At 38.4% G+C, this 264,708-nt stretch overlaps 1 long non-coding RNA gene across 6 annotated transcripts; it reads left to right on the top strand.

Moving 5' to 3' along the window:
- Nucleotides 1–46,065: 46,065 nt before the first annotated feature.
- LOC106018110 (uncharacterized) lies at nucleotides 46,066–238,416 on the top strand. Of its 6 annotated transcripts, XR_011811386.1 has the most exons (16): nucleotides 46,066–46,348; nucleotides 130,251–130,412; nucleotides 131,735–131,820; nucleotides 153,314–153,441; nucleotides 161,091–161,355; nucleotides 165,611–165,765; nucleotides 167,209–167,418; nucleotides 168,765–168,963; nucleotides 174,084–174,181; nucleotides 183,233–183,343; nucleotides 187,168–187,285; nucleotides 199,431–199,528; nucleotides 201,438–201,583; nucleotides 203,811–206,109; nucleotides 224,098–224,178; nucleotides 237,731–238,416. It is a non-coding gene; the product is annotated as an uncharacterized lncRNA (long non-coding RNA). The 6 variants fall into 6 exon arrangements; XR_001191992.5 differs by lacking the exons at nucleotides 224,098–224,178; nucleotides 237,731–238,416 and having other exon boundaries at nucleotides 203,811–203,928; nucleotides 205,896–224,084; XR_005268052.2 differs by lacking the exons at nucleotides 224,098–224,178; nucleotides 237,731–238,416 and having other exon boundaries at nucleotides 203,811–224,084.
- Nucleotides 238,417–264,708: the final 26,292 nt, after the last annotated feature.

Here is a 264,708-nt window from a genome sequence, read left to right as displayed (position 1 = left end):
CTTCTGTTACCATAGCAGCATCACTGGTCATGGGATTTAATTGGGGGGGGGAATTATATTTGTTGACGTGGTTCAATGCCAAACGGAGTAGGAATTATGTATGCAGAATGTTGGATTCTTCCTTTAGTGTCCATTTCAGCTGGCATCTAATGTCATCCAGATAATTGCAAGCCACTCTGTCATCATTCAGCCAGCTGCACAGAACAAAACAAAGAGAAATTTGGGATCAAAAGGAAGGCATAGCAATTTAAAAGGCTTTTAAATGTTGTTTTCTCTCTTTCTTAATCAGTAATACTTAAAAGCCTTTAATTTACTCCACGCCTTGTCCCATTTCAGAGACATACACATACACTCACATTTGTATGACTTTGAGTGCTGCTGGCTTGAATGATGTGTGAGCACTGTGCTGCCCGAGAAAATGTCACAAGCAAAAAACAAGGTCAGATAATTGCATCCAAAATCAGAGCAGAGGGAATCATTTAGCATCCTCTGGTAGTTTGATTGCAGCAGAGAGTGTGAATCAGTTCCACTTTCATACCTCCTTTATGTTGAAAGTTCCCTCGTACAGTACGTGTGCTTTATATTTGGAGTAGACATCTGAATTGCAAATGCAGCATAAAGCCCTATGTGTAGTAAGGGTTGTCAGAGACTTATTTACCTGGAAGGATGGTGATTTCAGGGGACTTCATAAGTCTCCCCTGCATGAGCCTGGGCTCTGTGGAACTTGGAGCACTAGCATAAGCTGTTAATATGTGTTCAAGTGGGAGCTGTGTGGGAAGTGAGCGCACCCCATTGTGAAGCAAGGAGGGGATGAAAGTTCTGCTAGGACCAACCAGAAAAGTGAGTGTACATAGCTGGATCGGGCAGAACTGGCTGGGGAGAGGGTGTGTGCTTGTCAGAGGCATGCATGGATGACATTGCTTAGCAGACCAGGGTTACAGAAAATAAAGGCTGGGAAAAGTGTCCTATTTGGTGTGTTCAGGACTCTGCTCAGTAGAGACTGAGACTGGTGAGGGGCTGCAGAACCAACTTATGAACAGGCTGTGATGTGGAAGCCTTAGCACAACGTGCTTGCTGGTGTGGCAAAGCAGCCAAGGGCAGACTGAGGAGCAGTTCAAGTCATTCCACCCTCCTCCTCCCCAATTCCCCACATTTTAGTTTCGGAGAAAAAAAATCTCAAGCTTTGGCAGGAAATTGTGTAAGTGCCTTTTGGATGCAGGTCTATCAACAGAGAGTCTGTAGTCCAAACTAATAAATCTGTGCATGGAACAAGATTGTTTAATTGTTTTCTTCTTGGCGAGATCTAACTGTTTACTTCCTGTCTTTCACTATGCTCATCAGTTTTTTCTTTCTGAATGACCAATTTTTTCTTGTTTCTATAGACTTCCTTCCTTCCTTCTTTCTCTTTTGAAAGTAAAATATATTTCTTGTTTGCTTTCAGTTATCAATACCTTTTCTTCTTTTGTTTGCTATGGTGACAGGCCATCTCTTTCTGAAAGTACTCTTTTCATCAAAGCTCAACTCTGCTTACCTTGCTGATGTCTTCTAGTCTATTTTATTTTCATTTGGGTGATTAGGGTTGTAAACGCCTTTCACTTTTTTCTTCACGCAGAAGAAAACATGTTTTGTTGGATGGCTTAGGCCTCACCATTATCACTCTCAGTCACTCTGTTCCTTGTATGGGTAATATTTAATTTATGTTGTACTCTACCAGAAGCTTCTTGTTATTTGTTGGTAGAGCATTTATACCATAGATGTGGGCAGTCGGATTGTGTGAGATTTTAGCTGATCACTTCTGATCAAGATAGCCCTATTAATTCCCTAGAAGAGAGCTTGGCTAAATGTTTCTGAATCATCCAAGCTCACAGAGAACCAAATTAATGTCCCTGAGTACCACATGCTTTATCAAAGTCAAGCTCTAAGCTAGGTGTTGATTATTCAAGGAACCTCACACTGACTGTGGCCTGGGAGAAATTATCCATCTTGCCTCTATAAGCGGATGTATGTGTCAAGAGTTCTCAGTAGTTGTCAAGGCAAGGTCAATCACAATAAATGTCATCTGTTCATTTATCTGGTCAAATAAAATGACACAGCAGAGTTCCTGTGTAAGCAGTACAGTTAGGTGTTTCCGTTGATATCCTGCTACATTCTTGCTGTATGTAGACAGATGTTTGAAGAACAAAGAAACCAAAGGTGATAGCCTCTCTGACCAGAAGAGGCTATGCACAATGGAGAAATAGAAGTTGGTAATGCATTATGTGATGGAGTGGTTGCGGGTAAGCAGGAATGGTGAGATGGGAGTTGTTAGTGCGAACAAAGCAGAAAAACATAAAAGAGGCAATGTGAATTTGGGTGTCAAAGGTTCCTAACCTGGAAAATATCCCTGACAATTGTAGTTTTACAGCCAGGTTTTATTGTTATAAAAAAAAAAAAAAAATTGTGTTTTTTGTTTTCCTGTTCCTGTATTAATAGCCCCCACAAGCATGGGGCACTTACTGGCCACCGCGTTCACTAAGCTGGACACTGAACAGGTTGAGTCAGAACACTTGCAGCACTGGGGCTGCTAATTCATCCAAGCTCTCAATGCAAATAGTTCAATTTGACAAAGTTATTTCTGCAAATATGTGAAGTTTTAACTTGCTTCCCTGCTGCTTTACCCAAGCAGCTCACTGGAAGCACACCAGCTATGAAGTGAGATGCAGACGATGTGGAGGTTGTTCGTCTGTTCGGCCAGGTGGGCTACCCTGTGCCTGGGGTTTCCATGCTCCCAGGCTGCTGCCTGTAAGCCAGGGAGGTGGACCACAAAAGGTGTGAGACAGCCCACAATGCAGCCTGGGCTGGAGCTGCAGTCTCCTCTGCTTTTGGAGATAATTTCTTAAATGATGAGCAGAATAAATTCAAGGCAGAAGTGGCAAAGTTCTCATTAAATGCTTTCTCCTTCCCTGCTTTAAGAGACGGTGAGACCAGGGCAGAAAAAAAAAAACAAACTTAAGGGTGGAAAAGAAAGCATTATATCTTTCCAATAATGTACATTTCCTGTGCATATTGCTAAAGTTAAAGCTGGGAAAATGTTTCTGAACAGAACTGTCATGCTCCCTGTCCTTGCAAACAATTTTAATCCCAGAAGCCAGAAGAAGGTAAGGCAAAGCTAAAGGCTTTATGGACATGAGGAAATTGCATGGGTTTAGCTGAATGTATACTTTTAAACTAGGTTAGTTAATCTTGAGGTGGAATTATTATGAACCTACTTTCATAGGTTTAAGACCTAATTTTACTAACTGAAAGCAACGGGACCAGGATAGCAAGCCATATAGGTTTTCCAAACATGGAAATATTTTCCTGGGATGCCTCCCACTGGCTCGGTGGTTAGCCAGCATGCAGTGGCTATGGCCATCTCGATCTGCAAGCAGCTGTCATGCCCTTTGGCTGAACTGGTGCCGTTTCTGGCTGTACAGCACAGTACCAGGTTGCTGTTTTATTTGCTGTTTGCATTTGCTAGGTTTTGTGAATTGAATTATTCATGCGATAGCAATTGTCAAATGATCTAGGCCAGAGAAATTTGTTTTCTTGCAGGACCCAACCTGCTGTGGCAGCGTACTGTTATGTACCGCACCAGCATTAGCAGCTGTTGCTTTGTGGAGAGGCAATGCTTCACTGGTGCACCGCTAGAAAGGCTGCTGCCAAGAGATGGGTCTGAACATTTCAGAGGCAGCTGCTTGCCTGGAGAAGGTGGTGACAACGGTTTGCAGATATGAACAGAGTTGATAACAAAAACACATTGTCCCAAATGAATGAGAAAATGCGGACTGCCTTAATTCTGAATTTTGTAGCAGATTCTCCCTGTACTGGTGCCTCTCTATGTTCCTCTTTTCTGCTAGCATACTAGGCCTGCAGGCTGCTGCTCTTGGACAGAGATTACAACTGTATGTGGGTGGATTCCTCTAGGGAACCATAGCTGAGCCACAGGGGAGATTGGGCACAGCAGCAGTTTCCTCACAACAGCAAAGCACACCGTAGTTTGGAGCCTGTCCTTCGCTTTGGGTTAGTGGCTGCCTTGCCAGTAATCAGAGAAAGCATGAATGTGAGAGTGCAGGTCAGGTAGGGGAACTTCTGCTTGCTGTGCACAGTAAAATACATGTGTTTACCAACACTCCCTGCTCCTTGTTGGAAACATTAAAACAATTCAAAACATCATATCCCTCTACCTTCCCCAGACCGGCTGCTTGTTTTCTTCTCCTCCACTCCTTACCTCCACTTACTTTCTCAGAACAAACATTTCTAAAATTAAGGACACATGAAAAGTAAATTTTGCTCTGAAACCAGTAGAATACTCTTTATCCATCTAGAGGATGTGTTCAGACTTCGGGGCTTGGTTATATTAAAAAAATGAAGCCAAACTCCTATTCACTGCAGGAAGAGCCAGCCTTGTGGTGGTTGGGCCCTCGCAGGCTGCAGAAATGCTATAAGGCCCATAGGCTTTTGTGGGCTCATCCACCCAGGTGGGAGCGTATGGGGGAATTTCAGAGCAGGGCTGGAATTTGCATTTGGGATCAAACATAAAAGGAATTGTTCATCTAAACTGTGATGCCTATAACCTATCATTATTCCCATAGGAGAATGTGCTCTGATACTAGATGGGCTCTTTAATCTAGTAGAAAAAGGCATAATGAAACCGTGTTGTGGAAACTGAAGGCAGACAAAATTGGTTTATATAGTGAGAGTAATTAATCACTGGAACTGAAGGAGGTTAAGATTCTCTATTGCTAGCAATCAGGGAGGAATGTCTTTGTAAACCTCAACCACAACTAAGGGGCTTGAGCGAGAAATCATGTTCAATCTTTAGCCGATGCTATTCTGGAAGCCCTGAACTACATGGTTCCTATGGAACTAGAAATCTGTGAATAATTGCTAGTAATTTTTGCCTGTTTTCTGCACTAGTGGTTACTTTAACAGCAAAAGAGGAGGGAAATTCTACAGTTTGGATTGAAATTTGAAATCATAGACTAAATTTTAGATTTATTTTTTTTTTTAAAGTTACTTTCAGTGTAGTCAAAACCATGATTTTTTTTTTTCTTCAAGAAAATATATTTGTTCCAGATTTCTGGACAAGTGTTACACACAATGGAATAAGCAGAAGCAATGCAGATCACAAAACAACCCTTCACATTTTGTCCTCATTCTTGACCCACTATTTGTTAGCAGCTAAACCAGATGTAATGGTTTAGATGCTGTTGCATTTCTTATGATCAGAAGCAACTATAATCAGCAGTTCTGCTTTTTCCCCATTTTAATAATTTATAGTAAAAACTAGCAATTCAATTTAAAAGAGCTCTAAGTGGCACTACAGATTAGACCAGTGAAGCATTGTTTGCCTTTGAGATTATGAATTTGTGAAGAGTTTCTTGATTATCCCTTTTCTTGGTAATATCATATAATTAACTTAGCAACATTCTGAGTTTTAATAAAGATTTGTGTATTACAGAATTATACAAACATGTTTCGTTTTTCCAGGCCCACATGTAGAAGTGTTAACAAAGAATAAATATTCTAATCACTTTTGTCAAAACAAATTGCTAACAATGTCTTTGCTATTCTGCATGTGAGAGCTACTTGTAGCATTCATTAATCTAACAGTTTATGATTTTGATTTCCAGATGGAATGATTAGCATTTCTGATCTTTTTATATTCAAACTGCAAAAATAAGCCTTTTTCAGGGGTCACTGTGGGCAGATAGTTTAAGTCTGAGACTTTGCCCAGTTAAACATGGTGGTTCGTAAATAAAACTCATTTAGCATATTCTTTCTGATACCATTTTCTTGACTATTATTTAAAAATTTTATCTGCTCTATGAAAAAATGTAATTAATTTCTGTAATCACAATACCTACAAAGGTCCTTTCCATAGTTTTAATCTTTCCTTTTGTCTTCAAATCTCCCTTCCTGATTAGGAATACCTCATCTCACAATTCTGCAAAACTATGAAAGAAACTCCTAGAAGGAATATATTGCATTTATTCATAGAGGTAAAACAACAGTTCTTTGACAAGTAACACTGACATTTCTTCGAATAGCACTAGAGGATTACAATAGTGGTTGGATTTTCTCAAAAAACTTTTTAAGTGATATCACTGGGAAGAATTTTACTAGGTTTGTGTGTGGCTGGAGCACTGATTGTTGTGTCTGATGACAAAGAGACATCATGTCATTTTTATCAATTAGACGAGCAGACACAAATGGGTGAAGATAACAGTACTCTTTTCCACTTAAGTATAAGGTATTAAATAGGTCTAGGTACCTCCCAGGGTACCTTGTTACAAATTAGGCTTAGCTTCCTTCTTTTAAGCCTAAATGTTGTGTGTATTTCCCTTTGGATCACCTGCCAAAGTGAAGGGTGACACCTCTGCAACATACCTTGTTCCATAAAACTCCAGTTGAGGAAAAGTTGAGGCCTTTTAGCCTTCTATTTGTGACAACATTTCATTTTTGTTATTTTTCAGATTTCAATTTTTGTTCTTATTCTGCTTCATTAAAAAATTGGACAGTGATGCAGGTGGACACATTCCTATTGGCATGCCAGTTGTCTGGCTAAAGAAATTCCTTCCTTAGCCCAAACAATCCATTTGAAAGGGAAGTTGTACATTAAAGCCCTTTGAGATAGCAGCCAGTTGCTGTTCCACCATGACAGATTTGTTTCTCTGGGATTTGCAGCATGTTGCTGTAGCTTAAACTGAATTTAAATGCATCAAACTGAGTGACATTATTACGTCAAATCTGAGTCTGACCTGCACTTGTGTTGCACTCCAGCCACACCTGCAAACATTGTTGAACAAGCCTGTTAAAATTCAGACACTTTGGCATCTTGGCAACCTGAAGAGCACTTTGTAATCTTGGTTGTGCCTGAGGACTGGTGACAAACCAGCCTATGCAAAATGCTGAGTGATCCTGCTATGGGAATGCTGCAAGCCTTCTTCCTTTCAGAAGGCAACCACAGAGCTGTAGCAAAGTTGCTAAAAGAGCTGGATTGGTACAGCAGTACATGGTTGAAAGGAATATAGTGTTGTTGTTGTTATTATTATTATTGTTATTGTTATTTTAATTGAACAAAAGAGCTGTCTGATGCGGTAAAAAGCTGTGAAATTTCTGCAGCCTTTTGGATGCCCTGTAGTTTCCAAAGGAAGGATGCTGACTTGATGGCTTGGGGCAGGACTGATAGGAGGGATGATCTGCTGCTGCTACAGGTTTTCTATAAAAATTTGAGAATCTAAGAATCTATGCCATTCTTTGCCTTTTTTTTTTTTTTTTCATAGAATCATAGAATCATAGAATATCCTGAGTTGGAAGGGACCCTTAAGGATCATCAAGTCCAACTCTTGACACCGCACAGGTCTACCCAAAAGTTCAGACCATGTGACTAAGTGCACAGTCCAATCTCTTCTTAAATTCAGACAGGCTCGGTGCAGTGACCACTTCCCTGGGGAGCCTGTTCCAGTGTGCAACCACCCTCTCTGTGAAGAACCCCCTCCTTATGTCAAGCCTAAATTTCCCCTGCCTCAGCTTAACCCCGTTCCCACGGGTCCTGTCGCTGGTGTTAATGGAGAAAAGGTCTCCTGCCTCTCGACACCCCCTTACGAGGAAGTTGTAGACTGCGATGAGGTCTCCCCTCAGCCTCCTCTTCTCCAGCCTGAACAGGCCCAGTGCCCTCAGCCGTTCCTCGTACGTCTTCCCCTCCAGGCCTTTCACCATCTTCGTAGCCCTCCTCTGGACACTCTCCAACAGTTTCATGTCCTTTTTATACTGTGGTGCCCAGAACTGCACACAGTACTCGAGGTGAGGCCGCACCAGCGCAGAGTAGAGCGGGACAATCACCTCCCTTGACCTACTAGCAATGCCGTGCTTGATGCACCCCAGGACACGGTTGGCCCTCCTGGCTGCCAGGGCACACTGCTGGCTCATATTCAACTTGCTGTCTACCACGACCCCCAGATCCCTCTCTTCTAGGCCGCTCTCCAGCGTCTCATCGCCCAGTCTGTATGTGCAGCCAGGGTTTCCCCATCCCAGGTGCAGGACCCGGCACTTGCTCTTATTGAACTTCATGCGGTTGGTGATCGCCCAGCTCTCCAAACTATGCAGATCCCTCTGCAAGGCCTTTCCACCCTCAACAGAGTCCACAACTCCTCCAAGTTTGGTGTCATCAGCAAACTTGCTCAAAATACCTTCTATTCCTACATCCAGATCATTTATAAAAATATTGAAAAGTACCGGCCCTAAAATGGAGCCTTGAGGGACCCCACTGGTGACCGCCCGCCAGCCTGACGCAGCCCCATTTACCATAACCCTTTGGGCCCTGCCCGTTAGCCAATTGCTCACCCATCGTATGATGTTTTTATTTAGCTGTATGGTGGACATTTTGTCCAGTAGGATCCTATGGGAAACCGTGTCAAAAGCCTTGCTGAAATCCAAAAAAATCACATCAGCTGGTTTCCCTTGGTCCACCATACGGGTGATCTTATCATAAAAGGAAATCAGGTTAGTTAGGCAGGACCTACCCTTCACAAACCCATGCTGGCTGGGACCAATGACTGCTTTGTCCCCCAGGTGCGCCTCACTAAGTTTGAGAACCATCTTCTCCATGATTTTACCAGGCACTGACGTGAGACTGACAGGCCTGTAATTGCTAGGGTCTTCTTTCTGACCCTTCTTGAAAATCGGCACAACATTTGCCAGCTTCCAGTCTACCGGGACCTCTCCAGATTCCCAGGATCGTTGAAAAATAATTGAGAGAGGTTCCGCGATGACGTCCGCCAGCTCTTTCAGCACCCGGGGATGAATCCCATCCGGACCCATGGACTTGTAGGGATCCAGGTGGAGTAGCAAATCCCGCACACGTTCAGGGTCGGTTGGGAGTTTGTCATCCCCACCGTCCCGGTCCTCCAGCTCAGGGCACCCTGGGTCCCGAAGCCCATCATCGGCATTGAAGACAGAGGCAAAGAAGGCGTTAAGCGTCTCTGCTTTGCCTATGTCATTTTTTTTTTTATTTTTTTTTTTAATACATCAAGTGGCATACAGAAGGCTTCTAAGAGTTTAGTGAGCTCTTGTCAAAATGCTTTTCATCTTTACTAGGTGGTTGATAAACAACTGATATTACCTGAAAGCTTTTGAATGTGGACTGAATACGGCTCCTTAATACGTGATGTAAAGCAGAAATATTACAAGAAAATAATGTGCTGATAGAGTTAAGAACCTGTTTCCCCATTATTATCTATAAATATTCACTATAAGCGGACTTTAAGTAAGTTTTATTGGCATCAGATTTTTGTAGCACAGAAGAGAATCAGATCCCAAATCTTCACCATGTCTAAATGCTGAGTAAATGAAATAGCTAAGTAATCAGTCAAAATAGTGAAGAGACCTGTGAGGGATTCTTTTTCTTTTTTTTTTTTTTTTTTTCTTTGTCAGAAAGGCATGGTAGTAATCACTGCTTTGTTTGAATGCACAAAATTCTGTTTTAGCACCATACATCAGTTTTAACACCATAAATCCAGCATAACTTCACTTATGTAAATGGGGTCCGTACGTGGTAAACCTAGAATGCTGTAGGCTTATGTTTGCAAAACTATCCCACAGGCACTAATAACTGAACAGTTTGCTTTGTGCAAATTTTATTTTATTTTATTTTATTTTTCTGTGCTTTCCTGCTTGTCGAACTTTGAATGCTTAAACAAGTAATCCTGTTTACTTATCACATTATCCCAGCTCCACTTTGGGGCTGAAGTGTATCTTTCCTTAAATTCTGTTGGAAGTATTGCTATTCAGCAGTTTAATACTAAGAACTGTTCTTTAAAAGGGAAGCAGCAGTCTGTGTTTGAAGAACTACACCCAAGATTTTACAGATATGAAAACAGTCTCCTTTGAATGGGGAAACTGCAAACGGCCTAAAAGCCGACATTTTCTTCTAAGAAATGTAAAACCCAACATCTTTTAAGATTTTGAAGCATAAAGGTTTTGATACCTGTGGGTCACTTGCATCAGAGGTTGCATGAGAAAGTAAGAAAGGTGTGCACTAGAACATCTGATGCAACTACTGGTGTGTTTCCAGTTAATGCATAAAATTTTGTAAATGAATTTAAGTTTTAGGTATCAGGGGGTTGTTTGTTTGCTCTGTATTTTTATTTTATTTTATTTTTGCTAATTGATATTGAAATGATGGTGACTTTTTAGAAAGCCTGGTGAAGCATTTAGCAGCTCTGATATTTTCAATTTAATGTGGGAAATTTTACCAACCTCTTTTTTAAATGTTTGTAAGTTTAAGGTTATTTTCCTTTCTCTTGGGACCCTAAAAAAAAAAAAAAAAAAAAACACAACAACACAGTGTAAAGACAAGTAAAATTAATAGAAAAACTGTTAATGTTATTAACTTTTCAGAGAGAGCTCTAATGGGAATAGCAGCTGTGAAGAACTCTCTCTAAATTCACACGTTCTGTAAAATTAGCATTCTAAATTAAAAATGATGAAGAACACACCCTTCTGGCACAACAGATGAGCTTTAAAGACAAAACATTTGTTTGAGTTTATCTGTGTGTATGTTCACAATTATTTGTAAAAGCTTTAAGAAAGGATTTTTTTTTTTTTTTTCCTGAGGGAAAATGGTGATAACTGAATTTTAAAATAAAAGTGAAATTTATTCATTGTTCAGACCAAAGGGAAACAATTTTTATCAATGCTTAGAGATATGTGTTCCCATATGTGATTTGGTTGTCTGGTTCTAGTACTAACAAACTCATGAAATTAGGAGACAGGAAAGTTAAAATACATCTTTAATAAATTGCAGTTAATTTGCAGAATAAAGTTGTGAAGATTATTTTGCTGATGTATGAGGAGTAGTTTAATGATTATAAAAGCAGTTACTTTAAGTTCTTGGCCATTATTTTTGTAAGAAAAATAAATGTGCCTTTTAATGCTTTATTTTTTATTATTTTTTTTAATATGTTAGTTGTGTAGTTCAGCTGCTGAGTTCTAGAAAATATTTTTAACTTTGCATTCATTAATTTTTTCTTCTCACAGAATCACAGAATCACAGAATTTCTAGGTTGGAAGAGACCTCAAGATCATCGAGTCCAACCTCTAACCTAACACTAACAGTCCCCACTAAACCATATCCCTAAGCTCTACATCTAAACGGCTTTTGAAGACTTCCAGGGATGGTGACTCCACCACCTCCCTGGGCAGCCTGTTCCAATGCCTCACAACCCATTCAGTAAAGAAATTCTTCCTAACATCTAACCTAAAACTCCCCTGGCGTAACTTTAGCCCATTCCCCCTCGTCCTGTCACCAGGCACATGGGAGAACAGGCCAACCCCCACCTCGCTACAGCCTCCCTTAATGTACTTATACAGAGCAATAAGGTCACCCCTGAGCCTCCTCTTCTCTAGGCTGAACAAGCCCAGCTCCTTCAGCCGCTCCTCATAGGACTTGCTCTCCAGGTCCCTCACCAGCTTCGTCGCCCTTCTTTGGACCCGCTCAAGCACCTCGATGTCCTTCTTGTAGCGAGGGGCCCAAAACTGAACACAGTACTCGAGGTGCGGCCTCACCAGAGCCGAGTACAGGGGGACGATCACCTCCCTAGCCCTGCTGGTCACAGTGTTTCTGATACAAGCCAGGATGCCGTTGGCCTTCTTGGCCACCTGAGCACACTGCTGGCTCATATTCAGCCGACTGTCCACCATCACTCCCAGGTCCTTCTCTGCCTGGCAGCTCTCCAACCATTCCTCTCCCAGCCTGTAGTTCTGCTTGGGGTTATTGCACCCCAGGTGCAGGACCCGGCACTTGGCCTTGTTGAACTTCATACAGTTGACCTCAGCCCATCGGTGCAGCCTATCCAGACCCTCCTGCAGAGCCTTCCTACCCTCGAGCAGATCGACACACGCACCTAGCTTGGTGTCATCTGCAAACTTACTGAGGGTGCACTCAATGCCGTCATCCAGATCATTGATGAAGATGTTAAAGAGGACCGGCCCCAGCACCGAGCCCTGGGGGACGCCACTAGTGACTGGCCTCCAACTGGACTTGGCTCCATTTACCACAACTCTTTGGGCCCGGCTATCCAGCCAGTTTCTAACCCAACGAAGCGTGCGCCAGTCCAAGCCAAGAGCAGCCAGTTTCTTGAGGAGAATGCTGTGGGAGACGGTGTCAAAAGCCTTGCTGAAGTCAAGGTAGACCACATCCACAGCCTTTCCCTCATCCACCCAGCGCGTCACTTTGTCGTAGAAGGAGATCAGGTTCGTCAAGCAGGACCTGCCTTCCATAAACCCATGCTGGCTGGGCCTGATCGCCTCCTTGCCCTTCAAGTGCCGCATGATGACTCCCAAATGACTCTCTGTTCTGTTGTGGCTCTCAAAGCGTAGCTCCCTACTTCTAAAATTCTTGTCCTTCCACTAATACCTGCCCTACAATTAAATGCCTTAAGGGACTACAGAGATCACTTGGTAGTCATTAGGAGCAGTCCTAGTTAAGTGACATAGTGCAGTTAAGAGGTGATGGACATGAATGTGAATGCTGTCAGTGACTTAACCGTTTCTTTAAGTGAGTGGCTCCATTTTATTCTTGTGAATAAAAGAATAGGAAGACCAGTAGGAATTGCTTATAGTGGTAAAATCAAACATATATGGCAGAGTTTGCAAATTAAGAGCTGTACAGATGCAAGCTTCTGCTGGGAATGGGAGACCTGCCTTTCTGAATGGAATGTCTTTGGCCAGAAATTTCAATATACCTCGGTATTCATATGGTTTTACCTGAGAACTGGTTCATTTCCACCATCACTTTCTGGGATGCATATTTTCTTTTTGGGGGGTGTTACTTCTGGCAAATATCATAATAAACTATGATTTTTCATCTTTGAAACTATTACCACATTTGACCATGTTTCTGCTCATTTATTCTTGTTAGTGAATGGATCACCAGGTAAATGGTTCCTTGAGCTTGAATCTAGATGGTATGTTTTAATTTCTGTTGTGAAGTATTTGTGTGGAAAGTATACAAAAACAAATTACAAAAAAAATCAAACATCCAATTTGCCTTCTTCCAAATCCAATAAATAGCAAGTCCTGTTGAAACCTCTAATCATTTGGAAATTGTCATGGTTGCACATGAAGAACGAAAGAGGAATAAAATAGCAGTTTGTTTAATGCTGGCCTGCATTGTTTACGGGGCTTTTGTGAGCTCTGCTGTCAGCTTGTGTTAACCAGAAATCATTGTTTCCATTGGAAACACTGACAACTAGAAGTGTTTGGTTGCACTGGGCCTCATTACTTATGTTTTGTTACCTTGTGATAATACTGTAATATGGCATTACCGTTCTTGTAGAGAAAACGATTTAGTTCGGTGACGCATAGTGGCTGTTTGGTTGAAAATGTTTGTACCTTGAAGCTGCAATGTCTCGTCACATCATTAAAGTACAGTTCTAGGAAGAGGAAAGGCATATCACTGGAAACGATTGGGATGGAATGACATCCGTGCGTTTGCAAGTCCCCATTTAATATGGTGATGGCCATATGACAAATGCGTGGTTGTGGACACAAGCGGTGGTGCTGAGAGGGACTCTGTCCCATGTGGATCCCCCCTCCCTTGGGGAGGGGGACATTTTTCATTTCTGTTGCTGCAGAATTTGTAGAAAACATGGAAAGAGGCAGAGATAAAAACAGTGACCTGAGTTTTGTTTGTTTCCATCTCAGCATTTAACAGTGCTTAAACACACGTTTAATCTCTCTTTAGTTTTAGAACAATAGTTTAAAGAAATCTTTCATAAAAGTGTCTGAAGGACACTACAGGCCATAAAAGCTCCTTGGAAAAGAGATTTTTAATGTAAACACTGCTGCAAGATTTATTATAGTGCTTCTGAAATTGCAGTGTTATAAGGGTTAAGGCTCAATTGTTCACTCTCCAGCAGCAATAACTTTCTCATTGGAATCTAAAAATAAACCCCTCTGAATAAAATGACACCAAAGACTTAAGTTGTTTTCTTGAGACAGCTTGCCTTTTTGTACAGAAGCTATTCAGAGGTCTTGTACTGTAGTTCTGCTGAAAAATTACACTGGCTTGCCAAATATCTTAATGACTTTTCTCTCAGCAGTTGGTAATGGTGAAATGTTATTCTAGTAACCATAATGTCTCTCATAAAACAATTGCATACAATATGTACTGTACTTCTATTTTAGTGAGCACTTCCATTGGGCTTGTACTGTCAGTAGCCATTTAACATTTCATAGCAAACTGCTTACCAGTCCTTCAAGTGTAATGTTGCAGAAGTGGTGAAGAAATGCGTGATTAAAAGCATTGACTGAGAGTGGACCATTTAGTACTACCCTATCTGGCAAGATAAATCAGCCTTCACATATGTAGGTGCTCATCATATAAATGACAGTTCTATGTGGTCATTTAATTTTACGATCTCAATTCTCGCATATATTGCTAACATAAATATAGTGTTCTCCTGCAGGGAAGTCTGCTGGGTGTTATAAAATCAGTAAGACCTCAATGGGTTCAAATGGACATCTTTTATAATTATTGCTATAAAATTTCTTGACAATGCGTTTTGTTGTCCAATGGGTAAAGAAAATGATTTTCTGAAAGAATGGGTTTCAACAAAGAAAGCGACAGAGCTTAGGCATTTACTTCTGTGTTCAAAGCATATTTAAATTACCTCCGTTAGTCTTACCTTTTGGATAGAAGCCAATATTCTGGAATAACTTTTTACAAGAGACTCCACTTGCATGGCTGTGTTTTCGGTTGTTTTTGGTGTGGTGTCACAATGTAGAATATCTAGGGGGAAAAGATTAATTTGCTATTTAATGCAATTAAATTCTATTTGCCAAGCAATTCTTTTTACATGCCCTTGAAGAGATTGGGGAATGCGAAAGAGGATGAGGGCAATAAACGTATTCCCAGAAGTGGTTTGGAGGGAAGGAACAGACTCATCCATGCTGGATTTCAGGACAGTTTTATGGACTGCACATCTTCAGGAAGAACTTGCTTACATCTTTCTTAAATTTCTCTTTGGCCTGTTTCTGGAAAGGAATCTGTATCCCATTTATTCACATTTCCATAACAAAAAAAGGCCATTACGTTTATTTTAGAAGACCAAACAGCAAAGTTTCTCTTCCTGCCCTTGAACTGCCTCTTGGAAGATCAGAAGGCAGCTGCACTGTGGCTGCTGCATTGCAGGGCTGTCGAGGCGGGGGATGTGCAGCCCTGCGTGATGCTGGGGAGAGGGCCACATGCTGTATGCTGGGCTGCTGCTGCCTTGGTAGGGTGGAGGTGCTCAGAGGTAACACCTCTGCTTTGTGCCTCAGCTTACTTACTATTGGTTTGGCTTCATGTAAAGCATCTGGACCTGTATGGTTAGATTACATCAGTATCTCATGCCGTATCAAGTTGTGGTTTTTGTCTCTTTTCTCTCTCTCCTCTCTCTCTCTCTCTCTTTTTTTTTATTCTTCCTTTTTTTTCTTTTTTCTTTTTTTTTCTCTTTCTACTTTCCTTTTGTTATGTCTTTTTTTTTTTTCTTTTCCCTTTTTCTTTCAATGATCATCGTATGACATGGCAAGAAAGGCAGTTTTTTTCTGGGTTGGTGATATTTCATGTACTTCATGAATTTAACTGAAATTGCAGTGATTGATGCTAGTTTATGATCTGGTTCCTCTTGACTTATCCATATTGGAATGGACAGGAGGTGTCTACAGCACAGTGGAATTCCTTGTCTTGCTGCCTTCCATGGTGTTTCACGATAAATCTCTCCTACCTAGCGACAACTTCTTAAAGCTACCCTTGCATTTTCAAGTTATCTGATTGCCCAGGATCAGTAACAGTGGGATTCATGTCTAAAGGGCCTTATAACTGCTCCAATAACACACACATGGTAAGGCAAAGAATTGAAAGCTGAATGCGTATTGGAACAGGAAGTGCAAGAGCAATATGCATTTACCCCAGGAGTTAATTGGATGGTTACTACATAATTATAGTAATGAAGTTGTAGGTTTGCATTTGATAAATAACTGTACAGTAGCCTCTGATAAGATTTAGGTAGTAAAAAAGTTACCATGTTGCCACTACTATGTTCATTAGAAAAAGGTCTAGGCAAAAGCAAAACAGTATATTCATTACTTTATCTGTTTTTCAGGTGTTGGCGGCTCATACTTCTGCCATTTTTCCTATGCAGCTTTATAACAATTTTATTATTTTTTTTCTTGCCTGAAATCACAGCCAAGTGCCTTTAAATACATTTATCTTTGAAGTAATTAAAATGAAGTGTCTACTGACCATAACAAATAAGCAAACATGCTCCGCATGAAAATAAGCAATGATAAGGAAGAAATTGTTATGCAAGAAAACAGTAAGGGAAGGTAAAATAAATAAATAAATTTTGCAGATTGCAGCTGCAGTTCCTTAACTGGAACCTTAGCAAACCTAATCAATTATTCTGAGCCATCTTTCATATAAATATGTGTTAGCTGCTATAGCTTGGAGATATTTGTTAAGAAGATTGTCAGACTTTTATATAAAGGGTCAAAGCTATCTTTCATCCACATGACAGGAAAAAGTAATTTACAGGAATTCCAAGCTTTTTGGAAAGTTGCTCGTTATATAAAAGATTTGCATGTTGTCCACAAGGATTCCCAGTTTTCTCATATTCTGGCTTGGGTGGGTAAAAAAAGGGATGGGCAAATGTGTAACTCTTAAATAAATACAAAATGGAAAAAAAAATAGAGAACTCACCTAAAGCTAGCTGAGAAAATGGAGATAATTTGACTCAAATCTAAACTGTTTTATTTCAAATGAGAATTTTTTTTTTTTTTCTCTTCAAAAGTGTACGCTTCTCGTGTGCAGATAAAAACTTTCTCAATACTTAATGCTGAGATTAGAACATCTTGGTCCAGTCTTCAACCTACATAAATTGGTTTCGTCATAAGGCAGCAGCTCAGCTTGTGCTTCTGGGGTTAGGGCAACTGCCATTGCTGTATGCAGTACCCAGGATTTGGTAGTGAGCATACTTGTAGGACACATTCAGCTCTCCCTGGCTGCATTCACAGACCTTTGCTGATGCACCCTAGAGAGGTGTAGATGTATGTTTTGCTGGTACCTGTCCCACAGCAGGAGGTTGCCAGCTAGAGGCTGAGGAAGAAGTGTTTGACCACCCTAAATATAGTGTGGTAATCACTTGTGTCAGGGTGTAATATTTGCACAGGTATTCACAATGAATGCTGCTTCTAGAAATCCTCGTGAACAAAATTGTGTGCGCTGAGAGTTTATAGAAGTCAGTAATATAGGTAAGCAATTTATATTTTGTAATATTCAAGTACTGAGTTTCTCCAGCATTTGTTCACACCAAAAACACTTGCAAGAGTAAAATGAAGTTAACTAGCAGCCAAAACAGTAGGGCTGCTTTCAGACCTAGTCACTTCAAGCTACAGACCTAGCTTTTCAAGCTACTTCTACTTAACGTTTTCAGTTTTAAAAAATTGATGTTTATAGTAATTGTACGTACAAGCTTAATTCAAATTATGCAAGAACATGTGACTGATATTTCCTCTGCAGAATAAATATGCAACAGACATGACAACAGTTTCCATAACAAGCCACTTAAGCTTTTCTGGCGGTGCTTGGTAGGAAAGCAAGTTTTGCAGCTTTCTTTGAAACAAAATAGAGAGGTTTTAGAATTTCTTTTTTTTATTATTATTATTTATTTATATTATATTTATTTTATTTTATTTTATTTTATTTTATTTTATTTTATTTTATTTTATTTTATTTTATTTTATTTTATTTTATTTTATTTTATTTTATTTTATTTTATTTTATTTCAGTGTAGATAATTCTGCAGTGGTGACTTCTGTTGATCTCAGCTGTGGCAATATGATTTCAGGGGCTGGGTCCCAGATCTGGGGGCCTGGTTGCACAGGCCATTAGTATTTTGGAAGTGCTTTGATATCCGGTGAAAATTCCCAGTGTTACTGATCTGCATTCCTAGTGTCAAGCTCCATTTAATATACACTAAATAATTCTGTTTATTGGCCTTTAATCCTGGTGTTGGTGTTATTTGGTAGTAAAGAATCTCCTTTTAGAGGAGGGGCTGCTCTTAGATCTTAAACTTGTCAGCATCCAACACTTCTCCATCTGTGCCATTTATTCCAGTTGCCACAGTGCATATGTCTGGCTCCTCTCACCACTGTGGAAAGAAAATAGATTGGGCAGTCCATAGGGTGGTACAGCATCAGCCTCTAGTTGTGTGTTGTTCTGAGAGTTTTTGAGTCTGTTAAAGTGCTGGTGGTAACAGAGAGGTGTTAGAATGCCTAATGATTCTTTAGGTTGAGAAAATGCACATTGAGGACCAGTGCTGAAAGTCTCTGAAGTCAGTGGACAGACTTTGGTTGATTTTGATGGGCTCAGATTGGTCCTACAGAGCATTATGATGATATTCTGCATGCACACTGCTTTTCAAATGACTTGCCTTTTGCATCTCTGTGGACATAAAATATTCCTCAAATATTGAAACATCCCAGCAGAGGTAAATACACCATTTTTGTTTACCACTCAGTTGACCTTATTTGGATTTTTAATGTAATTTCTTAAGAATTATGGCAATAATGATGACATAGGCATTCTTCTAAAAGTTCATAGAAAGTAAAAAAAATAAAAATTATTCTATGATGCAATGACAGCAATTCAGCAATTTTAATGCAAACTTTGATATGCAGGGAAAGAGATCTGGCTTTTCATTGAGTCCATCTTCAAGCATAAATTAGACCCCCAGAAGCAAAAGCTAAAAGAAGAGAGGTTCATACAGGTTCCAAAGGAATCCTGTGCATGTTTTTGCTCAGTTGAATGTCTTATTTGTGTGAAGCATCTTAAGCATGCCTAAGTTTATAGGAAGGACAAAGGACAGATTCTCAGACGCAGGCAGTTCAGCATGGGGTAATTGTACTGAAGTCAATGGCCCATACCCTGCCACCAGTTCTTAAATAGAACTTCCAGTGGATTTCAATAAAGACTTTTGCTTAAAAGTCAGCAACACAGCATGATTCAGAGAAATTACAAGGCTGCAAGCAAAAACGTTAGTGCGTGGTGTTGTGTGTGTGTTTTTTTTTTTTTTTTTTTTTTTTTTTTTCTTTTTAACTGGTTCTAAAAAATAAGATTCTTACAAGAAATTCAAATCAGTATGGCATCAGATTTGGATCTTAAAGGTTCTAGTAATGTCCTTAAGCTTCTCTGACAATGAAAAAACATTTAGTTAATACCGATTGAGAGCAAGTGAGGGATATATCCTTGTGTTTCTTTCAAAAATCTTCCATGCTTTTTGGCAGCATGGAGATGAATCATATTGCTGCCAGGACAACCTTTATATTCATTATAAATCACAACCCTCTTTTTTCCCACCTCAACAGAAGGATAAGGTACTTTACTATGTACAGCCTGCCAAATGATAACTGAACTCTGTTCAGCAGTGCTGATACATGGGTGCACAAGGAGAAAGCGGGAATGGTTTTTGAGGAAGAGGTCAGTGTTTAGAAGGAGATGGTCAGTACCTGGGCTGTGAGATAGCACTGGGGGCAGACTGTCTGATGTGCTGGGAAGGTGAGGTAGTTACAAAGCTGCAGGTGAAACTATTAACAGGTATTGACAGAACTGAAGAAAACTTAAGGAAAAAAAATCTTTCTTCTTTGCTTAATTTTAATGGTACATATGAAATGTGCCAGAAACTCCTTATGAACACTGAGGTGAGTTTATGATGGGAGATGGAGGCAGAACAGGCTGATGGGATCCAGTGATGTGCTACACATTGCTGTGCAAGCATGTGAGTGTGACTGTTCTCCTGATGGTGTGTATTAGTGCAGCCACGCAGAAAATGATGGGGTTGCTTCAGCATAAAGCTAGTGTAAGTGGCATCATGAGCAAAGACAGGACTGTGAGCATTTCTCTCTTTTTCCTTGGTATCTCTCAGCTGCTTGTCCTTCTTGTGGCTGGTAGCAGCTAGGGCAGAATAGCAGCTCTTTATAGCTCAGTTTTCTCCAAGTAACATCATGTGATATGGACTGAGGAGTGCTTGCTTTAGTATGCGTGAGATAAAATAGGGGAGAGCAGACCTCCTTATCATGCTAGACCTAATCCCATTTTGCTAATGTAATATACCATAATCTCAGGGGACACTGTAGGTATTTTCCTGTGCTCAGACTATGAAGTAGACCTATAGTAGCAGTGCTCTCTGCTGGCTGTTATCAAGTCAGATGTAGGTCTGCATTTTTGGTACCCTCTTACAGCTCTGCAGAGACAACATCATGATGATGCAAAAAGAAAGAAGGTACTTGTCTACCACACCACACAGATCCTCTGTCAAAATGAGTACAACCAAGGAAGTTATATTCTAGGGTCAATAAACATGGGTGTGTGAGGATAAATTATACAGTAATCTCAAAGCGTCCCACCTGCTGCAGCTGCCAGTGATATACTCTTCTGCTGTGGTAAAGATGAGGCAGCCTGAAGTTGGAGATGCCTCAGATTATAACGTGTTAAGAGGGTGCCCCAGCTTATTCCCATGATATACTTAAGAACGCCGTATGGCACCAGCTCCAAACCATGCTAGGAATCCCACAGAACTGAAGACTTTGCTTGCAGCCCTTTGCCACTTTCTGCAGCAAATAGAGAGTGGGGGATAGAGACAGCTCCCTGCATCTATCTCTGCGCCAGTGTACTGCTGGGAGTCAGAGGAAGCCACAGTGTGACAAATGTTCCCAGTCTCATGTTTTGGTGTCTGTGTCTTGCTCATCAGGGCAGTTATTTGAAAGCACAACTATCCTGAATCCACTTGATGGAACCACCTAAAGATAAGCTACTTCAAATGCTGGGCATAGAAAGAGCACATTTTGTAATGAGGAATATCTGTATAAGCAGATCATCACTTAGTGTAAAGCTATTGGTGGTGGTGGAATAAGGCAAGGTACTACAATTTCTGTTTCAGTTGAGTGTATTTTAGATTGTTGTGAAATATGATTTCTGAGAATTTTCTTTAGAACTTAACAATCATTTCATAAATAAATCTGTAGCATTCATTCCCAAGAATAAGTCTGATGCCCAAGTTTAAGGTAAGCATATATAAGCATATAAACAGAACAAGGTAAATTTAATTGTTTAATTAACAAGGTTAATTTACAGTGTAAATTGCATTACACTGAAAATAAGGCAAAGATACATAATGGTCCAGGATAAATGTGTGTGAAAGGATTCTGTGAGTCCAGTAGGTTTTAAAGCCACTCAACTGTATATGCTTTCAGATGACACAAAGATATTTTCCATAGGTGTAGTATAAGAGATGAATTAAAATTTCGCAAACAAAAAACTGTAAAGAAAATCAGTGGAAATGTGTTTTATTATTATTGCACTTTTTTTTTTTCCTTCCCTCCACCCCCGAAATGTGAAATGCCAGTTTCAATTCCCCTTTGCAAAGAAGCCTCACTGCCCATGTGTATAGCATATCAGGATCTATCTGTTTAGATCCAGTCCAGAAGCTGAACACTTCTGTTAGCCCTGAAGGGCAGGGATTGCTAATTTAGACACTGCCTCTGAGGTGTGTAGCTGAGGAACTGAAGCCACTAGTTTAGAGTGCAGATGGAGTAAGTGCATGCCTTTATTTTAATGTGATTTTAACAATTTGACGTGATTTCAAAACCCCCCACCAAACCCTTCATCTACTTTCCAGTCTGTAGAAAGCGGACGATGTGTAGTTCCAGAGTGTCACATAGGCTGCCCTAAGTCAGCTAAGTCAGCTCTTCCCGTGTGGAGGCAGTTTTACTCCTCCAAACCGTAATCTCACTTTTGACCTGAATATTATTTATGTTCTCTCTGCTCAGGTCTGAGTCAGTAATGCGAATAGAGAGAGGGAGCCATCTTGTGGATGACTGCTTTAATTATCTTCAAGTTTTAGTAGCCAGACGCTTCAGAAACTTAATTCCGTAGACCTTATTTTTGCAATGAGAGACCTCAATTACAAGCCAGCATCTTACAACATTTATACAGATGTGTCAGCTTCTGCACAAAGGCACATTAAGTGAGCAGGGAATGTGAGCAGCATGTTCTGTAGCCCAGTCTTGAGTTACATAGTCAGCAATTTTGTCTCTTCTTTCTGTATTGCTGCTGTGCACAATTTAGATATTAAATATGTCTTGATATCCTTTGTAACAGACTGCAAATGAAGCTTCAGTGCCTCATCTTGGAAATGTGCAGTGAAAGTACCATTGAAAATAATATTTTTTCCTTTGTTGTTACTGCTTTCAGTTGAATAAATGCACAATTCTTTCAGACTACAGCAAACATTAAAAAGCTGTTCTCATCTACGGTTTCTAGCCAGAGATGTGCAAAATGCTTGTAATGAAGCTGTGAGCCATGTGACAACAATGACAAGATCTTATATGTAGCAGAGAGGGGCTCCCACTTCAAGTAGAAGAAAAATAGCAGAGGGCATCCTCCTGGTAAGAACACCTGATGCCTGTCTAGGAAGGTCAGAACTCTTGAAAAAGAGAAATGAAAATAGCACCTAATGTTCTAACTTCTGCTCCTGAGTTAAGCAAATAAGATGAACTTTTCAGCCTCTGTGTGGGGTGAGGAAGAGTGGTTCCAGGTCACTGAAATGCCCTTTGAAGGCAGAGGGAATAGGCTGAACCAATTTAAGTTGGCTTATTGCGTGTTCTTTGGGTATCACATACATGTATCTAAACATGTATGTGTTGATTAACACAAGGCTATCCAGAACGTTGAATACTGTAGTCAACAGGTGCTCTGAGGGTATTGAAATTCCTGTTAATCAAAGATGTAGATCCCTTTTAACATGCTTAGTCTCATTACCAATGGGAAACTCAGCCTTGGTTTAGATGCATTCTTTAAAAATTTAATTATTTTTTTTTTTCTTCCTTATATTACAAAGAATTTGTGAGCTAAGGAATGGTTTTGATGTGAAGTGGGGAGAGATCAAATTCAATGTAATGTATTCTTTTGGCAGATCAATAGTAAATATACAGTGAGATAAATTTTTGCAACCAGAATCACAGCATACTTTAAATTTTGATGTAGAAATGAACATAAGGTTTTGATTTGATTTGTTTTTACCATCAGTGCTCTATTTGTTGTAATTTAATATTTGCAATATCTATGACTTGTCACGTTCAGGATTTGGGAAGGTAGACTGAATTGTGAGAAATGCTTCTAAGTATCATAAGAGTAATATCTATTTAAAGAAAGTTTTCAAGACTTAGCATTAGTGAGGCGTGGGATCTGAAATAATCAACTGAATAATTGTTGTATAGAGCTGGCAAATCTGTAATGATGTGATAATGTTGATTTAAAAATGAAATATGCCATAACATTGTCAGACCCTTTTATCATTACTCTTTTATCTCAAAACAGGGATTAGCCATTCAGTTAAAAGAGATGTTCTCTACCAAATGATACATTTTCAGAGGGGAAAAAAGAAATTTAAAAAGTAAACATATCAAATGCAAAGAAGGGTAAAAAATTTAGCAGTATTTAATAACTGATAGGCCACAGACCTGCTCCATGCTATAGGAAATAACATTCCCTTCCACTTCATGGGATGCTGCTGTGCAAGAGTTACTCAGCAGTGCTAAGGGACACCCTGTCTTGGGTAAGCCATAGATCTTCTCCCAGACAATGACCTCTATAACTGGAAACCCCCCAATTCCACTTGCTGTTTTCCTATGTAGAATGAGTTTTTCAGAATAGTCTAAAACAAAGAATAATGCTACACTACACTCTGTTTTTTTTTTGTTGTTGTTTTTTTTTGTTTGTTTTTTTTTTTTTCTGATCATTCATTAGAAGCCCAAAGTGTGTTAAGCTGTAAATGTCTTTACTTATTTCTCATGAATATTTCAAATTCAGAAATTTACAGGCTATTGTTCTCATAAGCAAAACATGTTGGTTTTGGATACCTCAGTGATGAGTGATACAGAAAGCCTCGGTAAAATGAAATGAATCTCTTCTGAGTGTGAAGTACTGTGTAGTGCACTTTTACTTCATTTTATTTTTTTAAACTTTTGAATGGTCAGAGATGAAAAATGATGTAGTGCTTGATTTAAATTTGGTTATTTGCCTTTGCAACATACAGATGCCATAATGTTTCCTTATCTTTTGTCTGTGTAGTGGGTTTACGTGGCAATGTTTTGGTTGCAGGGAGCCATAGGGGTGGTTTCTGTGAGAAGGATCTAGAAGCTGCCCCATGTTTGGTAAGGGCCGCACTGCTGACCAGAGCCAAGCCAATAAGCGATGTTGTTTTGCACCTCTGTGAGAGCATATTTAAGACAGGGAAAAAAACGCTGCACCACACAGCAGCTGGTAGAATGAGAGGAGTGAAGAACAGCCTTGCAGGTGCCAAGGTCAGTGCAGAAGGAGGGGGAGAGGTGCTCCAGGTGCCAGAGCAGAAGTTCCCTGCGGCCCATGGTGAAGCAGGATGCCCCCCTGCAGCCCATGGAGTACCACGGTGGAGCAGGGTTCCACGCTGCAGCCCGTGGAGGAGACCATGGTGGAGCAGGTGGCCCTGCACCGACGGAGGCTGCCACCTGTGGAAGACCCCTGCCGGAGCAGATTCCGGGCCGGACCTGTAGCCCGTGGAGAGGAGCCCACGCAGGAGCAGGTGACCTGGCAGGAGCTGCTGCCTGCGGGGGAGCCAGGTTGGAGCAGTTTTCTCCTGAGGGATGGACCCTGTGGTATGGACCCGTATCTGGAGCAGTTCTGGAAGAGCTGCTGCCTGTGGGAAGCCCACGCCGGATCAGTTCATCAAGGACTGTATCCCGTGGGTGGGACCCCACAGCACAGGGGACGAGAGTGACCGAGAAGGAGCGGCAGAGAAGAAGTGCTGTAGACTGACCATAACCCCCATTCCCCCGTTCCCCTGCGCCGTTCAGGGGGAGGAGGTGGAAGAGGGTAGATGGGGGGGAAGGTGCTTTTGGTTTCTTTCCTTTGTTTCTCACTTCTCTAGCTTGTTAGTAATAAGCAATAAATCTTACTATCTCCCTATGCCGAGTCTGTTTTGCCCGTTACAATAATTATTGCGTGATTTTCTCATCCTTATCTCAACCATTGAGTCCTTTTCATCATATTTTCTCCCCATTCCTCTTTGAGGAGGGGGAGTGAGAGAGCGGCTGTGGTGGAGCTCGGCTGCCCACTTGAGGGGAACCGCGACAGTCTGATGTCGATGCACCTGAACTGATGGTAAAGAAGATAACTGCTTTACTGGGGCATGTATTTTCAGTAGACACACCAGCAGGTGATCCAAATAGAACTATAGCAAAGATATGGGGAAAAGGGGTCTCTGCTTCACTTGCACACACCATAGTGCAGCAATCCAGAGCAAATAAGGTCCATTGCCCTTTGTTTCCCTAAGTTAAAAGGCATTGGAAATCCATGGTGCTGTGGTGAGTCCGTGGCTATGGCTAAAGGGGCCCAAGAAGGGTGAAAGGAGCATTCAGCGGGAGGGAACTGGAATGATACTGCTCTGCCCTGGCTCTGAATACAAGTCCAACAAATTGGCTGTGTAAGTTTGTCACCCAGAGAAGGCACTCAGGTACTGTTCAGTGGTATCATGCGGTTCACAAATCTAAAACTGCTTTCAGTGAGCACCAAGAAAGTAAGAATGAGTCGTGATGAGCTCTCTGCATTATTCTGATACGTATTACCGGTTTCTTCAAACTTGCACATTGCTGCCTGAGTGAATGGAGCTTTATGTCAAGGAAGGCTGTAAAATGGTCTTTAAAGTTAGAAGGAAAAGAAAAGTGCTGGCTCAGGTAAGCTTCAGATGCACAGCTTTAATTTGGCATAGAAACAATGCAGAGTAGGATGGTTTACTATTTCCAGAGCTTATCTGATGGCCGGGGAGAATTCCCATTCTTCTGTCCTGAGGAAAGAGAGGGGGATTTAGAGAGGGTGTAGTAGAGAAGGCAAAAGAGAAACGTGGCAGCTCAGAGCCAGGGAAGAATCACAGCACCGAGAAGCTGCAGGCTGAGGACTTGCCGTTTATCCAAAGCTGGGCAGGTAGACTGGGTTGGCTTGAGCACTGAAGGAAGAGTCTGCGTTAGGTAGGAGAATATAGGTATGGGACTCTCCTTTGGCTTTCTGTTGTGGCACTGATGCTTTCCATCACTGAGTGAAAGAATAATGAATGCTTTCTTCTGTTTGTGAATTGCTTTAATCAGTTGCTGTCATGGTGGAAAATAGGAGAAATCCTATGAGGAATCTGTGCTTTATTGTCTGGTGAGTAACTAACCATGGCTGTTATGCAGGGATGTGCAGGGCAGGTCATATTTAAGAGCTGGTGAGTTGTCAGATTTCATTTTGGGAGAGGTAAAACCTCTCCCATGCCACACCGCAGACATCAGATCCTGAGAAAGGGCTGCAGAGCAGAGCCATGTGGTCCAGTAATGGTGACAGGAGCTGTACCAAGAGAAAAGGGAAGGCAAGTGCTCACTTTTCAATAATGCAGAATACACTGTTGGAGGGAGTGTCTTTCAGTAATGTAAAATAAATTATAATCCAATGTTTTGTTTTCTGTAACATTTTAGTTGTATATTAAAAACAGTAAATTACCCTGATAGAGTGAGTGTAATTACAAAGGTTTAAGCAGTCTTTTTGAATCTCCATTTCTAACTGATACTTGGGAATGATATATATCCTGCACAGTAGGTATTGTTATATTGTGAGATTATCTAAGTATGAGTAGTTTATCACCTGGAAGAAAAAAATTAAAACAACTGAGGGCTCAGTTTCCTTTTACTTCCATCACAGTGTCTCTGTGCTTTGATTTTTATAACGGGTATGTCCGTTGGTGATTAGTATTCTTCAGCTTTCTGTAACATTTTTAATAACAGTGGCACCTTCACCCACCGATGACATTAGTAAATGAGTTGATTTAATTTTTTATGCACCTGTCAAATTTACACATTGTAACTAGAGAATTTGATAACCATATAACAAACAATTATTTTTATAAGGCTTTTGTTCCATAAAGGGTGCTGTAATTTTCTCAGGATAATTAGGGAAACAGATCACGAGCTCAGGGATGTTTGCATCATGCTACTAAGTTTCTCATATGCCATTGGTTCACCAGCACTGACTGGTATCTTGATGGCAGCAGAAGCTAATAGAAAAATCATGGTGTTTTTAAGGCCAAGATTTCTAGTCAGAAGTCTAGCACAAAAATAATTTCAAAAAAAAAAAAAAAAAAATCCAAGAGTTTTTTTGCATTTGTTAGACATACAAAATCACGTATGGCATCCAGAATGCTTTGGTCTTTGGTCTGGTGCTTGGAGTTAAAAAATGCTACCTCCAAGTTTCCTATGCTCATGTGCAACTACACTTTCCAAGGTCACTTTCAGTTCCTCTTAGACACTTGTCCGAGAGGGACTGCTCAGCAGGGGCAGAGGTGATACTGCTCCTGTGGATATCCTTTGGGGCTTTTCTAGCACTCTCAGGAACCGTCTGCCATCACCTGAAAGGAAGCTGGAAATATTTTTTTCACCCTATCTATAGATGTCTCTCTCTCAGATGCTCTCAGGTTAGTCCTGAAGAGCAGCTGTATAATAGAAAGAAATTTCCCCAAATGGTGGGTGTTTTCCACACATTTTTTGGTGAGTCATGTTAGAAGAAGAAATGCTCCCATGCCCATCTCTCCTTCGTTGTGTGCCTGCAGAAAGTCTCCTGCTCACTGTCACATTGCCAATGTAATGAACAGGGCTGCTGGAGACAGAAGAGACCCTCTTGGTAAGTGGACTTCAACCCAGTAATTTGCTGAACCATGCTACCCTTCACTTGCATATCATTAATGAAGGAATTTGACTTGATTCCCTTGTTCCTCACTGCCTCTCTGCAGAAATTCAATGACACTGGCTAACCACATGCTAAGAGCAAATAATACGTAGGAATGATCTGTGCAAACTCTGCTGTGCATTTTTGCAGGCAACTGCATCTTGTGAGGAAGAGATGTTGCCTAGAGTAGGCAATTATGGCATCTCAGGTGTTACAGGAAAGTGATTCTTTGGGCCAAAATGAGTGTGCACTGCAGTTTTCTGACAGCCTTACAGTATCCTTCACCCCAGCAGAAATGTTCTCTATAAAGAGCTTTGTATGCAAGCCAAGGTGAGATCAGCACTATCTTGCACTAATGATGGAGGTTTTAGGGAAGTTCTGTCAGCATGTGAGCTGTGGAAAATCCCCAAAGGAGTTACCGGTATTTAAAATACATACTATAGGTGCTTGGACATGCTCCTGTGTGTTCATGTGTGCCTGTCAACTAGTCATATGATTCTCCACATTCTCTAGCCTTGTTAACAACAACAAAAAAAGGCAAGTTAGACAACCTTCAGTCCTTCAGTATACACTAATTATGGTATGAATTATGTGAATTTCATTTGTACTCACGTATTTATATATATCATTAATTTGTTACAAAGAGGGAAAAAAATCATTACAGTAGAGTCAAATTGCCTGTAAATGACTTAAGGAATATGCTAATGATCCTGCTCCAAATGAATAATTATAAAGCAGGTGCACTTGAGATGTGATCATTTAACTGACAGCAAGCAGCTTCTAATGTCTTGAATATCCATGATAATGGTGATGTCATTGCAGCCAGTTAAAATCATTGCTCACATCCTCCATTTAATACACAGAACTGTGGGTATAATTCCCATATAGAGATTCCCTGCTTATTTAAGGAATGGTTAATTTATAAACAAATCAGGAAGTCACTCTGCATTGGTTTTAATACAGTATATTTCCAGTAAAATATCATGCTGATGTCTCAAATAGAAAACAAACATTGATGCCAGAAAGCATTACAGCATCAAACAGACAATACTGTTTAAATGAACTTGGCTCCAAGTGTCCCAGTTACATAGAGATGTGATTCTGTTTCACCTGCTTTGCTGGTAGCATGCAGCTAAACTTTTCTTGTGCTGTGTTTTAAAGGTGCATGTTGTTTAGTTCCCTCAGAAGCTGATGCCTCCAGGAGTTAGGGGTGTATGCTCTGCAGTGTGCAAAATATCTCCTACCCACAGATGAATTGTCTCATTATAAAAAGATTTGAACTCTTTGAAGGCCAGTCTTATTTTGCGCATATGTCCCGCTCCATTTTACATAGTTGTGCAACATATTAAGCCTTTTTTTTTTTTTTTTTTGGGGGGGGGGGTCAAGATCAGGTTTTAAGCATCTACCATTCCAAAATATAAGTACTCTGCCCTCTGTCTTGAATGTGCATGAGTTCACAGAAGGCAGCAAGCAGTGTGCTGCCTAGGGATTATCTCCATGATAATAGCAATGAAACTACAGCAGTAGCTAAATATAGAACAGTTTTTCTGCATCTATTTCATGTGTTGTCATGTAATTACAAATAGATGAAGAATTAAATCTCTAAACTGCAATGATGTTTACAAGGTAAGCCTACATAATTTCTAATGTAAAAAGGGGTTGCTTCCAGTTATGCTTAGCACTGTCTACCTTGAATGTTACCACAGTATTTAGAATAATAGTGCTTTATTGATGCAGGTTATTTTAGCAGCAAGACTCTGTACTAGGAGAGGAGAACTCTAGAAGATATCAGTTCCAAAGCATAATAAAACAGGTGCACCTTAATAGGTCTACTAGGAATGTTTTAGCTGTTAGCATCTTTTAAATGCTTCTGCTGAGAAACCCTGTTTTCATAACAAGGTTGGTGAGTATTAAACCTGCGATAGTTCTTTCTGGGATTATAATAATTTACAAAAACAATAAAAAACTGATAAAAACCACTTACGTATTTAGAAATGTTGTAATCCAGGGGTCCCACTGATATTTGTGGTGAAAGATATGCCTAAGGGCACATAACCCTGCTTGTACATTGCCAGGACTGCAATCTGGTTTATGACAAAACAGATTCATTTATCTCCAAATAAATAAATTACTTTTGTGAACATTTAGAAACATTTGCATAATTAGGCTGTAAGATCTTAGCAGTCTTTTTCATAATAATTAAACTAATCTAATCTTGGACAGGGTAAACAGACTTACTAGGCTGAGAGCAGCCTTCAGGCAAGGAACTTACTACATTCTACAGGAACTGTAAGGCTGATGATGTTTGTTAATTATGCAGAGCTTTTACTCCCCAGTAATAGCAGTGTTTGTATTGCCTGAAGCTTAGATAGCTACTCCCTGGCACATAAAATCAGGCTCTGTTTTTGTTATTCTTTAAAAACAAAGAAAAAAAAAAAACACAAAACAAAACAAAGAAGATACTACAAAATGATTATATGCTTTCAACAAGGAGGTATTAACCTTACAGTGTTGGATCCTAGATCTGCATACAAGTGGCTCACACTTCAGTCATGTGGTCTTGATTATCTTTAGATCTGGAGTCTTTCATTCCATATAAAGATACAGAGTCATAAGGCTTGGTAAAAGAACAGCAAAAGGGACCGGTTCATTTTCTGGAGACTTCAGGAAAAAAAGATTGAGAATGTCAAGTGGGTCTTACCCAGGACACTCCTCAGTCAAGCAGTCAATCGAAATTTATTGCCATAAATCAAAAAATGAAGACCAGAAACAGTGCCTGGCAAATTCTGAAAATACTTGCTTTCTTTAGAGAATATATAATCTTTGTCTAGTTCTATATGAGTCACCTGTACATGAAGACTTCCACTGACAAGTCAACTCAAGAAGAAGGATTTTTCTGCTTACAAACAGGGTATGGCATTAACAGGAGTGATATTAGATCTCTACAAAATTCTTTAAAAATCATCTCTTAATAAAACTTCATCTTACAAAATAATTTTGTTTATGAATATTGTTTTCCTATGAGCATGCAAAGAAATTCTTCTGATGTTGTTTGTGTTGTGTTATGTTTCCTTTATTTTTATAAAATCAAAGTAATCCAATTAGTCCTTTAAAAATCCAATTTATAATTCTTATTTTTATTTTTTCCTCAGAACTTGGATAAAACTTCACAATGCATTTCCTCTTTTCAGTAATGATTTTATTACATCTGGATGGGAATACTCCCATCTGTGTCTACTCCTGCAAAATAGACAGTTAAACCATATGAAAGTGTTATAACATGAAGTATTACCACTAGTAATCATGGGTTGGATTTTATTCACCCTAAAAAGTAGGTTGATTTATGAATTTCTCCTGTTAATATCAAGGAGATTGTTCATTGAGTAAATACAGCTAGACAAACTTCTCAGAATCCAGCTCTTCACATAAATTACATCAGAATTTGCTGGTGAAGTAGTGGCTTGTGAATCTAAACCATCAATCTTTTAAGGCCTCAAGGGCCGGATCATCTATAGTAGGTGATTTATCTATGGATGTTTTTTCCAGGATAAATGGGTGGGTAGAGATGTTGCCAGGGATTAGTTTTCAGCCTGTGCCCTTTCTGGCCTGTGCAGCTGAACCATCAAACCATGGTGTAATGCACATAGCATAAGCAAGCTTCCCGTTACCAGCTACCTTCTGTGCAAGAGAGGAAATTAACAGCTCTCCAATCACAGTTTAAACTACCTTAGGCCTTATTCTCTTAGGCCTAAATGGCCTCTAGCCTTATTCTTTTTGACTGTAGTCTTAATTTCTGGACACATTAGGTCACCAAATATAGTAAGTCTAGTGCGTCTGCCAGTCATTTCTATAAACTACAGGGTAGTTACTGTTTCAATTAACAATTTGTAGTATTGATAGTGGCATGAATGCAAGTCCTATGTGTTGCTCTTTATCAACTTTTATGGGGTAATACAAGTTGCTTGTATCAATACAATTTATCAGAAATAAAACACTTACTAATTTGCAGTAGCCCAATTTCAGACAAGCTATGCTTTTATTTCAGTAGTGTTAGAGACGAGGGAGCACTAATAAATTGGTAGTGCAGAGGAGGGGTTTTCAAAGGTGTCTAAATAACAACAGCACAAGTCCATGGCATACATGCTCTTAAATTAGATTATTTTGAAAAGATGAGATAACTTAATTCTCTTCTTATTTCTTCACTAAAATCTTTGTACCGTACAAGGATTAATTTTTGGTTACTCTTGGATGGACTTTTTTTCTGCATTATATTATGCACTGAAAATTCTCACGTTTGGTGTAAAAAATTGTACTTACCTCAAGTTTAGGAGCCTGGGATCACTTGAAAGTGAAGGGAATCCAAACCTTGGTAACTCCATCAAAAGCAGTTGAATAAGACAAACAAACAAACAAACATCTACAACAACAAAACAAAACACAAAAACAACAACAACAAAAACATTTTAATGGATGCAGATCTAAGAGACTGACACTCTCTAGTCTTGTAGTATGCTACATTTATTCCTCTTTGTGCTCTTGTTTGTATTGCAATGCCGACAGATGCCACTTGCACTTAGAAACCTTGGGAATACCAAAGATCACAATATTGACCAGAATGACTTCAAGGAAAAAGAATGAATGAGTTGGAGGCAGGGATACACTAGAGAAGTGAGACTGGAATCATTAGACTAGCATCTCAAGAAAAATAATATGCATAGCTATCACCTGCGTATTATTTTTGCTGGAGGTCATGACCAGTCACTGTTTGTATTCTTCACTTCTTAATAAATTCCATTATCAATCAATTTAAAATAGTTTGAAGAAAATCTGTTTTTCAGAAGATGTGGAAGCGTGTAGATGTACCCAGAGGGTACCCAGCCACTCCTGCATGAAGAGAAAAAACTGTTTATCAACAGTTTGGTAACTGTCTGAAATTTAAACAAACAAAGAAACACAATAAATGAGAGTACTACAAACCTGATTTTTGTGATCCTTGATGTCTTTATCAGGACTTACATATGTGGGCATGTCTGCTCTACACACAGTTAGGTTAGATTTTTGGGAGGCTGGTCTAAGAAAAAATGTAGTAAGAGACCTAGCAGTTCCTTAAGGAAATGCTACTAAGGGCACTGCAAATTATCCCATTGTGGAGGAAAGATAGGAAATACAGTAAGAGCCTGAGTTGGCTAAATGAAGAGCTCTTCACGTACTTCAAACATGAAAAGGAGGATCACATGAAGTAGAAACTAGGTTAGCTCACTAAGGCCAGCTGCAAGCATATAAATCAGAGAAAATATTTGAGAGGGAGGAAAGGCTATTGGAAGGTGAGAGTGGCAGGATTTGAGTGTTTTATGTCTTTTGTGTGGATTTCAATATAAAGGTCTGCTGCAATAACGTGGCTTACACCAGCACCAAAAGGAAAGAACAAGATAGAAACAGTTGGTGTTTCTATCTTGTATCTAATATAGGTAAAATTTAGATGTTTTCAAATCAGCTGCACAGGTGAAGTTTTTACTTGGTAGTTAATGGGCTGGTTGATGAAATCTTGGAGTCTTGAACAGTCACCCATAAGAACTTCTGAAAGACAGAAAATTACCTAGATGAGAGAAAATGTGAAGTTAGTGATTATGTTTAAGGAGTGGGAAAAGTGAAGAATTTATAGAACACAACTTTATTTCAATTGCTGGAAAGACATTGAAATATGTAAAGATATGTAAAGAGCAAGGAATTATCAGTGGTTCACTACCAGTATGTGTGTTGGGTGAACATCAAGAAGGTTCTGTTCTGGATCTGATATTATTCTTATTTTTCATTAATGACCTGAATAATGGGCCAGCAAGTAGCTTATTAAATTTTTAGGTGCTGCCAAACTGAGAGGAATTCCCAATGGGGAGTGAGACAACAGGTTTACGCATATACGTAAATGACCTGGAGAGCACTGGGGAGATGAGAATTTTGTAGGAAATAATGTGGTGGTCATGGTGGACCGCAGTTTGGAAGCAAGTAAATAAACAAGTAATATCTCTTTCTTTTATAGTTTCCATATACAAGGACCCCACTGCCATTGTGGACATGTATCCCAAGTATGAGATCTGAATCACTTGACTGTATTTAGGGTCTAGGGGGCATAAGGACAGAGCCACACACTATGCAGCTTTGCTTGCCTCCCACCCAGAAATGTCTGAGTTTTCCTTTTAGGTCTCTAGTGGTTCTTGTGAGTTGCTGTCAGAACAGTCAATGCAAAAGGTTTCATTGTATGGCATTTTCTTGCTTATACAATACAGTGACCAAGACTAGCAAATGGAAAATGAATTATGAGTTTACTGCTCCAATAGCAAGGCAGAAACCTATTCTCCGGTAGGGTGTGCCTTTGATGTACATAGGACATTTGTTTCCTTACGTGAGAATTGTAGCCTGTAAAGCATTCAGTTTATAAATCATTCACGAAATACACTCCTAACTTGAATATGGTTCTAAGTAGTGTAACAGAAAAACTTTTTGAGATAAACTTTACTTTTGAGTAGGGAGGGGGAAAAAAAGTGAAGACCTTCACTACCTATTAGTCAGGTCAGAGTTGGTCAAAGAGATTTTGAATCAAACAAAGGGGCAGAGAAAAAGGCAAAGATAAGAATCTATCCTAGATAATACTAATGCTCCTAGAGCACAATCGGGAAGATGTTAATTAGTGAATAACTGTGGCTTGTATCCATCCGACCTAAAAAAATCTTTACCTGGACTAGATTATTTTTTTTTTCAATCCTAAACTTTAGATCAAAGGAAATAGGGCTTTGTGAGCAGGTTGGATCAGATGCAGGCAGAGAGAGCTGAGTCTTCCAGGAGAGGCAGGAATGAGCTGGATCCCTCTTCATTTGGATAAGTGGTTGCACTGAGGTAATGAAATATTTAGATAATGCTCTTCAGTGCTTTGGACCCATTTTCCTAAACTGTGTGTTCTTTGGCACCGAGCTTGAACTTTTCTTTTGAAAGAGCTGTTTCTTTTCTCTACAGATTTACTGACAGGCTTTGAGGGGGGTGAGCCATGTGGAGTGCTGAGCCCTCTTGGATCTCCTGACCAAAGCTAGGATTGTTCCAGAGAACACTCTGGGAATGGGTTATGAGAGGATAATCCATATGGTCCTGCTGAAGGGAAGGAGCTGGACAGTGCTATGTTTGTGTAAATGGAAAGGCTTTTGAGATGGGCAGCTGACCATAGACTGACAAGTAAATTTGAATTTGCTTGGATGGCAGAGTCGGTGAAAGGGGCATTTGATTCAGAACTTCTTCCAAGGGAGAAATCTCCTGTTTCTTTCACACGACCACAGTCTACTATGAGCGTGTCATCTGTTACAATGGTTATTCCAGGCTCTCTGGGAATAAAGAGGTCTCTTACAACTTCTGAAGTCTCTTAAGAGTGAACTGTAGGCAATCTTGCGTTAGTCATGTGCCCCTGCTGTCCACAGAAGAAAGAAGTGCTGCTCAAAGTCTAAGGCTCTGCACTGATCTCTGCCTTTGCAACACTCTAAAAGTCTGTGAGTTGTCTTTATCTGTACTTGGCTAAAGCAGGTATTTTTTACCTGATACCACATGCTGTTCCTGCCTCAGCACCTCTCTACACTTGTCAAAGTGTTCTTGAACCCTTCTTCTTTCCGTGCTGTCTCCATCTTCTCTTTCTGTGCTAAGCGGACAGGGTGAATCCTATGTGGCAGTGGCCTCTACTCCTGTTTCACAGAATTTTGGCTACCTTTTGCAGTGGACCACTCACCATAACTGCTGGGTAGCAGGGAGCTTACAGCCAAATGATGGCATTCCACCAGTCCCATCCCAAGCTTGATATTGCCAGTGAGCAGCTGTGAACAGTCCTCTTGGGTTCATCCTGCAGTTCACATGTTGTAACGGTTTAAGTAATTCAAAATTAAACAGATGGCCATTTTTAGGAGATAAAGCTCTGCTGTGCATAATGGAAGAAAAGTAGTAGCAGTCTGTAGCTCACTTGTAAGTTCAAGAGGAACAGAATCATTTCAGAGCCTAGATATGTTGTCTTTGTTATTGTTCTCACCTCACCTACTGCTTGCTATTTTCTTGCAACAGCCTGGCAAAAAGATTTCCTTATCTTCTCCAAAGAATGAATGTGAACATTCCTCAAGTATGTTTATTCTGCAGTAGAATGTCCTTTTCAGGAGGAATTAATCGTTTGCTTCCTGGTAATTTGCTAGAATTATACATCCTTTCTCAAGATCTTCTATTTTCTCATCTGTATTTTTAATGAACTGTACATTTTAGGATCACATAATCCCACTTAGCTGTAAACAGGCAATGCTGTTTGGACATCTTATCTGCCATCTCTGCAGCACTGCGTACTCTGACGTTGTTGACAGTTCAGTTTCTCTACCATGCTTAATGTAAGATTAGTATCCCAAATGCTTAGTCCACCCTTTGAATAGTCATGCCTTTCATACCACACAGCATGTAGACAGAAAAACAGCCATCAAAGTGGAAATCATGGTACCCTTGTGCTGGGAAACTGTTAGGTCCTTCAGCTTTGATACAGAGCCTCCAATCACTTATCTGTGGTGGATTATTTCAAAGCACGTTAGTTCATCCCCTTGTTTCTGTGAAACCCTAGCTGAAGTTACCCAGTTTCTTCTATATTGTCCTTCATGTTTTACATTATCTATGAGGTTTTAATCTTGGACCATTTCTGGTAGGGATTCAGTGTATGGTCTTTCATTGTATCTCTCAGACTGTTGATGGAAACAATATTTGGAGTATTGATCATCCCTTTCACTGTCCCTTGAATGGTTCTCTGAACCTAAGCACATGCTTAGGGTACTAGGGTACCCTGAAGTGAACTAGCTTCAGATGCAATGACCACATCTGGTTTAGAAAATTATCTTGTGTGAGAAGTCAAAAATCAAGCAGAATGGGAGGGCTCTCTTTGTAAAACAGCCACAGTTTAAAAGGTAACTGCTCTAATATTTTGCAGGATGTCTAATTACATAAGTTATATGAGTAAATCTGATTTCTCCCTGTAGTCCCACAGCATTGTTCTTTTGGAATCTGTCTTGTACAGAGATAAAAAATAAAATAAAATAATAATACAGTGCCAACAAACAGCGATATCACATTACAAATTCACAAATTCACTTTATGGGTGGTGTACTGATGGGTTGGGTTGTTTTTTGTTTGTTTGTTTGTTTTTTTGTTTGTTTGTTTCTTTTTTTTTGTTGTTGTTGTTGTTTTAAAGCCTTTTTCCCACGTGGGTGAGACAGATAAATGTTCACTTTTACTTGTATTATGGGATCTTGGAAGAGTTCAACCCTGGTCTCTTATTTAGTTCTTATGGGAAAAACAAAACTATATTCCCATGCATGGAGCATGGGAAATAAACAGGATGAGCTTGAGATCTGTGTTCGGTCGTGGGGCCATGATCTCATTGTGATCACTGAGATGTGGTGGGATAGCTTGCATGACTGGAACGCTGTCATGGAGGGCTATGTCCTCTTTAGAAAAGACAGGCTGTGGAAGCGAGGGGGTGGGGTTGCCCTTTATGTGAGGGAGCAATTAAGAGTGTACCCAGCTCCAGCTGGGGGAGGGTGAAGGACAAGTGGAGAGCTTGTGGGTAAGAATTAAGGGCTGGGTTGGTATGGGAGACATGGTGGTAGGGGTCTACTACAGGTCTCCAGATCAGGAGGAGTAAGTCGATGAGGCCTTCTACGAGCAGCTGGTAGACTCATGATCATGAGTCTACTTGCCTAGGCGATTGGCTCCAGGGCAGACGCATTCTGCAGCAGAGCTGGGGATCAGGCCAGGCAGGGCTAAATTTTCCGGCATCGAGCTTACTTGAGGGAGCCGCCAGGCCCTGGCAGCCCTCATGAGGGAGGCTGACGAGGCGTAGGTGGAGCCAGCAGCGCCCCCTCCCCAGCCGTTCAAAATCTGCCCCTAGGGAGCACAGCAAACAGGGCGGGCAAACAGGGTGTGGTGCGTCAGAAGGGAGTGGTGCGGCAGGGCGAGCAGGAAGGGCAGAGTGCTCTCCCCTGCCCATACGAACACCTCCTTAACGACAGCCCTTAGCTAGACTGCAATGGTCTCCACCAGGCACGGTGCGCTCTCCAGAAAGTCAGTACACACCCAGACTGACTACCCGTTCAAAAATGCAGCAGTTCAGGTCACTGGATGTGGGGAGTGTCTGAGCCTGTTGCTGCCATCGGTGGGAGGCAAAGAAATTACGTGCGAGAGGTGTGAGCAGGTGGATGACCTGGTCCACATGGTGGCGGAGCTCAAGGAGGAGGTGGAGAGGCTGAGGGATATCAGGGAGTGCGAGCGGGAGATAGACTGGTGAAGCAACTCCCTGCAGGGCCTCAAGGAGAGGTACCGGGGTGAGACACCCCAAATGGGGGTGGACCCCCTGCCCTGTCGCCGTCAGGCAGAGAGAGGGGACCTGGGAGTTGAGGAGGAATGGAGACAGGTCCCTGCTCGACATCGCAGGTGATGCCCTCCCCCACCGGTCCCACCTTCCCAGGTGCCCTTATGCAACAGGTTTGAGGCCCTGGAGACTGAGAGACTGGTAGCTGAGGAAAAGGTAGAAAGTGTACCCAGGAGGATGCCTAGAGCAAGGAAGTCGACTCCATGCCTCAGGACTGCCTCCACCAAGAAGGAAAGAAGGGTAATTGTTGTGGAAGACTCTCTTCTCAGTGGAACAGAGGGCCCTATTTGTTGGCCTGACCCTACCTGTAGGGAAGTCTGCTGCCTCCATGGGGCCAGGGTCAGGGATGTTGCCAGGAAGCTTCCCAACCTGGTTCGCCCCTCTGACTATTATCCCCTTTTGATAGTCCAGGCAGGCAGTGATGACATTGAAGAGAGAAGCCTCAAGGCTATCAAATGGGACTTTAAGGGGCTGGAGCGATTAGTGGATGGAGTGGGAGTGCAAGTGGTGTTTTCGTCTATCCCTATGGTGGCAGGGAGAAGTACTGACAGGACACGAAAAGCCCACCTGATAAACACATGGCTGAGGGGCTGGTGCCAGCACAGAAATCTTGTTTTTTTTTGACCATGGGGCACCTTACTCGGCACCCGGCCTGATGGCTGCAGACGGGTCCCTATCTCTAAAGGGAAAACGGGTCCTGGGCCAGGAGCTGACAGGGCTCATTGAGAGGGCTTTAAACTGGGCAAGATGGGGGATGGGGCTGAAACAAGGCTTGTTGGAGCTGTGCCAGGGGGAACAATGGCAAGGCCGGGGGATAAGGCAATGGCCCAGCGGAAGTGTATCTACACTAATGCACACAGCATGGGTAACAAACAGGAGGAGCTGGATGCCATCGTGCAGCAGGCAGGCTATGACTTGGTTGCCATCACAGAGACGTGTTGGGACCACTCTCATGACTGGAGTGCTGCAGTGACTGGCTATAAGCTCTTCAGATGGGACAGGCAGCACAGAAGGGGTGGTGGTGTGGCTCTCTATATTAGAGAATCTTTCAATGTTGTGGAACTCGAGTCTGGGAATGACAAAGTTGAGTCCCTTTGGGTTAGGATTGGTGGGAAGGCCAACAAGGGAAGCATCCTGGTCGGGGTCTGTTATAGACCGCTGGATGAGGAGACGGATGAGGAGTTCTGACAGAAGACGGATGAGAAGCTGACAGAAGTTGTGAAATTATCGGCGCTTGTTCTCTTGCGGGACTTCAACTTCCCAGACATATCCTGGAAGCACAACACAGTCCAGAGAAAGCAGTCTAGGAGGTTTCTGGAGAGCATGGAAGATAGCTTCCTGACGCAGCTAGTTACTGAGCCTATCAGGGGTAGTGCCCCGCTAGACCTTCGGTTCACAAACAGAGAAGGACTGGTGAGAGATGTGGTTGGAAACTGTCTTGGGCAGAGTGACCACGAAACTGTGGAGTTCTCTGTTCTTGGCGAGGCCAGGAAGGGGACCAGTAAAACCGCTGTATTGGACTTCTGTAGGGCTGACTTTGAGCTGCTCAGGACACTGGCTGGGAGGCGGTTCTGAAGAGCAGAGGAGTCCAGGAAGGCTGGGTGCTCTTCAAGAAGGAAATCTTAATGGCACAGGAGTGTTCTGTCCCCACGTGCCCAAAGACGAGCTGACATGGAAGAAGACCAGCCTGGCTCAATAGAGAGTTGCAGCTTGAGCTTAGGAGAAAAAAGAGGGTTTATAATCTTTGGAAAAAAGGTCGGGCCACTGAGGAGGACTATAAGGATGTTGCGAGGCTGTGCAGGGACAAATTAGAAAGCCCAAAGCTCATCTGGAGCTCAATCTGGCTACTGCCACTAAAGACAACAAAAAATCTTTTTACAAATACATCAATGCAAAACAGAGGACGGGGGAGGTCCCAGTTGACTGTCGGCTAGCAAACGTGACGCCCATCTACAAGAAGGGCCGGAGGGCAGACCGGGGGAACTATAGGCCTGTCAGTTTGACCTCAGTGCCAGGGAAGCTCATGGAGCAGATTATCTTGAGAGTCATCACGCGGCACTTGCAGGGCAAGCAGGCGATCAGGCCCAGTCAGCATGGGTTTATGAAAGGCAGGTCCTGCTTGATGAACCTGATCTCCTATGATAAAGTGACGTGCTTTGTGGATGAGGGAAAGGCTGTGGATGTGGTCTACCTTGACTTCAGCAAGGCTTTTGACACCGTCTCCCACAGCATTCTCCTCAAGAAACTGGCTGCTCTTGGCTTGGACTGGCGTACACTTCATTGGGTTAGTAACTGGCTGGATAGCCGGGCCTAGAGAGTTGTGGTGAATGGAGTCAAATCCAGCTGGAGGCCGGTCACTAGTGGCGTTCCCCAGGGCTCGGTGCTGGGGCCGGTCCTCTTTAATATCTTCATCGATGATCTGGATGAGGGCATTGAGTGCACCCTCAGTAAGTTTGCAGATGACACCAAGTTAGGTGCATGTGTCGATCTGCTTGAGGGTAGGAAGGCTCTGCAGGAGGATCTGGATAGGCTGCACCAATGGGCTGAGGTCAACTGTATGAAGTTCAACAAGGCCAAGTGCCGGGTCCTGCACCTGGGGCGCAATAACCCCAAGCAGAGCTACAGACTGGGAGAGGAATGGTTGGAAAGCTGCCTGGTGGAGAAGGACCTGGGAGTGATGGTGGACAGTCGGCTGAATATGAGCCAGCAGAGTGCTTGGGTGGCCAAGAAGGCCAACGGCATCCTGGCTTGCATAAGAAGCAGTGTGGCCGGCAGGGCTAGGGAAGTGATTGTCCCCCTGTACTCGGCTCTGGTGAGGCCGCACCTTGAGTACTGTGTTCAGTTTTGGGCCCCTCGCTACAAGAAGGACATCGAGGTGCTTGAGCGAGTCCAGAGAAGGGCGATGAAGCTGGTGAGGGGTCTGGAGAACAAGTCCTACGAGGAGCGGCTGAGGGAGCTGGGCTTGTTCAGCCTGGAGAAAAGGAGGCTCAGGGGTGACCTTATTGCTCTCTATTAAGTACATTAAAGGAGGCTGTAGCGAGGTGGGGGTTAGTCTGTTCTCCCACGTGCCTGGTGACAGGATGTGGGGGAATGGGCTAAAGTTGCACCAGGGGAGTTTTAGGTTGGATGTTAGCAAGAACTTCTTCACCGAAAGGGTTGTTAGACATTGGAACGGGCTGCCCAGGGAAGTGGTGGAGTCACCATCCCTGGAGGTCTTTAAAAGATGTTTAGATGTAGAGCTTAGGGATATGGTTTAGTGGAGGACTGTTTGTATTAGGTCAGAGGTTGGACTCGATGATCTTGAGGTCTCTTCCAACCTAGAAATTCTGTGATTCTGTGATCCTCATGGGGGACTTCAATTACCCTGACATCTGCTGGGTAAGCAACTCGACCAGGCACGAGTAGTCCAAACAGTTCCTACAATGTGTTGAGGACAATTTTCTGACACAGGTGGTGGAGAAGCCGACAAGGCGTGGCGTGCTCCTGGACCTCGTTCTTACCAACAGGGATGGCCTTGTTAGTGATGTGAAGGTTGGGGGCAGCTTGGGATGCAGCGACCGTGAGATGGTGGCGTTCCAGATGGAACTAGGCAAAGGAAGCAAGGCTAAAAGCAGGATTGCTACCCTGGACTTCCGAAGAGCCAACTTCGACCTCTTCCGGGACCTGCTTGGGAGTATGTCATGGGATAGGTTGCTAGAAGGCAAGGGTACTTGTGAGAGCTGGGCTACATTTAAGCAGCACTTCTTCCATGCTCAGGATCGGTGCATCCCGAGGAATAGGAAATCGGGGAAGGGGGGCAGGAAACCCATGTGGATGAGCAAGGAGCTCATCAATAAGATCAAAAGGAAGAGGATGGTCTATGAAATGTGGAAAAAGGGCTTGTCCTCTTGGGAGGAGTATAGATTTGTTGTCAGGGTCTGCAGGGATGTGACGAGGAAAGCTAAAGCCCACCTAGAGATGAGGCTTGCTAAAGAGATAAAGGATAATAAGAAAGGTTTTTTCAAGTATGTAAACAGCAAGAGGAAGACTAGGGATAATGTGGGTCCCTTGCTGAATGAGGGGGGTGTCCTGGTCACGGGAGACGCTGAGAAGGCAGAGATACTGAATGTTTTCTTTGCTTCCGTCTTTGTTTCAAGGACACTTCCCCGGGACTCCTCGCCCCTGGCAATAGGACAAAGGGTCTGGGAAATGGAGTGCTCCCCCCTGGTAGACATGGGAGTGTCTGAGTGGGCTCAACACACATAAATCCATGGGTCCTGATGGGATGCATCCGCATGAGCTGGCAGATGTGATCACCAAATCGCTCTCTATCATCTTTGAAAGGTCTTGGAGAATGGGTGAGGTGAATGAAGACTGGAGGATAGCCAATGCCACTCTGGTCTTCAAGAAGGGCAGGAAGGAGGATCCGGGAAACTACAGGCCAGTCACTCTCACCTCTGTCCCTGGAAAGATATTGGAACAGCTTGTTCTGGATGCCATCTCCAAGCAATTGGAAGAGAAGAAGGTCATGAGGAGTAGTCAGCATGGATTCACCAAGGAGAAGTCGTGCTCGACCAACCTCATTGCCTTCTATGATGGCATCACCAGCTGGGTAGATGAGGGGAGAGCAGTGGATGGCATCTACCTGGACTTTATCAAGGCTTTTGATACTGTCTCCCATGACATCCTGATAGCAAAGCTGAGAAAGTGTGGGATAGAGGAGTGGACAGCAAGGTGGGTTGAGAACTGGCTGACTGTCCGAACTCAGAGGGTGGTGATCGGTGGCGCAGAGTCCAGCTGGAGACCTGTGACTAGCGGTGTTCCCCAGGGGTCAGTCCTGGGTCCAGTCTTGTTCAGCATCTTCATCGATGACCTTGATGAAGGAATAGTGTCTGCCCTCAGCAAGTACGCTGATGACACAAAGCTGGGAGGAGTGGCTGACACACCAGAAGGCTGTGCTGCCATTCAGCTAGACCTGGACAGGCTGGAGAGATGGGCAGGAAGAAACCAAATGAGATTTAATAAGAGCAAGTGTTGAGTCCTGCACCTGGGAAGGAACAACCACACGTATCAGTAGAGGCTGGGGGACAACCTGCTGGAGAGGAGCTCTGAGGAGAAGGACCTGGGGGTCCTGGTGGATGACAGGTTGACCATGAGCCAGCAGTGTGCCCTCGTGGCCAAGAGGGCCAATGGGATCCTGGCGTGCATTAAAAGGAGTGTGGCCAGCAGGTCAAGGGAGGTGATCCACCCCCTCTACTCTACCCTGGTCAGGCCTCACCTGGAGTACTGTGTCCAGTTCTGGGCTCCCCGGTACAAGAAAGACAGGGATCTCCTGGAAAGAGTCCAGCGGAGGGCCACAAAGATGGTATAGGGCCTGGAGCATCTTTCCTATGAGGAAAGGCTGAGAGACCTGGGTCTGTTCAGCCTGGAGAAAAGAAGACTGACAGGGGATCTCATCAGTGTGTACAAATACCTGAGGTGTGAGGGACAGAGGGATTTGGCCAACCTCTTTTCAGTGGTTTGCAGGGACAGGACAAGGAGTAATGGTCACAAGAAGGAAATTGGCACAGGAAGTTCCGCACCAACATGCGAACAAACTTCTTCATGGTGAGGGTAACGGAGTGCTGCAACAGGCTGCCCAGGGAGGCTGTGGAGTCTCCTTCTCTGGAGATATTCAAGGCCCGTCTGGACACTGTCCTGGTTTCAGTTAGAACAGAATTAATTTTCTTCCTAGTAGCTGGTGGAATGCTGTGTTTTGGCTTAGGATGAGAAGAGTGCTGATAACACCCCGATGCTTTAATTGTTGCAGAGCAGTGCTTACACCAAGCCAAGGACGTCTCAGCCTTTTGCTCTGTCCTGCCAACAGGCAGGCTGGGGGTGCAGTAAGAGCTGGGAGGGGACAGACCCAGGACAGGTGACCCAAACTAGCCAAAGGGGTATTCCATACCATCTGACGTCATGCTAAACAATATATAGGGGTGGCTAGCCGGGGGGAGGGGGCCGGACTGCTCGGGGTTAAGCTGGGCATCGGTCAGCGAGTGGTGAGCAATTGCATTGTGCATCACTTGTTTGTACATATTATTATTTTTTCCCTATTATCACCATTGTATTATTATTGTTGTTATTATTTTGTTATTATTATTTTCCTGTCTTATTAAACTGTCTTTATCTCAACTTACGGGCTTCACTTTCCATTTCTCTCCCCTGTCCCAGAGAGGGAGGGGGGAGGGTGAGTGAACGGCTGCGTGGTGTTTAGCTGCCGGCCGGGTAAAACCACGACAACACCTACCTGGGTAGGCTACTGTAAGGAACCTGCTTTGGCAGGGGGGTTGGACATGGTGATCTTTCAAGGTCCCTTCCAGCCCCTTCAGTTCTGTGATTCTGTGAGTCCGTGATATTCCTGGCTTGCCAACAGTGCGGATTCCCAATGTTACCATGGTGATCACCTATGTAATGTTACTACCACTTTTCACAACAGCTCAATTTAAGATTCAAGTTGAATATTTCCATGATTATGGGAGGGTAATTATTTCATTACTCAAGGGAAGAAGATTTAGGAGGTAAATAGCTCTTCATTAGTTCTTAAATGATTTCCCTAGTCTTTTTAGGCCACAGAAATGCCAAATATTAAAGTGACAAAAACAAGCAGTCAAATTCTCATCCCCTTGTTCATTCTAACTACCTCTAAGGCCCTATTTGAGCAGCCAAGGTAGTCAGAATATCTCTAGCCATTAAATGCACTTGAAACTTGGAGCCCTTTGGTGTAGGGCTCAGTCTTCAAAGATGCTCAGTTTTTCAAAGGTGCAATAGTTGGAGTCAGGAAAAGTTGCAGTTCGGATCACTGACAGCCTGAGGTAACTGACTGAAAAATCACACCAATAAGGGCATGGGAGTAAAGCTCCCAAAGTTCAGGCCCATGACTTTAGATTTTCTTCCTTGCTTTGACTACAGATGTCTTTCATGGCTAGTGCAAATCAGAGACCATTTTCTGCTTTTCTTTTTCTCATTTATTTTTCTTCACAAGCTGAAGAACCAGTAACTTTGAGTACAGAGTGACTCTGTGGGGACTCTCAATGCTATGTGCTGTTGGTGGCAATCTGTTACATACTTTGAGGACTTAATCGCACATTTTGATTGAACGAAACCATATATTTTTAATTAGAAATGTATATAAATAAGCAAAGAAATGATAAATTCAATTGAGAATTTAAACACAAAATTAAACTTTGTTTATTGCAAAGGGACTGTCTTCTACTAATTAAACCAGAGGTAGAATATCAAATAGGCCTTTCAGATAACTTAATGTCTTATAAACAAATAATTGCCACAGTAAAATAAGCACACACAACAGAAAGAAAATAATTATATTGTAACACTGTTATTAATTTGTCCCTTCATGTTATAGAATATGCTATTCTTAGGAGTCTTTCATTAGAGAAAAAAGCTTGCAGATACCTTCCTTTGAATCATACCCTTAGTTAGGAACTAAGGGGCAATGATTCATGATTTCTTTTGCCTGCGTTTTTTTATTTTCCAGTGAAAATAAATGTGATTTACATAATCACAATGAAACATTTCAAGAATAGTGGTGTAATTTATTTTAGATTATGTTACCAGGCTGCCAGAGTTTCAGGACACTACTAATATGTCTAGACAAGCAGCTGTTTGTGATGTTTTGGCTGACTGTCATTGTGTTCCCTCAGTTTTTATGGGCCAGGGTTCAGCAATGATGCAACTCAGTAATCAAGTGATTGGGGATATAAAAGACACAGAAAAATACTGCAGTGTTATGCTAAATCAGACTGAGGTAGAACGTGGCAAATCAACATTTTTCTGTTTTGTATGCTATTTCTTGGAGATGTCTGCCAGAAAGAAAGACTAGGTCACCAGTGGAAAGAACTGGAAAATGCTTCATTTATTTTTCCACAAAAATCATGTTTATGGAAAGACTTTTTTTTTTTTTTTTTTTTCAAGGATGTGTCATTTCTGTTGATGCTTCCCCAGCTGACAGGCATAACTGCATATCATGAGACACCTACTTCAGGACAGTCTCCTGGTTACCTCTGCTGTACCTTGTTCAAACTAGGGACTTTCAGGTGAGTGGCTTGGATGTTACAGAGAGTTCTCAATAATTCCTGTTGAGTTTTCCATTTTATGTAGTTATGACATATCTGCTGGCACAGAGAGACAGGACATATCCAGCATCTGCCTCTTGTGCCATTTGAACATGAGCATACTACAGCTATGTTGTGTGCTCTCCTGAGGAGTTGTGTTGGCCTTACGGGGTTGTACGAGGAATAAGCTTAAAGGGTTCCTTAAGGCAAGCCATCAGTATGCCTGGCCCTGATCAGTTCTCCATGGAGCAATGAATCCCCGAAGGGTGCTGTTGTCACATCCTGATTAAGCATCACCTGTGAGGTTCCCAGTTCCTTCAGCTCCTGAAGATGCCAGGGATTATATGGGGCCCTTGATCCCATGGTGTGTGTTCTAAGTTAAAAAGAGCAGTGCTAACTGAAAATTTATAGGCAAATGCTGTCACAGAAGACTGATCTGATAGTGTAATAAGGTATTGATATCTTTGGCTCTATTTTTCCAAGGAAAATCTCTGAAATGCTTTTTTCACTAGCTGTTAGGAAATAAAATCACATTTTACAAACTTATTTTGCTTTGGTAAAAAGCATCTCAACATAGTTATACTCCAGGGCAGATATCTTGTTGAAAGGCATCACTTTGATTCCTCTTAGAAAGCTCACATACACGTTTACTGATGATCATTCATTTTAAGATGATGTTACTATACTAAAATACTGTTTGAGATCACTGCTAAATTAGGAAAGCTTATGTAAGATACATGTGTATACATATACATGTGCACAGATTAGTGAAATACAACGACATGTGTGTATATAACAGCATACAACAATGATTTTTCTGTTGAATAAGGACAAGTAATGGAGACATCTTTAGAGCTACCTGCCATCACTACCAGCTGTGAATTATTGCTGGCCAGTGTGTTAATTTCATTATAGGTTTTTCTAGCAACTAAAAGGTTCTACCAGAGAACCATACAATAAGATAGGAAAGTACAGCTGGAACAGAGAGGTAATGCCTGGTAGGAGGGGAAATATTTCATTTGGAGTGCCTGCTAAACTAAATACTTTTTTGTTTTCAGTTCTGTGCAAAGTAGAATTTATGCTGTTTATGCTATTTTTGTACTGAAAAATGATGATTTAATAGACTGCCAGGGGGTTAAACTGGACAAGGTGTGATGTCTGAAATTAAGGAAAGAAAATGAAAAAATAGGTAATCTTGAGTTCAAGCTGCCAAATCTGTTTAATCTGATCTGATTTAGTCAGCAACCAATTTGGACACAATTCAACAAATGATTACTCACTCACATTGTTAGTACTACGTGTTAATACAACCCCTGAAGTAAAGCATGTAGCAGAGAAATTAGACTTCATTTGGCACACCATTTCTTTTTCAAATCATTCTTACTTTGATTTTCTATGTTAAAAAATTATGTATTGAGGTAGTGAAATCTTATCTTAACACAAGAACAAATCTTGCATTAGTTTCTTAAGGCCTGGATTCCTATGAAGTCTTCATACTTCTCTGCAGTATGAGTTTCTTCATGAGTTATCATGCAGACATCCTAATATCTCCACTATATTTTATAATATGTGCTGTCCTTTCACATTTTATGTATTGTTCTTTACAAGATACTATAAGTTGATTGTACCATTTCATTTTCAAGGTCTAATTACATCTTACTGCTTTTACTACTTCATACAGAAAATAAATTGTGATATCCACTTAGCTTCATTTTGTAATCCATAAAAATCACCATATTTAGTTATTTAGCAAGTTCATCCATTATATTCAATAACATTTTCCGTTACAAGTATATAGAAATATTTAGTTTTCACTTGCAAATATAGTAAGTTACTCTGTCCCTTTCAGAAAGTTTCTGGACTTGTAAAATTCATTCGGTTAGTTCTATAATAAATATTCTTTCTATGGGTTGTATCATTGCAAGGTTATCAAAATTGTACTGAGACATTTACTCTGAGATTTACACATTTTGCCCATCAAATTTACTGAGATTTACACATTTTGCCCATCAAATTTTGCTTCTTTCTATTTGATTAGCCTCTGTGTATAGGTGAGGGGATATGTAATGGGTCGGTATGGTGCAATAGATTCAACATGGTAAAATAAAACTTTCCTTATTATTACCGTCTGTGGTATATTTTCTATTAATCCATCCACATTTCAGTGAGTTAGTCAGATGTATTCTATGTAGTTGAAAAAGCTCTTATGAAGAAAGTGAAGAGGATTTGAACAATTGCTTCCCATGTTTTTGGAGGGCAAAAATGCTGGTGTGGGTGAAGGCACAAATTATACACTCCTGCTTCTGCCTCCTTGGTAGATGTGTCTTTAGCAGTATTTCATTGTCTCCTGCATGGCGAAAGTCAGGATGACAGTATGTGGAGCCTGACAAACACTGCTAAAGCAGAGCTTTGCTGCCAGTTTACTTTTGTGGTGGATCTTCATCATTTTCAAAACTAATAGGAATAAAGCACCATTTACCACACTGTTACTTAAGTATTTTTAAAAAGTTTTTGTATAATTTTCCAGTAACATAAAAACATAGGCTTTACTTGTGCACACAATATAGTAGAACTGGAAAAGATTTCTATTGCCTTGGAGGTGTTCAAAATTGGAATATACTATGTGTAGAAAAATATATGACTTATTATATGTAGAATAGAAATTCTGTATATTTCCATGGACGCTAAATTTAGTAGAAGGGTAATTGCTCTGAATATTACCTTTACAACATGGCATCCCCTGGCACCACAAAGCTAGATAAACTTTTTTGTTAGGCGGAGAAGAGGAGAGCTCAGAACCAACAAGTAAAGCCTAAACAGTAGATCGCCTCACCACTTTGTACTTTCATGTTTATTTCTTCTTCAGCTGTATGTAGATTTTTTTGGGAAGCTATTCGTCAGATCTGGGTTCTGTTTGTTCAGGCAACCCAGAGAAAACATCTTTATGTTCGGTTATGTTACCATTGCCACCTGGTCTACTTTGAGACAGGAGGTACATCTCAGCAGCAATAGTCAGATAGTGGGAAATGTGGTTAAGGCACCGAGAAAGCAAACCCCTCTTTCTTCAACAGCATGTGTTTTGTTGTTGCCCATGGCTGGTTTGCCTATAGGAAGCTCACCTTTGTGAATATTTGAGGCAGAGGATAAAATAAAATTATTTTTCAGGGGAAAAAAATAAAGGCTTTTTTATTCAATTTGTAATTTTCTTTGGTAAACAATTAATCAAGAGCATTTAGTCTGGGCTTAAGCAAGCCCAGTGTCCCATCAAAACATTTTTGAAAGAAATTTGTGACTGGCCCTCAGATATTGCCGCCTTGTTAATGACCATGTGTATTTTGCCTTAACAAGACAATTGATAATTGTTGTTACTGAAACTCCTTTTTTTTTTCCCTTCAAAAAGGAAAACTTGAATGTGAGTGGAAGGGCTTTTACAGGGTTACTCTCTTTTCAGCTGATGGTGAAACAGGTCAGCACTTCCACCAATTCCTTAACTGATGTTCCCATATTCTTTTCTGAGACTTTACGTAGAAAAATGTGTGCCTGTGCACCTTGCAGCTACCCACAGTGTGGGATGTGTTACATAGCCCCAAACTCTATTCATCTACAGAGTAGCATGCCCTGTATAAGCCCCAGAATTTTTACTTTACATTTTAATTTTACTTTATTTTTGAAGAAGCATTCTTAAACTCAAAGCTTTGTCATAAATATTTGTGAATAGGGCTATATAACATTTGTTGTATGGGAGAGAATGAGTTCCCCAAAAGTATCATTTTTGAAGGTTTGGAAGCATTTGAAAATTAAGATTAATTGCAGTGGATAATTTTGACAGAAAGACATGGAAGGAAAAGATGAGAACAAGGATATTTCAGAAAAGTCAAAATGCTTCATTGGAACATTTTTTCAGTGAGACTAACTTTTCAGAGAATCATTTTCTGTTAAAAGATCAACCTATATTTTTGGAAAAGTGCAAAGTAATTGATATGTTGATTTATGTAATGTTTTGTTTCTTGAAATAATTATATACCCTTTTTTGGCCCAAGTTTTACAAGTCACTCATCAGGGAAAAATAAAAGCTATTATTTGTTTGATTCACTTTGCAAATTTCATTTAATAATTTGTGAATTAGATGCTTTTTTGATTGCAAGTAGATCTGAGTAGAAGGTATTTTTAAATGCTCTGCTAACTTTTTAAAGAGAGAGTTTACAAAACATCATTTAAACAAACAAAAGAACATTTTTTCTATGTTAGTGTAGTGAAGTTAGCATAGGAACTCCTGGCTCTCATTTTGTGACTCCTTTCCAGATGTCCATTGGTAAGGTGTAATTAATAGATTATGAGTACAGATGAAGCTTGAAGAATTTTGGCTCCTTTCTATAGCCTATAGATCAATAAAGCTGCAATCGATTAATTGATTTACAGGGAATCTTACTACTGTTGAGATTAATATGTCTGCTCTTCTGTAGTTAGAAAATAAACAATTAAGATGTGGGTTGAAAAGACTGGGGAATTAGTTCAGTAAGCGATTAATTAGCTTGTTTGCTCCAGTTTATTTCTGATCAAACAGAAGATGCTGAAAGGGTGTAAAATAAAGCCCTTAATATACTCTAAGGGCCTGTTTCTGTCCCCGTCGACATTAAAGGCAAGTTCCCACTGCTGTGACTGATGCCATAATTGCCTGGCTTGACATTGATGGGTTCTTGTTTCTGAAATCCAGTACCTTTGCTCTAGAAAGGATGTTGGGAGGATGTTAGTTTTCTATGTAGTGATCACATGAAAAGTAAATAGAAAATTAAAAAGCTGGAAGAAGAAAATACTGCAGCAAAGAGATGAGGGCTATGAAACCACCCTATTACAAGTGAGAATGTACAGGCACACTGGTTGCTATGTGCCCGCTTTCGCTTTTGGGAACGCGTTTACATTTCACAGGTTTGCTGCTTTAACTTTCCTTGCTGGGACTCCTAGAATTTCACCTGACTGTTTTAAAAGAACAAAACTGCCTGGAAATGACTCAATTTGTTTTCAGTCTAGTGCACACCTGTAACAGCTTTTTAACCTGGTCATTTAATACATCGTTTCATTTACCACCTCTTTTTGTGACTCGTTTTATTAGACTCCAGTGCAGCATCGCTGCATTGTGATTCTGCTTCTTTTTTCCACATGGCTGCTTGGTTTGCAGAGGATGCCTCCTTACAGATGTGCTCGTTCCCCTGACAAACAATTACCCCTGTTTCCCTCTGCAGGAGGCCATTTGGACATCATCACGGGTTCTGCTAAGTCATCTCACAATCACAGTTCTGTGCAATCGCCTCTCATCTGAGTCTATCGAGGCATATGCCATGCAGGGAAACTAGCAGTCACAAAACGCGGCACCTCCAGGCATATTATTTGTTATTTTGGTCCAGGAGTGTGACAGATAATGTCTACTGTCTGAAGGTCTCATTGGCTGCAATGACTGGCATCACCAGAATGGGTGATCACGTCCCCACTTAATAACAGCAAAAGGAACAATTTTGTATTTTCGCTGCAGTTAAAAACACTAAAAAGGGAGAATGAAAAGGTAATGTTTGGGGAATTATTCTACTGAATAGACCCACAAAACTAAATTTATATCGCATCTGTTCTTTATTACTTATTGCTTATGAGCTGTGTGTACAAAGAGCAAATGTGTCAATAATTTGCTTCATATTCAGCCTAGTTATCATAACAGAGCTAAGCATTAACATGATTTTACTAGCAAAAAAAAAAAAAAACCAACAACACAAAAACAAACAAACGAACAAAAGCATATTGCTAGGCATTTGTAAGCTTGGAATGTGCAAAATATTAGGAGATACTCCCTTAAATGTAGAGGTACCAGGTAGGTTCTCCCATGCTAAACTGGGGCAGAGCACTCCACTACTGATAAAGTATTTGAGAAAGTGTTCGCACTTTTCCCCCTAGCTGTTCACACATTTCTAACTCTAGTTTAAAAAAAAAATCCTTAATTAAACGGTATGATTTCAAGGATTGTGTTAGACAGCAAAATAAATACAACCAAAACTAAGTATTTTCTTGATAGAATGAAGCCAGCTGTTTTGTGGAAGACTTTCAGTCTGTGTAAATGTTACAAACTGCAGAATTACTAAAAGGCCCCTTGATATATGATCTCGTGTTGCTTAATAGGTCTCCGATTACTTTGGGGAAAAATGGGTTTTATTGTGTTAATCATATGAAAACGAAGTTACTAATCCCTATCTAATTATGAGGGGTTTTAAACTTGTAATAATATCCTAATTATTTCTTCTTATTGAAACAAGTCCCATTCTAAAAGTAATCCTCAAGAAAGCATGTGAAATACTATCCAATGAAATATATTGGCTTTCATTTTAATTTATACAGTTTTTGAATGATTTTTTGTTGTTATTTCACATCTTATCAATGGACATTGGCATAGCACCTCTAACAAATTCCCCTCCTTTGATCGCTGGCTCAGCAGAACCTTAATTTGGGTTCCATACAACATACTCAGTTTATAGTGGTATTAAATCAAGTGAAGGTAGACTCACCACAGTCAATCCTGAAATAAAATACGGAACAGTGCAATTTAAGATTATTTGACTGCTGACAGGTGGATGATTAGATACCATAATCACTTGCTTTGCTTTATCCACCTCTTTGAATGTTTGGGGTATTTTGTACTGTGAGGTGCAAGAGACTGGAAAGCAGGGGGAGGGGTAGAAAATATAAAGATACTACTGGAAATAGGAAAGGAATAAGAAATTATAAGAAATAAGTAAGTCATTCTATAGACAGCACAGAGCAACATCTTAACCTCATGGCCAAGTTAAAATGCCTTTGCAGCAAATGGAACTGAGAACTGCAAAGTGAACCTTGTAGTCAATGGAAGGGGAAAAAAACACATGGTTTTCCTGCAACTAACTCATCAGGGAGAGCTCCTCCCCAGTTTAGGCTCTAGCTTGCAAAAAATAAGTCCTTTTTTTTTTTTTTTTTTTTTTTTCCCCTCTGACACTATTAGATCAAAACAGTACCCAGGCATTAGACAGTATTTATTAGCTTGTAAGACCAGAGATAATGATCCCATTCAATCAGAACTCATGAATAATTCAGCAGTTCCAACTCCACATAATTTCTGGCTTTACTTTTATAACCAGCACCATTTGCATTGCCTTTTTGAGGGAAAGAAGGAATGACAGTAAGCAGAAAAATAAAACAGATTTTTTTTGTGCTTTTGGTTCTGCTTCACAAACATACTCAGCTCTACTTAAATGTTATCTCCCTTCCCTTTTGTCCCCTCCCATCTCCCAGAACAAAAACGACATCAGAATAAATATTAATCGTGATACTATTGAGGAGATGCTGTACACTAATTATTGTCAAGAATAGTGCTACCCATATTTATAGAGGATTTTGTAATCACTGCAATTTGTTCAGTGTTGTTACTTACACTAACCACTATGAAGTAATTACAACTTTTTTACTTAAAGAAAAAAACAAAAAACACCCACGCTGCTTCTCTGCTTTCAAGCAAACTTGCAAATAATCTTTTGCCAATGTTCAGTTACTTTATCAGATCTTTTCTGTGAAATTTATTTTTTTTTACATAATATTTTTCTGTGAAATTTCCCACTGTTGAGCTGAACAAGCCCAGCCAATGTGGTACTAGCGAAACCTATGGAAAAGTGCAATGTTATGTATTCTACTGAATGGAAATCACGAGATGCATCTAAGATATTTTGTATCTTGGAACTTTGCTCTACCTTACCTGCCCAGCTTAGTTGCTATATTACTTATTATAATGGTATTTTTGTTTATACTTCATTGCAAATCCCCAAATACTTTAGATATTCTTACTTTACTGGTTGCCCCTTTACTTCTCCTGGTTATGCGGAATAGCAAAGTAGTATCTCTTCTGTTGGATCTTGCTGCTGCTTTGTATAGACACTTTTGTATTTAATATCTTCTAAATTTCAATAGCAGTGACAAGACTGTTATGTGGCTTTGTCCCTTTCTGTCCATGGAGCAGTTCTGGGGTGAACTTGGCTGGAGAGAGAAGGTTTTCATTTGCAAGTGTGCTTGTGAATGTGACTTTTATAAATACATGTAAGTAGTATGCTCCAAGTACTAACCACAGAAAACTTCGGTAACCTATTCAACTATTTGTTACCCTGCTTACTGATACGAGCTTCCAGAAACAAAGAGGGATTGAAGTTCTATTGTATGTTGTTATAACCAGAAACAGCCTTGCTGAACCGTGGGAAGGAGGAAGTGGTATTAAAAAGAGCAAAGGCATTCTGGTGCTTTCAATAGCACTTTAAAAGAGTACATTTCTCTGTTGTCTTTGTTAATGCAACTAATGTAGATGTCAAGGAAGTCATCATGTGCATGTGCAGCAGAATGGCCATACATGCACTGAATTAACATCAGTGATGCAGTGTGAAATATGTAAATTATCTTTCCATTTTTCTATGAGGCATTGGCCTGTCTTTCCATATGTGTATTGTTATACCCTTGAAAAAGGGAAGAATTTAGTGTATTGGAGGGTTTTCCTATGAAAACTCTTCACAGAACTGTAGGTTGAGATCTGAACATATTGGACAATGTGTCCCTAATGTATTTGGCATGTTTCTTTACCAAGTGGAACAGAAAAAAATGTGAGCTAAAATGTAGCCATTTTCCTTCATGAAGTTATATCACCATTTGAAGGGGAAGAAGGCCACCTGGCCACATTGAACAAAGATATTTTGAGGGTAGATAAGCAACAGCTCTGCAAGCAATAGTTTAAGAAAGGACTGTCAATAAATCCTGAGGGACTGCAGACATATTTGCTAATTTCCAGTGTTAGTCTAAGTGAGAGCGTTTGTATATTCATGTCAGCCATTAATTAAAGACCATTTGGGAGACTTTAGGATCTTCGTCTTGGATTAGTGAAACTGAACAAAAGGACAAATTGGGCTTTACAAATTGCAAATTGCCACAGAGATTAGGAGGAGTGAGTAAAAAAAAAAAAAAAAAAAAGGATTTTCTAATATCATTGATTTCCGCATAGGTATCCTAGTATAAGAACTTCTATTATAGAGGACTTAAAGGAAATCATCAACCAAATATTTACAGTGCTAGTTGAGAGGCTGCAGAAACTAGAAGATATGTTTAGGGTGAAGCTAAGTTCAATTTAGTGGTGGGTAATGAAGCACTCTAATGTCAACTTTTCCATCAGTGTTTAGTTATGACCTTGCAACAGAGTTTGTAATTGGGAGCATGGAAGAAATAATACGTGTGTAGCTGAATGTTTGGGCTTGTCCCTGTATGGAAGAGGACTCTCTGATCGGTTATTGTATTTAGAGGAAATATCAAAATGTTTATGAAAGTCATTGTATAAAAGAATATATATGGAATAAGTGTAATAGGCAACCAAATTTGAGTGCCCAAATGTTCTGGTAGTTTCTAAAAAAAGAGCCTGATGTGTAGAGTAATACAGTTGGAGATGAGGACCCAATGTGCATCACAGAAGTCGTGGGATTTTGATGTATCCAGTTTTCTTCTGGTCCCATGGACTGAATACTCATTAGCGGCAGATGTACAGTAGATATGCTGGAAGCACATCTTCTAGTGTAGCTTTAGCCAAGAGGAATTCAGTTTGTGCAGTCTGAGAATGCAGGCAAAATGTGGTGAATGGGGATGACTAGGAAGCAAAATGCGTTTCTGATTTGAAATAAAATGCTGATGTAGACATACCCTCAGACACATTCTGTAATGCTGGTAGATATTTCCAACTGGTATAATGTTTAAGTAGTTGCCACTGAAGTCAACAGAATTTTACTTGTACTGATATTTCAGAGAAAAGGGATCAGATGTTAGGTTTTGTTAAAAAAGCAGATCATGGCTTAAGCCTGTGTAAATTTACATGTCAACATGGGTGGCTCTGATTGCCAAACTAAAAACCTATTATGTTTTTAGTCTAAATGTGAAGCAACCAGACATAATTTGAACCATATGAAATATATCTTTAAAGTAGTCACACATATTTCACCCAGAAATGAATTTAAGCAGTTGCATCACTTGGTGTGGGAAGTGCTTCAGTTTTAAAATAATCACAATAATAATCTATGAACAGAATCCAAGTGCTCTACTTTGCCTGTTGTGAGCTGCATAATTCAGCACACAATTACAACAGTATTGCTTGATACTATGGACTCTGCTTACTAAAGGATACTGAGATAGACATAGCCTGGCCCAGGGAGCTTACAGTTGAAGTGTGATAATCCTACACGTAATTACACATTTACCTAACTTCACATATGAAGTCAGTTCAACTGGAGTCTGGGGCACAGAGGTGCATACAGTTGATCAAGCATTATAAGTAATGATTTCCCAGAATGGGACTTAAATCTTCATGCTGCAAAGGTCAATTAAGATATGCCCTGAATGTCTGTATATGTGTTTTTTCCTCTTTATTCGGTGGGTGCTTAATGCCGCTTTTATTGTAGTGGCTTGCTTATGGCAGTTTCTGCAGAACAAGCAAAAGTTTAAGACTGGATTTTAAGTCTTGTTCCTGATCCACGTAATGCCAAAAATATCTACCCTACCACCCCATTTCTTTCTGCATTCTGAGATTGCTCAGGTTGTCTTGCTGTGCTTATGAGAAATTCTGCCCAGCACCAGGCTGTGCTCCAGGAGTTACCTGCAGCAATTCCATTTCTAGCACTCACTGCAGCAGTGCCATCACTGACTCACACTACAGAACGCAGAAGAAATAAAATCATCTTCAGCGTTATCCCAGTGTTTAGTTTCTCACTGCCACCATTCATCATTTGAATGTGCTGATGCCTTACAGGATGTCTGAGGTAAGCAGAATCATGTTGTAAAGTCCAATTAAACTCTACTAATGATGTATTTAATCCGTTGGAAGTTAAAAGCCCGATCCTACTTCCTCTAACAGCAATGGGAGCCCTGAAATTGAGGTTGGTGGGAACAGGATCAAGCCCTAAGTCACTAAATACTATTTTCCATGGTAATAATTAATAACAGCAGTTTTGAAGCTAAAGAAATTCATAATTTTATTTGTAATGCAAGTTTCCAAAACTGCTGGTGGATTTAGGAAGAGAATCAAACAATTATCTGAAATATGTTTAGGGATGACAAGCTCTAAAATCAGGACACATCCAGAGCTGCAGGCTGAGTGAGATACTGCAGGATGGATTAAGAACTATCAAATGCTGCAACAGAAAGGTAAGTATTATTGATTGGGGGTGGGCTAGGAAAATAATATGCAAATAAGGAGCATTGCAAAGATCTTAAAACCTGGCAAATGCATTTTTCTAGTGGAATGTTTGTTGTGTGAGGGGTTGAAGAAGATATGTCTCAAAGGAGACCCGAGGGGAACTTTATTCAATCTTGGATGCTTTCTAAAAATGTTGTCTTGCCTTGTGGTTAAATAATGAATGCAAATCTCCTTTCATGGATTTAAAGCTCTGATTGCTGACATGGGAAAACCAGAAAGTTTTTTTTTTAATTCTTCTTCTTTTGTAAAATAACACCAAATGACATGTATATCTCTTTGTTCTTGCATATGAATTTATCTTTGTTTTAGGATAAAAGGAACACCAGATGTGACTGGGACTGCATTAGCAGGAAAGAGCTGTGCAAAATGCTGTGGTTTTCATTTGTTAGGGTTCCTGCAAACATTTCCCTGAGTGTCATTCACTGGACAACAGTTTAGCTTTGAGATTGGGGTTCAAGAAAATTGAAAATATAATCAAGCCTCTCGGATTTAGAAATTGAGCAATGCTGTAATGACACGTGTACACAGGTGCACCCTGACTATTATTTAAGGTTCATTAACTCTAGTAGTCCTTCCATGTGCAAGTTTAACATCACATGAAGTCAATCATATATTAAATGGTTTCATCATGTTCTGTTGCAAACATTTCATACAGTTCTGAAGTAGAACTCACCTTAATCGTATGTGATGCTGCACTAACTACGTGGTATTTTCTCCCATTATTAACACAATGTTTTTGGCTTTTCTGAGGATCCATAAAGTGCATGCACCCCTATGAGATTCTGCCCAGTCTTTTCCCTGTATTGTTCCCAGTTTGAATTGAACACAGTGGAGAGACCCACGGTATGACCTCATAAAGAAAAAATGAGGGATCAGTGCTTCTGTGGCTACTGCCCATTTGGATAGAGTATATCTGAGACAACTTACCCCTCTTTTTTTTTTTTTTTCGGGAAGTAAATTATATCAAATTATATTACATTTTCTGTTGGGTTAGATGCAGTGACTGTAGGCGCTGAAACTGCAAGTTACCACCCATCAGCTGGCCATTAGTAATTGCTCTGTGTATTCCCAAGCCTGTAGTAAATGTGAGGTAATTTAGATGACAGCCTCAGTTGATGAAGATGACCATGTAACCTTGCTTTCTGCCAGAGGGGACACTTTCTCCCCAAGGAACTTGAAAATGTAATACCATAATACTTTACCTGATTAAACTAAGTAACTTATATTACATGAGTTAGAGTCTCTCTATTAGCTGCTCTGTTATATTTCAGCCCTCATTAGCAAGATAATTCATTGTACTAGAAAACGTGAATTGTGCTTTATGAATTAGTGTAATGGTATTCTGTACCCGATAGGTATTAATTTTAGTTCATTTTGATTTATCATAACATTAAACTATTCAATGTTTGAAGAGACAAATAGAAGTTCATTTTCATGTTGTTCTGAGATACAGTATATAGAATGTTCCACAATAATAATTAGATGTTGGATGCTACTATATTTTCTGAGGCAGAGCTAGAGATTGTTTGAAAATGATATTTAAATGACTGCTCTCTGCTTAGAAGCTATATAGCCTAAATTGTGCCATCCATTGCTGCTGGATGGAACTTTGCATGAACATTTCTTTCAATTAGAAATTACACTATTTTTTGTGCTGACAGTTTCTGTGTAATAATAGTGTTAGGTTTTGCCAATGAGACACAATTGTTGCTAATATGACAGTTTGTTGAATTGTTGAATTTTGAATGGAGAGTAATTGAAAATTGTACATTACTGTGGAGTTTGCTGGGTAAGGCAGAGGAGGGTGGAATTAGAGTTAGCTTCTGGCTTTACTCTTGTTTAAAATGCACATGATACAATTTTGACTGTGTGAATAATTTTTTAAGCCAGTCTTAGAATGCAGCCATTTACCAGCAGTTAGCAGGAAGATTGTACTGGAGAGACGCTACAAAAATATTTATATTGACTTAAATTGAGATAGATTACTTTAGCTTAATCCACATGCTATTTCTAATAATATTGAATGTTGGTAATGTTTTCCCTCTGTGAAACTCAGAATTCTTTATAAGCATTTAATGAATTTGCTTTTGTAAAACAAAACATGATATATCACTGTTAAAAATGCAGGAAAAAAACAGTAGAGGCAGTGTTACAGATGGAAGAGTCTAGGTGAGCTGATTCCTCTTTTTATCTTCTCTGTTGGGACACTTTTTCCTACAGGTCATGACAGAGTCAAGGTAAGGTATGATCTGTAAATATTGCAACATCTGTTAAAACAACAACACTTACAGAAGATATGGCAAAATTAAGTATGAATGTATCAGGTGGTAGTCGGGAATTTTGCTAATTTGAGTGAAAAGGAGCTCAAGAGACATGAGGGATTCCTGCTGTCAGGGACTGGAGTCCAATTCTTTATTCAGTTACACCAGATTTTATATAGGTCTACAACCATTGGTTTCAGTGGTCTTGGTCATGATGAGTACTCAGAGACTTGAGAAAGGAAAGAAATGCTGTGGTTTCTTGTGTAACACGGAAGATAGAATTGTCTCATCTTTTCTGCTGAGCACAGAGGTCCTTAACATACTACTAGCACTTTTCCTCCCAGAACAGGTAGTGTCCATATTTTTCTGCTCACACCATTTCTAAAAAAAAAAAAAAGGAGCTTCTCTAAAAAAAGCTTCTCTAAAGCTCCTTTTTGTGGCTAGGCGTGTGTTTTGCTCAGCTTTGTGCCCAGGACTATAAGGGAGTAGCACATTGGGATCTTGTTTGCCATGTATCAGTGGATTTCTTTTCTTCTGTGTTTTGGAATATTGTGTCAATTTTGTGTGATGTGGATTGAAAAATATTTTTCAGGAATTATTTTGATTGCATTGCTAAGGCTTACCACCTACGTATGTAGAGGTTTCTCATATTAAGTTTATTCATGAGTCGTACCATATAATCTTTCATTCACGTAAGAACTTTGTTTCTAAACATAAATACAGATCTTTTTGTTCTCAGTTGAATTTGGAATAGTGTCTTTTGTTTATGAATATTGCATTGTTTAATCACTTGTACATGCTGGAAATATATAGTTTTGTTTGTATTTTGGATGCTTCTGAGATTAGAGTGAATATCAGAATCTACATAAACGGCCTGAACTAGAGCTGTGAGAAGAATTGATTTTCAATTTTCTGCACAAAATGAACCACCCCAAATTATTCTAGGTTAAGTGAAACATTTTTCGAACTTGAAATGGATTTTTAGCACATTTTCAGTTATTAATTTTTGTCAGTTTAAAATATTTTGTATGAAAACCCTTATGCTTTCAAAAACATCAAATCAAAATGTTTCAGAATTACATGTGTTCTGTATTTAATTAATTAATTAATTTATTTATTTATTTATTTATTTTGGTCCAGTGCTGTCTGTTGAGTTGGTCCAAATTCACAGATAGTTACATCAGACTTCTGACTGCATTTCTGGGTGAATACATCATTTGTCTGAGAAGTTTTAGCCTGCTATGCTCCTGGCAGAAATTTATCTTGGTGGTTGCTTTATTTTCTTTCTTCCAGTTAGGATTCAGGAGTGAAAGGTAATTTTTTCTGTATTTTCTGACTGCACAGAGACCAGCTCTTCAGCTGGTGTAAATCAACATAGCTCTGGTGGATTTCTACATGCTGAGGAGCTGTCCCTTTTTGTTCATTTCTAATTCCTTAAACTCCTTCTAGGTTGATTTTCAGTTAGTTCACCTTGACTTATTGTCCTTCATTATTTTAATATTCATTTATGTTTTTGATCACCTGCTGACTCAATCATTTCTGAGCCCTTGTATTTCATTGCAATAACTAATTTCTAACACTAACAGTCTTGACTTTTCTAAGCATTGTTTACTTTCTCTTTTTTTTCCTCGTTTTCCTTTGGTGTCCTCATTAATCTTATCTCACCAAATTTTTTTCTGACATTTCAACTTTTTCATGATAGTGATTATTAATTTACATTTTACTTATTTAAACTCATTCAATTTCTTCCCTTACACAGTGAAAATTGCTGTAGAGTCCATTAAAATCCCTCAGCTAATTCCTGGTGGGTTCAGGCAGTCTGTGCAAGTTCTTGTTAGAGTAACATTTCTTGAGGATAAAAAATCCTGATCACCTTTCTTTGTTTTAAAGCTAGCAGCATCCACCTACCAGTGGAAACCAGTTAAAATTTATGAACTGGATTTTAAAATGGAGAAATTGTTCTGTTTACCCTGCTTGTTTTAGTAGTTTAATATTGTTTTCTTCCTTCAGGGATATACTTGGCTGGTAACCTCTGATTTCCTCCTGTCTGGAGTCTGTTAGTGAGATATTGTTGGTCAAATCCTTCATCCAAGCTAGTTTCACAAGTAGGATGCATCTTCACTTTACGCAGCGAGTGATTTGCCGAGTGTGGGTGCTCTGAAGAAGAGGAAAAGCTATGACTTTAAGTTAACAATTGATTGTGAATAATTGAATAACGCTGATATTCTTCAAGTTTTGTGAATATTTTATGATAAGCTTTGTGAAGAATCTGTAACTTCAAGTGTAGATCAGAGTGAAAAATGGCTTCCACTTAGGTTTCTCTTTGTGTATATATTGACTATTTTGTAGCTGCACTCTTACTCATCTTACTCACGTGATGCAGTGAGTAACAAATTCAGAACCAGCGTAGTCATTGCAGTACAGATTTCAGCTGGAACATGTCTTCTGAAGGAGGACTTCAGCAGCTTGACAAATATCTTGATAATTTTTAGTCAAATGATTCAATTGCCAGTTATTTCAGTTTATCTGAGGTAAATGAAAGTGGTATGAGGGAGAAAATTTGAAGTGAAATTTTTTGTAGTACTTCACTTGAGAATTTTGTTGCATTTTAACTGCGGCACTTACCTTAAATAGCTCCACAACAAAGATCAATCTGTTTTCATTCTTAAATTATTGTTCTCATTTTCCTTTTGCAAAACCTGATCTGCAGCTTATAAATGCTTGAGAAAGGAAAACCCAGCATGCTGAAAATCTGACCTTGGTGCTTTTATTGGCTAATATTTTACTGAGTCTGATTTCTCACTCTGGAGCCCTCTACTGTAAGACTGAATCAAAATCCCATATTGTGCATTGCTTTGGGACTGAAGTGGTACCCTGACAGAGGCTCACAACATTGTGTGCAGAGGTAGTAGTCTCTAGTACAAGTTTGAGCTACTGCTGGTATTCAGCTGGAGCAGTGAAACACAGTCCTACTTACAAACAGGTACTCTATTATGTAGGAAAACCAGCCCACCCCCTCCAAGTGCTTGCAGAATGTTTCCTTTTTTTGTTCATAACATTTCTGTTGTGAAATGTTTTGAGATGATGAATTGCTTCTTGGAGTGGGAGGGGAAAAATAACGTATGGTTTTGATCTCAGCAGCAGCCAGAAGTCAGGAGCAGCTGCTTCTGGCAGAAACACCATCCCACTTTCTGTGAGAAATGGGGGCTGTGGGGGTATCCTTGTCTTGTGTATAGACACTGCTTGGGTTGCAGCAGCCCCCTTGAAGATCACTGAGTGGTGGCCAGATGCCACTGTGGGAAACAAGGTCTGTTGGTCTGTTGTCTGCGGATCTCCTGGCTCCAGTTAGATCTGAGCTCACATGGGGATGATGTTGTCCAACATACCTGAACCTTGCAGCCACCTCTCTCAGCTGACTGGGATCAACTCTTTCCAGCCAACCTGGCTGCACTCTGGGTGATAATGGCTCACGGCCTGCCCAAGTTTTGCATGGGCTGCAGTGAGCAAGATTCCCTCCTCCAAAATTCCCAGCAGCTGAGAGATTCACGTTGAGTTTGTCAGAGGCAGCACCTCTGCTGCTTTTAGAAACCTGCAGAGAAGATTGTCTCTCCCCAGGTAGCTGCAGGCGCTGCTGGTACAGCTCTCTCCCAAGAACTGGCAACTTGCCTATCTTCCAGCTAAGCAAGAGAGAGTGGCACACCAAGTGCAGTATACCATGTCTTTCTGAGGATAACAAGGACCTCAAGAAACAATGATAGAACATATCTTTCTAATAAGATGACTACCATTACTGGTTTTTAGTTTCAAGGTCTGTGGCACTATGTAGCAGCCTAAGTTTGAGGATATTTCAATAATGGCAAAAAAATAATCTAAAGAGTTGTGTGTGTGTGCCTGTGTACATGTGATGGACTGAAACAAAACCTCAAGCAATAGCAAGTGTGCCATGAGAATGTAGGTCTTTCCGTTTCATATTATTGAAAAATGACTTAAATGACTTCAGGGTAGGTTTTTTTTGTTGTTTGTTTTGTTTTGTTTTGTGTGGTAAAATCTTAGTCCTCATAAGCCAGTGCAAAATCAATTTTGTTACGACATGCTGTTTTTAAGTTGAAATTGCTACCAACAATTTTCAAATATCCTTGTGCATCTTTTAAGGGCTTACTAAAAAGCTTCACCTTGGTCAACCAGGAGGTTGAATGTGATCTTTTTATTGTGATTAAATGCAAATAAATCTATAAATCCAGATTCACTAGATTTCAGAGTAGGCTTCTTGTACTGCCTGCCCAAAGAGAGTGATTGTAACTTTAAGTAATGCTTGTAAGGACCAAAATGGGAGCACAGAAGTAATTTTGCTTTGCTGATCCAGTAACAGGAGAGGCTATTTTAGGGAAGACAAAACACCACCAATATCAGAACATCATGAAGGCCAGATACAGTATCTCTATTTGAGTACCATTTACTCACCTGCAGGAATCCCAATTAACTGGAATTACCACCCCAATTAAGCAGCAGTCCTTGCCATTAAGTATCATTAGGCTTAATTTGGTTCCTTGGGAAATGTCCCGATTAAGCGGATTTCATGATTAAGCACCTGTAATAAATGTTTTAGCTTACATCTAAAATTCTTTATTATTTCATATCTGATCTGATCACTAAAACTCAAATAACAACTAATATGCCAGCTACTACTTCTGTCATTTTGTTTTATTGTCTTGTGCATGCTAACTTCTTATCTTCGCTTTGCAAAGTTTTGACAAGGAAATTTTTGCGTGGTGATTTTTTTTTATGCAAATATATTCCTGTCTCTCACTGCTGTTGCTGTCTGTTTGACAGCCTGGTGAATATTTTTGTCAGTATTTCTTAAGAGAGCAGCAAACCCCAGATCAACACTGGTCACATTTCAAGGGAATCATCCCATTTGCTGTATTCCAAAGGAATCTTACTTGGGCAGCTTTAACTTTCTCTTTAGAGGCCCAATTACATTTCATGACTAGAAACCTTGTAGAGGAAATACTTCCAGTTCCAAACCGTTCAAATGGCCATGGTCTTGTCTCTGAAAACTCCTCTCTGAAAACAGGTGGTGACAGGCTCTGTTATAAGAAAGGCCCCTTGCACAGGCAAGAGGTTTAAATTAGGAATCACATTTTAGATGCCAGGAGAATGCAGAGGTACCCAGGACAGCTGTAAACAAGGGACCAAACCAACCCAGCCACAGCAAGCTTAATGCTTTCTCTACAGTTAATTCACTCTATATCTCACGAAGAAAAGTATACAATATAATAAGAAATGCAGTGGGGAATTGTGGGGTCTCGTACTGCTAATACATAAAGTTCAATACCAACTGGAGATAGCATCTCTGTTGGGTGCATGTTGTTCAGATGTGCAGTGTACAGGGAAGTTCTTTGCAGTATAAGCTGACAACCCCACATTATCATGGTGTCACATCTGTGGGATTTGTCTTTAACAGCAGCAAGGGCAGCATGTTTTCCAAAGAAACATGGTATCATTGGAAAGCATGCATTTGTGGAGTCCAGACCTTTTTTTAAATTATTTTTATTTTTTGAAAACATCTCTGATTCGCTAATCCAAGTTTCTCAGCAGGGATTTTTGGCTGTATGAGCAAGAGCAAATGTACAATGACTTCATAGTGAAAGTTGTTAAATGCTCACAAAACCATCTTGCTTCTCTAAAGGAAGAGCTTAAGTTTACTTTTTTTTTTTTTTTTTTTTTTTTTTTTAATTTAAATTTACACAGATAAAAGAGAATATGTATGGGGAAAATATATTAAAGATAGTCTAGGGAAAGGAAGTGGAGTTATTTCTCCAAGAGATTAAACTGGAAAGGAATAGAATAGAAGTGAATAAGGGACTCCTTTAATCAGCTTTTTCTCTAATGGGAATATATGGAAGGAATCCTTTTTTGCATTTGTGAAAGATCAAGGGGTTTTAATCACAAAATAATGATGGGAACATACATTAATTTGTAGGATCAGAAGGCACTGAAAAAAAATGAAAGGGAGTACAAGTACTTCATGGCATTACGTACAGAGGGTTTAAACATCTTGAACTTGTGCCATATACAGATGGTTCCTTAAGTGGACAAAAAGCAATAAGAAAGTCTTTCAGGAAGGGCAATACTTCTACAAATAGTTCTAAATATAATCAATTACGGTTTTGGTGCCCAAAATGATAAGGAAAGCACATGAAAAAGAGTAGAAACCGGTTCTAAACAGTTTTCAGATCAGAGTGGGAAAGGCATTTCTCTCTCCCCCTTTGTCCTTCCTCTCTGTTTCTCTCATCCACTCTCACTCTATCTTCTTATTCCCTTTCTCCTTCTCCATCTTTTTTCCCTTATAGGTATTCAGCAGCAAAAATAACATGAGACAATTTTGCACTCTGTTACAGATAATCCTGCATTTGCACTGGTCAGAAAGAAAAAATATTCAGATTTTTAAATTGCTTAAAGTAGGGATTCCTTTTGATGTATGCATAACTCCCATAAATGTTAATGCTAGGTCTGGGCTTCAAAAGGGTAATATGCCCCTTGCTGTACTGTGTAGTTGAGACATAAGAAAATTTAGGAAATGAAAAAACACGTCTGTCTCAGCAGTCCTTCTATTTATTTGGTTTTAGAGCTGTGAAGAAAAAACAGAAGTAGCTCTCCCCTTCTATATTATTTTGACTGTCAAATTGTGTCTCCGTTGTTCTTTTTTTTATTGGTTCAATTAACTTCTGTATCAACTTTCTTTTCTTCTCTAAACACTTATATGTAAGATGAAATAGGTCAATACTTCTCCAGTTGAGTTTTTTACATTGGTTGTTTAATGGACTTGTGAGATGGATCACTAAAATCACCTGGCCCTTCATCTTCCTGTACACTGTGTGCTTGGAGCATGCTAATGGAAACATAAGAAAAAAATATAGTAAAGCTTTGTAATGGTTTTAGGTTCTATGAGTATGTGCATCAATAACTACAGTCTAACTATGAACTTGGAAATGATCAGATCCCACAGCTCTGGTGAGTTTTGAGAAAACAAATGTGAATGATGTCTTATTAAACCAAAACCTTTAAGCTAAATAGCATGTCCTTCCTCCTAGAGCCTGAAGTACTTAAGAATGAAGAGCTATATGAAGTATTGTTAGGAGCTGTGTTTGGCAGCTGTATAGCAGTCAACCGCACACACATAGATGCTTAGTCTCAATGGGATGGCCTTTCATGAGGACCTGAAGATGCTCTCAAGGTAAGGGGAGCAGCAGTCTGCTACCTAAACTAAAGCTGAGACTGTGGAAAGGACTTCATCTTGCTATACAGATATATACATATTGACTGGGATGGTGTAGGTGTGTTGACGAAGTACAGGGGAAAAGATTTTTAAGTGGATGTGTGTTTTCTTCTGTTAGTCCACCTTTATGAAAAATAGAGCTAAAAAAGACAAGTAAACATCTGCAGACTGCACATTAAGGTGCATCATAAGATTGTTTGAGATGAGGAAGGAAGGCATGAGGGGTGTTTCACACAGTGCTATTAGTTGTTCTTCCAGTATGAGAGGTGAGATGGGAGTTGCTGAACTGGTTTTGAGAAGCAGGATGCAAATCTCAACAATGGCAAGCAGTTGTAAGAATACAAGTTGTCTAGACATGACACAGTCTTGCTGAAAACAATAAGAAGCAAAACTACGTTCTCATAGTTAAAAATGACAGAGCAGTTTTCCATTTGTTTGTCTCTCACAAGGGTACCTGTTTGCTAGACCAGAGACAAATATGTAATTAGCTCCTTCCAAAGAAGAATTTGTTGACTCTTTTTGTTGTTGTTGTTGTTGTTTTTAACAAATTTGGTCTTTCACAGTGTTTATCAAAAGCAACTTGAAGGTATTTAAGTGTACTTGTAACACTTTCAAAGAAGACATTTTGGTTTTAATTGCTGATACGTTTAAATATTTCCTACTAACTCAGTTCCTTAAGACACAGTAAATTCTCATGACAACAAAGGTGAAGCTTTTGAAATAACTTCCTTAGGTGAAGACTGTATCTTCTGTATATGAGAGCTGCTCCATCTGCATGTGGAAATGCAGAGGCATGACCTTTACCTTGGACATTATAGTCTTTTAAAGACAGTGCTGTAAAGTTGTCTAGGCTCACTAAAAATGAGTAAAATATTTTGCCTGGAGTAAACTGGCATTTTGGCCTGTGTGCTAAGCAGTGTTTTAATATTTCTAGTGAAATCACTGACTGGGGGGACTCCATATATCCTAAAGATATTTTAGACAGAAAATTCAGCAGAAATCTGCCTTCAGTTGTAAAGTCAGGCTGATTTCTAAGACCTCTGCTTGCACTTCCGATGAGATTTTGCACATTTGCTATTAATCAATAGAGGGTTAAAAAAATAATTTAACATGTAAACAGAAATGTTAGTGATCAAAAGGAACATATCCAGGTTTCAAATATTTTTGCTAAATGTTATGTTTTAATGTGTTCATTTCCTATTTTATCCTTAGTTTGCTATAATAGTTTAACAATGGCCTGAGCAGCTTATGTGTCTTCTTACCCACTGATGAACTGATCTCAGTCATTTGAAGAACAAAAGATATTCCTTTCTTATTATTTTTGTTCTTTCACATGATCAGAAATCTTTCTGAGGAGACAGCTTGTATCTGTGGAAAACATCTGACTTCTAAACAGACTGAGGGTTAAAGAAGTCGCTTGGACAATACAAATAAGTAGTCATTTATTATATGCAAATATAACAGGTTGACATAAAACCCATGACTTCAGTCAACTAGAAAACAATACTGTAACAGAGATATGTTTTTGAAGTTGCTGTTTAGCTTCATATAAGGGGAGAAAATCTCCTGTAGCTCAGATGGGCTTATTTGAAACCAAACCTTTTGATGTTATAATGTGCAGTCTAAATTCATTAATCCCTCTGTTCAAAAAAATGCCTCTTAAATGAGTAATAAACATAATAATGAAAATAACTGCCAGGAAGAACATGAGTTACATCACACTTAGTGTTCCAGCTAAAGATGAAAATGAACTTTGGAAACACAGGTTTCACGCTAAATGAATTTAATTTGTGTTTTGATACAGAATGTTTAAACATGTTGTTATTTCTGGCACCCAGGCTGATAGCTATTAAATGAGAACATCTAAGAACATCAAAGGAACTGGACCTTTTATAGTCTTCAGCACCCCCTTGGAGATGTTTATCTGGGCTGTTATCTGGATCCCATACAAGCATTGAACAATGTGCCAGTCTCACCAAGTTACTCTCTTTTCCCAAAAGTTCTGACGCATGCATTTCCTGCACAAATGTTCCATATTTTAGAGTTCACTACAAGTGCACAAATAAAAGTAGTTTGTACTAACAGAGTTGACTGTAGATACTTGGAGTTTTTCTTCTATAAAGCATTTGAAATAGAAAAGAAAACTTCCTTCTGTTTGACTGAAACTAAGTTTCCAGATGTCAAGGTCAAAGGTTGGAGATAAAAGTATCAGGTTTTGGCCTACTCTAACTAGGCTCCAAGCCCAAATGTGTGAGATCTTCCCTAGAGGGAGTTCCTTTTGTACTGGTTTAGTTTTCTCCTTTTAGCCTCTCCCAGTAAGAGGTCCCATTCCATGCTGCTGAATTATGATACTTCATCTCAATCGTTAAGACACTTAAAACTTGTATTTACTGTTTAACACTTGGCTGTGAGTCAAGCCTTTTAAATATCTTTTAAAAACCTTTCAATTTTTGAAGGCTGTTAATTCTTTTCTTCCTGGGGTTGTGGTGACGGTGTGTGGATCCTCTCGGCTGACATTACAAGATTCCAGCTCCAACTTTTCCAACAGTGTGCAATAAAACAAGAGGCCTTACAATTTACACAGAGCTTCAGAAAATGTATAAATGCTACAAGATATTAGCTCTCCTCTCCCCTTGGCATTTTATTTTTTTTTTAGCAGCTGAAAAAATCTTTGACTTTTACCTGAGAGGAGCCTGGACAATGGTTGAGTCTGCTATTTATTGATATAGATATTAAGGTTTAAAACAGTAAAATGAAGGCTGTGAGGACTAATTGTAAAGTTCAAGTCTAACTCATCCCTGGTCAAAGGGTCCTTTTTTTTTGGCTAAACTTTGAACATCTACATGTATGAAGAAAGCATCCCTCAGGTCACAGTGGGAATGTGAAGCCACATGACCATGGAGGCATTCTTCCTGTGCTTCTTTGAGGAAAAAGGGGCTGCTTGGTTATGAATCGTGACTTCTCCACTTGTTCTCCTCCCCTGTGCTTCCCTAGGCATCTGCACTCCCATGTGGTACACATATGTGCATGCTCCCCATGCCTTCCCTAGCCATGCTCTCCTGTCTCAATGAATGGAAGCATGCCAATTCATCTGCATTTGGCAAAGGCAGAACAGAATTTGAGAAGTGACCAGCACCATTGCAGTCCATGTATAGTTTGAGAGACCAGATTCTTAAAGGAGTTAAGACTTCAGATTGCTGCAGAGCTATGTTTTTGCTTCCATGAGCTGTGCTAAATTCCTCCAGTATACTAAGCAGGAAACAAAGGTAGATCCTCTCCAGGTACTACAGGAATAATTGATGAAATCACTAAGGAAAGTTAAACTGACACTTGCAGGTGGATAACTAAGGTAAGGCAGTAAAGGAATGCAATGAAACCTAGAGCCATTGTTTACATTGGAAGAAATGTGCCAATTTCTACCTTAGTGCAGGAAAGCACTTCAAGATATCACAAAAAGTGGGGACAGAAAACACCTTTTAAGTTGCCAAATTTTGTCCCTTGTCAATATTGGGTTTTCCCTGTGTGGTTTTGCGATGCTTAGTACTGTTTAGTTTTAAACAATTCATACAATAGGAACTTGACTACTTCCCTTGGATGGTAATGCTACAAGCAGTTTGAAAGGTGCTTACTTTTTCTGTGACAGGATAATTAGGGACGTCAGATGCCTGTATGTTTGGAAGTCCCTAGAGGAAAGAGGCAGCAGGAGAGTCTGCAAGTTGTGCTTGCTGTGGAAAAAAAAAGGCTTCTTTTTGTAAGCTGTCAAGAAGGACCTTGCATGAGGGCAGTGACACAGAAAGGCAAATGAACAATGAAATTAATGATGGAAACAGTTGCTGACAGAACAGGAACATTTAGGGACACTTCACAAATGGCAGAACCAGTGTGGGCTCAAGGCAGTTATTGCTAACAAGTTGGTATAGTTGTAGACTTAAGACTTCCTGTGGATAGGGGACTGTCGCATTGAGACTGTGATAAAGATGAGCTCAAAGAGACACGAAAAGGCCAGACATATAGGAATGGGAAAAATTTCCATAGTAAAATCCTGGGGTCAGGATGTGCTGGAGTCTTGCTGGTAGTAAAGCAGCAGTAGTTGTGGGCTGGGGCAGAGAAGAAAGTCTGAGCTGGCTGAGACACAGACAAGAAAGAGGTTAGATAGTTTCACAATGAGGCTGGGTAATATTTGTGTACTGTACTGACATTAAGGTTGATAAACAGGATAATTATTTTGATGTTGCTAAAGCAGAGAGACGAGAGTTCTTGCCTGTATTGCTATACTGCAAATGCACAAGTCATTCTTGTGTATTTTATATATATCTATTAACATTATGGTAAACTGTTAAATTTGATGGAGCCCACGTTTTAATGATTTTTGCAGCTGCTATTTCATACTTTGCTTCTTTTCTTTTTGTTCAGGTACTTTTGTTTCAGATGATTTTCTGTGGGTTCATTTTGTTTCAAAGTGAGACCACTGCACTATATGGTCTCACGAGCACCTGTGATGCTTTAACTCAATTTCCTTTCTCTTAATTGAATTCTGATATTCTGACTTATTTTGTCCCCTTCCCCTTCTAAAATTAAACAACTTCCTACCAGGTATTTATGCCTGCCGACTATTTATTAACCAACTCTTTTGGATAAAATGCTGCCTTTGCAAGCCCTTGAACTCAGATCCAGTGGAAGATCTGTGAACTCAAAGAATTATGTAAGGTGCCGTACAAAGCCATGTGGTTCCTTGTTTTCGTCCAACAGCAAATTCAAGAAGGAATTAATGAAGAAACCAGAGAACTCAGGAGAAGTTCAAGAATTAATGCACAGTTTTCCTGGATCTTCGCTAAAAGAGCTGTTCATTGCAATACTGCTTACTGCTAGCACTGCTTTATCCACAAGTTAAACCATGCTTCATACCTTCTAGTTAATGAGGTCAAACCTTTGTATGCTTCCAATAGTATTTAAAAATTAACCTGGAGTTTTGAGAGCATTAGTTCTTGATTCTTTCTGAGGCCCCTAAGACTTAAATAATTTTAAAATGCATTATCTAGTTGACTATTAGGTTTCATAAACTCTGTCCCTTTCTATATCTTTCTATTCTAAGGTCTGCTTTTAGGCTGTTACTAAACACACGTGCCAAGGGTATGTATTGTCAATAGGACAGAAGTTTCAAACCAAGCAGCTTCTGACAACTGTCTGATAGTGCAGGGTTAGTAGAAGATATAGGGAAAGTCAAAGTTAAAAAACAAAACAACAACAACAGCAGATGTCTGGGATTCAACAGTAAAAAAGGCAAGCTATGTGTCAAGTCAAAGTGAAGCATAGTTATATGTATGGAAGTGCTTTGCTGGGCAGTTTGACAGGAGTATGCCTTGCAAGTAGCTGGGGCAGGGGCAGCAAGAGACCACGATGAAAAGCCAAAGCATTATGGAGAGAATCACTGCTAATGTTGCTCTGGGAGAGAGCAAGATAACAAGAGTGATTTGAGCTGAGTGCTGGTTAGGAAGAACTTGGGACTGTGAACAAAGAACCTACTTGCTTTTAGAATCCTGCTCTGCTTGCTGTCTGTGTCAGGGACTGGAGGAGTTGTGATTTACCTAAGTCTTGGTTTTGTGTTTGGTGTTTTGCACAGTTACGTTTTGAAAAATTGGCTGGTTTTCTTTCTAGTTAAGTTTGTGTATTGCAGAGAAAACTTGTAATTGTATCCCCATCTGTTTTTCCCTTCTTGCCTTCATTGCTGCTAATGGAAGTTGGATCTGTAAAACTTTAAAGGAACTAGGCTAGGGTCACACCCTGAGAAAAAGGCAGACAAAACTCAGTAATTGATGTCACTAAATTACTAGGGGAAAGTAATGATTCAGTTCAGGAGATATATATATGTATATGTTTGTGCTAATAACAACTGTTGTTTCCTTTAAAGTTTTATTTCCTTTATTTTCTCTGTTCCACGTTTTCTATGTAGCTTTAAAGTACATCAAATATAATTGAATATACTGGCTATAAGAGAGACATTGAATAAAAGAAAACCTACTGTTTGGTCATCTCAAATAGATCAAAGGAGAAATACATTCAGGAAAATCTTTCTGCAGACGCGTTTTTGTTTTTAAAGCCACATTTTTTCCTAGTTTGCTTTTAAGGGAAAAGCACCGACCATTCCAGATTTGGAAATAAATCATCAAGTCACCTGAAACAACAACAAAACAAAACAAGACAAACAAACAAAAACAAAACAAACAAACAACAAAAAAGATCTCTTGGCTCTTGCCGAGAGAAGTTGAAAAACTGAAAAATTTTGGGAGAGAAATTTTCACAACTTTTAACAAACTGGACAAAATTAATTATATTTGAGAGACCATGACCATTTTGATGTTTTAATAGTGTTGTGACTGACTGTATTTGTCTGATTATATTTGAAGAGGCTTTATAGAGTCCATCCAGACATCTGAAGTTAGAATTTACAGTAATTTTTCATTTATATCTGGATATTGGCTGTAGTTTTGTGTATTCTAACTTTGGAATAACTTAACTTAGGTCAATGAGCTAATTCAGATTTTACATGCTTAATGACTTTTATCATACCGTGCCTTAGCAGCTCACAGTAATTGTGTAAGGTCTGTGGCAATGGCCAGAATGTTGTCAACAGCAAATGCAGTTTACGATTGTCTCACTGTACACGAAAGGGGCATTTGCCCCTTTCCTCATTGGACTAATTTTGTAGAAACCTTGAAGGGTATTTTAAAGTCCTTTTCTGCCAGCTTCCATTCCTCCACACTTGCCAGTGTTCAATACCTACACAGTATAATGTTAGTATCAGGACTGCTCAGGACATGGGACAAATAGCAGAAAGCAGAACTGCCTGTAAAATTCCCAAGATTTAAAATTTGGCCATGCTGTGTCTGTGGAGAACAAGAGATACCTACAAAAAATTCATGGTCAGAATTGGATTCTATATCCAAAAGAAATGGTTGATAAAATTTGCTCAGACTTTCTGCATAACCATGCCCTAGAATCTGCCCTGCTTTCTCCATTAGTTTTTGGTTGATCTGTGTAGACACCCAAACTTGACTGACATGCTTAAACTGGCAAGGAAGTCTTACACTTGTAATGTAAAGAAAGCTTTCCTAGCTTCAGCTATTTAATAGCTTGTATCAAATAACTTGTGCTACTGCTGTCCACAGACTTTTCATCCTAAACTTCCATAAACTGTGGGTGGAATCCTAACTCCACTGAAAATCTTTCGAGACATGCATGGGTTTGAGATGTCACCTTGTGATCCTGACATACATTAAGCATCTCTTCATTTGCTTTAGTCTTTTACTGGTAGCAGATTTTCTGTTAGGGCTCCTGTTTTAAACTATTTGCCAACCTTCTTTAGAGTATGGTCACAAAATCTTTGTTAGTTGTTAAATGTTTTGCTCAAAAAATTTGCTGGTGTTTGCACAGCAAACTTCATGAATACAAGATGTTTGTGTCTGCACATGCCTTCTAGGTGTATATATGGAGTTGGGTGGATGTAACTCTGTGATGTGTGATGGACAGGAGCTCAACAAATGCAGCAGCAATTCAGCCTCTTCCCTGATGCACAGCTATCACCCCTGCACCATCCCTATGTGTCAGTAAATCTGCCAAATAAGCACGTGTACAAGAGGATATACTTCAGAAAATCACATTAATTTAAAAGCAGTTATCGTAAAAGTCAGATGGAGCTAATGCAAGAAGTACAGTAAAAATGCATTTGTATCTTTATTTGTATCTTAACTATATTTGAAAGTAAATAGAACTAAGTCATTTCCCTTAATAATTTTCTGCTAAATAATCTAGTGTGAGTATCAATGCATATAAACTCAATGGGTGACTTTAGGGTTGTGTAAATGGGTAGTTCCAGTCATAGCTCTATAATAAATATTTTCATAATTTATATATTTTCCCTTGACATTTAGTAATTTTAAACATAGCCTTTAACTGAATTTTTAAATTACTATGGGTTATACTTTAATTTCATTAAAGATCCTGATAGTTTCTGAGTGATCCCATTACATTAATCCTTCTTTAACACTGAGTTATTTACTCTTTATTTCTGTAATTTTCTCTGGATATTATTATTCCTTACTCATTTGCAGCATCTATCCAATTCTGCTGATACGTTAGGGAAGCAAAAAGAAAATTAAATTGCTGCCCATTTCAGGCAAACGTAATGCTGTTACAAATAGGTCTGTATGAAAGAAGATGCAGAACAAGAAGTTGTGAAAACAAACAAAATCCTTTTTAGGATGAGTAAAGTCTACAAGCTACACTTGAAAACAAAATGCTGTAGTTAGTTTTACAGCTCACAAATGTTGAAGTAAATTAATAACCCATTGGCTTAAATCTTAAATGGCTTATTAAACCCTTTATAAAAGGATCTCTGCAGGTTTTAGCAGTTTACAATTTACCACCAGCTACTTAAGTGTATAAAACAATAGAATACTTAAAGGATACGTTGTACATTGAGCTTTTATATCTAAATTTGGGCCAGCTTCGAAGAGTCTGGAAATGCAGTTGTAGTTTAAAACCTTTGTGATTCATAATGTGTATTCCTCTCCAAAATAATTTATGTAAAACATTTCTAAATGCTAAATGTCTTTATACTATAGAAAAAATAAACACACTGCAGACAGTACAAGATTGGACAGCCAAATAAGAATGAAAATTAATAATTATTTACAGTATTTTTCCTAACTGGAAGAATGATTTCCTCATTATGTGATGTTGCTTACAGTAATGTATGTATTACTGTATAACATATCCCCCTAGGTTGTTGGCCAAGAATAGCAACTTCCTCTGTGACTGTGCTGTGAAAGGGGCAGGGGTGTTGGGGTTAGATTATCTTTAAGGTCCCTTCCAATCTGAGCCATTCTGTGATTCCATTCTATGAATGTTTACATGAGGAAGATTAATAAACACTGGGACAAAGAAAAATCGATCCTATGGATGTTCTGATGCTTGTCATATGTTGTAAATAGAGTTTGGCTGCCCAGTTTTGCCAACTCAGCCATCAGGTATCCTCCAAGGATTTGCTTCCCACAGAAGTGTTTTCTCCCTCCACTTAAGCAGTGGCCTTATTTGCATTACTGCCCCATTTTCAACCTATATATTTGCCCTTCTAGTGTCACCTGCATCTGTGTGCTTTCTACACAGAAAATTCATCTGTTCTGTTCTGGAGAGCAGGCACAGCAGTCCAGTGTTGCTGGAATACCAGCTTCGGGGTGACAACAGTTCAGTGACTCAAATTAGTTAGTCTGTCTTATTCTTCACAGTCCAATTACCACAGTCCTACTCAGAGTATTGGACCACATTCTTCAAAGCTAACCTATATTTGTATCCAATACCGTCTTACACGATCTTCTAAACGTAATATACAAGTAGCTCTAAAAATCTAGCTACAAAGCAGCATCCTTGAGTGCTAGCTTTTTGGCTCCTCCACTTGCACTGAATTTTGCATTTTTTAATGATAAAAGTGAAAATGACTCCATCTGTTAAGAGAAATGTTTACTCTTCTGTACTAGGAAGCTTGCATCTCTCTGCTGCTTGTTGTCAGTTTTACATCAAGCAGCAGGAAAAAGGAAGCATAAAAATCAAAATGAGCTGAAAAATACCTTTCAAGCTGATTTACGCAATACAATATATTACTGAAAAGGATCTGCTTCCTTTGATGTTATCCAACCCTCCATACTGTGCATAGTTTATGGGTATGAATGGTAGGTGATTCTAAGAAAAATGCATGCTCTCCAAACAATAACAATTTGAACAGATTAATCCTGAATGCTCTAATAGTCCTTCAATATATTGTAGAGAAATCAAAAAGTGAACAATCTGGGTGATATCTGACTTTTGTGCTTTGGATTTTAGACTGGTACCACCACTGAAGTTTTAACAGTTTGCAAAAAAGCTAAGAAAAATGTCCTTGAAAATCATGCAAGGTCAAAGACCTATGCACTTCAGGCCTTGATTTCTGCAGGAGGGCTCCAGCTAGATACTTAGTTTTCCTGCAACATAACAAATCCCTGTTATTTGCAAGGAATCTAAACCATACAGCAATAAGAATGATCTTCTGCTGCCTTGTTGCTTTCCTTTTTCCCTGTAGCTTTTGGAACATGTGGTTTCCCTTTACAAAATATAGTGGAGAGGTTCTCTAAGCAGCCATACTCCCTTTAGGATAAGGCTCACCTCTTTCCCTCCTGTTCTGTATCCTGCCATCCTTCAAAGTGAAGAAGTGGTGTCTCTGAAGTCTTTGTCGTCTATCAGTTGTGGGAATTGGATTCATTTTGCCTAAGTTGCAGACAGCCCTTCTCACTCCAGCAGCTAACACTCCCTAATTGTTAGGGTCTGTACCCACCCCAACATGCCTGAGGAAGGGCAGTCATCACCATCACCAACACAGGGTAGGACCACAAGAAGTGCTCTGGACTGCAGAATGTAAGTGAGCACCTGGCTGTGATCAGACTTGTCCGTGATGTGGGATTCAGGCTTTTGTTCATGAGGTGACTGCACCCTGGTTTTGTAGGGAATGGTGTGACTATGCAGCCAGGGCACAGGGATTCTGAAGTCCTGCTCTATGTGTGTCCTTTATCATATCTACCATCTCCATGTTTTGAGATACCCTTGGGACATAGAGCCATGTTTAGGCATTGGAACTGAGCTCTCAGTAATGAAGATACATGCAAAAATCTGCATGATGGAAACAAGCCACAAAACTATTTTCTTCTAATGCCTAACATAGTCCATACCCCAGCTACTAGTTATCTTGTGTTTTGCTCTTCACCCTGTTTCTTGTGCATGTGAGGCTTTTATTTGCTGTTGTTTCACTCTGAAATAGCTGAATATCCATTTTCATGATGTCTAGAAAGTCCTAGAAATCTTGATGCTGTGATCTTTGAAGTCTTACTCTTTTCCATTGCTTTTGCTTTCAAACAATACAATCTTCTTTCACAAAGGATATACAGACTGTAGCCAAAAAGCAGAAGTCCTAAGAAAAAGACTCAGCTGTATCAATTAACATTTTCAGTTCTGTGGTGACTTTTGTCCTCTCTTTTGTGTTAGATTTCACATATAAGGTTGATCCTGCTAAGTTAATGGTCAAAAGGAGATTTAATCCTACTAATATTGATAAAAATTTGTGGCCTTGAATATTGATAAAAATTAGCAGCCTTGAATTTCACACATGCATCACTGCTTGCAGGATAAGGCTGAAATGTATGCACTTGTTTTTACTGTTTTACTATTTTCTGCATGGAGAATACTTGGGGTCTGATCCATGTGATCCATGCCCTTTTTGTTTATTGATATTTTTTGAAAAATGAACATATTATGGAAACTGCATGTAGATGTTACCAGATAGAATAGAATTGAATACAGTGGCTGAATCTGTTTGGGAGAAGTTTCAAAAACACTTGTGTGTTTTTTGTTCCTTTCCTTTCCTTTCCTTTCCTTTCCTTTCCTTTCCTTTCCTTTCCTTTCCTTTCCTTTCCTTTCCTTTCCTTTCCTTTCCTTTCCTTTCCTTTCCTTTCCTTTCCTTTCCTTTCCTTTCCTTTCCTTTCCTTTCCTTTCCTTTCCTTTCCTTTCCTTTCCTTTCCTTTCCTTTCCTTTCCTTTCCTTGTTTGTTTTTATAGCTTTATACTGGCAGCTGCTAATTTCAAGTTATCATTATGTGCAGCTCCTGCATGTGTGGAAGATGCTATTTCATGAAGTAAGCAATCTGTTCTGATTGATATTTGAAAAAAGAAGTCTTTTTTTTTTTTTTTTTTTTTTCCTTTATGAGGTATTTCTAGAATCTGAAAGGCATTTGGGAGCTAGAGAGGTGCCTGAAATCCAATGGGTATAAGAAGAATTACTGAGTTCTCAGCATTGGTCCTGTCTCAGGTTAATTTATTATATTTGAAGTTTAGAATTTAAACAATACATTATCATATTTTGATGATTCCCACAGAAGAATGAAAATAAAAAGTGCTTAAAAACAAACATAAACTTAAATTTTGGCAGATAAGTCCTTCTTAGTTAACACTTCACAGAAATTGCTTGTATGTACTTGACAACAGCATACATTTTTCATAAATCTTGTGTTCTCAGACAAAATATAAGGAAAGAACAGCAAAAACGAATATGACAAAGATGACATCTTGGCAAACTCACTGAAATTTTAATCATCTATAGCAGGGAAAAAATAGGAATATCAACCAGGCATGTAACTTTGGCTCATTCTTTATTCCTCTTTCTCTTGATTCTTAGACCATGGCCAAATCTGACTTTTTTTTTTTTTTTCTTTTCTTTTAAATGCTTGAAAAGGCTACCCTCATCATCCTTTCTTCTGAGAACCTCTTTGCCTCTTTCTAATTTCTTTTAAAAATAAGACAGTAAGACAAATCATCCATCCCTCAAATGAACCCTGAAGCCTTTCCAATAACCAGAAATACCTCATCTTCCTAAATCATACTACTGTCTGCTCATATTTTATTTTATGGTATTAAATTCAGGGTGTTTGGTCCTCATTTTTAAGTTTTACTGCATGTTCCTTTGTGAATAGTCACTTAGATCCCTTTCTTACCATGCCATGAGGATATACATATGGTGTAATTAATGCACTAACAATAGGATGAAAATTAATTTTGTTTCACTCTGATCTCATTTGTGAGTAAGGCATTGCCCAGACTGCTGTTAATGACCTATTCTACTGTTGTCAGAGGAGTACTGCTCCAATTCAAATTATCAGCAGAGAGTATGTTTTCACCCTGCTCAGGGGTAAAGCCACTGCTCTTAGAAGTCTGTGTTGAACGGGCTACAGAAATAGCCTAGGATCTAGGCTATAAGAATGAGCAACAAATGCCAAGAGATCCCACTAACAGGGAGGAATAGGAGAAGAGACAGGTAACAATAGGTGCAGGTCTTCACATGTCATCTCATGTCAGAATATACTGAACATGGTGTTAACTTACAGAAGGATTATCATGTAGCAGCTATGAGGAAGATCTCCTTGCTTCTCAGTTTTGAAAGGTCTTTACATTTGCAACCTTCTTTTATAATAAAGTTCATCTAGGAATTAAGGTTGCTTATTCTATGAAAGCATTGGCTTTAAATAGACTTAGTATAAACAGTGCTGTGTACCAATACTTCAGATGTCCCAAACCTTATCAGTGCGTATTACAAAGCTAGGGAATGCTATGCATCAGAAAACAATTTCCACTGATCTGTTGCATTTAAGGTAATCTCAGTTTTTGCTGAGTTCATCCTGTCTGTAGCCTAACTTTCTGTAGCACAAAATTTACATGATATGTAGACACTTCAAAAATAACATGTATATATTTTTTGATTTTGTTTTATTTAAAAGCTATTTCATATTGCCCATGCATATTTTTGTCCCATATCACCAGCATGACTCTTAAGCTCAGAATATATTATTGGTTTCTTGATGTGTTATGTGTTATCTGACATCTGCTTTCTTTGTCATGCCAAATCCTCCAAGCAATATTTTGAAAGACCTGAAAGATATTTTAAGTAGTAATCATCTTCTGGCAACAATACTTAATTTCATCACTACTCTTAAAATTTTTGTCTGCATGTTAATTGCCTTCTGAGTTTCCATACGGTCTCTCCATTGGTATTTAGGATTTTTTTTTTCTCTTCTTTTTACTAGACACATCATGTAGCTGATGCCATAACTTTTAGAAAGATATAAAAAGGTAATAATTTTTGTGATTTCTTCTCTCTTATTCCCTTCAGGCCAACCTCTTGAACAGAAGAAAAACTAAATTGTTGATGCATGAGGAAACAAATACAGTGCCACAATATGTACTGTAGTTTGAGTTTTTCTCTATAACACTTCCTTAAAAATGCTGTTGCATAATTATACAGTTGCTATCTGACCAACAAAAGAGTTCAACAAACAAACAAAAAATCTTTCAGCAATTCTCTAAAGCCTGCATTAGACTTTGATATTTTTTTCTCTAGCTCTGACCTTAACCTGGGACTGAAGGTTATCTAAAAACAGAAAAAGACTCAATGCTGTCTACTCTGAATTTCCTGCAGTAATAAACTTTGGTATGCTTTTCTTAAAGACTTTAAGGTCTTTCACAAAGCCTGGCTGAATGTCAGTCCAGGACTTCAGTTTTCCCATTCACAACTTCATGGTCCATGTGTTTATTTCAGTGTTAAAAAAATGTCATATTCCACCAGCTTTTGCTTGGAAGTATTCATCTATGCAAGCCTGCAGGGAAGCACAAGGAAAAAATAGTCCTTTTCTCCTTCTCAGTAGTGCTTTTTTTTTTTTTTTACTGGCTAAGGACTGCGTGGATTTAAGGTTCACAGGCGCAGTTATAGAATGCTCTAGAGTCCTCCTGACACCAGACATCTTGATTGGAGGACCCATTTCAGCCTGCTGTGAGCAGTCCTGCTTCCAGATGCTGGGCCAGCTATACAAGAAAGACCAACTAGGTGAAAATGAGGTGGCATCATCTGGCTGATTTGCTTGCTTGTCTTTCCTTTAAGCTTTCCAGAAGATCTTGATTTGCATCAGGCAGTTGTTTTTCTGTAAATGATTTACTTCTAGTATGTCACAGGCAAGGAATGAGTTAAAAATAAATATTTGGGATGTAGTTAAGTGATTAAGTTAAGTTTTTGAGACAGAAGCAAGAGAGCTGGGCCTGTGCTTTAGGACAATCAGGAGCTGTGGGGTTCCAAAGGGTAAGAGCAAGAGTGAGCTGTTCTCCCTCTATCCATCCACCTGGTCTGCTCCAAAAACACCGTAGAGATGTACCTCATAGTCTGATAGGAAAACAAAAATCCATTCCTGTGCTTTCACATTTTCCCTTTCAAGTACCCAAGAATTCAAAGAACTCCACAGCCCAAGCACAGCATTCTTCCAGGATATATTTTTTTTTCATTTCCCTGCATTTCTTTAACACTTAATTAAAAAATAGACAAGAAAAAGGGAAGGAGAGGGAAGTAGGAATTTCAGGAAGGAGTGATACACCCATGAAAAACATCGAGAAAAATCCCTCTAAAGCTGAATGACCCCATTTCATAGTACATGCCAGTTTCCAAGCCAATGGACAAAACAAGCTCAGATATCCCCTTGGGGGAATTTTAGGCTGGGAAGTGAAAACGGACTGTGTGGTGATGCGTGTGCTGGAATCTGGGGTAGTGAGAGAAGAGAGAGGTGTCTTGTTTAATAAACATGGGCTAAAAGTGTGAAAGCTGCATTGATTTGGTGTTTAAGTCCTATCCACCTGCCCATTTCACAAATTGTCTCTTTCATATGGATATAGAGTTGACTTTGTGGGCTTTTAGGCTTCAAGTGAACAGGGCCACTCAGGGCCCAAGCCACCGCTCAACCTCCCCCACACATACCCCAGTTATATCTTTTTACTATCTCTGCTGGACACCGCACCTTTCTGTAATTATAGATGTCTGCTTTCTGTCACTTCAAAGGTTTCCCAGCACTGGGATTCCTTCTTCAAAGACTTTACATCGCTGAAGAACTTCTGTCATTGACAGGAGGTCCGTCTTTGAAGTTTTTCATGCAATTTATTGATTTCCCCTTTTTAGGATGTTCATATTATAAAATATTTCACCGTGTTTGAAAATCTGTATATTTTTGTGTTGTTGAGGGGCTACCTCTTTGAAGAAACAACACTGTTGCAGCGATACCTCCATATGAAGAAATCTAATAGAGTATCTGCTGTATGCTTTATGTTCCTTCAAGCTCTCCATTTTAGAAACTACCTCTCTTTATTTCTTTTCTACATGGAGGTAGTTTAGGTGCTTAGGTAATACAGCTTCACAGTGATTTATGTGAATAGGCATAATTTAATGGTCCTATCTATGTATTTAAAACTTTTCATAATAATATTCTATTGAATTAGCAATGAAAAAGTGAAAATAATAACTTCAGCTTGAGCAAATGAAAACAGCATATGCATATTTAAGTGGCAATTCTTTGGAAATTTAGTTGTACTGTTTTTCCCATGTGTCTGAATTTTCTTAAAACAACAAAATTATACATTTCTAAATGAGTATGTCTCAGACGCTCTCAGGTAACCATCAGTAATTTTTCATTAAATTGCTGAAATGATTTGTGTGAGCACTTGCTGTCATCTTTGGTACAAACTCAACTGAGTTTCAACATAGACTGATTGAAAAGTGATGTGAGCAGGCTGAGCACTAGCAAGTTCACGGAAGCTGAGAGGCAAATAACGAACACCCTGTGGGTAGAAAGGTCTTCAGTCCTCCAAATCACTTTCTGATTCTGTTCTAACGGGCAATTTTGACAGATTGTACTTTTGGATACATGTCACATGAAATTTTCAGAAGGATTTGGCCTTCCTGTATGTGTGTGCGTGGGATGTGTGTTTGTGTTTGACTTTTGTTTTGTTTTCCTTGAGGCTTGACTTGAATTCCTTTATTTCTGCTATGGAAGCTCTTCTTGTATATAATAATGGGTATAACAATGGGACTTTTGCTGAAACTGTCTGCAAAATGTTTCTGAAAATTAAGCAAGTTTGGACATTTCAAAGGAGTGATACCTTAAACTAGCCACTAGTTTGCTTGTTTCAATTTTTGCAACTATGAAGATTTCCAAGGACTTGTCTTCTGAAAATGTTTACCTTGTGAGGGTAAGTTCACATTGCTCATATATTCCTAAAAGGAAACTTTTGGCCTTGGATTATTTCAAAGGTCTGACTGTTTCTAAGTATTTCTTTATTATTTGTATGCCCTGAATTATCAAAGTCCATTCTGATCCACTGCAAACCAATGAAAATAACCATTTGGGGTATGTATGTCACTGCATAGAACGTTCTTGAATAATCGCACTGTATTTTAGAACAGAAGAGTATTCTTCCCTTGTGATCTGATTGACTTTAGGTGCACTTAAAGGTGTTTTTCCAATGTGTCACTGGAAACGATTGCAATAGTTGATTGTGTCCAAGAGACGTACTGTTAGCATGGAGCTGATCTCCCATGATATGACAATTCTGGACTCACAGCATGCATATGGGTGGGCCCTACATCACACACACAGTGAATCACTTGTAATGAGGAAGCATCAGATCTGTTGTGCGCATGGATTGTATACAGAGAATGCATTGGAAGTGTGGTGGATGCACACACAAAGTGTATGGGGTGTATTTTGTAGGGCCATCCTGGATACCCCTTGTTGTGTATTCTTGTGCTGTAAAGGCAAGTAAAGCAGAGTGGGTGTTGCCCCAGAATTCCTCATTTCTGGAAAGCAACTGGTTCAGCTGAACTGTATGACACAGGAATGGATGGCTGAACGGCTGAAGTAGATTTAACCAAAACTCACTACAAAAGTATATGTGTGGCTACATTGCTTAGAGCTGTCACGTATGTTTAAAGGAATATGTTTTTGAAAAGGCAGGAAGATATGTTTTATCATTCATACAATACCAGGGCAAACATCCATATTTTTATTTATTTATTTATTTTCCCACAAAGTTTTAACAGATTCATTTAAAACTTGGATAGCGATACCTATTATAGGTGTCACACCAAGAGAATATCCTGAGTTCATGCTCAGAGATAGAAGATTACTGTTCTCCACAGCTGCTTTAAATGCTTCATATCTCTACAGGCTTAATTTGGCAGCTTCTGCTAAAACTACCTGCAAAATTGCTGTTCCTGAAGTTATCCGGATTTCAAACTCGGCTTTACTAAAAGTAAAAGAATGACTTCGTTTGTAGCCATCTGGAGCCAACTTCTGTTGTTCATATACCAAATTGAGCTGACACTGGGATAGACAGAGAAACTGTAACTTATCTCTTTGTGCGTATTTGTGATGATCCAGCTGAGTCTTCCCTTCTTACATTTTCTGAATATTGTCTAAAATAATGTGCCAAATTATGGAATTGTTACTCTTCCACTGCTACTCAATTCTGTGATTCTGTGATTCTGTGATAGTATATGATAAGACCTTTAGTCCTTTCAAGTCTCCATCTGCAGCCAAAGGGACTCTTCTTGCTTGTATTCATTTTCTGGGCTTGTATAGTGCAGAAGTACTTGCATCTGCTATATAAAAAATGACCAACCCTTTCTGTGTCATCAGAAAGCTTTGATGATGCTAGATTTTAACAAAGAAAGAAATTTATGTAAATTTGATTAATATATTTTTATTTCTGGTGAGTTGTCATTGGCATTTCTTTAAAATTAAGGAAAGGGAGGAAGTAACAAAAGTTTGGGGTATATATTTATCCATATATTTACAGTGTGTGTAATATAATTATATAATGGATGGCTGCTTGTAGTGCTCTTCTCTGTGTATCATTAATGTGATACTTTCCTTGTCACTAGATTTAAACTGTAGCATTGTAAGACAAACATCCTCCTTCAGCTACTTCCATTATACTTCATACTATTACAAAATGAAAGGGAAATATTGTATTTTATCTCTTTATATATTATAAAAATAATGAAGAAGATAATTATCAAGGCTGTAGTGCAATTTCATGGCACTGCTGTCAGTTACAAACTGCTTGAGCTGCATTCCTTTGGTATAAAATGTCAAGAAAACCACAAGATTGAAATACAGTCATCTAATTAATTTCTTTCTATTGTTAGTTTCATGGCTTGTGTCTGTGCAGAACACTCATTGATGGTTAATAAAAAGAAAATGAAACATAGTCCAGTTTTAGCTTTTAAGTTCTGAATATCTTTTCATGGCCAACCTTTCATTGTACTGTTAAACACAAATTAGCAGACTTTATTAAAAAGAGGAAAAAAAAGAAACTTTAAGACTTTAAGTCTGGCATTCTGTGCACAGCTGTGCTGAGTGTCTGTTTTATCATATCTCTTTTCACTAATTCAATTCAAAGCTGAATGTTTAGATTTGAAGCCTTATTGGTATTGCCAGTTTATTGATGTGCATCATTTCTACCACTTCCAGCTTCTTACACTGCTGGACCTCAACATTTATTATTCTGTATAATCCTACAGATTATACAATGGGACTATATATGCCAATAGTTTCCATACTGTTTTTAGAATAACCAGCCACTTTCTTCATTTTTTAGTCGTGGAAATTGCATTAGTAAAAATGCCGAGAAAGATCTACATCCAGATTTATCACTTTTTTTCTTCTTTTTAATATTAAAAGGAGGCTGTATGTATGGTATCAGTGGGTGGTAGCTAGCTAGGTAGTTAGGTAGCTAGTCTGAAGGTGGGCACTTGCTATTACTTAATTCTCTAGCTATTAAGAAACACAGGTGGAGTCTATGCAAGTCTGTGCAGAGAACTGAGAGCCGGGACACCAGACGGTGTCAGCAGGAGATGAAAGATGGACTGCAGTTCTTATTTTGAGGGGAAGATCAGAAAGACAGGAACAACCCTGTTGTACAGCCCTGTAACTACATGGTGATTACCATTTGCAGAACCAGTCTTTAACTTACAGTTCAGCTGTGCTGTACAAAGATGTGGGAGATCCACCGAATCCTGCAAGACCAGTAACTCACCCAAGCTGAAGCTTACTTATTTTGGTACTGACAACAGCAAAAGTTCAAATTTACAGCCTAAGTCCTTTAAGAAGTTTGAGAGTTCCCCCTTTCCACAAATAGCAGTTGTTCTAAACTTTTGATGCAAAATTGTAAATTTTGTTTTGTTTTGTTTTTGTTTTTGTTTTTGTTTTGTTTTGTTTTGTTTGTTGTGTTTTGTTTTTCCTCCTGCTCAGTCAAGCTCTGTGCCATAACACTAGAGTTCTCCTAGCAAAAGTGTTATGATGTCTTGTATTATCAGTCAAGCATCTCATGTTACCTTGTGGGGAAAACCAATCCTGGTCATATGATGGTTTTACACAAAGATATTTGAGCTTCAGAGGAATTACATAGCTTGCCCACATCCATGGAAAAAAGCTGTGGTGACAGTGTCCTTAGATCTTAAATCACAAGTTAGAACTCTAGCACTTGCATGGTCCTTTCTGCTCACATATTTCTCCTTTTAGGGCATTAAAAGTCAAATCCCAAAATATTTTGGTTAAAAGTGTGGTCCATTTGGACCTCATGGTAGTTACTAAGGAAACTTAAAGGGAGGCCAGGATTTTAAAGCTGGTAATTTGGGTGTTTGCTGTTAACAGCACTGGTTAATGCAATGCATTCAACACAGAAATTGTCCAGTCTTCTGCTCTTGTCTTTTATTTGAACTAATGCTATGCAAACGCTCAAGCAAAGTCTTTTTTAGAGGGGAAAATATCTTTCTGACTAAATTGAGTGAAAATCTGGAAATGTTGAGGGTAAAAAATCATGTTTAAAACCCATGGCAACCTTTCCCAGTTTTACCCTAGACCAGATATTCTTACTAAACTTATTGCCTTTTTTGCTTTTCTTGTTTTTAAGTGAAATCATAGTTTTTCAAAATTCCCTGCAAAAGTTCATTAGCATTGATGAGTTCTTTCCACACATGACACTGCCTCCTGCAGGCTAAGCTATAAGTGCTCAATATAATTATGGCAGACCATAAATAATGAATATACCTATCATGGCTTTGCAGGATTGCTTGTGACATGAACATAAAACATTCTGAGAGTAGGAGAGGCAATTGCTTGCTATTGGTTATTTAATCGTCTGATTTTATAGAGCAAGTTGAGCTTGGGTTTGGGCCATACAGGGCAGTAGTTAATGCTGGAGGTTTGTGCCTGAGTGAGTTTCACTCTAGTCTGGGACAGACATTTGTGAGAAGAAATCAAATGTTGTTTTTGTTCTTCCACTGCTATTGCTGCTGTTCTGCAAGTCCTCCGAGTTCTTCTGAAATCTGTGAAATAGCTGGCTGTGTACCTAGAACGGTTGGCAGCATGGCAGGGAGCTGCTGCCAGGTATTTCTGGTGCATTTGGCAGCTCAAATGAGGAATGAGTTAATATCTTTTTCCAGGGCTCAGTGTTGCATTTAAGCAGAACCCTGCACTGGAGGGAGCCGCATCCCTTCAGTCATATTGCCTCAAGGAATCATGCCTCAAAATGTAGAAGCCCTACTAGGTGTCCTGGCAGCCACAGAAGCCCTTTGCTGCTCCACTTCAGGGGATGAAAAATCTTTCTGTTTGTATAGTCAGCCAGCTCTGGTAGCCAAAACACTGGGTGAATTTCAGTCATGGTCCTGCTTTTCCCTCACCTTGTCTGTCCTTTTGTATTTGTGTGCTGTAGTAGAAGGGCATAGCAGTGGACCTTGTTCCTTCCCTATTTTCTGGTGAAATAAATCTGTAGAATGTCTGGACATCAACTGATCTTTAATTTGGACTCTGCAAAGAATTGTGAAGAGTACTAGATGCCAATAGGAAAAATGTAATTTTACAAGGTCATTTGCTTGTTAGGTCCATAGATGAAAATGGCGGTGCATGCAAGTATCCACTTTATTTCACATAGTCCATTTAGTCCAATGACTTAGAGGAGCAAGAAGCACCTGCTACAATCAGCCTCTACAATCACCAGCTACAGAATAATCTGTTTTTAAAGGATGTGTTTCTCTAACATTTAGGAGACAAAAGCTGGATTCCTCCGTGAACTTGAAGGTTTATCTCTTTCTCAAACTAATTATTAGCACAGTTTAGAGGTACCTTCAAGTTGTATTTGTCAAGTTCTGTAAACATTTTGAAATAGATGTGAGAATCTGTATTTGGATTTTCCAAAGGCTGAACATTTATTTTGGTTGAACTAGTGAATGTCTGGAGCCATGCTACTGCAGTTGCTTGAGTTACTTGCTTAACAGTGATGGTGTGCAGGAAAACTGATGCTCAAATATACTCTTGAGTGATGAAAAAAAAAAAAATCCACTAATTATAATAGAGAAGTCTAAAACCCTTCTAAATCTTAGGAAGAGTGATCTGGATTTAGGAAGGAAACCCCAAAATGAAAGCAGCCCAACTTTTAAACAGAGATTGTGTTATGGTCTGTTTGGAAGGTACATTTGGAAATGCACTGTGTATTCTATCATAAAACAAATCCTGAAATCTGTGAGGTTGTATGGAATGGTTCCCTGATCTGAGCATAGCATGGCTGTTTGCAAATGACTGTTCTGTGTATTGTGCTTTGCCAAGCTCATTTCATGTGATCTTCTGTGTGTTATAGCCTTAAAGTGCTTGGTCATTATTTTTATCTCAGGGAGTCTGTTGATTTTATGATCTGCATTCCCCTTATGAACTCTCCAAGTCTAATTTCTTTGCTTACCTTCAACTGAGGCATTTCATAGTTGTACAAATATGTGTTTATCTCTTTCTCTGCTTGAGGCTGTTCTAAACTGCCAGGATCTCGTGGAGGGCTAATTTCAGTAATGCGTAACACTTTGAATGCATCTGCAAAGGTGGCAAGTGATAAAACATAGAAAGTGCTCTGTAATGCTTCAGGAAGGGAATACCAGTGAAAAACAGGGACAAGAACGTCAAAAACAAAGCAAAACAAAAAACAACCAACAAAAAGAAAACTGCAAAAGATAGCTCTGATGGATTCAGCATAGATCTATATACAGGCTCTCTTTCCCCCTGGCATGAAAAGCTGATTATCTTCAGGAGTTGCCCTGTGTATGTAATTTATAACAAGAGTCACTGCCTAAATTGCTCTCCTGGGTTTATTTCACTGTCTTTTGATCTCAGCTTGCACAGTGATCATCTCTGTGGATCCACTTTGCAGTTGTCCATTTTGTTAATTCTATGTCAGTTTCCCAAAAATAGAGGACTTTCAATTTCAAACATCATTGCTTGAGAATATTGGCTACTTTCAGTATACCTTTGGATCCAATTGCTGATACCCCAGCATGCCATCTGACAGTTGATTTTCCTACCCTTGTGCTTATGAAAAAATAGTTTGTCAAGAATGAAAATGAAAAGAAAGAATTCAACGTGTTATGGATTGCTTTTCTGGAACCTCCATGGGAGTAAGTGGCAAGACAGCTGATCTGGTTTTGTTTATATTGTTTTGGAACAATTTCTGTGTATCATTTAGGTCTCTTACTTATCATTTTGGACCAGTTTTGACAAGTCAACAATCCCTTTGACCTTAGTGAGACAATTAAAATGCATGAGTAGTAGTTGGCTTTAGATCACGAGGTGCTGGGTAAGAATGAAGCAGTAGCAGATTTGCCCTCTTCCCTTCATACTTCGTAAGAGTGCTTAATAAATTAAAAATAATTCAATAATAAAAATAGAAAATGCTTGCTCTTGGTGTACCAGAAGTGGCTGCTGGAGTCACTTACTGTGTAAAACCACAGTGCTTTTCTTCACTCTGTAACCTTTACTACTTTATATTTGTGTTTCTGTTGCCATGAAGCAATGGTGAGTAGAAATGCTGTAGGCTGTAATTTTTGTGATCTGCATTTTTTGATGTGCATTTTAAATGGGTAAATGTACATAAACATATATAGAAAGGAAAGAAGAAGTAATTTAAAACATAAAGTATTTTAAATTTCTGCTTCCTGTTAGGCATGGTTTGAGTAGATAGGTCTGCACATATATAAAAAAGGAGTGTTATCATATAGCTTTCATTTTGTAATTCATGTTGCATCCAAAAAGAAATGAGAATAGTCCAGAACTAAAGCAACAGGATGGTGAAATTATCCAAACACTTGAAATTTCAGCATACCTTAGTACAGCAGTAAAGGCAATATCTGGATCCTGTATTCTCACTTGAATGATTATGACAATAAGATCGAGAAATTTGATGTGAAACTTCCTCATAAGAATGATTGTAAGAGCATAGCACTAGCTGTAGGACAGCTGCAGATGGGGAAGTATGTCTCTTCAAATTCAGTGTTGTTTTAATGCTAGACACGTTTTTTCTCTTATCTGCCTCACTACACTGTATCTTCTGAACCGCTATGCTAGAGTTGGCTTTAATAAATACAAATAAAATAAAATTAGACTCTTGCCTGTAAAATCTGAGATAACTGTAAAACTGAAATGTAGCTGCATGGCTCTTAGCCAACTATTGGAAATGAGAAAGGGACATTTTAAAATTTCTTCTTAGTATTTCCATTCTGATTCTAATCAAAAGCTTGAAGATAGAAAAATGTTGGTTTTGTTTTTTATCCCGGATGGTTTTAAACATTAAAAAAATACAAGGCTGGAGTCTGGCATTGCTTTAGTCCAGGTAAAACAGCAGGAGCTATTATAATACAGTGAGAAGGACTCACTGCTGAAACCGTTACAGCAGCAGTGGGGTTCTTTCAACATAATTCCTATTTCTTTGGGAACAATTTTGTAATTTGAAGTATTTATTTATAAAGCAACTGTCAGAAAGGAGTAAAGGTGGCAGTGTTTTCAGTTCTTAACTAGTAATCATAATTTAGTTCAATTCAGGGTAGAACAGCTACAGTAGCACATGAGAAGCATAAGATAATAGCACAGTCTTAGCTGAGAATACAGAACATCTTGTATTTCTAATTGCATCCATCTTGTAAATGAACACAAACTTTAATTGAGCAAAAACTTATTATAGGAATCACTAGTGAAAATGTATCTTGGGTAAATAAACTTCAAGATAAAAGTCTAATTAATTAATAACAAAATAATACTATGAGAAGGGAGTGAATGCTTCAAAGCAATGAATCTCCTTTGAGAAATACCAGACAACTTTTTAGATCCTAGCTAGACAGTGGAGATATCAGTAAAACCCTAACAAATAATATCCCATGTTCATTGGTAATGTTATTGAAATATGTGTTAAGTAATGATGCCATTTATTTTGAAATACATTCCAAACAGCATTTGTTTTTCCTCTGGTGAGACAAAGCTAGAGGATGGATGGTAAGACAATGCAACCTGTATGAAACACAAACGTATTAAGATTACAATTTATTGCACGTAAATGTCTTGTATACGATTTTACAAAGTAGGATATTCCACAGAGAATTTAAAATATAAATAAAAGGGGTAGAATTAAATATATATATATATGTTTATATATATATATATATATGTAAGTATAAATATATGCATACATGTATAAATAAATAAATACATATATATATATATATATATATATATATATATATGAATCTGCCTTTGTAAGGAACTCTGCAAAATTGGTAAGCTGGGCGGCTTAGAGTAGAGTGGTAGGTAGGCCAAGGTATTGGGACTCTCCTCCAAGCTTAGCAAGATCTGATGGCACCATTCCCATCCTTCATTTTAAATGGATTTTAACAGCCCTGTGGGGTCACTGTCTAGTCATATTTTGTTTCTAGTTTAATTGCTTTGTGTCACAAAAAACTACTAGATGAGTGGTGTTTCTAAACATGTAGATTGGGTAAAACTACCCCAACAAATTAGCTAATTATACTATATGCTCATCCAATTTCAGCATTTCACACTTTGCAAAAGAGCGGGCAAAGTCTTATCTACCATGTCAGCTTCTATACACTACAGTCATTAAATCCAGTAATAAGCTTGGATGCAAATGTGACTAAAATAATTTTATAAAGGAAAAGCTCCTAAAAGAGGAGCTCATCCATTGCCATACAGCTGAATCCTGTTTTCACAACAACTGTGTATATTCATTTACTTCAGCAAATCAGCATGAACACTGGGAGAGTCAGAACTTGCCTATAATTTGATTTGTTCATGGAGTCCAGGGGTACAGCTATTCCAACAACATGGATTATGTCCTTTTTAGAGATGGAAATTGAGCAGAGGAGCACAGCTATTTCACAATAGCTCCCCTTGTGGACAAAGTGTTTTGAAATAAAAGATTAGTCTGGAATAATTGGTGCACTGATTATTCTAGAATAGAATAAGTGCTCTAATTATTCCTACAGTGTCCACACAGGGACAAACAGAGGGCTATTGAAGAATGGCTTATTCTGCAACAGCTATTTTGGTACATTTCCTCATATGGGCAAAACCTACTGCTGTTGTCAGTAGGTAATGAGTGTGTAGATGGAGAATGTGGATGGATTGCATTAATGATCTCTTCCAATTAGTGTTTCTTTGTGCTTCACTTTTGTTCATGTGCAGAGTTAATTGCTTAAAGCTCCCTCAAGTCAGGCACATTTCTAATCCAAACTTCCCAGTTCTTAAATAGAGACCCTCCAAATTCTTCTGCAGGTGACCCACCACCAGCCAGCTGCACGTCATTGCTCATACCTGACTATGTAAGTAAAATTGTTGATTTGTCACTGGAACATATTTGTTTTCTTCTGCTATCTTTTAAAGGTTATGGTGCTCTGAAGCCCTAAGAGCATGTTTTCCTACGAAAAATAGTTTGGAAAAATAGTTTTGCAATAATGGAAAATACTGGAAATTTCACCTATGTGATTACTATTTCAAGAAGACAGATGTATCTGTGTGGAGAGCTGAAAGAGTTACTGACAGAAGTGTAAGAGAAAGGGCTGTTAGGTACCTGACTATATTTCTCCCTTATATTAAATTAATACTCGATATTCAGGCAGTGCTTCATATCTTTAGTTCTAAACTCAGTACACTTTTACCCAGGTCCCAAAACCTGGTACTGATACTAATGTCTCTGGCTTATTTGTCATGAGCCCTTTTAAGTTTAGAAGTACACATTTTTCCAGAAGAGACTTGATCCTCTGCTGGACTGTGAAGGCACAGCACCCATTGCTTCTCTTGCTGACAGACCAGAGAAATGTGCTGTTGGTCCAGGGAGGAGAATGGGGCTCCCCAACATCAGGGATCCAAGCAGCATGTCCTCACCAGGTGCACAGTATGGTTAGCAGTTATTAGTTTTCAAACCAAATATGAGAGCAACTTTTGGGAAAGATTTCAAATATGCCACTGATCTTGAGCATTTAGTCTGAGGTTCCTTAAGGTGATCTCAACCTGGACCCTCAGGAAGGGAGATATAAATAATTAATGGCCATTTGAAAAGGAATTGCCAGGCAAATGCAGCAGTTTTTGTCTACATTCCGTCTAGTTTCTGTTTGTGTTGTAGAAACTGTGGCCCAAGCATAGAAATGAATGTAATAGAATTCGTTTTTCAATACTCATACTAACTTACAGCATAAATTTATGCAACTCATTTAGCCATGTGGAACCTCATTTCTGCATGCGTGCAGTGGGTGGAACCTAGAGGTGAAGCATGACAATATAAAGGGTTTCATATATTTACAAGCAAATTATAGGGAAAGAGTTTAAACATTTAAAAGAATGGGAATTGCTGTGCAAGAGATGAGTGAGGAACAGAGTGGGACTGCTATAGCGATCGAGATTTGTGTGTAATCTATAAGAATGGATTAATCATTGATTCATTACAAAAAGCACTTCGTAAAGTACTGACTACAATTAAGGCCTGTGATGGAATAGTCTGAAAGATAGCAGTGTATCTGTTCCTCCAGACAATGTGACTTTTAGAAGCATATTTCCTTCAGTGCCTAAATTTTCCAACTAAACTGACTACTACATTGCGAGTTAAAACTAGGTTTCACTGTGCATAACCTTCTTTTTCTATGAGTGTGTCATAAAACTGTAATTTAGATGATACTAGCTTGCAAACATGAGTTAGGAATGTGCCCAAACTACGATTTCAATAGAGCAAATTCCAACGCTTTCTCATCATGGGTGAAGTGCAGCCTCTTAAATGAGACGGTAGGTGATTGTATTTAGAAATCTGATTTTGTATAAGAGAGAGGAAAGTACTAAGAGTATGGTTTTTTGTCTGCTTGTCCTTCCTCTGTTACTGTGCAGTTCTGTTTCTCTTTCCTCTATGCAGCTGACAGTGGAACAGGATGCAGATGGGGCTGTAACTACAATAATCCTATAAATACTCTTTTGGTGCCAAACACTGGAAAAATACCTTATTTCTCTTCATGTCGAGGTAGAGAAATGAACTGTTTGGTTCAACAGCAATTCGGTCAATAGAAAACTATTATTTTATTACCTTAACCATCTGAGAATTAAACACTGTACTAAAACATTATAATGCCTCAAGAATACAATGCCACTTTGTCACTAAAAAACTAAGACATTATACGTTTGCAGCTGCAAAATTGCTTGTAGCTTGTCCAGTGGCTCCCCAGCTGAAATAACATTCTGAAATATAGCAAACCAATGGATTCCCTGGTGAACTGTCTCCTCAGATTTGCAAGGGTAAACAGAAATCCAAACAACAGGGAATTGGCTCAGATCACATCCAGACAATTTAGGGAACTATCCTGATCTTTTGTACTCTTTCTTCCCCTCCAGATCTTTTATGAGACTCAGGGAATAATCCTTTTCTATATTTTTGGCTATTACATTCACTGAAATCCATTCTAACCAAATATTTAGGTTTAGGCTTTCTCTACAGAACTTCATTGGGTTATAAGATGAATTTTGCATTTCCTGGTGCAGAGTCACTCTTATGAGGAATTTTAAAGGATGGAAATCCTTCCCGTGTTTGGGGCAGCCCTGACAGTAAAGGGAACTTGGTTTACTCTTCCCCTGTTAGAGGTTGCCACGTAATGTTTGTGTCTTAAAGTTTACTAGATGACATAACTTCATGGAAGTACTTAAAAGATTGGAGATAGGAGTGTTTTGATGGTGGTGCAGCAAGGACAGAAGGTGGGTGACAGGAGATGGAAGAAAGAAATGCAACCTTATTACTTGTAACATAGAAAAAAAAAATGCAAATTTTGTCAATTGTTACCTTTCCTATGTGTTTTCTTTTTCTTGCTCTCTGAGTGCAAAGATTTTCATACTTGTGTCGCCATCATTATTTAAGATCTCAGAACACAGTAGAGGGTCCGACTCTTTTCAATATTCATAGGTGTGAAGCTGTCTTTACACATGCCTGGTAGGCATGAAGCCCTACCAAGCAGTCATGGGAACGTTTCCCTACTCCACTCTCTTGATACCGTTACATGTGTTTATACAATCAGGCCTTAGGGTGCCACAGATTCCTCCTTCACAATGCTGCTGAGGTCAGCAGTACTGTTTTGGTCTGCATGAGTTTTAACTTGGAGAGAGGGAGGCCGAAGAAAAGAAACAAAGGTGACTTAGAGCATTGTGAGCTTTGTGGGAAGCTTCTTACCAAGGAGTTGCAAATGATCAAAATATCTTTGCCAAACTAATGATCTGCAGAGTCTAGAACTACAGAAAAGAGAGGAGTTTCTTTTTGCAAAACAATGTTTGTTTGTTTGAAGTGGTGAAAACACTGGGTCTGCTGCTTTCCTGTGGGCATTCCGGTGGTGTCTTTCTTTGGAATTTATAAGGTTTGTACTGCTTTTAAAAAGAATTTCTCTAATAGAAATATGAATAAAACATGTTACTTTTTTATTGTTGTTGCCTATTGGAGATCAATGTAGGCATTTGCAACCAAATATGAATTATCTCAGAGGGTTGTGAACATACATTGTTGATGGGGTTAAATAGCTTTTCTTCCTGAAGAGGGAAAATTCTACTCTGGAGTGAGTAGAGACAGGTGACATTATGCAGCTCAGGTAATGTGAACCTGACCTCATCAGCAACAGTCTCAGCAGTCCCCCAGTTGCTTGGGTTTTTACAGACTGACAAATTTAAAGCAAAGCAGGTTTGGACATTCATAAATGACTAACATCATACTGTCACAGAGATTCTTAAGATCTTTGTGAACAACAAATTTCAAAATGTGCATTTACTAGATTCTGGCTGAACAAATGTGGACATTTTAGCTTGAATCAGCTGTGTTTTTTTTGTTTGTTTGTTTGTATTTCCATGTGGTCTTAGTGGATGCCATTACCCAAGCCTAGAATTAAAACGAAAAAAATGTTTTTCTTAAAGATAGAGTTTTGCGTGAGCTGATGAGTGTAATCTGAACCATTCCAGCTTTTGAAGTTTGCTGTGTGCTTCTGCAGTTCTGTCTCTCAGAAATGGACGTGTCCTCTTGAGGTAGAAGCACAAGTGGCAACAAAGGTGACCCAGGCTTTGTGCGTGACCTGCACTGCTGTAGGGGAGAGCAACTGGGGCACCCAGCTCTAACCCCTGCACCCCAGTGGCTGAATTGCAAACAGAGTATAGCCAGGAGGACTGAGTGCAAACATGGAGTTCAAAGAGTCCAGTTCTGTGAGGGTCACCAAAACAAACATTTGTGGGCACGGGCATGTGATTTTACACCTTTGAGGCTCCCAATTCCTCAAGTAAGAAACGTACTCAGAGTGTAGTCAGAAGAGCTGCAATAGTTTGCTTCCTCCTGGCTATTATTAGTCATTAGCCTCAGCTAAGATGTGGTGAACATGTGCATGTGAACAACTCCTGGTCAGCTCAGTACAAAGGCAAACAAGAAGCTTAGACCATCCCCAGCAGTTTGAGCAGTGCTGAAAGCTAACGCCATCACCTTTGCTCTGCTATGGACTGGGAAGCTCAGGTAACAAGCTGATAGTGGATATTCTTCATTATAGTTGTTTGTGCTGTGCTCTCTGAGAATGTTTGTGTGAGTTCCACTGGAATTCACCATAAAACAAGGTGAGAGAGGAAGGCTGAGGAAACCTGACCACACACAAAATGGTGATAAATGATAATGCATCCTAGTGCTTTTCTCTTTTTTTTAGAGTTAGGTTTGGGTAACTTAAAGTCACATCTGTAGGTCAGACCTATGAATTTTATTTTTTTTTTTGTGTGTGTGTGTGTGTTTAGGCAATTATTATTTTTTTTTTTTCTGTACTTTTAGGACAGCATTTCTTGCTTATCTGAAGGGCTAGATTCTGCTCTAGGTTGCACTGGCTTAGAGCCAGTGCAGTTGCTCCACATTTACAGTGGTGCAAACATGTGCTGAAGTCAATTCTTAAGTAACTTAGGTTTGTGCGATATTCAATGGTATCATAGTCTGCATCTATGCTAGGAACCTGTGAGCCTGTCCTTGGCTGCATCCCAGCTCCTCACTGGAGCAAGCATGACCTTGGCATTGACTGGCCTTTCTCCCCTCCTTTTCCTTGGAAGAGAAAGCTGGGGAATGTGTGCTGGATAAAGCTGAGGCACATTTCGACAGCTGCTTGGTTTGATGAAGAAACAGTGAAGACCTCAGGGCACGCAATGGCACACAGTGGCACACGCCCAGAAATGCAGCCATAAAATGAAAACTTGTGATAAAGCTGTGTGCTCTATCACTGGTAAGGCCTGTGGAGCATAGAAAAGCTGAGCTGCTGTTTTCTTTGAAGCCCCTGCAGCACATGCAGTGACATTGGTTCCACAAAAATGAAGATGGGAGAGGGATTTAGTGTACCCAAGATGTGTCCGTCCATTCTGCAATATGCAGTGGAATGACAATTTCTTGGTGTCTGGTCATTTTCCACAGAAGGTTTCTCCTCCCCTCATCTGTTATCTCCTTACCCAGGCTACGAACAGTGCCTTTCAGTATAACTATGTAAGGCAGTATAGTCTCAGTACAATTATGGATAAAGTTAGTAAACAGACATTTGAAAACATATTAATTTATGCTTAACCACATCAAGTGGAGAATTCAGTGTGTGCATTAAAATGTATTTTTAACCAAGTGGCTCAGGACTGAACTTACCTGTTGCATGGAGGATCATGGAGCCTACAGGAACATTAAGAGATCTTGGCAAGTTATGGAAAAACAAAAATTGAAATGCAATGGTGAAATATGAGGAAATAGTTTGGCTGTTAATCAGCATAAGGATGCACCATCTTGCTTGGAAAAAAAAAAAGTGAGACTAAGTCCATTTCCCCAGTTCCATGATTGGAAAACGGATATTTGTAATTTCAAGTGATCTTCCCAGTGACGTCATGTCTTGATTTCTTAGCCCACCTCTTAATGTCATGTATTTAAATGTTTACTTAAGTGTTTCATTTGCTCAGCATCAAATAACCTTCTGAATGTAAGACTTTCAGCTTTGTCGTTCATTTGCATCATTGTTCCCTCTGGTTTCAGGTGTTCACTAACTCCACAATAGCTCTACTGACTGGGCATCACATTGCCTTAAGTGCAAATTCTTTTTGTTGAACATAATGACCAAAATTCTGAGATTGGGATTCTGACTCTTAAATCATGTTTTGTTCCAAAAGTGCAAACAAAATCTCACTGAAGTTTCATTTGTGGCATTTTTTTTTTTTTTAAATTAAAAATAGAGTTACACTGGTTTTGAAAACAAATACAACACAGTGCTAACTTGGGAAAATATCTTGCTCTTCCACTTTCATGCTCTTTAGGGAACTGTGGTGTTTCTTGCATGGCTATAAATAACCTGACAACAGATGACAGGTTCCAGTTCTTATTCTTCTGAAGTTCAAATTTTCTTGTCTCTGAGTGGTCACCTGAAATACTTAGGAAATATGATTACTTCAGTGGAGAGAGAGACTTCCATAAATATGAGAAAAGGTAAGACATTTACTGTATTTACCTAATAAATAGTTCTCTCTTGTGCATAAGATAAAGCTTTGTAAATGTAGGGAATGCAAAATTTCAATAGTAAAAATGTCCTAATTGTTTTGGCATGGTCAAGGTGTATTTTATGAAGGTGAGTATTGTTCCAGTTCTTACTCTGTTTGGTTTAATTCCAGGAGACACACAGTCTGTGTCTTTTTGAATTTCAGTGTTACTCTTTCCTTTTCATAGCCAACTTTTTTTCCCTTTCTGAAATGTGTAGCTTGGAAACGAGGTCCTTTTAATGAAGCTTTTGAGTCTCACAAAATATGATTAATCTGATTAGTTGTTCAGACTCTTTTTATGCTTACATTAACTAACACAAAGAGCCCCCCTACAGGTTAAAGTTTAAATGTGGATTACCAGATAAAGCTAGTCCTGACGAGGTTTCTATGGTGCAAGGAAAAATTGAATTTGCCTTTCACCTCATTTCAGCCTTTGTCGTCCTGGTTTTTGCCCTTCTCCCTCATTCACAGTGAGGATATTAATTTTGCAGTAAAATCTTTAAGCAATTATGCAGATAGCTTGGAAAAAGCAACACACAAACACAATAAGAAAAGCTTAACTGAAAAAAGGACCCCCAGATATTCATTAAAACCAGATGGCAGGATCCCTTGCAGCCTAACTTTGGATGTTTGGACTAAATTTGTATTAATGTGCCAAAAACAGATGACAGAAATGAACCACTGTCATATGATTGTATGTATGTATTGTACTTCATATTTACAAAATAGTGAATTATATTGTTAACTAGTCTGTGAATGTTTTTTGATAAACAGGTAAAAAAGGCTATCCTTTCACACACAAACACATCCATCATTAGACAGCATTCCTCTGTTGGAGGCTTCCCTTCAATTTAACAGATAATGAACTTCTTCAGATGAATCAGAAAATTGATAGTGAAATGAAGTTTAGTGTTTTTCAGCATCTACCCATACAAGGATGTTTACAGTTTCAAAATCTGGTTTATTAAAATTGCTAATTTTTAAATTTCTCATCAGTCTAGTAACTCTAGCTAATTTTGATCCCTAATCACTTTATTTTGCAGATAATTTTTGTTATTGCTCTTTTAGAAATGGCTACAGGAAATAGGAGCAATATAGCACCTGCAAATAGCACTTAATTAAAAGCATGATTGTGTTCAGGGGCTTCCTATTTCATATTTCTCTCTCTGAACAATGAAGAAGGAAAAGATATATATATATATATATTTTTTTTTTTTTTTTTGTTGGCATGCTCCATATTATCCAATAAAGCGTAACCCATAAGCCTGGGTAGACTACAGTCTCCCCTCAGTGAACACACATAATTCCCATTGCTGATAATGGGAGATGCATGTCCCTACACAGAAGCAAGAGGGATCTTATATGTACATGTTATAAATATGAAAATATCTGGCAAGGAAAGAGGTGTTTAGTTGTGACAAATTGGCAGGAGGTATTTTGTTTTTCTGTTAATTATAGTAATTATTTGTCTCACATTAAAATAGTCCCCTAAATTTGCAAGGCTCTGTGTGCAATACAAATAAGTTATGTTCACTGCAGAAAGGAACATACAACGTGAAGATGACAAAGAAGCACAACATGAGGCATTGGTGCATCATCTGGAGGAACAAGAAGTCGTGATTCAAGGGCTTGTAGGGTGAGAGACCTGTCTGGGGACAGGGGGCACTATGAGCACAGCTGAAGAGCCCTAACCTTGCAGAAGCGAGGTGAAGAGCTTGGGGAGAGCCTAGGGAGCTGAAATCAGGGGCTGGGAAGGGTCTGCCTGCCCTGCTGGGAGTGGTGGTGTGAGCTGTGAATGCCATCACTAAGGAGAATTAGCAAAAGGATCAGAATAGCAATATGTCTGTGGTGTGGGGAGAAGGTGAGCTCAGTAACAGTTGAAAGAGAGAAAATAACAGTATACAAGGTATGAAAGAGCTTTAGCTGAAGCAGATGGAAAACCAGGCAACTTGTGCAAAGGGCAGGTTAGCCATGAACTGCAGGAAAATGTCTTTTTTGTGGCAGACAGGGAAACTAATGGTTCACGTAGGCTTGGCCTTCCCCTATTGTTGCTTCTGACTGTGCCAAAATATTTTTCAGCCTGTTTGGAAATAGTCTTTTTATGATCACAGTTCTCTGTATGTTTTTTGTATGTGTCAGGCTATGCCCTATAGTGAATCTACTGGCCAAGCGTTTCTGTTGAAATGCAAGTTGTGCTGTTGTTCTCACTGTTGGAAAGGCTCCTTAGATATTGGCAGTCTTTGCAGGACAGAGCATGTCCCACCTGGGGCAGCATGTTCAGTGGGAGCTTTGTACCTCCTGAGGTCCCAAGCAACCTGACTACACATATAAAGCCAGGGTAGAACAAGCGTCTTTCATTCTGCCACTCACGGAAGTATTTGCATTGTAATTGAAATTTAATCTGAGTTCATGAAATGTTTATGAACCTGGAGCAATTGTAGAAGGTTTCAGTCAGTTGCACTGCAATTTCATTTGCATGTTTATTTTTGGAAAGGAATATAGAATATTGCAATATTATTTTTAAAAATATATATTTTTTATTTTTTAATTTTGAGTCAGTCTCCAGTAGGTTACTGGAAACTCTCAGGTAATCCTCAGGATGAAGAGGAACTGTTTTGACTTTGAGCAAACTGTTTTCTCAAAAGAAGTAGCTACAAGCTTTCAGTCTTTGTGTTACCTTTGAATCAGTTGAAAAATAATTGATGGCAATAACCAGTGGCAGGCCTCCCAAATTGTCAGCTGAGGGCTTCGTTATGTATTTTTTTGCCCAGAAGGATTACCCATGAGAATGCAAGGGGGAGTGCAATTGCCTAAGAGCTGCTCTAGAGACTCTGGAATGTGTTTAATTCATCAGAAGCTGAAGGCAGTTAGAAAGCTACATGTTCATTTCCATAAGGAAAAAGACAGCAGACACTAACTGAGGACCTTAGATTATGTGGCTTCTTGAGCTACTCCAGAGACATAGGTAGTTTATAAATATCTCTTGACTTTTCATGTTTCCTCCACCATGATGGTTATATGTAGCCATGTAAAATGATAGGTAGTTTACAGCTCGCCTTCCCTGGGATGAAGTTGATTTACAACATGCTATCTGTGTAATTTGGCTATAGAGAGACAGTTTTACACTCAGCTTTTGCTTTTTGTCTGTGATGAGGACTGTAAAAATGCTGTGTTCTGGAATGTGCATGGTCTTAATTCACTCCTTCTGGGAGATGAAGGACTTGCTGAGATTGGTGATTGACTGAGTAATGCTATATTATGCTATATGCTATATATACTATTGCATATACTATATACTAAATCAAACATTTACCAGATGACTGGTAATCCACTGACCTAATATCCAGACTTAGACTGATTAGATAATCTTTCTGAATGAACGTATTTTTATTTTCCTGAGTCAATGGAGTTATTGTGTCTGATCCAGTCCTGACTTCCAGTCAGTGGAAGGGTTGGGCAGCTGTTTCCCTTCCTCTTTCTCCTCCTCCTTCCTTGAGGTCACTAATGCTTCAGCTTAATCATGCATGGAGAAATGCTGAAGTAACAGGCCTTAGCAGAGATCTTTATTTTCTGGAAGGTGTACAGGCACACATCCTTACTTTTTTTTTCATCTGCCCAACAAATCTATGCATCTAATTTACCTTTTTTCTTACGATCAGCATTAAGTGGAATTCACTTATTTAGCCAAGCCCTAAGGCCTCAGTGCTTTGATGCAATTATGCACCAAAAAGTCCTGTACTGGCCTCTGCTGAGGCTGGGACTGGAAGGAGAAAACACTGTACTTTCACAGCCTCCTGAATGGGATAGCAAAATTTCTCTTCCTAGGAGGACCCCATATCCTGGTGCTTTCTGACTATGGAAGGGAGGTTCTAGGCACAGCCTTGACCTCTTGTAGCATGGTCCACAGCTAAAAGCCTTCTTGTTTGGCTCTGACAGCTGTTTACAGCACTGATGTCAACACTGTCCTACTCTGGGGACTGGATCTGCATGATAGCTCCTTGCAGCCCCATGCAATCAATATCCATTATCCTGTTACATTGGAGGGCACAGCACTGCTGCTGAGCTGACCACTGCATTTGGACTGCTTGGCAAGCTTCTACCCAGGCAGCTGATATGGTGGGTACCTCATGGACCATTCCCAAGAGTCCTACATGGTAACTGTGATGACAGCAAATATTACTATGCTTCAATTTTAATTATCTGTTTTTAAAAATGAATAAGGGTCCTCTTATAGCTCTAATATAGCAATGATGCTGATGTAAGTATATTTGCAAAATCTATACTATGCTTGCTGTCCTGAATATTCATCATATTATTGCATCAATTAATAATAGACATTTGAAAAGTGTTTTATACTACTGAAATCAAACAGAAACTGCCACAACAACTGTGGTTTCCTTTCTGTTTATATTTTTGTGTGTGCATATATATGCTTACACATGCACATATTTTGCATATATAATAACAAAAAATGATACATATGCAAGGAGAGTGTGTGAGTCTGTCCCCCTGTCCCTGAGGAGAAAACTGTCTGTAGATTCATTCATCCTCTTCTGATCATTAATTTCTTAGAAAAAATAATGTGACCTTTACAAAAATAATTTACAATATAATTGTACTTAGGGGGGATTTTATTTTAGATAACTTTGAAAACAAACTGTTAAAACCTGTTTGAATCTGTCATACGTTGTCAGGATAATCGATGCTGATCTTACAATATTTTCAGTTACAATTTGGTGCAATATACGTTTTGTATTTTTTGGTGCATATATTGTGAAAGAGGTGGAGAGCAAAATTTAAACTTTTTGTGTTGGTATTAGAAGTGGGAAAAAAAAAATAACACAGCTGTGGGAAAGCTCTATTTAACCGGCAGGCTTTATTTAACTGGCAAGTTAGCAGTGTATCTTTTCTTCCCCTCCCCCAAAACTGCTGATTTCTTTCTGTGATGGCTTTTTTTTTTTTTTTCTTCCTCTGGTCAGTTTGATATACATTCCTGTTTCTTGTCCAATGTTTCATATTAAATTATAGGCACATGTTGAATGGCATCATTAAGTCTCACAAGTTGGAGTCCAGTTTTCTTGCATAAGGAAAATCTCTTTAGATCCTTTGGGACAAAAAACATCATGTATTTGGACTATTGCAAAGTGTTTAATAAACCATGAAAAAATATGACATCAATCCCACTAAAACACAAGGGCAAATGAATGATGTTACTGTAAATCTTTACATCAATCACATCCTGGACTTCTGAAACAATATAGTTTTGTTTGCATTTCAGAAGTGACAAACAACTCTTCTGACTGGCTTAACATAGTCACTTTCCATTAGTCAAGACCAGAAGCAAGTCAGAATTAAAATGTGGCCCTTGGTTGCCAGGCAGCTGAGTTGTCTTGACATGGTGGTTAGTTTCCTTTTCATCAAGTGACAACAGTGAAATGAAAGAAGTTTTGAAAAACTTGATAATGGTTTTCAAAGGAGGAGGATAATTGGTGGGGCTAGCTTGTACAGCTCTGTGTGGAAACTTTCGTCTTCAGTAAGGGAAGACTGTCACTAAAAATTTAAACTCTTGTACACAAACTTGACCTGGAATCTTCTCCAGGTTTTCACTGGTTCATTTGTAGAACACTTCTCTCAGCCCAAGGGGTGCTGGGATAAAAGCATTAGGACAGATGGGTAAAGCCCCAAAAGAAGAAAAGAATCAATAGTTGTGATTTAATCCATCAGTGAAAGGGAGGAATTAAGTAAAATCTTTAAAATGGTGAATTTGTAAAAGATCTTTTGATAGTACCTATAGCTGAAAATAATTTATTATCTGATTGCTGATGAAAGTTAATGACATTTGGATGCATTTTTTTGACACATTTTGCCAGATATAAGCAATTTTCCTGCTATTATTTTTGATATTATCTAGACAATAGATAATTTAATTCAGACAAATTTCCCCAAGAAGACAAAAACTTAAAGCATAACAAGATGGTCGCAAGGTAAGCTTTTGCTCCTGATGTTAATAATGCGAAACTAATGGGACATTAATATTAATAATGATATAACTGATATGAAGTAATATTTGCGTTAAACTTATAAAAGTCAAATGTATGCATCACTGTCCATATAATTAATTTGTTAAAAGAAAAGGGAAAAAAAAAGCTCAGCAAAATGTACCCATAATGAAAGAAGGGACCAATTAGGGTTGGATTAACATTCATGGTTATTTACAGTTGTTTTTGTACTTGTTCTTGTGCTCTGACTTCCTAAAATTTCACAACCCAAAGATTTAGAAAAATGGGGTTGTTTAGACGCGAGGTGCAATGAAGTGGCTGCAGCCATTGTGCAGACACCACCTCTCTCATTATACCCCCTCAATCAACACTCGGCACACAGGAAACCGCAATAAAGCCCATCTGCCACGGTTAATCTGCAGGCAAACCCACACCCATGTCTGTGCCCGTTACTCTCCAGCCTTATTATTCTCAGATCCAAAGCTTCATAAGGGATCAGCCAAAGTCCATTAAAGTAAATAATAGCTAGAAATGACAGGCTTAGCAAGGATTGGGAGGAAGTTGAAGACCAATCTGAGCTGTGAGCTCTGATTAATAGAGAAAAGCATTAGGAGAAAAGGGGAGAAAAATGACCTCAGCCTGCTCCAAAGAATTCCTGAACCTTGGTTGTTAGGGCAAGTGCTACCATCTGAGACGTTAGTGATCCTTGAATTTCCTTCACTTTGATGCAGTTCAAATGGGAAAATTTTGAAGGTTCAGCAAGGCCCCAGACCTCAGCTGGAAAGCCGTCTGGAGTCAACCCTGTCAAAATTCTCTTGTGGAAAAGAAAGCCTTTATTAGCTAGATTGCAACAAAAAACAAAAAACAAAACAAAACAACAACAAAAAAAACAGCCTCTAATAAGAAGAGAATGTACGCTATAGATTGTATATATATTAATTATTACAGGGTATCTTATTGTTCTCATCTGTATCTAAATATGTGCAAAAGATTTTTTAAAATACCAGCCAGAGTGTTTTAAAAAAGACGCCCCTCCACCCAAAAAAAAAGAAAACAACAACAACAACAAAAGTGAAATACCTACTCTTTTCTTCTCGTTCTGTTTTCCTTTGTTCAACTTCATTTTTAATAGAAGATAACTTCACTGACAAGTGATCAAATGCCCTGCTCAGGAGGACTGGTAGATAATGTTGATGCTTGCAAGGATGTTACATCTGAAGTTTACTCTCCATTATCCAATTGTGTTTTGTACATGAACAGATTGTAAATAAACCCACTCCAGGCCAACCCTGTACAAGATGTCTTTTTCTAGTGTTAAAGAAAATTGCTTCTCTAAAAATAGAAACCTGGGAAGTTTGAAAATATTTTCTGCTGTTTCTTTGTATAAATTACACACCCCTCATGCAAGCATGTGGTTGAAATATGATTTATGTTAATTATCGGGGAGCATGAACAATAACTTAATATTAATGCTAGTTTTTGCCTTTACCACTTTTTAAAAATCCATTGTGCAATTAAAATAGCGTGTGTCTGCACATATCTGCAACTTCAGCTGAGCAAAATGCTGGCAATAGGAAGCCTGTAAATGATTTTAGATCTAGCTAAGGAATCAGTACTGAACTGATCAATCTCAGAATCTCAGACAGCAAGCTAAGCAAAATTATTCAGAAACATCTGGTGCAGCTGTACAGGTGTTTCTCTGTCCCTGATGACTTTAGGGGGAAGGTATTAATGATCTGAATGAGGGCTTTCTGTCAGGACTGCTTGTGTAATGACACATTCCTTCTAAAAGTTTATATTGCAATATGCAGTTTTCATAAAAAAGATAGAGGAAGGTGTTTAAAATGATGATGTTGCCATGATACTGCTGATAACTTAGCTGATGCCCTGTTCATGTGCACGTGATGCAATTTTCATATTTTAATCTTAAGCAGAACCAGAAATGACAATTATGAAAAGACAAAATAGATACCACCAACAGCTGTAATTGCTATCTACGTTGTTCAAGGATGGGCAAAAGACATAGTAAATCAATATTAAGATCTCTACATATGCAGGTATCACAACAAGAACATCATATAACATCATTATAAGAAAATCCTAATAAAATTTGGACAGTTATTCCAAAGAATACAGGATGAACATGGAGTGTGTGTGCAGCTAACTAGTTCTCTGCACTTTCAGCTGGTGTCATAAGAGAAAAGAAACACTTGCCTGTATAAAAGCATAACTCTTTTTCCATAAGAAAAAAAAAAAACACACAACATATCTTAGGGAAAACATTTTTATTTTTTTTTTTCAAGATGAATATATATTCCTTGCTTTACTAGTGAGAATTTTGACATTTTTTTTTCTTGGGCGTGTAGAAACGATAAAATAGTTAAAGGTGAAGTGACATTGGTTTTCTTCTAAAATAAGTAAGCCTCAATATTTCTTTTTGTCCTGAAATGCAGGTGGCATGTTTTATTTGGAACATTTGGCCTAACTACTCAAATGGTGTGCCTTCTTAAGCAATTCCATATAAAAATTATAAATATTCCCATGTTCAAGAAAATGTACATGATTTTCGGTCAAGTAGAAGCAAGTAATATTATGATGCAGCTTCTGTATAAGTTTTTGAAGTAATTAGAATGAAATAAGAAAATGTAGAATGTAAGCAAGATCTGCACGCCACTAAATATTCAAGTCACTAAGATAATTGAAAGAAAAAGCCTATAAACTGAATGTGTATGGAAAAAGCAAGCAAAATATTCTGCATACTAACTTGCTATGAAAAAGAACAAATAAAACTTTTTTTTTTTTAATTCTAGAAACAGCACTATGATACTACAAGATAATATATAGAAAATCTGCATATGAAATCTGACTTCATCTGTAACCTTTTAATATGTCTTTATATAACTATTAACTTTTTTTCTTAATGTAAATCAGAGTTAGCCCAGCATCTCTTGGCACACATGTGATGTTATCTAAGGTGTGTTTCATTTTGACCATACTCAGAGTTATCAAACACAGTCTTCTGTACTCATCCTTCTACAGTATTGAAAATGAGGATTGCATAGTACATCACAGGTATCTGAGTATTCTGTACTTTTATTCACTAAAAGCAATTCATTTTCACATATGCTTTTTTTCTTGTTTCCAAGTACAAAGCTGCTTAGTGCCAATTATGTGTACGGTACCTTTCTCTTGAGCTCAGCCTCACACTGGAGGTAAATTTGGTTTTGAATGTAGACCTTACCCAATGCACAAGCAGGAGCCAGAACTCTTCAGCAGTAATTTTTCTGATTCGTTTAATGGAAGTATAAATAATGCTATACAATTTGAATGGGTTTTGGAATTCATTAGTTTGCACAGGAATAGAAATGAAGATCTCTCAGCACCATTCAATCAAATAGCCCATCAATCAAAAGAGTCCACTGCTGGAATCAAACACCTTTCTGTCCATGACAATTTAAAAACCAACCAAACAAAAAAACTAATTATGCTATTGAATCCAGATTGCTTCGTTTATTTTACAGGAAATCCAACTTACAATTTCCTCTTATGTTATTGATAGTCTCTCTTGAATATTTTATTGCTGATTATACTCTTAAATATATCTGCAGCCCACAGATATTCCTATAAATTTTGTTTATATTACTCTAAGCTCCTTATTCCTTACCAAGAAGAATATTTTAATAAAATGTTTAGTGTAGGCCTCTGCTTATAAACATGAATTTGTGCATGCAGAGATAGAGATTTACCTGATATCAAAATCTATACAGAACAATTTGTTCTCTTCAGCCATTTTATATGCAGTTCACCAAAAAGCAGTGTGACTTTTTCCTTGTAAACCACCATGAGACCATATTTTTTAGAAAACAAGCCACAGAATGATGTCAGTTCATGTTTTGTTTAACACCCGGACATTGCAGAACCCTGTCGATGTTACACATAACTGAATGGTATTAACGAGCAGCTGTCCAAGTCTGTTTCAGTGTGGTGCAAAAGTACAAACTGCAGTTCTGGCTAGAGTTTACTTCTCTTAATGAATTTCTACAAGAAAAAGCAGCCTATGCTGGTGAGATGATAATACTGTATATTTTTGCTAGAAACCATTTTCCCCCTTTGGTGAGTAGATAATGCATGGAAATGGAAATCTATCAATACTGACGAAAAGCTAATGACAGTAAAATTTCCTGGGCAACCTTGTGTGTAATTTAGGGAAGTTCAGGCCAATTCACTGTATATATATATAAGACATTTCTGTCCTTTAGGTTCCCTAGCATTTTTGACACCCTTCACCTTAGGGAGCCAATTCTTACTTAGCCCTATTTACTTGTTGCAAGAGCCCCATTTCTCATTCTATTATGCTGCAACTGGAAAGTGCCAAGCCTTTTCTCTCGTGTTCTTTCTCAACCCCAGTAGTAGAGACTGAGTGGGGCTTTCTTCTTGGGCTGCCAGGAACTTTTGCATCTGATCCCTTCTTGAATCAATGAAAATATAAATATTTGATGCTGAGACAATTATATTTATATGGGAACAGAAATTAATTTTAGAGCATCCATGTCAAGGACTCCTGTGAGCCTTTTAGACACCCCAGGATTACCTCCAAGAGAGCAGGGACTTCATTTCTACTGTAAACATGCCTGCAGCTCACCACAAACATGTCAATAATGGTAACAAATAGCCCCACTATGTCTTGTACTTCGGGAGCTAGGGGAAGTGTGCAAAAGCTATTTTTAAAGATGAAGTAGGAAGGCTCATTTTACTTCATGAGTAACACAAGGATTAAGAACAAAAAATTTTATTTTTATACACACACACACAAGTTGAAGGGGTGTCAAAAATCTGTAGGAGTAGAAGGGAAGAAAGAGGAGAAAAGAAGTTCTATTTATCCTGCCATTATCTTACCAGTCTGTTTCTTTGGACAGTAATCATGGGACCCAGATGCTAAGGGTAAGTGATATTTTCCCACAAGCAGTTTCTGGCTCATTGGCAGCTTTTGTAGGCAGTTGTGTTGGCAGCCTTGGAGCTGCCTCTGGCTCTGTTTTGTGCCTTTGCTCTTGATGGGCTGCCTGGGCTGCCCTGTGCGGCTCGATGCCATCTCCCTCCACCAGCCCATGGGCGTTCTGGAGCTTTACACTGCAGAAATCCCCTGTGAAATGGATAAATGGGCTTCTCAAAGACAGAAAGGGTATCTCTTTCCTGGCTGTTGTAGACATTAGGTGAATTACTACTTTAGGTACTTGGGAAAACTTCATACATTTTGCAATTTCTGGCTTCCTTAAGCCTTAATATTGGTCACAAATGTGCAGCTAGGTACAAGGCCAGGTCATGTCCCTCCGCCCCCCCCCCTTTTTTTTTCTCCTCCCCCACTGTCTTTTATCTCTGCTGCTATATTCTGTGGTCTTTTGCAAACTTTTTTTTTTTTTTTTTAATTGTGCCAAACTTATCATATATTAACAACAACACACTATCAGAAAGTAAATACAGTATCTCAAATGTGACTAAAGAAGAGCTCTGTACTTTAGGCAGAAAAGGGAGATTTTTTCCCACCAATTTACATGCAACTCAATAATGCCTTAAAATTTTAAAAAGTATGTAAAATAAGTTATTTGTAAGTCATTGTGCATATTCTGTATTAAACACATGGATACAATTCTTAAAATGTTTTTTAAAATTGTTCCATGTATTGGATATGTTTGTCACTATGTGACAGCTAATATACAGTATTTCTTTTATATATTTATTATTTTGTGGGACAAAATCAGAAGAATGTTAATAAAATATATTTGGAAGTAAGGCTCTTCGGCTTTTTAGCAAAACAAGGAATAATATGTTTTCATACTTTTTCCCTTTTTCCCTTTTTTACCCAGTGTGTTCTACTACATTTACAGCTGAATAAAAAATACCAAAATACCTTCCTTGAATAGTGATTAACTTCTCTTTTGTGACTTTCTAACTTCCAGTTTATTCGTTCTGGATTTTTCATTATAATCAGTAAATTGCATATTTATCAAATGATTACAATAAAAATGCAGAAAATTCTGTTGTGGCTTTACCTGCAAAATCAGATCTCTAGAGGTTTTGCTTTTTTTTATTATTATTATTTTATATATTTTTTTTTATTCCTAGTGCTCTACATGCTTTCTAGTTACTAGAAATCTGAGAGATCACTTGTTAGATTTGATTGGAATTGTGTATCTTTTGTCCACAGAATAATTTCCTGCAAATTTACACATTGAAAGTGTTTATTATTTGGCTCTACATATGCTGTGTCTTTGGATTCTTAGAAATAATAATGAACTCACTAAAAATAAAATAAAATAAAATAAAATAAAATGTAAAATAAAGTAAAATAAAAAACTCTCAACCAATTTGTGAGAGATTCTTTACCCTTTGATGTCACCAAATCTGTGTAATTCTATCTCTGTCAGGAAATTACCACATGCCAGAGATTCCTCTATGAAATGTTGACGGTCTGTAGTCCTAAAAATGTATGATTCTTAAAATTTATTTTTACTAGGCTAACATCAAAGACCGTTGTGGATATTTTGCCCTTTGTGAACTGGTTGGTGATATTTTTATTCATTGTTAGTACTGCAGGAATCTAAAGGAAGAAAAGCCTCCTCTTGCAAAAGGGTGGTCTTGTTTTTCATTTGCATGTTTTTTTGTTTGTTTGTGTGTGTGTGTTTTGTTTGGTTGGTTATCTTAAGTGCATGAAGAATGATGGGTAAAGGAAATTCTAAATCTAGGCATATTTAGAATATGTTTTTCCTCCAATATGTTTTATCAATTTGCTTTCAGGACATTTTTTCTTGTTCTTACGAAGTCTAATTCTCATGACTTCACTCAGTTCCTGTTGTTCAAAGATCTGTGCCTGTTATGAAGAGATTGCAGGACCTGTAGATTTTAAGCTATTTGGCCCATAGTTTTTAAATATATTTTATGAAATTGCCTACATCCTGTAGAAATTTTCATTTTAAGTGTTTCTAGCTTTTCCTCATAGGTGAGCTTGTACTACAAAATCAAAACAAAACAAAAGCACCAAAAGCCAGGAAAAAAAAAAAAAAGCAAAAAAAAGCCATAGTGGCTACTGTTTGCCACACACTTGCTGGATGTACTGCAAAACCATTTCTGGAACAAGATTTCCCTTACTGAATCCATTTTTAAAATGAAATATCCAAAGGATACCATTAATTTGTCATATTGTCCATCCACATGGCTCCTGGCTCCTTGTGCTGTCCTCGCTAAACTGATGTAATTAAACAGGATTGTTCCTTTTCCTCCCTGCAGTGCTTCAGTACCAAAAAGTTTCTTCAAAGAAACTCCCAGACTGTAACTTGTGCAGCTCTGCAAAGGGGAGCTCTCACTGTACTTCAAAGCAGAGAAAATCCTGCAGCTGTCTGGAGCCCGCTTGCCCCAGGAGGTGTCACTGTTGGGACTGGCAGGGTGAGCTCCAGAGCTGCTCTTTATTTTTTAAAGACTGCGTTGACCATGAGATAGGAATTGACCTGTATTACATCTCCCCTCCCCACTCCAGCCCTTCTGGGGAAAGGTAATCACGGGTAAAATTAGCTGTTTTTTATATGGAGGTATGGGCAAATACAGAAATTAGCAATGACAAAAAATAAATAAAAATTGAATGCTGATTATCTTAAGAAGTAAATGCAAATCCAGGCTAGATGCAGTAGTTATTTCTCTATTCTCAAAGTGCTTCTAGTTTATACTGGATTCAAGAGAAATTAAAACAATATAACATTTTTCCCCCATTTCTTTGAGGTGAAAGACAAATAAATTAGTGATGTGATATTTATTGTATAAATGTTAGGATTTGGGTAAATAGTACTGTATATTTACTAGACCATTTTATTTTAGGGAAAAAAAAAAAAAAAAGAAAGATTTATTTATAGGTCACCCAAGAACTGAAAGTTTTCTAACTACAACTATAATGCAAATAGTCTTCAATGCAGACTTAAAAGAAATATACATATATTACCTATCTTTAAGATTAGGAGTTATGAGGATGACTATTCTATTTTGTGGAAAATAATATCTTTGAAAGTTAAGCTTAAATTTTGGAGAAGCCTACTACAGCCTGAGTTAAATACTTCCAGGGTTAATTACATTCACTATCAACATTTTGCACTTTATTTGTATTAGTCATTTTTCAGCCTTCAACCTAGGGATTCATTTCACTAGATCTGTCAGTTTGCCCATTTTCCTTGGGTTTAGGTGTTAAGAAGTTTCCTGTAAGTGAAGCACTAGGTGATTCTTAGGTAGATATTTATTATTCCCATGGTTTTGGTTGATATTTGGCCATATGAATTCCAGGAATTAAAAAAAGAAAGTTTAGTTTTAAATATCTTCAAACTCACTTCATATTTTTGAAGAAAATGCAGAAACGCTTTTTTTTCCTTGCCGTTTTTTTTTTTTTTTCCCAGAACTACTAATATTTGCATAGAACACACTGACCATTGTTAAAATATTAAATTTTACCTCCAAGAACCTGGAGGAGAGATTTTGAAGTTCTTTGTGTTGTCACTGTGGAAAGCCCAGAGAGGCAGGGTTCCTCTATCATCCAATAACTTCCTTTTCTTGTGCTTGATTTAATTTCTCTGAGTTTTGATTTATGTTTTAGTCTAGTTGTGAGAAATGCATATATAAAATGCCACATACAACATTTTCAAATTTAGGTAGCTTTAAATCCCAAGTTTCAGGTGAACCCCGTGCACAAAGAAAAATGATTGCCCATTAATTTTTAGGCCTATAATCTTAAAATATCTCAAAATGTCATAGAAGTAAATACATCACAGCCAGGATAAATCTTTAGTCTTCCTATTTTTTTAATTTATTAAAGCAAAGCTATACTATACACGGTAGCTTCAAAAAAGCACAATTATCCCATGTTTTGCACAATATATTTATCAGTAATCCGTTCTGTGTGCGACTTTAAGATAAAAACTTGCAGTTACTTCACTGTTTGCGTTTCCAAGTCCACTAAAAATAGAAAAGCTGCACATTGCCAGGTTGGCCGGTAGAGGCCTCTCTAGATTTGCCTTCTGACGAAGGCCTCAGCCTGCCTGGAAGCAGACGCAGTTAGCGAAAGTACTTGAAAAGATTCTGCTGCGATGTGTGTGTGTTGGGAGGGGGGTGAGATCACTTTTTAATGCCCTTTTAAGTTGCAAGATGTTGATTAATGTTGCCCTTTACATTAATGATGTTTCAAGTAAAAGAAAACAAATTTAAAATGGATAAATTCTATTTAGGATGCATTAATTAAACAGAGACTTTACCATATGCTGTGGCTGGAGTGCTTGCTGGCCTTTCTGTTGTCGTTACCTGTGTAAAATCCACCCCATCCTCTACATGAATGCCCATGCTGAATAGCCATTTGAATGCAGGCTTTAGTTTGATTCGCCATACAAGGGGTACTGTGTCACTGTGTTTTCTTTCCAGAAGTCACTAAGTGATTTCTATATCTGTTGTCATGGTGATATAGCAAAGCAGGGGAAAATGGGGGCAACTCCAGGCTTTCTCTACACCCTCTGCATTAAGAACTAAGATGTTGTTAGCAGGCCTATAAAACGTTGGGCTTTATCTGGGCCTTCTTTTTGTTCCGTGATTGTCAATAAAACTCATTTTAAGGGTAACAAGGACATCTAAATGTCATCTGTCACAGTGTTAGAGAGATTAAGTTTGTTTAGGAACTTGTGCTGGACAAAAGGCCACTATTTGTTCAGCAGATACAAAGCAATGTTGGCCATCAGCAATCTTGATTTAGAAGGAGGCAGCATGGAGCATCCAGGAAAGATCAGCTTAGTTGCAGGTGATAGGAAGAGGCTCCTTGACATGACTGCATTTAAAACACCAAAACAAATATGGGGTTTGGTTAGGAGAGGTTTTATCAAGGTTTTGATCTCTTGTGTGTATTGTTGGGCCTTTTGTTGCTGGTGGTGTTTTGTTGTTGTTGTTGTTGTTGTTGTTGGTACTGTCTGCATGGTAGACTGCACGTTACTGCAGTAGCTGCATAGACCTGAGGTAAGAAAACAGCCATTGACAGCAGACGGCCTGTTTAAAAACACGACACACACACCTGATAGTGCTTGAATGAATAAAAAAAGAAGAGGGAAAGGGGGTTTTTCATGGAAAATCCAACAATAATAGGTGCTGCATTAACTCAGCATTTACTCAATAATGAGGCTAAATGGAAAGTACAGATTAATGAAGACATTGGTGTTATTAAAATCAAATCCTGTGGTTCATATGCTTTTCTTAATAATGAACATTGTGGCTATTGGAGAGGAAGAACAGGATTTTTTCTATTAATTTGGCACACGTCCCAGATCTCATTCAACCAGAACCTATCCTGTGCAAAATGCAACCCGTGGCCTTTATATTCCACAGTCTTTCAGTTTTATTTGTGTTAAGCCAGAGAAAAGGCTTTTTTTTTTTTTTTTTTTTTTTTTGTCAAATTAATAAAAAGCAAGGGGTGATCTTTGAGCCTAAATATTAAATAGCACAGACCAGCCATGTTTTTTTTAGCACAAAGGCTAGAAGGGACATGTGATGGTGTTTATTGCACTGCCACTGTATTTAATCCTAATACTTATGTTTGGACAGAAACACGATGTATAATGCTGTCTGAAATATTTTATGTCTTGTTGTCTGTATAATGAGATTAATCATAGAATATTCAGAGCTCAAATCTTGTTAGGTAAAAAATATTTTAATCTCATTTGGTAAGATTGCTATAGTTCCAATACCAAACAATCAGGATTTGAGATGCAGCTGAACAATGGATTTGGCAAAGCTGAATGCTCATTTCACAATACACACAATGAGAACTGCTTGTTTGACACGTGGAAGGAAGCTGCATGACTTACTCGGTGGTAGGTTGTATGCATCATGGCAGTACCAGCTCCTTAGTGAAGTATTTCCCATTATTGTTTGCCAAGGGTTTTAATTCAGCTGTTTTGCATGGGGGTCTGCAGAGTAAACAGTAGAGGCGTGTCATGTGGCATGGGAGAGGAGAGAAGACCCATAGGAATGGGTCATGTCCTCTTGGGTAACCCAGCAGTGAAAAGCACAGAAGAATGATGCTTCTCAATGAATTAGACTTTTCTCTATAATGAGCTATCCCAAATCAACCCATCAGTTGGTTCTGCATGTGGGTGAGAGCAACCCTGGCTGAACAAGTAAGAGTTCCTGCAGCATGTTCTTTAAGCTTCCATTTTCTTCAAACTGCATTCATCAGTGAAATTAAATTCAAACACTGCAGTAAATCTCCCAGAAGGAAGACTTGTCCAGTACCGGAAGGTGTATTATCTCATTCCCCTTTCTGGGTAGGTGACAGTAGAAGTTAAACACATGCAACTGTGCGTATAGTAAAACTCACTGTAACATATGCAGCCATAGAGCCCCGTTTCAAGAAATTGCTTGCCTAATAGCAGAAAAACTGTGTTGAGATCGAGGGTGGTTTCTATCCCTTATAGCAACATTTTCAGTGCATTTTCAGGCTTGGGACCCATCCCTGCCCCAGAGGGCAGCTGAAGGGTGCCCGACAGGAGAAGACAGTGTTGCTCTCTTGTCTCTTTCTATATCACTATGTCTGGGGAATGCAAAATTGTGGCAGGGAGCCTCTCTACCACCTACTGCTTCTTCCTGTGAAAGCAGATTTCCCATCCAAGAAATTTACATGGTTTTCTGACCTCTCTGACCAGGCTCTTGCAAATTACTTATTACCAGGAGGCCAGAACCCAGGCTTTAGTGTTCAGTATTGGAATTGGTTGACAGGAAAAAAAACAAAACAAAACAAAACAAAACAAACAAACAAAAACACAAAAAAATGCCGCAAGGATGCTGTGAGGTAAAAAATGAGTAGGTTTTTCTTTGCAGGCTTCTTTATGTTTATGACCTGCCACTCTCCTGTTTTCTATTATTTTAGGTATGCAGTCTTCTATTCACTCAGCCATGCCAAAAACTCTACATTCCACAGTAAGCTACAAACCTGTCTTTGTGTAGAAGCTAGAACTTGCCCATCTCCTTGCTCTGACTCCACTTGCTGTAGAGGAGGTATTGCCTCAGTTTCCTTCTGCCAAGAGTAGGAACTCTAGAGTTTTTGAGATGTTCATGACACTTTATTGGACCCCTTGCAAAATACAGTTTGATGATGTGAAATACTTTCTTACTGTGGAGGAAGCTAAGATAGAAGAATGAGTGAGTGATATTAATGCCCAGTCATTTTTACATGTAAATTTAATTTTTACAGTTCCTTCCTCTGCCACTGCAGTGACAGTTCCGTGCAAGCTGTCACCTTGGACATTGTCACTGGGACAGCTAAATGCTATTCAGTGTGAAAAAGGGTTGCAGAATTAGGCCTCAGTTAGGAAATGCTTTAGGGCCATCAAAAGCCTGACCCTTTCTCTACCTTCAAAGAAGTTACTGCTAAGTATTATTAGACTGTTCAAACTGGGACACTTGTAATAGTGCTGAGAGCAGAAAGTGCTCAGCTTCAATAGGCATTTTGCATCAGTAAGGTCTCCAGGAGCAAGCTAGCAGCCTTTGAGCTTCCCACGTGCTGTTGGGAATAAATGGGTAAAGGTGCTTGTGAGTCTTTAGGTGCACAGAACTGCTTCATCAAGGCCTGGATCCAGGTACCCTTCCTTGTACTGAGAAGCACCTTGTGTTGTGTAATGAATTTTTTCTTGATGTGAAGTAAAGCCTAGAAGAGTCAGTCCTGTCAGTTGGTGGGTGCCTTCAGCATCTATTAAAGTGAGCAAGAGCAGAGGGCATTTGCTCCTGGTTGGTAAGCACAGACCTTTAATGTTAAAGAGAGAAATTACCTGGTTGTACACCAGAGACTTGAAAGCTGTGTGAAAATTTTACATGTTATTAGAGCAACTGTTCAGAAAGGAAAAGGGGAATAATAAAATTACTTCCTTGTAGTCTTATCTGCCACAGATATTAGATATGGTTATATTTGGTAAAATGATTTCTTTGGTAGTGCTTTTTTTGATGTTATTCCTGCTTGTGGTTTAAATAATAAAACAGCAATGAATTAGCTATGAACACTGACAGGAGAAAAGTACTGTCATCTACTGTTGGAATAGCAGGGAGTTAGAAAATATGTTATTATTATTATTATTACAACATTCAATTTAGCAATGAGTTTTATGTTTACATTTACAGAACCAGCCCAGTTAAAGAAGTTAATTCTTACAAGTAATAAGAGAAAAAATTAGCAAGACAGCAAAAATGAATTTTATTATATTTTTATAACTGTTCAGTTACTGTGAATTGCTAAGATTTGTAAAGATCTTTGAAGATGAAAAGCTCTGTGTAATAGTATTATAATGGCTTGGAGAATGTAAAGTTAAAAAAAAAAAAACAGTTCATCCTGTTATAATCCTTTTAGAAATTTTAACAAATTCAATGGCTTTCAAGTACTAGAAATATTTCAGGAAGTGTCACCAGCACTACAGCTGTTGCTCCAGGCTATATTATCGTATACCATAGTGTGCATGGAAGCAAAGCTTAACTAAGGTCATTCTAATAAATTTTGAGCAGTTACATGGGCCTCATTTGACTTTCTGTCCTGAATGGAAGGCAACCTCTTCATGCTGCAGCAGCCAGCAGAAACCCCTCCATCGTCTTATCAACCTCATCTGTATTTTTCATCATCTGAAAGAACTGTAAGTAATGCTCAGCCTGTGAATTTGGTGCATGTATGTGCTTTTTCTATCTTTGATATAGGGGCTGAACAATGGCTTTTTTTTTTTTTTTTTTTTTTTTTTACCCTGAAAGGAGCTGAAAATGTATTTTATTCTGCTATCTCCACTTCTGGCTCCCATTTCATTCTCTCTTCTTTGTTACTAGATTCAAGTTCTCAGCTATAAAAGGATAACATTTTCCAAATTCCTTTAATATCAGTTCCCTCCTCCATTCACAGGAGAGCTGCAAGGCTTCAGCAGCATTCCAGGAAGCCCTTTCCCTTTTGCTTATAGAAAAGACACCTTGAAATCCTGATCTCAGGAATTCCCATCAGCTGTGGGTGGCTAGGGAGCTGGTTTGGCCTCGAGCCCTCCACACTCTTACTGCAGATTCTGCAGCTCCTTCCACTCCATGTTCTTCTTCCTACAGGGTCCCATACCTGTAACATACTTTTCCCAAATGAAAGAACTCGAATCAATACTGTGAAGTTTAAGTTAAATATTTTGTTTTCTCTGAAAAAGTTTGTTAGATTTATACATTTATGTATATTGTTATAAATTCTTCATGTCCATTTTGACTACATCGCACTGTACAGTGGAAAAATGAAAAAAAAATCATACTCAGCTCTCTACCGTTGTTTAATTATGAAATCAAAATAATAAGTTTCTCTTTATCATCATTGCATTTTCCACCTTTTCATTTCAGTAAATCCCTTTTTCTGAGGTGAAGCTCCTAACCTTTCCCAGCTATTCAGGTTTCATACTTGGATCATGCCCTTCTTATGTGTCTCCTTTCTAATGTAAATAATCCTGTACTTTCAACTTATCTTCAGGTGAAGTTTTGATTTTTATTTTTTTCAGGTTCTTGGCTATTCTTAATTTTATTTTTGTCAGCTCCCCTTTATCTCTGCATTATCCCTTTCATAGAAAGTGATGAGAAATGATACTATATTCCTGAAATGCTTTTAGCACTGTAAAGTCATTTAATGATAATTTTAGTTTTGCCATCAGGTTCTTGCATCATGTTTGCTTTTCACTGTCATTTGATATTACCATTATTGATGTCCATGTTGTCTGTCTTTCTGAATGGATTTTAAATGAAAACACTCTAAAACACTGTAAGGTTCGGGGGGAGCGGGTGGGAGGGTTAGGGGGAAGAGGGCAAGAATTAAAGCACATTTAAAAAAAAAAAAAAGTATATTTGTTATCAAGAGTATATTTGTTATCATGGTAGTGGTATCTCATCACACATACAGGTGCATGTCTCCAAGGGTGAATTACCGTCATTTTTGATGGTTGAAGGTGTTTTAACAGCTCTTCCTCTTTTTTTTTTTTTTTTTTTTTTTTTTCCTTCTTTTCTTTTCCTGGTTTTGCTGACAGGTTTGCAAACTTTTTGGAAAACTTACACCAAGGTTTACATAACAGAACAAGGTGCACTCTGCTTTGCTTTTGACTTTACAGCAATAGGGGCACATAGCTGTAATTTTATTCAAGTCCCCAGCACCATTTTGTTTAAATTGTTCTGCATTTTGTATTAGCTTTTGGTAGTTCACCTGTCTGCATGTTCTTCAGGGTATACTGAATATTGCTAGGCTGCTAGGCTGCTTAATGAATTCTTTCCAAAATGTGATTGTGTCTTCCACTGTGTCAAAGCAAATTGCAGAAAGACTGAAAGCGGAGTGTGTTAAGTCACTCATATGTGAGACTTAGAAGAGTTTTGCTTAGCTTTAGACATCCAATTCTGTTAGGAGTCTGATCTCTCAAAATCTCCTGTCTGCTCCATCAAGAGGATTAGTATTTTCAAGTGCAGTGAAGCCAAAAGCAGTATCTCATGCACCATCCTGGCACCCCCAGTCCTCCAGCTTCTGCAGTAGGAGACATGGGCCAGGTCACAAACAGCCCATCTCCTCTGGGGAGAGGAAAGGCTGTGCACAATCCACTACTTTGTCCCTTCAATACCTACAAATCTCTCCAAAGGCCTTTGAGATGTTTGCGCAGTCTCTTGTCTTTCTGCAAGTTGATCACCAGCAACTGAATGTGATTAAATACAGCTAACCAGGAAAATTAACCCTCATTCTACCCCTGATTCTTACTGTAGCCCCAAATGAACATGAGAATAGTATTTCAGTGTTGTCTACAATTCAGTACTTCGGATCTTTGAGGACCTATTATACAGCACATGTTTTGGTGCTGCTATCTGTCACTCAATCTGCTGCATGACCTACCCTTTGGTTATAATGGGATTTCTGACTTTAATAGTTACTGCACCTTTTTGTCTTTTTACTGCTCAAGCCCACAGATAACATCCAATGATGCTAGTTTGCAGAGAGACAATACTACAAGTTCCTGTGAGTAATCTCTGTTTTATAGGTATGGGCAATCTTAAATTATTGCTCTTGATTCCTTTCATTAAGTATTAATTTCAGTGGACTGTAGCACATATACACCAGTGATACTGCATGATGTTTGGCTTCCTTGTCTAGATTGATGTAAGAGAGTTGCAAGATCAAGGCAGATATTCATCTCAGGACAGAGCTGTTATCTCCAAGTATAGAGCGTAAATAGCTTTAGGTGTGGATATGTTGATTATTTTGGTTCTCAGAGCCCTTCACTACTTTCCGTTTGTATCCAAGTTATTCAGTGTGCAAGCTTTTATTTCTGTCCAGAGATGCTACCTTATCCACCCTGATTCTTTCCTAAATATTCAGTGTCTTTTTGCATGACCCCTTTTCTTTAAATAATGAATCCAAAGAGCCTGATCTTAGACTTCCCCTCTCAAGTGGCGGCTCAGGAACTTATTTGAGATTAAACACAGTGTCAGACCAGCACCTAAAATGTCTACTGTTAACTATTAAGTCCTCAGAGCTGTCCAAAGAATTACATGGCAGCACATACCCCCCACTTCTAAACAGCAACAAACGTTGAGCAAGAAAGATTTGAGAGAGCTAAATTATCTTGTTAAATTAACTGGAACATTTTAATTTTTACGAGAGTTGAGTGAGCTTGAGTAAATATGACGAATTGGAAGCTCACTTCATTTAGCAGACATCAAACACACACAGAACATTGCCCAATTTAATTTAGCCCTGCCAAGCCAGGAAAATGCTTGTGTAACATCAGTGAACAAGAAAAGGGCTAAAATTTACTCTCGGTTGAGAATGCATGCATAAATTCCCTTGACATAAACTGGTGTTGTATATGTATGTATGTATATATATCTTAAAACTTCCCTCGGGGAAAATCCTCCAAACACTTGCAACCAGCGAGAATTTGTGCTGCTATGAGTTATTCTCAATAAAGTCAATAATAGCTTTCCCTATTGTTCTAAATATAATATGTAAACTCCTGTTTTACGTCCCAAGGTTTATCTCCTTTTCCTCTGCTGTCTCTTATCAAACACATACCAGCACAGTTGCTTGTTCAGTCATGCTCAGTAGAGTGGCTGTTATTTTTTTTTTTTTTGGCTTTATACCCTGAGCTTAATGGGCACATTTTGTGAAGAGTGAGCCAACCAGGTAAATAGCTGCTACTATGGAGCTTAAGAGCTACAGCTCTCAAATTAGGAGGTGCTTTTTGTCAAATAGGCCTCTGTAGCTCTAATATTAGTAACAAAACAAGGGCTTTTCAGACAAGAAAAAAATCTTTAGTCTGACTCTGTATCACACTTAACTCCGTTGCCTTGTCAAATATGTCAATGTTCATATTATACAGCAGCATTCATCTGTGGATGCAAAAGTGCTTTACAAATATTGCCTCTTGAGTGGTTTTAATTTATACTTAACAACCAGTTTTGTGAGATACTACTTGGAAAGAATCACAGTGAACTATTAAAAAAGTTAGTGTAAATAAATTATAGTGATTTTATTGCTTTCCTGTTGCTCTTTAGAGGGGTGCTTGAGCTCCAGTACAATGCTACCAAAGCACGCTTCAAACAGCTTTTTTCCTTTTTGTTTTAACACCCTGTCCACACGTATCTAAATGCTTGTTCTGTTCCACTTTCAGCTTCTCTGCTGCTGTAATTGGTAAACATCCTGTAGTAGAGTGCCAGGAATAAAGTACACAGGGGCTGCAAGACAGACCCAAGTAGGGACTTTATGCTCTCATATGCATAAAATAGGCAATAAGATTTGTGGAAGGCATCCTTTTTGTCCAGCTTATTTATGAAATTGGGTTACTTCTTTACATGCTTCAGAAACATTAGCTAGAAACATTACTGAAGGACTTCCTTGCCTTCAGACTATGCAATTTCTACCTGTGTTTTAAGGCACTTTCATTGAATTTTTAGGCAAATTTGCTTTGAGCACACTCTTTTCATTTTACATTTTCTGAGGACAAGGCTGCAAGCCTACTTGCAGAAGGCAGATGTCACAGATGCGTGTTATGAGTTTCAAACTGGTCTGTGAAACAGTGTGCTAGGATGTCTTGCACTGTTACCTGTCCGGAAATAAATAATAACAAATAACTTAGCTGCTCACTGATAACAAACTGGATGTTAGCATTCTTTATCTTAATTTATCACCTAGTTCATTAGTTATAAATTTTTAAGTTTTGTGAGAATCCCATTTGCTCAGTATTCCTGTAAGAAATGTTATTATTGTTGTGTTAACAGAAGAATACATTGAAGCAAAAAGAGATGAAAGAAACCTTCAGGGAAGCTGTCTTTGGTGTTTCTGTTCTTGATTTCCTGATGCTAATGTTCTAGGTGTTGAATATCAGAGTTGGTACACACTCAAAAAATTGCTTTGATGTTTCTGAGAACTGCTGGTACTTTTTCCCTTTGAAAATCTGGATTTTGGATCCTAAAGCTGGGTTCTCAAAAATGCTGTCCTGGTTTCAGGACAAGCAGAGGCCTTTGCTTTGGCCAGGGATGCACGCAAAGGCAGTGAGTGAGTAGGAAGGTTATTTGGACTGTGTAACAAGGGGCAGTTGTACAGTTTGAAGGTGTTGCTGTGTAGCACAATTATTTTATTCTTACTGATGGTTTGGTGAGGGTGCTTTTTTAAGCTGGGGAAAGCATAGGGACTGCTCATACTCAGAGCCTCAAGTTGCTGCTTTGGGCTGGTTTTCATTATGGTCTTTTTAGGGTAATATTTCTGCAGACAACTGCGTGGTTTAAGAAAGCTCCTATTCAGATACTTAAGCCTAAAATACTTAGATGTGTTTCTAGGGCATAGATTAAATATTAGCCTTCTATTTTTTGAAAACAGAGGAATTTACTAGATCCACCCTACTACTATAGGGCTATGTCCTACCTGATGGGCTGCTGCAGAACCACTAAAACTGTCGCACACAAAGGCACCACGGGACTTCCACCATCAACAGGAGTTCTCTGCCTGCCTCTGGCACTAGCTGTCAGGACTGCTTCATCTGAAATCAACGTATAGAATCAGCAGCACTAAATACTACAGGACAAAGGCATAAACTAGCTTTGTAACCCTGGGCAACATGGATGTTTGCTGACTGACAGTGTGAATGACAGCCCAGTTGTCAGTCTAAAATATCATCCTCTAATCATTACAGATGTCACCCGACAAGATGATGGCTACTAAAAAGGGGAATAATTTGGGAAAAGTCATAAAGCCCATTATCTCCTGCTGAAACCATTTCTCTTTGCCATTTCTGAAGTCTCTGAAAAATAGATCCAGAATCCCGAATGTAGCACAGGACTGTTTCATTAAGAGAAGGGCCATTTAGAACTGCACCAGGTACGTTATTACATTCCTAGGGAAACCTGCCCCCAGGCTATGCCAGTCCTTCGTGTCTTGGCAGGTGGCTCCAATCTGGCCATACAGGATAACTGAAATATTTCACCTGTTCCAGAATACAACAGCGAGCAAAAAACTTGCTCAAATGCACAGCCTAGGAAATCAGAGAGAAGGTGTAGTTGTTCACAATGGCAGCAGAGTACATTTTCTAGCTAAGACACTTATTAATATTTTTTCTCCTTAATAAAATAAAAAATAAAAAAATCCAAAGACATTTGCATTCCTGCTCAATTGATTCAATGGAATATTAATTTCAATATGAAGAGAAAACTACATTCTAAACTTATGTCTGAAGGATGGTCTGCACATAAAGGGAAAATAAAGGAGAAAATCTCTTTTCAGAAGGGCAGTAAAATATAGCAGAAGAATACAGGAGGAGGGGGAAACAGGAAAGGAAGAGAGAAAAATATCTGGATATGGAGCCTGATATTTTTCAGGTATAGTCTGAAATGCTGCAGTCAGAATATAGTTCATCATTCAGATAAAACTAAAATGAACCCACAAACTTGTCGATCATAACGGAGTGTTTTAATAATATAAATTAAAAATTGAAGATGCTTATTCATCATCGTGTTAATTCTTTCCAAGATCTAGAGGAAGAGATTCCAGACTGTGAGCCAGAAAATTCTTTATCTCATTCATATAAACTATTTGATAGAAATGCTCTGAAATAAATCTGCCAAACTTTAGAAAAGAGGGGGGAAAGTATGCTTGGAACCACTGCTAAACATCTATGTCCTGTGGCTATATTGGGCCTGATTCTTCCATTTCCACTCATACTGGCTCTGATTAATTGCAGCGAAGACAGTGGGATAGCTTACGTAGTAATAAAATTTGAATGAATATAGGCAGGAGGTTGTAGTAATTTGTCTTAATGAATAATTTCAGATTGTTTGTTATCTACCTGAGCAATTCTAACATGGTCATTATTATGATGTGGGGACACAGAAGAATTCTACCTAAGAAAAGGCAGATTTTATTTTTGCCAGTTTTATTTCTATTAGTATATCATGATAATACAGTTTCTTCTGAACTAATTAGTAGTCCTTGCCAACTCTTTTCATTTTTCATGTGATAGTTCCCAAGTCTTTGCTCTTCCAGAGAACAGCTGGATGTAGCACCAAATCCTTGAATATACAGTTACTTGAATGATTTTATATACCTGTGAAGCTGTCAGTCTCATATAACTCTGATCTAGCAGGAAAGTCTGAAAGGAAATATCAGGCCTGTAGGAAGTAATAATAAACAGCAAATCTTGAAAAAAATAATCTGTGAGGAACATGTTAGACAGTGAATTATTAAATTGATTATTGGATACTGCCAGTACATTTTAAAAGTACTTCTCTTCCCTCCAGTATTTCAGCTTCCCATTTCCTATTATTTCATTCTTTTGGTCATATCACTAGTACCACAGCTCCAATGAAATTAATGTTACAGCAGCTGTAGGGCTCATGCGTGATGTTGCTGAACAGTTGCATGGGGCTTTGCAATTCCCTCTCTGGAATTACAGACCTTACTCCTCTGCTTTGGTTCTTGAGCAGCACATGCACCGATCACTCTTCTAAAGAATTTCCTCTTGCTCTTTCTTCTCATCGACGGTCATCTCTGTTTTGTCCTATACTATCCCTTGGCAAAAGTGACAGGCTAGCGAGCATAAAGAGAGGGCCATGAGAGAGTGAACAGCCTGGCCTCCAGCAACCAAAGGAAGTCCCAAGTACACTGCGTGCCAGTGGTTGGGAAAAGTACAACCAGACAGAGGGATCTCTTAAATACAAGCCAGGTTCCTCTGCTCTTCCCCACTTTTCTGCCACTGGCCGCTGCTGGAGGTAATACTCTGCTTGAGAGACCTTTGGTCTCTTGCAGCCTGGTTATTCTTATGCTAAAACTTTTATGTGTTTTGATTTTTATTCTTTTTTGTTTGTTTTGTTTTGTTTTTAGATAGGTAGATATATAAGGGATAGAAGGACCAGAAGAAAGTTCTCTTCACATTTCTGTAGTGCTCATTTTACAGTCTGTTCACCACCTAGAAGGAAGAAAGAAATGGAAGATGAAGAGAACCAATATTACGGCATCCCTGCATTTCTGAGGGTGATAATCCTGTCAGCCACCATCTCAGCCTCTTACACCTGTGTTCCCACTAATTTTGGGAGCATTTCCTGCAGCCTTGACTCATGGATGTCAGAACTAAAGAACTATGAGGAATGAGTTGGTAACTAGCAATGTCCTCACTTTTTCTAGGATCTTGAAAATTTTGTCCAAGTTTCCTGTAAGTTTCTCTAGAGCAAGCTTTGAGAAAACATTTTGCAGGTTCATTAGAGGAATCTGTGCTAAAAATCTGTTTGAGGGAGCTCCTTTCTGATTCTAAAAATCAAGTTGCAATCAAGCAGTTTTTTCTTATGTTATATTTATACTAGGAATTCTCAGAAATGCCAAGAAAGAATTATTGAAGCACTGTAGAAGCTGAAATTCCCTATAGTTTCATGCAAAAAACTTCTTAGTTCAGACCTCATGGCAGCATATTTTTTTCCATTCAGGTATTTATTCTGTGCGAATTAAATGGATGTAATGTTTACTGCTTTTTAGAATAAGGTTTTTTTGAGCATCTTGGGGAAACCTGAAGAACAGATTTACTTATTACAGAAGACAAATCTGACAAAATACTTGTGTTTATCCTTAAGTGTCTTAATTTTAGCCTATTTGTTTAAGGAAAGTACTCTTCTGTGAAGTTTGAACAGGAACATGCATGAATGTTTTACTAATGTAATTCCCAAGACTTAGATCCATTGCTATACTGTAAGGTTCTTTTAAAAAAGTGTTTAATTGTTTTTGTTTGTTTGTTTGTTTTTTTCCTTTCTTTCTCAGCATTCCAGCACTGCAATCTGCATTTTAAGAATGATCAAGTGCTTTAAGTATTTCGTAACTCCCTTTGGATTACATACTCTATTTAAAAGTTAAAGTATTCCTTGATGAAAAAGTATTTGCCTTTATCTGTTCATTGCTATTCTATGAATTGCTTCAGATGTTAAAAGCCTTTCTATTTTGGCTGTGGTTTGCTTATTTCTCAATGCTAAACTTTTTGTAGTTTGCACCATATGCCATGTAGGTACTATGCATTAAAATCAGGTGTGAATTTTGGCTTCTATTTGGAGTATTTTACAAGGAGAGAAATTTTACATACTAAAATGCTTTCTGTAGAACACAGCTTTAAGGAAAGAAAAAGAAAAAAGCTGAAGTAACTGAGTCTATACTTTACATCTCCTTGAAACGCATTCTCTTTAAAAAGGGTTTATGTAATTTTACATAATTATTTTGGCAGGAATGTTTATTGCTCCGCTGGGTGAAATTATTAGTGTACCTCTCAGGCTGCATTTTCAAAGTTCAGTAATACGTATATAAACCTCTTTGAGGGTCCTTGATATACACTATTTTTATTAGAGACCCTTGTTCCACTTCAGTAAAAGGATGACACAAGATGTTTACTTTAAAAAGAGTCTTTGATATCCTCCTGAGAATGTTTTGATAGAATGGCATACATTTGGTTATGGTTAGTAAGCCAAACAATTTGCCATTGTTATCTCACTGTGTTTGTCTAGAGCCTGTAAGGAGCTTTCAAAAATATCCATCTCCATGTTTCCGTTAATTAATTGCATGTTCAGCAGGATTATTCTGTTTTATAAAATTCCCTGTCCTTTTAGTTTTATCAGAGAGATTTTAAATTAAGGCATGTGGTATAAAGCAAAAGGAAAATATTGTCATGACTAAGCGTAAGGAAATACTACAGTTGTATAAAGGTTAATATTCCTGTGTGTGGGGAAAATAAAAAAAAAACATGTTCCTGCTACTTCTGGGTGCAAGATGTTGTACCCGACGGCTGAAAGTAATAGTTGCTGGTGTGAAAGTATTCACCAATAGCAATTGCAGATGAATGCTTTCGGAGTCAGCTGAAAGCTGAGTTAATCATATTTTAGCTTAATATTTAAACTTATAAGGTATAATAAACTTATAAGGTATAATAAATGGTGGTGACTTAATTTTATTCAAACTTTATTAGCAATGTGATTAAAGGACTCAAATCCTTATCTGACACCTTTGCTATATTGTAATTTGTTTGCTTTTTTACCATTTTATGTGTATTCTAGAATTTCACTTTTATACCTTAGCTGAAATACATCTTTCTCTGCTTGTTTGATAGTTACATGATTAAGCTGGCTCTAATATGTATCAGTGACCATGTCACAGAAGTTACCTGTGCACTTATTGCCCTTCAGAATCACTGCTGTGCCAGGTTTAGGCTTGATAGCAAGACCAGGTGATTCTATGCCTCTGTTATTCACCTTTTTTGTTTGCACTCTTATTGGATAAACCGTGGATCACAATTCCTGTAATTGTAGGTGAACTAGCAGCAGAGAAATGCAACACTTATGGTGCTGTTCCACTTGATAAACTTGCATTCTTGGGAATCTCCTGCATCCCTTCCCTGCTAGACTGGTAGGGTCATGCTGCTTTTATGAACTCTTGGTGGGAGTGGTCAGTACTGAACTGAATAATTCCCTTTAGAATTATATATTTAACAAAGCAATCCTTGAAAAGGCCTGCTAGGTTTCGGATGGGTGCACAGGAAGAAAAGGCTAAGAAAGAAATTCCTTCTGCGATGTGTGGCTGAAGAAGAGGTGGTAGATGGAGTGGTCTCTGCAGCTGCCGACTGCTCTCTCAGCAGGGTGGGGCCGGGCAGCCTAGCACAGAGCTCTCCTCTGTTGCTGTCCTGCCACTCCCTGCCCTGCCAGCAGCACTGCAGGTGATGCTCGGTGTCGTGATGCTTGTGAGTTGTGTTCATTGCTGGCACACAACTCACACCTTGGCCGACTGCGCACCTACCCTTCTGTGCGGTGAAATCACACTGATGTGGGAATCGAGAGTTTGGGGCCCCTTGGTGCACGTCAGCAACAAATTCACTGTTCTTCATCTCCCTGTCATCAGGGCTGAGCTATGTCAGTTCATGTTCTCTAAGAGCAGTTTGAATTCAGTTTAGCTGGTGATTAAGTTACTTTGTTGGAGTGAATTGGAAGCCAGTAGGAATGTTTGTTCAAAGGGTTAACTTAACCTTCCCCAAGGTTGTAACGAACGCTGGAATATCAAAAGCTCTTCCAAACTCTCAGAGTTAATAAATAAAAAAATAAATACTTGCTTTTACATTTTTAAGTCAATGTTTTCCCCCTGGAAAGAAAGTCTGTTTAAAGTACTTAAACTCATGGTACAAATGATTCATTTTTTCTCTAATCATAAACATTATTTGTCTGGCGTTTCAGTTCTTTAGATTTATGCACTAGCCATGTTTGTCAAAGTATTTGGCACCAGTGACATCATCTTTGTTGAAATGCCGGACAGCGTGATGAGTCCCAGATGTTGTTAACACACACCAAAAGCAGAGAAAGAATAAAATCCAAAGGTCAACGATAACAGCTATGGAGGTAAAGAAAAGTGTTTTTATTTTCTAAAATAAAATTCAAAGTAATTATTTCTATTTGTTTGAGGTTTGTTTTGCATAAATGATCACTCAGGGACTATGCTGAAAACTCTGCATATGCAGTGTAAGGGGGGACTGATATGTGAAGGTGGATGAATGCTGAATAAAGGATAATTTGACTTCATGATTGCCCTGTTTCCTTTCTTGTTTATTTTTTTTCCTGATCTTTTACATTTTGCATGTGTAGATTATAATATATGCAGAATATGTGTGCTGAGAATTAAATATGCTTCTTACTGAACTGCCAGGGTATAAAGTGTCTTTTGAATAATGGTCATGCATGGTTATGTCAGCACATCATGTTTTCTAATGTACTGTAACATGACATGCCCATGTAACCAAGAGTAGCATCATTTCCTAATGACATGTCATTTCTGTGAAATGTAAAAAGGATATGACTTACTGAGAAATAGGATTGGAAATGTGATTTTGTTTTAAAATAAAATCACTCTCTGCACAGTTTTTCTATTCCCAAAAGTAGTTTTTATGAAAGTGTGTTTTAGGTGCTTTGAGGGGAAAAAATCATAAAGGTACCTAGGTATGGTTTCATATTAACCGCATATCTACCCAAATGTTTAACGTTGCATACATATCATAAAGTAAACATTAACAAATAATATATCTGTCTCAAGTATCCTCAGCACTGCATTACACTGACTTGACTAATATTTTCAAGGAGAATCAGGCAGAGGTATTTTCTTATTCTCGTACCAACAATATATACTGTTTTTTGAGCATTTTACTTTCTGGATTGTGTTCAGTGCCATAGAGAATTCCCATATCCACAATTAAAAATTTAGCTCGGAAAATGAGTACCTAGTTGTTAAATTTGTTTTCTCAATTTACTTCAGTAGTTCTCCAGATCTCATAGGCTTAAGACAAATTGTCTTAAAGCCACAGAGAGGAAAAGAAAATTTAGACCTTTCATATTGGAGGATTGTATCCTATAAACATGAATATCAGTTGACTGTATATAACACTGCCTTCTATACAAAGGCTTCACATCAGAAAAAAAAAAATATATATATATAAATGTATCAAAATATAAGATGTTGTTTCAGCTCTTCTTAGGAGATTATTCTTCATTTGTTTAATTGAGGTGAAAATTTTGAAAGTAATTGGCATATTTAAGGGGAAAACATTAAGCTACAGTTATATATGCAAAAGTTCCAAAGAGTATTTGGAAAAGATTCCTGGGTCTGTAAATATGAGCATGTTTTTAAGTGAGAAAAAAAAATAAACTTAAACCATTCTCTCTGTTTATAGGACTGTGCTTAGTTTACATTCTCATGTTGATAGATGAAGAATGTTGGGTTTTGGTCAAGGGCTTATAAAGCTGTTGAACTTTACAGGTAAGATTTTCAGATACTCTTAACTTATAAAACCAACATACATGCAAGATTTTGCTAGCTTTCATTTTCAAAAGCACTTATGTTGTTTAGGGGTCTAATTCAGAGTTCTGAAAGCAGCTTGGATGCTAACTGACCTTCAAAGGGACATCTAAGCATTTATGGTCAGACATGGAATGTAAAAGGAGCCTAGTGGGTTTTTTTTTATAGTACTTCAGCACCTCAATCCCTTTGAAATCATTTTAAACATTTTCCTTCAATTTAAATAATGGGGCATGGATTTCTAAATCATATATGTACTTATGAAAATATTACCCATAATTTATTTATACCTTGTGACTACCCCAGGAAAAAAGTGTGTTGTGGATGTAGTCCTTTAGTGGAAAATGTTCTATGAATCTGGGTACAAATCCTAGTTTTTGTCACTAATGTGTCATTTTAGTCATTATTTCCTGAGAAGTATCATTAGAAATCTGGGTCATATAGGCTGTGCTTAAATCACATATCAGATGACCCAAATGTGTAAGGCAAGCTGGTGTAATTCAGCATCACTTGAAGCAATTTATTCCACTGAAGATCAGCTCCCTCGAAGTCCTGCATCTTTCTGAGTGGAATTTCTTCACCTTCTCAAGTCTTTTCTTACATCTCATATTAGTCAGGACCCCCTACCTTCCCGTCCCTGGCTTATCTGACTGGCTGGTGGTACTGATGCAATTACTGTCTCCGTATACAGTCTTTTATTAGTTTTAGGAACATAATAAATTCACCTGAAACACAAACATACCTGTTATAGACAGTATGTGGAAATACTGAAGGAGAAAGTTGTATGAAAAAAAAAACACAGAACTTTGCAAGGTTGAGGAAGATGTACCTGTTTGTTGAGTAAAGTTAGGATAATACAGTATATCTTTTCATGTAATAAATTGTCACACAATGTGATATATTTTTGTATAATTTAGTGTCAGTGTTATTTGCTGAACAATTAATGCATTTGCAAACAGAATAGTTAGCTTTGCCAGTTGTGATTTTTATTATTTTTTTTTAATTCTTCCATTCACTCTCATTCGATTTTCTTATGGCCATTCTTATGGCCAGAAAACTGTTGTGGTGCAAACTAAAAAATATGTAGTAATGTAATTAAAAGTCGTGTTCAGAGCTATTGATCACACACCTAACAGTTTCTCTCAGGGACATTATACTTGTACCAAAACTGTGCTATCAGACTCTCCTCTAACACAGCTTTAATGCAGTGGCTTTTCATTAGTTCTGTTCAAAATACACAGAAAAACATGTGCCAGAAGCCTTGCATGTGATGGGCAGCACAGACTTTGCAGCTGTCTGTGTAATTCTTAGAAAGGTGAAGAAGTGATAACTTGTGCTCTATACCACCCAAGACTTTTTTTTTTTTTTTTTTTTTTTTTTTGGGGGGGGTGGGAAGGGAGCGGGTGTAAGGTCACCTTATATTTGTAGATCTTGGAAAATTGTAATGAATATTTATGATAGCAGCAAAAAATCAAGCAGCTGCAAATTGTTTACATTTTTGAGAATATGAAACCAGCTTCTACTGCAAAACAAATACATTTGTTTATAATTCTAAATCTGTTAGAATTGGATGAAAACTGAAAGCTCTTTGGTTCTGCTTTATCCTCTATGTACCTGATAGTCGGAAAACTGTCAGTATCACAATTTTTAAAACACTATTGTCAACTGTATAGCTAAAAGGTAAAGGCTGAACAAATTAATAATTCTAAAAATTGCACACAAAATACTTGCATCAATTAATTTGAAATAAATGCCATAAAGCTTTGTAAAGCTTCCAAGTTAGAGAATTGCAGTCCACCTAAAATGTTACCAGTTTATGCTTTTTCCCTGCCTTTAGGAAGTTTCTTCCATAGTAGAACAAACAGCTCAGATGAGCATATTTGAAAAAGTGCACATTAAAAATGTGCACAATATTGGCTTCAAATTTTTGTCAGATTTTTCTACTACAGAATCATGACTTACAATCTGCCACTGATTTAATAGCTAGCTTGAAAAATATATCACGAGAAATAGCACTATCTTTGCTTAGGCAGAAGTAATCAATTGTAAATTTTGGCACTGCTGGTAAGTTGGTATTTAGATTGCATTTATAGTATAAAAACATATAGATTTGTTCAAACTGGAGAAATAATAGGTGATTATTAGGTGAAATAATAGGCAAACTTTAGATGAGGCACACTATTTGACTAAAATGAATATCTTGCATGAAAGGGAAAGCTGTTTATCTGTTAGGATGATGATTTTCAAACTTTTCCTTGCCAACTACTGCCATCAGCAACAGTAGTGATAGCAGTCTCAGCCTAGAGCTGTACATGGGGTCACAAGTCACCATTGCAGACACTTGTGTATGACTTGTGGTATTTGGATTGCAACTTGGGAATGCCTGTGTTGGAGATCTTCATCCATTTAAATACAACTGCACTAATAAATGAAGGATCTGATTTAGAGACTACAGTTTCATTCTCTTTAGGTTTCATGTTTTCTGTATTTGGTTTCTCCAGTTCTTCCTATTGGTTAACTGCTACTTGTGTTTTCATTGAAATACTTTCGACTCATGAAGCATGTGGAATTTCAGGGTATCCCTGTGTCATGTTTTACAGATAATTCAAAGACCTCTATAGTCAGAGGTGCCCCTCCACTTTGCAAGAGGATCTCTTAACTACCATATAGTTTACTCTGCTCAGTAAACTGAACAATTATCTCCCTTTGAGTTTTTCCCTTCCTTTCCCCGTTCTCCTTTTTTCTTTCATTTTTTCCTTTTCTTCTTCTACTGCCCATTTTAACAGGCTGTCACAGACTATGCAGAGCAGCATTACATTACAATTCAGTAAAGCTTCTACAACCAGCATGCAAGACTTCATCAGAAGGCAAAATGCTAGTCTCAGAGGATAATAACTGAGATATTCTTTTAATAAGGACCATTTTTAAATGTTAAGGATGACTTGTTTTAATTGAAGGAGAGGAAAGGAACTCTTACCAAGAGTCAAAGAGCTCTCTGAAGTTTTCAAATTGTCTTGTATAGAAAAGCCTTAGAATCGAAATGAACAGAGGTTATGAACAACATCTGACCATCTCAAACTGTAAATTTCATTTGACCAGGTTATTCTCTTCTACAGTTGAAAATCTGGCCTTAGTTTAAATAAGATATGTGACCATCCTAGTAACTGCAGGCAAATCATGAGAGACTCATTTTACAGACCCAACTTCTGCTGCGTTTGTGTAACAGGGATGCAGAACAATTACCATTCAAACCATTCTTTTCAATCTACTGTACAATATCCACCTGTTCTGTCAGACAGCAGGAATGTATGCCACAAATACAGACTACTGCCGTGACAGCAGCAGGAGTATGGCAGCAACAACTAATCAAATCAGCTGAATCAGAGGTGTGACTCACATTGCACTTCTGTGCAATGAAAACGAGCAGAAAGGGAAGAGCCAAATGGTTGTAAATTTTTTTGTTGTTTTATTTCTTAAGAACTTGCTTTAAATTATAGCCAGTAGAGTGGTTAAGTACAAGGAAAAAGTAATGAGGAATTCAAAGAAAAATAACATTTCATCCTTACTGCAAAGGACAGGCAGAGAGAGATAGGTATAGGAGCCACCCATTGTAATCACTTTGAAAAAGCAAAGCATGGGTTTTGATTTTCCTAAAGAAGCAAATGCAAAAGAACTCTTGTCTGTACCATATGACTCATGATGCTTCTTTACTAGGCTTAAAGAGATTTGAACTTGAGTAATAGCACCATTAGAGCTCTTTACCAGGAGCCAATTCCTGTGGTTTCACTGGGTCCAGCTGCTGATGACTCACAGAGGAAGTGGCAGAGATTAGGTGCACAAGGAAAAAATCAGAACAGCTCAGAAATAAAGCAAATCAACCAAGCATTACCTTTTGTGCACGACAGAACAATGGCTTAACAACTAAGGTTCAAAATGATCCGTCTTATTCCCCTCATTTGTGCTATTCCTGTTGGAAAGACCACCAGGAAACATGCGAACCGCTGTGGAATACACACTGTAATCCATGGAACATCTCAATTAATATTCCTTCTTGACTACAGCTAGAACAATACATAGCATCAAGCAGTTTAATCTCCGGCAATAATGCCTTTTGTAAGATCAAGAGGTCTTTCCCTTGAATTCAGTTTTAAGCGAGGATTTTGAAAATTAGTTAGGTATTCTGCATAATGTATAGTGGTGGCTGCAGGTTCCATAAATAATAGCTAGGTAAAATGTATAGAAAAATGTTGCTTGTCATTAGTATGTTGCCATTAGTAATTTCTCCTTTTGCAAATTGACATTGGGTTCCCTTTAGAAGAGAGTTAATCCTCCAACATTCTTTGTTATGAACTAATATATCTGAGATTGTGTAAAATTTAAAACACTGCCTCTCATATTCAGCTTTGTACTATAAAGAAAATGCATCCCCAGCAGCAAAATGTTAAAATAGCAAATTTTAACATTTTAACATAAAAAGGGAGGATGGAGGGAAAGACATTCTGGATCTTGCTTAAATTACTAATTCACAGTGGTAGTGCTGCTGTTGTCTCATCTTACTACAGTGTTAGACAAAGAGATTAGGGAATGTTTGCTTCTAGGAAATTACAAATAGTTTAGTCTCAACTCCCTAGGGAGGAGTCCTATCCAAGTTGCTATAGATTAATAAAGCAAGTTATTGCAAAAACATAGGACTATTTTGACTAAATTAGACTATTTCTTTAAAGAATATATGAAAAGGATGATGTTCTAAGAGCATCCTAGGAAAAAAAAATATCGCAGATTTTGCCAGTCAGCAATTTATCCTTTTTAAAATGTAACTGAAATAGAATTTAATGTATGTTCCACTTTCTATTTCTCATAAGAATTTCAGAGGTAAGATCAGCTGGTGATTACACACAGAGATGCATTTTATAAACATTTGCTTTAGTGATTAATGTAAAATGATTTGCAACCCTCTCTTTAGAATATTAAGTAATGCAATTTATCTCATATGTTTACCATCAGCTGCATTTTGAACTGCACAAGGTGACTGTGTGACACTGGTACATGGTCCCTGCAACACAGACTTTTTAAAAGGCCTGCATTATTACCATCAGTTTCAGTTGTGCTTCAGTTTGAGCAATAAACACTTCAAAAAATACTTCCAATGAGAAAGGTGCTTCTGCTGGTATTTTCCTATATGGCAAATTAAGGATAAATTCATTTTGTGGTGCCTTTACTCCCCATATTCCACTGTCTGCATTAAGCTATAAAAAAGCAATAAAGATTGCATTTAAGACAGGAGTGCGCTGAATGTTTGGGATACAGCTGGTGAGTGGCTCAGGTGTGGTGTGGGTGTCAACAACATGGGTAGTTTGGATGAGTGTAGGGTGCTGCCATGGCCGTCCTCAGTAGTGAGCTGGGGTGCCATGAGCTTTGGGGAGAGCTGCACCAGCTCCCTGCATGCAGCCACATGGCCTTCACGCACTCAAAAGCTCATGGGCAGAGCAGATCAGTTTGTTTACTTTGCTCTGTTAAAAGTCAGTTGTTTTATGTTTAAATATTTCCATTCATCTCATCTACCTAGATTCTTTGGCACATATGTGAAGATGAAAGGAATGGAAACCTTATTCCTAGAAGTGCCATAAATAAGGATTCTGCAGGGAAAAAAAAAAAAAAAAAAAGTAAAATGGAGTTAATGTACATTAGAAATTGTTTATTTGATACTGTTTTACTACCCCTTTAAGGTATGATAATGTGAACTGGCTGTCAATACAACATCACTTAGTTTGTTTTCATCTGGACCTTAGAGCACAATAAAATTATTAGTACATAAATCTCTACTAATTTAGTCTAGATTATGATTCTTTCATCAACATGCACGTATAAATTATATCATTAATCATAATGATTTCTTTCAGTATTCATGTGGATGTAATATGTAATTTCATGGGAATCCCACTGTAATTTAGCATGAATTAATGTCCACTTATTGGAAAGCACTACCTACATTGATATTTCTAGGGGAAAAAAACAACCATGATGCATCTTAAACTACAGTCTAAATGACCAGGGTGCTGGTAAACAACCACCAAAGGAACATCACTGCAAGTAAAAAAAAGTTACCTTGAAGGCAGTTTTTTTCAAAACTCATTAGGCCAGATGGCAGCCTGTTTTCTAGGGGTATGGAAAGAACAAGGGGACTTCTCCCTGCCCTGGGAAACATGGTGTGAATAAGTAGAGTGAGGGGAGAGGAGAAGCAGAGGTGCATTGCTAGATACTCGAGAAAGCAGAGCAAAGCCATCTGCTATACCTTTTTGACAGAGCAATAACTGCTAGATCAGTTTTAATGGACAACACCTTATAATTGGCCTCAACAATACATTTCATCGAGAGAAACGACAGTATTCATCCACATTTCTCTAGCAACAGATTGTGTGTTTGGAAGTGGTCAGCAAATCTTAGCAACAGATTGTGTGTTTGGAAGTGGTCAGCCCATATATTGAGCAGGTCAAGAACCCACAGATGGGCTACCTTGTCCTCAGTTTCCCCTGCCTAAGAAACGTAGCTACCACCTTGAGAAGTGCTGTGCCCTTTGTGGAGGTGAAGTAGGGTACCACTTAATCTAGCTATGAAATATATAAATGGAACTTACATATATACATATGCATGCTTCATAAGTGAGACAGTGAGGGGGAAAAAAGGGAACTTCTGACTATAACAAAAGATGCATTCGGAAAAATGAACTAATCAGTGCTCTCCAAGGAGAAATTCATTCTGTTTAGGAGGCTGTACCCTCTGCTGCTGCACATACTTAATATAATTTATATTATTATTTAAATCACTGCGTAAATTTTAGATACTTTTAAAAAACAAGTTAATGGACCATACTTTACTGCTTAGCATCATTTATATCAAGAATTAGTGGCTGTGTAGATAAAATATGTGAATACAGAGGAGAAAACACAAGCAAATATCATGAAACTCTTGTGTAGCATGGGTTTAAAATACAACCACAGAAATAAGCCCTTGCAAAAGTCCAATCTTGTATGGTACAGACTTTCCTTTAAGCTGTGTGTGCCCCCGTCTTTTAATGTAATAAGTTCTTAAAACCACTTACTACCACACAGGGGGCCTGTCCTTACACCAGTCTGCCATGGCAGAATATTTATTCCACCAGGAAATATTTCCCTCTCCTCGCTTTGGATACAAAGGCAGGCAAGAACACAGCACAGCTTTCCCATAGGTTTAAGAGGAAATAAAGAAGGCAAATTAAGAAATTCTTGGGGAAAGCAGAGGCACCTCTAACAACTGCTTGGGAGCTGAAGAAAGGGGCTGAAGCGCTTTTAACAGACACAGCCTAGAAACAAAGACAGAAGGAAACAGAGAAAGATAATAAGAACCTGAAAGTGAAAGGATTCTGGCAGCTGAGATAAATCCAGGGCCTTCTGCTGTGGGCTCATTAAAAGGCAGAATATATTCCCTAAAAATGTCTTACCTGTACCAGGCAATAAAGCAGCTGTGCGTCATTGCCTCCTTCAGGTTAGCTGTGCTGTATTTCATTCCTCTGTATGCTCGCAGCTGAGAAATTTTGACAGGAAGCCCAGTTTCTGAAGCATTGACACACAGTCTTTCACAGCCCAAGATTCCTGTCAATGTAATGCTGAAACTTGTGTCACTGAAGGGACTGTGGTGCAGAGATGGGACAGCAAGGAGTCACAGCAGCCACAGGGGAGATGAGCACAAGCTAAGCGACAGGCGGTACCCAGGGCCATGGTTAGCACTCACGCCTTATTTAACCGCAATTCTCTGGCTTATTTTATGATAACCCTGAGAAAACACAGGTTCAAATCTTTGAAAAACAGAAATTTAGGTAAAATGTGATATATCTCTTGGAATAAATTATGGAAAAAATGGCACAGAAGAGAGTCCAGTAGGTGTGAAGGTCCTAGGAGGGGAATGCCGAAGTAGGGACCGTGCCCCTGGTTTTGCTGGAGAAAGGGTCATGTGTCCCAATGCTGAGGAGTCAGCCCCTGTGGATAAGAGGGCAGGGTTTCTTCAGATTTGTACACTGCTTACTTATTGCTTAATTATGTGCAATTTCATGAAGCATGGTCTTCAGTGAGAAAAACAGTTTGGAGCTGAGAATGGTTTGCTTTGGCATCTCGTGACTCAGGCCTAAACTCATCTGTCTTTCATATTCCCTCATTTGCAGTCTGTTTTCTTTCTGCCCGACTTGAATACTTACTGCTCAGTAAAAGAAGTTCTGAGTTATTTTCCTGTATCAAATGAAGCTCCAGGCATGGATCCTTTGCTGCTGCCACAATGCAAAGAAGGATATAAAAGTAAGCTTTTATAAGCAGGGACAAACTTAGGCCTCTGGCATTTTACAGTAAGGCCAGACAAAGGAGCTACGGTGAAAGTCTAATTTAAACAGAGGGAGAAAAATTCATAGGCCATATATCACCACCTCCTCTTTGCACTTGCCAAACTGATGTTCTGCCAAGGCAAGAAAAACTGTTTTACCTGAGAACAGACCAAATGCTCTCATTTTTTTGTTTGTTTGTTTGTTTGTTTTTGTTTTGTTTTGTTTTCCCCTTTGGTAAATGGAAATCATGTTTTATAAGTCTCTGTTTTACCTTGCAGTTTGTAACTCACAAAGTCACTTCATTCTTGAATGTGATGTTGGATGAAATTGTTTTCCTTTAAAAAAAAAATATTCTGGTCTGCTAATTTCAGGTAACAGTAATTATCTAAACAATTACTGTGCCTAAATTATTAGTTGCTGCCCAAACGAGTGCCTGCATTGTTAGGTTACCTGGCATTTTTGTATAATCACTTTTATTACCTATACATAAATAATTTTCATTCCTGATGAATGCACAAACTGCTGCCTGAGATGCTGTCTATACATTGTATTTGTATTACTTGGGTTCTGAAGCTAAGTGGGTAGATTGCTTATAGCAATGCATTTCGTCCATGTCCTTTGGATTCAGATGCAGCATGCACCTCCAGCTGTCCAGGAGCACCTCCATTACCCAGTGTTGTAGTAGAGCAAATAGCATTATGGCCTCAGTCTTCAAGCAGTATATTAGTGACAGCAGTAGGCAGACAACTTTTGTCTCCAGGGAATATTAGAAATCTAGAGCTAGAAATAGATGGATTAACTGAAATGCAAGCCAACCTCTGATCTACATTATTGCCTCTCTTCTTTATCTCACAAGGGAAGCAGAGATAACGAGTGATAGACACTGCTAATGATGGAAGTCCGTGATAATACACCGAAGTGATAAACTTCTTTGTGGCCCTCATTGTGCCCAGTTGTCTTCAGCTGGTTATAAGCTCTAGCCTCAAGCTATTTACACCATGATCAGGCTAGTAATTAGCAAAATGTTTAATATAATATAGAAGCAATTAGGAGGTGATAACATGCAATTAAGATGTGTTTTCAGATTAAAGATTTTATAGTGCTCTATTTCTTGAAAAGATAAAGTGCCTATCTCAAAATGTCAAACTGCAGTGATTTAATCTGAGTTATTTTCAATTAATATGCATGTATTCTTGCGATGCGTTCACCGTTGTTATTGACATTGATAAATTAAGCTCATCCCAGCAGAATTTTTCCTTGAGTCGCTATATTTCCCGAATGTCAGTTCTTTCTTTCTTTATTTATTTATTTATTTTTTTTATGCCTACAAGCTGTGCACGATCTAACTCTAAATCCCTTGATTTATCCCTGGGATTACAGTAATGTGTCAGTCTGAGTAGAACAATAATCTGAAAGGGCATTGTTATAAATAGTGTGTTAGAATATAATTGTTTGTCATGTCGTTTCTCCCCTTTAAGTCCCTCTGAGTCCTGTTTAAGTAATTTAGACAGCTAGAATGACAAGAGTCTTGAGACTTCACTTATAGAGTTGTCCAACCAGTCTTCAGCCTACCCTGACTCTTTTGAGACTATCTATTCTGCAAAGTAGGAAGTGGAAACAACAGATGAGTTCCAACTACACTGTGGATTTGTTATGAGATTTTGCTCAGGCCATTTATAGATCAATGGAAATGCTACTGATACTAATTTTGCCCTGGCTAGTCAATAGAAGAGCTTAGACAATAGATGGCAGGGTGTTTCCTATCATCATTACAGAATTTAGAATCCCAAAGCATTGCAGTTCATATTCTTCAGTTCAGTGTCTGAAGGAGATAATATTTTTAAGATTTTATTTTTTTGATACATTTTCTAAACATACAGAAAAAAATATCTGAGGCAGGAAAGACAGGCAACTCTTTTTATGGAGCCAGCATTTTAGCAAAAGAGGTGAATAGCTGCCAGGAAAAGAATGCTAGAAATGAGGGTGTCCTATTGTATCATCCAGTCCAGGTTCTGGATCCTGTAGGATTTTTCCTTGTGACACATTTTTCTGGTCTTTGGTCTGGTATTTCAGGTTTTTTAAACTCTTCCAAGTAGTAAGGCATCCAGACAGCGGTGGATTTGTATATAGCATGTAGCAGAAGGTTTTCCTGATTTTAACCATACTTTTCTTTCTTACTATTTTCCCCCTATAGCTAGTGCTAACACTTTACCAAACATTTGGATTTGTCTTTTCTCTTGCTCTTTCTCCTACCTGTTTGAAGGGGCTGTTTGGTAATATTTTGTTCAGATATGATTTCAAAATGCAAATTAGCTGACAGCCATTGCTAAGCAGGACAGGTTGTATTTGGTTTTGTGTCATCCAACTATTATTAAACTTTGTGGAAACAATGGATTTAGTAAAGTAAGATGCTGTAACTCTTCACAGTTTATGCTGATTGGCCAGTGGCTGTTACAATTAATTCAGATAATCCAGTTCTTTACAGGACTGCTTGAACGCAATGAAACATTGCCATTTGACAGTTCTTGCGTCAATGTTGATTGAGCCATGCATATTTGATTCTCATCTATAAATAAATACCAACCTCTCAGGTAAGTCACTTGCATCTTAGAATTAAATGCTGTTCTCCGATATTATCTGTAAATACCTCGCTGTCCTGTCCTTCAACTTTGCTTCACAGACCATTTTAAAGACAAGCAAAGAACTAGCAACACAATTAAAGGAAGCTGTCAACTCATGGTGGAGTGGGTCAGCTGGAATCCAGCATGTGAGATTTTGGGTGGCATCCCTTGTATAATGGAAAAGTGATGTGATTGATTACAAATCTCACCCTATCTTTCCTCCTGAAGCTCCGAAAAGCCTCAGATTATCTGTGTTTCCCTTCCCAAGTAATGCAATAGCCCAGAATTGTTAACAGAGATAGTAACTAACATTGGAAGCATACAGGAGAGGAATAAAAAAAAAGCTTTCTGTTAATAATATAAAACTAAAGCATAAACAAATATACCAGTAACACAAATGCCACTGGGGTATTAACCAAGGCTAGTATTGCTGTGCTAGATTTGCTTCTAGCTACAATTATAAGACCATTTGTACAGTATATTTTTAATATTTTTCTTTACAGGCACTCCATTGATGTCATATACAGAGCTTACTGAATTATGCCGCTCACATATTTAACAACAAATAATCCTTCCAGGAACTATTATGGATTTAAGTGTGATTATAGTAAGGATATCCAATAGCTACTTTAACTTATGCACATGTTCTTTTTGCAAAACTGTAGACAATTATACTGTAGCCTAGATAGGTATCAGTTTTAGTTGTGTTTCTAACAACTTCTTTTACTTTTGACTAAAAATGATGTGTGTTACAAAATTATCTCAAATGCTGTATGTGATTATTATATTATCCCCTCATGGCTGAGAAATTTGACATTTAAAATAATGTTACAAAATGCGCCAAAATGAGTTTCACTTGCTTCTTCTCTAGGTTAATTTTTACTTTAGTGAAATCAGAATTAGTCCGGCTGCTTCATGCAAATGGTCTTTCCTGTATGACACAGCAGGCAAATTAAAATTTTTCAATCAAGTGTCAGCTGGTAAAAGAAAAGGTAGTGCTCTTTTTTGCATGTGTTTGTTTCTGTTTGTGTACTGCACATTTAAGAAAAGAGGAAAACAGATTTTTGCAGAGCTATCTTTGAACCTTAGAGTTGCTTTACAACACTATTACTAACAAGCCACAGGTTAACACTACAGGAGCGGGTACACTCCTGTACACTACAGGAGTGGGTGAAAATGTAATTGAGGGGTATGATGACAGTTAATTGTCCATAATGTATTTATCCCAAGATGCACTTACGCATCTGTTATATACATGTATTTAGGTATTTGTTACTAGTAGCTTTGGTGATATTTAAGCAGAGGGGCATCTATATCTAAAAGACAATAAAAAAAGAAAATGCTATCAAGGGGCCCTGAAGTGGCAAGACAAAGAAAGTTCCTCTCTTTTTCACTGTCTCTGAAGTGAATAGGTCTATCTATTTCAATGGGATTTATTTATTTATTTATTTATTTATTTTCCCTGCATATGCCTTATTAAGGTTTCAGTACAAAACACTTGACTCCTATTTCTGGGTGTACTACAGAACTGAATTACATGATTACCTGCAAGCATTTTAGTAGTGATGTATTTTGATATTTGCCTTTCTAATATAGTCTCTTCTCTGTTTCAGCTTATTGTTGTTATAAAACAGCTTCGTACAATAGATTAAAGTAGGGTCTATTCACCCATTGACACATAGAGGATTTATGTGTGGGAGTAACCCACAAACTTACCCTCCTCTTTACTGCTTCCCTCCATGCATGCCTTGTGATAATTAGTCATCTACTTTTATCTATATTTGTTTGCCATCCAGACATTTAAGATGAGAACAACAAGTCACTGTACTGAAGCAGTGTCCTGAATTCAAAATGCAGTGATGCAGCTCAAATGACTCAGGGTGATTATCCATTTTCTGGGCCCGCTTCTGCTCCCTGTGAAGTCAACAGCAAAACTCCTGCAAGGGTCAGCAGTGAGAGGAACCAAGTCTCAAAAAATTAGGATATTTCTTTCTGGGATCGCTCAGCAGGAGTCACATAATTGAAACCAAACTGTGTATCTTTAAAATCCAGTGTAGATTAGGGTAGTAACAACATCATTTTAAGGCAGTGGTTAGTACCAGGCAAACACTCATCAACAGCACATGCTTTCCAAAACTGATTTTGTAAACAGGCAAGCTGTGCAAGGGGAAGGCTCACCCAATATCACACCATAGGAGAGCTGGGATCCTAACCTAGTTGTGCAGTCTGTGATGCTCCTTGGAAAGTTAATTTTGTCATCAGAGTTCATCTTTCTTGCTGTGGAGCTGGCCCTGCATTTTGATTTTCTAGACTCCCATCAACCTTAGCAGGATTTTGTAAGGGGGACATCAGTCCAACTATATATAAAATCAGGGCCTATATAACCACATTATCTTAAAAGCACAGAACTCAGTTCATATCAGAAGCTGCCTGCTACATTTGAAATTGGCTAAACACGAGCATCTTACAAATATTATCTGAAGTTGCTGAACACTGATATTAACCTGCAGCATGCTTGGAGTGCTCTGATAAAAATGCAGTTGCTGTGGTAATTGTTATATTATGTTCAGAAAAGTGCCAAGATTATAATTGCTTGCAAAATGACTGCAGTTCAGCTTTAATCTATATGGCAAAACTGTTTACTAAAATTTAAAAAAAAAAGTCTTTGCATAAACAAATATATTCAGAAGTAGACTTTTTATTAAACTTTTAACACCAAAATTATGTTTATACTTTATTAACCATAAGCTATTTGTAATGTCTGCTGTTTGTTAAAAACAAAACCAAAAAGCACGTATAGCACCCAAGAAACCACAACAAAAAAACAAAACCCTAAAACACAACAAACCTAAACCACCAGAGGATGATTTCCTTAAGAATGTTCTCTCAGGTATGTTCAGAATATTAATTAGGCCCATCTATTTCTGTTGGATAATAACAATGTCCAAGAACTGAATAGAATCTGTGACCTGTGAAAGGGCCATTCATATGCTTTAGTCTGCCTTAGCGCATTCCTTAACAAGTGAACATAGACCTTTTTCTTAGTCATCCTAAATGTTTCAACTGTGTGTTTCATGGTTTGCTTCTTGTGTCTCCAAAACATATAGTCTTTTCTTTTCTTTTCTTTTCTTTTCTTTTCTTTTCTTTTCTTTTCTTTTCTTTTCTTTTCTTTTCTTTTCTTTTCTTTTCTTTTCTTTTCTTTTCTTTTCTTTTCTTTTCTTTTCTTTTCTTTTCTTTTCTTTTCTTTTCTTTTCTTTTCTTTTCTTTTCTTTTCTTTTCTTTTCTTTTCTTTTCTTTTCTTTTCTCCTTTTAGTGGGAAGTATTCTGTGCTCTCCTCATTTAAATGCTTATGCCTTTATGGTTATTTTTACTGCCATACCTATGGGGCTTCTTACTGTATTGCTTGTAGCTGAAGGAGATTTTAAAGGAATTAAATTTATGCTGTTTAAATCTTCAGGGGCATACAACAATATCTTAAACAATTAGCAATAATTAAAAAGCATCTATTCAACTGTTTAAAAAGCAAGTAGATTTAATTTAAATACAGTAGTCAGTCCTAAATTGGTTTTTTTGGTTGGTTAGTTGGTTGTTTTTGTTTGATTTTCATTAAAACCAGGATAGTTCTTCCCCTCTAACCCAGCCTGCTTTTCCTTTAGGAACTTTTCAGCAGCTACTTTGCTGAAGTAGTGCATCAGTTGTTTCGTTGCTTCCAACATGTGAAATGAGTTTGTTGGTTCAGAACATTTCCCAGGGGGTTTGTGTTAGGGATTACCAAAGCCTGCACAGAGCTGATGTAGGTATTCTCCTTGGTTGTTTAAGAGGTCAGAGGTTGAACTGATTTGGAAACTTAAGAGCCTGATCTGTTAAATGCAACTCTGCGTTAAGCACAGTGCCTGTACAAATGTGTTCACAGTAGTTTAGTGAAGATACAGTAAAATATATGCAATCTTTGTATTCCAGTAACTATAATTATTATAATAAACAGTGAGATGGCATTAGATATTTTTTAAGTTCTTGCAAACAACTGTCTTGTCTGTTCAGTCTGTGTTCATGAGTGGTTGCTGTAGCAATTCTTATTTGACACAGTGCTGTTTCTGAGCAGAACGATCCTAGAACACAGCCTGTGTGCCTGGAGTAGTTCTGCTACTGGTCTCCAGTAAAGGTGGAAGGTACCTTTAGGTGGGACACCAGAAGCTTGCATGGCCAGATCTCAGCCAATGTTCCTTCCTAAGGCAGCCCCAATCTGTCTTGCATTTGTTCTACTGCATGATTAGGAATATAAAGTCACATATTGGATGCAGTTGGAACCTTTTAATTTGTACTGTTGTGACCAAATTAGGGAATTGGGGCTGTCCCTTGCTTGCCTGTAATCTTCTCCCTCCCTCTCTGTTCAAAACCATGTTCAAAATTTTCTGGAGAATTGTACAATGTACAATGCTATTGGGATACAGTGTCACAAAAGTACTTTTTGAGAGCAATTTTGATTTAGAGGTGTTTGTCCCTACTTGATCAGTCTTGGTTCACAGCACAATTCATTGATCACAATAAGCAGGATCAGGAGGACTGGGGCATAGCACCAACTCAACTGTTTGGGCCAGCTGGGGGCAATGTCAGCAGAACTGCATCCTTCCTGGATTGTAATCAAAATAACTTGTGTGACTTTTAGATACAAACTGAGGAAATTTTACATGCGTGTTTTATCAAGGTGATTAAAATGCTTGGATTCATGTATGCTTTTTTTTTTTTTTAATTTAGACAAAATATATATTTGTTTGATTAATATTTTTTTCTTTTCTTTTCTTAGAGACTAAGAGCATTTTCTTGAGGGGATGCAAGGGGAAGGGATAAGTTCTAGACAGTTTGTTGTAAGTGCCAGATAAAGTGACAGCTACCTACATGAGCAAAACTTCTAGCAGAGCCTCACATCCACTGGAAAATGCTCGAGTCTACAAATGGAAAAAGGTTAAAAACTACTGATCTAAATAATTGGATTGGTTTTCAAGAGTGTTCTCATTGATTATAAACAGATGATGATAACGAATAACAGCTCCCATTATTGATGAAAGGCATCATTTCTGAGGAACTTGTCCACAGATGCTTAGAAGAAGGATACATCTAATACAAGTCTTTGATAAGGAGGAACATTTCTCCCTTGCTTGTGTATTTTGTATGCATAGTGTACATAAATATTTTTGCTTTCACACTATCTTATTTTTCTTTAGAACTCAGTTTAGAATCGAACTGTAGTAGATAAGAGAAAGTGTAAGACAAGACCTTAGTTTCATTTGTGATTTGTATGCTGCTTCATGCTTCAGTCCTGAAACTGCTTTCATATTTACTGTTACTGCTTGACCACCTGTTCTAAACTTAGTAAATTCAACATCCTGTAATACAGAGGATATTAAAAAAAATGTGTGAATAAACAGTTAAATTTTATACCAGCTTTAGATCTTTTTTAGGTTGCCATATCCAACAGGTTTCATGTTTTGATTTTGTATTATTGTGGTAAATACAGAAGAGCTGTGTAGTTTACTGAGAGAAAAATTGTGTTACAGGAGAAAATTCAAGTCTGCATTTTAATTGGTAATTCTGGACACCCTCCTTGAAGTTTTTGTCTTTGATGTTGTCAGTCGTGTATTTCAGATCTCTGGGTTTTTAGAGCTTTGTCTTAATTAATCTTTTGACAGTTTCTGGAAGATTGATTTTGGCAGTAAATTTTCTCGGTCTTGTTATGCAATACTTGTGATTGTGACTGATAATAATCTAAGCTGAAAACACATAGAGACCTCTTGACAGAAAGGTTTATCATTCTTTTCAAAATATTTTTTTGTTCTATAAATAATAGCCTTGGTCCATTTTGTCGAACTCAATACCACTCTGATCTGTACATGTTTTGAGTAACTATATCGCACCAATTGTCAACCATGATCCATGCTTCTTCCAAAATGATATTTTCAGACATTTTTCTTTCTAAGTGAGGACATTTTGCTGTTATACTAATATTAGTTGGAACCAGTTTAGGTCACACAGAGATAAAGCTATCTGATCAGTACCCTATCAGGAGAGTATTTGTGTAAGAATTTGATTAAATCAGTAATCTACTCTCAGGAAGTTTTGAATTTATTGAACTCCACTCCTTCCTCTGAAATCTGGAAGACTACTGTTTAAAAACATAATCTAATCTTGCCTTCTGGGAGCATTTATAGTCACTGTACTCTACAAGGAGCTAAGCTTGTCTACATGAGCATAGCCCAGAGTTTCTATGCTTGCTCTGTATGCCCTGACTGGCAAAGTGGAATAGGACTTGGAGTCAGTGAGCCACTGGAATATCAGAACATGTGGAGCAGATGGCAAGGGGATCTGCAGGCAGCGGTTGGTCCTTGTGTCTAGCAAGTGAGTGAAGCTGCTGTGCTATGGGTGGGGGCAGCAGTCGTGCAGGTCTTGCATCCACGCATCCCACCTTCTGCTCACTTCAGTCACACCCAAATGCACTTAAAACTGTCAGCTTCATATTGTGACTTAATTGTGAAGTAAAGAGAGGTTGTTTAATAAATAGGTATGATCATCCTCGCTACTCAGAAGAGGGAGCCAGAAAGCCAAAGTCAGGGAATCCTGGGGGCCGTAGAAACACGAAGGCTGCTGGAACACACACATGCAAATGGCAAATTTGATTACAACAATGGGCTGTCTGCTTTGCAGCTCCTGGAAGCCCACCCTCAGCCATAAAAATGCAAAAATAGTGCAACAGGCAATGTGGCAGAACAGGGCGCTCTGTATTCATTCACAATTAGGTGTTCTATTCTGTTGTCACCAGATGCTGCCACGCACATTACACAACAGAAATGGGATTAGCAGGAATAACAAAAACCTGTCAGAGTACAAAACCATGGCCTAGTAGTCCTGACAAATTAAACAGCCTACAATGAGTGCCAGAGCATGAAAATCACTCACCCTTCCTCTTCTATCTCTCAGAGGTAGGCAGTAAATGCCTTCTTAAAGGCAGGCCACCATGTAGCCAACACTAGAAGAAGGGGGAAAAGGCACTTTTCATTTCTCATTGAGTGTAGAATAAGGACAAGCCACCTGACCAGTGAATATCTGAAACTTATGTGTTTCATTCTGTTAAATACTGAATAATTCACATGCTCCTGGTATGTCCTAACACTTGTTAGAAACACTGTTATACCTAGCAATATAATTCTATACATATGAGCTTCCATGGAGTGCTATTAACTTGATTTGTATCCATGTAATGCAATATAAAATAGGTCCAACAACTATGTGAAATTCATGTTTTGATCACTATCTTCATGCCGGCGGGTCATCAACAGAGGATGATGGAGGATTCAGAGGGTGAGAGAAGTCTGTGCAGAAACTAGCTCCAAGACTGGAAACCAGATGATGCGTGTTTTTTTGTATAGTGCTGTGGGACAGCTGCAGTGTTTTCAGGTTTTTAAGATAAGAACAGGAAGCTCGTGTCTGCTATAGCCTGTTTTACTTATCTTGAGTTTAATAACGGTGTCATTAAGCTAAGCAGCCAACTGTGTTTGAAATTTTTCTAGGGCTCTATGACAAGTTGCTCCTTGCAACTTGTTGTCCTTTCTGAATCAAACTCATGTCAAAAGCAGTGACTTATAACAAACTTTTTCGTGTGCTTTTTTCAAAGCATCCTTCGGTTTTGTGAGCTGCCTATCTTTGACTCATCTAATCTTACTATTCTCTGTAGATAGTGAACATTGGTCATTCTTATTGCATCTGTACAATTTGTCAGCTGGAAAATTTTTCTCCCGGCGACTCTCAAACATTATTTGCTGGTCCTAAGCTTGGTGCATTCTTGTCCTTGCCATAACCTCAGCTATATGGTTTTTCATTTTTTTGCTGTGTATGGTTTCTAATAACTGAAGTGAATGGACATCAGCAATGGAGAAACAAAAGGTAAGTAGCTCAAAGACCGAAAGCTTTACGCAGGCTTCCAGGTGATACTTACTTTCATGATACTCTTTTTTCCCCCATATACTTCTTTATTCTCACTTTTCTTCCTGCCTGAGGAGTGGCAGATAAGTCACAGGTGCTACTGTAAAGTTTAGATGACCAATGCAGCAAGGGTGACAAATACTATTTTCTTACCTCTTTCCTGACCCCGTAAGATTTTCAAGATTTCTTCTGGGAATTACGTGCAGAAGACGTATTTCTTCATCTATGGCACAAAAGCAATTTTTTCCCTTTATTTCCACCCTCTGAGAAAGTTCTTGGAGTAATAGATAAAATGTCAGAAATAATTAAGAAAAATACTGATATACACTGTGGCAGAGAATTATGCCTTTTGAGATGGTTGTTGTCATCATCTGTAGTCAGTCCCCTGATAGATATAAATACCAGCTTTATCACCCTGTTTTAGATGATGGTGTGTTGAATTAATGTTGATGAAGGCTATATTTTGGCAACTTCAGTTAGAGCAAAAGAATGATTTCTGTTGTGAAGCAGAGGACATAAGATCAGAATAGTGTGAGTAATCAAAACAATACAATTCCTTTATATACTTTTTATTTGGTCCTGTTCATGAAAATCCTTTATTCCTTTTTTTTATTATTTTATTCAATTTATTTTTATCTTAAGCATGATTATGTATGGAAAGTAAACATATCTGTGTGCTCTTTGTGCTTAGAGTGCAAACAGTGTTAATATGTTTAACGTATTAAAAACTAAAAGCAGTGACTGGCAAGTGGTGATAGTTAAACTCAAAGAGATTATGACAATTTAATGTTATGGAGGAGAAAATAGGTAGGTGCTGGTTACACCCTAAGGAATCTCCTGTGATGAGGTGACTAAATAGTATATATACAAATATTGTAGTACCCATATGTATATTCAAAAAAAAAAAAAAAAAAAAAAAGAGAGAGAGACCAGAGACTTTTTGTTATGATATATCTAGGGAAAGCATACTTTCCCTTGTTTGTTTTTTTTTACAGAAAATTACAACCTTAGAGAAAAAGGGGCATCCTGAGTGAGAGGACTGCCACTGTGAAAAGAGTAAGAGTGAACTTAAAGGGAATTGTTTGCAAGATAGTATAGATATTGACAGGTAAGAAATGGAGATTTGATGTAAGTATCATAGGAATCAAAAGCAGAGGACAAGAAATGGTACTGGAAGAATAGGAATGACAAGAAAATATGAGGAGAGAGATGCAGAGGACTAGTTCCATACCAAACTTGCCTGCAATACATACGAAGTACCACATAATGCTGGCATGGCACTCTAGGCTGAGTATAGAACAGTTCTGTCCCATAGAATTTCCTGCCTAAGGGCTTTTTTTCTGTCTGGCATGGAGAACATGTATCCAGTTAGTATGCATGCCCTGGAGCAATTGTTTCTTTTACTGTCTTTACTTTTTGGGCTAAGTTTCTGTTCAGATTATTAGGTGTTTATGCCCTTAAGAAAGAATCTTTTTGTCCTGGATTTTTAAAATAAAAGGTCTTATTTATTTTCAAGGGAAATGCATCATGACTAGATTTATAGTGCCATGTACTCAAAGATCAAATTGCATGACCACAAGCATTTATATTTTTATTTATTGGGAATAATATAATATAAAGCTTCTTAGCTTAAGTGTTGAGCATTTATCTTTTTCAAAATACATTAGAAAGGCAAATGGACTTGGAATGCCAGTTAAAAAGCAAGGATCGCTCACTGTAATTTATTACTTTTTGTATTTAGGTAGATTTGAAGTAGGAGTTATATTGCCTGCAGATCAACTTGAATTGCTCTACTATATTTTATTAGGTATACAAGGTAGCAATTGGTTGCATAAGGGGCTAAAAAATAAGTCCTAAATCCTTGTCAACTTTTAAACGATACTTTTGTATTCTTTGATTTATTAAAAAAAAAAAAAAAGCCTCAACAGCTATGTCTACATAGCATGTAGGTACCTTAACCTGCTTTAGAATGGATCTCTGTATAAAAAGCCTGCGTACACATGCAAACCTTTGTAAACCAAACCTCAATGTAAAACTCAAAATTTTTTTTCCAGACCTTGGAAATTTTGGGGTATAAGGACAATACTCAGGGCCAGATTTCTTATGGTCTTCATTAGACTGAAACATTGTCTGGGTGAAAATCCTCAGAAGAGGCATGTTTTGGGCATGCTTTGTTCACATGAAGGAAAATCCCTCAAGTCAAAACAGAGTAAACTAACTAGTCTACTGCCTCTTTATATGAAACTGGGATTTTTTCAGATTTTTGGTCTGGAGCTTTTCTGATACTTTTTGACTTCTGTCTCTCTCTAGATTTAAATTTCTTTTCTCCTTGTCTATCCAAAGTAAAGCTAACAGTGGAAAAATGAGAATATCCTGAGTTAGAAGGGACCCACTGGGATCATTGAATCCAGCTCATGGATCTGCACAGGACCACTCAGTTATCCTGTTCTCATCACAGATAGAGCAAGTCTCTGATGACAAACAAAACTCAGTGTTCATTTTCTTTACACAGGCATGGAAATCCACCAAGGCTGACTCAGGAAATCTAAATTTTGCTGCTTTCCCAGATTTCTGAATCCTGGTAGCATGGAAAACTCCCTGGTATTTGAGATATGCAAGTAGTCTCCCAGCATATGATGTGTGAGTATAATCTAATACATTTATCAGGGAGCTAGAAAGTACATTGTCTTTTAATGTAAATGTTGTAGCAAAGTCCTTAGAACTAATTTCTTGAAACAGTTAAGAAAGCTGACAGAGCATAACAGAGTTGGAGACTGTTACTCTTGTTGCTCAGCTGACTGTTGTAGAGAGGCCGGGCTCAGTAGAGCACTGCACACAACCAGTAGATACAAATTGTTGGTATCACCTGAAGATTATTGTTATCTTTAGAAGACTGCCTGTGATGTGGATAGTTTTAATGCACAATATGATGCGTGGTATGAAGCAAGTTTTTCAGGATTTCAGGCAGAATATGAGCTGTGGAGGCAGACCTCGCCAAGGAGATGTGTCAACCAAATGATTAATTGTGGTGGCCAAATAGTTCTACTGAAGCTTCTGGAAAGTGTCCTCTTCTCACCTCATTGCTGGCTCCACAGGGCTTTGAATCGGGCTCTGTCCAGCTGACTTTGTAAAGGCTGAGTCTGCCTTTCCATTTTAGCTTGCATGAAGATCGTAGTTCTAAAGCAAGTTTTATGATTGTCTCTGCTTTTTGTGCCCTCATTCGTGTGTTGGTTACATAAACCAGAATTAGTTTTGGATAAAAGTAAACCAGATGTGCTCCAGAACTACATCTTGGTGGAGTCCAGCTACTAATAGGCACCCAGTCTGTGGGATCAAACAAGACCTAGTCCAAAGTTGTTTTTTGTTTGGTTGGTTTTTGTTTGTTTTTTAAATAAATGCTTATAATGTAGGTTTTTTGTCCTCAGTGTGAACTGTTTTGCTCTGTATATCTGATTCTTCTGGTCTGCACTATTTGCCAACGGTGTTAGAAGGTGCTCGGTCTGTCTGTGGTTCAGGTTCTTAAAAAGTGAAATGGGGAAGATAATACTTGACCACAGTTATCAAACAGTAAGAGTCTCAGATGAAAGCCTGAGTAAGTCCGAAGTATAATAACAAATATTTTAACTCTTAATATGGCCCCATATTCCTCATGCAATTCTTTCTAATTTAAAAGGTATGGATCTGAACTGTAAAAATACACAAAAATTAATGGCAATGCAAATAATTAAATGCTTATAAGATAAGCTCTGCTTGGTATTCCACATGGTTTTCAGTGCATGGTAATAGTTTATGGACCAGTTTCCTGTGCAGTGCTGCCAGTGTAGGGATATACATGTATAAAAGAAAAGGAGAACAGAAGTCTCTTGGTATAGCAGACTGCTGCTAAATAAATCTGTACCAGGCAGGTACAGTATCACCCTAAATGAGGCATAAATCATTAATCAAATTTTAGAAATAGTCATACCAACCAAGGCAGTGTGGCATTGTGAATCTTTCATGAGAGAAAAAAATACTTTTTGCAGTGTTTTGTTTAATCTGTTTTAATAATAGTCAAATTTTGTTCACTGGGGAATTCATGCCATTTAGATTTTTTCATTGAAATGTGAAAACAATGTACTCATAACCAAGTGAAATTAGATTTATGGCTTTTTTTTTCTTTTTTTGGTCTTTTTGAAAAACAAAATACTTAGTATGCAACCTAGGAATTGATTTTGACACTGGGATATCGAGCCATTTTTGTGGAATTGCAAGAAAACATGATAAAACAATTGTTTGCTATTAGTGCTGTTGGTAGCCCTTTGAACTGGTGAAAGGGATACAGTCCTTATTATTCAGATGTATTTTGCTTTCTATGTTAAAATAGTATAAATGCACAATTGGTTCTATAAATCCTTGAAAGATACAATATTCACCTTAATATTTTACAATTAATTTTGATCCATCTTAAGTTTCAGCATGAGTTCTCATTGGCAGCACGATGTCAATAAATCATCAGAGCACCATTGATCAACTGACTTATTTAACACTGCACAAACAGCAAGAATTTATACTGGGCCACAAACCCCACATCTTGCCTTTGCTGTTAAGAGAGTTAATAATTTCACACTGACAGGTTATCAGGTTTTATCTAGACACAGAGTTAATATGAAAAATATTTGGAAGAGATGTGGGCAAAACACAAGTTGGGGTAGGTCTGATCCCAGATCTCTGAGCTGTTCCAAGTGAGACAGTCAATACTGTGTCTCTTAGAGCCTCAGTTTCTCCATCTGAAGAAATGAGGAAAATTATTCAGGTCCTTATAATATAATTATAGATTGACTGGGTCTCACTCTTTTCAGTCCATTTTCTACTTATGTTGTAGGATACCATTTCCAAAGTTCAGTTATCCTTAACCAATTTTCTTAGATTTTAGTCTGACTAGTCTCATTACAAGTTTCTCTGCTCTCCATCCCCTGCTCATTTTTCTTTTCATATGTTACATTTCCCACATGCAATTGTAGGATTCAGCCTATATTGGCTTTATTATAACTTTTACTATCTTCATAATGAACTGGCTCTGTTTTCTCATTTCATATACTGAAAAGAAACCACTGTCAAATAGCAACCATTAATAGCATGAATTTCTTTATCTTGCTAAACAGAAACACTCAGATCTTCACCTGATAAATTTAGTAAAATTTGATCTAACTCTTCCTTCTTCAAAACACCAGCCTGACATCTAAGTTAGGTCTTAGATAAGAACAGTCATTAAGGCTTCCTCTTCTTTGGGAGAAAAACAAAACAACAATAACAAAACAGAAATATTCAGAGAATGATTCAACATGAATAAGTTGAATCCTTCATACAAGAGGAAGGTATGTGAAAACCCTCCCCCAGGAAGAGAAGCAGAAGGGCATCCTTGGATGCATGGAGTCCTGGCTTCACATACTTTATACAAGGAATGGAATCATAGACAAGGTTGGAAAAGCCCTCCAATAGCTGCATAAACCGGATTTTTCAGACTGAGAAACTGAGCTGGGCAGATATGCAGGGGAGGTATGTAAAAACTGTAGAAGATCATGACTGATGTGGAGAGAAGTGCCCACAATTTTTCTGTTACCAAAAGTGTGGGCATTTAATGCAGACAGCATTTTCAGACTCAGCAGACTGAGTTCTGCATGTGGCGGATGGCCATGTGCTGACTATGATGTCCCCATGTGTTGTGGGAACTGACCATTTGTGAAGATTCATTGGGCACCGGACAGGTTCATGGAAGAGAAATCCACTAAAGATGACTTATAGGAAGTCTCAGAGATGCAAAGTTTTGGAGGCTGGAAGAGTTTCCTGGGAAAAAAATGCTAAATTTTGCTACAGTTCCTTTCTTGCAGTAATTCCCAAGCATCCACTTTTGGTCACTGCCAATGACAAACTGGACATCTTTTGCAAGCTGGTAAGACTCTTTATAGTGTCCAGTACCTCAGTTATCTGCCTAAAGCTAGTGAATCTGTGCCTCTGTTTGCAATGGATAGTTGTGGGTTTCCCACAGAGGCCAGTTTGCGCAGACCTGCTAATGGGCCTGCACCTGTGATCCAACTTGCACGTACACACATTAGTGTTTGTTAAGGTAAAGTCTCTAGCATAGCATTAAATTGAGTTTTAAATGAATGAGGTGATAGAAATGCCACCCGAATGATCACATTTCAGTTCAGCAAGACTGAATTTCTTTTCATTTAGGAGAGCTCTGATCTAATTTTATGTTTTCCCACTGGATTTTTATTTTTCCCAGTCAGCAGGGTAATAGGTTACATTCTGGTAAAACACACAAATATTTTCTAACTGCAAGCCATCATATTTCAGTGGTTTCAGTTTTTCAGATTGTTATCCGCAACTGTTATTACTATGCTATTGTAACCACCACTTTTTTCCAGACTGAAAGCACTGCTACTTGAACTCTGATCCCATGGATAGACCGTGAACAGCACCTTTAGTAAAACAGCAAAAGCTATCTGTTAAACCATGGCCATTTAAGTCGTCATAGTCTCTCTGTATATATTGAATACTGAAGAGAAAAAAAAAAAAAAAGGAAAAAAAGGAAGCTTGGTCTTTTACTAATGAAAGTATTGTGTAAATTAATATATTTAACCATTTTAAAGCATGGAGTATGTATATGCTGCATTTATGGGACTGAATTTCTAATAACTTTTCTAATTAGAGGCTGAATTCAGTTCCAAATGGGCAGATAACTACGTAAACCACTAATCACAGCACTAGTCAGATCTTGATGTGTCTTCAATACTTAATTTAGTCAGAAATCCTTAAATAATTAAGTGATTTTTAATTAAAGAAAGTAGGGTATTTAGTTGGTTTATTTTTAGGCAAGAGAATATATATCAACACTATTCCTTGCCTTTACTTTTCTTTAATATCTTTTCTTTCTCTGCCTGGTATTTTGTGGCTTTTGGATTTTTTCTTAGTTACACATTTTTCTAAAAAACAGTGACTTTGATTTGTAAATGTGAAAGTGTTCAATAAAAACCTATGGCTTCAAAGTGTCCTTATTTATATTTAAATCCTTCCTCTCACCTGCTGTTTGTTGCTTTTTAGTTATGTCACCAATACCACTGGAGCTCAGAAATCTAGCAAGTCTGCTCTTAACTCCCAGACATATTTTCCCATGTACTCTCTTGTCCCTGCAACTTCTGATGTAAAACAGATTTAAGTTTGTGTAGAGCAGAGGTCAACATGAAAGCTTAAAACAAAACAAAACAAAACAAAGGGCTGGCATTCAACTTTTAGCTCTGGTTCCTATTATAACTCAAAGTTCTATTTTAGTATTTTTTAAATGGTATTATTGTTCTGCAGCCATACCCTGCCTCTCATTTGCACTGAATTTTTTAATGTCTGTGATGCCCAGTTTAGATAAACTTCTAGACTAGTTGATGATCATTTGACTGAACTGTGGACACTTTTGCAACAATAGTAAAATTTATGAGTATTTTGCAAATGGAGCTCTGTCAAGTTTGCATTTATTTTGCTTTAGGCTAAGTCCAAACACATAGCTTTGAACCCATTCTTCCTATTCCTGAGTAGTTACTTGCACAGTCATGACTTTGGTGAGACTTGGTTTGGGAAGTGGGAGTAGTTACTTCATGAGATTACTTCAGTGATAGGTTTCCTAAAACTTTATTGCTAAGTGCTTCATTTTATTTTTATTTACTTGTAATTTATTTATTTATTTATTTATAGAAAATAGTTTATTCAGTTCTGTAGCTTTGTAGTGACACATTTGTTTCTGAATGCCTCAGTAAATAATCAGGAGTTGTGTTGAGTGAGGGTTAAATACTGCATGCTCAATGTGTTACTCAATTTACAAGTGTTGTATATATGTATCCAGCCTTCTGCATTTTTCAGTGCTTAATCAGATGGAAATTACAATTGGAGGTGTAATTCAGCATTGTGCTTAAGGTCATTAAGCCCTGTGGTAACGGGTAAATCCAGACCCTGCTGTGGCCTTATAAGGCAATTTGGCAAAGAAACGGGCTGTTTTACTGAGCCATTGAGACTCGGACAAGGTCTGTGTCCCCATTAAGGGATGAAGCCCCACTGTATGAATTTTCTGTATTTTAACTTACATGGAACTTGTCTAAGCTGACAAGGATATATGCAGAGTGCCTGCTGGCTTACACCACTTCCAGCCTGTCTTTTTCTTCTAGGGAGAAGTAGGTACCCTGGGCAGCCTTGGAGTTGCTCCAAGGTGTTTGCCTTTCTGGTGTTCAGTTCAACACAGACTGGTCGAGTAATCTAGCATGAGCACAAGTCGCTGTGGAAAAAGAAGCACTTTTTCTCCCTGGAATTTCATTCATGCAAAATGAATCCAGGGCTGGGGTAAAGGGAAAGAAGACATTCATTGTAATAACTACAAATCAGAATTAAGATTCATATATTATGAAGATTTAGGCCTTATCCTTTAGGGGATTGGGAATTGGACTGAAATTGGAGGGTTAAAAAAGTTATCTATAACTTCATAGGAGCTCATAAAAGATTGTATTAACTAGGGTAAGTATTCTGCCCATAGCAAAGTCTGAGAAGAACTCTCAGCTATGAATTTGCTGTTAATTTAGCACCTCTTTTGCTTTCCTCAGCGGTCATTTATTGCCCTTCTAGTAGTGATGGTTTCTTCATGCACATGAAAGACAGGGTGGAAGGTGGAGATCAGATGAAAAGGCATTGGTGAAATAGAGCCCTCTGAAAAATTAAGAGTTTTTTTGTTTTTGTTTTTGTTTTTTTTTTTTTTTTTTAATGCATACTTTAGCATGTTATACTAAAAATCATCATGGCCCTAGGGCTTTCAAATGTGTTTGATTCTTCTGTCCATGATGAAGAATTTGAGCGTTTGGGGGTAAATCAGGTGGTTAATTTTGAAGTTGTTTGCTACAGCTGTGTAAATCTTAGAGAACTCTGATGCCTTGAACACAGTATAAAATCATATCTGAGATGGACATTGTAAGGAGCAGGACTTTATCACAAGATAAAGTGATATCACAACAGTTTTATCACAAGAAAGCTGTTCCCAGTGAGGAAGGGTTATTTGCAGGAGATTCTGAGATGAAAGGAGGGAGAGAATGAATCTGATGTGAGATTTGTATTGAGGATGCCATGGAGTATTCAAATAAAAGGTATTCTGTAGAATCCACTGAAGATTTAAGTTTATTTTAGTACCCATTGTTCCATGCACAAAAGCTCTATAAGCATACTAAAGTGTAGCAAATTTTAGAAATTTCAACAAATGCTATTATTAACCCCAAGGTGCTTAAAATCATTAATTTGATTCTGACAAAATTTTAAATAATAGAAACAATACATGCAATAGAATCATAGAATCATAGAATATCCTGAGTTGGAAGGGACCCTTAAGGATCATCAAGTCCAACTCTTGACACCGCACAGGTTTACCCAGAAGTTCAGACCATGTGACTAAGTGCACAGTCCAATCTCTTCTTAAATTCAGTCAGGCTCGGTGCAGTGACCACTTCCCTGGGGAGCCTGTTCCAGTGTGCAACCACTCTCTCTGTGAAGAACCCCCTCCTGATGTCAAGTCTAAACTTCCCCTGCCTCAGCTTAACCCCATTCCCGCGGGTCCTGTCGCTGGTGTAAATGGAGAAAAGGTCTCCTGCCTCTCGACACCCCCTTACGAGGAAGTTGTAGACTGCGATGAGGTCTCTCCTCAGCCTCCTCTTCTCCAGGATACATATAATATGTAACAATACATATAATAAAAGCTAGTGTCATATTTTCAAGCATCATCTGATATTAAGCATTGTGAACATTGCCTTTTTATCGTCAGACTTGATATATGGCATATCCTCTGTTGTCACATACAAAAACTAAATAACTGAGACTTGCATATAATCTTGAGCTGCCAATGTTGTCCAGATGGCACTCTTTTTTCCTTAAACTGTGGCAATCCATCTTCACCCTTGTTTCCATATTAATTACTTATCCACTTTTTTGTATGCTGGTTAAAGCTAAGAAAGTAGGATTTTCAGGTCCTATTCCTAACTCTCTTGCACTACAACACTGAAACATTGTTGTTTATAATCTTGACTTTTATTTATTTATTTTTTTATGATAAAATCCACACAAAAGATGTGTTGTAAATTCTGGTTAAAGTTGAAGGTTCATTCAATCTTGTGTATGTTCAGTGGTCTCTTGTTTCATACATATGGTGAATTTACCAAGCGAATGCTGGTAGTCTAAAATGTAAAGATAATTTTTTGTTTGTTTCCTTGTTTGTTTGTTTGTAATTACAGGAATACTGACATCTTAAATGTTCCAAAATTCCTGCTTTTGCCTCTCTTGCTGGTGATACCAGTGGAAAAGAGCATATTCTACACAACTCCAGAAGTTAAGCTTTGTATTTTAATGAACTTGCAGTTCTTCCCTTGGAAATAGAAGATATAATACTGAAACAACTACAGATTCTCATGTGACTATGAGAATACATGGCAGTCAAATGAAACACTGTCTCAAGAAAGTTGGCTGTAGACAAAATTTCCACAGACACCAAAGGATCTGGTAAGAGCTCATGTGCTAGTGAAAACATTCAAGGCATTACTGCATAAAAATATTGCAGTGCATTGCATTTTGTTTGCTGGAGGGTCACATGCCCTGTATTGTCCTGCCATAACTACTTCAGAGGGGTTCACCAAAATAAAAAGGGCAGTTTTCAGAGCATTGGTTAGTTCCCCCCATAGACAGGACCAACAAAACCATATTATTTGCATGCATTCTAACTGAAACCAGGACACAAATTATTTTTAATGTTTAAAAAGTTGTATTATAATTACTTAAACATCTTGTTTTCTTGCTGCAGTCTGAATTAAGTAGATGAAAATTCTGTCCTCAAAATCTCAAGTTTCAAAAGAAACATGACTCTCTGGATTGTCTAACTTCCTTTCTCAGAGATGTGTCAAGTCTAGTATCTCTGTGTGAAACACTGATGTGACAGACTGCCATAGTGTAATGTGTTTAACCACCCCAATGATGCATCAACTGGAAGGGGTTCCCAAAGATTCAGTTTGCACATGCACACACACACACAAAAAATAACATGAGGAAGAAACAGTTTGGGGAAGCGGAACATTAATCTTTTTCACAGTTTGGGACAATTTAAGTTATGAAGTATTTGCAAATGTTCAATCAATTGGACTGCTTGATTGTCAAACTTATTACTTTGATGGCAGATTATCTTTTGCAAGAGAAAAGCTTCTCTTGACCAAGACCTTTTATGTTAACTGCTCCAGAAAGAAGCTGTTATATTTTCCATAGGACATAAATATAGATGCAGGAAAAAAGTGTGAAATATCCTTGTATCTTTGGCCAAATTTCAAGATTTTCATAGGAACAGGTTAGTTAAACCTTTTACACTCTCAAATTAGGGGGGAAAAGGCACTTTTCCCTTCCCATCAATAATTATATTTAATAGAAATAGTCATCTGGTGACTGTATCTTATTTAACGTTTGTAGTAGCAACTCAGTACTAATTGCAGATAGATTCACGTTTACAAGTTGAAGAAACTGCATGAAAGCTATTAATTTCTCCCTAAATTTTCAAATACTTTTCCAGAGTGTCATTTCATGCCTGTTTTACTTGTAACATATTTAAGTTCAAAATTTGGCAATTCCAATACTAGATAACATCACATTTATAATACAGCAGCAATAGAGGCCTCAGTGAGACTAAACTGACCAAATTGAATCCGTTTCCTTTTGCATAACGTTATCATATCTGGAAAAAGTAGTTATACAACTAGAAACCCTAATGTCCACATTGTGTGTATCTTCTGTCAGTTTCTTTTTTTACTCCCTGGATAGATACAATGCTGGGTTGTATCTATTGGGTCTCATCATCTCATAGGCCTGTCTTCTTGGGTTTACTAACTGTATACCCCAGAGCTTTTGCTGAGTGTTGGCCAATTGTTATCCTCACTTGTCCTTAGCTTCCACATTGCCCTGCTCAGAGAAATACAGGGTATTGTACAGGTCTGCCACAACTGAACCTCCTCATAAAACTACATGAAACTGAACATCTGCCCCTGCACAGAGATGCATGGATGAATTTTATGCCTTTATCACGTTCATTAAGGCAAACCATTTTGTGGGCTGGTGTCACACATCCCTTTCCAATCACACCGAACTGACACAAAGCTTCAAGCTTCAGGGGAGGTATTTGGAGTGGAAAGTCTGTCATATTCAGTGGAGATGAATGCTTGGAAGATGTCTTTCTCAACCACAATATAGCTTTATGACAGTGCATTTTTATATGCAATGGTAAATTTGTGGTACTTATATATGTCGTACACCTTAATGAATGCTGTCAGTACTGTAGTTAAGGCATGGCATAGGTTGAAGTCTGATACAATAAAGCTATCCATCTGACTAGCAGTGCTCTGTAAAGCTTGTGCTGACAGAATCAATAGGAGCAAGATGGCCAACATATGGTGAAGGAGGGAGGGAAGAGAGGAGGAGGATACAGGCAAAGGTGGGTAACTCCATGAAAAATACGAACCACGGATTGGTGATTTAGCTGGCATCTGGGTGCCATGGAGGGAAGGCTTGTAAATACAGAGAGACGGAACTAAGAGGGGACGTAGGAGCAAAATCAACACCAGAGTACATGCTACATACTGTTGTAGTGTTTAGTCAGCCAAATCTGGCTGATTTTTGGAACAGTCTTTTTTTTTTTTTTTTTTTTTTTTTTTTTTTTTTTTTTTTTTCCCAGCCCGTCTCTTATTGCCCTTCCTTGCCCACACCTGCTGTTTTCCTCTGGGACATTGCACTGACTGTCTCGTCTTGGTCTGTAGGTGTGTGGTACTGCATGTATGTGCCACATGCTGCCCAGTGTGGTGGTGAGCAGGGAGTGTTCTCATGAAGCATGCAGCATGCCAGCTCTCTGTATTTCTGTTATTTCTGTGAGGACTGGAGCTTGTTATTTTATTTTATTTATTTTTTTTTTCCCTGTGGATCTTTTACATGCAAGTCAGGCTTCACATAGCCCACAGTCAAAAAAAAAAAAAAAAATTATTCTCCACTATCTCCACTACAGAGACAAATAGCAACATGTGGCTGGAAGATAACAGAAACGTACATGCAAGTGCAAAAATTAAATATGGAAATATGAAAATGAGGGGGTTTTATTATTTAAAGCAAAAGAACTGATTCACTCGCCATTGCTGGAAATTACATGGGGCCTTATTTCCTTAGCAGCCCATCTCAGAAGAACAAAATAGAAAAAAGGTAGAATCCCATAGATAAGAAGCACCATCTCAGTACCCAGTCATGTTGCTTGCCTTGGCAGTGGGAGTCTTTTGCAAAACTTTGCAGACAGCCTGAAAAAAAAAAAAAAAAAAAAAAAAAAAAAAAAAAAAAAACAGCAAAAGATAAAGGCAAAAGAACATGTTAGAACAAAATGTTCTGCAGATGTGCAGTCTTCCTGCCTTCCTGGTCCTGTCTCCAGTCTTGTTGCCGCCTTACACCTTCCTATGAAACACTGGATTTATTTTTGGTAGCTGTTTCTTCATCTTCCACTACCATGTTCTGCAGCTCCTCCCCCCCCGTGTCCCTTCCCCCTGCACATAGCCCACACCTTTGCCAGATACTTAATGTAGAAATGATTACCTTTGCTTCTTGCAAACTGCCCCTGCTCTGTGGTGGTTTGAACAAGTTAACTGATTGCTGCAAAAGAATCACGGTGTTCAGCAATGAGGATGGTTGTCTCTAAGCCACATCACACTGGAGTCTGCAGTTAAGAACTGCCTCCAGGAGCAGCAGAGAGACAGAGATACAGACCCTACTATTAAGGATGCACACTGCTGGGATCACTCTCTTCCTTCTGTTAATTTGTCCTACTGTGTTTAAAAAGGGATAAAGCAAAAGAACCATGATCCCGTAATTTTCATTAGTTTCCAAGAAGTCAAGTTGTCAAAGTACACCTTAATAGGCAAGAAAATGAATTATCTAGCATTCCTCCTTTTATGCAAGGGCTTTGTATGAATTTTGTTCATTGGGTTGGGACTGTCTCTTGTCAGGGCCTTTGCTGTGAAAGGTAAAATTAGAAACCAAACCTGATGTGGGCCAATATTCCGATATATGTAATACAGTTGTATGGAAATGAGCATTCATTTTAAGTTAAATTATCCTGGCCTGTGTGTGGAAGCAGTCCTGATTTTGGAATCAAGCCAAGCCCCATTTTCTGCATATAAACACCAAAATTTTGGTTGCAAAAATGAGTGATGACCCATCAAATTTACTTACTGGAATACATCCTGAACATTGTGAGTGCTCCAAGACAGAGCACGAGGCTGCATTTTTTTTTGCTTACTAAAACATGAACAAAACACATTTTTAAAATTAGATAGATAGATGGTTTAGCTCCAGCGTTTCCCAGTAAGTTAGTTTTCCATTAAACTTTAAAACATTAAACATCTACACCACATGCTCTTCACTGTCACCCATACACAATGTTCTTACAATTTGTCTGCTACTTCACGCAGATATTTACTCTTTTTTTTTGTTTCCTATGATTTGATACCTTATTTTCCCTGCTTCCCTCTATATGTACTTTTTCCTTACACTGTTCCTCTTATTTAACTTTTTCTTCCTCTTGACCAGCTCCTTTCCAATGGCTTTTATTTTCTAGAATACCTATAATTTTCCTTGGCTGGTAACAAACCTCTGATTGACCAGTCCTTAGCTTTGAAGTGTGTCTTTTACCATCGCAGCCATACAGATTGTCTACATTAATTTATCTTCATCATTGCCCAACGTGCAGTTCCTCCAAACAACTCCTGTTTTCCTGGGTATCTGTCAACTGGTCACATTCGGAGACACTGGGAAGGTAATGTGCTTTGAAGATTTTGTTTCCTGCTCATTGCCTGAATGGGAAACTGCTGAGTTTCATCTCCTCCCTGCCACAGTTAACTCCAGGTATTTATTAAATATTTGGTATTGTATGAGTCAGAAAAAGATAAACTATTTCTTGTCTTTAAAAAGTACACAAAATCTAAAGTTTTCACTTTACCTGCTCCTGACTTGGTCCATAAAGGTGAGAAGGTGGAGACATGGCCACCTCCATACGTCCTCGGAAGATTAGGGTAATGGGAGAGGATAGGTGTGGCCTGGCCTGTACTTCCCATGATACCAAGTGCAGTGAACAGATAGGTGTGAGTTACCGTGAGAACTGGAGTAGATTATCCTCCCCTGGGTTGTCAGAGGGTTGATGAAGCCTAGTCAATAATTGTACTGTGCACATTTTGAAACCAATGACAAATCAGACTCCTGCTTTAATATACGGAACATTCATCACGACATTTCAGATAATATGTCTCTTGGAATGGTTGCTTAAAGAGAGCATGGATAAAAAATAGAGGGGTCCAGTTCAGGTGTATAATATTCTCTTTGTGTATGGCTCCTCTTGTGGAATATGGGGAGGTTGTAAAAAACTGCACAGAATTAACATGCAGTAAGTTAAGTGAGTTCATACCTCATGTATTAAGTAAATAACAGCTCTGCTAGAGAAATACATACATATGTTAATGTTCCAAAAATGTTTTCACAGTTGCGAAAGTAACAAAGAAAAGCCTACAATTTCTGCCTGATTGCATTGGTCACTCCTGTCACCAACTTTCCCTTTTTTTAAAATGGAGAGATGGTTGTTGCTAAGTAGGAAGGAGTATTTTTTGTCTTCGTAATACAGTCTTTGATAACCTATGGGAGGTCTTCAGTAGGAGTCTTGGACACCACTATGACCAGATGACCAGGAGAGCTTTACCAGTTTTATGATACCAAGACAAGTTTTGTGATGTGTACTCAAATTTTTATTTATTTATTTATTGGGGGGGGGGGGGGGGGGGGGGGGGGGCAGGGTAGTACCATATCTCTGGCAAAAGCCAGGGTCTGAGAATTCAGTTGAAGGCAGAATTTGGTGATAGCGAATGAAGACCATACTGTTCCAGACACAGGTCTTTTCTTATTTGCCAGTAATTCAAGTTAACTGCTGAAATGCAGGAGATTCTTGTATTATACAAATATCTGACTTCTTCTTTTAATCTGCTAGATTTAATCTGACTTCAATGAAATATTATGATATTGCATACCAATAGCCTAATTATCCAAAGTGACGAAAGAAGGCTTTCCTTTTATTGGTTTTGAATTTGCATCTCTTTATTATCACTCCTTGTCCTTGTGTTACAAAACAAGGAGAACAGACGCACTAGATCTATATTATCTAAACCAGCCACAGTTTCATATACTTTTATCATGTTCCAGGGGAAGCTGTGCTATTGTTTTATACAATGCAGTAGTACCACAGTACTTCAAAGAGCTCTGTGAAATGTAGTTCCTTCTATTCCCACTGTTATCATTTCCTAGGACATTAGAAAAGATCCCAAGCCCCAGAGGTTGGATTAAGATCTTCACTTCTTCAACAGCTGATGTCAGTGGCTCCTAGCATTTGGTCTGCATTTCTTCCCACTCAGTCTGAGACAGCTTCCAAATAGAATCCCTCAGCCTAACAAGCAAGCAGGTCTTCGAGGCAGCTGTTTCTGCTGTTGTGCCCCTAATGAGTGAGCCCTAAAGAAGGTAATTTCTTTTCTCTTAATCCATTATGTAGCATCAAGACCTGAATTCAAAACTTTCTGTGATTTAAAAGGGTTTTCCCGTAGTGCTAGTTTGTTTTGTTTTGTTTTGTTTTTGAGTAAACTATGCACCTGATACTACTCAGACCCTAATTACTGTAAGTCAGACACTTTTTTTTTTACAAGAAACCCTTTTGTGTTATTAAAATACAGAAACGTCTAACTGTCTGACTTCCATATAAAGGGGAAGGGAAAGGAAGGAACCACACATAACTGGAGTTACTCGAGCATAAGGTATTTTTATTCAATTGAGTCTTTTAGTTCAGATTAGGATCATAGCTTCTTTTGAACGTACAAGTTACTTTGAGTTCTTAGTTCAGTGTTGAAAAACTAACACTTCTAGACATCTCTGACAAGTTCAAATAAAAAGCCATTAGGATCTACTGAATTTAAATCTTAAGGGAAAGTTGAATTTACAAAAATGGCTGTCTACATTGTATTTGTATCTTTACAGAAGAAATAATAAAAGTTAAGGCAGCATAGGACAAGTCTTATTTGTATTTCAGATCTTAATACTAGGAGACAAAGACCTGTATGTGACAGCAAAGAATTTTGTAGAGGATTCTGAGGAAACAGTAGAAAGATTTTGCTCATGATGAAGTGTCATGAGCATTTTTTCTCATATCACTGTGTAGCAAGAGGCAGTTGTGCCAGTCTCAGATTTACAATCTTTTGGAAGACTGTATTGATTGGTTTATTTAGCTGCACGTATATGACATGGGAAATATAATGTATTTATGTATGATTTAATAATATAATAATAATAAATGACATAGTTCTTATGCTTTAAATCTACTGGTTTTACAAAGAAAGCCAGTGTTTTAACAGATGGATAACTCGGAACTGACCAAGAAGAAAGAAAAAAGCCTCTAAAACTAATACATTTCAAGGAAGCTGTTCCTTCTCTGTGATTTACAGCAACAGACTGAAAGTTAATAAAGACAAATGTAACGTTTACAGGGTAATAAGAGATTGTGGAAGGAAATAAACAAACCTAGGATATAGTGCATCTAAGTAAACACAAAGGTTGTAAAACCTTCAAACTCAAATATCAAGAGCACTGCAAATTAATGCCGCACACAATAGACCCTTTGGAAGCTAACTCAATCCGCCCCCATGTATCTACATGAGGGCCATGCATAACAATGCATGAGCTGGATTTCCATTAGAGTTTCCTCTGCAGGCTGTCAGTTGTTTGAAGAAATAACAATTTCCTAGGCATGAAAGCTTTTTCAGAATGTTCCCACTGATGTGTAATAAAAGTGACTTTACTTTTTTTCTTCTCCTTAGGCCCCACCCCCTAAGATGTGACTTTGGCGGGGAAGAGGATGGACGTAGACCCTCAGCCCCCTATCAATTTACCTTGCCTGGATTATCAATGCAGATGTTAAAATAATTGAAGGTGTGGTAGGAGATACAACCCCTAATAGCTTTTCCAATATGGAGATTACCTAGGCAGAGAATGCCAGAGTACCTGAAGAATAGGCATGTGAGTACCTTATTAACATAGCACCATTCAGCCGCAGCTGCATATCTGGAAAAAAAAAAAAACCTTTAAAGAGCCTATTCATCTGTGTTAATGGGCCCATTGCACAGTACATTGTGTGGGAAATTAAGTCTCTGGCTGTGAACTTCCTGCGCTGTGCAAGCTGCCTTGACTCTTTTTTATTGCTTCAGTGTTATTATCTCCTCCTGGAAATAAAAACAATCATGTTCTCACATTTGAGAAGCCAAAACATTCCCAGATAACAAACTGGTTGAAAGTTTCTTTTGTTTCCCTTATTAAGTGAAAAAATATGTTTTGAAATTAAAGTAAACCCTAAATTAACATCAAAGCCCATCAAATTAGCTGAGCTGTCATACGCATGACAATGTTGGGTTTTCTTTTTTTTTTTTTTCTCCCCTGTAAAATACACAATTTAAATTGCTTTCCTATTTATTGTTACTTCCTTGGAATTATTTTTTTTTGTCACAAAATATGTTAATTTATTCAAATGAGACATGATTTTTGAATGTTTAACTGGTAGAAGAACTGCTTTCCTGCTGAAAGACTGAGGTAGAAAATAACATATTTTTAATGCATTTTTCCAAAATATAGCACCTCTTTTTTTAGCTCTGAGTGGACTGATTCTTTAAACGTAGATCTGGAAAAGTATACCAAGAAAAGGAAATCTTGCTTATTCAGGTATTTTCAAGCTCTGTCATCAATTTGAGAGTAATATATCATATTGTACAGCCTATAACACCTTTCACCAAAAAACAATTATCATCAGATATTTAAACAATTTTTCCTTCCTTTATGATCTAAATGCTGCACATTGCATCATCGTCATCATCATTATCTTCATCATGCTGATAAAAGAAAGGACTAATGATCAATACTGATTACAACTCAATTAAGGAGCATCTGAAAAGATGCTCCTATTTTATTTTATTTTATTTTATTTTATTTTATTTTATTTTATTTTATTTTATTTTATTTTATTTTATTTTATTTTATTTTATTTTATTTATTTTATTTTATTTTTAATCTTGCCTGTTCCATTCCTTCCACATTTTCAAGTTAACTTAATAAGTTCAACTATTTAACATGGTTAATGAGCGTATTAGAATATAACTGGAATCATCATTGAATGTGCTGTATTCCTTCCATGGAGCACACTCAACTTCCCTTGGACAATACTGAAATATAAAGAGCTGTCAAAAAAAAAAAATCAGAACCCTTGCTGTTAGAAAATAAGAGTTCCTGATGTCAATTGCAATAGAATTTAGCTCTTCAGATAAAACGTCTATTTAGAAGCTCTGTAAAGAAGTCTAGGAAAAGCTGAAGTAAAGTTGGCTCACACCAAACCAGTTAACAAAAAGTAGATATAGTTGAAGGAAGGCAATATGGAGCAAGCCTTGTAATACAAACCATCATTTTATCCAGTCTGTTTGCACAGACTTTCCTTGCACCCATCCTACCATCTTACTATTTTTCTTCAAAACGTTATCTGTGAAGTCTCTGGGACAAGGATGTTTGGTACACAGAGTACCTTGCTCTGTGCAAATTATTATTGCTGCTGGTAGAGACTGCACTAAGAGCTCTTTGGGCGTCAGCAAGTCCGACAAGTGATGATATAGTAATATCAGAGGAGAAATCAATATTTCATATTAGTTAATGATTTAATTATGGAAATCCTTCCCTTAATGCCATTTGTTAACTAAAGTCACTATAAATTGTATTCTGTTCAGCTCATCTTTCAGTGTCACTCTGAATTACACCTTCCTGACATTTAGATATTGGAATATTAAACAGATTTCTCTTTGCAGTCTAGTCCAGCACTTCTTTCACAACACAAGCCATCTGGGAATATGTACCCATTAATGCTCTGGGAGGCACTGTTGAGAGTTTGCATATTTTAAAAAGTCAGAGAAAATGAGAACTGCAGGAAGACCAACACATGGCACTCTCATTACACCAGTAGATTTGGCATCAATATATTACTGCTTTTTTTTTTTTTTTTTTTTTTTTCAGTGGTATTTTGTATTGTACTTATTTATTTTCCTTTGGTTGACTTTTTTTTTTTTTTTTTTTTTTTTTTTTTTTTTTTAATGTCTGGCAGGTTTTATACTACAGTGTTGAGAGTTTAAAAATATACAGTGAAGTTCCAGGGTAGCCATTCTCATTTAGTCACTTTTTCACAGCAATGTCATTTTTATACAGCAAATTTTTTTTCAAACAGTTTCTGTAAAGATAATTCAGATTAATGGGCCATTTACAGTTTTGCTAACTTACTAACTGGCTATGTGCTGTAGGTAATCAGGGTGACATTACTGCCGGCACAAAAATGACATCTCGTCATCAAAAATTTTCTTCATTGGCACAGAAAATGCCAGGCACATCACCTCTGACTGTGTGGCCACCACATCTATTAACCTTATTGATTTGGAGTCATGCTGTGCCACACTGGAAAACTACTCCCTGCTGAAAGACTCAAGTGGATCAATCCTGAACCATGAACAAAAACTCAATAACAAAATGTAGTAGGCACCTTTCTCCGTTAAGTATTAAGTATTCCTCAAAGTAAATCACATTAGGGAACATCATCATAAGGAACTTCCCTTGGGATTCTGTGATCTCCCAGAGAAAAATAGCAAACCTGAGGGAAAAGACGTTTATATTGCCAAACGTATTTTATATCAGTGTTCTCAAATGTTTTACTATAATTATATTTTTATTTTATACTGTAACTCATTTCCCTTTTCTAAACCTTAAAATTCTAACTTGCCATTTGTTTTTGCCATTTGATCATCCCTGGTATGTCACCTATTGACAGATTACTCTGGAAAATAAAGTTTTCTCTCCTTTATCAACCCTTCAGAATTTTCATGTATTTATCAGAATTTATTTTTGAGGTCCTCATTGTGATGGGGCTTGAAAATGAAGCAAGGCATCTAACTCCTTTCAGCCTCATACAGTTAACAAAGAAGGCAACAAAAGGTTCATATTTCCTGACAAAAGATAGCGGACTGCAGCAAGCCTCATTCATATTTAAATGTTTGTGGCTTTGGAATTAGAAGTCCATCTTTCATGTTATCCTTTCCGTTCCTTACTTTTTTTTTCTTTTTTTTTTTTTTTATGGCAGTGGTGGTGGTGGTGTTTGCCAGCAATGGAAACTATTTCCCAAACATTAGTGTGACTTTTCAGTTTGTAGAACTTCTGTTCCTCGAAAATACTTCCTGCTACAGACAGCTGAGGCTTTATTTTTTATTTTTTTTTCATTTCTTCATTTAATAACCGTTGAACATCAATGTAGTTTTTAATTGTCTTGGAAAACTCAGTTAGGACAAGAAAAGTGTGGGTACAACCAGTGTGTGCACATGTAAGTAATTACTGATCATAGCTGAGTAAGTTTTATTCAAGCTGTTGGGACCCTCTCCTCAGGAAAAATTACTCACATGACTAAGGGGCACAGGACATTACAGGAACGTTTCTCTTGCTCAGTACTGTGACAACAGTATTTTTGCCCAAGGGTCTGATTGGAAAACTTGACAAAACCCATGGCCATAAGGTTTAATTTTGCATTGGTTTTAGTGTAAATGAATAGAACAAAGTTGGTAAAAATATTCCTTGCACTATGTTCAGCCATGCTTAACATCTGTATATTTATATGTATTAAATATTTTATTTTTTTTCAAAGAAAATTCGGGATTATGAAAAAAAGGAAAAGGAAGTGAAATGACATTAGAAAATATTATCAGTTGATTGAAAAAAAAAAAGATTTTTCAAAGCCGCATAAAAGTCTGGAAAATATTATTTTTATTCCTTAGGAAATAACCCTGGGCTTCTAATTAATGTCATGAAATTAAGGCCATTTATCTGAAAAACTGAAAAAAGATCTCTATATGCTCCAAAGTTCAGTGTTTGTCCCTGAGCTCTAACATGGGATATACTGTGTGAAAGTCTAACATGGGATACACCATATATCATCTCTATTTAGAGCCCCTAGGCAGGAAGTATAGATAAAAAAAATAATCAAAATTACTGTTTTTCTTTACTGAAAGCCCTCCAAGGAATTCATTGGAATGAGTTCTGTCTGCCCATCTAATTGATAATTATTTAATTAGCAATTTATAATGATAATGGGATTTTACCCCCCACCAGTCCATCTTGTCTGTAAGAAAAATATAAGTAGACAACCTTATGTATTATTTTACCACTTTTGGCAGTTGGCACAAGATATTGTGGGCCAGCGTTGTGATTCCCCACAGTTAAACCATAAAAGCAGTGTATTCATATATTTCCTTTGCCCACAGTGTTTCCTTTTCTCATTACTGTGGGTGACTGGCATTCTCACAATGTGTGTGGGTGCACAGGCTTGTTGTGTCACCATGGACAGTTCTAAGAGCAGCTTCATTAGTTCTTTTTACAACAAAAGCTATTTTTTTTTTCCCTGCCTTCTCATTCTTTCCCTTAGTTGGCATGCGGGTTGAATTTTTCTTGGACCCCCTGCTTGACTTTTTTTTAGAGCTCCTTTTGAACAGTGCAGCAGTGTGAACACTAGGAATTGTAACTGATAGACTGTTTGTAGGAGAACTCATGAAAGTTCTCTTTGTTCACTTCACATCAACCAGGTTTATGCAGACCCTCCCCCACCTCAGCCAAACAGGGAAAAGGAAATCCACTTTTAATTATACATTGATGGGAATCACTATATAGTGAAATTGCATCAAGCGGAGAATGCCCACTTTATACTCTTTTATGTAAGAATCCCAGAGAAGCACTGCCATAAAAAAATGGACATGCTAGCATAGCCTCGCCAATATAGCCAGGCCTGACTAATTTAAATCAGTTTGCCAACTCCACTTCCAATCCTGGTAAAAATTTTCAGCAGTATCTTTGCACTATAAGAATGTCTTGTCCCTTAACCCTTGAGCCTGTTAGGTTTTGTTTTTGAAACCTTTCTTTTTTTTTCTTTTTTTTTTTTTTTCCCCAAAACTATGTTGTTGTTTGGTTGGTTGTTTGGTTGGTTGTAAATGTGGAAAAAAATAAAAGATTTACACATGTAAGGTATTTTCAGAATTTGAACTGATGCTATTGATACCTTTCCCATGTTCTTTCCTTAGACAAACACATTCAAGACACTGTGTGGAGTCCTGAGGGCAAAAAGAAAAGAGTTCTATATGAAGGTGGAATGAAAAGATTGCACTACCTTGCGAGAAGTGTAAGTAAACAAGAGAAGCATTTTTTCCCAGTGAAACAAAAGAAAAAAATTTAAGCGGTACTGCAGGGACCTCTGAGATTATAAATCATTTGAGTAATATGCTAATAAATACGTAATGCTAATTTTCTTAGACTTTTTAAAATTAGTATCACGAGATACCATTAATATGATGATGACAATGCAAGATATGCGGCTTTACTGTGTACCATTAAAGTTTACTATATATGGTCTTTCAATCTTTCAGTATAGAAATGAAATATTGGGGGGGAGTGTCTCAAATATTTAGTCAGAAAAATAATTTTTCTAAGTGCTCTTGAAGTTTACTTTTTAATTTATTTCCTGAATTCCTTTGACTTAATTGTCCCAATTCATTTAGTTTTGCACAATTTAAACATCTGTATTTTTAAATTTTTTTAAGAAAAAGTGTTTGCACCTGTGAAAGAAGTGTTGTGAAGGCCAAAGTAAAAACACTCTACCAGAAATAGTTTATGATAATTCCTTTACAAGTAGTTAAGAATAGTGCTAACGAAGAACCTAATAAGCCAGAGACCAGTAGGAGGGCTGGGGCGGGAGAAATATCTCCATGGATGCTAAGAAACATTTGACCTGACAAATTAAAGAAGCCAGAGGATGTTGATAAATATCAGCTCAAAGACAAAATACCAGTTGCATAAATGCTGATTTGCAGGGTCAAAAACAGCACAATTGTATCTTGCAGAAGCGCCAAAGGTGTGTATTGGACAGGTGCTAGGACCATGTCTTAGGAAACCCAGTCTACGCACTACATCTAAGTAGAGCCTATGAGAACTTGGCTACTTTCCACTGCCAATACTGGTATACATTTCTCTGTTGCATGATCAAGTCACAAACTTGTGACTACATATTTCTTTCATCTCCATTCAGGTTTGGGCTTCTTCTAACCCTCTCCCAGTTCTCCACTACCCCAGATTTTCTTCCAGGACTCCATCAGAAAATGTTTCCTTATTTTGCTAAGATAAAAATAAAGCATGTGGATCACACATGGATGTAGCCAGGAAATAGGAGGAACTGAATGTGGCAGAGATTGAAAATGATTTTGGCTTAAAGTAACTGAACAGAAACTAGTGCATGGAGGTGTTCTAGAGTATACAGTAAACAACAAAACAGCCTCACACCAGATAAGACACCCACTTAAATTCATTGTTTCCTCCAGGTTATCTGCAGAAGTGCATAGTGTCAACTGATTTTCTAAAAAGGCCAGGATATTTTTTTTCTCTGTTTTGTTTAGTTTGTTTGTACATTGATTTGTTGATTGTTTTGTTGGTTTATTTATTTACCAGAGGAAAGAGCTCTTATGAATTTCTATTTTGAACATTGTCTGAATCCAAATTTGTGAAATTGCATGAGTCAGTTCATCAAGGCTTTGCTCTACCAAAACAGGAACAGCACAACTTCCCAGATACTCGGTTTCAAAGAAGTAATAAGGAAATCAGGAGATATTTAGCAGATAAACACTACTTCTTTTGGATTATTTTTTTTTTTTGCAAAACTAAAAAAAAACACCTTATGATATATCACATGAGGCAATTTGAAAAAGTTCATTAATTTCAAAGGAAAGAAAAGAAAGAATCTTAAAACAAGGTACCAGTCAGAGTCTAGGACTGAATCTGAAATTATTCGGAATAGGCAGCAGTTCACCTTCCAACCAAATGAGCTTTCTCTGTGGCCAAGAAATAAATGACACAGATAGAAATTATTAAGGCTAAAGCAACTGTGGCAGGAGTACATGTTCTTTTAGATCTGGGCAGGCTGAGCCATGCAAAGGAGCCTCAAGAAATAGTCTTCATGTGAACAACTGATGCACAGCAGGAGTTGCCTGAAAGTGGTACCTCTCTGCCTGCTGCGAGGGAATCATCTGGGGAGAAAAAGATGGGAATGAAACTGGCTTGGGAAAAGGATGAAGGAAGGGTAGGGGGGGAAGGAGGGCAATCTGGGAATAAGAGAGAGAAGATAGAGATACATTTAAAAGTAAACCTTAGGTTTGATTGTTCTGGTCTGCTTCTTTTATATGTCTATACTAGAGGTTATTTAAGAGAATCCTCAAAGATCAGTCTAAAGTTTGCTGCTGAGAATAAAGCTACAGAGATGGATAATGTTTCTATAACAAAAGACTTTAAAAAGTAAGAACATTTTCTTGTAATGACTGCATGTCTGGATTCTCTATAGGTCTCCTAGCATTAGACCAGGGCAGCTTCTTGCCTTCAGTGAAGTTACTCATTCATTTACTCCCTGATTCGGGTGAGAATCAGGACTTTCTTCTTTAAAGTTCAGAAAGATGTAGTTCAGCAAGTTTCCTTCTGTGGAGAACTTAGGAGCACTGTTTGAGAGAAAAGCCCTTGAGGCTGACATGCTTTAGTTGGAGTTCTGCTGAACTGAATTTGCACATTATGTACTGTACCTTGCTCTTACCTGCTAAAGTGTCCCTTGTTTAAGACTACATATATGTGTAAATAACAGAGAGTGGGATACAGCCTCAGGATTTATGCTGTGTCACCTGTGAACAGACCCTTTGCGCTGCTTGTGGAGCTAAGAATTGCTGGGCTGTGGATGTGCAAGCCATATCACTGTTTCTCTGAGGATGAAACATACACTCCTGTAGCAGTGATTGGGAAGGCAGCCTCGTAACACTCAAAAACTCACCAAGCCATACTTCCCACAGCTGGATTTTTCTAGTTGAAGCTTACTTTGGACCCTGGGCTAATGTAAAGCAGATTCAACATATGTGAGATATAAAACCGTAGGTTCTTCAGTAATCATAGGTCTCTCTGATCTGCATTCTTCTGCAAGAAAATTCTATTCCAAATAATGAATTTTTATTATTAATAGTGAGGGGACAGATTTGTACTGATCACTTACATTGACGAAATATTGTCCAGGTGTATGATCCTCACAAAGGTAAGGATGCGTAATTGCACTTTAGATTGATAAATAAAACTCATGATTACATGCTCACTTTATGTCTGTAGGATCGCAAGCAGATGTCCTGAAAACAATCACTTGGTCTTTATTGACAGTTTTCAGGCAAACATCTCCAGGTTTGTGGACATACATATATATGTGGGAACAGAATTTTTCCACTTGTTTCTATATGGTGCTTGGTTGCTTATAGCCAAGAAGGCTGACATCTATTAATGAAAGAGCCTTTGACAATGACGTGTCTTTTCTCAAGAATCTGAATAGCTGTCACAGATCAGGAACCCTGTTTTTATTCTCACTGTATATTTTTCTTCTCTCCTCGGTTCAGCTATATTCATTTCATTAAGTTGGGTCAGTAAGGTCAGAAAGCCTTATAATTATCTCCTAGGACCAAAGCTCTAGCTGAACTTTTAGTTCAGAACTGTATCTTTGCTGGGACCTAGTGGGGCTGCCTTTCATTTTACTTCAACATTATGAGGACTAATTCTTCTGTGCTTGTGTATACTTTGTATACCTGCCAAGTCCTCTCCATCCGTTCCTTCAGGTAATCTCAGAAGTGACTGATTAAAAATGATGATCAGACTCTGTAAGCTTTCAGCAGCACACTTGAAATTCCAGTTTTCTTACATGGTGAACAGTTTTTCTTTCATTTTTGACTTTTTGGAGGAACTGATTCCAAAGATTTTATTCACAGTAGTTAACAGGTGAGAACTGGTGTTTGCTAGCATAAGCGTCGTGCTGGGTAGCTCTTTGTTCACTTTCTGCTGTTTCCCTGCTCTATTATGGCAAAACTTACTTTAATAGAAGTTTTCTTAATGGTTTGTACAGTGTATATTTTTAAAGCATATTATGAAATAAAAGTGAATACCTATCAGAACAATACGTTCCTGTGAAACTCTAACAATTGGGCAGGTCCCTTGATTTCAATGGACATACTCCAGAACAAGGGACTTGTACCACCTGAACAGGAGTGCTAGAATTTGGCCCTCAACAGATGCAGTTTTGTTTCCACCAGCATGTGCCAATTAAAATGATTCTTCTGTAATAAAATATCAGGAGACAGAAAAGGAACCACCGTGAACTGAGGCAATACTGAAGTAAGCGTCTTTTCAGCTAACACAGATCCCCTGCTCCATTGGTGATCAATGATAATAATGACATCCACTTTCCAAAGTAGTGCTGGGCTGCTGAGGGCTGATTCTGATGCCAGTGGCTGGTGTGAGTTGTTGAGGAATTTTCAAAGACTGTGTTGGATGGGCGGCAGGAAGATCTGAAGCCACTGGAGATGTGGAGTGGAAATAATAGGAGGAGTGATAAGAATGACACCATTTCCAGAATGTCTGAATTAAGAAGGAAGGCAGAGATGTTGAGCTGTGTTTGAAATACTTTGTCTACTCAGTACAAAATAATTGTACAGCATTTTGGCTACTAGTGCCTAGAAAATGAAAATGGACAATGGAAAAAATTATTTCTGTGATTGATAATAAGAATTGTTAGATGGGGAAGAAAGAAAAAAATACTTTCCTCTGACAAATATTTTCCAATTTGTGTTTGAACAGGAATATATAACTGCTGAGTCATGTCTCCAAACCTTTACACCTGTTTCATAACTTTGTGACTTGACTCAACTCATGGATGTTTCTCCAGATTTCCATCATTAAAGTGCAGACGGAAACCTTTGCTCATATGTAAAGAAATTTCTTCCTGCTTGAGGGTTGTAAATCTAGGTTTATATTTTTTTTACATGTCCATCTGAAAAATGGTAGACAGGGATTTGGTCAACCTCTTTTCAGTCATTTGTGGGGACAGGACAAGGAATAATGGCCACAAAATTGAGCACAGGAAGTTCCACACTAACACGCAAAAGAACTTCTTCACAGTGAGGGTGATGGAGCGCTGGAACAGGCTGCCAAGGGAGGTTGTGGAGTCTCCTTCTCTGGAGATACTCAAGGCTCGTCTGGACACCTACTTGAGCAGCCTGCTGTAAGGAACCTGCTTTGGCAGGGGGATTGGGTTCGATGATCTTTCAACGTCCCTTCCAACCCCTTCAGTTCTGTGATTCTGTGAAAATGATTGTGATGGGAGAAATTCAATATCAAACAGATCTAGAAAAAATAGAGGGGTTGCAAGAGCAAGGCAAGATGAGAAAGCTATTTGCTGGATAACCTGCTTATACCTGCCACAATAAAGCTCTCCAGTACTCTTCAAACATGTTTCCATTTCTCTCCCAAACTTCCACCTCTTTTAGAAGCTCTCAGGCTTTCTGTTTTTCCCATAGACTTTGTAACAAAACTTGCAATATATCTGGTACTGGCAGTCAGGAATGAAACCTTGATAAAGGAAGAGGTTTCTCTCTGAAGTAGAGAGCTCTTCGAAACTGAAGCTCTTTGTGAACCTGCAGAGGTTCAATTTAGAAGTACAGTTTTGTAAAGTTAGGCATTGGAAATGATACATCAATTAAGTCAGTGACTAGTGAGATGGAAATACCGGTAGAAATGGGCTATAGCAGAAAAGTTTTTAACAAGAAAGCCGTCTTTTTTTTTTTTTGAAAGTGAAACATTTTGCAACAAAATCTTCCTTGGTTTTATAGGCTTTTTTCACATCCTCTCCTTCCCCCCCCCCCCCCCCCCCCCCCCCCGGTCCCTCTAAAGTCCATTATGTATGCAGAAAGAAAATATGGTCCTGCACCCCTCCCCACATACAAACTCAGACTTGAATGTGTAGAATCATTTTGCCTAAAAACAGACATTTTAACATAAAGCATTTTCTCAAAAATAGTCATATAATTGTTTTCAAACAGTTAGAAGAAAAATCAATATTTTGAAACTTGATGCAAAGTAACTTGTGTCCTCCAGATAGCTCTATTCATGTAATCTTTAGCTGTCAGAAGCAGAACTGTAATTCAGCAATTACCTGCATTACATTCACATCTTCCTTTCTTTTTTAAATCATGCACACACATTTTCAATTTATTAGCACTGGATAAGTGGCCAACTATATCTAGAAGCCTTGTAATGTGTAAATTACCCTAGCCAGTTCTAAGAATGCATATGTGTCCATGAAAGTGAATTACTCACAGATCACAAAAGAAACCACCTTTCCAAAACTATTTCAGATGGTTTAATTATCTGCAACATGTAGGATTGGTTTTGTGCTGCTGAAATTTGTTAATATACCCCAAACATGCTTTTGGCATTTTTGTATGCACAGCAGGAAAATCAGTATGGAACTGCAACTTGTTTTTAATAAAACTTGAAAAGCACGGCTTAAGGTCTTTGCTGAACTATAAATGTTGCTGAACTATGAATGTGTGGTTGTAGGCCTCACAAGCCTACATACTGTCTTAGGGTGAGAACATAAGGAAAAGACACATGAAAAAGCAATTGCAGAAAAAAAAATGGGTTTAGGGTATTGGTACTATTAATTAGAGGTGAATTATGCTGATTTGAAAACTTGACGCTTCAGAAATGGCAAAGCAAAGCAATCACTAGCACGTCTGGAATTCATATTACCTGTCCAAGCAATTTTCTTTCTCCTTCCGCAAGTGCACACTATTGTTCATTTCAGTGAGATATTAGACACTCTATTCTCCTTTCTTGAGACAACTGAGATTTAAATATCCATTTGATTCAGAAAATGATACGTCTATCATGAAACTTCTTTTTAACTCTATGTCTACAGTTGCATGCTCATGGCTGATACATAATTAACAGGCTTTTTACATCCTTCTGAAGAGCAGAAAATTTTTTCTTATGTTTTTAATTCGTAATACAGACATTGAATGACTAGCACTGAATACATGTAAAACTGATAGTGCTTCATGAAGAAGGAAAAAGATCTTTCACAGATAATTACATCAAAAACAATAAGGTTGGTGACATACTGAAAATTGTTATTTACTTCTGTCTTATAGTAAGACTGAGTAGGTTTATCAAGAAAAATCACAGAATCACAGAAGCACAGAATTTCTAGGTTGGAAGAGACCTCAAGATCATCGAGTCCAACCTCTGACCTAACGCTAACAGTCCCCACTAAACCATATCCCTAAGCTCTACATCTAAATGTCTTTTAAAGACCTCCAGGGATGGTGACTCCACCACTTCCCTGGGCAGCCTGTTCCAATGTCTAACAACCCTTTCAGTAAAGAAGTTCTTCCTAACATCTAGCCTAAAACTCCCCTGGTGCAACTTAAGCCCATTCCCCTTCGTCCTGTCACCAGGCACGTGGGAGAACAGGCCAACCCCCACCTCGCTACAGCCTCCTTTAAGGTATCTGTAGAGAGCAATAAGGTCACCCCTGAACATCCTTTTCTCCAGGCTGAACAAGCCCAGCTCCCTCAGCCACTCCTCATAGGACTTGTTCTCCAGGCCCCTCACCAGCTTTGTTGCCCTTCTCTGGACCCACTCAAGCACCTTGATGTCCTTCTTGTAGCGAGGAGCCCAAAACTGAACACAGTACTCGAGGTGCGGCCTCACCAGAGCCGAGTACAGGGGGACGATCACCTCCCTAGCCCTGCTGGCCACACTGTTTCTTATACAAGCCAGGATGCCGTTGGCCTTCTTGGCCACCTGAGCACACTGCTGGCTCATATTCAGCCAACTATCCACCATCACTCCCAGGTCCTTCTCTGCAGCTCTCCAACCACTCATCTCCCAGCCTGTAGCTCTGCTTGGGGTTATTGCGCCCCAGGTGCAGGACCCGGCACTTGGCCTTGTTAAACTTCATAGAGTTGACCTCAGCCCATCGGTGCAGCCTATCCAGATCCTCCTGCAGACCCTTCCTACCCTCGAGCAGATTGACACACACACCTAACTTGGTGTCATCTGCAAACTTACTGAGGGTGCACTCGATGCCCTCGTCCAGATCATCGATGAAGATATTAAAGAGGACCGGCCCCAGCACTGAGCCCTGGGGGACGCCACTAGTGACTGGCCTCCAACTGGACTTGACTCTATTTACCACGACTCTTTGGGCCCAGCTATCCAGCCAGTTTCTAACCCAACGAAGCGTGCGCCAGTCCAAGTCAAGAGCAGCCAGTTTCTTGAGGAGAATGCTATGGGAGACGGTGTCAAAAGCCTTGCTGAAGTCAAGGTAGACCACATCCACAGCCTTTCCCTCGTCCACCCAGCGTGACACTCTGTCATAGAAGGAGATCAGGTTCGTCAAGCAGGATCTACCTTCCATAAACCCATGCTGACTGGGCCTGATCGCCTGCTTGCCCTGCAAGTGCTGCATGATGACTCTTAAGAGGATCTGCTCCATGAGCTTCCCTGGTACTGAGGTCAAACTGACAGGCCTGTAGTTTCCCGGGTCTGCCCTCCGGCCCTTCTTGTAGATGGGCGTCACATTTGCTAGCCGCCAGTCAACTGGGACCTCCCCCGATAGCCAGGACTGCTGATAAATGATGGATAGGGGCTTGGCCAGCTCCTCTGCCAGTTCTCTCAGTACCCTTGGGTGGATCCCATCCGGCCCCATCGATTTGTGCACATCCAAGTGCCGTAGCAGGTCACCAACCAGTTCTTTGTGGATAGTGAGGGCCACATCCTGCTCCCCATCCCCTTCCACCAGCTCAGGGTACCAGGTATCCAGAGAACAACCGGTATTGCCACTAAAGACTGAGGCAAAGAAGGCATTAAGCACCTCCGCCTTTTCCTCATCTCTTGTAACTAAGTTTCCCCCCGCATCCAGTAAAGGATGGAGATTCCTTAGTCTCCTTAGTCCTCCTTTTTGTATTGATGTTTCCTGTTTATCCACATATTTGATTTGATTTAATTTTTCTTGAATTAATTCTAATATCAATACTAGGTGTATGCTGGGAGTGTTTTGTAAAGAAGAAAGATCTGTCTGGAAGGTTGTGACCTGAATGTTGTACTGGAGAGGTGTGCTAAACCTTGTTGATGTTCTGTTCATCTTCTCTGTCTGTACAAGGGGTACAGCAGAGTCTGTTGAATGTCCTGAAAGGAATTCCTGGATGTTGCTCAATGTTGAAAGTATAAATGTAACATCTAAGTAACATAAGTTCAAAGCAGGAAAGATAAATCAAAGTTTTAAGTTAATATTTAGCATTAAGGATATCAGGATGTTCTTCTCTTCCAGGTGTGAATATAAGAAGCTATTTTGAACTGAGGAGTCTAAAGAAAAGATTTTGGAACAAATTGGATGAAATCAACAGGACCTAATTGTGAAGATTGGATGATATTTTTCCAGGTAGAATTCAAACGCGAAATTGCTGAAGCTTAGCTGTGGTAACAGGTAGATTAATAAGTATGAATACAGTCTCTGTAAGAACGAATACAATTTTATTTGAGCTCAGAGAAAAATGTGAGTTACAACTGTGTGATCAAGATGCTATATCTGTGTTTTTGAAAAGCCATATGAAGGTTCCCTCACCCAAAAGATCTTTAAGTAACTAAGTTCTTAAGAGGTTAGAGAAAATGGCTTGAATATGTTCTGAATAAAAATAGGAAACAGCAGGCAGGAATAAAATAACTATTTTCATAATGAAGAGAGGTTGCTAATGGAGTCATAGAGGATTTGTACAGTCTGTAAATGCATAAATAATTATTATAAAGGATGAGGGATTATTCAGATAGTGCCACTGTTACCAGACGATACGAAAGTTTTCAAGGTTGATAGATCTGCTAATGTCTATCAAGGCCTGAAGTAGGATTTCCTGTCTGACTGGGTGACAAAATGGTATGTGACATTCAGGGTATGTGCCAGTTGCTTGCAAATAGATATCTAGAGTAATTTTAGAGTCCCTAGGGTGCCTGACATATCCATGTGAGAGTAGCAGAAGTAAAACACAGGCTTGACTCTGCTGTGACATTAGATGCCTGTTTGGGAAATTGAATTCCATCTTTGGTGCCCATTAATGTGTCCTAATACGTATGGAGAAAAAATACACGTAATCCTATGCAAAAATGACTTCCAAAATGTTCAACTAAAAGGTCTTGGAGTCAATATTGATGATTCTCTGAAAACATCAGTAGTGGTCAAATTTACAAATTGGCTGTTAAGCATTACGGGCAAGAAACAGGAAAAAAAAATCAAAAGGACTCTGCTGCTGCATAAACCTACTGTAACACCATGATGTTGTGAATGTAGTGTTTGGTATTGATCATCCCATCTCCAAAAAGACAGAGGAGAGGTGGGAAAGGATTTCAAGGAAGAATGGAACTGTTTTTGAATGAGTTTAGGTAGATTAGGACTCTTTACCTTGCAAAAGATGTCAGAAGAGAGATAAGACAAAACTATGAAACCACACGAATGATATCAGAATGTGAACAGGGAATCATCACTATTTCTCACAGTACGAGATTCAGGGCTCCCAAACCACATGAGCATTTTATGTTTAAAATTGAGAAAATGCTCTCAGCTGTGGACTTTACTTCTCCAGGAAGATGTGAGGGATAAAAGTATAAATAGGTTGAAAAGACAACAAGGCAGAGTCATGAAATTTTGGTCCATTGGTGGTTCTTAAACTAGATGACCTGGAGGCAACACTGATCTTCCTAAGTTCCTAAGTCAGTAATATCCAGAGTGCGGAAGGAGAAACTGGGGAAAAAATACTTAGTGCATGCCACTGTCTCTGCTTTTCTCTAGCTAATCACCGATGCTGGAGCCAAGAAACAGTTATGGAAAGTTAGGTCTAGCCAGCATGACTGATTCTGTGTTTTTATAATGAGATCCCTCCCTTTGAACTGTAGTACACTGGCTGTCCCGTATTTTAAGAACATGGTATTAATATGCAGGGTCTTTTCTTACACATATATATAACTGGAAGTCAAGTATAATCTTTAAAACATCAGAATATGCTAAAAGAAATAACAGAACCTTTGTAGAGGCTCCCTTTCCCTTCCCTTCACCCCCCCCCCCCCCAATTCATTCTCTCATATTTGGCTGTTTTAACTTTGACACATAGAACATATGTAATGCATCTTATACTGATATTTCTGACTGCAGAAGAAGCTTGAAATCATCACTGAGTTAGAGGTACTGTTGGAAGACAACAGATTTTGATCAGTGACAGAAATCTTATAGGACCATTCAGGACAGCAACTATGTAAAGGAAAATATGGAGAACGTGGGAGAATATGCTGAATGTAAATATGCACAAATTAGTTAAGACAATAGGCCTAACAACACTGTGGGGAGAAACACAAACATAGGAGAAAACAATTCTAAAGGACAAAATCTTCATGAATTTTAATGCCCAGAGATACTGATTTTTGATTTCATGGCTCCTATTTCTGGTTGGCACCTTTAGCCCCCATGCAAAACCACACACTCTTCCACACACTGCTCTGAAGTGTTGTGCTTGCTCTGCTCATAGGTCCTCCACACTCTTTTGCATCCATACAAGGTTGCATAAGAGCAAACGGATACTCGCCAGAGGCCTCTTGAAACAGTTATGCCCTATTCAGATACATTCCAGAATTCTCTAGAGGAACATCTATGCAATCTGGTGCATGAACGAGCTCTACAGGGTTTGTATCAAGTCAAATACCACTAGGAAGGCTTTACGAGAAGTAACCTTTCTCTGACATGCCTACTAGATGTTTCCTGCCATCTAGGATTGTATTGAGCTCTTGCCTGTCCTAACAAATGTGCTACCATCTGCAAGGATGAGTGACATCAACCAACAGCCTTTAGAGATGCAGCTCTGTCATTTCAGTCCCTGAAATATATGACGAAATCTATTGTTTATTTTATTTTGTGGAGGACTATTTTGCCCAGCCTACACAAGAAAATGAATGCCACTAACAGGAAGGTTCAGTTATTTCTCACTCAAGTTATTTCTTTACTAGGCAATTACTAAACCAACAAGGTGATGTTACTCCAGCCAGGTGAACTAACATGTGGGACTGTATGCCTTCAGATAAATTTCTACCTCATACATTTTACAAGAAATGATAAAAACTCATCAAGGAATGGCCACAGGGGAAGGACAGGCTAGCAAATAAAAGGTATATCTTAGCACTTCATAAGGATAGTGATACAGAGAACTGTATCAGAGAAAAGTTGAGCAGAGTTAGACACTGCAAACCAAATTAAACAGCTTTTGGAAAAGCTTTTTCAGTTGTGCGAGGAGGGGAAAACACAAGAGAATCACTGTGCATAGAGGATAGAGTAGAAATTAAAGATAGTCTAGGTGTGACCCAAAAATTAAATGAAGACTTTGAGAATAAAAATAAGGTTAAAATAGGAAAAAAATGGACTAAATGAAACATGAATTCATTAAAAAAAAATCATGCAGATAAACTTATCTTACCTTTTTTATTTTAATGACAACTTGATTTTTGAGACAAAGAAAATGTAGTAGATTCAACCTATCTGTTCTTTATTAAAGTGTTAGATACATTACTACATGGGGAATAATTAGTTAAATTGGAAAAGATAAGGACAAGTACCAGGACTAAAATATAAGTAAAATGACTGAAAAGGAGACAAGAGCAAGTTATGTTGAAAGGATTTGTCTCTCTCTCTGGAGGAAAGTTACTAGTGGAGTTCCTTTAGGATTGGTCTGGGGATTAATTTTATTTAATATTTTCCTTAATGACCTAGGCAGAAAAAGTAGGAGTGTACTAATTAATTTGCTGATGATACAAAACTGGGAGATGTCATGAATACAGTGGAGGATTGGAATGTTATACAGGAAGAATTAAATGACCTTGAAGTCTGGGGTAATAGAAATGGGATGGAATTTAAAGTCATGTGCTGCAAGGTCATGCACTTCAGAACTAATGAAAAGTATCTGCTATGAACTGTAGGATCATCAGTGCGAAGTGACAGAGAGGAAAACTACCTAGTTGCAACAGTCAATCACAGAATTACTGTGAACTACCAGTGCACTTAGACTACGTAAAGGGAAAATGCAATTTAAAGATATATTGAGGAAACTATTTTTATGAAGCAAGGAGAGTATATATGCCGTCAACCAAGGTGCTTGTTAAACATCATCTGAAATTCTGAATCCCTATGGCTGTGGTGCAAATTTTAATTTATTTACTTATTTATTCTTGAAACAGGTACAAAGGGTGACTAGTGTGGTGATCAAAGAAAAGGACAACTATCTGAAAAGAAGCTGGGCCTGACAAAGCAAAGGTTGAGAGCAGATACAATTGGTGTCTGTAAATATATGATGAGGTAAATCCTGGGGAGAAAGAAAAGCTTGTGAAATTAAATGGTAATTTTGACATGGGATCAAATGAACATAAATTGGCTAGATAAATTTGGACAAGAAATGGAGAGGAGGTTTCTAGACACCAGAGCCATAAGTACAGGAGTGTGGGAGTAAACACAGGACTCAGATCGATTTATTAGGTGGGTTTATGTGATGGGATTCATGTGCTGGCACGTGCTTGAACTTGACTCCTGCTCAGCTCTGAGTTCTGTTTTTCAGGTAGTCTTGCTTCATAGTCCTTTGCTTGGGTTATTACAATTTCTGGCACATTTTTGCTTGTACTATTGGATATATTTTCTAACGTAGCCTCCTTAATATAATACAAATACTGCATGATATATTTAGTTTATCTATTCTCAGAGGAAAACAGCAACAATAGCCCATGTCTTGCAATGGACTAGAACAATGGAATGAAAAGAAATAAAACTGCTGTACTTCTTTACAGCAAGTTAGTTGTGTCACAGCAAAAATTTTAAATCAGAATTGGGTAGTACACAAACACCTTGAGTCACATCCACTCAAAAAACACATTCAGAAGTAAATCAATTTAACTGAAAGACAGACAGACTCTGATTTGTGGCATTTTGTTTCCATTCTGTATATTTGTACAAATTTTTGGAAGTTCCTCCAGTACTTTCCAGTTTTAAAGTTTTCACAGCACATAGACCAAACAATTGTCATGATGACCCATCATGATTGCTATTAAATTCTTATGTTCGTCTGTTTCTTCTCAGACAAGAATTACACTTGCAGTAAGGGTAGAATTTTATTTATTTATTTTGGTGAGGACTATAGATTCTAATATTTTGTAACAGTAAGTTGATGTGTTTCTCAAAGTGTAAATATTCTCTTTTCTTAAGCAGACCACAATTGTTAGGTTATAAATCTTCAGTTTTATGGCATTGATATCAGCAAGAACAATAAGGACGGAGGGGAGGGAGGAGAACTCAGTTCTGTTTCTACTGAGTGACATGGTTTAATCATAATGAATGGAAATAGTCCCAAGGATATGTGCTGTATTTGTGCTCTAAAATCAAAACAGTCATATTGTGCCTTTAATGCTGTCTCAAATGAATACTCTCATTATTGCGTTCTGAGAAATTCTCTACCCTAGTATGTCTCAAATCTCATTCTAATCATTATAAATTAACAATGCAGAGGTTGAAAAGCAGCAGCAGCATACTCTGATACCAAGTAAATAATGACAACCCTGTGTTTCCCAAGAGAGGGGGCTTGCTTTTCAATAAACCAGTAATTTGAACAGGTTTCTCACTAGCTCACCAAGAAGGTACAAATATTAAAAGTTCAAGATTATCTGCAATGACCACAGCGTCTAACAAATACTGAATTACAAAATTTTGTATAACGAGTAGCTTATTCCTTTTTGTCATGTACTGTTGTGTTGTGTTTCATCAACTTCAGAGACAGTGATGCAAAATAATGCAATGTGACACCATGAAATACAGTAAGATGTGACATACCACATTAGAAATTTAAAGAATGAAAAGCTTCAGTAAATTCAGGAAATAGGAACCCTGTCCAAATTTATTTTGACAAGTAAGAACAGTGCAAACACTAAACACTGTTTTCAAACCAGAGGGTACCATTCTCTTCTGACCACCCAAATTGCTTGCAGATACTGCCGTCATCTTTATTTTTAGTTTAATTTAATATGCACAGAGCTGGGAGCTTTTTAAGTTTGGGTTGTGTTTTTGTTGTTTTGGGGTTTTCCTCCTCCCTTCCCCCAGCCTGGCATTAGTATTTAAATATCTAAATTGGCATCTGAATGACTTGGAGTGATTGTCAGCAACCTTCCATTCCAAACAAACCCATTCCTTGACATTTCAAAAAGATGCATTGCTAAAATGCTCCCAAGGATTTTTGTAGAAATCCAATTCTATGAACACAGGCTCAAAATGGGTGAACAAAAAAGCATCTATGTTAGGAGAAAAGAAGTATTTTCGTTCATATCTAGGGTATGCTAATTGAAAGTGTAGAAACAGGCTGCTTTCCTGTAGAGTACTAAAATGAATTGGAATATGAAACAAGTCTCCAGACTTTTCTTTCTCATATTTTCACTGTCATCTATTCATATCTGTCTGGTGATATTTAGGTCTGCATTAATGGATTAAAGGCCACATTGATCTCAGTTGGAAAATATGAGTTGCTGTTGCTGATCACTGTATGCTATTGCCAAAGCCTTCTCCTTTGCTAGTAAAGTCAGATTCTATTGAAGTCTATTCCAAATAGTCATCTGTATAAACAATGATACGTGATTCTAAACTTCAAGCACATTTTCTAACGAGCTGTACTAACCATTTTTATGTAAGTTTTATTTAAGGGCAGCACTACCATGCCGTGAAGTCGGACAATGAAGAGATTAAAACTATTTCTGTAAAGCCATTTTAGGGCCTGGATGGCTCATTTGATCCGACACTGGCCTTTCATCACAGGGAAAAGCAGCTCATATCTATCCTCAGCCATAGTGTTCAGAAGTAATCTTTATGGGATGCTTACGAAATGTTTATAATGAATTGAGTACAGGCATTCTTGGTTTATTTGTCAGTACAGTGAAGAACACGAAGCTGTCAGCTAGTATATACGCAGGTGAAAATTAAGTCTCCTGAAAAGGATTTTAAAAAGTGCAAAGCTCATACAAGCACCTAGCTAAATGAATAACAGGTGACTGCGAAAAAACACATCTTCCCCAGCAAATCAAACATTAAATATTACAGCAAATCCTTCTGAATCAATAAGTGCTATAAAAAATCTCTGTGCAGTTTTTTTTTTTGTGCACTAAAAGATAAAATCCAATGTTTGTTGAGATGGATGAAGAAATAAATGAATTAAAGGTATGTACTTATGCACTGCTCCTGACAATTTTTTATTTTTTTTAAGAAGAAAAAGATGATTCTGGGCCAGATCCTTAGATGGACGACACCTCTGATTACCTCCTATAGGTGGATTTTGTAGTAAATCAGATAGTAATGCAAAATTTTATTTTTTCAGAGCTGAAACTGTCATTAATTGAGTTCCTTAAATAATTAATTAATTTACAGAGAAAATGGCTCAAAAAAAAAAATTAAAAAAGATTCACCTAATTTTTAACATTAATGGGGATCTAAATGGGTACAGTTGTTACAGAGGAAAAAAAAGTTCTGAAATGAATGTAAGGCTGTTTAGGCAGATTGCTTGACTTTGTTGCCCTCAGATAGAGTAAAAAGGGATACTAGTGTGCTTTAAAGCCAGCTTTTTAATGTATTTAGTTAGCTAGCCACAATTCTTTTACAATGTGGTCCGTAAGTGTTATTGTCTGTTTAAAGTATTACTCACAATCATATGATCATATGATACTGAATTTTCAGTACAACCACAGAAAATTTTCAAAGGAAAGCAGTCTTCCAAGTTTCTGTATTTTATAACTGTAGCCAAAGAGCAACTTAATTTGTGTTTTGCAAAATCTGGTTAGAATTCAGAACCTCCTTATAGGTTCAATGAATATTACGAACGTGACAAGTTATAACTGAGTATCAGAAATTGTTAGGCTTTCCATTAGTTATTTGTGAGATGATATGTTATAACTAATATCTCCTTTTAAAATACAAGAACTTAGTTTCAGGTTTTATAGAATAGCCAAATTATTGTCAGCCAATAAGATTCCTATTCATATATGCAGAATATATATATATATATATATATATTCATATATTCAATTGGCTGACAGGAAGGGCTCAAAGGGTTTTGGTAAATGGGGCCACATCTGGCTGGCGGATGGTCACTAGTGGGGTCCCTCAAGGCTCCATTTCAGGGCCAGTCCTCTTCCATGTTTTTATAAATGATTTCGATGTAGGACTAGAGGGTGTTTTGAACAAATTTTCCAACGACACCAAACTTGGAGGAGTTGTGGACTTGGATGAGGGTGGAAAGGCCTTGCAGAGAGACCTGGACAGATTGGAGAGCTGGGTGATCACCAACCACATGAAGTTTAACAAAAGCAAGTGTCGGGTCCTGCACCTGGGACGGTGCAACCCTGTCTATACGTACAGACTGGGTGACGAGACGCTAGAGAGCAGCCATGCAGAGAGGGATCTGGGGTTGTGGTTGACAGCAAGTTGAATATGAGCCAGCAGTGTGCCCTGGCAGCCAGGAGGGCTAACTGTATCCTGGGGTGCATCAAGCACAGCATTGCTAGTCGGTCGAGGGAGGTGATTGTCCCGCTCTACTCTGCGCTGGTGCGGCCTCACCTCAAGTACTGTGTGCAGTTCTGGGCACCACAGTACAAAAAGGACATTAAACTGTTGGAGAGTGTCCAGAGGAGGGTGACGAAGATGGTGAAGGGCCTAGAGGGGAAGATGGATGAGGACACTGGACCTGTTCAGCCTGGAGAAGAGGAGGCTGAGGGGGGACCTCGTCGCAGTCTACAACTTCCTCGTGAGGTGGAGTGGAAAGGCAGGTGACCTATTCTCCTTAATCACCAGTGATAGGACCTGCAGGAATGGTGTTAAGCTGAGGCAGGGGAAGTTTAAGCTGGACATCAGGAAGAGGTTCTTCACCGAGAGGGTGGTCGCACACTGGAACAGGTTCCCCAGTGAAGTAGGCACTGCACCAAACCTGTCTGAATTTAAGAAGCGATTGGACTGTGCACTTAGTCACATGGTCTAAACTTTTGGGTAGACTGTGCGGTGCCAGTTCGACTTGATGATCCTTATGGGTCCCTTCCAACTCGGGATATTCTATGATTCTATGATTCTATATAAATAAACATATATATATTATGAACAAATATAATGAGTCCACAGTATATATACAACATTTAGAGTGTAGGCTCAGCTGTAGCTGATGATGGAAGAAGTCTGCAACAGGTTTCTTGGGGTTTCTGTGCCTGTTACCCCATCCTATGATATGGGTGCAGACACACCCTGGAGAAACCTCCCTTATACCTGTGCTCTGCTTGTTCCAAGCTGTTCAGAGCAGAGGAAAAATCACAGGGCTGGGTTAGTAGTGGGAGAAAAGACATGGGCTTTATTCTTAGCCAGTGTTCTTCATTGCTGACTGTTTGCCTTTACAGCATTTTTCTTCTCTTCAGGGAGGTTATTGGAAGGGAGGCTGCAAGCTTGTTCTTATCACCTGGGATGGCTTGGCATCAAATTGTGCCTCCAAAAAAGAGCAGCTTGCAACTGGCATGGCCTGCTGTTTATATATTGTAATTTATGAATTAAATAGTGAGTAAAATCACTGAGTATTCTCTATCCTTGCTGTTTCCAAGTCTAAGTTCCTTTGTTATACCCTGCCAGTTGAATGAAAGTAATGGTTTGGGGGAGGAGGAGTTATGCCCATTTATTTCCTGGTTTCTCAGCTACAACTGCCAAGAAGAGAACAAATTGTAGTGGTGTGCTGTGTGATATGCCCACTGAATCTGGATGAGCCCACCAGCATGTTTTGTGTAGATCACCAGAAAGCCGTCAGCTGGTAATGACTTTCAGTCACCAAGGACCTGTCCAGATCTGAACCTCTGACCCAAAGGTGAGAGGTTTTGTACAACTTAGTGTTCCCTGGAGCTTACAAGTTCACACTTTGATAACGTAGTCAGAAAGAAATAAAAATACTCTCTAGACATTACTGATTTTATGCACCAGATTCTGGAATCAGTTTTTTCACTGTTTTCTGCAGCTTCAGTGCCATAAGCACAAAAATTCATGTATAGTCAGTATTAAAATGATCTACAGCAGCTATTGGTAGGAAGCATTGAAATATATATATATATTTTTCAGTGTGCACCTTCTGACTGCTGCCTTCTGGAGCAAGCTGCCTTGTGATTTGTAAGGATCATTAGATAATACAGAGCTGGCTGTTGCACAGGATAGAGGACTGGTTTCTTAATACTTGCATGTGCAAGAGTTAGAACAAGAACAGGAAAGATCTATGAATTGTGTGGCATTTTGAAGCAAACTGGAAACTAAATGGCAAGTGTTGTTTTCACATATACCAATATAAATATGGATCACCTGGTCAGTGAAAGCAGTGAAAATGCTGATAAAAGAGCAGAATCTGATCCACAAAGCCAAGCACTCCTTTTACAAGGGTTACTTTTGCATATTTGTGTGTTTTTAGTAACAGTTTGAAAACACAGTGATTGTGAAATAAGTTGCTAATACTTTAAGCAATGCTAATGTTAATGTTACTAATATTTAGAAATGTGTTTTAAATTCAAGTTCAAAGGATGGTGGGTTTTTTTGTTTTTGTTTTGTTTTGTTTTGTTTTGTTGTTGTTGGTTTTTTTTTTTTTCCTCTTATCCTTTCATGAATTAGAGGTTCTAAACAGGAATTCAGATATAGAAAATAGAGCTTCTTCCCTCTCAGCTTGAACAGCTAGGAGTTCTGAGAAAGCAATATGCAACCACTGGTACTTTTCAAGGTATCTTTGTAATTTGTGTAGCTTCAGGTCCCACAAAGGCAAACAACCTCTTGACCTCACACTTTCACTGACTGGGAAAAGGTTATATGCTATTGAGCCTGTAGTTTGCCATATCACATATTAGTATGTACACCATGCATGCTAAAGATATTCAACAGGGAATTAAAAAAAAAAAAAAAAAGAAAAAAAAAAAAAGGAAATCTTAGATTTTAAATTGTGAAAACACCTAATCTATTGCTTCTTGTTTAAAAATTCTCAGTTAGGGCTCAGTGTAGGGAACATAAAGGCTGAACAAAAAATTTTAAGTCCACATTGCACTATTTTGTGTAAAATGGCAACGTGATTTTTAAACATTTAAGCTTTTTACATTCTCATGTGAATACTCTGCTTTGGTATACAAATGAAGGCAAAACAAAAATCCAATAATAACTGATCTTTGCTGTGGTGTCCAGATTAGAACCATGTTCTGTGCAGAAGTGATGGGCGTGTAAGCCCTTCGTATCAGGAGATCTGTCTGGCACTCATCAGGCAGTGTTACTTGATCGCAGCTGGATAAAAATGCACACCGAGGGCAAATCTGTAAACACTAGCTTAATCTGCATGGGAAAAGTTACTGTCATCTCCTCTGACAGAAAAAGCCTCCAGGACACATTCCAGCAGTAACAGTCACTTCAGTTTGTTACAAATGTTGTCAGATTTAGACACAAAACCATTATAGATGTCAAAAAGCCACAACTGAAAATAAATAAATAAATAAATAAATAAGTAAATAAATAAATAAATGTATTGCTTTTTAGCTATTTTATTTTCAAAAAATAAGGAAAGTTAGTAGTCTTATCAGTATGACCAAAGGAGTGTGTGGGGAGGGGGCTGTGGATGGATATCCTTATCATATGGCCCTAGCTAATAAACTGTGTTTTAGATTGCAATTCACAGTTCTCTAACATAGCTTCTTTTTTATATCAGGGCGCCTTAAAGAGATTTTTCTTTTGGCAAGGGACTGTAATTTGGATAATATTTTGCAGGAATTGTCTTTCTGCATAAATTAAAAACAACTTTGTCTTTAGGATCTGCCAATACCTAGTTTTGGCTTCTTATGCCTCTATTAATGGTTGTATTTGCAATTGCAGGACCAGACCCATTGTACTCTTGTAATCAGTCCTGGAAAATACCCTGAATCACTTCATCATTAGAATAGCTATAAAATAACAGAGAAAAAAAGGGCTTTAATCAACTCAAGACATTTTATCTAAAATAGTGTAGTTGTAGATTCATATTTTTCTTGTCTTTTTCAAGCAGATATTTCCATTTCCTTCAGAAAAGTTACGCATATGTGCTAAAAAAGCAGGGCTCTGGGACTTGCTTCTGCTGTCCGGGACTGGCAATGGACAATGGAAAACTTTCATTTAAATTTAATGTGAGCTGGACCAGACCTCAGAGTGAAAATCCTAATGCCACAGATTCTCTTTCCAACTTCAAAAGACAAAAGATATCTCTTTTCCATCTTTCCTTCTACCCTCCCATGCCCGCACTCATGCATTACAGAGCTGCAGAATGACTGGTTTCTGTAACATGTTAAATAGGAGGAGGAAAGGGAACATTCAGAAGAAAACTAGGTGTTTGGGACTTTCTTCAACCCATGATTAATGTCAAGAGATTTTTCTTAGCATTAGTGTCAGTGCTAGCCAGGAAAAATGATCCCATTAAAGGCCCCCTCATGAATAATTCATGAGGCCCAATTTAGTGTTAGTATTGGGGGTGAGAAATAAACAGGTGATAGAGTTTGCAGGGAAAACATTGCACTTGGCATGGTATTTTGTTGTTATTAATACTGTGGTGCTTTTTTTTTTTTTTTTTTTTATACATCTGTATGTGCATTGGGGGGAGGAAGCATAACATGTTTTTTAAAACTCAGGTTACTGTTCAACTTTGAATTGAGGATCTATGTGGTCTGTATTTCCAAATCATTAGTGATGAGCGATTCCCCCTAAGTGCATTAAGGTAGAAAGCTCCATAGACATGCCAGTAATTTAGGGGCTGTGTTTGGCAACAGGATTCCTCACTTCTCTGGTGTTCTCTTTTAAGTCCATCGTGAGTATAAAAGAATAGTTACTGAATGTAGCAATTAAGGGAGTATTTTTCCTCCTCAAATTAAAAGTTACATTTTTGCAATAATTGCAGTAGTTGAATAATTTATGTCCATTTAAATGGAATAGCACTTAGCACTGATGTTTACTGAAAACCCTTTTGTGTTTAATGTAAAAAGGTGACAACAGAAATGGTATAGAAGAGGTGCAGGAAGTGCTGTGAGTATGAGATTATTACTGTTCCTGTGCAAATCATCAGGCTTTAAACTACATTTTACTTTAAATTATAGCACTAGTAGATATATTCCAGCTAAATTAAAGTAACTGGAGATGATGCTGGGGCTGGCTGAGTCACTATTAGCTGGTCACACAGAAAGTTCCTCGTAAGGAACCTTTAATTTAAGTAATATGTCCTGCTGCTCAATGTGCATTTAGAAAACCAAAAGGAGAAGAGGTGCACAAAGCTGTATGTGTATCTATAATGTGACTGGTGTTGGTGTTGTGCACTTTCTGTGCTGCCCCTTGTAAAGCCAGGCACAATTAAAAACTTTGTGTCTGCACTGTGCAATTGCTCTGCCTCTTTCTTTCTGAGCAAGCTAATTATGGGGAAAAGGCTACCAGCCACTCAAAGGTTTTGTTTTGTACTGTATGTTTGCAGTTCTCACTTTTAGTTAGAAACACCAATAGAAAGAGAGGAATTTTAATTCCCTGGCATCTCTGAAAGTATAATGTTGTAGTTGGATGTTTGCATGTTTGCTGGGCTTGGCAACATGAGTGTTTCCAATTTACCATATCAATTTTTGCATCCAGACGTAAGATATGATTCTGATTTGCATCACTATAATTCAATTGCTACTTCCAAGTTATAAGAAAGGCAAGTGAGATCAGCATCAGGCCTCCTGGGTTTATTCTGATAAATGTTTACTGAAGATTGAATTCTACCAAAATGACACTAGGATTTTACTCTAAATTAAAATTATGTCATTGGACTTGTGGCCTCTATTGCCAAGATCTGTGAGCTGTCAATCCCAGATGCTCATTCCCATGCATTGGCTACAGTTTGCATGGTTGAACTGGTTTAATCCAAAACTAGGATGTCTCCACCAGTGAGTGATTGGCCTAGAGGCATGAAGTGACAGGACAGTACTTCAAAATTAATTTACTTAAGTGATGTTGCTGGTCTTTCTAGAGTGGTCACCTCTGTGGGACATTGGTTTTGTAAGCTAAATGCACATTTCTCAGTGTATAATAATCACTATCCCCTTAAGCCCCATAGGGCGACACAAATCCACTTTAAAAAAATTCTGTAATGACATGTCCATGCATACGATAGTTCAAATTCCTATAGTAGAAACACTGTCAACTCCTCAAGTTTTTGTTCTTGAAAACAATACTGATATATCCAGTCTGTAAGAAAAAAATATATATATAAAGTTGTATTTGTATAACTGTGCTTCATGATCACTGCAAAGGTTGTGCAAATAAAAATATTCTCTGCTTTGAAATTTCTGTTCTGCCAACAAAGTGGATAAACATAAGTGAAAAGCTACCTTGTGATAAAGATCCTTTATCACATCACAAATATCATTCATTGAAGTGAATGATAAACCACACACAGAATAGCCTGTTTAAAACACCAGGCTGAAAATGTAAGAACCTCATTTTAAAATTCTGTACCCTAGTCAAACAGTGCTCAGCTGTAGAAAATATGGTGTCATGCTGATGCCAAGAGAGAGTTTTCTTTTTACCTGTGTTCCTTAAGCCACCTTTGGGATTCAGCTCACTGCTCTGCAGGAGTAAGGATTGGGATAAGGGATTCCTATTCCTTCTCTAGACTTTTGAAGGTTACTCCTGCTGCAATGATCTTGGTCAAATATTACCAGGGACTCAAACTTGAGTTTACTTGGATAAGTCTGTGGATTTGTTGACAAGCTAAAATTGTGACAGGGACACAACTATGACAGGAACATTCTGCCCCATGAAACTGCAAGTCAACGCAGTGCTTACAGTTTTACCCTGAGGAAGCAGCGATGAACAAGTATGGTCAAAGAGGCTGGTTGTTTCCTTCATTCCTCATGGTGAGAACAAGGTCTTGCGAGAAGGGAATAGGAAAGATCCAACTTTCAGCATGGGGATGGTCTGAGTGTCTCCATTCCTGCCTTTAAGACATTACAGGCTGCTGGGAAAGTATTTTCTATGATGAAGTGCCATTCCTGAGGTGGGAAGGATGTGAGAAGGATGGAATTCTGATTCTGATTCTGAAGACTGGCATTTGATCATACCTTTCACTTCTATTGGATGACTGTGTAGCCCTGTTGGAAAAAATATATGTGTGTACATTCACACACGTGTACATTCAGTTCTTCAGGTAGTCGATAGCCATTTAGACTGCATGCTGTGTGTGTTTTTCAGGTATCAGAAATATACACTTTTGGAAGTTTGGGAGTGTGTGCTTTCTGTTGCAGTTTTTGAGGTGCTACATAAACATTGTTCTATAAAAAATCTTTTACCTTGGCTTATGCTTGGCACCAATTTACATTGTAATATTACTGACATTGCCATTTAATTTGCCTAGTTGCCTATGGTCTAAGTGTAGGTAATTTACAAACCTTTAACAATGTTCAGCTTTCCTAAATGGTAGGGAGAACGGCAATTACACTTAAAATGCACTGGTGCACTATGTGTCAGCAAAAAAGGACCTACAAAAGACATAATTACAATGTAATTGCCCACAAGTTCATGAAGTAAACATACATTATTAGAAGGCACTCATCTATTCAATTTAAGTGACATTACAGATAACATATTGCATAAATAGGAAGCCATTTTGTGACTAGTTAGTATAATAATAGGAGTTGAAATTAAAATGTGGTATATGTATTCCTAAGAGCACTTCAAGCTCGGCATCTGCTCTGTAGTGCCTTGCATTATGCTTCATTTACAGTTTTAAGCATTTGAATATTCTTTAAAGGTGTACACCAATAAATAATGGCATTAATAGGTAATCCCCTAAAAATGTAAAAATATAAATAGTTCCATACAAATGTTTAGGCTGCCTAAGGCTATTTTTACCCAATTAAAATTTCAAATTTCAGAAGCAGGAAATAGTCAGAGGTGGCAGGGAAATTTTTCAGTTGTTGTCTTTGATAAGCAAAATTGGTCAAAACTATGCAAAATTCAAGGTTTCTTTCAACTTTGATTATATGAACATCACTGAAACAGAAGCAGTGTTAATGACCTCCATACCCCATTCCAGATGTACTTTCAAGGGTAACCGTCATCATCTTGCCTCTGCTTGGTGCGGCCTGTGGTCATCCCATATTGCACCAGATAGAGAATCTAAGGTGTCTTCAAACTTCGGTTTTGGAGGAATAAAACTACACCCTGAACCACAAATTTTTGAGATTTGTGGCTTGAATTTGACCTTGTACCTTTTTAATAAATAACAGTTGAATATGTATGTAGATTAGGTTTGGACACTTGAAGTAAATGACCCCTCTGTATCAAATTCATGCTGAACTTGCCCCCTTGTGCCTGATGATTTCTGGCATGGTAAGATTTACATGGATTTAAGGCAAGTAACCAGTTTATTCTCATGAAATCTCAGGAACATCTGGTGCCACCATATTGTCCAGAACCTCATGAAGTGCACCTGCCCAGAAGAAACATCTGGCTCCATCTCAGCAAGGGAACAGAGCCAGAATGGTGAGTTTGGGACCTATATCTTTACCAAAAACGAAGTTGTCCACTTAGATTATACTCGTGTTTTTAAGGACCTAATTAATGTTAGGAAAAAATAAAAAAATAAAAAAAAAGAAAAAGAAAAAGAAAAAAAAAAAACAAAAAAAAAAGCCTTATTTTTAAAGCTTTTATTTATTCTCAAGGTCTTTCACTGCCTCCCCAGTGAAAAACATTATTCCCCTTGAAACTCAGGCAAATGTGTGAAGGCTGCTGGAGCCAACTATTTAATGTTTTACTTTTCTTGTGAGATCTTACAAGTGGTCTGACACAGTGTAGGTCCATAGTGGATTGTTTACTTTTAATTTGCTCATAACTGCCTTCCTCACCAACTTTTACAAACAACATGGTATCATAGATTTTCACTTGGGATTCCTCTCTGTTGAACACAGCTCAGATTATTATTACTATTATTATTATTATTTATTTTATTTACCTCTTTGACTAGATAAATATAATAGTGAATTACAAGCTTGTTAAGCATTTCCTTTTGGAAAACATAGTCTGAAACTATATATTGTACCAAGGCTCAACCTAAATTGGTTTAATTCCTTGTACCTGCTGTGTAGTTAGATGAGATCAACTAGACAGACCTTTCCCATTGGTTAAAGGTCAAAAATAGCCTAAAGACATGTTGTTTACAGCACATCATATTGAGAAATATACTTTTCATAGAAGGCATGACCATATTTTCATTAGCAGTGATAAAAACCTTTAACAGCTCTGTGGGTATAATTATAGAGAATTACTTTTAATCACAAACTTATTTCAAGACATTCTAGAAGAAATTTTCATTATTATTTTGCAATAATTATTACTGGATTACATAAAACATTTTGTTTCCCGGTATTCTGGTACATTTTAGAAACCCTGGACACTTATGAGTCAGTAAGAGTCATATTTTATTGACATCTATGTAACAGTAAATAACTTCACGTGTGTCTGTCCCTATGCAAAATTAGAATGTAGTTGCTGATGGCTGAAATGACAAATAACATTGTTTTGTGGGTTTTGGCATGTGTTTTTTTGTTTGTTTGGGTTTTTAATTAATGTAAGATGCCAAGATGGAAACTAATCAGTTAATTTAAACTTTTCAGATTAGTTCTCTTGAAAAGTAATTATTTTATTGATAATTTTTAGAGTTTTTATAAGGAACTTTTGTAAATGTTTTTTAATCTTTGTTTTTTAGAACTGAATAATAAACAAAGATTTAGTGCATCTTCTTGAAGAATATGAGATTTTTAAAAGATCAAGTTAAAGCACAAGAAAGATTAAGACTGGGTTTCTGCTTTGTTTGTTTGTTTTTGTGATGATGGCTTCAACTGACCTAACTGGGATTCAGAGGTCTTTGAAATATTGATATCATATCTTCAGATATTGATATTAGTTTTTATTTTTTTAGGAAAAGTCCTCAATATCCTTTGCTAAGTAATGCAAAGCTAGCAGGAATGCACAGCGAGGACTTTAGCATTGGGTTTTTTGCTTAGTATGCATAGTTTCCTGGGAAAATATTTATTTTTATATTTTCTATACGAGAGGCATGATAGATTTTTCACTTTTCTTTTATCCTTTCTTTTATACTGGAGAGCAAATGCTCATATTTTACTTCAAAGTGGTTTATATGGGTATACCAAAACAAATGAGAGTTTTCTTGACTCATCTAGGGTGGGAAAAAGCTTTTTATTAAATATTTTTGTGTTGACAGTTTCAAAAAAAACCACATATTTTTTATTTTAGAAGTCCTGTTCATTGGTGGGTGATTCGCTCATCAAGTAGGCCTTTCATTCAGGTGGGAGAACCAGAAAAGACTCAAAATTGAGGTTTAAGTATTATTTATTTCTTTAAACTTTCATAAATCATTTTTTTTTATGTTTAGTGTCTATACATGAACTGGAATTTATGGAAGCCATGAAAGCTAATCATATGCTATGGTTCAATGGACCTGGAGTTAGAAGCTTGTATTCCTTCCATAGCTGGGTAAGAGATGGGCCTTTCCAGGGCAGGATTCATGAAAGATGAAAGGTAAATAATTATAGTTGTTTTTTTTGTTTGTTTGTTTGTTTTTTTTTTCAGGGAAAAAGGCTGCTAGAATGGACCATATCAAATTACATTACTGGTAGTGAGATTTATGCCTATAAGACACAAAAACGATGAAGGTTTTCAGTGAGGTATTCAGTGAGGTATATGATAGATAGCATGCAAATGATGAGTTTCACAGTCAATAACCTATAAAGTCCAAATGCAACTTCTGAATTAAAAATTGACACAAATTTCTCAAAAATGCAGACATTGTTCTGTTGTGTTGACATCCTCCCAACAGCCATATCTGTTCTCACAAGTCATATCTGAGAAGAGGAAATAACATTTTCAGTTTTACATGGCTTGACATCTTCAGAAAACTTGACAGGGGAAGATCTGGTAATTCTATAATTTACAGCATTAGATAATTAAAGCACTAAAGAGGAGGGAAAAAAAAACAACAACAAAATGATGATGAACAGTGACTTTCAGACATTTGTGATGACACATGTACCTCTTACGTGAAATTCCTTGAGTTTTCATAAAAGTTATGTGCCTTGAAAAGCCTGATTTTATTACAGATCATTAGCATTACATCTGAACTGCCTTTAGGAGAGCTCTTAACTCCAATGATCTTCAACCAGCTACTTGACAACACACCCTTACCTGTTGACTTTTGAGGTGCTTTGGCTAATTATGGTTACCTAATTTGTGTGTGCTTTTGTTGCTATTGGAAACTACCAACATCCTGACATGTAAGCCCAAAGTCAATGGTAATGCTATTGATAATATATTAAATTCAATTTTGTCCTTAATTTTTCTTGGTTTACCTGTTTATATGATCACATGACAAAAATTTTGTTGCATATTTTAAAAGAGTGCTAAATGGAATGAGTGTATCTTAACCATTCAGCAGGTGAAGAGTATGTGTCTAATATGGACAGCAGAGTCCATGTTTGTATTTTATATGACAAGAAGCAGTAACTTGGTAATTAAGTAAATATTGTAATAAGTATGTCTCTGACATCCACTTGAAGCTTATAACTCCCCAGGGAACAGATGCTTAATTTGTAGCCATGATAATAACAACCTAATGAACCTCTCATCTTACTGGATAGCTTAATAAACTTCAAAGAAAACAAAACAAGAATGTATGAGTAAAAGTACATCCTTAGCTTTTCATTAAACAAAATGAGCATGAGTCAAGGCCCAGCATGGCTTCCAAAGTTAAAGCTACCAACTACAAAGCAAATATATGCAGAGAAATGTACAACAAAAGACATAGCTTTCAAACCTCCAGTTGAGTTTCCATAAATGTTGCTTACAAAAGCTACCATTCTCTATGTTAACAAAAAGTTGTGGATATGTTCTTCACTAAATCCTCTTTTCTCATATAATCCACCTTGTGCACTTTATCTCAAGTGTGTTTTATCTGATCTAATCCTGGGCTCATTCATTCTCAGATAGAAGCAACAGGATTATTTCACGCTTAAACTAGGCCCAATCTTTCTGTGGGTCCCTAAGAGGACACCTGGGTAATGAGAAATTATCTATGGAACAAAAGATTAAACAGGTGCTAGGAAAAAATATTTCAAATGTAGCAAATTTGAAGGAAAAGATAAAACATTGTTATTCAGAAAAAATGTTCTTAGGAGACACGGCATTTAAAAGACTTGGTCTTGTACCATACTTAGTACCAATATTACTTGGCATGAGTTATATTAGAAAAAAAATACCTGTTTCAGTCACCCTAAAGTGACACTGATTTCCCTGGAATTAATCTGGATTTCAGTGGGTGTAAAGTCTGCAGTATACAGGATATATCAGAGCATTAGTTTCAATCAGGTCAAAGAGACTAGCTTATATCCAGTCATATTTTTCTTCGTTGTTGTACCAGCTCTTAGCTTAGCATGCTTTCAGTTGGGGGTTGTTGAAAGAGGGAGTCTTCATGACTCAGTAAATTAATTTCAAGGCTTTTTGTTTGTTTGTTTTGTTTTGTTTTGTTTTGTTTTGTTCCACAGTGGGAAAGACAACTTAGAAATAAAATCAAAGCCCTCCACTTCCCCGAAGCTGTGGGACAGGGATTAATGAACCAAGTTCAGCCTCCTTTGCTTTATTCAGCAGAAACAGTAGAGAAAATAAAATGTGCAAAAATATATCTATATATATTTCTTCTATAACTTTGCCTGTATCTATGTGTCTATGTCTGTGCATCTTCTTTGGCTCTTAGAGACCTCAGGATCATCTCAAATAATGCCATCTGTCTGTATACCAGACTCTTGATGCTAGATGTCAAGCCAGAGCAACAATTTACTGTTTTAAAACAAAGGACCTCTTCCTTGGAACTGGTAAAGTATGCCATTATTTTCCAATCATTCCCTACTTCCCTTTTATCATCAGCCTCCTCATGGACCAAGTGTATAACAGCAGAGAATTTGTCCTTTAATTCTATGAGCACAGTGAGACTGTTGACTGATGATTCAACTTGCTGAGTGGTGGTCCTTTGAGTTTTCTTCTCTCCAAAGAATTGTGACAAAAATACAGTATGTAAATAGTTTCACAGCTTTCAAATGAGTATATTACTGAATTAGTACACTACAGATTAAAAGAAGATACACATTAGTAAAAGAAAAAAAGAATTGCCAAGTCTCGGGATACAAGCTAATCTTCCGCTTAATTGGCTAATAGCGAAGAAAAGTTCAGTAGGTTATGATACAGCTGCACAGTGTATGTTTTTTGTTGTTGTTTTGTGTGTTTGTTTGTTTGTTTCTTTGTAATGTCTGGTACTAGGTGATATGAGTCCGAACAAAAGATTGAAAACAAATGCAGAATTTTTATAGTCTGTATCTTGCTCAGGTGTAAAGATGGATTTGGAGCTGGCCTTGCAATAGGGATGGAGAGCTCTTGTGCTCTAAGAAAAGAATGTTTATTAACCTTAATTATGTGGGTATTTCCATTTATTTTTGAAAAAATATTACTTAAATAGAGCTATGCTTTTAAAAAATCCTTAATCTGTATACAGAAGGTATATGACTGTAAGGCTTTAGGCACAAAAATAAATGCTGAAATGACAGACATTTCAAGCAAATGAATTTCATGAAATGTAACCTAACTTTCTTGACATTTTCTTAAAGTTCCAAAAATATAGAAAATGAGAAGGGAAAATCAGAAAATGTTTCACTAGGACAAAAATCAGCCTTAAGTGCTCAAGTCTCAACAGAAAAAAAAGACTATATGCTAAGAACAGTAATTTGTGTATCAGTTACTTTTCTTTTTTAATTAAATAACAATAAAAAATTGGATGTTTCTCTTGAAACAGTGCAACTGACTAAAGACAATAATTCTTGTCGCTATGGCTGAAAATAATTCTTTAAAACAGTGGTTCAGAAGAATCATGACAATAGATATTGCATTCCTAGATTAATTTATTTTGATTAATTATAAATGATTTACTCTTCTGTAAAATGCCCCTCCACCCACATAAGCACACCTACTTATTGTTTGTATTTGAAGCTTAGGAAATCAAAAATGACATGCAAAGTGTTTCAAGGATAAATCAGACAGATGTGTATATATGAGTGTATATATACATATGAAATATGTATACATACATATATACACCTGTATGTTATACCCCATCTATCACTATAGTGAGCTTTTTGCTCTTCTTACCAATAGATAGTGGTAATTATCTGCGTATACATACATGTATGAAAAAGGGAGAACAGATGTCCATGATTATGTAAGTTATGGTAATTAACAGTACATAAATGAATCAAATTTCTTTTTGTTGGTGTCACTTGCACACTGCTCCTCTTGAGCATTGGGTTACATCCTGTACACGATCGCCTTATTGTCTACTGTCATAAAAATTCCAGTTTTGTTTCTGAGCAGTCACAGAATGGGACTTGCCAGCTGTCATGGAAAATGTATTCAGTTTTGTTTCCACTTAATTTATCTAATCTTAATTCTATTATTATTTTATTATAATTATTTAAATGCTTGGGGCAACAATTTAAAGTAAAAACAAATAAACAGTAGGAGATCCAGATAATTTGTAAATGATCTGAAAGGTCTAATGGAAACAACATCATTATTGCAGTTTTATTTTTTGAAAGGTCAATATTATAGAAGCTTCATCATTGCTGCTATAGTTAACAGTCTGTCAACATTGACATGTAAAATTCCCACTTCATGAGATGAATGGCTAAACTATAAAAACTCACTTTGGACAGGAAAAAAAAAAAAGTTGTGAAATAGTGTTTAGATGTTCAAAACCTTGTAACTACAGGCCTGATATCATCCTCATTTTTAGTGCTATAAACTTGAAACACAGGAGAGCATTCAAGACCATTCCTGTTCTGATCAGCACTTTCATGTAAGGGAACATGCTAGCTTCCTCAACCGCAATGCAATCCAAATGCAGGCTTAAAGGTCCGACAATCCAAGTGTTGCATCAAACTACGAACTTGTGGATTGTTCTCCTGGGCTCTGCTGCTCATCTCACTTCAATCCCTTCAGCAAAAACTGTGAGTAGCTGCATTCAGAGCAGTGCAAAGCAATTGTCTCACATATGAAGCATGGCTTTGTAGGGTTTTAAGTTTAATTACAACCTTTAGCTTCCATTTATTTTCTGACCCCAGTCACTGTTGCTGTCACAAATGTGAAACCCACCATGTCTACTGAGTTTGTGTAACCACAGAGTCCTCATTACTCATTTTACTTCATCACCTTTCTTGTCTTGCCTTGATCCTCTCCATAACATGGTGTCATGGTTCTGCTTGAGTGGGCAGCCGAGCTCCACCACAGCCGCTCTCTCACTCCCCCTCCTCAGAGAGGAATGGGGAGAAAATATGTGAAAAGGGCTCAAAGGTTGAGATAAGGACGAGAAAATCACGCAGTAATTATTGTTAACAGGCAAAACAGACTCGGCATAGGGAGATAGTAAGATTTATTGCTTATTACTAACAAGCTAGAGAAGTGAGAAACAAAGGAAAGAAACCAAAAGCACCTTCCCCCCCATCTACCCTCTTCCACCTCCTCTCCCCGAACGGCGCAGGGGAACGGGGGAATGGGGGTTATGGTCAGTCTACAGCACTTCTTCTCTGCTGCTCCTTCTCGGTCACTCTCGTCCCCTGTGCTGTGGGGTCCCACTCACGGGATACAGTCCTTAATGAACTGATCCGGCGTGGGCTTCCCACAGGCAGCAGCTCTTCCAGAACTGCTCCAGATATGGGTCCGTGCCACAGGGTCCATCCCTCAGGAGCAAACTGCTCCAACCTGGCTCCGCCATGGGCGGCAGCTCCTGCCAGGTCACCTGCTCCTGCGTAGTCTCCTCTCCACGGGCTATAGGTCTCGCCTGGAATCTGCTCTGGCAGGGGTCTTCCACAGGCAGCAGCCTCCATCGGTGCAGGGCCACCTGCTCCACCATGGTCTCCTCCACGGGCTGCAGCGTGGAACCCTTCTCCACTGTGGTACTCCATGGGCTGGAGGGGGACATCCTGCTTCACCGTGGTCCTCACCACAGGCCGCTGGGGACTTCTGCTCCGGCACCTGGAGCACCTCTCCCCCTCCTTCTGCACTGACCTTGGCACCTGCAAGGCTGTTCCTCACTCCTCTCACTCTCCCAGCTGCTGTGTGGTGCAGCGTTTTTTTCCCTGTCTTAAATATGCTCTCACAGAGGTGCAAAACAACATCACTTATTGGCTTGGCTCTGGTCAGCAGTGGGGCCCTTACCAAACATGGGGCAGCTTCTAGATCCTTCTCACAGAAACCATCCCTATGGCCCCCTGCTACCAAAACCTTGCCACGTAAACCCACTACACATGGCTGGTGTCGGGTGGCTTTCTGCATAATTAGGTTTCTTGCTTTTTCTTTCTAATGGAATGAGTTATTTATTTCTGATGTTTCAATCTTGTTTTAAAACTTCTTTTCTTCACTTTCATTTATTTTTCTTTTATTATTCAGCCTTTAGATAACATGATACGTTTCACTGTACTTACATGGTTAAACTACATAATAAAAATATATAAAAACAAATTAAAAATTAAGGAATGGTAATGTACAATTTTAAGCCTATTCTAGATATGTCAGGTAGAAATCATGATTCAAGCTTTCCATTGGACACAATCACATAGTGTTGTAGATTCATCTGTTGTGTAATAAGACATTTAATTTAAATAACATATTACTGTAAAGTAGCCTGAGCCTGATCTACCCATCGCTTAAGGCTTTCTATTGTTGTATATGGAGTGGTAATTCGTGTAGAGAAAATGGTTGATATTAATAAAAAAGGGGGAGATTTGGGAATGTGGCCATGGGGGTTGGAAAGCCCCGTGGTTGACATAACATTAGACTCTTAACGACGAGGCCATCAGGAATATAAAAGAGTTTAGAGGGAACAAAGAAGGGTGATTCAGGAGACTCCATGCAGTCTGGGGTTTCTTGTTCTCCAGCTGTTTCTCTTGTTCTCCAGCCATTAAGGCATGGATTTTTCTGTGTGTTTGCTGTTGTTGTTACATTCAAAGTTGTCTGACCAATGAAAAGTTGTTTGGAAAAGAACTGTTGTGGAGAGAAGGGTATAAGAGGGGAGCCTGCCCTCAAGATAAAAAGAAAAAGGCAGCACCATGAAGTTACATCAATAAAGAAGCAGGAAAAAGGAGTGCAGAGGAACAGGCTGGCAGAATGGAGACCAGGACGGGAACAGACACTTTGCCTCATAAAGATGGGTTCGGCCAAACTCAGCAAACCGCTCAGAGAAGCTCGTACAGAAAGTCACTGGAAACAGGTGCACTGGAGCTGGAGAGAAGCTCGAGCTGAGAGGAGCGGACCTGTGCACACAACTGCCTCTCGCTGGTAAGCAGTTGTGCATTATGGGGAATCATATGTCCTTAGGAACAAAGACTGTCCTGGTAACCTTACAGCTTATTCTCCTTATTAACAATTGGACAGTTTATGAACCTGAAATATGGGACCAAACTGAGGTCAAGGTGTGGGACACTGCAACTAAAAACGACAAGGTTGCAGTGGGATTGCTCGGCACCTGGCGAGCAATCTCTGAGGCCTTAAAGAGCCATGTGGAGCCACAATCACAAACGTGTGGCTTGCCAGATAGTGAGGGAGCTGCAGGCTCCTTTACTGATCTGACTGCTATGCCATGGGCCCCTCTGCTGCTGCAGCCATCGAAGGCCTTTGCTGTTACGCCCCCTGTTGACCTGAACGTGCCTTTTGACCCAGGCCCTATTGGCCTTGGAAAGGAGATGGATATGCTTTTCTTCGGTCCGGGAAGAACGGGATACATAAGGCCTGAAGAAAAGGAATGGGAAATGGAGACTGTTGTTTGTAATCAAGAAAAGGAATGGAAAATGGAGACTGTTAAGGCATGGAACTTAAAGGATTGTTTGTTACCTTTCCTGAATGTGCATATGTATAGGCATACTCGGGTATAGTATGTAAAGCAATGTTCTGTATATTTAGAATGTTTGATGTTCATGTGTGCGTGTTGGTGGAGTGTAGATTCCCGCACACCCAGCACTGTTTACTTGCCTTTTATAAATATTCTTTTATGTTACCAAATTCAGAGATAACACTTATCATTATCATCAGCACAAGGGGTATTCATTCCTAATTATCACCACAGACATAAAAGTGAATGGCTGAATTAGGTTTAACAAGAATTCAAAAGTTCTGGATTGCATCTCAGCATCTAACTTTTGGGAATTTCAGCAGCATTCAAATCCTTTAAAAAAAAAAAAAAGGATTTTAACTACAGAGAAATGGCTGCAGATAGTGTTCCTTTCTAACATGATTCCTGTCTCCATCCAAGACACACAATTATGGTGCAGGAGAGGGAGCAATTCCAGTGATGATTTCAGAAGCAGTTTATTTAGAAACTGAAACTTGACTTTGTTTTCTGGCAGAAACCAAATGGTTTAGTTTGGTTTGGATGCAGCATTTACAAAGGGTGGGTTGTTTTTCCTTTTTATCTTAGCCTGATTGTGGAAATAGATAAAAATAATATGTCCTGAGAGCAAACAATGATCCAAAACTCATTGCTTGAAATGGCTGACCTTGCTAGGAAGATGTATCCACACAGATGACCATGCCTCCACAAGTAGATAGGAAATCCTGGCAAGTGGCTGGATGTCTGTGTGAATTGATGCAAGGATCTTTGTTCATGCGCTGATCCAGAAGCTGCACGGCACCTGGTAGGTGTGGTTTGCTTGGGGAAGTTTGCTCTGCAAAGCCTGGCCTACCTCTTCTCCTGCTGAAGTTCTTTTGTGGGGAACTGATATTTTGTCTCTCTAAAGGCAAAAGGGAAATGCACAGTGAGACAAAATCTCTGCCCCCTGTAGTGGCAGAGCCCTGGAAGCAGTGATAGTCTGAGGAGCTGGCCTTGGCAGAGCGCCTGGGCAGGTCAGAGCTGTGCTGATGGTCACTCTGCTGATGGGGCTGGAGATTTCATTCCTGACCCCGTTTTCTCATGATGGACACTATGTTTCCTTCTCCAGTTGGCATGAGAAAGCTGTAAGGCACTGACACAGAAATCGCCTTGTAGCTTGATATTAGGAAAGTTTGGAAAATTGACTGCTGCTAAAACAGGAGATATGAAAGTGCCATCTGCAGTTCACTCGTATGGGGCAAATCTCATAGGTCTTACACAGTCAGAACACCCATGGAGCAGGCACAGGCAGAAGCTGACCTGCAGGATAATAGAGATGCATACTGTATGAATCGGAAGTAACACCTGGCCTTTGTCTGGAAAATTACCATTTTTTTAGGCCAGTCTTCAAAGCTGAAAATTTCTTTAGGACTCGAGCCATTGAGGAGGCAGACAAAAGGAAGAGAGTCATGGAGAGGCATGTAAAAGCTGTAGACCCAGCAGAAAGGGCAGGAAGAGGGCTGGGGGAACAGGAGTAAAAACCTCAGTATAAAATTCCAGTTCTTCCTGTGCAGATCAGTTTTGCCAAGGGTGAAAGGAAAATGCATTTCCCAATACATTTAAGTTATTTCATTACACAATTATGTGCTTGCCTAAACTTTAGCCACATACTGTTACCCATCCTTGCAAGTAATCAGGTTTTGGTCTGTGTTTTACAACATATTCTTAGCTTAAACATAAAATACATTCATGTCTATGTGTTCAAATGGGCACAATCATCACATTTTTTACTTTTTTTTTTTTTTCTTCATTCTAGATGTAGGGAATGTATCATTATTGGGTGAACATAGAAACATAGAGAAAGAATGCTTTGCCTTTAGAAACACCCAACATACATTTGCTACTTATGTCTAGTTAAGGCAAAACACCACTTTTTTACATTAGTACTCCAGTTTCCAAACAGATGCACAGCTCATTACACATGGGTGCAAAAGAACAAAATGGAGAGGCGTATGCAGAGTATTTGGAAGTTGCATTCTTACAGATAACCTTATTCTAGTCTGAGACTGATCCAATACAACACAAGAGTAGGCTGAAGTCAATAGAACTACTCAAATGCTTCAAATTTTGCACTTTTTCAAATGCTTATGTTTCTGGATCATGCTTTTGTGAATAATTGGACCCTCAGCTTCTTGGACTTCTTTGTAGAGGCTTAGCAGTCACAAACTGCAAGGTGATCAACAGCCTAATTGTGTGACATCCTTTCCTAAATCAGATTAGTCACAAATGATTATCAATCACAGCCCTAAGATCTTGATGTAGTTTGGAAACATGAGTTTTTGCAAAGGTTATCATGGAGGCCCAATTAAAAAAAAAATAAAATTATGCTAGTTCTGAATATATCTGGTGACACTGCATAACACTACAGAAAATATCAGGGAGAATTTCTGTGTGAAGTTATGATCTTTTAAGAACAAGTCAGCTAGCTGAACCACAGGCTGGAACCTGCTGTTGTTGCCAGCAGCCACCCTTGCTATTTTTGCCTTGTTTTATCCTTGCCAGCTCACAGTTCTGTGCCAGCTATTAGTATTTTGAATAAATGATGCAGTTTTGGTTTGTACAGGCACGGAAAGGCCCTTCTGATCTTCAGTTTTTCTGTGCAGTCTGGTGTGAGCTGTAGAGGTTACATCAGCATCCAGGTTGGACCATTAGTTTCAGTAAACCTCTACAGTCATTTCATGGACAACAGGTTGATGCTGTCCCTGGAGATCACACCTGTGCATAGGCATTTACTCAACTGTGCACAATATTCTTAAGTTTGATACAAAGAAAGGGGTCCAAACACAGCCTGTTAACATCCCAGTGACATGCCATGTTAAATCAGGTAGCTATTTTAGCACTTTCTGTGCAGTGCTGTAATCACAACGACAAGTTATACCTCCACAGACATACTTTCTGAGACACCAAGTACAATGTCCTAGTGCATAACAGGTTCCGGTGTATATATATCTTGGCTGAACAAGTAATTTCTAGTTTACATTTCTATCCATCTGTCTTTTCTTCTCTCAACTGATTTTTCCCCCATATTAGTCCCTCTGATCATAATTAATGGAGCAGATCCCTCAATTTCTTTTCTGAACACCTGCTTTTAAAATGTAGCATAAGTGATAGTGTATGTATTTTTCCTGAGGGGAATATCTTTTACTCCTAGAGCACAAATAAGGTTGTTTATATTTGCTTCAAGTGCCAGAACTTAACATATTCTTATGCTTTAGTTATCCAGCTGACATTCTGTATTTATTAGATTTTTAGTACAGTATGTGGCATTATAATGCATTATTGACACAATGCATTATTGACAAAAGCACTTGGATCATACACTATTTATTTATTTTACTGCACTGACTCATATTTACCAAATTTAATACATATACCGTTTTTTCCTGGCACACTCAGATATATTATTCAGAAAGGGCACATGGATTGCACAACATGCCACTATAATGTCTAAGTTATGTCACAAGCCCTTCTGTAAACTGTTGATCATTAACCTATTCTCTGCTGCAAACCTAGCCTGCTACACATGTTTTGGGCAGTTATTTGTGAAGTTTGCCCATAGTTATACAGCATTTTGAATGTCTCCTAAAGTCATTACACAAGAAGCATTTTATTGTAACCTGCAGGCACCATAAATACTAAATCTCCAACATTTTTATAACCAGTTATATCAAAGGCAATACTCTGTCACTCTTTTGCACTTGGGATTCTCCCATTAGTAAGCAGTCTTATATTACAGGCATAAAACACTGTTAAGCATTTTAGCTCCGCCAGACTAGCTGCAGCTGTGTCACATTTGTGTTTCCTTATTTTATGTGTGCCAGTCATCTAGTTAAAGTTGGAATAGCATAGCACTCCACTAGATGACAGGCTTGGTTTAAAGCCAGACCACTTAGTGATGCTTATCAAACAATTTTCAGCTACAGACAGTAGCATAATTCAAAAACCTGAGAAGACTCTAAATTATCAGGCATGCCATGAGAGATCATTTTTTTTTTTGATGGAAGATTCAATCATTCCCCTTATAAATATATGGAGTCTCCCTAGTCAGAAGCAGCACTCAAATCATTTGATTTCATTTTTTTTTTTTCTACACAATTTTGCATGAATGTGCTATCCTCATTGTTTTGAACCTTACCCAGTCATCTGGGGCTTAAGATATAAAATGTGTCAAATCAGTAGCCCCTGGAATTCGGCAAATCCCACCTTTCAAAAACTCATTTTCCTGTTCCTTGTTCTTATGCTCATTTTTAATTTGTTTGCTAAGTTGTGGTTTCTCAGTTATTAACTACTGACTCAACTACAGCTGATGGTCAGCTATGCACTGGCTTGCAATCCCACTAGATACAGGTTCACTTTGAACTTCCTATCCATTAAGGTGGGACAACTTGTGTTCATAGATCATGTGTATTCACAGAAAGAGCGTGATTCCTAGTTTTGACACTCCCTTGCCCTCTGAGATGCAGAGTGAGAGTTATTCCTGTATCCTGCTGAGTGTCTGGACTGGTATCATAACTGGTCTTTTGTGTAGGCTGTTACAGGGAGGAAAACCAGCCTTCACCATCCAATGCCCACCTTTAGCAATTTGGTCCAAGGAACTTGTTTAAAGCAAGATTACTTTTTGCAATAGAAGAGCAAATGTGTAGGGTAGACTGGAACCATGCTCTCTTGTTGCCATGGAAAAAAAAATTAAGAAGTTGTGTGTACTAAACTTTGTAATTCAGCAGAGAATTAGCAATCCCGAAGATATGAAGTTCCATGGAGTTTCTAACTGCGCATTATCACTTGGTCTGAAGAGAGAAAGGCTGGCCCACCCACAGAATGAAAAGGCTATAACAGAACCCCATTTAAGCTCTCCGGACTACCAGCCTGGGGGTGTTGGACACTGCTCAGCCAGCCCACAGTACATAGTGCTTGCCCAGCTAGAGCAAGAGAGGGATTGGAGAAAGGAGGTCTGAGAGAGAGAGGAAGGTGTTAGGGTAAGGATCTGCTGAAGGCAGGAGACCTCTCTGTAGGAAACCATGCCTCACTGGCTTTGCTGTGTATTCTAAGTTATATGACAGTTTGTAATAAGCTATAAACAACAGCTAGAATTTTATTAAAAGTCCATACGTGAATGAAGTTCAGAAATGTCACATATCTTCAGCATGTGTAGTTGTAACATTGTAGCTGAAACTTTTCTGTGATAAAAGCAAAGAAACAAAATGCATCCTGATGCTCAGAAAGGGCGAAGAGCTGTGTGCAAAGTCTGATTAATTCACTTTCTCCTCTCAGAAAGCTAAGAAAACATCATCACGAGTATTTTAGGCTTCTGTTGTGTGCATTTGTATTTTAATATATATTTAAAAAATGTCCTTCACATTTCTCTTATCAATATCTGTGAGTGTTTTAATATCAAAACACTCACAGATATTATATTATATTATCTAATATTATAGATATAATATTATAGGGTCTGATTGTTTACCTGCTGGAGTCAGTGGAAATTTTCCCACTGAAACCAGTGACAGCAGGATCAGACCCCTAATTTTTAGAGGATTGAAGCCATCTTTAGAATAGCACATGCTCTGCTCTCCACTTTCTTTGATGACTTCTAACATTCTTTTGATGTGGACTCCAAAAAAAGACATTTTCATCTTTGGATATATGTGTTTTAAAAGATGAAAAACATCGAATAGCAGAGTAAGAACATTTTGTGTTTCAGACCTCAATCCTATTTAGACTGAAACTTGCTAGTAACTATAAGATGAAAGAGAAGAAAATGTAGAATAAAAAAAAAAAAAAAAAAAGGGCAAACAAAATGAATAACAACTAAGCAGACACTCTTCAGACTAGTGGAAATACCATACTGTTTGGATCATTGGTGTAGGCACACATGATATGCACTGGCATAGCATAAAAATGTCACTTACACCCTGGTGTCTGTCTATGATTATGAGCAGGATATTCAAGCAGCAGTCTTGTTGTGAGCGTGCTGCTTCTGCTTTTCTTCATTCTGCAGAGGAGTAGCTAAGAAAAGTGGTTAGGAGGGTAAATGCCATTTATAAATACAGACACCCAAAGCACTGGCATGGTGATGATGGAGGGAGGGGTAGAGGTATGTCAGGATTAGATTCACTTAGGGTTCACTCATTCAGTGATATGATGAGAATTAAGTGATATGAAGTCTGGATTAAAAAATAAATCCAGTGGCTAGAGAATTGTGAAGGATGCTTCACAGTGCTGCAAGGTACTGAGCAGTCACAGCTGTGATTGACTTAAAGGACTATAGTTGGTTAAACGGTTGATGGAATGTAATCATATTTTTTAATTTAGTATGCTGGAAAGTATAATTTTTATACTACAGTGATACATGTAGTATAAAAACTAGGATAGGATAGGATAGGATGGGATAGGATGGGATAGGATAGAATAGAGTAGAGTAGAGTAGAGTAGAGTAGAGTAGAGTAGAGTAGAGTAGAGTAGAGTAGAGTAGAGTAGAATAGAATAGAATAGAATAGAATAGAATAGAATAGAATAGAATAGAATAGAATAGAATAGAATAGAATAGAATAGAATAGAATAGAATAGAATAGAATAGAATAGAATAGAAGTAAAATTTCCTTGAAGAGGTTAAGGTTTTGACCTCAGCTCCAATCTGACTTCAATTGCCTTTTTAATTTTTTTTTCTATCTTAATGATTAATTATTATCAGATATTCTTTACAAACTGTGACATTTGTGAAACATAATTACTTTCTCTTCCATGTGTAAATCAAAGTCTTTCTTTTTAAAAAGAGGTGGTTTATACTTAAATTAACTACTTTTATCTGCAATTTGCAAGTTAAGGTATATGTAAAGCCTGTGGCAATACTAAAGGCTCAGTTGTGCCTTCTAGGCACAGTTTTAATTAAAGGGTGCTGTGGATTCGTACCACTCTGAGGGGAACTATGGAAGGGATTATACCTTAGAGAGACACAATGTCCCCAGTGCACCACAGCATGTAAGTAAAATGCAAATGCTGTGCACCACCTGCATTGATGTTGCTCAGCATCTCTGTAGGCCCATTTCCTTCCCATACCACCTTATACATTTTGCGGGGGCACACACCTAGGGGGCACCAGGAGGATGCGCTCCTGGCCAATTCCTGCATGCCCAGGGAGAAGAGACGCTGACATCCTTATCATCACTGATAACTATTCAGAGTATGGATACAACCTGGTCAAGGTTAAACAGAAATTGCCAAGTGTCATTCCCTAGGTATACTTTTCCTTTTTATTCTCTAACAGGTCTTTTAAAGTCTGACAGTGTGTACAATATTTGACAGCTTCTTACATCTTACCTGAGCCTGTCCTACACAGCTGATTTTGAATAATTCTATATCCAGCGGCTGATTTTGTTCTTGATATTTTTCATCAGGGATCATTTTTCCCTAGAGTAGGTCTGCTGACACTAGTGAAGTTACATATGATTTACTCAGTGCAAATAAGATCAGCATCAGACTCTTAGACCTCTGTTTTAAAGTATAGACAGTATCCGAAGGGCATATTCCAATCTTTATTTAAATAATGCCTGTGATTAATTTAATTCACATTTAAGGTTTTTTCAAGGCCATATTACTCACTGGATTAAATGTACATTTTGTTAATGTATTATTATTATTGTACATCCAATAGATCTAATTCAGCCCAAGGTGATTTTTTATGACTCAATAATAGTCCACTGAAAATCAGATTTATTATAGAAATGACAACACACTCTTATTTATAGTATAATAATACAAATTGCTACTATAATAAATTCTCTTCAGTTATCAAATCATTAGTCTTTTATGGCAACATTGACAAATGATCCCATAGGCAAAATGATATTACTAATGTAATGAATTAACTTTCAATTTTAAATTGGTTATTGTGTCTGGAACAATTGTACATTTTATGATGCAGTTCAAGTAGAACTTGTGACGTAAACTTTGCATATCTGTGTAACAAGATGTGACTATAGTCCTGAATATATCACTCTCAGCTCACAATCCAACACAGGTCAGTAGATTGCATCCACTTAGAGGAAACTGTTAGCAAGGAATGTCTAGAAGCAAAAACTTTTAAATCATACTAAACATTGTAATATATTATTGTTACCATTAGTCCAAGAGAAAGCAGGTCAGTTATTAAGACGTGAATAAAGAAAATAGAAGAATAGAAGGAAACAATTCTGAAAATTCTGCTGTTGAGTGTTCTTTCCCCACCAGCAGGTGTTTGTTTCATAAGACTCTGATCACTGGTACTATGCAAGAAAACACATTTAATTATGTATATTTGATCTGGAAAAAGTGCAGAGCCAAGGTCCTTTCTAGAGATTCTACATTTGTAGAAAAAGAAAATGAAATAAGCAGTCAGGATTAAGAAAATATTATAAGTAAGCTTTGCAAGAAGTATTTGTTCAAACAATGAGATTGGCAAGTCTAGTATTATAAGAAATATACACTTAGTGACTTTTGATAGCTTAGATCTATATTCCTCTGCAGATACATTTTTTATTTATTTTTTTTTATCCTCAGTACAGTCAAATATTTCAGCATTAGAATTCAAAATAATTAAACAAATCATTATTGGAAATCATTATTGGATTCAAAATGAGCAATTGTCCAGTAGTACTAAATTTTATTACTTTTATGCTTCAACATCACCAGTAATTAATCCTGAATTTTAACTGCTGCTTTTAAGACATCAAGGATTGATTAGTAATAAATGAAAATATTCTATTTGTCTTTCTGGTCAGTTAGATAATGTTTATTTTATTTAAGAGAAACATAGCACATTCATTCCAACAGCTGGTTAAGTGTGATCTTTGTTGGTGCCAATGCACTATACAGATTTTAAAGGAAGCTAAACAGTTTAGACAGTTAATTTGAAAAAATAGTAATTGCAATGGGATGTGGTGAAGATTTTTTCTCTTTCTAATGTTATCCCTTCTCTGACAAGATATACTCAGTCAAAAACATTTTCTCCATTATGGAGAATCATAGTTTCCTGCTCTTGGCTTACTGTCCCTCCAGCCCAGCTTCCAGCCTCACAAGTCAACTAAAGCAGCTAACTGGGTGATGAACCTCAACACAGATATGTACCAACCTCAGACCACATTATAGTGTGGAAAAAATCTTGTTGGATCTCAAGCAACTGTCTGTTCTCTGCCTGTATGTCAATTCTCATCAGGCTAACATGGTCTTTTTTCTAAGGAAATTCTTGTTCTTAAGACACAGCTTTATCCCAGGTGGAGATTCCAGTGCTTTGACACTTCTCCACCTGAAAAACATTTAGATACTAAAATATATAGCCAAACAGATATTTTTGCAGCCTATTTTACTCACATTTGGCTAGCAGAGAATATCTGTAATTTTATTAATTTGCATCAACACAGTATGCTGAGGATTGAATATTCACAACAAAGCATCAGTTACACTCATTAATAGGCAGTAAAGGAAGTTGTTCAAGTCTGAGTGTATAAATCTTTTTTCTTAATCGAATGCCTATATATCTGATCTACCACGTCATACATTCGTAGTCACTCAAAGTGTAATAACCTTAATGTGTCTTTGGCCCTCCTATGGGAAACTCCTCTTTTTAGCTCACCTGACAAAAACATACAACTACAGAATGTACCACAGAGTCCAGTTCAACAGGCTTTTTCTGCTCAAAAGTTTTGCCCAACTGAAATCTCAGGTGGCAGATACTATGAAAATTAATAATCTGGAATTCGCCAAGGCATCAGTAAGAGTCTGAAATGACCTTGAAATTCCACTCTGCTGTTAGTGTAACAGAATTTGTCACCAAGTCTTCATTTTGAGATGGAACTCTTAATGCAGGGACAAAAAATTATTAATCAGTGATTTTCCACCTGCTGTTACTTTTGGATATGCCAATTGTACACACTATCCCAAAACCAGAAGCAAAGTTAAAACTGATTCTAGGAATCAGATGCTAAGGGGATCACATTGATGCAATGGCCTCAAACAGCTGCCTGTGCTGTGCTCCATTCACACTTGATCCCAAGCCCATTGAAGGCACTATGAATCTTTCTTTTGACGTCAATGGGCTTCAGATCAGGTCCTGAGCATTATTTTTTTTAAACCTCAGACAAATCAAAACCATTTTGTTTGGAATGAGACTGTTCGCACCCCTTGGTGAAGACTATTTCCTTTCCAAACACAGTGTTTGTACCAGAGTCATGTCAGCTGTGATTCTATTTTTACCAAAGGCTGCATTTTTAAAAGAGTAATATTTTTTATGTATATTTCAGCTATTAGCAGCTAAGCTGTTTTTGTTCAAACTTTCAAAAAATCACTAGCTGAACAGCCAAATCTACAACCAAAAATGGGGAACATTTTAGAAAGTTATTACCATTTAGAAAACTTTTCTTGAAAGAGAAACTCCTTGCAGACTTAACGATAACAGTTGCCACATTTTATGTGGTGAGGGGCCTTCATTGCATGCTGCCATCACTAGACTCCAGTAGATTATTTATTCTTATATAATTTATTACATTATAGCAAATTTTATAACTTGAGTAACAGAACCAATATAACATTGTGTCATACAGCACACTGCACCAAATACTTTATAAATTGATTCAGAAATGCTTCCAAAATACAAAATAAATGACAAAGTATAGAGATTAGATCCACCTGCCAGGCACCATTTTTTCTGTAACAGGTGTTAATCACGTGTTTGTGCCATGGTGCCATCACTGAAAGTGATGGAGAGACTCTTGGATGATTTTGCTTGTAGAAAGCAAATGACAGGAAAAAAACACCTTCCTGAATCCTTGTGCTGACCAAGAGGAGAATGAAGCATGCCACTAATTGCCTGCCTTATTGAAAACCATGAGTGTGGTTCACTGCCTGGAAATAACAGTGAAAAAACATGTTCAGTGACACCATATAGATGTGCAGAAGAGGCCAAGCAGAGCACACTGATGTGAATTTATTCCTCCATGTAAGTGGATCTCTCGTAAGGTTTTGCGCTGGGACATCATTGACTGCAGACTGCATTGACTACAGGCTGCAGATGCTATGTGGGAGACATTGTGTCCTTGTTGAATGCTGCAGAAGTAGCCCTTCCTCTAGTTGCAAGAAATGTCAATCTTACTGACAACCACATTCCTACAGGGACACCATGGGGCACTGGACACTGTACAGCCTTCTGGAATAAAGTGCATGAGACAGAATTTGGACCTGTTGATGCCATGTAATTTTTTTCCCCTTTGCCTAAGTTCTTATTTCACCATTTCAATATTGTTTCTTCAGTAAATACTCTGCCAGACCTAAATGTTAAGACCAACATGTGCTGGTTTAAGGATATCACCCTTTCAAGGGAGAAGTGTGTATGGTCTCTTTGCTTCTTGATCTGAAATGACACTTTATGGTAAAGGAGGGACCATCTCAATCAGATCAGGTGAGTTGCCACAGAAAATTTCAGATGAGATGATCTATGTTTTCCTTTGTGGTTGAGGGTAAGTATGAAAACCTTACCTCAGAGATGGCCATCTCCTGTTTAATTTGTCACTGTAGCTTTACTCTGGGAAGCAGCTCTCTCTAAACGTTGCTTCCTGAAGAATCACCTAGGGAGACTTTTTGCCAAGTTCACCAGTGTATTTCTGTTGTATTGGGCCTCCATCCCTTGTGAGAACATCTGTGTAAAACAGATGGATAAGGTGATCTTTCTCTGCAGTCTCCCCCCCATCATTTTCTGAGTATTCTGAAAAGGGATAAGATGTACCCCTCAGGGGCCCCAGATCTGTGATTGATTTTGATGCAGGAGCAAAAGCACATGTTTTGCAGAGGAAAACTGTAGATCCTATGGGATAGCTTAGGATGCACAGTAGTCATGACTAGAAGCTGAGTAAGTGAGATAAAACCTGAAGACGATTCCCTTGAGCCTGCTATTAGAGGAATGGTCCAAGCTATACGGTAGACAGTACTGTAATGACATAACTGAATACTGAAGGACAAACTAAGAAACAGCTCCCAGAATGAAAACAGCAGCTCAGGAGCCTGAAAAAGGTTGTCATCTACTCCTTCTGGGCTGCATCACTTTCTTCTCCTGCGGTAATGAAAGACCTACTCAGAGGAAAAATTATTGTCCAGAAGGAGCTTGCCTTAGGGAGGGGACAAAAGAAGGGACAGAGATGATTAGGCTGCCGTAATATAGGAAATTGACTCCAGAATACATCCTGTACCTTATGAAAAACAAGCAAACTAGGAAGTATAAAATAAGCATTGAAGGCAGTGCAAGGAGTTTCAAGTTTTCTTTTGGTGTGAGGGTCTTAGTGGCCTCAGCTGATGTCAATTTAAAGAGACAAATGATTACAACCAGAAGCAGAAAAATAATGTGGTATCATTCCCTGAGGTACCAATAGGTCATCAGACTATTTTTTTTGTTTAACTCCAAAACAAAACAAAAACAAAACAAAACAAAACAAAAAAGCTGCCCCCCCCCTCAAAAAAAAAAAAAAAAAAAGAGGAAAGGAATAAATAAATAAATAAATAAACATGAAAGACAAATCCCCAGACCAAAAACACTGCAGTTCTTCTGAGTATGAATTTAACTGACTGGTTGCCGGCTTTATTAAGTGTTTTTAATCCCAGCAGAAAACCTGACTTACTTATGCAGATAATTGGGACCTTGCTTGTATTATGTCAGTTCAGGAATCCTAAAGAAAAAGGCTATAAACACACACAAAAAGAGAAGGAAAAAATAGGCAGCCATCCTGTGGGTTTAAGAATTTTCCTAGCAGATATTGGATTCCCAGTTCTAACTCATTTCTTTAAAAAGCACTGTTGAACATCAAAGAGTTACAGCACAGAGCATGCTGAGTCCCAATTACACACCTCAAAAGTAAATGTTACCTCAATGGAAAGTCTTCAGAAATTCCAAATGAAATAAAGTCAGTGATGTCCAAATGCTCCTTGAAAAATGTAGACCCATTCTTTATTGATAATGTTTGCTTCATTAAAATGCAGTTGTTAACATACAAAACTGCATCACTCAGTGAAAAAATGTTTTAGAAATGTGTTATAGCACATATGGATATTATTACTCTTTGCAAGATACCAGGAAAAGAAGTGTCAAATGATTAATTTCAGTGCATTTCTATTGTTTTTAACAAGCCATCTTTAGAGACAGGAAATCTTTTCTGAACACAGCTTGTGTTTCAAAGGAGAAATAGAGTTAGTACAAATAATTGGTGCATGTTGAAGTCAAAGGAGCATGAGTTGTGCTATTAAAAAAGAAAGAAGTCTTTAAAAGCTGTGTAAACTCTCTGTAGTTAAATAGAAGTTCAGAGACATATCTTTCACATCACTTAGTATAAAATCACGGCAACAACAATCTTTGATTATTGGGTGGTTGCTTTTTTTTTGTTTTTTTTTTGTCCTCACAGTAACACACAGATTTTTCTCTAACACCTGAATACTATGCAAGGGAAAAAAGCTACCAATGTGGCTTCAATATGAATTAAAATAAGTAATGAATAATGAGTGGTCTTTAGTTTCCATTGTTCATTCTCAAGACTTTCATGTCAGTGTTCACATGTCTATTTGTGTCACATATATATACTTTCCTGCAAGTATATCTAGTATCCAGTGAATTGACCATAGCAGGTGAACAAAAATATGGAAGTATCTTTTATAGTCCCCAACACATCCAATGTTACTATAGCAGAAACACTTTTAATAAAATTTATATGCTATGATATATGTGCCAACCTATGTCACCTAGTAGAATGTGTATCAAATATATAGAAGTGTGTGTGTGTATGCTTCAGTAAGCCCTTACATTAAATTGGCAATAAACAAGGCTTTGTACATGCAGCTATATGGAGTACTGATATTTGGCTCATTTCATCTAGTCTTCCTTCTGAGACAGAAAATTCTGTTCTTCACATAGTTCTGTTCTTTTAAGAAATGAACTAGAATAGGCCTTTTCTAAAGAGTGAATACAAGCAGGAGATTGAATAAGTGTTCAACCTTTTTTTATTATTATTATATTGATTCTAGTCTGGATGCATTGCAACTGGGAGTTTCAAGGTGTTGGAGATGTGTTGATACTGAAACATATAGCAGATATTCATGATAAATATCTTCATTGATAACATAAAGTGTAATTTTAGAGGGCAAAATAATTGAGAGAATATTTAATTTAATTGGGTCATAAAAATAATCCTTCTGTTCTCATTTCTACATCCTTGTCAGAATTACAAAGTATTTTTCACTTGGTCTTCATTGCTTTCTAATTCCCTTCCTCTCACCGCTTCTGTTATGTTATTTTTTTCTTGATTCTGCTTTCCACAGCATTTCTACGTTTATTTCTCTCTTTCAACCTAGGACCACAATATCTTTCCACATTGTAGTGATTTTCTCTACTTTTTGTTTGTTTGTTTTGCTTTTTGCTTGTTTTGCGTATCTTTTTCAATAGTTCTGTCTACCATAATTCAATAATTTACTTTTGAAAAGAACAGGGGATCATAAAAACGAAGGGGCAGAATTTACATTGGATTTCATACTAAAAGCAACAGCTTACATTAACTGTAAATATCATGGTCTGAAATCCCTCAGTCACTCACTAAGAACTTTCCTGTTTTGAAAAAGGACCTGTGATAAATGTACTTTCATGACAATGGCTGTATTATGTTAACACTTCTTTCTGTTGTGAAAAATAGCAGAAAATCATCCAGATTTGCCCATGCTTATGGTCTCTAGATGCCAGACCTGAACTTTGGGGCTGCTTGCACCCAGTGCCAGAAGAGACAAGGGAGACGGGAGGGAGCTCAGCTGCTGAGATTGTAGTGTAAGAGCTCAGCAATTGCTGTGAGCCCCTCTAAAGAAAATAGTTATAAAACTTTTTTTTTTTTATTCTTTTGATCATGATTAAAATAGTTCAGAACTGTCAGGTATTGCTGAATTCAGGCAAATGCCAAGCAGTTACTGAATGTCTTAGGACACTTGCCTTAGCTCATGTGGGGTGATAGTGGTTGCTGTAGATACAGTGGGTTTGCTACTAAGATGGTTAATGGGTTAATGTTTTACTTGTTTGCTCTTTCAGGAAATCTTGGATTGCAGACTACAACTCGTTAGTCATTTCTTGTGGCTCAGTATCACCTTCAGCATGATCCAAACCACGAATGTGAGACACTAATTAACTTTTTTTTTGTTTCATTACAATGGAATATTTTTATAGTTTTATGGTTTTTATTACTTGTTATATTAGGTGCACAATGAAAAAAATGGTTCTTAATTAATATGTGAACATGTCATACTTTTTTTGGTCTCTATTTCAGTTTAAATAAGATGATGTCATAATGTCTCCATCTGTTTTACAGTAAATTACCAGGTTCAGGACAGTCAGAATGTCCAGAAAACTTGCTTTTAATGTTGCACTAAAAAGGATTCTTGAGTTCAGACTTAATAGAATGGCCTTGTGCCTAGATGATATCAGAATTTTTGTTATTAGCAATTTTAAGAAATTTTCCCTTAGTACAGTGGTCCTAGACTAGTACCGACTACTTTTCCATTTCTGGTTACTTGGTTCGAACTGCAGTGTATGGAACTTTGCACAAACAAAAGCGCAACAGCTCATAAAAAAAAAAATCTAATACACCCTTATGGATCACTACTGTATAAAATATAATTAAAAATAAGTTTCAAAACGTATCTTTGAAACCCTCTAATTTTTCATTTAAACCATTTTTACATTTTATACAATTTTTTAATGGTTATACTATATATACCAGTTTTACCATTATTTGCACCAGGATTACCACAACTGAGATGCTCCCTTGTGGTTAAGATAGGTTCAGGAAATATACAAAATATTTCTGCATTGTAATCCTGTAACAATTCCCCCGAATTATCTGTGTGCATAGACAGCTCTAGATTAACCTACTTTGGTTCCAGTATGCCTAAGCAAAGACTCCACATCAGTACTTCTGTATTTCTGGCCAGGATTTCCCAGGCACAAATGTGTGTTCACATACCCTTAAAATATTTGAGGTATGCACAATAAATCCATTACTTTCATAGCATATTAGATGTACTTGTGAATGTGCAGAAGAACTGAACACCACATGCTACACAGATACGATGCTTCTTGGAAAATGCAGCAATGCTCCTTGGACTCGTGCGTGACTGCACTGCAGTCCTGCAGGACAGAAAACCTGCTCTTGCCAGCACAGTGCTCACATACAGCACACTTGCATAGGCTGTTACATTCCTAGGAAAGAGTGAGCCTTGTCAACAACAAGATGCATGTCATTCCTGGACTGAAAATCTGCAGCAGGAAAATCCCTGGGCAGCTGGAAATCCCCTGGCAACTCGAGATCACATGCATGCAGCCTTCCAGCAATTCTGAAAGAAACTAAGGAGAAAAGAAAACTCTGCTGGTAAGAGTAGGGCTAGAGCTGGGCTGCTCAGAGCTGACCCAGCTGCTTTTCTTCTCAAGGCAAGACTTTGGTCTTTGGAAATGGGTGTTACCATAGATCAACAAACAGAACCGACAAAGGGTTGAGCATACATTAGGGTAAGGATAATAACAAACACACCAAGAAACCCAAGAACAAATTAAGCCAATAGAAACAAGCAAAGCAAAAATATGTAGATCTATACACAGTCAGTCTGGGGAAAGATAATATTTACAACAGACATTCAGTTTCTTTTCTGTGATTTCAAATTTCAGGAAACAAGCACTGCTTTGGCAGTGTCACTGTGCATGTTCAGTGCAAGGTGTTTAGAAAGTATGCATGCTCTTTGGAAAGTTGCCATTCATGTTGCGATGGGGAAGAAAAATAAGCACAAAACCATATGTAAGAGGAAGGCCTTGAAATTGGCTCTGTTTATCCATCTCTACATGGCACTGCCACTAGTAAACTTCTTCAGCCTGGGTGCATTGACATGCACAGGCAGGGACACTGAGCAACAGGGGACAGGGGAAGCAGCTGAGCTATGAGGAGACAAATTCAGAGCGGATTTCTGGTTGCAGGGGAGATTGTGTCAGGAACGGGGATTTTGCCTCCTAGGAAGGAAGTTTTGTTCTGTCAGGAGACTTCTACATTATGATCCAGAAATGGGATGCTAGGCATACAAGGTTTAGTTGTTGTATTACAGCCCAAAAATGTGATGTGCAATGCAAATTTCAGAAAACTATGTCCCTCATTCTTATTGGACAGCTCCAATAAAAGTGTGAATGAAGAATGCCATGTATCTTCCCTGTTTTAATATACAGTATAATGAAATAGCTCTAGAGCTCAGGACACAAATGGAGCTTTAGATTAGCTGTCAACAATGTCATATCCATATTAATAATGTCCAATTCATGCCTGGGGCTGACACTTTCTTATTTTTATTCACAAATTCCATTTAATAACAGCAATAAGTCATTCTAGACAGTGCATTTCTAAGGGATTTTTGCACTTCTCAGGTGGTTAAAGTCACTTGACCTTCGGCCTCATGCCTTGAAAACTCCCTAAGAGATGTGCTAAATTGCCCAGAAATGCATTGCCTGTCATGTCTTGTTGCTTAATTAAGGGCCAACCTAGATGGCCTATAAGGACTGCCCTTAAGTAATTACTAATTGATTTCCTACTCAAGAAAAATGAATAAATTCCACAGCAGCAACACTGTCACATGGCATTTACTCAAATTTATATTCCTCCAATAGAGAATGAAAAGCACACAGGGACTGGGAGTACTGAGGGCAGAAACATCTTTACAGTGACTAACCCTTGCTCCCAGAGTGTCATGTCTCATTGGCTGCAGCCTCGCTCTTAGCCCTTTGCTTGTGTAGAGACAAAAACATTGCTTGAAAATCAGAGTTTTTAGGAACTTTGAAAGATCTAGTTTTCCATCTGTATTTATCTATTTTGAAAGATGGTTAATCTTGGTTACAACCAAAGAATCATAGAAAGAATGATAAACTGCCACCTGCTACTGAAAGGATAATAAAAAGAATTATAGTCTGTGGAAATAGCCAGAGGGAAACACATTTCAAAATTCTTCCATGAAGAAAGGAGGTGGGATTTACATAGGAATATGAGAGGTTCTTCCAGCTTTTGTTACCAAACTGTTTATTAGAGTGCATGAAATAGACTTTCTGGATTAGCTTCCCAACCTGGTACGCCCCTCTGATTATTATCCTCTTTTGATAGTCCAGGCGGGCAGTGACAACATTGAAGAGAGAAGCCTGAAGGCTATCAAAAGAGACTTTAGGGGGCTGCGATTGTTATTGGATGGAGCAGGAGTGCAGGTGGTGTTTTCATCCATCCCTACGGTGGCAGGGAGGGGTACAGAGAGGACACGGAAAGCCCACCTGTTAAACACGTGGCTCAGGGGCTGGTGCCAACGCAGAAATCTTGGGTTTTTCGACCATGGGGCACTTTACTCAGCAGCTGGCCTGATGGCCGCATACGGGTCCCTATCTTTTAGGGGAAAAAGGATCCTGGGCCAGGAGCTGGCAGGGCTCATTGAGAGGGCTTTAAACTAGGTAAGAAGGGGGATGGGGCTGAAGCAAGGATTGTCAGGGCTGTGCCAGGGGGAACATTGGCAAGGCCGGAGGATAAGGTAATGGCCCAGCTGAAGTGCATCTACACCAATGCACGCAGCATGGGTAACAAACAGGAGGAGCTGGAGGCCATCGTGCGGCAGGCAGGCTACGACTTGGTTGCCATCATGGAGACGTGGTGGGACCAGTCTCATGACTGGAGTGCTGCAATGCCTGGCTATAAGTTCTTCAGAAGGGACAGGCAGCACAGAAGGGGTGGTGGTGTGGCTCTCTATATTAGAGAGTCTTTCGATGTTGTAGAACTCGAGGCTGGGAATGACAAGGTCGAGTCCCTTTGGGTTAGGATCAGCAGGGACAACAAGACTAGTGTCCTGGTTGGGGTCTGCTATAGTCTGCCGAACCAGGATGAGGAGTTCTACAGGCAGCTGACAGAAGTTGCGAAATCTTCAGAGCTTGTACTCATGGGGGACTTCAACTTCCCTGACATATCCTGGAAGCACAACACAGCCCAGAGAAAGCAGTCTAGAAGGTTTCTGGAGAGCGTGGAAGATAGCTTCCTGACGCAGCTGGTTAGTGAACCTACCAGGAGTGGTGCCCCACTAGACCTTCTCTTCACAAACAGAGAAGGACTGGTGGAGGATGTGATTGTTGGGAGCTGTCTTGGGCAGAGTGACCATGAAATGGTGGAGTTCACTATTTTTGGCGAGGCCAGGAAGGGGACCAGTAAAACCACTGTATTGGACTTTTGGAGGGCTGACTTTGGGCTGCTCAGGACACTAGTTGGTGGAGTTCCTTGGGAGGCAGTTCTGAAGGGCAGAGGGGTCCAGGAAGGCTGGGCGCTCTTCAAGAGGGAAATCTTAATGGCGCAGGAGCGGTCTGTCCCCATGTGCCCAAAGATGAGCCAGCGGGGAAGAAGACCAGCCTGGCTCAACAGAGAACTGTGGCTTGATCTTAGGAGAAAAAAGAGGGTTTATAATCTTTGGAAAAGTGGGCAGGCCACTAGGGAGGACTATAAGGATGTAGCGAGGCTGTGCAGGGACAAAATTAGGAAGGCCAAAGCTCATCTGGAGCTCAATCTGGCTACTGCTGTTAAAGATAACAAAAAACGCTTTTATAAATACATCAACACAAAAAGGAGGACTAAGGAGAATCTCCATCCTTTACTGGATGCGGGGGGAAACCTAGTTACAAGAGATGAGGAAAAGGCGGAGGTGCTTAATGCCTTCTTTGCCTCAGTCTTTAGTGGCAATACCGGTTGTTCTCTGGATACCTGGTACCCTGAGCTGGTGGAAGGGGATGGGGAGCAGGATGTGGCCCTCACTATCCACAAAGAACTGGTTGGTGACCTGCTACAGCACTTGGATGTGCACAAGTCGATGGGGCCGGATGGGATCCCCCCAAGGGTACTGAGAGAACTGGCAGAGGAGCTGGCCAAGCCCCTATCCATCATTTATCAGCAGTCCTGGCTATCGGGGGAGGTCCCAGCTGACTGGCGACTAGCAAATGTGACGCCCATCTACAAGAAGGGCCGGAGGGCAGACCCGGGAAACTACAGGCCTGTCAGTTTGACCTCAGTACCAGGGAAGCTCATGGAGCAGATCCTCTTAAGAGTCATCATGCAGCACTTGCAGGGCAAGCAGGCGATCAGGCCCAGTCAGCATGGGTTTATGGAAGGTAGATCCTGCTTGACGAACCTGATCTCCTTCTATGACAGAGTGTCACGCTGGGTGGACGAGGGAAAGGCTGTGGATGTGGTCTACCTTGACTTCAGCAAGGCTTTTGACACCGTCTCCCATAGCATTCTCCTCAAGAAACTGGCTGCTCTTGACTTGGACTGGCGCACGCTTCATTGGGTTAGAAACTGGCTGGATAGCTGGGCCCAAAGAGTCGTGGTAAATAGAGTCAAGTCCAGTTGGAGGCCAGTCACTAGTGGCGTCCCCCAGGGCTCAGTGCTGGGGCCGGTCCTCTTTAATATCTTCATCGATGATCTGGACGAGGGCATTGAATGCACCCTCAGTAAGTTTGCAGATGACACCAAGTTAGGTGTGTGTGTCGATCTGCTTGAGGGTAGGAAAGCTCTGCAGGAGGATCTGGATAGGCTGCACCGATGGGCTGAGGTCAACTGCATGTTGAACTGCAAGTTCAACAAGGCCAAGTGCCGGGTCCTGCACCTGGGGCGCAATAACCCCAAGCAGAGCTACAGGCTGGGAGATGAGTGGTTGGAGAGCTGCAGAGAAGGACCTGGGAGTGATGGTGGATAGTTGGCTGAATATGAGCCAGCAGTGTGCTCAGGTGGCCAAGAAGGCCAACAGCCTCCTGGCTTATATCAGAAACAGTGTGACCAGTAGGGCTAGGGAGGTGATCGTCCCCCTGTACTCGGCTCTGGTGAGGCCGCACATCGAGTACTGTGTTCATTTTTGGGCCCCTCGCTACAAGAAGGACATCGAGGTGCTTGAGCGAGTCCAGAGAAGGGCGACGAAGCTGGTGAGGGGTCTGGAGAACAAGTCCTATGAGGTTGAGGGAGCTGGGCTTGTTCAGCCTGGAGAAGAGGAGGCTCAGGGCAACCTTATTGCTCTCTACAGGTACCTCAAAGGAGGCTGTAGTGAGGTGGGGGTTGGTCTGTTCTCCCACGTGCCTGGTGACAGGACGAGGGGGAATGGGCTTAATTTGTGCCAGGGGAGTTTTAGGTTAGATGTTAGGAAGAACTTCTTTACTGAAAGGGTTGTTAGACATTGGAACAGGCTGCCCAGGGAAGTGGTGGAGTCACCATCCCTGGAGGTCTTTAAAAGACATTTAGATGTAGAGCTTAGGGATATGGTTTAGTGGGGACTGTTAGCGTTAGTTCAGAGGTTGGACTCGATGATCTTGAGGTCTCTTCCAACCTAGAAATTCTGTGATTCTGTGATTCTGTGATTTGTTGCATTTTCTGGCTAAGGCTGAAAATGATCCGAAAAACTATTGGTATCTTCTGGTTTTATAAAATGATGACAATGGTTTGGGCTTCATCAGAAATCTTGAACATGAATATGAAGATTTTTAAGTAACGAGCAAAATTAATACTATGCTTTTAATAAATGTATATATAACAAGATTTATTAATTTCTTATTACGATGAGCAAGAGTGCATTTATATATTATCCTACTGAAACAGTTTTAGCATGCTACAAAACAAGACATATGAAGAATGGCTGAGGGAACTGGGGCTGTTTAGTCTTGAGAAAAGGAGTGAGGGGAGATCTCATTGCTCTCTACAACTACCTGAAATGAGGTTGCAGCAAGGAGGGTATTGGTCTTTTTCCTCAGGTGACAAGTAATGGGATGCAAGGCAGTAGCCTCATCAAGTTTCACCAGGGCAGGTTAAGACTGCACATATATCACAAAGAACTTCACAGAAAGGGTGGAGTCAGGCATTGGAACAGGCTGCCCACAGAAGTGATGGAGTCACCATCCCTGGAGGTATTTAAAAGACATGTGAATGTGGTGCTTAGGGACATAGTGTAGTGATAGACGGTAGTGTTAGGTTGATGGTTGGACTTAAGGGTTTTTTCCACCCTAAATTATTCTGTGCTGACTTCTCAGTTACATTAGCAGTTTACACATCACAAAATACTCTAAGCAAAAAAGAGAACCATTTCCTTTACATTTCCTTTACAAACAGTGGGTGAAACCAGGCCCCAGTGGAGTCAGACAGTATTTCTGTTCACTTCAGTGAGGCCAAGATTTTACTCCGATAAGCATGAATAACACAAAATGCTTAGCTGCTTTATTATTCATATCTTTTAATATGTAAAATATTACAGAATTAGTCTATGCAAAACTGCAAATGTTATGGATAACCAGGACCTGTCACATAAGTACACCTTCTTGTCATTACGATTATGTAATTGATGGCTATTTATTTCAACATATTGTACTAACCATTTGAAAATATCAAGAGTTGGATAAATGAAATAAATATGATAATCAACAGCCATTCCTTAAGCCTTATGATTTGAAATGGAGATAAATAGCAAGCTATGAAGGGCTGCTTAACCCTACCTGAATAAAACCACGGATTTGAAATGCAGAATCAAATCAAACAACTGCCCTTTCGATCAAGCCTCTCTGTACTTTGCATAAAAACTACATCCTCTCTTATTTCTGCAATTGATACAATTCTGGAACAATGTGGTTTAGCAACCTGGCTGCCAATAAGGCATGTAGACGTATACATTGTAAGCTCATTTTTTTTTGTGTTATAGCATATTTACATCTGCATATGGGCAGCAATGGACTGTGCATTAATGGTGTTGGTTGGTTTGTTATTGTTTGTGATTTATTTTCAGAAGCCCAGAGCTTAGCTAGAGATTTACCGTGTTAACATCATCTTAACTGATGTCAATGTTTGTGCATCATTTTGGTGTAACAGCAAAACATATTTCCTTAAAAATAAGGGCACAGGAAAGCAGATATTTCTGATTCCTGGATGTGCCTAGTTTCTTGCAGCTGAAAAGGCCTTTGCTGTCATCATGTTCTGTGCAATGATTTTTGTGTTTTTCTGTAACATTTTTCTCCCTACACATGTGCGTTTTATATCCTCTTCATGTTGGTATAGCATGAAGTCTTATGTGGAATTCAGAGGATCTGAACTAAATGTAGCTAAAAGGAACTTTTGGATGAACTGCCTGGGATTTGTTCAGATCTGTTAAAGTAATGGGGGAAAGCACAAAAGGATAAAGAAAAGAAAGGCCTTAATCTTTGTTCCATGAGTGATAAAGCAGCATCACATGGGTGAAAATTGGCCTGACCTTCACCCACATGATGCTGCTTCTGCCTCAGCCACTCTTTCTTTGCTCTGATTAAGTGAAGATAGCCTCTTTCTCTGCAAGGAAAAGTCAAAGAACAAAAAGAAAAAAAATCCTGTCTTAACTATAAAAGGTTTATTTTTTTTAATCACAGTTGGGCTCATACAAGCTGGTTTCTAATCTTATTTTTTTTTAAGCTAAAAAAGTGCCTTTTTAGAATTTCTTTGTCTCAGTTTCTTTAGGACCCTCCTCCCTCCTCCCCCTCCGCCCTTCAAACCTCAGGGCCTAGATCTTAACTTGCTTCCCTTGGATGTGCTTTGTTGTTCATCTTCACTGCTACATGATAGCTGTTTGACTTAAATGGGTTGTTCGCCAAAGGATTGCCCCTTAGGGAATGGAAAAACTGGAGGGAGGGAGAGGAAAGGCAGTACTCAGCTGGCTTAAATGGCATGTACAGTATATCTATTGGCAGGGTATTGCCAAAGTTCTGAGGAAACTTTTATTGCTCAGCTTTTACCACTGGATGCCATCCACCAAATGAGACATGGTTTTATGTATCAGGTTATCCATGTTCATATAGACAAGAGAACTTCACTGCGACACTGTTGTCAAACTCCTGTGACTAATGTTTTTAACAGCATGATATTTAAAATTTGATAAGGATATAGTAAGTCATTCTCAAGATATTCAGCATTCTCTGAGAGCAGGTAATGTCTTCAAAGGTTTCAGAAGGGGCCCACTGAAATCAGTCTCTCTTTTATACCCATACTGCATAGCCCATTTTTGGTTGCAGTATCATGGCAGGATGAAAATACATTTTTAATTGAATATTGAACTACTAAAAATCAGTTAAACTCAAGGTTATGTCGGTGTTCATATGTACATATCTGTTTGAACAGAATCTGGCTGGGAAACCTGGCTGAGATCCAGTGGATTACTGGCTAAGTCCACAAGCTAGCTTCAATTTCCACTGGTCATTTTTTCCCTCAGGAGCTAAGAATATATGATGCTGTGCAACATAATGGAATGTCACTGTAATGTATAGTATCTGTTATTGTATTACATATCTGAGGTAGGGAATGAGGAAAGACCTCCTCAGCTTACCTTCAAAACACAGGCGTCAGATAGCTTTTAGCTGGAAACACTCTGTACTCTGTATTACTTAGACACTATATTACAGATGGGAAAATTACTTAATAAGTTCACTGTAGTTTCTGAAACTGAAATTGGACATACATGTATGAATACTACTAGCATGCAGTAAGCACAGTGTGACTACTGCTGATTAATCAGTGTCGGAAACAATGAACACCAATTCACTTTTAGACATTTTGTTTAGACATCTTGTAGCAGCTATAATTTAGAAGAGCAACAATTTAGAACTTGCTTAAAATAATACTGCTTCTAATTTTGATATGTGAATACAGCGACACTAACAATATCTCTTCCTCTTTGGCAGTGGTTTTGGAAGCATCAGCATGAGTTGTTTTCTGGCCTTGATAGATATTAGCTAGCTATATACATCCTTGCATGCACAGCTGAATTGTTTGATTATTTTTTTGTGATATAGCTGATATTCACAGGACCTAGTTTTTATGTGCAATAATACTGGTCATACCATCTAAGAACGTGTTCTTCTTTGTTTTCCCAAGTAAACTCTACCACAGTGCCCACACAGAGTACCACACAAAATGTTGTGGTTGTAAATATGTTCAGCAACAGTTAGAATTTAGACTCTGATTCAAAGCCCATTGAAGTAAATGAAAAGATTCCTATTGACTTCAGTGTGCTTTGGCTCCAGCACTTGATTCTTTATTTAAAACTTGCAACGATTATTCAGTGGAAGAGGCAAGCTTTGGTTGCTGCAATCCTCTTGGTAAAAATAAAATTAATTACGTAAGGAGATGTTTTTAAGGGAAAAATATAATTTGTATCAATTTATAGGAAATTTAAATTACTCTAATATCTAATAACATACATCGACACACATGTATGAACATGTAAGGAGATTCATACATAATGCAAACACATACTTTCTCACACACGCCACCCATACACATACAAATCATATTAAGAATTTAAGATATGAACCTCTAGGGTTTGTTTCATTGGCCCAAACAGGAGTGTCCAGTGCCCTCTGAGGTGCAATGTGGTATCTGAGGCATGCAAGTGGGGATGTCAAACATGACAGAGGGGCTGTAAGAGCCATATTTTCTCCTGGGATGGCAGTAGGAGGCCTCATGGCATCCCCAGGTCTTGTCAGATGGCATCAGGGTCCTACATCATTGGGACAAATCAAGGGAACTCTTATCGTCAGTACTTAATAACCAAGAGAGATAATCAAGACTCTGTATATTTTCTCCAGTCATCTTACAGGATTGTTTTTAAGCTTGGGATTTGACAAATCAACTGGTTTTAATTTTGTGGCTTGAATCATTATTTCATTAACAAGAGGATGGTATTCATGATGGCATATAAAATATTGATGCAATAGAATCACAGAATCACAGAATCACAGAATTTCTAGGTTGGAAGAGACCTCAAGATCATCGAGTCCAACCTCTAGCCTAACACTAACAGTCCCCACTAAACCATATCCCTAAGACGGATATAATAGGCTAAATTTAAAAATATGGAACGTACTGAAAACCACGTTAAAAAAAAATCAAGAATATGTTTTTATTTAAGCCACTAAGAATAATTTTAAAATACAGTTTTGGCTGAATTGTATGGTTCTCTCAGATTTTCTCAGTACCACAGCATTGCTTTTGCATGCCCATAAAAGCTCATGTTATGCAAAAATGGTATCACCCTGGTCAGTGAGGAAGGAAGGTAGTTTGGGAAATTTGCTTGCTAGTTAGTAGCTATTGACAGGTCTAATCTGAAGCCTTCCTCTCCATCAGATAATAACAAGGACCAGTATGTTCATTTATTTAAAATAGCCTGAACTAGATATCATATCTTACTGAAAATGCATGTTTCTGCATATTAAATTGCTCTACACACAGGACATTTTGTATGATTTTTTTTTTTTTTTCAGTTCATGGCAGCTGCCTCAAACAAGTTTGAAAGGGTCTATTATAGTCTATCGGGTCAGAAATTGTTCTCCCCCTCCCGCCACCCCCGGCTTTTTTATTTATTTATTTTTTTGGTGAAGAAGTACTTAGTTACAGTGAATTGGTAACACAATATCCACACTATAATATGCATATTGTGCATGGCAAAAGGCAAATAATTTTTAATCCCCATTTAAATTAAAAGTATGAAAACCTACTGTATTCAGCAGACCTGAAGTGTTTTACCAGTACATACTTAAGATATATCCAGTGTGTTTGTGTGAAAGACCAAAAAGTTGTGTGCTTTATTTATGCAATTTATTGAACAAAAGTAAGATTTATAGCTCATTTGAATATTTGTTTATTCCCGCTTCATTATTAACATGTAATCACCATTGAAATGTAGCTTAGGAAATTTATAAATGAAAATCTACATCCAAGCAACACTGAGAAGAAGGGTGTGGAATCAATATATCCATTATACAATAAATTCTCTGGTGTGACATACGTTTGGCTCTGAAAAATGTCTCATACTTCTTGGAGGGGCCATTTCTGGCTCTGTCATTTACACTAGGAGTCCCTTCTCCTTGGAGAAAACAAGAACAAATTGACAAATAATGCAAGACTTTATAAATGTCAGAAATCAGGTTATGATTTTTTTTCTTTGCTGTTATCCCTTTGCTGTCAAATTCAGTCTCTCTCACATTTGATAACTTTTTTCTTATAGTTTTGTAAGAGAAGGAAAGTCCATTAGGCAGGAGGGAGTTCTGGCAGAAGAAGAAACTACCAGATGTGGGTAACACTGGTGACTGCTGTAGAGTGTCACCACTGTCCTCCTTCTTCTTCTTACAGTCCCTATTTTCCAGAGATAGCCTTTAACTTTAACTGCTTTTTCTCACAGATATTTTTTTTTCCGACAATGTATATAAATATCATTCTTCCTTCTCATAATTGTCTAGTGATCGACATGTAGTACATATAATATGTGGACTCACTTTCATCTGCAAAGCCTGAAAATATTGTTCATTATGTTTTGTGTGCCAGAATAGATCAGAATTACTCCCAGAAGGGTATGTGTTTAAACTGGCAAAGAAAAATGATTGACATCTACCATAAGTACTTTTGTCAAAGCTTTGGCATGTTATCAGTTTGCAGAACTATTCTAATGAACAGTGTCCATACTCACCAGATGTGGTATCAAGAATATGCCAGATACTTGTAAAATTCTGCTACAATCTTAACACCAAATGTGTAAAATACAAACAGGTTAGGGCTACAAATTCTGCTAGAGAAATTCATTTAGTTAAGGAGTTGAGCCTAAAGGGTCAGAGAATGTAAATAATTCCAGGCAGGAGCCTACCCTCTTGGCTAGTTTCCGGGAATGTGGATTATTGTCCCTATCCTCAAACACTAAACTGTCTTGTATAAATTTTCAGCTTTAGTACTGATGCAGGCAGAAGTAGGAAATGCTTAACTTAAAATAAGGCTTTATCTCTGTATTTGAGAAATAATAATAACAACAACAATGATAACAACCAGCATTGAATATTCCTGTTTAGCCTTTTATTCCCAAATGCCCATTTCTAGTTCATAAACAGTATTATTTTCAGAGAGTACAAGAACAAACACTGAAACAAAGTCTATCACACAGTTGAGAGAGGATTTAATTCTCTCAAGCTCTCAGAATACTAAGAGCTTGGCAGAAGTTGTTACCAATGCCTTTTGCTCCCAGTTTTGGAAGAACTGTCCTACAGAGAGCTTGCTAAATTCACCAGCACATGGTAGGCCTTTAGGCTAGGTTCACATCTGCTCAGACTACCTGAAGTCAGCAAAGCAGATAGAGGATATTGGTGAATAGGATCTTGGGTTCCTTGAGTTCCTCCTGTGACTCCTGCAGGTATCCAAATTAGTATCCAAACTTTTTCCTCAGCTACCTATCATGGCATTCAGATATTCATCTATGAAGTTCTAAGGCTCTAAATACTAAACACATTAGTATGTGTACCAAAATTACAAACACAGAGGTTGGTAGATATGCATGCTAATCATTTCTAGTTATGCATGAAGTTAATTTACAGAAACAGATTTACATTATTTTAATGGCAATCTTTACCAATAAGATTCAATGGTTTCAGTTTGGTTTTGATGCCTTTTTATGTTTTGCTTGGTTTTAGATATGTATTAATTTGCTTTATCAATAACATGAAAAATTAATGGAGCTCTTATTAAGGTTATAAGTACCTCAGAGGAGTCATCACTTGCCATCTTTTGTTTTATTACTATGATTAAAACAAAGTTGTGTTGTTATCACTGGCAAAATAATGACTTCTGTTTCCCTGACAGATTTCACATTGCTTTTCTACCCCTGCTCCTGGAGTGGAGCAATGGGAAGCTGTCCTTCGGAGTGACACAGAAGCAGTTGCAGAGCAGCACAAAGGTAAGGATGGTACACAAGTAGCCTCCCTGCCTGGCACGTCTGAGGCATCCCAACCCTTTCCTTGGACACCCAGCAGGCAGGCACTCATGCTGTGTGCCAGCTTGCAAGCTCCCCAGGATTGCTCTGCAAGGCACCAACCTCCCACTGCCCCCTGTGACTCCTCCATCCCCTGCCATGGGACACTACCAACCCTGGCTGTACTTGGCCCCATCTCTTCCCGAGCTTAGCTGGACTCAGTTCATTGGCCTGAAACAGTGAAATGAAGGGAATTTTCCCCTTAAGAGGTCTAATCCTTCAGATTTCACAAAGGCAATTTTCCTGGTGATTTCAACAGAAGATGTATCTGAGGATCAATGGCAGGATAATACCTATTTGAAATATAAGTGGTCAGCAGCATCAGATCATATGGTTGGTGAGAAAAGGCTGAAAGAAAAATGATGACAGCACAAAAGTATCCATTCCTACCTTCAATGTTTTCATTTCAGAGTGTTTATTAAGCAATGAAGAGAGTCTCTCTCTGCTTAATGTAATTCAGTGATAATTCTTTGGAAAGGAGAAAGGATCCTTTCACAGCTGTATCAACAATATTTTCTCTCTTAAAAAAAAAAAAAAAAAAAAAAAAGCAGCTGACTTGACATGTCAAGCATCACATATTTGGCCATGGAAGCAAAGCATAAGCCAGGCTGGCCAGTAGCACACATTTGGAACAATGCCACTGAAAAGTTGGTCTGTAAACTGATGCTACCTTACTTCTTGGATTCTAGAAGAACTTGCTGAGATTTAACAGCAACACAGAACTACCACATTCCTGGAAGATATTTCTTTTCTTGTTACATGAGATCCATGCACAATGTGAAAAGAGCAGATGAACATCAGGTTTACATCACCACCGATATGTGAATGATTGATCACCCATTAAATCACATACAGAGCTGGTAACAGCACACAGGGTAGCGTTAAAGTAAAATGTTTGATATTCTTTACTCTAATTAAACATGGAAATAATACGATGCAGTCTGTATTGTAAATGTTATTGCAGATTATAGACCTAAAGGAGAGGTGTTATGCCACCTTTATAGCCTCAAGTTCCTGGAGACTGTGACTTAGAGCTGCCTCAGGGCTGCCCTAAATTACACCAGTTGGTAATGACTCCCAAAGGGCTGCTATGCATCCAGTGGTTGCTGGAGTGTAAAGTACTTTGGCTATGCCAGAAGCCCATCATTTCACAATGGAGGCTGAGAGCAGCTGGCATAGTGCTTGGAGGAAATCCCCAAGTAGTGGTTTAAGACATTTTTTGAACACTTTTTTGTCATGAAAGTGATATAAAATAAAGGCCAGATTTCACAAACACACAGGGGCTTTTTCTTTTCTATTTAAGCATCTGTAGTCAGATAAACTTGATAAACTTGGAGACAAGGGTTTCTATTGGATTTCAGAGCAGGTATCAACCCAATATTGCCTCAGCTTGGCAGTGTTCCAGCTCTCTGCCCTGGCCCTGTTTCCCTGCACAGTAACACTGCCTGTGCAGTGCAGCATCACTGGCTGTCAAAGGCATACTCCTGATTTACATCTGTGTTAGTGAAAGGAGAACTGGATTCCCCCCTGTAAGTGCTAGTTTTTCAGTTCAGTTTCATATTCTGTTCTTCAGTGGAGCTGCCAAAGATAAAAATTGAGTTTCCATGTGTAGAAGATCTTTTCATAAATGTATATGTGGCTCATTCAAAAGCTCAGTCCATCCAGGCAAATGGAATGACATATGCACTGTTTTTTTCCGTGCAGCGTGTGGGTGGGCTGATCATTCTTACACAAATATCTCAAATGTTAAAAAGTCTTGTAGGAAATTATGGCTCAATATTGGCAGTTTGGGGATGCAGTTTTAATGTGAGCATCTTTAGGACGCTCACTTAAGAGCATCCTGAAGACAATAACTGACTGCTGGCAGCAGAAACTCTTGACTCACAAGCTCAACAGATGCTGTCTAAAAATCAGCTGATAGTATTTTCAAACCTCTCAGGCAACAAGCCACTGCTTATGATTTTACTAGAAATTCCAGGAAACATAGTCAAAAATAAAGTAATTGACAGAGATATCACAGCTAGGAAGTATACAAACCCTCTGGGCACCCATAGAAAGTATTGGTTTCATTCTCTGATAAATTTACCAGGGAGAAGTAATTATCAATTCTGTCTGAAAGATAGCTTTAATTTTTATTTTTTTTAAATGTCAGTGAACCCCAGTAACATCAAGGTGAAGAATGATTGTGTGGATTGTGTAGGTGAAATGTTTCTGGATATGAATTCATAAAGGACTCACTTTCAGTTTATGTGGAGAAAGGTGAGCACATGTGTAAGGATGAGAGCTGAGCTCTAACCACCCTAAAGGGAAGAAAGCCATAGCATCCCATTCTCTTCCACTTAATCCTTTGAGCTAGAGCTGGCTAGCAGATCCACGTAGGGCGTCAAAGGATAAAAAGGAGGACTGATGAAAGAAACACTGGATCTTGTCTGTTCCCTGACTGTGCATCCTTCTGTGCAGAAGAGGGATGGTCTGGCTCTTCTATCCTCTCCTTGAAGTGCTTGGATAGTATTGAGGAAAGATATTTAGTGCCCATGCTCACAGATGGTCACATGAAGAATTCCCAAAAGAGGTTGAGGAAAGTGAATCAGCAAATCATAGAATGAATCATAATAAAATGATCAGAAAGAGAGATCATCTGGCCCATCATTCCGCCTGAAGGCAGGACTGACTTCAGCTAAGTAAATTTTGATAACCATCTGTCACTATTTTTTGAACTGTTAAATGATTTTTAATAGCTGTAACACCTGTTATGATCCTCTAAACAATCCATTCCAGTGTTTAACTATTATTTCTGCACCCTGGGATGACAATGTTAGCCTAGAACTAACATGAGCCAAATACTGAAGGTCCATCACTTACTATACTCACTTCTTTCACTAGATCCTTTCTGGAGTTTGGAGGGAAGTCTGACTAAAATTAAATGGCTTCTACCTTACATATTAAAGGATTTGGGCCATAATTTCTGTTTATTTCAATGGTGTAAATTTGGCAGAACTCCTTGGATGGCAAAGGTTTTATTTTATATTTCCACAGGAGCTGGAATACAGTACCTGAGAACAGAAAAATCTTTTGCTATAGTGTAAAAGCAAATGATTTCACCTCCACTGTACTTTTAAAATTTGTTCTGAAGGTAGAAAGATAGGGATGGATAAATACGTAATTAAAGAGAGCTAAAGGAGAGACAGAACAAATACCATTATTTTTGCTATAGTTTTTGAGAAAGCTAACGTAGAGGTGCAGAAAATAAGTTACAGTGATGCACTTCACTTAGCATGGGAGTTCATGCAGTGCAAAGAGCTTAATGTGTGCAGCTGAGCTGGGCCTAATGGGCATCAGTTGTTATCTGTGGAAATGGAGTCTGTTAGAGGGAGCCTGGCTACTGTACCCATCTGAGATGGCTACTGGGATTTTTAACACACTAGTGACTTTTTCTTACTCATTTTGCTGAATTTTCAGCCATAGTCTGCCCAGTCCACCCAGCCCTGAATTGTGTATCCAGAGCCCATTGACGAGGGTGTTGTGAGAAGCAGAACGGAGAAGAGGAAGGGTCTGCAAAGGTGAAACTGGGTCTGGGGGAGCACATCCCCAGAAATCCACTTGAGGGTAGCCCTACCACTGTACCACTGACCACTTCAGCTCACGTCAGTTTTGCAGATAGTACTTAGCAGTATAGTATTAAGTGAAGTTAATATACTCCACTACCTTCATTGCCCTTTTAAGACATCAAGCATAGGACAGCACATCTTGCTCTCACCAGAATCAGAGACTTCTGGAGCTCTGGTAAGGCTTACATGTGTGGAAGAAGTCTCCCTGTGTTTTGTTGCCTGCACTGCCCATGCATGTGAAGGCCAAACAGAGTGTCAGGTCACCTCTGTGGAGCCAGGGAGAGTTTTAAAGTCTTCCCTCTTGAGAAAGAAAAACAAAAACAAAAACAAAAAACACATTCTACTTACAAAGAAGCACTGTGAAACCTATCATAATTCATCATAAACTAGATGGATCTAGATGGATCCAGTTTAATAAGATTCTTGTTTATTAGTTATATGTCTCATAAATCTCCTGGCATATTAGGAAGCTATGGATAATTAAAAGTAACTAAATACAGAAGTTCACATAGCAAAAACCTGTTACCTGTTATTGTTGTTCCTTGACCATTTTGGTCGTCACATGCTGGGTATGTTTACACAAAAAGTCAGATTCTCCAGCATGGTACTAAAGAAATTTAATAGAAGTGTTGCTGTCTTTGTTTTCATTATACAGCAAATTATTGCTCTGCAAGGTTTAAGTAAGTCTAGCTGGACGGAGTAAAAGTAGCAAATACCAAGTCGTATCACTCCTTAGGGTTGCTACTGTGGTGTAGTAGCCTAATAGCTCTGAGTTTCGGAATCCTGACAAGTCACTAAAGCTGTGATCAAACATGAAAAGAAATACAGTTTTGTTACAGACCATTTAGAACAAAAGCATTGTTTACTTTTTTATGTTGTTGTTGTTGTTATTATTATTATTATTATTATTATATTTCATTTTTAAATGGTGGATTTCTCATCAAATAAGATAATCTTCTATCCTAGTTAGGTCAACATTTGATGTTATGCATGCATGAATGTTTTTGTGCAAAGACAGACTATTTTTTTCAATAAAATTTAACTCTGCTTTACAGATGAAAGTGGATCCTAAAAGCTTTGTTTACCAATAAAACAAAGGTTTTGTTTAACCAACAAAACTCAAACCCATTGCAATTTTAATGACATATAGTCAAGTGGAGTATTTACAGTGGGCTGAATCCTGACACAGGTGAGCAGGAGGAAGCTCCAGGAGGCAAACTTGGAGTCTTGATGGTTATAGAGAGAGAGCCCTTCCAAAAATCACAAGTACACAGAAGTCATTGGGAAGGCTGTTTCCATGGGAAAGTAGGCTCAGCCTACCTTTTAGGGTCATATTGTTAGACAGACTGTTATATTTGTGTTTGATCTCCAAAAAAACCAGATATGGCCTGGGTCATCTCCGACCTACAGAGCCACACTGACTTAGGCTGGTTGAGCATCTGACATTGTCTCTTTACAGGCAGTGGATATATGCACATACTTGTCCTCATCCTGTGTTTACAGCTGATACAGATGAAGTTTCAGTATCACCAGGTATAAGGAAGAACTGTTGGGGGAGGCATTTGGGGGAGATTGTGGGAAAAACTGTTTGCCAGTCTGACTGAAGGAGAGATGCTGTTATTTTCCCATGAGACCTGCAAAAGGCTACTTGGAAAGTGCAGTGATTTTTGACAAATTGTCAAAATCTTTGAGGTGGCTCTGATGCTGTCATAGCATTTTTCTCTCACCTCACACAAAGCATTTCAACTCCTCCTATTTTAACAATTCTAACAATAAAAAATCATCAGATATTCTTTGGCTATTTTAAATGGCTATTGTTCCACTGTATTTAATCATTAAGGAACCAGAAGGGACACATTTAATTGAAAAATGTTCATTTGACCCTCTATAAACAGCAACTTGAAGCATTTTAACAGGCTCTTCAAACTGTTTGGACAGAAATAAAGCAGCATCTGGTTTGAAGCATGCTTTCATAATGTATTATTTATGTTGATAGCTTAAGTTCTTTGCTGTGCATTGTTATTTATGACAATTGAATGTAGGACATTTTTGATTCAGCAGAGTGCTTTCATTCTACAGCATGGGAATAAAACAATCAAAGCTGAGGTGACTTGACTGATTTCATTTAGAAGGTAGATTCCAGCAAGCCTATTAGTGTTAGAGTAGAAAGGAGGGGAAAGGAAAAGATGGAGCAGGTAACTAAGAGACACAAATTAAAAAGGGTGAGAAATCTGGGAAAGATTCTTGCCGATGGTATGGCCTATATGAGAAATTTCCAGGAGTCGCTAAAGCCATGGGAAGAAGTTGCAGGAATTTGTTTAAACAAAAAGGTGAGACTTTTTTTTATAGATGCTTTTTTATTTTATTTTTATTTTTATTATTTTTATTTATTTTTATTTTTATTTTTTATTTATGTATTTTTTTCCTAGGGAACTTGCAAGAAAACATTGATGCTTCAATCCTCTCACAGCCTTAGGCAATAAAAAATCCCAAACTACATGCATGTATTTAAAATATTTTAATTTTATTTTCTATATTATTTCTGTCATAAAGAAATCAAATTGTGCTTGTTATAAATCTAAAATAATTCTAATGCCAACGTAACCAGAAACACAGTTTGTACCAAGATTAGTTTCTGCATTGCAGTGAAAAATACATAACTGGAAATAATGCATTGGTTGTGTCAGTGACAGCAGAAATGTTCCATGGTTGAGGATGTTCTTAAAAAGGATGATCAGAACACTATTTCAGACAGACATTAACTAAATATTAAATATATCTATGTGCAATTAGCAGTATGTTATTATGCAGTGTATATTAGCCCAGATATAAAATATATGAATAAATACATTAACAGACCTCCTAATGTGGATCTCATTTTATTGTAAGGAACGAATGATAAACTGCTCAAGAGTGAAGTTTATGATTTTTAAAAACAAGTTCAAAGTATCTATTTGGTTAGAACTGAGTGCAAGGATAGTCAAGTTCTAAGGAAATCTGTTTTCTAAATATTATAAAGAAGTTTTTAAGGGACAGAAACAGGTTTAGAAAATTTAATAAATATTGCACATATCCAGACCAGCTGGTGAAGGCATTTATAATCACGATTCTGAATCTTCTGTTCAATTTATTCTGTCCTGTATTTCTATTTATGGTGTAAGGTGCTGGTTTTCAAACCAGACCAGCTAGCTTGATTTGATTTCAGAGTTATTTCCTCTATACCATCTAGTAGGACTGAGGTCCTGTAACTGTAAGCAGAAGCTTGACTAGCCTTAGTGATTGCTTCCAGGCTATATAGTATTTTTTAAAAGACTTATCAGAATTCCTGACTACAGCCATGTTCAGCAATTCAATATCAGCAGTATTCCAGTCAAAGGACCAAAATACAATTAAATATTCCTATTGTAACGCTGTTATATATGGTAGCATCTTCAACTTGTGGTTTGAGAAAGCTTTTTAGTCAGGGTGAATTAAACACTGTGTGTCTCCTTTGCCTGTTCTCCCTTCAAGACATGGTCTTTCTGCTATTTAGTTCCTCTCAGGCTGTTTTCCTTTCATTTGCCTTATTAGTAGGTAGGTCAGTAGCTGATGCCACCTACTGTGGGCATCTAAAGGCTTTTCTTTTGTTGCCTTTTTTCCTAAAGCTTGAAAAGTTGCCATTTTCTTTAGTAGTGATACACAAAAGATATTAAAAAAATATTTAAATCTTGTCTGATTAGAAAAAAACATACACTGCACCTTTCTTTACAGGTACGTATACACCTTCCTTTATAAGCTTGTATAAATTCAGTCCCTCATCCAAGTTTCTTATGTTGACAAAAGTAACTTAAAATCCAAATGTGTTACAGATGTATGGCATATTAATTAACATCTTTCAATGTTCAAAGTTCTTTTCATCTGTAATGGTCTGGTGATTTCTTTTCCTTCCTATACTCAGAAACCCCTGGAAGCTGGGGGAGGTCAGACCTTGGCTGCATTGTTAAGACACAGGGACAAACTGGCATCCATATATCGGATCTGCATTGCCTCCCTTAAGCATTTTTCCAGGACTGAGCAAATGCAGATGATATTGTATTTCTGGGTCATGCTTAGCTTAGAGGAGCATGAGGCAGTGTGTATGTGTACGTGTGCACATCTCAGTAGGAGTGAATACATTGTAAGAAAAGGCAGTTTCATTTCTATGTCAATATTTTGTGTATTTTTAAAATGGTTAGTTTCACATCTGTCCTCAAATGCTGCGATGATCAGGCATGCCCTACATGTGTCATTTTGCTTTCCAGTCTAAGATAACTAAGAGTTGTCTGATATTCTACCATGCTTGTCTTTAACTCTCAACTCTTATTACATCCTTTCCTTTCTGTCAATCAATGGCTTTGAGAATGGTTGCACTACTGCTCTTTGTCTGTATGACATCCATTTCCCTTCAAGCTACTATCTTTTTCTCTGTTGCAAAATCCTCTCTGTTTATATCTGAACCTTTCTTCCCCAACTGGTTTTCTTCTACTACTCTCAAGCATATTACGCACATTTTACTCTCTGTACAGCTCCTCTGTTACCCTACTTACCTTCTGAGTTATTTCCCCTTCTATGCAATACTCTGTAGTCATGAGTTTGCCTTCTCTTGGACCCACTGTTTTATCTGTTCCTATATCTATTTTCTGCTGGCTGCCATTGCTCCAGTTTCAGTGTTGATATAGACATATCTACAAGTATATTGAATTGACTGTTGCAGATTTAACAGTGAGGATTTGAGGATGTACTTCATACATTGTCCCTGCTATTTAGAAAGATGTTAGTGACTCCCAAGGGTTAGTGGTATTTAATGTATAGCCACATATTGGTTTTTGAAGTTTATAAACAAGTTACTGAGCTTGAGTCATTGATATAAAATGACTATAAAATGAGTAGGAAGTTTCCAGATGACAATTATGAGATATTTGTAAGTGTGTATAGCTCCTTGAACTGAATTTGCAGGTGTTGGAACCACAAGGTGCTCCACATCTAATTCATTTACTTGACTTTGTAGAACAATTGTGGCCATTTCAAATCTGCATAATTGAATTCTCTCCTTGTTTTGCTGGTTCTCTTGCACCACAAACTCTGGAAAATATCTACTTCATTCAGTACAGATGCCCAGTGGTGTGTGGCCTCTGGACGACTTTCACAGTCATAATCATCTGTCTTGGATGTCTGTTGTGGTTTAACCCGGCCAGCAGCTAAACACCAGACAGCTGTTCGCTTACCCTCCCCCCTCCTCTCTGGGATGGGGGAGACAAATGGGAAAGTGAAGTCTCTGAGTTGAGATAAAGACAGTGTATTAAGACAGGAAAATAACAACAACAATAATAATAATAATAATGACAATAGTACTACTAATAATAATGTGTACAAAACAAGTGATGCACAATGCAATTGCTCACCACCCACTGATCAATGCCCAGACTATCCCTGAGCAGCCGGCCCCCAACCCTGGCTAGCTACCCCTATATATTGTTTAGCATGATGTCAGGTGGTATGGAATACCCCTTTGGCCAGTTTGGGTCAGCTGTCCTCCCAGCTCTTGCTGCACCCCCAGCCTGCCCGCTGGCAGGAGAGAGCAAGAAGCCGAAAAGTCCTTGGCTTAGTGTAAGCACTGTGCTGCAACAATTAAAACATCAGCATGTTATCAGCACCCTTCTCATCCTAATCCAAGACATAGCACCCTACCAGCTACTAGGAGGAAAATTAACTCTATTTCTAACTGAAACCAGGACAATGTCAAACACACCTAGCCAAGCATCTGTTCTACTGCATGACCAAACCACTTGGATCAAGAAGAGTTTATGCAGCAGGTCCAAGTCTACAGCACAAAATACTGCTCAGACAAAAGTAAAAAATATGCAAATTCAAGGTTATGTTAGTAGGCCAGAACTATATCTGCACAGTAAAAAAGAAAGAATTGATGAATGTCCCTGTATTACAACACAAATCAATTCCTGTAACAGCTTGTTTACAAGGCTTTGGTAACCCTGTTGCATTCTCTGCATTAGGGTTTTGGCTAATATATATATGTCTACAAATGTGCAAGATACACTTGTTTATGTCTTTCTGAGGAAGAACGTAAACATATATGCAACCATCTCATTTGAAATATAGCAAAACTGTATCTCCTGTCCTGCTTGGTACCTATTTTATTTCTCTATGAACATCAGAGGTTCTAGGATCTTCTTCCCATTTCATACATTGACATGTAGATTTATTTTCATGATGCTTTTTGGACTGTATTTGCAGAATGTTTTTCCTCATATTCCACATCTCATATCAATTTCTATGAATATAAATATCTCTAAAATTATGTTCCATTTACAAACAGAACAATCATATTTTCAAAAGCACTTACGCAATAAAATTGTATCTTTGGCTGTTTCTGAAATTTCCAAGAAGCATTTATTTTAACTTTTGGATACTTTGTGTCTGGCTTCTAGCAAAGCTCTTAAGTAACTAAACCATTGTTGATGACTGGAACAGATAATCCAAAATCTTAGTTTAGAGAACTTTACTTGCAAATTCTGAGCACCATTCATTTCAAATGAATGCACCTTATCATTTCAAATGTGGTATTGGTGCCAACAAGAGACCAATTATGCTCATTTTGAACATGGATAGGGGATTGAACTGAAACACAGGGAATAGAAAAGTTGTGCATCTGATTCACTGTGAAAGTTGACTCACTGAAAAAGAAATTTAACTGGCAATAGACAGATCTCTTCTGTCTTACTAGCACAAACACTAATGACTACTATCCTGTTTCTACCAGTACTGCAATAATAATAATTTGGACACTAGGTGTTTGCATTTCTTGGTTTTGTAATCTTGACAGCTGCTATTGCCAGATCCTGCCTTCTTGCATTGCCTTTGATGCTGGAAAAAATAACAACCACAGCATGTTTAATTTTACTGTCTTATAAACATAAGGAAGAAAATCACTTAAAATTACTTCTGGATTTTCATTAATAAGCTTAATAATCTCTTAAGAAGTCTTTGGCAAAGCAACCAATAAGAACAGATGGATTACAAGCTTTAGATTTTAATGAAAATTGGTTGTTTGTGGTATTTCTCATTCTGCCACAATCCATCATCAAAAGAATGTGTATTAAGATTTTTGTGCCTAGAATCACAAAATCAAAGTATTGTATTTGCATTACTCATGTGGACTTTCAATTGGACTCGTCAGATGAATAGTTTTAAATGTGCACATTTGATTTTGTTGGCCATTTTTTCCTTTGTTTATAGGCAGCAGAGATTTTTAGGGAGGAATTCAGTTGCCAGCTGCCCAAGTTAAAGAACAGTGAAAAGATCAAAGTAGTGCATATTGCTACTGTGGTAGTTATTAGCATTTGTGATACCTTATTCTCATGACAGAATACAAAGTGGCAAAACATCAATCTTGTTTTGTTAAAAAAAATAATAAAAAGGGGAATTGGTACAAGTACAGCTGTTTTCATTATAATCTCAAGAAAGTAATGTCAGAGTCCTCTTCAGGGGCTGTAATGAAAGGACCTTTGAAGAGCTAGTGTATTCTTCTGTTAGTCACAAAGGTACTGTACACAGTAATTCCTTTTCTTAAGAAATGGCTGTTCTGTTAGACCAACAGGAACTGATCATGAGGGTCCCACTATTGCTGAGATGGGGTCATGTAGAGTGGAAATATGAGCTCTATAACCCTTGACCTCTTTCCCTCTTTATTTCGATTCCTTTAACAATGCATGGTTGGCAGACAAAAACAATGGAAAGTTCCAATCTCTTTTGTTTGGCTTGGGAAAAACTCAAGCCAGCTTGTTTTGTTTTTACCTAAAAGTATGTCTGGGTTTCAATTAAAAGGAGCTACTTTAAGTTTGCTAGTCTGTGAAACCTTGAGAAAAAAAGCATTGTTGCCCACCTATGATCTAACCAACAACGAGATACAGATTCTCACAGTGTGTCACAGTAAAACTAGATCTTATTTCTAACTGTAGAGGCTAAGAAAGGCTGGATTGCTAGCAACTTGGAATTTTGAAAAACAATGTATGCATTCATTTCTAACTATTAAACCATTACTTTTAAAAGTGGACATAACACATCAGAAATCCAATGTCAGGGAAATACTGGCAAAAGGAAGAACTACAAATAGCACAGTTGTAAGGGCTGGTGCAACCTGGGAGCTTAGCAATTGATGCCATCCCCTAGTGTCCCTTACAGAAATGTTACCTGGTTTACTGGGAAGTTTTATTATTTGAAAAGTTGAAAGTTGATGATTCAGGACTCCTAAAGAATTAGAAATAGAATTCATATTATAAATTAAGATTAATGGCATCTATTTCTAATCTGCTCAGATTCTTGTGTACACATGCACTTATTTTGCTAGTTTGGACTCATTTAGAGGCAAAAGTTTAACCTCAGATTTTCTCTGATTTAAGGTTTTATAAAATTGTTATCTTTTAACATTACTGTACAATAAATAAGTGACTTCTTGATAACATAGCCACATATGTGAAATAGTGATTTGTCTTACAAAAGTCTCTTCATTGTCAACTGGTAAAGAATTGGTTTCTGGTAGCTCTCTGCCAATCTCCGCATTTGAAGGAACCATGCATGACATAGCAAAAATCAGGTGTCAGTATTTTCCAGTGTTAAATTTATAAAAATCCATGCTGTAAATCATCTGCTGTGCTGACACAAATTTGTCTAACACAGAATCATACAGTGGATATTATTGAACAGAGGGAAGACGCAAATGATGTCCTTAACCTATTGAAACAATCATAATATTAAAAGGTCAGCAGTTTGTCTTTGCTCCTTTTTGGTGTTTACAATTTACAGCATTGGGTCGGTCCCAAAGTATATGACCTACGTAAGCAGATCCCTTCCTAAATACATGTCTCCCTGCCAGAGGAGACACTAGAAAGACCTTCTTATGAAAAGCTTAGGTGTCCTATTTTGGATATAGTGCATCCAACTGAACTACCAGGCAGTAGAGAAGAGACAGTTGCAGGATGTATAATTGCAACTTTTGAAGAAATGCGGTTGAATAATTCTGAAAAGTTTGCTATTTCTAATTTAATTTTATATTTTCAACAAATATTTGCTAGGTACAAAGGCTTCACTTACAAACATAACTACATGAAATAAATCATTCCTTAATAGTTTGCAATATCACTGTGTATTAAGGTGCTCAGTTATACTGATAGAAAGGTATTTGTAAGAGACAACTCTGGTGAAGTCACAAACAAACAAACAAAAAAAAAAAAAAACAACTTTGGAGTAAACTACAAAAATGTTTCTTTTCCTATGGTCACTTCTGTTTCAACTTTGCTACTGGAGTACCAACAATTAAGATTACAAAAAAACAAAGAGAAATATTTACAAGAAGGATTCATAAACCTGGGATTGGTAGGAGTTGTCTCAGCATCAAGATCAGCCTAACATGGTAAGGATGTTACAACTACACCTAAACTAGATTAAAGAGTTTATTAGGTTCCTGCTAAATAGAGAAGGCAGACAACTGGTTGTTCATCACCAACCACTTGACCAGCTGCAGGAAGGAAAGAACTCATTAAATATAGAGCTACATGAAAGAGAAGGTGGTAAAATTCACCTTCTCCGTGGATGCTGAAGGGAAATATTTGTATTTTTTTTTCCCCGTAAAGTTGATATCCAGAAGCAAAACATATCTCAAACAGGCAAATTTCCATGGTTCATGTCCAGATGGGTACCAACTAGGAATTAAATTATAATGTGCAATTCTGAAGATTATCCTATTATTGTTGACACACAGTAATTTGATCAAAGCCCATATATTCATATCCTGCTTCTTGAAATGGAAGTACAGAAATTCATTTCATTTTATTTTTATTTATTTATTATTTTTTTAAGAGACTATGGACCAAATTTTCCTTCTTACATGTGTGTATGGTTTCCACTGGCTTTCATGAAAACTGTGGATATGCCTTTCAAGGCAGAATTTAACCTGGTGTATGGTTTTGATTCACTCTGTCTTCCTTTAATGTTCAAAATCTTAAAGATTATTTGGATATAATACATGAAAGGGATGACATTATCTGAAAAAGGACGGAGAACAATTACTCTCTGTTTCAAGGGTGAACTGCCTTAAGTGAGCAGAAATCAGTCACAGGAGGCTGCTTGCTTCACTTATTTTTCTAACTGCTCTAGGCAAATAAAGATTAAGCCATTCTTTTATCAGGCAGGCCCTCTCAGTATAAAGACATAATCAATCTAAACCGAAGGCAACTAGGAGATGTACAGTTTTTTGGCTAGATTTGGGCTTTATGATGACATAAAAGAGTAGGATAAATTTTGATTTAAATTTTTCTCTTGTACATTCAGTATAAATAGTGGTCAAAGACACTGAAATTAGTATGTTTCAAAGTTTTATAATAATATGCTGAACAGTTGGTAAAGGAGTGCTGTATGGAATCTTTATAACATTGTCTTCACAAAATCATGAAAAGAAAAATTTGTTGTAAAACATTGGTAAGGTGCAAGGTCAGCTTAGTTTCCCAATGCTGTATCAAATTAGGGTGAATAAAAATATTTTACTTTACTTTACATCGAACCGCTGCAACCCTTAATCAAATTTAATCCTGCTTTTCCTCTTTTGGAAATCTCAACCAATTTATGGTTCAAAGAGAAGGCAAAAAGTTCAGGTACCCTGCGATGCCAGGAGGGATTAAAAGGACTGAATCTTCATTTTTATGCACATCTATAAAAAGTTCCTGATTTTGATAATAAGGTGATAATAAGAAGAATGTTTTATCCAACACAATTTTTTATTTTTTTTTTTTCTGCAAAACCAAAACTTAACTTCTGAGCTATTTCCAAGCCCAAGTCAAAATCATATTCATCCCAGTTTGCTCATAATAGAAATGATAAAAATAAAACCTTTTTCTGAACTCAGAAAAAAGTGTGGTTTTGCTCACTCTCTGATGATCAGAATAAAAGGGAACAAAGACTCAAACTACCCATAGTCTGAGTTTTAAAAAAGAAAGATGTGGCTTTTCTGCCCCTCTCCTAGTACTTTTTGTGGTTAGAAAAGTTTTGCTGAATCTTAGTTGTGTGCATTTCTGAAACTGGGGCATTGAACCAGGAATGCTCCTAGGTGAAAGATTTTATTTACACTTAGAAGGCCTTATGAGTTCTTCCAGATCACTTCATATTTACAGGAAAGAGAGCTAGCAACAAGGGTGTCACCGAGCAGAGCAGCCATTGCACTAGATAAATCATCAGGTAAGTAGCAATACATGTAAGTGCTCATGAATTTTACACCTGTATAAAGTCAGACCTTAATGCTGTTGTCATTTCAATGATGTGCTTTTCAGCTTTCAAAAAGAGGGTTTATGATTAACTTCTGAAGTGAACAGAAGTTTTAAGAATAGCTGATAAAGTGGAAGGACAAAAACAGCACTCACGAACACTACTCTGCAACATTTTCAGTTCTACTAATAAAAGCGCATAAATTCTTGAAGCCTTGTAGAGTTGCTTAGGGCTGCAGTGGGCTTCTAGATAAGGCTGGAGAAGTTCCAAAGAGATTTCCTCAAAGACAGCATGCACCTAGGAGCTAGAGTCCGTGTTCCTGTCTTGCCACAGTGGAGAATTTCCTCATGAAAATGGGGATGGCTTCCAGAAGCTGTGTCAGCTGCAGAAATTGCACTGATGGATAGGTGGCCCTTCCACAGCAGCTGCTTCGTCTGGAGGCTATGTACAAGCCTCCCTGGGTCCACAATTCCTCTTGCTACATCTTGGCATTGTATTCATAGCTAAAGTTTTTTTTCCCATGAAAATGAAGCATTTTGCAATAGTCATTTAGCTCAGTTTAAAATACATAATTTACAGCAGCATAGCACAGCACTGCAAACACAGACAGATTCACCTTCATGTCCTTCCATTTTTAATTGCATGATCCCATTTTTCTTGACCCGGCTCTGATGCTGAACTTACTTTTCACATGTTATTAAGCTTTTTAAACACTGAATTGCTCCAGTTATATGTTGATGTTCCTGTTAAACCCATAACTAGACCATTGCATTTAACTCCTCCTCTGTGTAGCTTTAGCTTTGTTGTGCTGTAAGCCTGCTTCTAATGCCAAGCCAAGATGAAGTCAAACAAGCTTGCCTTTTCTGTTGTGATTAGAGATTACAGTGCAGATTTTCCTTTATGGAAAGCACTGTGAATTTAAGCATTCTGTAACAAAAACACCCAAACAAAAAGAAATCAGTGAACTGAAACACTGCTAAGGGTAAGATAATTTTTCATTGAAAAAGTCTAGCGTTCAGCAACCCGTATTTGCTAGCAAGCTGGTGTCTTCTGAAATCAATTATTGTATTTTGTTCACGCAGCACATGAGGATGGTAAATTAGTTCAATTGCAGATGAGAACTAAGAGTCTACTGGAAATTGATTTGTTTGTCAGCATCCAGGAACTTACAGCATGAAGCGCATCTGTCCTAGCTGCACTCTGTCACTGGAAAAGGAGCACTGGGATGCCTACTTGTCAGTTTGCTAGCCTGAAAAATGTCCTTTCCTTCTGATTGGCTCCCACTTTGCTTGCCTCAGTCTTCTACAATTACTTCAAATTTCAAACATTTAGAGACAAATTGGTGATATGCAAAACCGTGACATTCCAAAGACGATGCTCACTGACAGCCAGAGTCTTGCATCTCACATACTTTAAAACTCATAGAAAAGGAAATAGAGAAAAGAGGCTGCCTAGGATGAAGAAAAATGGCAGCTTTATGTTCTTAACTAACCTTCAACCATATTTCCCCCTAGTTGTGGAAGATTAAGGATCCCCTTTTTTTGAATAAGTCCCTTAAGCCTGAAGGAGGCACTGGGAGCCCAGCACTGTACTTGAGGTGTGGGAATGTGCTGTTTATTCTGATTGTCCCGGTGGGCTTCAGGAAAAAAACTGTTGTGGGTAGAAATGGAAAAATAAAGGGCAGCTGGAAAGAAGGATCTTTGCACCTTAGCTACACTTTCAGGAAATGAAAAGGTAACTGTAGAAACAGTGAGTGCTAGTAATTTTTGACAACCTTCATTATTAAGAGGTTTTTAAATTTTATTCATGTGGCTCGTATTCAACCTGACAAGTCATGTAGCGATTAAAAATTGGAATGCTGCAACAACAGTGTTAGAATTAGGATCAGTGACTGGTTTAACTCTCCCTGACAAGGAAAACCTGGCAAATGACTCGGTTCCAGCCAGTAGGGAATCTTCGGCCTCACTGCGCACTTCGAATGTGTACTGACAAGCCTCGTCCAGACAGCCAATGTGGGCCTAGCAGATGTCCTCGGAAAGTTTCCTCTTCTTCCCTTCTTGCTCCTATGTAGTTTGGCCCTGGAATAAGTGTTAGGATAGACCTAATGGGAGGTAGTTGTGCTTTTTAAGACCTTGCATAAAGCCTGGAGGTAAGGAATTGGGCTTCTGAGCATGCTTTTCCCTCTGCAACTTCCAGAAAAAAAGAATTTTTACAGTGGTTCAAACTCAAAGGTGGGAGATTTCAGAGTCCAGGTTCTTCCATGATGAAACATTATAAGAAGCTGCTAGAAGGAATTACTGTGGAGCAATTACATGATCACAGAGGACTGAAATTTCCATTAAAGTACATGGGCTTTGCCATGGGTCCTACAGCATTCAGACAGCCTCTAAGATATGTTCAGATAATGATTTTGTCTCCCCTGGTATCTCTCTCTCTCTTTCTCTCTAATAACATGCTGCCCTTTCTGCTGAACAGTTGCAGGACAGATGACTTTGACTGATGTGTTTGAAACATCAATGGGTGGCTTAATATCTATGTTATAATAATGGCTGATTTTTGGTATCCTGGGAGAACATCTCTCTTGGCACTTAAGATACAAAAAACAAGTGACATTTTGAAATAAGCAAGGTCTACAGGTGGTAGAATTAGCACTCAATCTGTCATCCTGCGTGCAAGGCAGACTCTCAGCCACCAGAGGATACATAAGGTATTTTTAGGTAAGCAGACTAAAAGTTTGAGTTAAATTTAAAGAAACTAAAAGGCAAACGTTACTCTTCCTTCCTCAAAATATGTTGTAGTTTCCAAGTGTTTACAGCAAGGGGCGTTTCCATGGACAGAAGGGCATGGAGGGATGCAGAGTTTGGATCATCCCCCAGGTGATATGAGTCTGGATTCCTTGGCAGCTGTCCTATGAGCAGGCTGCAGCATCAGTTTTAGCAGGTAGGCAGACTACTAACTTGCTCATTTGCCTTCACCCCATGAAAAGGTTGCAAGGTTTGGGTTGAACCTTCAGGTCAGCAGCTTCTTTTTGGGAAGATTCCTTCCATATCATAACAGTGACTCATAATGGATGTAAGATTTTAGCCCAGTACAGCACCAGCAATACTGATGGCTCTGAGGGCTAGAGTATCCGAATTCCTAGCAGAATTTACTTACAGACAATCACAGAATCAAAGAATCGTATAGGTTGGAAGAGACCTCCAAGATCACCTAGTCCAACCTCTGACCTAACACTAAAAGTCCTCCACTAAGCCATACCACTAAGCTCTACATCTAAATGTCGTTTAAAGACCTCCAGGGATGGTGACTTAACCACTTCCGTGGGCAGCCCGTTCCAATGCCTAACAACACTTTTGGTAAAGAAGTTCTTCCTAATATCCAACCTAAACCTCCCATGGTGCAACTTTAGCCCATTCTCCCTCGTCCTGTCAACAGGCATGTGGGAGAATAGACCAATCCCCACCTCGCTACGGCCTCCTTTAATGTACCTATAGAGAGCGATAAGGTCACCCCTGAGCCTTGTTTTCTCCGGGCTGAACAATCCCAGCTCCCTCAGCTGCTTCTCATAAGACTTGTTCTCCAGACCCCTCACCAGCTTCTTTGCCCTTCTTTGGACTCTCTCGAGCACCTCCATGTCTTTCTTGTAGCGAGGGGCCCAAAACTGAACACAGTACTCGAGGTGCGGCCTCACCAGAGCCGAGTACAGGGGGACAATCACTTCCCTAGCCCTGCTGGCCACACTGCTTCTTATACAAGCCAGGAGGCTGTTGGCCTTCTTGGCCCCCTGAGCACACTGCTGGCTCATATTCATCCAACCATCAACCAATACTCCCAGGTCTTTCTGTGCCAGGCAGCTTTTCAACCACTCATCTCCCAGCCTGTAGCTCTGCTTGGGGTTGTTGTGCCCCAGGTACAGGACCCGGCACTTGGCCTTGATGAAATTCATACAGTTGGCCTTTGCCCATCAGTCCAGCCTATCCAGATCCTCCTGCAGAGCCTTCCTACCCTTGAGCAGATCGACACACGCACCTAACTTGGTGTCATCTGCAAACTTACTGCAGGTGCACTCGATCCTCTCATCCAGATCATTGATAAAGATAATAAAGAGGACTGGTCTCAGTACTGAGGCCTGGGAGACGCCACTAGTGACTGGCCTTCAACTGGATTTGACTCCATTCACCACAACTCTTTGGGCCCAGCTACCCAGCCAGTTTTTAACCCAATGAAGTGTACACCAGTCCAATCCATGAGCAGCCAGTTTCTTGAGGAGAATGTTGTGGGGAACAGTGTCAAAGGCCTTACTGAAGTCAAGGTAGACCACATCCACAGCCTTTCCCTCATCCACCCAGCATGTCACTTTATCATAGAAGGAGATCAGCTTCATCAAGCAGGACCTGCCTTTCATAAAGCTATGCTGACAGGGCCTGATCTTAGGTTGTTGCGTATCCAGAGAACAACCGGTATTGCCGCTAAAGACTGAGGCAAAGAAGGCACTAAGCACCTCAGCCTTTTCCTCATCTCTTGTAACTAAGTTTTCCCCGCATCTAGGAAAGGATGGAGATTCTCCTTAGTCGTCCTTCTCATGTTAATGTATTTATAAAAACATTTTTTGTTATCTTTAACAGCAGTATCCAGTTTGAGCTCCAGATGAGCTTTGGCCTTTCTAATTTTGTCCCTACACAGCCTTGCAACATTCTTATAGTCTTCCCAAGCGGCCCATCCTCTTTTCCAAAGATTGTAAACCTTTTTTTTTCTCCTAAGCTCAAGCCATAACTCTCTGTTCAGCCAGGCCAGTCTTATTCCGTGCCAGCTCGTCTTTGGGCACATGGGGACAGACCGCTCCTGAGCCATTAAGATTTCCTTCTTGAAGAGTGCCCAGCTTTCCTGGACTCCTCTGCCCTTCAGAACCACCTCCCAAGGGACTCTACCAACCAGTGTCCTGAACAGCTCAAAGTCAGCCCTCCAGAAGGCCACAGAGCCACACCACCACCCCTTCTATGCTGCCTGTCCCTTCTGAAGAGCCTATAGCCAGACACTGCAGCACTCCAGTCATAAGAGTGGTCCCACCATGTTTTCCATGATGGCAACCAAGTCATAGCCTGCCTTCTGCATGATGGCTTCCAGCTCCTCTTGTTTGTTAAAGACAAGAAAATCTAAAATTTAAGTGAAGACTTAAATTTCAATTCTCAGTCAACTCATGTGCCATTCCAATATAGATTTGAAATATGCAGTTACAGATATAATCTGTCTTTAATAAAATATTGTTGTGTGCTGGCAGAAGAGATACTAATCAGTTCTTAATTAATATTCATTGTATACATATATGTATTCAGGAAATTAAAAGGTATTTTCAGACAGTCAGAGATCACACAGCACAAAAGACATTCCTAGATAAATTGAACAAGCAGTGGTCAAGGCAATCTCTTGAATTCAGAGTTAGTAAAAGGCCAGCCACTTCATTTTTTCATTCACCCCAGAGGATTATGAAAAACTGAGCTGATAGAATCTTGTGATCCCACCCACTTTGGGTGTATGTTTTCTAATTAAAATGGAAATTTGATCAATTATCTAAACGTGCTGGCTGATGGAGATGTGCCATTCATCTTCTGTGCAATCCTACATCTGCCTTGGAAGCAAGAGGAGTATTTTCAAGTTCTGCCATAATTTAGCCATTTAAAATGCCATGATTATTATTATATTCACTTCTAAGGAAGTCATCATTAGTATCTGAAATGAGCCAAACCAAGCCGTTGTCCTGTCCTCCATCAAGATCATGCCAAATTAGCTTACACATAAATATATAGAGAGAATTGCATAGAGGGAGGCAGAGATATATCTGACAAAAATATAGATATCAGGAAGTATCTTAGCATTTGCAAAGGCTAATCATTTCATAGAACTATTTGCAGAACCAGGTACGTCCTCTGGAAAGTCTCAATAACTATTAAAGCGAATGGAAGATTTTTTACAGTGCTTTCATTAGGAAGTGGAAAATCCACTGCACAGCCCATTAATCCCATTCAAACCAGTGGGATTTGCATGAATATTTACACAGGCAGAGTTGTACATACTCTGACTGGTTCTTAATACACTCTGGGCACAAAATGGATCCCTGCTACAAACCTATCAAAACTGGTTGCTGAGGAAGATGTGCATGGAAAAGAAAAAAATTCACCATTAATGTAAATAAGTGTTTGTGGCAGTCTATAAGCCAAAGCTCTTCTGTTAATGTGCACTTCGGCATAATCTTGTTTATCAAGGACCTGGGCTTTTTCACTAGACTGGTCAGGTATTGGAGAGCACCACAAGAGTACCTACAAGGGATTCAGATAAGAATTAGAGAGCCAAAGTGCAGAAAATGGCTGCTGCTGCAGCAAAACAGGAAGAAAAAGGTTAAATCATGGAAAAACAAAGAATGCTCATAGAGATTTTTGGCCAAATCTTTAAGCAACAAGTGGGGAAACTGCAGTGGCCACCATTATGCTAAAATGAGAGAACAAACCCCTGAGATGGCTGGTTGTGATGTTAGCTGCTATCCTAATCCCTCTCAGACTGGTTACATACCCAGTAAAAAAAAACTCTCAGCACTCATACAAATCAACAGCTCAAATGGCAAAGGCCAGTCTTAATGCACTAAGAAAGCAGACTGGAGAAAGCCGCTGTTAATTTGCTGCCTTCTGTGACAGGAATCTGCTAGTTCCCACCAGTCAGGCCCCTGTGGCTCAGCCTACCGAAAAAGAAGGTAAGCAAAACAACTGCTGCATTGAAAGCATGAGGAGAGACATGGCTTGAAATGATACAAATGATACCCCAAAAACTCCACAAATACAGGACTCATATCATGACAGCAATATTCCTCCTATTGCACAGTCTGAGAACTGCCTTCAAGTGAAAATTTGATGGAAGACAAAAAGAGAAACATCAGAAGGTTTAGCTGCAAATTGCCCGTCCTTTTTCTTACCTATGCTTGGTAGATAGACTGTAGCTAGCAAACAAGTGCTGCTGCAAGGCACAGGTATGTGCAAGACCCCAGGTCAAGACCATACCGCAGTGGGAAAAATACCATCATACCACAGTACCAAAGACAGTGGGAAAAAGATTAACAGGGCTCAGAAAAAGCAGAAGGTCTGGCTTGCTGGCTTACAGTGAGAAGGCTTTAGTACACAACATTTTCCCACATTTTTTTTAGCATATTGCTCTCTATTGCTTCTATATTTTAAAAAGTCACTGCAAATCTTAAAAGTGTAGCTCTATGGCTTCAATCTCAAAAGTGAGTAGAAGTGGTTGTCCACAAAGGTAGGGTGCTAAAGCATATTTCTACTTCTGTTGCTCTAGTTATTTCTGAAATTAACAAAGATCCTTTAAATACATGTAGTTGAGATCTGTATTGGTAATGCTAATGCTGCATTTGCCCTCCAGACAGGAGATAGCTGTTCATCATTAGGACACCAAAGCTGCCCAAGACCACCCTGATGCTTTTTATGCTTTGTAAGGTGAAGAGTAACAAGAAAATATGAGTGACCAGACTAGACACCCATTTCATTTTTTGTTCCAAGGACCACGCTGAGACCATAATAACACTGCTTCCCATTGTAAAAAGCAGTGTTATTTGGGATTGTTTCTAGTGTTTGTCTCTCTGTGGGTGAGCAAGAGCTAATATAATCTTGCTTGTTTGCAAACTACAGTGAGTTTATTCTTATTTCATACAAAGATATTTTCCAGAGTTAAACTTATTTAGGCCTCAGTCTGTGTGAGTAAAGTAGGAATGAAAGGAACAGTAGTCATCTCTATCTGCTCTTCCATCCCTCTCCCTCTTCCCCCCACTCCCCTCACATTTTTTTTATTTTTTTATTTTTTAATTTTAATTTAATTTTAGTTTGGTCTGTGGTCAAGAATGAATTTTGGTGGAGGGAAATTATATAAATATTTTTTTTCTTTAATTTCAAATATCAGTTTGAATCTCTAGAATTGATGGGAACATATCTGAAAGGAACATTCAATTAGTTTACATTGTGGTTTTTTGGATAATTCAAAGCTTATTTTTCTATCTGACTCTGACCAATGAAGAGAGTTAAATATAACTTTGGAAGATATTTTAGTCATAATAGTAATCTCTTTATATATCAGTGGGTCAATAGTTCAGTAAAAGAAGGAACTCGAATAGACACTAATTAAAAGAATCAATTCTTATCCTACTACATATGTCCAGTCATATTAACACATTTCTGGATTTCTTACTCAGTGGACTAGTCAAGATTAAAGGATTTGCTAATATGGATGAACTGGGTATGCTTCCAAACTGACTGAGCAGATTTGTGAACAAATTAGTTCATTTAAAATTGACAGTGAAAGATTGATTTTGCACAGAATGAGTTACCTAAGGTATTCATCATTTCCTCTGCTTCCATGCACAAGACAGAGATCTGCTTCTTTTTCTTTCTGATTGTAATAGGACTGCTTACTGAGCACCTTTATTTTACAGCTGTGATTGCAGCCTGTCATTCTTTTAATTTAGACATATTTTAGCCTCCACAGACCTTCAGAAATAACTTCCTTAAAAGCCTCAATCTAATGACTCATTACATGAGTTGCTCAATTCAACCACAGTACTTTAAATTATAATGCAAGGGGAAAAATTGCTAATTACACAGAAAAAGATCCAATTACTCCTGAGACCATTTGATTCATTATTCAGATTGTTTTGGGGGGTGGGGAAGGGAGGGAGGGTGTCTCTAAACATGGGGTTATGTATCAATGTATTGTGAATGGCACTTGGATGTCAGATTTGCCATCAGTTATCATCATTCAGCAGTATCCAACATCTCTGTATTTTCCCCTACCAATCAAAATAGTTTCCCAGACTGATTCATGCATATGTGCCAATGCCCTGTTCTTCATTTTTAGCTGTTAAATGACATTAGAAAAAAAGCTGTAACCAATCCCTTCCTAATGCTACTACATGGTAAGTCATTCTCACTGTTGCCAGGGGGACGTGTGACCACAAATGCAAAAGGAAGTAACCCACAGGTCATGAAACTCCTAAGAGGAGAGTTTCTCCAGTGATTACATGTGCTTTGTGCTTGGTTCTCTGCCAGCTTTGAGCTAGGGAACATCCAGGCATTTTGTTTATGATTTACCTGTGCCCAGATCTCTCCTGTGGTGTAACATGACAATTACAATTGGGTGGGAGATGAAATCAAAGGAAATAACAAACCCATCATTGTTGTTCTCTCCTGAGCCAAAATTTCAGATACTGCTATAAAACCCCTCATGCTCTTCTGAGGCAGATCACATCTAATCTAAACTTGACTTTTGTGCTTGCGGCATTCAGGATTCCTTTAATAGGACCAAAATCTTCTCAAACCTGGCTCATGTTTTGCAGTTGAGGAGAATCAGTTAGCTATATTCTGTTTCTAGTCTGACAGTTCTAGCAACTTAGATAATCAGAAATTTTCCATGTATGTGTGTTTTCAACTTAGTTTGCCCAGATGTGAAATGAGATAAAATTTTGGTTCTATGAAAAATATTTTAATGTGTTTTTATGCCAAAATTAACAAGACAAATGAAGGTGATTGGAATGTAGAAAAGTTGATAAAACCCTACTGGCAGACTATTGTTTGCAGCTATACTGATGTGAAATGGAACAATTTTAAGAGCTCTCAGAGATAATAGTTCTTTTGAAAACTTCCAGTGTGCTCAGTCATGGCTCCATTTTTCTAAGGACTTTGCTAACTGATTCAGCACCCTGCAATTGTTCCTTGAAATATGCGTTCTTCCATAACAATTACTCTTTTGCAGTATATCCAGTTTAGTCATCATTAAACCCATCTCATCAATGATATACGAGCCAACCATTCCTTTTTTTTTGCAGGATGTCACTTTCTACTCCACACTTTCATTTAATGCCTTGCAGTAATCAGTTCATTTTCTCTCCTCCCTTCATTCTTCTTGCTTCCTACTTCATTTCATTTTCTTCACCTAAACGCCTCAATATTTTTTGCTATTTCAGATTGTATTACAGCTCACCTTCCATTTTCTTAAATTTTGTGGAACTTCTGTCAAGCATGTTATGTTACTTAAGATGAATTATTCAAGAGCAATAAAATGCAAAATATGTAGATGGCACACGATTGTTATCTTGCTATTAAAGTGAAGCTGTAACAGAATTTGTAATGTATATGAACAACTTGCTCATATTTTTAATGTAGAAGAGGATAACAGTAAAAAAATTCACTGAACTTTGCAAGACATGATGAAGACACTCTCTCCACCTTCAGTGATTTGTCTTTCACAGTTCAGTTCTGCCATTTCACAAGTTTTCTTACTCTAGGGTTATGTGCCCTGGCAAATTGTTTTCTGTCACATGTTAATGTTTTTCCTCACATATGTGATTGACAAATTCCCTGCCTTGATCATTGATTTGTACAGATACACATGAATATCTGATGACTTCAATCAAAGACCTTCAACACTTTGGGCTGGTTTATTCTGTAGGGGTTTATCTTTAGTCCATTTTGAGAAGTAATCCATAGCTGTTTCCAAATATTTGTATGTGTCAGGGTTCAGCAGTAAGAATATAAATATCACCATTAATTTGCACTATCAGTACAGTTCTTATCCTGATGACCCTGCCATGGCACTCCCGTGGATCATATTGCCTAGATTCTACTTGCTTCCAGGCAAACCCAAGGCAGCTAACAGGCAAGTTTACCAGAAAGTTCTGCATTTGGTGGATTTTGCAGCACCAATGACAGCCTTCACAAGCTGCATGGGAGTCTGATTCTGTTAACTTAGGCAGAACCCATCTGCAAGCCCACCCCTGCAGGAAAAGCCACAGTTTTTATCAGTCAAGGGAGAATTATGTTGCACCTGACTGGGGAGCAGGCATCTATGTTCCGAAGCAGGAATACTTCTGTGTCCCTGTTATGGAGGCAATTCCTCCCTCTCCTTGCCTGATGGACAGCTCAGATGGGCTGGCCAGAGCTCACTTTCTTTAGTTTCAGCTCTAAAATAAAGGTCAATGCTGGAGAGCAAAGTCACGGGCTGGGAGAAGACAGGTGAAAGGGAAGAATCCCTCATGCCTCCCATGTACTATGCTTTTCAAAATATACCTACTTTCTATGTTAAGAAAGGAATCCCAATTTATAAGCTGGCATTTCTGCATCTTCCTGAGACTGATTTTCTGTATTATCTTTCATTCAGATCACGATGAACATCTGTCTGAGGATACAACATGCCAATCTGTGGGACTAGCAACAGCTCAAACCAATTTAAACACAAGTCAAAGCCATTCCTAAAGTATTGCAGACATCAAATATTCCCCCTTCTAACTCATCGCTTTCCTCAGGAAGCCTCACATCATGCACAGCAATATAAGAGGCTGGTAACTTCTGCTAAAATAGCAATCCTCTTGGCATGTCATTTACTTTGAATTATTCTGCCCAGGGGGTGACTCCTGGATTCCCTTGGGACTCTCTACACCCTTACTTTTATGGCTGAGCTCAGCCTGGCCTTACTCTAGCCTGGGTCAGCTCCACCACTCTGCTGAAATGGCTGCTTTAGCCCCAAACTGGGCTGCTTTCATCCAGCCATACACAAGTCATATGGTGATGAACTTGAGGGATAGGTCTGCACCGGTATAAAAGCACCATACATTACCCAGGATTTACCTGTCTGAAATTATTTTAATTGAAACGAAAACCCTTATAAATCAGGAGCTTCTCCTGCTCTCCTCAGGAGCAGGTCCTGCAGCTTTTACATTAAACAAACTTCTCACCTTGGTCGAAGAGGTGAAGCAAGTCCTAGCCTGAGCATACTGATAACAGATTTTCTAGACCTGGAAGGGTGCAGAGTAGGATATTGGAATAAAAATCAAACCAAATTTTCTGACATGATCAGACAGGAGGAAAAAA

The sequence above is a fragment of the Anas platyrhynchos genome, chromosome 9 (assembly GCF_047663525.1).
Source record: "Anas platyrhynchos isolate ZD024472 breed Pekin duck chromosome 9, IASCAAS_PekinDuck_T2T, whole genome shotgun sequence".
Classification (NCBI taxonomy): domain Eukaryota; kingdom Metazoa; phylum Chordata; class Aves; order Anseriformes; family Anatidae; genus Anas; species Anas platyrhynchos.
The sequence above is the reverse complement of the archived record's forward strand: the minus strand, read 5'-3'. Positions and strand labels throughout refer to the sequence as shown.